The sequence below is a fragment of the Phaethon aethereus genome (genome assembly GCF_964289735.1).
Source record: "Phaethon aethereus genome assembly, chromosome: 12".
NCBI classification, from domain to species: domain Eukaryota; kingdom Metazoa; phylum Chordata; class Aves; order Phaethontiformes; family Phaethontidae; genus Phaethon; species Phaethon aethereus.
Genome location: NC_138588.1, coordinates 14194494 through 14448708, shown reverse-complemented (window position 1 = coordinate 14448708; position 254215 = coordinate 14194494). Strand labels below are relative to the sequence as shown.

Here is a 254215-nt window from a genome sequence, read left to right as displayed (position 1 = left end):
CATCTTATTCCTTCATCTTACTGTACTCATTCACTATAATTTAGTATTTTCATACAGAAAAACTTCAAGTTAAGAGACCCACCTCCTCAGCAACACCCACCCCCCGTACCTCAAAGCACCCAGTTCAGTCGTTTACTGCCCTCAAATACTGACACCCACGGCTGCTGCCGATTCCCACACCTGTGCGAAGTCAAGCTCCACCCTCGGAGCATCTGGCTTGGAGACTTGCGAAGGCTGCGCTGCCACCGGCCCGCCTCTCCCCGGGAGCACCGGCGCCCCCCGCCGTGGCACCTCTGCCCTGCTGTCGCAAGCGGAAATACTCCTTTCACCGTACTTAAAGCAGGGCAGGCGCTTAAAACGATGCCTGTACCTCATCATCGAGTGGGGGGTAATCTCTGAGGGGCGGGACGGACCGGACCCCAGTGTCTCAGCCCCACTCCCCCCCTCAGGTGGAGTACGGCAGCTCCCGTCCGCAGCGCCGCGAGGGGGCGTCCGGCGGTGCAGGCGGGTGAGTAGGGTGGCTGCAGCCCGGAGTTAACCCCGCGCACGTTTTCTCTGGCCCCTGTCTCCCCCGCGCTGTTTCACCCTGAGTTGTCGCGACAGAACGCTGTGGTGTAAACCGCTTCCCTGGGCGGGCGGCGCGCGCTGGCTGAGGGGCGCGAAGGGGGCGGCGGGCGGCGCGCGCTGGCTGAGGGGCGCGAAGGGGGCGGCGGGCGGCGCGCGCTGGCTGAGGGGCGCGAAGGGGCCGGCGGGCGGCGCGCGCTGGCTGAGGGGCGCGAAGGGGGCGGCGGGCGGCGCGCGCTGGCTGAGGGGCGCGAAGGGGGCGGCGGGCGGCGCGCGCTGGCTGAGGGGCGCGAAGGGGGCGGCGGGCGGCGCGCGCTGGCTGAGGGGCGCGAAGGGGGCGGCGGGCGGCGCGCGCTGGCTGAGGGGCGCGAAGGGGGCGGCGGGCGGCGCGCGCGGGCGGCGCGAGCTGGGGCGGCACCGGGGAGCACCAGCTCGGGCCGGCTCGCACCGCCCTTGCTCGGGACGCCCGGGGGAGGCTGAGGCGGGCGCAGGGCTGGGTGTAGCCGCTCCCCAGTGGGACAAAACCCGTCTCAGCTTCCTGTCCTTCCCCTCAGCGCTCTTGCTGCCGCCGGCCAGTCCTCCCCCGCCCGCGTTGCCCGGGAGCCGCTGAAGGTAAGGGGCTGTGCCGCGGCCTCGCCCGCTCAGCTCGGTACCAGGCACGGCTCCTCTCAGCCACCTTCCCCCGCCGGCCCTTCTCCTTGCAAGGGCCGGGCTGGGGGTGGTGGGGGCACCGGTGGCTCCGACACCACGCTGGGGCCCCGGAGGTGGGCGCTGAAGCTCGGCTCGCTCCTCGGTGGGAAGGCTCGGGCCGTCTGCTGGGGCTGTCCGGGCCGCGGGTGCGCGGCCATAAGGCTCGGCTTCCTCGCGTGCCTCAGGAAAGCGACCGGAGGCGGGTCTGGGTTTTGTCGAGACCAAGAAGAGCGGTAATACAGGCTACCACGGAGCTCCTCTGATGGGTGCCAAGCCTTTTTGACTGGTGTGGAGTTTGTTGTTTCTTACTTGGGCAAATTTCACTCAAGTTTCTGGGAGTTTTGTTTGGTCCCTTGTATGCTTAGCATCAACTATGTAACTTCATTGTATTTCAACTTTGATACCTGATGATAGGTGCCTGAGACTTCGGATTCCAAGGTAATCTAGGGAATGATATATATTCCATCAGTTGTCTTAAAGTGTGTTTTTTCACCGGACTTCTTGAAGAAAAGCAGTAGTGTGAGGATGCATCAGTTTAAAATATTAGCCCATGGAAATGGGAAAATGCTGTTGTGTTATTTTAGTGACGTCTTACAGAATAGGTGCAAAACCTTCGAGTAGAAATAAATTTATATTTGTTTTACAGCAGTTCCGTTTTCTCTCAAAAACAGTTCTTGTTAGAGATTTTTTTTTTGAGACTTTCTCTATTACAAAATTAATCAGGATGGTTCACTTAGATCCTTGTGGTGTCAGATCCTGTCGTCGTTACTTTCCTAGTCACTTCTAGGAACAGTAGTGTTTTCTTAATATATCATGAAACTTCAGCATATCAGTAATGCCAGTGGTACAGAACTACGATCTTTTGGGAATACTCATTGCAAAAATGGCTGTCGTGATGAGCTAGTTCTGCTCAAAACGGTTGTATCGGTAGAATTGATTCCATGACAAGAGCAGGTTTTTCTCATTAAAAATTTTTCAGTGTTAAAATTAGAAGTTCACAGTAATGAAAACTGCAGTCCATGCATTGCAGTGCATTAAATCAATTTTGGACTTTGATTCTGCTTCATAGTAAACAGTGTCTTTTTACTTAAGCAGATTTGACTGTGTATATATAATAAATTGTTCTGAGTTGTTTACACTAAACAGCTGCATATCCCGTAGTAAAGAACACTGCATAGAGGCCTACTTGGTAATTAAGAGTATTCTAAGAGCAAAATGGAGAAATGAGGAGTTCTTGTTGTCAGAGTTTGGAAATCTTCATTATGATACAGTTGATTACACTACTGATTAGTAATTATTGCATCGCTAGCCAAAAAAGAAAGGCTGATGAAATGTTTTAGTTGTTTTATTTCCAGAGTCTGATGCAAGTTTTGCTTGTTATTTAAACATTCCAGAGCACGGTGTAGCTGAACCAAAAACATAACCTCTCTGTTCAAGTTTTTTTAGTCTTCAGTGACTTCAAGGTCATCATGTAAGCAAGACAAATGAGTGAGCTGTAATGCATATTCATTGCCTCTCAGTTACCAATTTTAGTAAGGTTTTTTTGAGTTTCATGTGTCTTGACCTTACCAGATTTTGCATCTTTTGTGTTAAAGCAGGGTAAATAAGAATGAATTCTGTAGGTTTAATTATGGCTAGTTCATTACAGAATCTGTGATAGTTCATAAAAATGAAAGTCTGTTAAAGCTCTTGTAGATTACATATGACTCTTCCTTGCATCTATAGGAAGTCTTGACACAGACTTAAAGTTTATTATTGTCTACACTTTCCAAGTTATGTAGGCTGAAAACTTGGAGTTGACACCACCTTAGCAGACCTTGATTCATGTGGGATTATGTTGGGATCATTGACTCTTCAAAGGATATAAATGTTTCTCTCCTCAAAAGACAGTTTGTATTTAAGAAGATCTAAGGAGTTGTCTCTTTACTTGCATAAGAAAGCAGCACTTTCTCACATGGAAAACTTACCTTTACTAAAGGTAGGCATAACTTAATGCATATAAAACTAAGGTTAAAACCAGTCTTTAAATCAGTAAGATGCCATTTTGTAGAAATCAAAGCTTACATTCTGCGGAAACTGATGGCCCTTTTCTGTCATGTGTGCTTTTCTGTAAGAATTGATGAGTGAATGTCCTAAGACCTGATTAAAGCTCTGCTTCAGCAAAGCATTTCACCGTTTGAATATCAGTAACTCCACTGAAGATGACTTAAGTGATACCATTTATATGCTTCAGGCTTTGGAAGTGGCAAATAAGTTGTATATATGCAGTTCTGTATAGTGCTTAAGCAACACTTTGTTTCCTATAGATAACTATTCTTGTAATTGGTAGGACATTGGATGGTAAAAACAAATGTGTTTGGTTTTTTTTCTTTAGAGATATCTTTCATGTCTCCAAACACACGTGTATAATGTATTTCTTTTTCAAATAAACTTTGTATACATACAGTATCCTTGTTATATGTGATTTAAAACCAAGTTAGGTAGCTCACATGCGTTAATTGTTGTCTAACATGTTTAAATAGCTATTATGTCATTCATTGTTGTTGTTGAAGCCTTAAATGACAGTGAAAGAAAGTGGGAATCTTATGTTTTTGTACACATTTTAAATTTTTCTACTTAGCAAAAGAGCATCTCGTGACACTAGCGAGCTTGAAATGATGTAACAGTTTATGGAGTGAAACAGTAACTTCAAGGAGGTGAAGATTATTCTACTGTGCCTTGTGACAGTCTGTAAAGCACAAGTGTTCTGAGTTGCTGATGTTGTCACTGCCCCATTTTCCAGCTTAGGTGCAACATAAACTATTTTAATTAATATTGTGTCACCAAAAGGTTTTGAGATGGCCAATTGAATTCTGCCAAGATAGAGTCTTTTGATGAAAACAGATCGTTATTGATTGTAGAAGAAGAAAATCATTCTTAAAATGAAATCCAGAGAAAAATCATATCCCTCAGAGAAAATTTCTGAGTGGCAGGCTGAGATTAACATTGTAAAATTGAATTTGTGCTGCAAACCTTTGATGTAATCAGCAGCTGGGAGATGGTGTTGCCCTTACTGTGCTCCTTCTGATTGTGGTGAATTATTGTGTGGAATGAAATAAGTGTTTCTTGTGTCACTCGTTCAAGAAATACAAACAAGGTATTACTAGGTGGTTCTTGCTAGTTAAAATGGGTTGTATTGATTCCCGGTCCCAGTCTCTTGCTCACTTGGACTGCAAAAGCAGTACGTTCACATGCCAGGGGAGATCTGGGTGTCACTCTGCAGTGACTCCTCTGGCCGGTTAGGGGGTAGCCCTGACAGGTCTCAGGGAAGCCCCATTAAATCTTGAACTGGAAGTGCATGTGGCAGGCAGGGTCTCCAGTATGGAGAGGAAAAGGCGGAATACTGAGAGTTCTGGCAGGATATATTAAAGCATGAGGAAGCGGGATAGAAATGTTGATTACTGGGGTAACAAGTATGTTACTTGTTGCCTGCTATCTGATCAGATGTATTAACTGAAACGTTTGCAATATAGAAACGTTTTTGCTGCTGTACGTCTTAAAGGAGACCGTTATTAGTTCTCTGGTATGATGTGCTAAACACAAACTAATTTTAAATCATCTTTTTAATAGTCTCTCGATGAATCTTTTATTGGTTTACTTTTTGCTTTTAATTACTACAAAAGTCTTTTGTTACCTTTGTCTTCTCTTGCTGTCTTCAGTGTCATTTCTTTGGTTGTCATTCCCTTTTCACTTACCTAGTCTCATATATCTTCCTTTTCCTACATTACACCCTCTGCCTTCTCTCCTGTAGCCTCTATATTTCCATTTCCCTTTCTCTGTTAAGCATCTTCCTCGGCGCTGTATTTCTCTTTTCTAATGTATTCCATTGCTCACACCTACACAAATGCACATGTACCCTGCCGCTTCACAAATTGCAAAGTTTTGTTGACCTGTATTTTCAAATTCATGGACACGGTAGGCTTCTGAATAGCAGCTTATATAAATAACAAATCTGTGAGCAGCCCCATGAGCATCAATGTAGTATGTCTGGAGGCTTCCAAAGACAGCACTGTGTCACTTCTGTATCTTTGTATTTTGTACTTCAAATACTTCTATCAAGTATTTTGTAAGCGCAATATATTTTATTATTTATGTCTCTTAGATGGACTTGCTATGTATTGTGGACAGTGGATGAATACAGTTTTTTTGTTTGGGAAAGGTTATATCTTTGCTGATTACTAGAGATAATATACAACATCCTTAAGCATTTACAACATAAAGTAAATTGAGAAAGCAATATAGAATGGATCAGTAGACTGCAAGTCAAAGCTATTTTTAAGGAAAATAATTGGCTTTTTAATAACAGTACAAAAAATATTGATAGAACTTTTATTTTCTTATGTAGACAGCAAGAGAAAATATGTCAGATAAAGCCAAAGAATAGACAGGAATGGAAAATGAGATGGGTTAAGAACACACAAACCTTAGAAATTTGTCATGAAAACCTACTAGGCTCCACTTAAAATTTACTTTCTAACACTTTACTACAATGATGAATCTAAAGTGGGGGGTGTGGGGAACTTACATTATTTTACTTGGTCACTAAGAATATTGAAGAGTGGGTAAATAGAATTTTGCTAGACTGAGAAGGCATATGCTGCTCTTTTAATAAAAACAATTAATGACCATTTTATTTTTGGCTCATCTCTCTGGTTCTGTTGGTGTTTTGTTGGCTTTTTTCCCCGAAAAATGTTTGTATTTTTAATCCAATGCAAACAGTTAAATGCTGCTAATCTCTTAATATTTTCAGAATTCTAAGCCCATGTCTGCTGCTTTTTTGTGCCTGCACTGATTGCCACACATTTAACTGGACTGTGGAACAACTGATCTTGTACTGATAGTTCAGCATGCATAGGAAACATGAAAAAAGTATAAATAAAAATTCAGAAAAGGTTTCTTGGCAGGTTCACCTGCGGAGTGACCTTTTGTTTTACAAAGTCTTTTCTCATTCTATAAATAAAGCATAAATTCCTATTTGCTGACTTTTGTTATGGGCTGTAGCTAGGAGAATGAGGCTTCTGTCACAACCAGTGTTTTATTGTGGGAACTGTTTGAGATTAGGTCTCTGGGAAGTTCAGTTTCTAATTTTAAGGACCTTGACATATGTGAGAACTGGTGAATTCTGAATTAGCTTAAAAATCAGGGTATGTATTTTCTTTATCAAGAAATGTGATTCTTATAATTGTATTTAATAATGTTCAAGTTGTTTCATACTGGAATTCTTCCTTTATGCTTTTTAGGAAACTCTGCATGTAAAGGCAAGGACCAATAGGGAATGTGAGCCACAGACTTCAGTCAGGGCAAAACAGAACCCAGATTTTTCACTTACAATCACTATGAGCATGTGTGTGTGCGTGCTTCTAAGGGCTAAGCAACTCTTCCGTTCTGGCCTATATGTTCTCAAACCACCTGCTTTAGGATTACAGTTTTTATCTGGAGAAAGCGCAGCACAGGGATGTGTGCCTGAGCTTAAGCAATAATTATGTGGCAGAGACTGGAAGGTCTGAGGTGAGGCTAATAGAAAAGCTAACAAATTTTTTTTTCAGGTCAGTAGATGAGTCAGTCAAGATATGCTTATTATATTGGAATTAGGGCTTTTCGGGGAAAGCGTATCTTGAGTTATGATGGTACTGTTTCTTTATGGTATAATCTGACCTTTTTCATTCTACTGAGTTCGTGACCAGTCTCAGTCAAAAAAGCCGAGTGAGGAAAAGCCCTTGCATTAATAGGTGCTTAGAAAGGCATTCAAGGTCAGACCTCCTGCTCTCTGGCCCTTTAAAGCTTTTGACTAGACTTTTAAATACCTCACAGCTTCTGTAGAATAAAAGGTGGTGTACCCAGCTTTCCAAATGAAACTTGAATACTGTATAAATGGTCTGAAGTAGTACAGCCAAGGTCCTTGAAGCTGTGCAAATTGGTATAATTTTCCAAGTTAACAGAGGTTTGTGGTGTGGTTTCAGTGTGAAAAGTGCTCATAGAACTAGACAGGATGGTAGAGATGTGACAAGTTAGTGGTGGGATGAACTGGTATGGTTTTAACTAAGAACAAAGTTGAGGTTTTTTTGTTTTGTTTTACAGTGATGAGGGAGTTCTTTTTGGTAGTGTGATCATAAGGGCAGGACAAATGATGTTTATTAGGTTGTAAGCAGGGAGAAATGGGGAGCAGGACTGAGGAACTTGATTTAAAGTTGAATTACGGGTTAATACTGCAAATCAGACGTACTTGAGTGGGCAGAGCTGGAGGAATTTGACATGTGCTGATAAGCTACGTGCAGCTCAGATATGCCTTGGGCAATATGTGACTTTGTGGAAACAGTTTTTACCTTTTTAAAGGAAGGGTCTGATAAATATCTGTTGATTTTTATTTTAAAAAGTGTTCTCTAGGTGCCATCAGCATCACTACATAGCTTTCATAAAGCTAAATATTGTGAGACAAAATGTGGATATGTGCATGTGAGTATGCAGTATTTCTAGGGCAGTCATGGTATTCTTAGAAGCAAAGCTTTTGTGCAAAATTCTTATTGTGTGCATCAATATATCTTAATTCAAAACAAAAGTTAACCAAGAAGCAAGTGAAAAAAGTTGACTGTTATATTAACACAGAAGTTCACATACCTTCTGTTCTCTATTTCTCTTACGCTTCAGTTGTAATATAGAGGAAAAAGTACAAAATGTTCTTGTAACATTTCAGTCTAAGTTAATTCTGATATATAACCAATGTTTTGTCCATAGCTGTTTATTAATTCATGACACTCGTGGAGATAACTTTAACAAATGTGTGCAAATAGATCATCTATACATTAGCAAATTCTATGAATTGGTTTAGTTTTTAATTTCTGTTGTCTTTCTGAATTCTGTTACTCATCACTTTCTCAGCAGTAAGTCTTTTGCTAAGAATATTGATCTTGATTCTATGCTGCATTTACAAGAAAATGTAATTTATGACTTCATATTCATTGCAGCACAAACCTGAATGCTGCTGCCTTATGGTGTTTTACACTAATTGAACACTCCCGTGGCACAAGTATAAATGACTACATGATATGCAAAAAAACACATTTTAAAGACTCAGGATTTGGCTTACCAAACTGTTAACTTGGCAGCCACCATTTTATAAACCCTATGAAAAAGGATGTATTTTCTTTGGATGTGGCGCTTCAGGACATGGTTTAGGGGACATGGTGGTTCTGGATTAATGGTTGGACTTGATGATCTTAAAGGTCCTTTCCAACCTAGTGATTCTGTGATTCTGTGATTCTTTGCTTACCTGATACCTAAAAGTGTATCATTAGAGTTTGGGTGGACCAACTTTCACTTCCGGGCATAAACTGGAAGGGAAAAGGACTTCAGCATTCACCAGTGAGCATAATACTTCATATGACTAAGGGATCTAAAAAATAAGTTTTATAAAAATAAAATTCTAAAGCTGGGATGAATAACACCTCTCAGTATTTTGTGATATGCACTCAAAGAGCTTTAAAATGAAACTAAATGTCATTTAGCCTAATAAACTCATGACAATTAATTTTCTCTTGGATTCCTCTTCCTCTGCCTTTGACGTTATGGCTTAGGTTGTATGGTGGGACCTTCATAGTTTGCCATACCAATCTTTTCAGCCCTCTTTTTCAGTAGTAACAGCCTTTCATCTCACATTCTTGCCAGGAAGCAAGACCATTCCTCCAGGTCTGTGTAACTTAAGGCTTGTATTAGTAGTAATAAAGCTACCTCTTGTCTGTGTCACTGCTTTCTGCTGCTTCTGTGCTGGATTTAGTGATGGTTTATATTACAGTTTCTTTAAACGTAGCTTAGAAGCCTGCTGCTGTGCTCCACTTGTGCCCTGTGGTCTTTTTGAATCATAACAGAAACCGCTATTCATGTCACTTTGCATCATTCCTGTATTACTTCCTTTGGCTGGCTGTTATCTGCTACCATGCATTTTGTTCTACCCAGTTCTGTCTCTTCCCACAAGATTTCAGCTTTACAGTCATGCCTTTTGGCTGACCTCTCCCAACTACACTGTTCTAGCACCTTGTTACTGGCACCTTTGCTAAGGATGTGCTAAGGGTTGTGTTGTCTCCCCTTTCTCCAGGACAAATAGGAGCACACCTTCTCTGAAAGATGAATTTTGCATAGTGGCTACAAAGTGACTGCTCTGATGTGTCTCTTCAATGGTATTATTGCTCTTTGCATAAAAAGTAGGTGACACAGAATATTTTGAAAAGACTAGTTAAAATATTTGTTTATTTAAGTGACCTATGACAATGGTGCATCTGTTTCTTCTTGTTTCCTTGTGCTTGGGAATAACATGTTGAAGTATACAAACATTTTTGACATTGCTCAATATCTGTCAGCTGTCTGTCCATCGCCTGCATGCTGGTGATAGTCAAAACTGCCATTAGTAAAGTTTAAGGTAATTTTAGTTTTCAGAGGAGTTGCTTCACAGGCACAAGTCAGCTTCATACCCTTCTCCATCCCTGACAGTAGTTAGAAGCGGGTGACAACAATCTTCTGGCATTTTCTCCAGAAAGCTGAAAGGGAAGGGAGGTAAACAGAGGTGCCTCACAAGCATCTGTTCAGGCTTTGTGGAAAAATGAAGGAGAGCAGAATCACCATAGGATGCAAAGGAGGAGTGCTGGAGGCTGTTGTATACTTAAGTTAATAATTTGGGAGTTTTGATACAGCTGACTTGTATACATGGAAATTGTTTGTATTTGGGCCAAGGTAGACACTGGCAGCTTAGTGTAGGGCTCTTGCATGTAAAGACACCGAGGCTAAAGGTATTGCTCATTGGTGTCTGTTTTTAGCAATCAACTTTTTCACATAAGTTGACCCAAAGGAGACATACTTGTTGGGTCTGTTACTCAGTCCCCTGAAAAGTCTTAAACACAGGACAAATATGATTTTTTTTTTACATGACTTGACTGTTTAAGTACTAAATTACTTATAGTCAGGTGCATACTGTTTTTTCATTTTGAAAGTATCATTGGGAATACTCTAGAAATATGTCAGACATGTATGAACATGGGAATTTGAACAGCAATGTGACAGAAGGCTTGAGGTGACGGAGAAAGCAGTTTTCTCAAAGCTTTTGTTTGAAGCAGAACAAGTACAGAATCCAGCTAGGAAGCAGAGGTGGCTTTAAAAGGACCATGCATCAAGTTAAAAAAAAAAAACCAAAAACACCCCACCAAACCAAAAAAACCCCCAAAAAGCAAAGCAGAACTTTTAATAAGGAGGATTTTAGGACGTTTTGTAAATACTGGTGTTGGAACAGACACGGAAATAGTTTCCTGGAAATGCAGTTCATAAGAATCTATATTGAATTAACTAATGACCAGTAGTCATTTTGGACAATTCCATTAAATCAAATTTTTGCAGTAGTGACTAAAATCTATTGTATGGTAATTCCTTTGGACCGGGGACTCATGAGTTGAGCAGCAGAGTCTGTTAGTTCTTCCTGTTTCCCAGCTTGCAAGTTGGCCTCCACCTTTCTTTTGGGTCTTACTTCTAGGAGATGCCACTGAATGATTGAGGGTATAGTGCCTTACTGTCCTGGGCCACATTTTTTTTCATCTCTGACCACCACCTGTTCTTTCCTTCCTGCCCTATTATCTTTTTCTCTTGCCCTATCCTCCTAAGAACCACAGACTCCTTGACAGCCTGCTCCTGTGCCACCTCCATGCTCCAGCAGTTAGCTGCTGAGAATGAGCTGTACTGCTGGTTGGAGACAATAGGGGAGGTGGGTATACTCCACCAACCAAATTAGGAAGAAGACAGAGTGGTGTGGGCCCAGCAGAGCTAAGCCAGGTTGTGTGGGGCAGCACATGACTCCTGTTCCTGATAATTCAGTATTGTGGTAGTACTGGTCCCTGGTAACCCTGATCCTGTTTCATACTGCCAAGATTTAAAGTAGTGGCACATCACTGTCCTGCTGCATATTTAAGCTGTTAGTGGATAGCTGTCCTAATGAAAATGTTACTGTGATGTTGGCAACAGCTAGAAAATTTTTCAGTGCTTCGTCAAATATTTTTTTAAGCAGTATTTTTGTAGCTCCACTTTTCAGGTGCCGATTAAATTGCCTTTCAAAAGCTGTTTTTTCTTACATTTCATGTTGCTTAGAATCATTGTGACTTGTTTCTGTTTTCAGGTGCTGACTATGAAGGTATCAGTACAGGCTGTGGCAGTGTGGGGGAAAATAGCTCCCTCTCACAGCATCACTGCTATTATGATTACAGATGACCAGCAGACTATAGTTACGGGAAGCCAAGAAGGACAAATATGTCTCTGGGATCTTTCATCAGAATTAAAGGTTAGTGTGTGCTGTACTATAGTCTGCTGAGTGTTATCTTTTATTATTAACAATGGGATTATCCAGACTTGCACTTACTTCGATTAAGTTTGAAAGACAGTGTGATACTTGTTATAGTAAACTCCTGAAGCAAAAAGTATTGAAATTCCTATATGAGCAACCAGTTATTTGCAGACTTTGGAAAATTTTTCATAGTTTATCATGATTTGTGGATTGTAATTTGAGATTGTGTGCTGTGAGTAATGACAGCAAGTAAACATTCATGATTCCTATCTTGTAATGTCTTTTTCTCTTTTTTCTTTTTTTTTTTTAAATCAATTGCTGAACACAGCCTGTCATTTAAGGAAAAAATATCTATTTATAAAACCAGAGCTCTCTACCAGATTAACAATGGAAAAAATTGTAGAAAGATGGCGGAAGTAAGATGAAATATATCTTTTTGGTATAATTAAGCTGCAAACCTCCTGGCATATTATTGCTATTGTTTTGACTATTTTATGTTTTCTTGAGAATGGAACTGAGTCAAAGCAGTTCCATTTTTTTGTTCTTGCATTCCTAGAACTATGGCTCTATTCTTTTTGGATTTGGCTGCCCCATTTGTGCTCAAATATAGCTTGTAACTTTAGTGTGTAGTTTTATGGGGCTACCTTTTCCCATTAAGAACTTTGCACGCAGTGAAGCTAATCAAAGTGATTACTTAAACATGTTGTATGAAATACATGCTTAAGAGCTTTGCTGTATCAATTCCCCACTTCACTCTGCCACTTTTGCTGCATGCTCTAGGGTGAAGGCCAGAGATATTTTGCACATTGCCTGTTATATAACACTTGATGCTCCATGAATTCTTCAGAAGGTGCAATTTTTAGACTACAATGAACACAAAGACTGTACTTTATGCAAACTGCATAATCCATCCCTGTCTTTGTACATTCCAGAAACATGACTGAAGAATGTAAGAACAAAGCAGATTGACAATTACTCATTAATAACATCTACAAGTAGTATTCTCTAGCTTTTAGATTTCCTTAGTTTATACAGAAAATATTATGTTTAAGTTAAACCATTGTGTTGTTCTCCTAGATTTCATCTAAAGAAATTCTCTTTGGCCATACTGCTTCTGTAACTTGCTTGGCAAAAGCAAGAGAGTTTGAGAAACAGCCATTTGTAGTAAGTGCTACAGAAAATGGGTAGGTAACTGAATATTCAATTATTAATTTCTTAAGTCATGAAATGTATGGCAGGTGTAGGTCAGATTCTGCATTTGCCAGAAGGCTTTTAATCCACTTCTTCCATGATATGAAAACGATTACAGCTACTTAGGATAATTACTGTATTGCTTATATACAATAGTCTAACTAAGAGCTCATCTCTTGGACAACAGAATATTTTGACAGATTCAGGTATCCAGTTTGTAGTCAGGAGAACGAATTGTTCAGAGGGTCAGCTTGGCCCCATTTAAAGGGAGAATAACAGGCTATTTGAGGGAATCAGCAGGTTCAGAAGCATTTTAATATCATGGTGCTTTTTTCTGTTCCTTCCTGGGCTCAGTCTTGAGAATTGAACTGGTAATGGAGCCTAATGTACTCTGATCCAGGTTATGCTTGCTCAGTGAGCATGTATGGAAGCACCGAAAAGACTGCCCTTGAATAAAAGGCATATATATTCCTTGTCTTTGTTTAAATCCAACTTGCTATTTTGTGATATGTTGTTTTAGAGGCTCCTGAATTTGCAGCTTTTCTCCTATGTGTTTGTTGTGACTTGGCCCATCACTTGAGTCAAACTAATTTCTGTAGTTCTGCTAGGTTAGCATTCAAGAAGGTTTTTTTTCTCTCTGAATATTTGCTACTCTTTTCAGCTGGGGTCTGAAGCCCATCTGTTCAGTGTTACAGCTGTTGAAAGTAGTTAGGGCTAGCTTAAGGGCTTTCCCTAAAGAATTGTGTCTTGCTGCTTAATGATATTCACCTCTCATTTTGGATTCATCTTTTCCAATTAATAGGACAGCTCTGTTAAAACTTCTTCCGATGAAGATTTCCTGTCAGTTGCCCTTCTTCAAGCTACACCTTCCAGCACCTTAAGACTACTACTTTCTTACTGAGGGGTGGCTTTATCCTTTCCAGCTGCTAGGATCTGTGATTCTTTCACACAGTCATGAGTATACAATAAAGGGATAACCTGAACAAACTGGTTCCAGCTGCTTAATCTTCAAAGGCTAGACTGCCCCACTGGACAGATAGTGGTAAACAGTTTTGGTTGTTATGTACAGAAAGGAGGGTGAGAAGTCTACAATACTAGATTTGTATTGGTCTCCTACAATTGTACTCAAGGGTTCAGGGATGAAACTATTTTTCATCTTAATTCTGAAGCTGTGTTAGCGCAGTACTGTTCCCAGATCATACTGGGAGAAAAGACACTGAATTTCCAAAAAGCTGGGGTGAAAAACGTTAAGGAACAAATTAGGTTTTTGCTATAGATAGACCATACAGAGAGATGTTCACATCCTAAAGGTTCTGCCTCTGAAGGGGTCATCAGGCTTGCTTGGAATGTGTATAGCTAGGACTAAATAGCCTTCTGGCCCCTTTAAATGTTCACTTTTACCAAATTACTGCTGAATTCTCATCTGTATTACATAAGGGTAAAGCATCCATCACTGATCCCTGGAAGGCTGCAACATGAAGTTGAGTTAATTGCAAATAGGAAGCCTCATCTTCAGGAGATGCAGGGTTTGTCGAACTGCATTTTCTGGCTTGTGAATCATTCACTTCTGCCACTTCCAAGCTTCCATCTCCTTGTAGTGAGGGTGGAGGAAATTGTATGGAAGATGATGCTCTCCCCATATCCCACTTCAGAATCTCTTAAGTGTTTATGTAACTGACTTATCCCAGAACAATGAAGTATTGAACAGGATTTTTGTACTTTTTATATGGAAATCTATAAATGAATCCATAATGATTCAGAAGTTCTCACTGATGTCCTGTGCATGCATATAGCATATGCTGTAGGACAGGTTTATCAACATGTGGTATCACTTGCTCCTTGTTATCACACAGTCAGTTAAATGCAACATGCAGAAGCTGAAGTTACATTCTGGTTTCATTTGTGCATGTTTGCCTGTATGTATTAACTGTACTGCTTTAGCTATCCTACTGGGATTGTCATTCTGATACAACCAAGGAGAAACTCACTGCTTAGAGTTGTTTAACACGCAGAATAAGCTTTCTGTTTAAGTTATGATTTTTGGTCTACCAACTGGGACACTATACTACAGATGTGTAGATTTTGCTGTTCTTGCCCAGCTGAAAAATATAAATTAAGTAATATTTTTTTGGTCTACCAACTTGGACACTATGCTACAGATGTGTAGATTTTGCTGCTCTTGCCCAGCTGAAAAATATAAATTAAGTAATATTTTTAGATTATCATAAAATGTGCAAGTGTGTAGATTAAAATGTAAAACACTAAATAGTATTTCTGATATAATAAAATATTTTTACCAATGTGTTCTTTAAGTCCTCACACAGAAAATGTCTTAGAATGTAATTTCAAAAATCATAACATGATTGTTTCAACTGTGGAAATAATGCTTCCTGTTTAAATAAAATCTAAAAGCATCTAAATTTAACATTCGGTTGCTGAGCTATGATGACATACCTCTTAACCTCATTTACAACATTTAATTTGATTGTCTTTCTCTTGTACTCTAGTCCCCTAGCATGTTGAATAACGTCTAGATGAGGAAGACTGGCTAACACTTCCTTCTTAAACTTGAGCCTTAATTATAATCAAGTGCAGCTAGAATGTTTCACAGACATTTAGGTTGTCAAGAGGGAAGTGCTGTATCAATAACAGATATCGGGAATAGCCTCATGGTGGCACTGTTTCTTCTTAACAGAAGTTGCAGTTCGTCTCAAGAACTGGAGTCTGATGCGGCAGAAGATGCCTTATGTTTTTCAAAATGTGTGGTTTAAGTTCAGTGAAATGAATAATTTTTGGGAGGATGTAGTTCCAACGGCAGATAGTTACGGTGACACGTTGGCGAGCTGTAATGGCAGTATACCTACAATTTGTTGTAGACCAGAGTTGGCCTTAAAGTCAGGTTTGCTGCAAGGCAGTAGGGTGTAATTACGAAAACAAAAAGAAACAGATACTGTATGTCATCCCCAGCTAATGACGATAACATTTTCTTACCCAGTAATCTGTAACAAAAAGCCACATATAAATGACCAGACTGCACTTAAGTACAGCACTAAAGAAAAACTTGGTGACACAAAACTATTCCAGCCAATTGAGTGGAAATGACAGACAATAATATAAAGTTATCTTTGGCAGGGAGATGTGTGTTTGGAATGTCACTAGTGGACAGTGCATTGAGAACACAAAACTTCCTTATAGGCATACAGCAATCTATGTAAGTATAGCAACTTTTCATGGAATATCTCTGTTCATTACAAGAGGATTTTTGCTTTATTAACATGATATTTTTCAGAAAAATAGAATTTTTAATGTGTAGCTCATAAAATATTTAATAGGAGGAAAAACTGTTGCAATAGAAATAGTTTTATATCTGTTATTTTTTGCTTTTTTGACTCCCTTCTAAGAAAAGAACTGTTTTTAAGACAGAAATGTGTGGAATGCAGTATCAATGAACTTACTGTAAAGTTTGGGCACCAGGTAACAAAGTGAAACTGTCTTAATCTTTACTCTTGTCCTGTGTTAAAATTGCATGGAAACTTTGAGTTTAATGCTGGTTTTTGGATGACTCAGAAGTACAAGCAGTCTAGCCAAACTTCATGAGACAGTCTGCTGAAGATCTTATTTTTAAACATTTGAAAGGTTTTGATGCCTAACTGCTAACATCTAAAAGACTGTTCTGCCCCACTTCCAAAAATACACTTTCATTCATTGCAGAATTTGGGACAGATCACTTATTTTCAGAGGCCAAATTGCTTTAAATATTGCTTCAGATAATTTCAAGTGTCTGCTTTGAACTCTTTCCAGGTACACTAAGTATCTAAATGTTGGAGTGTGAGGGAGTGTTTGAAATACATGTGTGTATATGATTGAAGAGCAGCATGTATGGATTTGATTCAGATTTGATTTGATTCAGAGAAATGGTTTATTTCTGGATATATGAGTAGAAGATGATTAAAATGCTGTTTTTCTTCGGTGAGGAAGTCTAGGGTGGAACTAAGTCTCCAAATGATGAAAGTCTCAGGCCTCATGTGACTCAAAGTATGGCCAAATTCAGAATCCAAATGTTTTCAAAACTTCTAGAAGAAACGCTGGTTTTCATGACACTGTTTTGACAAGATTCATTCATACACAGTAGTTGATGATAAATGGAAGAGAAAAAGCTTGGGTAAATTACCAAATAAAAACTACAGAAGAATAGCTTCTTAATATATACTTTTATATGTGTGTGTATGTATGTACGTTTAAAAGATTATAGACTGTTAAGTTATTCTTCTGTAATTTTTATTTGTGTATATGTTTAACGCATAAACACATATTCTTTTTAAATATGTATGTATATACACACACATATAAAATTACAATTACTCAGTTATAATGTAATAGAGGTGCTGTATGATCTGCTTTGTGCTATTGCTTAATTAGATTTTAATAGTTAAAGTTATGGAGGAGTTCTGCAGAGAAGTAGACAGATCTGCATTGTGGAGGTTTTTATGGAGATCAGAGGCAGAATCTTGATTCTTATCCCTGAGGTAGGAGAAGAAAATACTTTTAGAAAATTGATACTTCTCTATTAGAAATTAGCCAAGTCTAATTTTGCTAGATAATGATTTTTGTTCAATAACTTGGGCAAGATGGCTAAAGGAAAACGGGAATATCTAACAGGAAAACTTTCTTTGGAAAAACAATAGATGTCGCTAGGACGAGAAACTGTTCTTAAAATGCGACCTTCAGATATTAATAATAAATTGATCTTTTTTGTGAGGGTTTTTGGGGGGTTGGGGTGGTTTTTTGTGGTGGGTTTTTGATTTTGTTTTAGGTGCTGGTGTTCCATGGGGAATGATTGCTTGTGGCATAATAGTACCTGAGAGTGTAATTTCCTACAGAATGTTATTGTATAGGACGTTTAGTGCACACTGACTTTGATAACATCACTATTTAAAAATGTTGCTTTATTTTTAGTTAATGTTTTAATAGGTTTTAATTAAACAACTAACCTATCTGGTCTAGTAGGTTCCTTTTGTTCAGTGTAGATGATTCAGCTATAGATGGCAGATGTCAAGCAGTGCAAACTACATATTTGCAATCTGAAATGAAGTTTAACACCAGAGTCAACTCTTAACTGTGTGTGGATCTTAACCAGTGAGGGATTTTCTCAGGACTGACTGACTGTGCAAATCTTCCAGTTCAAGCCTAATTTAAGAGTAATTTAAGTAATTACAACGGGTTCCTACTGCTGACAATTTCTGCCTCTGATCATTCATATCTGTGGTAATACTTATCCTATTACCAGTTATTTATGCTTCTTTTGTTTTCACACTTCCAACTAGTTAACTGATTGACCGAGAATTATTATCAAAGCAATACTGAGTGTACAGAGAAGTTGCAGTAAATGAGGCACAATTTTGTGGGTCTATCTGGTGTTTTCTTCTGACTACGTGGTTGTTCCCTTAAGGGTACTATTTACTTGTAAATTCCATTTGAGATGACTGCTTATATGCATTTACAGTAATTAGGTGTATTTGTACAATTCCATACAGATATTACACAAAGTGCAAATGTCCTTGCACATATAAAACACCTAGCAAAAAAAGAGGTCTTCATAGTCACTCTGCACCTCTGTCAACTCTGTTCCTTAGTGCTTTGCTATGTGTCTGGTTTTAGTTTTCTTTATATGATTGTTAAGAAAGAATGAATCTTCTGAACACTGGGGCATTTAGTGTCATGGAGTAGAAATTCTTCCTGGAAAATAATGTGAATTTCATTATGAATCTTCTGCATTTTCACCTGATTTTTTCATTTTTATGTACCACTTAATAACTGGAACTTTATCAGGTGTTTAGAGAGAAATGAGGCCTCTCAGAGAAACAAGTTCCAAGCTGTTTAGCAATTTATAATGAAAATTAACACCTTGATTGCTTAAAAAAATCCTAATATTTAGGCAGGGCAGATACTGCTTTTAATATAAAGCACCTCTTACTAAGCTGTATGCCATAAAATTTACAAATGTAAGCAAAATGCTCGTGTCACTAGCAAAACTGTGTATGGTCTCACCTGCCCAGTAGATTTTTAATAATGCTACAAGTGTTGTTTACAATTCAAAGTATGACATGGTTAATGTGAAAAATATGCGTGCACATTTGTGTAGTTCTGTATGTTGACTCTCTTCTTTCCACTTGTACAGTATTACCATTGCTCGTTCCGAATGACAGGCGAAGGCTGGCTACTTTGTTGTGGAGAATATCAAGATGTTCTTATTATTGATGCTAAGAGTTTGGGTGTTCTTCACACTTTATCATCATCTCTGTCTTCTGATTGGATAAATTGTATGTGTATTATACACTCTGCAAGAATTCAAGGTATATATTGTTGATCTATTGATGTAGGCCAGTTAAATAGTGATAAAATATTTCTGTATAGATGGTACATCTGTACTAGATTTAATAATCTAATAGTGTTTTACAGAGCTGTTATGTACAAGATGTTAACATTTTCACTGACAGCACCAAAGAAGGTGTTTTTATTATTCCTACTGTTGGTCATGTTTCATTTAATATGTTTCTTAGAGACAGACAAGCAGCCTCCACACTGGTTGTAAGCAGCTCATTTCTTGGATATACATACAAATTGATGTTGTAACATCAGGGAAATTAAGGGCACAAAACCACTATTCTATGCCTTCTATTGAAATATAGATGATTAGACAAAATAACTATTCACTATTTGCTTGCGTGTTTTGTATTTCTGTATAGCAATTAGTTATTTTTACGTAAAATTAATATTTAAACTAAACAGTGTCTTGCAGAATCCTAATTTTAGTGCTATATAGAGCATCAGTGTCTATGCCAAGGTTACCTTTTGGTGTTAGCCACTGTTTGACCTTGGTTTCAAGTTGACTATCTCGCTGTTAACTTTTCACAGAAGACTCATTGGTTGCAGTGTCTGTAACTGGAGTTCTTAAAGTGTGGGACCTGTCTTTGTCTTTGAATAGCATACAGGTCAGTTTGTATGAGGTGAGCAATTTGAACGATAATGTGACAGTAGTAATATTCTCAAGTAGAGGATACATTGAAGCAGAATATGAATAAATTTGAATCTTCTGGGTATGTATTTAACAGAATTGATTAATTTTGTCAAAAAATTCTGAAAACACACCCTCATCTTGCTATTTAAAATTAGTTGGGCCATTGGACAGCTTTTGCCTTGACAACTGCAGTGTCTTTTGCCCAGGCTTCATGTCTTCCCATATTCCATGATGCTGAAGTTATAATGCTTTTTTTTTGTCCTGATAATGTCACTCCATTCTTTGAACACTTTCACCCCTTCCTTTAAACTCAAAGCTCTTCAAAAGTGGCCTTTGTACTCCCTCTTCATCCTTGTTACTTTCTTCAAAATGGTCCTTTAGACTTTTTTTATCTCTCCCTGCCTCCCACGATGCTGTCTTCTCTTGGAAAAGACTCTTGCTGTGTCAAGTGCCCTATTTCTCCATCTTCAAACTCACTTACTCTGTGCAAATTTTCTGTGGTAATATTCTCAGCAGCTGTCACTTGACAGCACTTGACATGCACAAGTGTTAGAATTGGAATACAATGTTTTGTGTTTGAATTAAACTGAGAGCTAGATTCACAGAGGGACTTCAGTATTACAGCTACATACTATGAATCATCAACAGAAATGGCAAAATGTCAACAGTCTTCTCTGAACATCGGTAGTACATTACTGCCTCGCTCAACAAACTGCAGAGGATGCCGCAGCACTATTTATTAATGGGTAGCATCAAGTTCCTCAGAGTCTGTCAAGTTTGATGCCAGTGTTTTTGTGATGTGTTTTTGGGTTATCTGCAGTGTTTGGGGGTGGTGGGGTGGTGGTGTATTTTCAACATTCCTAGTGCAAAAAATAGTGTCATGCGGTAGAAATTCTGGGGGCTGTAACAACAGATTACAGACATCAGAGAAGCGTATATGGTATGGTGCCATCTTTTTACTGCCTGGGACCTCCTTTTGTGAAGGGAGGAGTGGAGTTGTTAACAATCCAGCTACTTCATATGTTAAAGAGCAGTATTTTAAGAAATATTGTTGGATTTAATTGGAATTAATTGGTGCTGCAAGATTAGTGAGGTAATGGTTTGCAGCTTGACAGCATTCCACTCCATGACCAGCATACCACTTCTTGAGGAGTTTTGATACTGGTGGTATATTTCAAAACAGAAAACATCAGTTTTCAGTGATTTAATCAATAATGAATAAAAATAATTCCAATATGATAATTTTGAGCGTGATGGCCTTGATAATTCCAATATTCACATAAAAAGGGTGAAAATACATATTTTTTTTTAAACCATCTGTACACTCAGCAATACAAAGCTAAGAAATTAATTTTCCACTAATTTTAGAGGTGTTAAGGTCAAACAAGACATGACAACAGCATATGTCTCAGACTGTCCTGGTTGCAACAAGGATGAGTGGGAAAGCGGAATATTCATCAGCCATTCTGAATCTGGTACCTTCAGTTTACAAGTTATAGCTGTTTTTTGACTGAAGAATACTTAGCAGATATTCATTACAGTAGATTCTGTCTGTGACCTGCCTTGAGTCCTTCTCCATATTCGTTAACATTTAAATGAGATCAAGTTCTGAGCCATGCTGAATGTCTTCTGTTTACATGGTACTTGTGAAAATTGCTGTCTTCCTATCTCATTGTAATTAAGAATTATATGTTGGTTTGCATTTTGAAAGTGTATGTTAACAAAAGTATTTTCAGTGGTTTGTTTCTATCCTAAAAGGAAAAGCTCAAATACCTAGAATAACTCTCATGGCTTTTTTCTTCTGTGCTGTAAAGGAGAGACAAAGTGTATGTGAGAAGGATTCAAAATCTCTGGACTGTGTAAATTGTCAAGCAGTAAGGTTTTGTACTTACACGGAAAGGCTCCTTCTAGTTGTGTCCTCCACATGCTGGCAGGTACATTGTTGAGCATTGTACTTTAATTTTGTTAATTATTTTTGAAAAGCTGATGTGATTTGGTTTTTTATGTGCAGATACTCATTTTTCTCCTCAGCTTAAAGAAAACATGTTTACTAATTGTCAAATATAATAGTGTGCTGTATCCCTTCTCTGCTTTTCTTAAATGCCTGACTGAGATGAAGTGTTTATTTTTTAATGTATTTCTGCTTTAAAAGTTTAACATTAAATTGGCTGGGTACAAAGGGGATTACTTTAAGTGTTAGCTAGTTTTAGAGCACTGGGTGCATTCTAGTCCCCTCCACAGTGCATTTCAAAAGGAGACAAAGATGCACAAAAGATGCACTGTTTAAGTATGACAGAAGTAATCACAGTTGGTAAGTCCTTGGTAACCAGGGTCCTTTGTTCCATCAGGGCCAATAGCCTGGGTTCCACTAGTAGAAGCCAGCAAAACTAAAGACCCCAGACGATATCACTTTTTCTTGTAGCTGTAAGAAAATAAATGCATCCTGCAGTTCCTGCAACTATTATTAGTTTATTTTAAGATGGAGTTAAACTGAACTTTGTTGTAAAAAGTCTGTATTTCTTTTTCCCAGTGTTATAACATTCTTTTCAAAATAATCCTGAACTATTAGTGCAACATATGTACCTGCCCCACACAGCACTGGGGGGGGGGGGGTGGCAGACATTTCATATACTCCTGAGTCAACTTTTGAATAATACAGTTGTAGGGTATCCTTGAGATTTCTCTTGGGCTATGTTAAAAAGTTTGTACAAAAGCATTTATAAAGAAGTTCCATGTATAGGATGGATAGGCTTTTCATGGGGGGGAAAAAAATCTCTGTAAGATGCATTGTTTTCTATTAATTTCTATACTGTTTTTCCACAAGAAGTGTACATTTCTTGTAATATCTCCATTATGCATTTGAATACTTGTATTTTACTGCTTAAAGTAGTGTTATAGATACATAAGTCATGTTGCATTTTCAACCTGTATGTTTCAATGGATATACAGGTTTAAAATCAAGTTGATGATGATGATGATATTGCTTAATTAGAAAAGTATGTGATAGGTAGGATAGGAGAGATTGACATGTGTATTTAGAGTGGCTCCTTAACCTGCTTGTGCAAATTAGCTAATGAATAGAGATTAGCTACAAATAATTCATAGAAATTCCCTTTCTGAAATCTATTTCCTCACACTGCTGGAATAAATCATAAAAATGTGGCTATGAATAGTCTCTCCATGAGGCCACTAGGAACATGAACAAGCAGACAATATCCTAGGTTGCCCTAGCCATATCCTGTTTTGGCTTAAAATGGTAAGGTCAGAGGAACCAAACAAGTCATATATATTTTTTTTTTTTTACTAGCTCTAGGAATGGGAGAGAGAAGAATTCTTGCAAGCAAAGGGGATTACATGTTCTTTGTTTTCAGTTAATTTGCAAGAAAGAAGAATCTCTATTGCTCCCCAAAGAAGAAAAGAAAAAGTCTGCCTTCTTAAGATACGTGCTGTGATTATGCCAGCAGATAAATTTTTTAAAGAATACAGATGGAAGCATTTATAGCTTCTATCAAAGTCTTCAATGTCATATTTCTCTATAAGAAATTAATAGTCCAGTAAATATTAATAATGAATGCAAGGCAAGGCAAAACAAAGTAAATCCTACCCAAAATCCCCTAATATAACAGAAGGCTCTAATGCTGCTTTTTTTATTGTCACTTTCTTTATCTGTGAGATATATGTTTTGATTCTGACTTTGCAGTAGTTTGATAGTATGAAAACTGTTTGGCTTCAAAAGAGGTAGTCAAACTACAAAGAGTCAAGTAAATGTTCTACTTATTGATCCATTGCTCAAAACCAGCTTGAATTAAAATGAATGTGCCAATACTGTTTGTTTATATTTTATTGTTTTTCTGCGCTTAGGTCTATGATTACTGTGATTTCTCCTTGCTTTGTACTGAGTTCTGTAAAAGTGGTCAGTGCTTTGCTGGTGGAGAAGTACTAGCAGCTTACAGACTTATCATCTGGACAGAAGATGGCCACAGTTACATCTACCAGCTGCTGAACAGGTGGGCTCAGATGGGAAATTCACACAAAAAGTTCAGGTACAAGATGAACTTTGGAAGGTTTATTATGGAAAATCTCTGCATGTTGCAAATGATCAAAAACCAGAACAAAACCACTTTGGCACTCAAAGATTTACCCTGAGTTTGACAGCCCTCAGTCTTTGTTTGACACAGCAGGGGACACAGGAATGAGATTAGCCATGTAGAACTTGGGCAGCTGGTGCTGTGATTTCAAAAAGTCACTTGTAATTACTTATTCAGTAACTTTTAATTGAACTTGTGTATCTTGGTTGTTGCTGTTCTGCTTTCTAAAAAACCTGACTTTCAAAAGCTGCTTTTTTTTTTCCAAATTATGCAGTGGGCTTTCTAAAAGCGTATATCCTGCTGATGGGAAGGTGCTGAAAGAAACTGTTTATCCTCATTTACTCTGCTTTACTGGTGTGAAGGAGAATAAGGTAAATTCATAAATGTTTACAGTGAGCTTCAAAAGTTCATTCCTTATTTGTTTACAATTACTGGAATGATCATCAAAAAATTGTTGAATTCATCAACAGATTTAATTGTTCTATGGAAACAATGAGTAAGACTTATTTGTTCATTTTAAAATTTTTATTTGCAAACTTGGAAATGCTCATAGCATATTTTTGTCTTAAATTCTGGCAATACTTTTCACAGGAAAAAATTACTGTATTGTCAGCTATAGATAGGCTAATTGTTGAAGTGATTTTTTTTTTTTCTAATTTCAGTGAAAAAGAGCAAGTGTTCTTAAGTTAAAGGTGGTCTAAAATAGCTTTAGAAGCTTTTTTTTCAAATATGTAAGAAAACCTAAAAAAGGAAACAACGAAAAAGCTAACCCCCAAGCAAAATGCAAGCACATTGCTTAGTTATTTTTTTATTAAGAAATATATGCATGTTTCAGTGTAACTACATAAATAAGTTGTTTCCCATGTGCATCCGTCCTAAATTAAAGGGGTTTGAGTCTGTGGCATTTTATCCAGAATACTTTTATCTTGAGCCTTCAGAGGCATAATCATATGCCTGACTTGCTTGCACTGAGAACAGACTGACAGTACCCACAGTGCATAAAATTAGACACATGTGACTCTTCAGAACCGTGGTCTCTGCTTGAAGAAGCTTCTATGGTTCAGAAAATGGGAAGCTAAAAAAGTAGGTGATCTTTATACTTCTGATTGAGAATTTAAGTTTAGTAGAGCATGTCACACCAATTTCAAATTTAGAAGTTACTGCTTAGTCAAAGTAGCTCAAGTGGACTCCGCAATTTTGGAAAACCTGCATCCTGACTCACTTTTTGAGTAGTGCTTTGTGTGACCACAAAGAAATAGGTAAGGAAAAATAGTTGATTTCAAAAGTAAAAGATTGATTAGAATTGGGAAGGGGCAGGGGGCGGTGGGCAGAATCTTTGGCAGCGGTTCTTATTTGGCAAAAATGGAACCAAAATAAATATAACAGATTTTTCTGTGTAGATTTGGTTCTGGGTTTGTTGCTAAGTCTTATTGCTAATACTGTTTTTGAAATAGCAATTGTTGGAAGATGTGGATTTAATTCCTGCCTGCAGTTGCATTAGTTTGGTTGATGTGTATTTGCATGAGAACTCAAGCAGGTCTTCAGATAATTTCTGAAGATGTGCAAGGGAGACATATTTTTATTTGTACCTGACTAGAAACACTGTCAAATGCATACCTATGTGAGGTTTTTCTAGTGTATTTTTTTCTTTCTGTTGACAACTAAAGGCTCTTAGAAAGCATTCTTGTTGCATACTCTTGTGAAGCCTGACAGATTTAATTTTCAGTTGAAGGGCAATAGCACAAGCCATTCAGCTTTCCCTCCAAATGTTGTGATCTAAAATCAGATAGGATAACTGCTGAAGGATGCTAAAAGGTCAGATACTGTGAGGGACAGTAAATAGCTAAAACACATGGATTAGCAAATAATAGGGTTACAGTGATGGTAAGAAGCTCATATGTGCTCCCCCTAAAACATACGCATTTTTTAAATAATGTCCCCTTCCCTTTTCTAATATTTCTGCTCTAATGTTTACCTTACTATCTGAATAACTTTCGTAGCAGATTTGTGAGACAACAAAACTGCCTACATGGTGAGCTGTTTTGATCTCCATTCCTAGATTATAAGCTGAACTATATTACAGTACAGTTGCTTATTGTGGAATTTACTCCCAAACTTCAATGTTGTAAATAAAATATATCCAACATATGGGGATGTTACATAAATGTCTCGAAGGAGCAGAGTCGAGCTGTGTCTGCACTACCTAGGTAAAGGTAATGTGTGGAACAAAACGGTTTGCACTGATGACCCTTCATCCACACTATCTACAGTACAGGGTGTGGGTTTGTTTGGGGGTGTTTTTTTGTGTGTGCTCCTGCACGCATCTCCCAGTTTACTTTAATGCAAAAAGAATCCTGATTAGGAGCTCCAAGACAGCTCCACAATAAAAACCTAAGCATTCACTTCCAAAGTACACACCTGGTGTAAACTCAAACATACTAATGTAGACATACCTGGAGATTCCTGGTTTTCTTGACTTTTGCAAGGGGTTTGAGCAACTAGAAGCGTAGATGCCATGCTTGTTTTTAATACTTTGTTACTTGAGAATTAAGTTAATGTAACAACTGAACGGGATGTTCTCGGTAAGTCACTAGTAGTTATCACATAATTTGGGTGTTACTGCTGTGGTGATATTATCTGTGGTGGTATACCTACCAGCAAAGAAAACCTACAGACTTCTAGTCTTCATGGGGTAATGAAAACATGGTGTTTGAGATAAATATACTGCAATAAATTTTGGCACTGACTAAATAAAACTAGGTAGATGTCAGTAAGTCTTTTATCAATGATATTATACCTCTGTAGTAACTAACTTTTTCCAGATGACTGAATGGTGGTGTTATAGACTATTACCTATCTATGTTAAAAGAGTAGTTCTTACATTTCATTATTTGTAGTAATTTAAGCTGTCATGATTGAAGCTTTACTGAATTGGTTTTGATGTGAAGGTTATAAATGTTCCACTGAATTTTTTTTTTCAGCCTGATCTTGGTGCTTATGCTGCCTTTTTTTATATGCTGGTGATACTGTTGATAGATTCTCCATTTAGAGACAGTAAACCTAGGGAGTGCTCCCATTCCAGTTTTCCATTTGGGATGTAGGCTTAGCCAAGGATACTGGCAAAGCAGAGGTAATCTTTGAGGGGCTTGCACTAGGTAGAGTGGACATGGTCTGAGCCAAACTTAGTGACAGGTGAGGGTTCAACCATTATTTGTTGTATGTTTCTAGAGCTTTTGATGTAAAAAAACCCTTTGAATTTGCAGTTAATTATAATAGTATTTTATCAGCTCTTTTGTATCAGAATATTGACATACTGTTATTTTTGGCAGAGTTTTCCTTTTGTCATGGGCTTCATGAACGAAAGAAAGGAGCCTTTCTACAAGGTTCTTTTCTCTGGTGAAGCTTCAGGAAGGATCACTTTGTGGCATGTTCCTGATGTCCCTGTGTCAACATTTGATGGTTTGCCAAAAGGTTTGCCAATTCTGTGCTCTTGATACCATCTTTTTAATTATGTCTTTCAGTCAACTTCATGAGAACTTAAATTCTCATGAAAATATTTTTACACTAGAAAGTGATGCTTATTCATTCATTGTGTGATGATTGCCTGTAGTTAGGAGCAAGACACTAACAAAGATGACTGTCTAGAAATTCTTCATGGTACTGAACAAATAAATGTTCCTGTTTCCTTACCATCTGCCCATAAATGTTTCTCTATCAAATGTCTGAAAAGGATTTAGTGAGATGTGATCTAGTGTTGGAATAGTAACTGCTGACTTTCCATCGCTAGGCTGCAGAAATGAATAAGTTAGGGGAAGTGATGAAGAGATTAAAATGTATTTTTTGCTTTGTTTAGATTTTTATTTTGTTTTGAATTAAAAAAAAAAAAATTAAAAATTCCTGACTCTCTCTCCCCCCGCCTCCCCCCCAGAGATCCCAATTACAGCAGTGTGGACTATTCAGGATAATTTTGATAAACACCACTCGATGTCAGAGGGCATTATTGATCATCTTTGTGCATCTAAAGATGGAATTGGAAGTGCAGTTGTCAGTTCCTCTGTATACATACCCACTCTTGATAAACTCGTGTGTGGATGTGAAAATGGGAAGATTTTTGTAACACTAGGTTTAAAAACTGCAAGAGCAAGACTTCTAGAAAACGTATCTTTGCTGAAAGGTAAGTTTTAAAAATTTTGTCCAGGTTCATTTCAGTCAAGACTGCGTACTTCTGGCATACCCTCCAGTGATCCCTGTAAAAATTGTCTGAAAAATAGGGGTTAGGGATTTCATGAGGAAAATGGATGATGACGATCTTCTTTCTACTTCTGTGGCTGATCTATCAGATCACAACTTAGTACTACCAAGGTGCTTTGCACTGTTGGGAGTCCTGGAATGGCTGTGGGCATGGAGTCACCTGGAAATGAGATACGTGGGATGTCACGATACGGGCAATAGTCATCTTTGTCACTTTTCCTCTAAAAGATCATTCTGATGAAGGAATGAAAAAAGGTACATCTCAGTAGATGAAGCTCAGAGTGCAGAGCTTTGTCCTCAGTTTTAGGAATGTGTCCAAAATTCTTTGATCCCATGAAGGATTGTTGTATTTAGTCTTTTGAATCTCCTGACTTCTAGAAAATACACTGTAAAATATGGAACCTCTATTCTTAAAGAACAGAAATAATTTATGTACTATCTTGTTTCAGATAATCTACCCTATAAGGTTCTGAATGGTCATAGCAGCAGAGTCACTTGTTTACTTTATCCACATGATAAAACAGTAAGATTCGATCCAAACTGGCTGTTATCGGGGGGCCAGGATTCTGTCGTGATCTGCTGGGATATATTTACTGGAGGTATCTTGCATCAATTTAGTCTGCAATCTGGTCCAGTGACTGAGCTCTTGCGATCTCCGGAAAACTATAGAGTAAGTTAAAGCACAATAAATGATGTTTCAAAAAAAAAGAAAAAAGTATCTCTACGTACATATGTATGTGTGTATATGTGTGAGAAAAAACTATCTGGCAACACTTTTATCTTGCAGCACTTTATCCTTAACTTATATTCATTTAATTGTCTTGTTTGAAAGTTGTTTTTAATTTCAGGGGGTTTATTTCTTGTTAGTTTGTAATTTCAGAAAAATAATACTAAACTAATAACATTAAATTAGAGCTTTTAATATTCTATTCACCGTTTTTAATATCATGATTGTCAATGTAGGTGTTAATCTGATTATCTTCTAATCTGTGAAGCTAAAAAATGTAATCGGTAGGGCTAGGGGTTTGAACATAGTAAGGAAAGATTTAGACCAAAAGTATTTTAATCTAAATGCGTATGCTTGATTTTGGTTTCTGACACATCCTTGTGGTCCTTCGCATGTATGCGTTTGTGTTTTACAAGATTTAGAATAATTTCGTACGTTTTTCTTGAAGTGAATTTTGAAGTAAAAATTTAGAAGACTTACTTTACTGAATGCTCTATGAAATTCTGTCCTCGTTGTATTCCATGGGGCTGGGATTGCATATTTTTCTTCCTTGGAAAGCCTTTGAAGACACATTTGATACTTAACGGTTGACTCAGTTCACTCACATGCCAACATTACGTAGTCCAAAAGATGTTTTGCAATGGCATAAATTCTTAACTCATGTAAGGCTGACTTTAGCTCTTCTTCTGGAAGCTAGGTAGGATTTAATACCTGCTTGGATGGTGTTTCAGTTCTCTTTACAGGGCTGAATTTTTCCATGGGCTGAATTCCTTAGCGTGTCACCAAACATTACTGTCAGGAAGGGAAGGCTTTGCAGAATCAGATCCATATAGTGTGAAATTAAATTGTACCATAACCCCATTTTTTGTTAGAAATACATTGCCTTGGCTTTTGTGTCATAAGACTTGACATAATTTTGTATCACATGAACAGCAGTTTGGTTTAAGGTAATTTTTTTACTACTTTCTCTTCTTGGACAACTGCTCCTGTATATTTGGTTATATAATCACTGCTTTGATAGGCTAAGCATTGTGAATAAATGGTATTTAAAATCGGGGGTTTTTTAATTGAAAAATTAGAGGAAAGTGTCTGCTTTCCTGTCAGGACATCAGTTGTTTGTATATCTAGCCTGTTAAAACCAAGTTGGAGATGTCGGCTGAAATAAAACACTTTCTAAAATGAGTATGTTCTGGGAAAGAACTGGACAACTTTTACCAGACTTGTTAAAATGATGTGACTATGACTGTGGTTGCAGTGTTGAAACTGAAGTTCTTCTGTTTTGCAGTTAAAAGATCACAGCATAGTGTGCTGTGTGTGCAGTGATCACTCAGTAGCAATTCTACACCTTCAGAAGAGAGTATGTCTCTTACATGCCAGAAAGCATCTGTTTCCTGTGAAGAAGATAAAATTTGACCCTGTTGAAAATCTGCTAATGGTGGGATGTGAAGATGATTCAGTTTATATTTGGGAAATTGAAACAGGTAATAACAGAGAGAGGTTTTTTGTCCACTTTCCCTAAGTTTTGTTTTGTCTGTCATGTGGTGTTTTACAAACCTAATTTATAGAAAACCAAAGCAGAAATACTAACACATTGAATATGTTAATTAGAGAGCTTAAACACTTGTATAAACAAGCAAGAAATAAAATTTTCATATGGCTCAAGGTATGTCTCTAATAAAATACAATAGCTTTAGTCAGATCCTGACAATCATGATTAGCTGACATTGCAGTGAATTGAGTAGAATATTTCTGGAAGCTACAAATAAAATGTAAGTGATTTTCTGTAGTTATTAAGAAGAATGAAATTTTCAGTCCTAACAATCCCAAGTTAGAGCATGAAAGCTCTCCTTGCTTCAGCTAAACCATAACCTGAGAAACCTTTTGAGTTAACTGATAATCAGTTAATAGTGGAAGATAATTGCAAAGCTCACAACTGTGTAGCCAGGAAAACTAAAGCTGAGTGTTTCAGGTTTTAAACTGTAGGATTCCCAGGTGACTTGAGACTGTAATGCTGATTCACAAGGATGATGTTGTTTTTTATACTTTGACAGAACTCTTAGACACTGTAATGGTACTAGATATTACAACACAGTGTTTCCATGTGATTCAGAGTTGTGTGTCCTGGAAGGGAGGGGAAGTGTGTAATGAGTCTAGAACCACTGAAATGCACAGCATATTAATACTGTATGAAAACATAGTTTTACTAATGCAACACTGAGACCATAATTTATTTTACAAGTTATTACACCACACTGTTTAGGCTGTCTGCTTTGAACAAAAAAATCCATTGTTTTAAAGAACAAAATATCTGCATTTAATGAAGGACTTGGCAAAATGACTACAGCATAAATACAAGCCTGTTGTCTTAGTAAGCTATTTAATATCGTTAAGCTATGGGCATAGGAAATGCCTTCTGGTAATTACTTTTTCCGCAAATGTATTGAGTTGCTTCTTTAAATAAAAAGGCTTAGAACATAACTATAGTTCAATTTAATTTTGAATTCTAGAACTGAACTATAGTCAGTTTTATGCTGGTATTTTTCTACAGCTATTCAAAAACATGAAGTTCTCATGAAGTTCTCATATTTTTGCCTTGTATTTTGAGATTTAAAAATTCTTTAAAATATTTTTGTTCAAAAACACCAATAAAAACTAAAAAGGGAAGGTGTGGTCTTAAGGGACTGTTAGATTGTATATAGTGTTGTACTTACTTTTCTTTGTCATGTTGCTGAGTGACTATATGATGGTTTTGCTTAAAATTTTAGCTTTATTTGCGCTGGTAGGAAAAACTATAAGGTCAAATTTTCAAAAGTAAATACTAGAGTGCCCTAACTCGGAGTCTAAACTTGTTATCCTGCTTTTATTTGTTGTTTCCTGCTTAACTTTAAATTCTATTTTCTCGTAGATATCTAAGACTCTTCTTAACTGTGTTCCGCTATTTATGTAGATACATGATATTACAGTTTTCAGTGTGTTTTCTCCAGTCAAGACGGGGCATGGGTTCTACCCTTTTGCTCAGTCCTCTTTCTGGAAGGTTTGTGGAACAGTACTGTCTTGGGATCCTTCTTGCTGTCTTGTCGTTCTTCTAATACCTTCATTTTACTAGTCGCTGTCAGCACATCTGCAATATTGCAAATTGTTACATCCCTCTCCTCTTTTCTCCTTCCTGTAAAAGGAAGAATGTTTCCTCTCCAATGTGTTCTTTTCTGTTGCTAAATGTATTACTAGATCTCATGGTTATTTCCCCCCTGTGATGGCAGCATGCGCTTTGTCTATGCAAATAGTATTTCTGTTAACAGTAAAAGCTGTAAGCTATATCTGCCCCATACTTTAGCATAAAGTAAATAAAACAGCAAAATGAGAAGTTAATTTGATTCTTCTCGTTGCCTGACTGCTTGTCTTGTAACAATTGCCAGAAAGTCACCTTTACTGGTGGTTAGACTATTAAAGGTAGAATGGAAAGAGTGTAGTCAATCCCTGTGGTAACTAAGAGAAACTAGAGCAGGCATCTAAATGTTCAGCAATCATTAATAAAGACACATGTTTTTATGGAGAATTTTGTCAAGATGCTAGCAGTCTCTAGCTGTTCTATCTACATCTTTGTTGCTCTTAAAACTAATGTTGAAAACAGTTGAGAAATTTAGGTGGGGGAAATCTTGATATAGAATGTTTTCTTTTATTTCACATCTGAAAAGGACATCTCTCAAAAACATTTAACTGTAGGTAGGCTGTTTCCTAAGTACATATCAATGTGTGACACATCCTTGAAGGTCGTTATATGTCATTATATGTTTATTAGCATTTCTACTATTAGCATAGTAGAGTCATCTAGTTGAGCTATGGATGTTGTCTGTCTGGACTTCTGTAAGGCCTTTGACATGGTCCCTCGCAATGTCCTTCTCTCTAAATTGGAGAGAGATGGATTTGATGGATGGACTGCTCAGTGGATGAGGAAAGGGTTGGATGGTCACATCCAGAGGGTAGTGGTCAAAGGCTCAATGTCCACATGTAGATTGTTGATGAGCAGTGTGCCTCGGGGGCCTGTGCTGGGACTAGTACTGTTAAATATCTTCATCAATGACATACACAGTGGGATTGAGTGCACCCTCAGCAAGTTTGCAGACAACACCAAGCTGAGTGCTGTGGTTGTCATGCCTGAGGGTTGGATGTCTATCCAGGTGGACCTGGACAAGCTCAAGGAATGGGCCCATGTGAACCTCATGAGGTAGAACAAGGCCAAGTGCAGAGTCCTGCACCTGGGTCGGGGCAACCGCTGGTATCAGTAGAGGCTGGGGGATGAAGGGATGGAGAGCAGCCCTCCCAAGAAGGACTTGGGGTTACTGGTGGATGAAAAGCTGGGCATGAGCCAGTAATGTGCACTCGCAGCCTAGAAGGCCAACTGTATCCTGGGCTGCGTCAAAAAAAGCATGGCCAGCAGGTCAAGTGAGGTGATTCTGCCCTTCTACTCTGCTCTGGTGAGACCCCACCGGGACCACTGCATCCAGCTCTGGAGCCCTCAGCAGAGGAAAGACATGGAAAGAAACACTTGAGAAAAGGCAGTTTCGTGTGTGGTGGTACAGAAGGCCAGCTCTGCACTGCTCAGAAAGGTATCTTGCAGGCTTAAATGGTACTTAAGCAGTATATGCTTTTGAATTAACTCCTGACAGTGGGGATACTTTTATCCACACAGTGTGGTGCAATGAGGTTCTTCCTTAGTTAAAAACAAACAAACCAATCAAGTAATCATTTCTTTCCTAGATTCCTGGACAGTAAATATTGTGGAGTTAATTCAGTGCTGCTGCTGTGTGTGCTTAACAACATGGAAAATGACTTTGACTCATTAATTCTATAGAGCTGTCGAGCCAAAATGCAAATTGCTGCATCTTGAGCTAAGAACTGATAGTTTCTATCACCATACGAATGCCCAAGGCAGCCCAAAGAAGTAGGGCGTCTGGAGACAGGATGCGACTTTATTTATTACAGCTAGATAACTTCACACTAAAGTATAGAGAATTCTTTGTAAATCAGTGAGATTTAATATCATAGGATTGTAATGGTACCATAGAGACAAAAATAGTATACTTTTAACTGTCTCTTCTTTAGCATAAAAATGCTTATTTCAAAACAAAAGAGGAAGTAAAATTGATCACACTGCTCATGTATATTACATATTCAGAAAGGGTCCTGATGGTTAAAAGTGTGGGTTTTTTAATTGCTGTTTCTGTTTCTTCTGTTAGTAGTATCAAGCAAGAAGGAGAGCTACAATCACTACCTCTCAAGGAGTAGCTGGAGCACAAGAAGAGATGCAGTTATCTGCCTTGTTAGCAATTAACAATTTCTTTTTTTCATTCTGTTATGCATTGGTAACTAAAAGATGCTCTCTAGGGTGAATACATGGGCAAGCCTACTAGGATATACTGTAGTTGGTTTAATGTGAATTGTATCGGTATTGCAGGAGAATGTGACAGGTCATGGCATTGATCCTTGAAATTGGCCTAACCTAGATCAAGAGCTATGTAGATACTTCAGCGCCACTCAGGCAGACAAAGCGTTGCTCACATGTATGTGAAAGATGCGTACAGCATTACAGAAAAACCTTTGCAGAAATACAGTGGCCTTTCATTACGATTTTCATCTCTTGGCAAATGAATAGGCAGCCATGCATAGTACCACTTGCCTGTACAGTTACATATGAGCATGCTCCCTGAGTCAGTTAAATAGATTAAAGTCTAAGTGGTATCCTTGTGCTTGGATTCCATTACAGAAATGGACATAAGGTAAAGTTTTGTTGTTTCTGTAGTCAAAAAGTGTTTTTCTTCCAGCTATACAGTTAGCTTCATGACTGAGACTTTGCGTCTTTAACTGAAAGTTCGTGGAGGACCTGATTTTGTCAGACTCGTATATCACTGTTTGCAGTTTAAAAAAAATCTGAGCAGAGTACTGTACTAGAGTTAATGGATAACTGGGAAAACAGCCAGTCTGTTTGTAATTTTAGGCTGTGGATTAAGGAATTTCCATGAATATTTCAATATTTACACTGTTGTAGAGTCAGCAATAATTCTGTTGAATTTGACAGATGACCCTACAAAAGTTTAGGGGCATCTAGTACTTACGTCTGTTTTTCAGTTATACCAATTTAGCTCCAAAACTGTCCTTCCACCAGGTAGTTAAGAGGATGACCCCTTAAGCAGATGAAGGACTTCATTATGCATAAGAGTTCATCATCCAATTTCTGATGGCAGAGGCTGACACACTTTTTCAGAAAGCATTCTGAAGTTTTTAACTATTTAAGTTGTCTTTTAGCAGGCTTTTATAATAGGATTTTTACGCTTTATGGCATGGGAGAAACATTGTCACACAGATTAAAATCTAAGCCAGTACTACTTTACGGACAATTTATTGTACCCTCTCTTCATGAGATTGCTAAAGATACCTTACTTTACATGGTCAATGGGAAGCTGCCTGTGTACAGTGATCTGCCTTTATTCCAAATAAATAGGTGTTTCAGCATAGTTTATGCTGACATGTGTTAAATGCTAACTCCCTCAGTAAGTTTGCAGATGACACCAAGTTGGGTGGGAGTGTTGATCTGCTGGAGGGTAGGAGGGCTCTGCAGAGGGATCTGGACAGGCTGGATCGATGGGCAGAGGCCAACTGTATGAGGTTTAATAAGGCCAAGTGCAGGGTCCTGCACTTTGGCCACAACAACCCCATGCAACGCTACAGGCTTGGGGAGGAGTGGCTGGAGAGCAGCCCGGCAGAAAGGGACCTGGGGGTGCTGGTTGACAGCCAGCTGAACATGAGCTGACAGTGTGCCCAGGTGGCCAAGAAGGCCAACAGCGTCCTGGCCTGTATCAGGAATAGTGTGGCCAGCAGGAGTAGGGAAGTGATTGTGCCCCTGTACTCGGCACTGGTGAGGCCGCACCTTGAATACTGTGTTCAGTTTTGGGCCCCTCACGACAAGAAGGATGCTGAGGTGCTGGAGCGTGTCCAGAGAAGGGCAACGAAGCTGGTGAGGGGTCTGGAGCACAAGTCTTATGAGGAGCGGCTGAGGGAACTGGGGTTGTTTAGTCTGGAGAAAGAGGAGGCTGAGGGGAGACCTTATCGCTCTCTACAACTACCTGAAAGGGGGTTGTGGCGACGAGGGTGTCGGTCTCCTCTTCCAAGTAACTAGCGATAGGACAAGAGGAAATGGCCTCAAGTTGCGCCAGGGGAGGTTTGGATTGGATATTAGGAAAAACTTCTTCACTGAGAGAGTGGTCAGGCATTGGAACAGGCTGCCCAGGGAGGTGGTGGAGTCGCCATCTCTGGAAGTGTTCAAAAAACGTGTGGGTGTGGCGCTTCGGGACATGGTTTAGGGGACATGGTGGCTCTGGATTAATGGTTGGACTTGATGATCTTGAAGGTCCTTTCCAACCTAGTGATTCTGTGATTCTGTGACTTGGTGTCCTCTGCAAAAGTGGAATTTACTTTAGCTAACTTGAGACTTGTATCTATGCTTAATACCTCTACCTATGAGCTAGTGGTTCACGTTGTTTCTGTAATGAGCAGGGGGAAGTAGGAATAAGTAAAAATGTGTGTCTCTGCCATTGACTACAAGGGGAGCCTAAAGAAGGCGGTGGCGGGGGAGTGAGGCTAATTGCCTGCTGCTACTACAGGTCTAGAATAAGACAAATTGAATGTCATCCTTTTAGTCCTTTGTTTTACAGAACAAACAAAACTACTCAAAGTTTAAATGTTGTTATTGCACGTGCGTGTGGGTAGTGATATAGAAAACAATATAGAGGGCATGAACTCATATCTGTGTGGTTTGATGTATTTTGCCTAAATTTTAATATATGGATATGGCAAGTTTCCATTACAGTGGAATATCTCTCCATGACAATAAATATTGATCTAATAATACACTTGAAATATTAACATAGCATGTGTACAGGATATGTTCCAAACTTACATGTGGTAGAAGAAAAATATGAAAATCAATAACAAATTTTATTCTAATTAATGTGTTGAATACTTTTTCCAGTAGCCACCACTTGAAATCCACTTCAATAAGGAAATTAGCTGTTATCTATATTGTTCTTACATTTTCCTAAGCAGTTGGCATCTTTGCTTTTTTTTAAAAGGCAAATATTGGTGTGATAGAGCATAGTAATAAAAGGATCAGTATTTCTTTTTCTTGCTGTATACAGCATATGGCAGCACATCTACCAGGCCACCTTTTTATCTAATAGGTATTGAGAGTGAGGAGAGAATGAGTAGACTTTAAAGAGCAGTCTTCAGATGTAGCAATCTTCATTTACCAGAGGTAGAATTAGTCTTTCAATTAGTACTAGTTTAATATGAATTTATTCCTTGAAGTTCATCATGCTTGTAGAATGAATCATCTACTAATTTCCTGTTATTCTGTCTTGTAGTCTTGTTCTGATTTGTTGTTTTGACATGCTTAGTGAGAGTTTAAAAATAGAGTAACATCACTTAATAAAACTTCTTGTTCAATTACCATAATAACACACTGTTAATTTTACACTGGCTACATTGTATTTTTCATACTTACCCAGGGAATGCAAATTTTGAGAACTTCCTTGCATGGTGATAGCCCCAACACAGAAAAAAAACCTGAAGCATATGCCTAACGAGTGTTTCTGCTGAGGTCAGATCCCCTATGTAGTCAAAATTAAGTCTATGCTTACAATCTTTACTAGAAAAGGTCAAAACTATCAATAAAAAATGGTTTGGATTTGTGTAGTTAACCATATTTTTGGAAGGTTGTGTCCAGTTAAGTCATTCAGATGGCAGATGAAATAATTTGAACAGAGAGTATATAAGAAATGAAGGCAAAAGAACTATGAGTTGTATTGGGGCATTACTGCACTTCAGTTTGAGAAGATGTGGTGGCTTAGTGATTTTACAGGCTTCTTATCTGAATACACTGGGGATTGTCTAATAGCATTGTTATCTATAACACTGTCACTACTGTTATTGCTAATGTGTTATATTAGAATGAATTCAAGTAAAGATACACTGCATTCATAGTATCAATGTAAATGGTACCTCATATGATGAGGGAAATGTGCCCAAAATGTAGAAAACCTCCTCCATTCCCCTTTTTCAGGGGATCTGTAAGGGTGCTTTCACATGCTATTGTAGTAGTGCCATTATAATTTTCCAGTACTTGTTTAGAAGCTGTTTTTTAAAAATAGTTTGTGAGGTCTAATACCTAAGTTCAAAGAACTTTGGGTCATATTCTAAGCCCCTAGTCTGGGGGATGTTGATTTTACGTACAATGGGACAATTTTTTTTTATACTTACAAACTGATTTCTTAATTTTGCAAAAGCGCTGAATGATCTGAAGGATGATCCAGTCCTTCAGGAACAATAAACTCCATTAATTTTTCTGATTGAAAATATCTGACATATTTTTACAAAATACTTTAGATAAATTATTCATATACCAATTTCAAATTCGGTACTTTTGTTCCACATTGTGCTTGCTATCTGTTCAAGAGCTGTGGTGATAGTAGTGATATAGTGATATATTTAGTACATAATCTGTGTTTCTTTTAATGGCAGTGGTGATTTTACTGTACCAACTTGAAATGTGCACCGCTGGGAAATATAAGAAATTATTTGAGTATAAATGTTGTTATAAGACTTTGATATGTTAAGTATCTATCTGACTTTTATTTTCTTTTTTTGATGACTGTCCTCACCTCTGAGTTGTTTATGGATCTTTATCTTGTTAATATTCTGTACCATTTAATTACATATGGGACAATTAAACTAATTAAAAATAAAGGACATAACTGAAGTTTTGTACATAAAATTGAATTGCTATAGATGACGAAATAAAGAAGAAAACCATAGAGATGATTGAAGTACAGTTATATAACTGTAACTACACTGAAGAGAGATATGTTTGAAGAAAAAGAAGTTTATTAAGTTAAGCATTGAAAAGCTGAGGTGTTAAGGTTAAGACCATTTGTCCAAATCTAATTGCACAAATCTATCTTGTGCAATTATGCATTTATTTTTTTCATGTAACTCTTGAGGATCATTACTAAATAAATATCTATATGATATTTTGTTTTATCCACACTGTTTAATGTGTATTGCTTTCCCTATTTGTGCCCTATCTGAGTCCTTTTCTAAATGTAATACTTTTTCTTGTATTTTGCTGTGTACCAACATGGTAAAACAGCATCTGAGCGCTTAGTAACAATATTTTTGCCATTTTCTTGTTAAGTGCAGAAGCATTAAAATTGTCTCGGCTTGTAACTTCTGCATCTAAGCAAAGCAGGAATCCTAAAAATGACAGTGCTTTTTATAGAATTATTCTTAGAACAATCTAGGTGTTATGTAACTTTAAAAGACATGTTTTAATGTATATAATGCACCAGAAACTTGCATAGCAGTGCATGCTATCTCAGTTTGGAGATTTTCTTTACTATGACTACCTGTCTTTGCAAATTTAACATTATGTTGATACTTATACATAATTTTCTACATGTGTATAGCTTGTGGTTTGGGTTTTTTTAGTAGAGGTAAGTGGAAGACTATCACTTCCATTCACTGTAATAAGATTGAGACTATATCTGTCATCATGTGGGATGGATTCTGCATAGACCTCTCTTGCTTGAGCAGACAGAAAAGGTAATGGTGCTTTAATTAAAATTGTCCTTGTGGTGGCAACAAGGCAACAGCACTGATGGTGTATTTCACAGAAGTCTAATGTTCAGCTTTGAGTCCATAATTTAAGGCATGAAGATTTTGTGAAACACGCACGTGTTTCATGACTCTAACATGAATGATAAATGGTTTGAAACACTTTTGCTAGAAAAAAAAAAATACCAGCACATTAAGGTAGCTATCAAGCATAGAAAACTTTAGGTCAAGCATTTAAAACTACACAGGTATCAGTAAATTGAAACAGGCTTTTAATGAGATTGGCAGCTTCTATAAAATGTGCCATGTCTAACATTAGTCAAGTCCATGTGTATGTTCACTTCTATCACAAAAAACATCTTTATAAAAATAGACAGAGTTCGGAAATACTCTGAAAATATTTCTTGCTATTTTAGTGCCACATTGAATAATTTAAACTGTTACATAAAACCTCTTCTATTTCAGAAACATCCTAGCTGTGGAGAAAACGAAATTACTCTGCACGTAGTGGTGTTATAGATCAAACCTTTGATCATATTGATAGTCAAACATGCTGGAACATTTTCAAATGCTGTTTAAAGATAATTTGTATGTACTTACATATGCTCCGATATTTTTATAATTCATGCCAACAGTAAGTCTTCTAAACCTCTGGTAAACTCTGCAAGTATCACATGAATTGCAGAATGTGTGAGGGTTTGTTCTTTAGTAGACCCTCATTTAGTATGTCTGACAGCTTTTCTCATTTCAAAAGAAATCGGTGATTTAACTGTTTAGAGAACTAAGGTCTAGGTTTCATCAGGTGGCTGTGAGGAAGTAAGTTGTACAGTTTCAATGAAACTCTTAGAACTGTATCATAAGACTTTAGACTGTCTTAACTATACATTTATGCCTAGGCAATTGTAGAAGCCACAATAATTACACTCCTGTGACCCTTTTGTCCTTGAAAAATTTAGTGCTTTACAACCTCTTTTGATACCTTTTTTCATTTTCTCTTTCCCTCCTCTTGGCTCTCCATCTTTCTGTCTCTCTCTTCAGGTCATTGGTCTGAATTAGATTTGAATGGGACAGTGTGGCCTAGCTGATAAATCCCGTGGTTGCATTTGATATGCTGGAGGCCGTGGTGTAGCTAGGGCCAAAATCATAGCGGTCACTACCTTCCCTGCCCACCCCCACCCCCAGCTCTGCATAGCCTAAAGATCTGGGTTGATGCAAAACTCAGAGACCTTAGTAACTACATACTGTAAGTCTTGTGGGAAGCACACTACATAGGTATTTTTTCCATGCTTAGGAGCAAAAAAGCCTCTTGATATCAAGTTTCTATGAAGTCTGTTTGTTCATTAATTTTCTCCTGGATAACGAAGTTTGCCTGTAGGGTCCTATGCCCCTGGTCAGAAATCAAAGTCATTTATATATTTGCAGGAGTAAGATGCAGTAACTGTGAAATGGTTTTGTAAAGGAAGGGGCACCAAGTCGATCTCTTTGCAGTTCATGTGAGGAAGGCAGTGAACTTCATCTTTAACTGACGTTAAACCATAAATCTTTAAAAGTGCCAAATGGTCAAACTGTGGTGAGTGTTACTTGATAGAAATACCTCTTGAGGAGTTTTAGTGAACTCATTAGACATTTGGATAGTAAAATTAAACTTCTGATACAATTGTTATAACTTGTGTGAACAAAAGCATTCAAGGGTTAGAAGGCTTTTGAGGGGTGCAAGTTTTTCAGGAAGAGATGGTATATGACAAATTGCTTCATTAATTTCTATGTTTTTTCCAAGACACTGAAATTTGAGTAAAATTTCTCGTTTAAGTCTAACCCTGTGATTTAGAAGAAAGTTCCGTCAGTCTTGCATACGCTCACAAAATCTACACCTACTCAATTCATACCCACACAATATCTTTGCTTTCCTTCATTTTAGGATTATACAATAAAATATTGGTAAGCAATTTGTTTGAATAACAGATTTATCTTAAGTCAGTTACATCTGTGAATGTACCCAGAATATGGGCTCTAAAGTCTGCTAGGTTATACAAAAAACACTTTGGTGCATACTCTTTCTGATATTAGGACAAATAGGTCTCATTTGATGTTCCTAACAGTGATCTCTCAAACAGTTATATTGCACCTAATTTTATCATACCTAGTGAATCTATAAAGAATAGCTCTCACAAAACTATGGTTCAAATATTAAGTATCCTGTTGCATTACTAGGAGCAGTTAACTGAAGACTGTGAAAGGCTTGTATCGCCCCTGAAGGGAGCTTTTCATATTTGGAAAAAGGCTCTAGTGATTTAGTTCTTCTGTTCTTAGGTCGTGGTCTGACCTTCAACATTAATAGTCAGGGCAGACACCATGTGGGTTGATCTTCTTGATTTCTCTCCCTCCTCCACCTTCATGCTTAAGAGGCATCCTTAGAGGAAGGGAGCACCTGTGGGGAGTGAGTTAACCCAGCTGTGCACTATTGAACTGAGACCAGATAAGTTTCTTGGGCCAAGAGTACTGTAACATTACACAATTAACACTTAATGCAACTAAACTTAATACAATTAAGGTAACTAAATGCAACACTTAATGCAATTAAAAAATTAAACACTTTCTGGTTTAGACAAGCTTTCTCTAAGAAAGCAGCTCTGAAGAAATTCAAGGTGTGTTAAAGGTAATATATATGACACAAACATTAGCATGCAATAAGATGGAAGGTTGCCATTTTACTGTAGTTTCTCTGCACAACTTCTGCTGTCACTTATATCCCCTTCTAAAAGATGTAAAGGATGAGGAAACATTGGTTAGCATATTTTGAAAATGTGAATGATTCAAAATAAGCCATAAGCAGGAATATATATGTTTGGTGAAAGTTTAGTCTTTGATGGTTGTTTTAATTTGTCAAGTTAAAACTTAATTAATGTTTTGCCTTTTTTATGACATATTTTATACATGTAAACCTCAGGTCAGAAGAGTTCATATCGGGGAAGGTTTTCATTCCAGACATTATGGAGTGTACTCTCATCCTCATCCCATGTTTCAGATGGTAATAAAGAAATAGACAGAAACTGCTTCTGAGTTCAGAGCTGGCCACTTCTTCTGTTCAGCCCGCTTCAGCACGTTTACTGTATCTCAACAATTCCTGTTACGGGATTATTGTCCTTTGCTGTTTAGGTAAAGTCAGGGAGAGAATAGGAATTTTTATGTTCCTTCTTTCGGGGTGTTGTGCCTGCAGCAGAAATCCTGAGATGAGGACTGGCTGCATTGGAGAACTGCTCTCTTTACCTACATATGTAAACCTGCATTATATATGACATTCCAGTAGTTTTCTTTGTCTTGTTCTTCATTGTGTTCATTAGCTGAAGGATATTCTGACAATAGTTTGCTAATGCTATTCTGAAGAACATCAGCAATGTACAGCAGTTGGACTACATGACAGAAATCTCCCAAATGCAAAAATAATTATGGAGTGTCTGCCAAGACACTCTATATGCTTTTGTATACAGTGCTATAGTCACAGGGCATGTCCATTGTTAATCTATTCCTATATGTAAAATATCCTTTCAAGGATTATTAGATTTTAATAGGCTGGGTTTTGTTTGGTCTATCCCAATTCTATTTGTGAGATTGCATTTACTTTTGTCTTGATATTGCTTGGAAATATATGTGCTTACTTAATGCAGCGTTTCTTCCATCTTCTTTTGGGCCATTTGATACCAGAGTGGTAGCACTAGCACTTAGGAGAAATGTTGCAAGCCAAGTGCTTGACCAGTGTCTTGGAACAGGATGGTAGGCTTGTAAAATTCAAGCATCCTTTAGTAAGGAACATAAAATTTCTGTTTGCCTGACTCCACCAGCATAGAAGAAAATGGGTGGGGGTTGCTTTTCACATGAAATAGGTATTTATGGAAAGGAAGACCTTGACAGAAAATAAAATGGCTAATACTACAGATGATACTTGTTCTGAAAGGTGAGGGGTTTTTTTGGCTACTAGTAAAGAAAAGGATTTTGTTCTTGACTACGTGCTCTTTTTAAACAAAAGCAATTCTGAAACTATTTTTCATTAGCAGATGACTGTGATGCTCTAAGATTCAGCTGAGCTACTAGGTCACAGAAGCACTGCAATATTGAGGATTTTAAGTACTTTAGCTGTGACAACAAACATAAAGCAATGGAGCCTGATGATATGACAAGTCATGTGATGCAAATACCTCATCTTGAGGCAGGATAATATGTGTGACCTCCCAAGTAAAAATGCATTGTTCAGTAAGAGCAGAACCCAGAGAACTATGTGGACAGTACTAACAGCAAGAGACACAATTTGTAGTACTTGGTCCAGAAGAAGAGTAAGATGTCATAACAGTCTCTAGCCAGTCACCTCTAGTGGCCCAAAGCTGCCCAGGAGAGTACTCCACTCTTGTCTGTTCCTGAGACTTGGTTGCCATGGTCACAGCTTTAGAGAGATAAAGACTTGCTTTTCCTGTATTTTGTATGTATAGTAGGAGGTCATAGCAGTGGTATTGCTGCTATGTAGAAAACTCTGTCTTTTCCCTTCCATTCCATTGTTATTTTATGCTCCCCAGTTTTGAGCTTATTTGTGGTTAAAATAGTTAAGGTTTGAGAATTGTCTTTATTTCTGTCCTGTTTCTTGTTCTCCTATGTACAGACTGTGTCGTCTTTTACTCTTTATTTTCCTTTAAAATCAGAGACATCATATTGTTCCAGAAACAGTTATTAGAAATAACCACCCTCACCCAGTATTGTTTGACTGTTTGCAGTGGTCAGAATGTCTTTGTCACATATACATGTTTTTCCATCTGTCCTGTGTGGTGTGTTTTGCCCCCACCCTCATTTGTTTCTCTTAAAGATGTATTGAGGAATCGCAGAATACAGATCTCTCTCTTAATATTTTGTCTCTGCCACCTTTCATTACCACCCACTCCCTTCCATTACACTTGTTTTCCAATGTGCTTTGTGCCCTTTCATTGCAGCTCCAGATGTACGCACAAATCTGTACTCATGTATACACATGCATACAGAGATCCTTGATTAAAAAGTATATGCAAGCAGGCATGGTTTTTTCTATTCAATGTTCCCATCTATAAAACATGCTTTAAAAAAAAAAAAAGACTAACTCCTTTGTGTGAGAGGCAGAATCCGATCTCTTGTCTAATATGAACACAGAAGGGACTTTTTTTGGTAGACAAGTAGTAAATTTTCTCTTCTCCAAGCTATGCATCCAAAATGGTATACTTGCTATAGCATGATCTTGACACTTAGAAAAGAGTTTGGTATGTAGCAGAAGTGTTCAGTAACCTGACAACCTGTTCGGTTGTTACTCAGTTTGCATCCATGAGTCTATAATATGTAGAAGCAAATCTGTCAGCAGTTGAAAATAAGATGTGTGTGTAAAATACGTAAAATAGCAATTTGCATTCATGGACATTAAGAAGGCCTGTTTATTCCCTTCAGGCCATGGTTTTCAAAGGTGAACTGCTGATTTTTGTTGAAAACATGGTTTTATTCTCTTTTGCCATTGTATTATGATAGCCTTAATTAAATGAGTGCATTCTATTATATATCCACAAGATTATTCTACAGAATAGTTTGGCTCTGAGGGATGACTGGTGGTGAGGCACTCATAGATGCATCTGGAGTAAACAAAACCTGCTATGAATTTTTGAAGTTCTGTCTCATACTAAAGAGTCTGTATAATCGGGTCTTTGAAATTTAATACCATGCCCCCAAAATTCTTGGATTTATTAAAAATTTCTTGTAATCCCTGCCTTAGTTCCTTGTCCATAAAAATAACGTGATACCCAGTAATTTCACAGGGATATTATAATAGCCCTTCTGAAGCACTTGAGTACTCTTGTCTGTGCAGTTCACTACTGAAGTGGTACAGAAAATGAGGATGGATATTTATGTTTGTGTGTATACATACAAATGTAGTGCTGCAGAAGGTGGTAGAGAGAGCTTAGTCCTTCACACTTAACAAGGGAGAACAACTACTTCCTTAGTGACTTTTGTTCATCTTTTGCTCTAAGTGATTCAGGGAGTTACGTGGGGAAGTAGGACATGCTTATAGCTTGAAAGACTACGTTGCATATTTGAAGAGGCCGAAATAATATTAGATGAATGACTGTGTTTGCGAATTCGTTAACTTTGCAAGCACTACAGTACTTTTAAGAATGTGCATTTGCTCACACCTGGTATGAATTGTATAAACCTTCCTTGTAGGCCTCTATTAATACAGTTTTTGTGTTCCTGAAATACTGAAATTTTGCAATGTTGGGAGCTTTGTAGCCAGTATTGTTTTGAAATGGTTGTAGATAGTCCAACTGTAAAGGTCTTTGGGCAACTTGCTTTCCCTCCAGTAAATATTCAGTTCTATAATGATCCCTGACACTGGCTGCACATCCTGGGGAGGGATGAAGAAAATGGTATAGTAAAAACAACTGGGGCTGATCCTTGTTTTTTCAGTGTGGTATTATAGTAATCTATGGTATTCAGTTGATTTTGGGGGCAAAGTATCTGTTGCATTACTTTCTTCTGCTCCAAATTCAAGTATAAGTAAGAGGTGGTACTACAGTGAGGAGAAGTGGATGAGTTTCAGAGAAATAATTTCAGAGAAAGGTATTTTGTACACACATACACTCACAAACACTTATCGTATGAGATCCCTCAGTCCCAGTCCAATATTTTTAGCAGGTGTTACTGATAGAACTTCAATGTTACACAATTTTTCTGGTAGCAGTGAAAGGGAAAAATTCATGTTGTATTAACTTGAGGCTACAAAGAATTCAAACTTAAGGGAAAAAAATTTCATGTTATAGCAGATATTTAATACTTTTAATATCCTTCATGTGTCTTGTATCTCTGAAATTTGTAGGAAACATGCCATTTCAGCAATTTCTTATGAGTTTAATTCCTATAGGAAAAGTGTAATATATATGAGCTTATTTAAAATAAATGTAAGCTCAGTTCAGATACATTTAATCACAGAATCATTAAGGTTGGAAAAGACATTTAAGATCATCAAGTCCAACCATCAACCCAACACCAACATGCCCGCTAAACCATGTCCTGAAGTGCCACGTCTATGTGGTTTTTTGAACACTTCCAGCGATGGTGACTCCACCACCTCCCTGGGCAGCCTATTCCCATGTTTGACCACTCAGTAAAGAAATTTTTCTTAATATCTAGTCTAAATGTTAGTTATAAATTAAGTACTGTTACTAAAACTATTACTAAATAAAATTATTACTAAAATAATATAACTGGGTATAACAGTTAAAGGAATCAGATGGCCTAGAGCCACACAAGTGATGAAACAGTCCCTGAAACATTATATTAATATTCCTGACTACTAAGCTAGATGTAGTATATTCAGCTGTTCAAAAAGCATCAGAGGTAAAGATGGTTTTTAGGAATAGAAGGAAAAATTTGAGCTTTCCCTTGCTATTTGTGATCTAGAACACTAGAGGACAGCACTAAAGTATTACATAAATGTGTTATTGTTAACACTATTAATGATATAGCTGCTCTGTGAGCACTTTGTGAGAAGAAAACAAATTACACTTCTGAAAAGAGTTAGGGCAAGTAGTAGTCTTCTGAATTCCCTTTGCGCCTTTTGAAAACTAACTCTGACTTCACTCATACAAATTATGTTAAGTCTCTTGCGGTCTGAATCTAAGGTATTTGCTGCAGTGATTTCTTTAGAAATTAAGTTGTGTGGTTTTTTGTTGTTTTTAAACATAGCAATGCTGTAGAATAGACCCTTATGTAAAATTGCATTTTTTAAGGTCCAGAAAATGAGGAATTAGTTGGCTCATCTGTAAATGTTTCGTGATTTGTCTGCTCATGTGAAAGGTACTATGTTAATGTTATGATACGCTGAAATTGGAAATAGTGCGGTTCCTTGAAAAAATTACAGCTTCTGTTGTGTTTCTCTAGGCACACTGGAAAGACATGAAACAGGTGAAACAGCAAAAGCAATTCTTACTTCCATTGAAGATTCAGAATGCTTAGTGGCAGATGCTCTACTTCCTGTATCTCAAGAGTCAAAAAGAAATAAAAATGCTGGATACAAACCTTATAGTTCTTATAAGCATGGCATGGTTGCTTACAATCTTATTCACACAGAAAAATCTTCAGATAAGGTAAGAATGAAGAGTAGAGCGTTTCTCAAGGATGAGTTGTGATGCAAATTCTTCATACACTTTCACCTTCATTGATGTGTAGCCCTGTATAAGTGGTGTGGATGCTTGGTTTTAAGTTCAAATCCTTGTTCCAACTCCCTTACTTTTTATGCCTTCAACACCATTTCATAGAAAAAGTGGGGAAGATAGTAGGATTGCCTTATGCAAGATCACTAACAGATAATTTCAGAAGGATTTTCTCAGGGACAGCACCCATATTTTGACCCTATTTCTTTATGCTACTGTCTTTTGACTGCACCTATTAGAATTACCCTCAGAACAATTGAACCCACTAGTTCAGATGTATATGTCTTGAGAAAAAGCACATCATGGTCCAATGCTACTGGCCTTTCCATTGTTGCTTTTCTGAGAAACTGCACATTACCATTGTCATTCGATGCTAGTTTTTACTGGGTGCTTGTTTTCTGTTAATATCGTCACAGAACAAAGTGCAAGTGCCTTACATTTATATTAGTGGTTAAAAAGAGGATGGCAATGTTTCTTGTGAGATACTGGTCTGGAAATAGGTATGATGACCTTCAGGAGAGATTTGTCCAGGCGCTGTACTTAGCTTTATCAAACAATTTTTTACGGAAGTTGTTAAACCAAATAATTGTGGCTGATGGAAAAGATGTGCTCTTTCTTTTTGTTTTGAAAGAATAATAGAAGGAAAAACTGTACTGAAACTAATGGTAACGTGCTCTTCTTAAGGGTGAGAAAATGAGTATAGAGACGCTATATAATGAGAAGTGATGTTGAAAATGCAACAGTCATTCTATTTGCTTGTGGTCTAGATTTATCTATATTTTTATCAGTTATTTCTAGGTATTTGTTAAATGTAACACCAATTGTTCAAACTGCCTCAAATTCAATACAATCTCAAATTCAATGAGGTAGGTATTACCTTACTTAGGTTGGAAGATAATGGTACACACATTTTTCTGAAAACCTTGTTTGTGCATCAGGAGTGAATATATTCACTGAGCTCTTGATATGAGTGTGTCTTAAGAATAAGGCTTCAATATTTGTTCATGTTTACCACTTTTTAATTAATGGATTTGGGGAATTCCATTCTCTGCAATAAACAGGGGAAGTCATGTCTGCTATTCTTCAACCCTGAATGTAGATAAAAAATACCTTACTACAAGTAGATAAGGAAGATGAAGAATGCTTTCCCTCAACTCATATGTGGAAAGAGCCTTCAGAATGGTCTCTGGCCTTCTTCTGGTTTTAGTAATTACAGTAACTGAATTGAAATACTGGATATTCCAAAATTCTGTCTGATCAAGTACAGCTTAATCCAAGTCCTTATTCTTGAATTTTCTTTTCTGTACCTACAGATTTACATATAACTCTAAGTTTATATTGATTGTTGTTTAACTCTTAATATTTATCTTTGACCTTTTACTAACCTTAGTCTGATTTCTAAAGTTCTTTTTGATCCTATTTTCTGAAAAGTCTTTATTAGAGTGTAATCCTGCCGAGCATGTTGTGGGGCAGATGGTACGCTAGTTGGCCATTGACACAGAATCTGATCTTACTGTTAGTTTATTAAAAGGAATAGTTTCTTCTTGCCTTTTTAAAGAGGAACAGCAGAAAAAGTTATAGTAGTTGTATTTGGAGTGTAATTTTGGTCATACCTACTAAGTTTAAAATCGCATGGGTTTAACCAAGTGGCTGGAAAGAAAATATACTGTTCATGGAATATGGGAAAATAGTTCTTAGTAAATTTTAGTGTGGAGTTTAACACACTTTCGGCATTATCATGATCTTAAATTGGAAGTAATATCACAATAGGCAGCAGTAGAATTGTAATAATAATCTATAGCACTCTTCTTGATTAGATACACATCTCAGCTGCTCTGATTTCTTAATAAAATATTCCATTTTCTTATTTAAACATTGTTCATTAATTATCTTGTCCCAATTAAAACTTTCTGTTGAGAGAATATTATTGATGTCTCTTAGACTTCCATGACTGTCCAAGTATCTTTTTTAATAAAAATTTCACCTTTTTGTCACTATATTCATGTTATTTTAGTCTAATTTCCTAACAAATGAAGTGCTATACCTGGGAAACCACTTCTCATTCATCAAAAATCTGTCATCCATAACATCCAGTGCTGCTCCCCACCTCCATCCCTATTAAAGCAGGTTCCATAGATTTGTTTGGGAGATGCTGGAGGCTAAATGTATGGGGTATAGCTGAACCTGGGAAGAATATAACAATGGAGGCCCCATTTATGCTATTCCAGAAGCCAGATGTGGGCTACACAAAAGGAGCGTGGAGCTCTATAGCTTTTTTTAACGCTGTTTTATTATTGCTGAAATGAAGGCTTGTTATGACGTCTGTTGTTTTTCTTAGTTCTTATGCAGGAAACATTTTTTAGTTTTTTCAAAAAGTGCTGTATTGACCCTTGGGTCATTGTATTTTATTATCTTGGAATAGTCTCCTGAAATCCAGATCCCATGAAATTAGTGAGAGTTCTGTGGATGTGAGAGAGTTCAACATTTCATACCATATTAATAAGTGTATAATGTACACACAGCTGACACTTTCATGAAACTTTCAGATTATCAAAAGGTTTTACTATGCCTGTATACAATGAGTATTTCATTATCAATTTGCTTCTTTGGATAATTGTCTATTAGAAATTTAACAACACACTGAATTGTTAATAACATTTCCATTAAAAAAAAACAAACAAAAACCCACAAAGCGGTCAAGTATTATTGACCTCTTTTAGGTCTTTTTTAGCCTCTTTTTTAAGAATTCCATTTCAGAGGGTTTATGTAACAGAAAAAATGAGGGGTAGCTATTGTGTCCTGTTGGTATTACACGTGTGAGTGATCCTTACTTGGTACAACAAGATGATCCACATGAAGATCGCACGTAAGATTCAGCGTTTTTTCTTAATATTTATTATTACATTGTTTTATCATTAATATTATATTTAAGACAAAGTAACGTTCACAAAGTAATGGTCTCTCTTTACTCCATCCTAAGAAGAAAGAAGAAAAAAATCCTCACATAGCAGTCCAGATTCAAAGGCTTTTTTTTCCAAACATTTGTCACCATGTAAATCACAGCTACAAAAGCAGAATGCTTTGATTTCATGGTGTTTTGACCATTTTAATTCTTTTATTGTGCTGCACGTGCCAGTGGGAGTACCAATAACAGATGAGTGTGACAAATGCAGTTAACACAAGATCCATATTAATGTTGTCAAATCCCCTTGATATATTTAAACAGATTTTAATTATTTTCATTGTCAAAAGACCCAAAATATATAGCTTAATAGTTCTTCAAGAAAGCTTTACTTAATATTTGAATGTAAAACCTCTCATAAAAATGAAACTTTTATATTGGCCTTAGTCATTGACATAGGGTATTCATCAAGTCAGCAATTTGTGTGGCAAAGTGCCATTTGAATAGTGTATTGTTAGAATACTTATGGTCCACTTGACAAGGGCTCTTGCTGTAAATAGTGCAATTTGACTCCAGCTGTTAAAGAGTGGCTTTGACAGCAGCCAAATAGAATGGAGATGCTTTACTGCACCGCAGAAAAATCAATATTGGGTTCTTGTTCACAGTAACCTGTTTTTTGGTGGGGTTTTTTTCAGATTTATACAAGACTATCTGGAGTTCATTTCTGGGAGTTTAAATATTATTTTTAAAGTAGGTCTGTTTTATTTTCAGATTAATGTTGGTGATGATGCTTGTGTTTGGAAAAAAAAAGAAAAAGATGGTACTTTGTGGATATGCGTAAACAACGTGGTAATCAAGCATTATTTCCATTCTATCTTATATGGATGGGTATTAGGATGTGGGTGCATAAGTTATGTAACTAATGACAAAAAATGGTCTTTCCTTCCTCTCTGTATCTTTTTCCTTTTTGTAGTGCTACTGTAGTATTCCTGTCAATTTTCTAAGTATAGAGTTTTTTAAAATCAGATTTCTTTGTTGTTCTCCCTGTAACACCCTCCACAGATGTTGACAATCTGAGGTGCCATTGTAGATTTTCCTGAAGCATAGTCTTGCTGGTGCTGAACAGTTTTCCAGCAGTATTCAGTGACACAAGGTTGCTATGATACCTGGCCAGTAGCAATAGGTATTGAATCACTGGTCTTAAATACAATAGAGTACACACTAGATTGTGGGCTCATGGTGTTTATATGGAGCTAGCTCTCATTATAGCTTTAAGTCATAGTTATTTTTGAAAATTGAAGCTGTGTGAAAAGCTGTTTTATAAAAAAAAAAAATCAGTGCATCATATGAAAATTTCAGTGATGCGTATAAAAAGCTGGATATGTCTGGGAATTGTTTTCCTGATGTTCCAGAAGCCTTTCATGTTAGACAGTTTCCTGGCTTTCCAGTTGAAATAATTTGAATATAAATCTGTGTTATCATGCATTGATACTTCTAGTGATTTCAGTAACGTAATTAGAGCTTCTGGGTAAAAATGTTGGGGGAAGAGCAGCTTCTAAAATTTGTGCGATAATTGCTGAACCTTGGACTGCTGAATTATAATACTGAAGAGCTAGACCAGAAAAGGGAAATTTTTACTGTGTCGATAAGAAAAACAGGACAAAGCTGAGAGGGAAAAATGTGTTTATTTACATACAAACTTTTAAAGGAAAGTTAGGTGTGTATATATATATTGCTTGATATATTCACACAACAATTTCTTAAAGTACTGTTCTTTGAGCATTAATGCATGGTGTAGAAAGTAGAGTCAAAATATCTAAATAAGGGTTTACTCAAGATCTGTAAAAGCTCATTTTGATTTATGCAGTTACTAGAAATAATTACGACCAGAGCGGTTAAGTACCAGTTACTATAACACTTGTCCATCTAAAATGTTAAAAATGCATTTACATACCTAGTATTAGTTGTTCTGAAGAATTTACTATTCATTTATGCAGTAGCATACATATTCTGCTCTAAACAAAATATGCAAAGGCAGGATGCTTCTGAAAAAGAGGTATTTTCTTAGTAGGAAAGCCAAAGTGTATATTTTTATAGTTGCTCAAAACAAGAAACAAGAATGTAGAGAAATTATAAATAATGAAAGAAATATCTACTTTATGCTGTTGCTGCACAAAATAAGTAAAAGACAAATGAAGACTGTAGAACAATAGCAGTTATTTGTTTTAGGTATAGTAAAGGATGCAATTTAAAAATAAAAATGTTACTTGAACCCTGGAAAATCACTACTAGTTAAAACTCACTGATGGAAAAATTGATAGAAAAATGGAAATAAGTTACAAGCACAGATATAAAATAATACTTATGAAATACAAAATCAGGAGTGGTACCATAGACAATGGTATGTTTGACATGAATTCCTTTTAGTTCTTTCCTTTTCTGGTAGTCAGAGTATTATTATGAGGAATTACAGATCTTGATCATTTGTATGAAGTGGTTTATTAAGAACAGAGCGGAACAGAAAGTAGTGGAACATTTTCCCTTAAAGTTGGTAACCTTTATGTTGTTGCTGCCAGTGTATTTCTATTTTTGTACTGGGACTGGTACTCAGAGGCTATATTTAGTAGAATATTAATTAAGTGTAATAGGAAAATGAGAGAAGAAAGGAAAGGGGGTGAGTATAATATGTGTGTGTATACACACATATAATATATATACATATTTACTGTAACTCGGATGCAAAGTATTTCCGTATTGCATTTCCGGTGAAATTTCACAATTAAGTATTTTATCAAGGGACCAAGGTAGCAACAATGTTACCAGTGAAGTAATAACTTTAGAGTTATTAAATTGGTACCAGTTAAAAGGCATCATCTTCCTGAGAGATACTGATAGCTTGGACCACGTGTCAGCTTTGCTGAAAGTTACTGCAGTTTTCTGAATTGGTCCACCAAATCAAGAATCTGTTGATTTCAGTGTTTTCTCCATTGATTACCTCAAAGCAAAATGAAAGCACAAGGCTGCCATGGTGATATTGTAGCACACTTTACTCTTACAGCTGTGGATAGTTACACAGGCTGACAGAAATCTGAGTATAAGTCTTAACTATTTCAGTGCTTTAGACATTCTTTCTATATATTTCTACAAAGTTCTTTATTATTATACTGAAGGTGATTGACTTAAGATTTTTGTCTTCCCTGCCTAGACAACTGATTGGACTCTGTGCTAAAGAAGGTGCTGCAGTGTCCTACTAGAAATAATTCTAAGGTCAATGTCAATAGCCCTTGTGAAGTATTTCATTACTGAAGTTAACTTAGCTGTTGCTGTCTTCCTCTTCTTTGTCTTCTCCCATACCTCAACTGTTGTGCTGGAATTCCCTTCTCTGTTCCTTGGAAACTGTAGCAAAGTTTGTATTTTGTTTTTTAGGGACATATCTCTATGGATAGAAACATAGCGCTTCTGTGCGGTTCATGATATCTCATTCTCCATTTACAATTTTTAGTTCTGGGTGTGGAGTCATATACAGTTTCGATTTTCTTATCTTAAATTTTACCTTTACTACTTTCTAGTCCCTAAGATGCCATTTCTTTTGTAAATCAGTAGAATTGATTTTCCTTGTAAGTGCTCTACCTAATTCTAATAATTCTAAAATAAATACATCATCTTTGTCATTACTTTTATATTTTCATGTTGTCCGGTGATGTTCTTGAGAATTCTTCACCATTCATGACAGCAGGATAGTGGAATCTTTTCACTTGTGATAATGATCTTTTCTATTCTAAACATTAAGTTCTTGTCCTCTTATGGATTAATTAGTATTACTTGAGTGAAGAAAATTATCAACAGGAATTCAGATCTATGAGACTTTCCTAGTTTTCTGCCTCACACACCTATTCAAAACAAAGAACAGTGACTTTTTCGGAAATACATTGGCACAAATGCAATTATAGAACTAGGACTTGCAACAGCAAGTCTTTTTTGCAGAGAAAGATTTGGTAATTGCTAGCTTCCTTCTGATAACTAACTGAATCTCTTGTCTCAGTTAAATAGCAGAAATAAAATACTAAGCTAAACTGTGGTTCAATTTAAAACAAACAAAGCAACAGCAGCGGTTACACTTCCCTTATCTTGACATGTTTTTCTACATATTAATACTCAAACCTTAATTTTTTCTGGTGGTCAGATTTGGTTCTTGCTGTATGCAAGGGAAAGATGAATCAGCCAACCAGATATGTCTGGGAATGTTTGTTTGTAAATATTGTCCTCTTGGAAGCCGATTAAGTTCTTCTGCCTTCAGTAAGATTGAACAGCTCTCAAGGAAAGAACAGTATGAAATCTATGGGTACAGAGACTTAGCTGCTGTCCTGATACATCCCGGAATGATACAGGATATGAAAAAAGTCCAGCTTGCCTATTCCTGAGTTTTCAAGAATGGCATTTTCTGGGATAGACGGGATTTTAGTATTTAAGAAGTTAATCCTATGATTTTTGTTTTTTCTCTTTAGTAGAAAGTCACTTGATAAGGATTTGATCTAGTACTCTTTATGTAGACAAATTTTATGGGTAGAACTCTTATAATCCCATATGGGAAATGCACTATCAGAGCAGCCCAGGACAAATACGTTATTTCAGTTGGAGTCAGCAGCCAGCCATGGGTTGGTAACTTAATTTTTTATATACATCAATCCTTCTTAGGACAAAGCAATATTCTCATGCTTTTACCCTCCTTCTAAGGTCATGTTGGCAGTATCTCTGTGTTCAGCATTATTCTCACAGATATTTGGATGTTCGTTCATCCAGCAAATTGTTCAGTATAATAATTCTAGATCCATGAGTCAGTAGTCTGTGTTTTGTGTATCGCCGTGGCATTTTTTTGTCCAGTTGATCTAGGAAACATGGAAGATGTTCCATTTTATGGCTTTTCTTCTTAAGTGCTGAGTAAGGCTGAAAATATTTTGCTTACCACCCATCTCTGAGCCCTATATATTTCTAAAGATATCATTAGGAAATTTACTTCTACATTCAAGAGAAGTTAATATATTAAGATATAAACAGAATATTTGAATATTGAGTATATATTTAATGAGATTTAATTGAAAAACACCTTATCCTTCTCTTCCATCTAAACTTTTCATGGTGCAGAAATGGTCTATGTCAAAAACAGATCTCATTTTGAGATGAGTGACTGTCCAGTTCATCTTTATATTCTTTCTATAATAAAAATGTTAGAAGAGACTTTATCAAAAGTATTGTGTTTAGAATTGCCTTTCTGATAGTGTGCCCACACAAGTAACGATATGAATTTCAGAGCAAAGGAAAAGTTGTCTGTATAATGTTGCCTATATATTATATATTTCTTCAAATATTTTCCTGAAAAATAAAATGTAGACTTGTTTCCTGCTGTTAAAATCTCATGTGAAGAATATTCTGTATATTAGCTTTAGTTACCAGTTATTCTTTGATACCATGGTATGATTTGTCTCCAGGATCACTTTTATATGTACATTTGCATTAAATACAATGAAAAATTTAAGTTCAGTGTTTGTAATGGAGACAGACGGACAGTGTGGACATGAAAACAAAATATGAGAAACATTTAATTTTCATACCAGGTCTCTAGATTGAGCAACAGATATGTAAGTAATTCTGCCTGAACAATTAAAAATTTGTTGTGCCCAGTAGATCCATCTGGCCAACAATCTGCCTGACAGTGGGCTTCCATACATGATAAAAAGGGAGCTTTATCCAGTTGCTTAGTCTATTCATCACACAGCTTGAGCTGGAAGACTCCTTGGCTTAATTACTTACATTCTGCCACAGACTCATCAGGAGTAATGCCACAATTACTGTTCAAAGTGCTGCAAAGATAGTGGCGTTGTCCAGTGGGATTAAAAAAAAAAAAAGCGGGGGGGAGGGGGGAGCAGGGGGAGATTATAGTGTTGGAAGGCAAGAGGGTGACTCTGCTTATGTTGCAGTTAAATTGATATACAAACATTGGTGATATAAGCTCAAAAATTATTGTAGCCATTTCTGTGTGGGAGATGGATTCTTAGGAGGATCTGGGCATCTTCAGTAATATGACGAGAGCTGTTGTAATGAATAATAAAAGTGATGTAAGGCAAGTTCAAAGCACTTTCTTTAAACTAGTTCATATTGGAAAATTCATCATGATTTGACACCTTTGTTTGGGACTGCATTGTCCAAATGATGAAGCCTCAGGTCAAGCATAGATTGCATGTGACAGCAAACTGGGGCACCACTATTGACTCTAGGCATTTTACACTTAGTTCTTTATATGTGAGTACTGAGGTTTAAAAAGGGTAAATGAATAAGAAAAGAAAAAGTTCTGAATGCCCCCCTCAAGAGGATCCGCTGTCCTATGATTAAGTGAAGTATCTGGAGTTAAGGACTATGAGTGACCTTGGTATAGTAGCACCTGTACTCTGTATCATCCTCACCCAATGCATAAGGCCAGCATTGCTTTGGAGAGAGCAGACCTGATCTCTCTGACCACTTTGGGAGGCTGTGTATACTTCTAGTGACAGAAACTGTTTACATGCTCCTTAAATTTGAAGCTACAGGAAGTACACTGCCATGTCTAACTCTGCCTACATGTATGGATTGCTGATAGGAGCTATATTGGATTAGAATGTGAATATGGTCTTTACATAGAGATGAAAGTATAGCTGATAATTTGCATCCTTTCTCCATATGCAGAGATGATGTATGTTTAAAAGCTATTTCAAATATATACCTGCTGTTTGAAAGTATTTTTAACTAAATGCAGCTTTGGACATATCCTGGATTGTTAATCCTTTCAGCTGAGCAAGAAAATAAGACAGCTGTGTATTTGCAAATGACGGTGGGTTCATTGTTAGTAAGACTATTTTGAATTGTTGATTGAGTTGGGATAATGTTAGAATGAAGGACTAAAAAAATGTTTTGGGGCAGTATTCCTATAAATATCCATGACAACCTGCAGAAAGATGCAGATTAGAATTTTACCACTTGGGGTTCTATTCTTTTGAAAACTAAGCCAGGCTTAAAAAAGTATCCTGTGGTTTTATCCAATTTAAGAAATTTTCAACCCTAAATCTAGTTAAGCCTGTATAACATTTCTTACTTAATGTTATGAACTTAACAAGACAGGTTTGCTGATGAGATTTAGCTCAAACAAAAGACCATTCAATGTTATTGTTGAACAATAGATTATTTTTTGGTTACAAATACATAAAAATATGATCACAAGACCACATTTATATCTAATTATTACCAGTTCTTCAAGCATCACCTGGTGAATTTGAAGCTTTCTCTTCTGTGCTGCATGACTAGAATTTTGGTGCAGTAATTTAAAGAGTTAATTAAGGGCTTTTAAGAAACTTAAGATAGGGAAATGAGGGTCTAAGCCTTCTCCAAATGCTCTGTAGTATCTGACTGTTTTAGTATTCTTCTACTGAATGATTTTTTTGATCATGTGCTGTATGTTGCTCTAACTGACTGTCATGGTAAAAGGCTCTATTAAATTTTCTTCTGGGTTCTCTTTTAATTATTAAAGTAATTAAATTAGGCTTTCTAAATTCAGAAGTGACTTTGTACTAACTAGACATGTAAGTTACATCAAGTTTTTTGTTTTATCTGCAGAAGCTCCAACAAAAAAATACAATTTCCTAGTAGATAAAGAGATGTTATGTTCATGGTATAGGTTTTAGATGTGCTATTTGAAATCTGAGATTTTTGTGGAACTTGCTAACAATATTTTATGCTCATAAACCAGGTTGAAGCCTCAAACACAATTTCATTTATCTTTATATTCTAAGCCTTATAGAGTCTGCAAAAGTGTCCATCTGTTCAGCTGAGATTGCTTCAAATAGTGAGTGGTCAGAGAGACTTAGCTGATAAAGGTCAAAGGAGCCTCTTGACCCTGTGATACTTGCCAAAGCAATTGGAGCATAGGGACTGATATACAGTTAGATACAGCTTGCTAACGCAATCTCCACTTTAATTGGTAATGATAGCAGGAATACACAGTAAAGTCATTGCTGAAAGAAAACAAAAAGTATCCAATATAGTAATTTATTACCAGTCAGTGGGTTTCACGCACTAGGTTGTTTTACCCCTGCAGTGGTCAGAGAAAGCAAAAAGGTACTCTAACACTTAACTGAAAATGGATGCCCTGCTGCTATCAGAGATGCATGGTGGTCAAATGATTGCCTGTGCCATTAGCTTGGTAATGTTTTCTCTATTGTAAACTCAGCTCCCCATGTTCTTCCTGTACATCAGCTGCAGATTGAAGGCTTTCTCGTTTGTCTTCTATTTGTGCTGCCAATCATCAAGCTGCTGTCCACCAAGCACATTTCAAGGAGGCAATTTTTTTTACTATCGACTACCATCTCTAGCAACCAAGGGCTCAGAGGATTTAGAAATTAATTTAATGCTTTAATTTACACTGTGCCAGCCATTTTGTGCATTGTTTATGTATTTGTTTTCCGAGACAATTCCATGAGACAGTTACAGGTTTCCTATTTTGCAAAACTACGTGTGAGATACCACCTGCAAACATGTCCCCAAAACATAATTCTTGTGTATTATGTATAATGCTACTATTTTCTTTAAAAAGGTTAAAGATAAAAATGTCTGTGCAGGTAAAGACATCTAAAAAATGAAAAAACACAAACCCAAAACAAACAACACCAAACACACTTCTTGCTTCCTACCATAGAGAATAGAATAGAGCTGTCATTGGCAGTATAAGTTAATGTTTGACCCCTAGGTGTGGTAGCCATGCTTCAGTTAAAACAGTTCTTCCAGCTCCATGAAGAACAAATGTAAGAGACAGGGTAGGAGTAGCAAAATAACTTTTACAAGCAGCTGTGTGACATGCTTATTTTTGGTAAGCCTAGAGCCAGACAAATTATGAGACGTGATTCTGAGATGAGTTAGGAGTTCTGAACTTGTATTGACATCCCAGTCACTGGCATGATCGAGCCATGTAGCCCTGAATACATTTTGGGTGGCAAATTCTACTGTTCCACCTTCCTCTTTCATTTCTGTAACTGAGCTTCTTCACATTGTATTTTTTTAAAAACAAATAATCCTATTTATTGCCAATGTTACTGATTGATTGCCACAGAATTGATGAACACTGAGTGATTCAAACATGTAAATGCTCTTTAAAGTTTCTATTGTCTTTGTAGTGTAATTAATGGTCAGATTACGTCAAAGACAGATGACAGAAGTGTTAATTGCATTGAAATTATCATATCGATAATGTATTCTCGAACTTCATTGTGGTATTTCAGAAATTATCATATGAAGAAACTTAAAGACTATAAGATGCAGTGGTTTTAATTATTCCATATTGGGTTTTGCTTTAAAATACTTGTTTGAAAGGGTAAAATACATGTACTTGGTCACAGGATGTCTTCATTGAATACACATGAACAGACAGTAGGATGATGGTATTTTACTGATTAAATAAGCAGATTCCTTTATAGTAGGTATATTTAATAATGAACTAATTACTCTTTAAAAGAGGAAGTCTTGCTTATCTGACAGATTTTTATCATGTACTTGAGTGTGTTCTTGTATTGGGCCTGTCTTAACAGCCTATAGTATAATGGCTGTCAAAATAGAAAAGTATAAATCTGCCAAAAAGCTCAGACAAATAAGAGATCGAAAATTCCCAACCCCCAAAAAAATCTGAAGCAGTTCAACTTCTGTAAGTGAAAGAATTTTTCAGTCTCCTTTGACAGAACTTTAATTAAGTTCACCCACACCCCCAAATCTAACTAAGATTTCACCTAAAAATAAGTTGTGCAATTTCTGTTTGATATTTTCTTGAGCCTTTGTGGGCAGTAAGTAGTGGATAAAGGAGGGGACTGATCTTTTTTCTGAATTGTTTAATGTTAATGGCTCAAAATATTCTCTCACAAGAGAAAGCTCAAAGAAACACAATTAAACCCCTTATATATTACATAATTTAAAAACCCTGACTAGAATCAGCAGAATAGTTCACACATGTTTTATATAGCATGGTTCATTCTATAGGCATGGGGAATTTTGGGGCCAATTTTCTGTTATTTTTATCCTGTAATGTTTGGGCTAAAGTGTGAGCACAATAGATAAAGGTGGCCAAAAGAAAAGGTGGTCTGTAAGAAAAGGTCATGCTTAATACTTCAGGACTTGTTTTACACAGGAGTTGATACTACCTATGCTGTGAGAACTGAGCAATTTCTTTTCAGTGATACCTAAGTGACATCTAAGTATATTTTGAGTCTGGTATGCCTTCTAAAAATCTACCATGTGATTTTACCACTTTATTTCCTTTATGTGAAATGACTGTCAAGACCATTCTTGTCAAATCTGTTTTTAGCACAAATCCCACAATAGAATGCATCTGGTAAAGAAAGCTGGTGTGTGGAGACAGTACATGTATATGAGGAGTTGAAACAGTATGGGAATCCCTGCCGGCTAATGGAAGGTGTGTATTTTAAGTGGAATAATGTTCTAGAACAAGTTGGATCCCTGTGGAAAAAGGCCTTTAGAGATGAGAAGGCAGCTAGGTAAAATAACACTTGAATTGTACTTCCCATGAAATTTTTATGTGGTATGTCCGTCTCAAACCTGTTAAAGATAATGGCATGTATTGATATATTTGGGGGCCACAGTCAGCATAGCCCCCTGCCTCCCCCTTTCCATAGACATGGGCAAATTTTTCCTTGGGTGCTATGGTGGTTTGGTAAAGATGTGTAAAAGGGAGAAGAAAAGAGGGAGAAGAACAGGCTTGTAAGTGGAGGGAGAGGAATAGATTGTATGCCAGAAGAAATCAATTAAAGTGAGTCTGCAAAGTTTGTTGCCCCAGCTCTTGTCTTGTCCTGGCTCAAACACATTCAGTGGCAACCTAGGGCGCTGTTACAGAGATGATAGTTGCCATGGGTGCAATATAGCTTGCCATTTCAGAGCTTCCCTGAATCCTGCTCTTTCCTGGATATGGAAAGCTTGTTCTGCTGTAGGTCAGTCAGAGATGATGTGCAAGAGGTTCATAAGTCTTAGGATCTAATTTTGGTCTGCAGACCAGCAGACTTCTTGCTTCTTTAAAGCTTACAGATGAAGGCCTCATAGGGAGCCTTATCAAGCAATGCACATCTCTCCAAGCAGTAAAAATGTTTCAAGTTCCAGTTGTTAAGCAGGAATGTTATCAGCACACAAATAGCTTTATTTTGAACAAAGGTTGTCTAGCCTCATTACTAAACTATTCAGCTTCAAATAGTGATTTGTTAATTCTTAAAAAAAAAAAAAATTCAAAAGTAGGCTATTTTAGTCTGGGATTTGTAAGTTTAAATTAAGTTCTAACAGCTACTTGTAGAAGCTTCATGAGATACTTATCAGTTTTCATTGGGGGACAGCCAATATTTTAACTGAAACGGCTGATGGTTGCTATTAGGTTAATTTTGAGATAATGCATGAACAGACAAAATAATAAAGTGCTTCCTGCTTCTCAGTTTCCAACAAAAATAAGTGGCAAACTGTATCATGACAACAAAAACCTGGTTTTAGACCTGAGCATGACAATTTCTACACTTTATGAAAATGTAACATTTCTTATTACTGAAGTTTTTTTTTTTCTTGACTAACATGCACCTCCTTCAGAGTTAACTCCTTGTTAGACATTTCTAGTGATGCACAAGAGAGAGGTAGCACATTCTGCTAATTTTCACAACTGAACTAGAGCAGAGGACCTTAACATCTATATTAATTTTAGATTCATACACTTGGACAACAACAGAGGACAAAGATTAGCTTTCAAGATCTGGATAAAATTACTGAAGCTGTGAAAAGTCATATAGTTTGCCATCTCTGCAATAGCTTCCAGAAGGTTTATTAGTATAAATAATTTTTAAAATCTTCCCAATTTTTCTGCTAAATAATATAAGTAGATGGAACATTGGTGGTCAGGGGAGGCATGTAAATAGGGAATCAGAAAGTTGACCATGTCAAAAATGAAATTTAACACTAGCAGTGGTAAACTAGAAAAGATGCCTCTGTATTGTCTTTCAAAATTATGATTATCCAAATCTGTGTGTTATGTTCAGTACATCATAATGTGGTGGTCATTTAACTTGCAGAGTTGAGGGAAGACACTGTTACTAAATTCTGTTTTGACATGATCATTTGAAATTCACTGGGAGAATAGTAAGGCTTGGATGGCTTGATATTTGGGTGTATACAATACTATCTGCTTAAGTGGCTTGGGTTTCAAAGGCAATCTGGTGATAACCGAGTGTGAGTTGAGCACAAATTGTCAGAAAAGAAGGAAAAAGGGATCTTTTCATTACTGAAGCCTGTGTGTTGGCAACACGGAGGCCTCAAAGTTGGACTGTATGCTTCAGAGATAAGTCATGCTTTGTTATTGCTATTGTTATTAGCCTATTTCTTGACACTGAGTTACTAAACTCTTAATGTGTACATTTGAAAGAAAATTAAAGATAATGGCAATATTTATCTGAATGTAGTAGGTTTTATTTTTGTGAAATAATTCCGGAGCTTCAGGAAAGACACAGTACAGAATGTAAATATCTGTTAATCTGATTTGCAATATCCATCATTAAATGCTATTCCCAGCTCTCTAGTTCGTAGTTAGTTTTATGGGTTTCCTTCCATTTTCTGTCATCTTCTGTTACAGAGAATAGCTTGTCCATATTTCCTAAATAGTGTTTTATGTCTAAAGCTTTAGCTGTCCACCTGCTTTCATTGGAATGAAATGCCTATGGCAGAGAGCTAAGATAACTTGGTAGATGCTTTTAGGATCAATGTCAATAAGCTTTTATATTGCCAATAAACGTTTATTCTGAATTCACACACAGTAGCATCACCAGATGCCTCAACAGATTGACATTGTCACAGTTTTTCCTTTGTTTGAATGGTGATTTTTCCCAAAGGTTTCTAAATGTTAATTAACCAAATATGAATGTATAGAACAGAGAAAATGATAGGCCAAACAATAATAGCTTCTATAAATGTTAAAAGTAGCTTGTGAATTGCAGTGTTTGCATTCCATGGGGTTCTCCCTATGTATTAGGAAACAGCATAATTAAAGATTAAAATAATCCTTAGTGCTTAACTACTATGTACTATTTTTTAAAAAGTAAAAAGGAAAGGGATAAAAGGAAAACCCGAACAAGCAGTTATAATCTCTTACTTATGACTCCCTATTGAGATCTTTAAATAAGATTATGTATTTAGAGAGCATCCTCATCTGGTGGGAGCATCATTCTCTAAATAACAGAAACCCAAATTATATTATTATCCAAAACTGAAATGATCAAATTATTTAAAGGTTAGAGAGAGTAAAATTTTTTCCTTGTGTTAGTTTTAACTACAATATTAACAGTTTAAAAGTAGCTAATCCTATAAAATCATCATTTGTAATGTAAAAGGAGGTAGGTAAGGAGTGGTCTTGATGAAGAGGAGTTAATCAATATTGCATTCAAGTTAAAGCCAGCTGTTGCCCTGTTTATTAACACTTGATGGTTTCTTTTAAGATTTAGCTATTTTCAACAGAAACAGTTATTTGCATTAGTGGAATATTTCTAATAATCACAAGAAATTTAAAACTAACATAAGGATCCAGAAAAATCTGTATCACTTCTGATATGGAAGCTAGCATGATTGTTCACGAAAGTATCACTGGGCTGAAAAGTTGCTTCTTGATGCTCTTTCTGCTCATACAGGCTTGCTTGTAAAGGTGAAATGGCCAGACTGAATACAGTGCTGACAGCCTAGGCTTGTGCAGGACAACAAAAACATACAAGTCATAAGTGCTTAAAGAGAAAGGCAAAAGCATCAACGGGGAATTTATACTCCCTCATGTCTGCTGTTCCCCTGAAGGTAAAAGATACCTCTTTAATAGATACAGCCGGATTCTGATATAAGGTATTGTGTCACAGTCTCATAACTTCACTTTACCACTGGATGATCCTCCCAGTAGTAGCTTGGTAGTACAGCATGATGATTCCTGTGAAAGAAAGTAGTTGCTCTTCTACGAACTCCTCTGGAGTGTCTCTCAGACAAAAATTTAGAGTTTTGTTTTTATAATGGAAATTTGCTGGAGTATGCTTACAGGTTCAACTCTGTCATTTAGTTCAGTTTCTGATATGTTTTTTTTAGTTGTGTGTGTAAGTAATAGGATTTTTGTTCCAAATTACGGTTGGATATTTGTCATGGGTTTTTTCCTCAGAAAATTAATCCTGAAATCCTGAAATACCAGCAGTTTCATAAAAATATCAGTGACATGAAAGTCTGTAGCATAGGAAGCTTGAGGTGACCTACAGACATTCTTTCCAGTAAACATTTCTGTGATTTCTGTGATTCTATGTAACATTGCATTTCCTATGAAAAAAACTCTTTAAAAAAAAAATCATAATGCCCTAGTCAATATTACAAAATATTTCACTTTTGCTTTAAAAGAAGTATTGTTTCAGACTTTATTTTATGTTTTAAAATGCAGCTTAAAAACTAAAATTGAGGAAGAAAATAGGTTTTATCTAAACATTAAGATGATAACTTTAAAATTTGAGTATTTGTCATTAACTATCACTGGTAGCTTTATTATTGCACACTCTTTGTTGGGTGATATGTAGGTTTAATCCTTTTATAGTAAAAAATCAGAGTAAGGAAGCAGCAAAAGAGGATGATATTCTACTGTGCCCCCACTAGTAAGTTGTAGTAAGTAACTAGTTTTTCTGCTTTCTGAGGCCTGCAGAAGCTCTGTTGTAAAAATTCTGTCATGCTGGGAATACCCAGGCACAGAAAGTTGTGTGTGGAAAAGGGCAGCAGGAATGTGAAACATTTTTCTTCTGAATTTGCAGATGTGTAAGGCGTGAAATCCACTCTTGTAAGTGGATCTTGATTGGAATATGGGATCTGAGGTAACTTGCTGTGTTACCAGAAATTAGCTGACGCAGAAGGCCAAGACCGAGCATCTCTCATGAAGTGTTCATGGGAAACTGGAAGTGGGGGGAAAACCAAGTATGGAATGTTTTCCATATATGGAAGTATCCCAAGGGCTACAGGACAGATTTTAGAACTTCCCTCTCTTGACTCGTTCATCCTTAGCATCTTATTCCAGCGTGCGTGTATGCTCCATTCATGTGGGTTTATATTGAATATTTTTCTTCTTTCCTTCTTTCCACAAGTTCTACTTGCAGAGTATCTAAACTATAAACTATTTGTCCTAATAGAGAAGACCTTATCTTAATCTTCTCAAATATTGTATTCTTTCTGTATGCTTAGACTACATTCTGTCTAATATTCTCATGTTCAAGACAGATTGTTTTTCATGGGAATTTGTGTGCATAAGTTCTTCTGTGATATCTGTATAAGGAGCTGATTTTTAATGTGTCCAAAGACATCCCCTCCTCAGGAGTTTGTCACAGCATAAGATCTACCCTATGCCAAGGACCCTGGCAAGATAAAAATTAATTCTAAAAGATGTAAATGTTTGTTCTTAGTGATGATTTATCATTTAAGTAGTGAAACTACAAGAATAAAATGGAGTTAAATTTTTTTTTAAGGTGATATTGAACATTTCCTCATGTTGTTCAGCTGACACTGTATTACAGTTCATCGTCGTTAGGTTACCATTACCATGGTTTAATGGTCACAGTTAAATGTCAGTCTAAAGTTGTGAGTAACTGTAGCTGTTCTCAAATCTTCATTTCTGCCACATTTTAGGAGGATTCATAAACTATTTGGGTATTTTTTAACAGCAGTAACCAGACATGTGTGTTTATACCAGCATGCTTACCACATTAGTATGTGGAACCGAAATGATGCTCTGCAAATCCGTTGCCATAAATGGCCTTTAAAGCAGGTGAAAAATGGGGGAGTTTTAGAAAGATCCAAGTTGGAAATACAGTGGCACAAGGTGAAGGCAGATGTTGACAAACATTGTAGTAGCTCTGTAGCCTTTTTCTTTTAATTATTTTAATCTAAGGTAATTAATTTTATAACTGGAGATCTGGTTACATAAGTTTGTTATGGTTGCTGATAAAGTATGTGTGACAACTCAGAATTAAGTAACTTGAAGATAGTGTTGCATGTTTTGAAATGGCAAAAAGGATAGTCTTTATCTCAGACATATTTCAGATTGCTACAAGGCATACAGATTCTCAAGTTTTGAGAGAATTTTGCAACATCAAAGAATGTGTTTCCCTAGCTTTGTTTTTGAAAAAAAGCTGTATTCTTTAAAACTTTCCTAAAAGCCTCTCAGATTTATGTGAGACCTAGCAGAAGAAATAGCAGCCTAGAGTTTTGACAAAGATGTATGCAATTTACAGCATGGCTGTATAATTGAAGATGTTAGGGAGCCTGTATTATAGTTTTTATATACATGTGTCTCTGTGTATTTTAAGCTATTTAGAAGAAAATACTTTTTCCTTGGTAAGAAGTGAATAAGTGTAATTAAGTTAATGGAGTTAAAAGATTTGATCTATTCCATATGCAATTCTATACCAATATCTTGAAAATTACAATACTATGGATTTGTGTTTGAACACTTAATATTTTTTTTTCAGTTAACTGATACCAGCTGCATCCAACAACCCTTTACTATTTTACCAGTTAAGACAAAATGGAGCAATGCAAACTTTCATATTCTTCTATTTGATCTGGAAAAACTTGAACTTCTGCTGTCATCTCAACTCAATGGATTAAAGTCATCAAATTCGTTCCGCAACTATGACACTCCAGAAAGAGCCAAAAGTACTACTGAGAAAAGGGCACTAACATTAAAAAGAAATATAACTGCTGGCTCCGTATCTCCAGTGGAATGGCAAGTAGAAACTGTTTGTTCAGACCATGTCTGTAGGGATAACAATGCAGCTAGGCCTGTGGAAGACAGCGGTGGCATGAAAAGACAGAAAAAAATGAAGAGTTCAAGAAAGATCAGAATGCAGCCATTGGGAAACTTTGATGTGAACATCACCACTGATACAGCTAAACTGCTTTTGTCATGTCTCTTGCCATGGGGTGTAGATAAAGAAATAGACAATCTTTGTGTTAGACACTTGGATATCTTGAGGCTTCAGTGTCCTGTTTCTTTTGGACTTGTGTCAAATGAAAACCACCTTTCACTAATGTTGCCAGGATGGAAATGTACTGGTTGTTGTGTACTAGAAGAACATGCAGTAATCAACTTGTTTTCAAGCAGAGTGCTTGATTTATCAAACAAGTACATTGCTGCAACTGAAGGACAAACTGGAAAGAAGGATGGACCCGAGAATAATGTTTATGGAACAAAGGGATTGGAAACAGTATTCTTCTTATTTAGCAGAATAGCTTTAATCAACAGGATAATTAACATACCTTCAGCAGTTACAGGTGAAATTGAAAGGTAAGAACCTTTTCATTACGAGTCTTTTCTTCCTTTATAGTGGTGAAAAAGTGTAAAATGGAAAACACGGAGTTTTGCAATAGAGTTTACATTCTTTAGAGGTTTTTTATAGGTTCTTTAGAGTTTTTTTATAGGATGTCCTTTGAACAAAAGGAGATCAAGGTGAAGTTAAGTATCTTTATATTTTTCTATTTAGCAGATGAGAAAACAGATGCAAGAAATTTTTTTTCAACAGAACAAGAACTTGAATTATCCAGCTTCACACCCTGTTTTTCCAGACATCACGCTTTGCCTCACAGCTCGAACTAAGTAGAATAATGAAGTCTCTTCAGGCACATTGAGACGTGCATTAGCACATTTGTGCTGTTTTAACTTCCACTCTCTGTAAGCAATATACTTCCTTTACCATGAAACCCTGGACTCCACAGATAAATAAAACATGAGAGACAAGAACAGTCTGTCCTAGTTACACTATCCAAAGTACACCCCATCCTGCCCCCCAGTAATAATGGCAGCTACTGGGAATGAATGCCTCATCAGCCCTTAAGTTGTGAGAACCATCCCAAATAACATTTATGTTACTCAAAACCAATTTATTGACGAAATGCTTTTTCAGCATTAAAGGAAAAATAGCATGCTCGACATCATTTGACCAAGCCAAATAGAGCATACTAATCAGGTAATGGATATTGTCTACAGACTTCTGTTGTTCAGGAAACCTAGGTTGGTCTGTATTTAGCATTTTAGGGACAATTAACTTCAGTGTTGGTGATGCTATGGTCCAGAAGCAAGAAGGGGGTCGAAAATGATTGATCCTGATGCTGCAAATATCTGTGCATCTTCGACAAAGTTCTAGGCATTCAGCATTATCTCAAGAGATATGTACCATCCCACATGTAGAACTCTCATTTCTCAGCTACTTTTACTGCTAATCACATTGCCTACCGGTCATATTCAACATAAGCTCTTACATGAAAGGTTATTTCCAGGACTCCAGCTTGAACATGAATTCCTTTCCATGCAAGAAAGGCCTTTATGTTTGCATTGTGTCTTACAGTATTCTGTTGGAAAGACATTGTATTTGAAATTAGTCATCATACCAGAATGAAACATTTTTCCCAGACATAAACATCCTGGCTTTGGAACATATCTCCCATAAAATTATAAGTATTAAAGTTATTGCAAGAAAAAATACACTATAGGTGAAGTTTTGTACAAAACAGAGGAAAATAAATAAATGCTATGAATTTTAGTTACAAAAAGATAACGAATTTTATTCAAAGACTGAAAAGTTTTATTTGGGATTTTAACATGGTTTGGTTTGGACTGCCTCTTTTTCCAGAGATGAATAGTATACCTATTTATAGCTGTATTGTAGCGAAGATTTAGTTTGGTTGTGATACTTCAATATGAGCTGTTGCCTCCTAATGGCCTCAACTGGATAAGAGCATTTGAGTTGTAGCCATTCAATTATTTTCTTGGATTTTTTTTTTTTTTGTTGGTTTTGGTGTTTTGGGTTTTTTATGTCTTCCCCCCCCCCCCCCCCCCCCCCCGCCCCGAACTCTGTATTTTCCTCTTGAGTTCCTAAGCAGCAACTGCAAGTGCCACGGGTCTGTACAGAGACAGCACACAATTTTCTTTCTAGGCTGTACTTGCCCACTCTTGCCTTCTTTTGAGGCTGTACCTTCTTTTATTCTTTATCTCTCACACATTCAGAAAATAGACAAGTAGCCACAATTTTTCTGTGTTACCGAAGAATAAAGTGTTCTTTCTTAAGGAACTTGAACAGAACTAGACTGAATTTGCTGCATTTTTATCAACATAGACCTCAGAGGTTTGAAAGTCACCTGGGCATTTTCCTCTTTGCTGCTGGTGACAGGAAATTTTTTTCTCATTGTGACTCTATCCCATAATAGCACAGAGTTCATCTTTTCTCCTACCTTCCAAGAACTGTTTCAGAACTTCACGTCAGTCATAATTCACTTATTTTTTTCCCCCAGAAATAAAGATAAGAGCAGGTGAGATACGTAAAGGTTTTTGTACTGTTTCCTAACCTCTATAAAACTGCAAATGATGTCCCATTGCAGTCAAGAAGCATAATTTTCACATAGAATCAAAGTTGTGTGGGTTAAACCTATGAGACAATGTTGCTGTGTCAGCATTAGTGGGAGAAGTGAATTGGAGCCCCGGGGAAAAACTTCATGCTTCAGACACTTACTGAAAAACAAAAACAAACCACCAAACCTCACAAAAAACTGATTCCGTACACAATGTGCTTTCATGTGATAATGTTATCTTTGTTTCTGAGTATTAAAGGCATAGTTTTGCTATCTGAAATTGCTATCTGAATGTATCTATACTTTCTGTATTGCCTCAAAACTGGTTATGTGTATGTTAAGTTATCTCCGTCACTCCATCTAGGGTAGAAGCCCCTTTCCTGTAAAGTTCCCTTTCCCTCTTCACTCTTCCCCTCCCAGTAATAAGCATAGCATGAACAGGACTTGGCTTATTTCTTATGATCTTAGGATTCAGCCTTCATTTCACCTCCTCTTGCAAATAGTTGGGATCTGAATGAACTATTGTAATCTGTGTTTATTCATTCATTAAATCTTTTTATGATTTACACTTATTCATCATTTACTCTGTATTCAGGGTTGGAATGAGTTTTCTTTGTTATGATGGGTTGTTAGAATAATGTACTACTTTCAAAATTTTAATTAGGTAAAAACTAAGCAAATGCTATTTTGTCCAGTTTACCTTCTAAAAATACCACAATATTTAACCACACTTGTTTGAGCAGTTGGTTTAGCTAAAACTACAGAATGCTCAAGGGAAAACCTACATACTGAATTCTAATTTGCTACAGCATTTGCAGGAGTTAGTACGACAGCCTTCACAGCTTGTAAGGGTCCTGGTCTTCTAAGTATTACTGCAGTACAAACAACTCTTACTAATTCAGTTACTAATATGAGAGATAAAATGCCTAATGATCTTCTTTCAGTAGCTTATCTGTCAGCAGAGCTATGAATGTTTCTCTATCCTGTGAAAGTTTACTTCCTATTAGCACACTGGTACAAACCCTGAAGCTTTTAAACTTTTTAAATTAAAAACAGGAGAAAGAATATCTGAACAGATTATCCAGTGGCTAGGACACTTGCTCAATGTGTATTCATCTGATATTCATAGTTCCACCTACTTTGATGCTGTATGAATGGATTTGTATACTTATACCTTGTAAGGCAGCACTGCATCTAGCTACTGGTTTAGCAATAATTTTGAGATTCTAGCTTTCTTCTGTTAATGCTGGCCCACTTCGCATGTAGCAATGAAATATTCATTGGGCTGTAAGGATAATTATTTTAGTGTCAGCCAACTGATCTAGAGAATGCGATAAAGTTTAAATCCCTGTTCTTTGGCATATCCAATTATTTTGCTGTTACAGGATAGTGAAGGGAATTTCTTTTGTTAAATAAAACACACACATACACACACTTTTAATATGGAGAGTCAGAACTGGAAAAATGCATTTGGTCAATTCCTAGACTATTGAGTATTCTTGGATGAGTCCGATATTCTCATTTTGAGCAGAAATTCTGTCTTTGTCAGCATGTATATATACGTGTCTGCTTAAACCATGGGTTTGACAGATCATCATTCCCCAATGGAAAACATTTGATTGAAAAACTCCTGACTATTCGCTATCATAAGTTTTCAGCTCACGTTTTGGATCAGTAAGTTTCAGGTTTCTGTATTTCTGTGAACTATTAGATATTTGATTGGATAAATGAAATTTGTGGAAAGTGAAAATAGTGAACAGTTAATGACATGCTTTAAGCACATGTTATCAGACCAGTACTAATCTGTTTTGTTGGTTTTTTTTTAATTTTTAAAAAACAGTATTTTTTAGCATAATTTTAACATTTCACAAAAAAAATGTTCATAATTAAAAAAAGAATAAAGTATGAAAACCATGGCTTTGGAAAACTTTAGACCCGAGTCTATAAGCTGTTGTTCATAAATGTGTTTGTGTATCTGTTGATGTTTTGTAACTTGACCTAGCCTGTGAAAATAAAGGAACCTGCAGTAAAATGTGTCAGACTATAAAAGTGGGATAGAAACAGGAAGAAATGAGTAAGAATAGATCTTCAAAGACTTTTTCGCTTGCCTTTTGAGATTTGTATCTGTAACTTAAAGAACTTAAAGCTATCAAGCTGAAAGCTTTCAGAGTTGTTTAGTATTGCAAAGCTTTTGAAATATTGTGACTTACTGTTGATTGTAGTGAGTGTGAAAGATGATATCTGTTATTTGTAAATGACACCTAAATATAATTTAAGCAGGGTCACTATAGCACTGTATTTTTTAAAAAAATAGTTTAAAATAGTGCAAGGGTTTGGAGAGGTTTTTCACTTCCTTCCCCCTCCATCCACATCCATGTCGTCTTCAAGGGTTAGGTTGCTGAGTTACCAAAGTACGGAACAGCAGTAGATACACGCAGTAGTATCCTAAATTGTAGCCATCTACTGAAATGCCAAGTATTGTAGTAATGTTCAATGTTATTTAACACTGTGAAAAAATGGAAACCTATAAAATAAAGCTGCTAGTTTCCATTGAACTATTTTTCCTACGTCATAGAAAAAAACAGCACAAGTCCTATGTGAAAATGGTAGTTTGATTTAGTTATTCACATATGGCACAGTTTCTTTAATACAACATAGAAGTTAACTATAGTAAGTTTTGAGCTAAATGTACAGTTCTTGCATGTGGATGGTACTTTTCAGTATTTGTGTATATGTGAATGTTTCAATACCAAGTTGTGGGCAAAAGAATGCAAGTGACTTTTGAGGCGAAACTGAACTGTGGTTGATAGTAATTGATAGCAGAGTACCTACCTTAAAAAAACCTGCCTTAAGACATAAGACTTTTGTAAATATGTTCAAGTTTTGTTTAATAGTTTCATATTATTTTAGTCCACAGAAATTAGAATCTGTGCATGACAAATGGCGAAATACAGAAGCAGTAACAGCTTCATTCCCCAGTTTTTATGGAGAGTTACCGAGTGGTAAGTATAAGGAAGAATGGCAATATTAGCTTTATAGTGTTATTTTTTGCAGCTTTTTGTTGCTAAAATACATTGTTTAACTTCAATAGTGAAAAAAAAATATATTCTTTAGCCTCGAGCAGGTCCCGTTTGCAAATACAGAAACTGGATTATTCTGTTTTGGTGTTTTTTCTGTGAATATCACAAAAGCATGTAAACAAAATGTTGACTGTGAAGTAATACTGGAATTGAAGATTTTTTTTTTCTGTTATGGCAAAACATTCGGCTGAGTTTCTAAAGATGTTTTACTAGCAATCTGAAAAACAGAAATGTAATAAGACAAACACTGTCATTTCCCCTGTCCCTCATCTTCCTCATCACCATTGTGTGCCCCACCCAATGATGTATACACCCCTTCAAGCCAACTGTTGCCCTAGTAGTACAAGAGTTATCTTGAATGTTCAATAATGCCCTTAGACTTTTGTCTTAGTGTGGCATAAATTAATCTCTTTACAGTAATGTCCCACAGGCAGTTGTTCACCAGTCTTGGCTTTGCAAGCCAGTATAAGTTTATTTTTACACTATGCAACTAACCAAAGAATGTTTAAATAAAAACATAAACAGAATATGGATATTTGTCAGTGTATATTACCTAACAAATATAGTGTTCCTGTTTTAGATTGAGACCTATCTAGACTGATAACACAAATTCTTTGAAGTCAAATCTTGACAGTCGGCTATGTGAATAAGCCTTAATATCCCTGTCTAAAATAAATTTTTAGTGTACCTTTCCTTCTCTGATTCTAATATGTGCCATTACTGTAGAAGTTGTGATGATAGCAGAAATGGTTGTTGGAAGAAAGACATGGAACATGAAGTGAAGTGACAATAGAAAATAAGTAGATGAAAGGCATGGAAATGGTGTAAAGATGGCTAAAATGTTTGTGGACATAAAAACAGCTTTACTGAGTGACCTAAAACTTCTAAGGTAATGTAACTCATATCCCCTATCTCCTAGTTCGCATAATTGTTTGGATTTGCAAATTAAAATCTTAAGAGACTTGCACATCTCACAGACATTTTAGGAATGACCCGTTCCTTTAGCTTCAAGGACACACTGGACAGCAGAATAGGCAACATTAAATCTTGATTCTGCTGATGTTTCTGGACTTTCTGTACACATTTGTGTGTGTGCAAGAGATGGGAACAAAACCAAATTAAAACAGGAGTCTTTAATGCTTTTTTGCGTACTTGGACACGAAACTGAAGTACTGCATCAGAGGACAAGGCTAGATGATAGGTACCATACTGGCTGTACTATTCTTGATCAATGGGACACTTGCTGAAAGACTCTTTTGTGTTTAGTCCACAGTAGCCTCAGGTTAGCTCTTGAGTGAGTAAGAAGGATAAATGTCATTAATTCAAATCAGCATTGCTTGAGTCTTGCCTCACATCCATGATTTTGGGGAGCTGGTTCTGTCCCACAGGATTTCTGCACAGGGGGTACTCAACTGCAAACTCAGTAGGTTTGTATGAAAGAAATTAGTTGTAAATTGAGGGGGAAGGTTTGAAATAATAACATTGAGCTTTGACACACCAAAGTTTGCAAAATGGCAGAAAAAAAGAAAAAAGTGAAATTTGTCCCCATCCTGAAATCACATACAATTCAAATTAAAATGTGAGGAGGAGAGGTTTGCCTTTGTATGATCAGTTCTGGCGCTTTCATTTTGTCGTCCCTTTTTAAATTTCAGTATTAGCCTTTACATTTTGTATTACGGTACATGCCATGTCAGCTATGAGAGATAGGGGATAAAATATTTGTTCTTACCCTGTCTTTCTGTAAAGTGAGATTTAAATGCTCTAGTTTTCTTTTTTTCCTCTTTCCTTTTTCTTTATTATTATTTTGATCATACCTGCATGTTTGTACATATGTTTAGATATTATATTAAGTACTGACATAGTTAAATTTATACAGTCATTTACTGAATAGCGTACTGCTCCTATTCAGACTATGCTAGTATACTCTACTAAATTTACAATATGCAGGTACTTACATGATTTTTTTGAACTTCAGTCTTTGCTGCAGTAATCCCACATTTAAGCGAATGACTATGCATTGTGTGATCAGGATGCTTGTGAACTTTGGTGTTACTGAAACACAGTTGCTACTTACATCTTCAGAAGAGGAAATTTAATTGTTTGGTACTGGTGATAAGAGATTCTTGTGTGGATTCAATGGATTGTATAACGAATTTCCCCAATTTGTGTGTCTGGCAACAAACATTGTAGTAAAGTGCTGAGATGTCGCATTTGTCTACTGAAGTCCAAATGAGGAAAAAGTGGAATAAACCAGCATAGCTGCCAGTTCATACTGCCTTGCTTTGGAAATAATCTGAAAAATCAGGATGGGTAGTAATAAAACTCACATGGAAATCTGTGTATATATAACATCTTTCTTAACTGCAAGCATAACTGGTGAGCCCCTGGCTATGTGGCAGCTTGATCACACGCCATTATTGTTGCCCTGTAGCAGAAAAGTAAAATGGGCAGAACTGTAACTATACAAAATGTTATTGAATGTATTTTTGCATAGACTGCGTTACTGGTTTAAAGGTAAAGAAACACATATTCCAATAGTTCTAGAATTTATGTAGTAAAAGCCATAGTTAAGTAATCCAAATTGGAAAGTATTCTCAATATCTTTAGAAAATTATGATGAAAACTTATTCTTTGGGATATCAGATCTTTGTTTAAAAATACAAAAAGAAGGGGGAAAAAAAAAAGACTAATCTGATTTAGGATAAGAATAAATGTTCAAACAATATATTGTTTGAACACTTTGTGTTTATTGCATCAGATGAAAGCATATTCTAAGAAATTACTTTTTCAGATCTTTTCAGGTGTACGCTGAGGTGAAAAATTTAAAAAGGTAAATATATTTTTATTTGTGTACTTCTATGCATATTGTCAGTTCATAAATTATGTATGTGTTTTCCAGGTAAAAGTAGATATCGTTCCCTGGACTTCTGGAGTGCTTCATTGCTGAAACTTGCTTGTTGTTGGAGTGACCAATCTATAAAGGTAGAAAAGAGCCTGTGTCAGTTGTTGCAATGTAATCCTTAAGTAACATCAGCTGTAATTTGGTATTTGGAATCTGAAATGCGACATAATTGTTACAGGTTATGGTGAAATTATTACATAAATCATGCCATTCAGATCTATGGAAAGCACATTATTTCAGTTGAAGTATGCTACTCATGAAACTATTTTGCTTTAACGTACATGTTTAGGTATGGGAAAGTAACTGTCCTACTAGTCTTTAATCCAGGTGGACTTGTTCATAGCATGTATTTAAAAAAAATAAAAATTAGTTGCCAGTTCCCTAATAACCAGATGTAACTTACATTACAAATGCCATTTCATGTTTCAGGAAAATAAAGGCCAAAATAAGGGCAGTGTCATATACCAATGTATTATTATAGAAGAAGTAGAAAATGCCTTTTAGAGGGATAAATAATTAATTCCAAATCCTTCCTTACTAGAACACTCTTAAGAATGACTTAGAAAAGTAAGTTATGGGTTCCTGGGTCAGATGAAGCTCATGCCTGTTGTTAGTGAGGAATCTGATGTCTTGAGAGATAAATTACTGTTTCGTGAGAGTTGACAGGTAACTGTGAAATAGTCTGAACAGTGAAATCCAGAGACTATTTTTTTATTTTGGAAATATGCATTTAAATAAAGTTGTGTGGTTGCTTCAGTGAGTTAATGTTCAGGAATACGAAACTCAAGGCAGTATACTATGACCACAAGGGATTTTACTCCAGAAAGGGAAATGCCTGTTACAGGTTTATTTTATCGTGTTACTTTTAAAATTGAATGCAACTCTGTGCTGCATTTCAAGTGCAAAGAATATTTTACAGAGCTGAGGTGTGAAGGGGTATTGCAGTCATAGTGCCCTGTTCTATTAGACAGACAGTAATGGTTTCTGCAAATACTCGCATTCAGTCGAATTCGGCATTTTATCTTGAGCTTGTCAGTTGTTTATTATGTCCCTGCTGTCTGCACATCTTATTATTTCAGCTTTCTTCTCCACTCACAAACTGTCTCGCTTTCTCTTACAGTAAGACTTTTTCCTTTTTTGAATGCTTTTAATTAAAAAGTTGAATACAGACCTGTTTCAATAGGTCTGTTTCAATAGGCAATTGTCATGTGAAATCCATATAATCTCTTGCTGACATTATCAGACACTGAAAGTCTTTATAGAGTAGAGTTGTATGGCCATGAAACTTGTATTTGTAGCATAGCCGATTATGTGTGATATATGTATTCATATTTTTCCAATGAATTTAGTGACTGATCAGTTTATACAATGATAATGGTCTTATCTACCACAGGAGGTGAGTGTGCAGGAAGATAAGGCTTGGAATAAGCTGCCTCACACTTTTCTCGTCTGAAAAGACTTGAAATTTAAGACACTGAAATTGTCAAGTACTGCAAATACCGTGCTATCAATGCTTCTCAAATTTTAGCATTATTCAGACACAGCTTTGTAGTTGCAATAAGCTTTGTTAACCTGCTTTGTAGTGCAGATTTTGGGTTGTTTGCAGCCAAAATTATGCAAAATTTTAACATTCAAAATAATTTGTGATGTTGGTAATAGGTGTGTGTATTCAGCAACCTATGATTTATACAAAATTATAGTTTTTGTTGATAGTAGGGTAGCTTTGTTAAGCCTCTTTTTATACAAACACAGATTTATGGCCAACTTAATTCTGAGCAGCCTGATTAAGCACTTATGTACATTTACCCAAAACATCACTAGTTACCTTGCTTTTAAAAACTTCTGTTACCTTCAGTAGTGGTTACTTACAGCCATGACCCAAAGGACTTGCCATTTATTGATTCCTCATCTCCTTACAGTACTGTAACAGATTCTGTGCAAACAAGAAACCTGCTGCAAATGATTGATCAGGGGTCAGGCTACTGACTTGTTGACGTTGAAGGGCTGAGAGGGATCTTTTTCTGTCTTAAATTTTAAAAATGTGTTTGTTTTTTAAGTATTTTTCTAGGGTTTTTTTCCCCAGATGATTTTAAAGAAAAGGTCATCATCATGCATTTTGCTGTTCTTTCAGATAAAATATAGATTGTTGTTGCCACACTCCCATCCTGCCCAGAAATCACTTAAGTGTGCTCATCTACTCAGATATTTAAAAAAAAAAAAAGCTTGCCCTGAAATATTTCATATGAGGAAACACTGGTTGCATTTCTGTCCTTAATTATCCTTACTCTATATGAGAAACAACGTGTTCTTCAGTTGTATCTGTGATAGGTATTTGGGTATATTATAATTTTTTTTCTATTACTATATTATTGCAGCTCTATGGAACCTTTTTGGCTGAAAAGATGAAGATTAAAATAAAATTTTAAAAAAATTTATCAGAATAGTCAAACTGTGGTGCAATCAAAATGTTTTGCCTGTTGTTGGCTCTAGTAGATATAAGGATATTTTTTGTTCCACCAGAAGGATTTTGTTTGATAATTATTTCCTTGCTCTTCCTAGCTCCTTCCTTTTAGTCTTCAAATGGCAGATGTTGAAGCCTTCTCCCTATACGTGTATTCTGGTACTTCAAGAGGAAGAATATAGTAGGAAGTAATTTGCTTCCTTTTTTCCTGCTCTAAGATCTTTTTAACTCTCACTGAGTGAAGTTAGTTCTTGTTAGGTTGACTTTCCTGAAGTCTCAAGTCCTTTATCTCTTCACAAAATGGTTATAGACCAAGTAAGTTTCCTTCTACAATGTCTTATTCCCTGAGCTGGACAACATTTGTAAAACAGAGTAAATGACCCTGTCTCTGTACCTGCCCTCCTGTTTTCAATGCTAATCTCAGTGAAGAAATGCAATACTAAGCGTGGCAGGGAGCTTTGCATGAAATTTTAATAGGTCAGTAGTTCCACTAACAAAATATTCGCTGTACAGTCTTAACATCTAAGGTCAAAAATTTTAGTTATATGACAACACATGGTCAGTCTGTCATACTCACAGGGTGCCCATCAGTCTATGTGGCTTCTGCAGTTTGCTTTTTTGTTATGTACGGCAGCATCAGGGCTCTGTGGTGTGACATACCAGTATAGAAATAACTGAGCTTTATCAGATTCATTACTAATGCCTCTGTGATCAGTAGGAGTGATACATCTGTTCCTCCTAGTTTTGAGCTACCTGACATGAGTCAGCTCTAACCTTGAAATGGTCCTGTTGTGTAGTCCCAACTAAGAAGACCTTGTTAGAACTTGGATGTATTAATTCAAGAGCATCATCAGAAATACAGTTTATACAGCTCCAACATACAACATTTAGGTCCTGATTTGGAAGTCCTCTACTGACATCCTGATGTTGCACTGTTCCTTTTCCGTGTAAGAAAATTTGTATCCTCTATTATCAGCTAGCTACTTAGCACAGTCTCCCTTTAGGAAAACTGTTGATACCATATTTAGATCTCTGACATAATCATCTGCGTGAGTACTGTATTTGCTTTAGCCTCCCTCTTTCATCAGTGGAAAAAGATAGACAGTGTGGAGGGATTGCTGAGGTTTTTAGGAGGAATGAATCATCTCGGGACTTTCTCATCTCTTTCTATTGATTCTTGCAGCGTACCCGTTGCTTTTTTTTTTTCCACTTCAGTTACTTCATTTCCATTGATCTCTAAAATAAGGTGGGATGAATCTGAGATACATTACAAAGGAATTTACTTTCGAAGCAGAGACCACGTCATGTTAAGGCCATTGCAGAGAGTACTACTGATAAGCTAGTACCTTCTTTACTGATGCCCAAATTTACAGTAATTTCTCTAGCAAGCTCTGAATGCATTTGTTTTTACAGCATTTGACCCTACCTGAAGCCATTTGACTTCAGTATCAGTGTCTAGACAACTCCTCTGATAGTTGCTATCCAGAATTAGAGGTAAGCAGACTGGTTAATACAAGTCTGATGTTTTGATCTGTGGGTTTTTTTCTCCCTGGTGTGACTGTGTGTCGTGGTTTAAACCCAGCTGGCAACTAAGCCCCACACAGCTGCTCGCGCACTCCCCCTGTGGTGGGATGGGGGAGAGAATCAGAAGTGTAAAATTGAAAAAACTTGTGGGTTGAGATAAAGACAGTTTAATAGGTAAAGCAAAAACTGTGCCCAGTAAAGCAAAACAAGGAATTAATTCACCACTTCCCATGAGCAGACAGGTGTTCAGCCATCTCCAGGGCTCCGTTGTGCATAATGGTTACTCGGGAAGACAAATGACATCAGTCTGAATGTTGCCCCCGTCCTTCTCCCAGCTTTTTCTGCTGAGCATGATGTCATATCGTGGGGGATAGCACTTGCTACAGTTTTTTATTTTGTTTTAAGATGTTAGAGGAAATTACATGTTACAAATGCTGCCTGGCTGGCATACACAGCAATGGTACAGGTAATGAATATCTGATCCAGATTAGTGACAGGTTCTTAGCAGATCAGAACACCATGAGAAACACATAATCAGCTGACCCTCTGGTCAGCAGATATCAGCTGTGTCCCCTCCCAGCTTCTTGTGCAACCCCAGCCTACTCGCTGGTGGGATGGTGTGAGAAGCAGAAGAGGCCTTGACTCTGTCTAAGCTCTGCTCAGCAGTAATTAAAACACCCCTGTATTATCAACACTGTTTTCAGCACAAATCAAAAACATAGCCCCATACTAGCTACTATGAAGAAAATTAACTCTGTCCCAGACAAAACCGGCACACTGTTGTGTGTGGGGGCATCCGAGAGTCAGTGTCTGCAAGGTTCAGCCCTGTACCTGAGCAATAACCAGAAGTGATGTTGATTGACTCTTCTCCATAGACCTGCTCATTATGAAGAGAATAGTAATCCTTGGAAGTAACTGATAAAGTGTAGAAAGAAAGCTAGAATAACTTAATATAGATGTAACGGTACAGCTTGCTTCAACTTTTGTTCACTTTTCTTTTTGAACTGTTCTCTAGTATTGCTGCTGCAGAGTCATACAATTACCTTTCACTCCTCAATATCTATACTTATAGTTGGCCATATGCTATTTATACTTTCTCAGGCATGGAAGCATAATTTCTGTCGTATTTCATAATCCCAACTAAAAAGCAGCTAGTATTTACAACAGTAGTTACAATTATGAGGGAAAGAAACCAAACACATATAGTAGTAGCCAAAAAGATAGCCAATGTGTATGTAATGTAGAAGGATGTTAAAGGTAAAGTGGAAACTATCAGAGGAAATTAAAGGTGCTCATGTAGATTTCTTTGTGTTAGAAACAGGCAAAGTTTCTGGAGATTTTTAAACTTGGTGATAATGATAGATGAGGTGATAGATGACATATATGAATTCTTGGGGAAGATGCCATGAGAGGACAAAACTACATATGTGAAACCACACTGAGCACTGTGGAAATGCAGATTAAGTAAAGTGATAGACAGGTAGCATGCGGAGACGTACAGGTGCCTCTACGATATGTTGTGGCACTTGCTACAGTTTTTTATTTTGTTTTAAGATGTTAGAAGAAATTACATGTTACAAATGCTGCCTGGCTGGCATACACAGCAATGGTACAGGTAACGAATATCTGATCCAGATTAGTGACAGGTTCTTAGCAGATCAGAACACCATGAGAAACACATAATGTGTGCAATTCCTTTGTGTACCTCAAAGAATTTTATTTGGTCAAAAATTTTTCCAGGACAATGACAACATGTCTGTGTTTCCTTCTCTTTTTTAATTATTCTAGATATATTGTAAGAATCTGCTGCGAAGTCAGGATCTGTAATCCCCAAAGCTCAGGGTTGTATGGATGTGAGGAATTGGAAACTGCCTTGAGTTTCCCCTGTAAAATAAAGTGCTATTATAACAAGATGAAGGTTTGTGCTATGGCAAAACACATAGGACTGGGTTCACTTGCTGTGAACTTTCGCACTGTGGACCTGACTATGGTATACTTGACTACAATAAAGGATTTTGTCACAAAGGACACTTACAGCCTTAGTTTTGCTTAACAATTTGAATTTACAAGGGCAGCTAGAAATGTGATTGAGGACAGCCCACAAATTCACTGTACTTGATTAACGAGATGAAACTGTCTCTCTTCTAGGCGGTTTCAGGAAGCCTGCATATCAACTTAAATTCATATTAAATTTAAATAATTTTAATGGATTGCTTATAATATATCATATAAACATAACATGTTTATAATATAAACATATTTAACTTAAAAATTTCATATTCAATTTAAATTCATATTAAGTTGAGTTGGAGTACACTGTCCCGGAAACTTTAGATATTCTCTGTCTTTCAGGAAAATTCTTGTACTTGAGAATGAATAACTTCCTAAGCGGGAAAAATTGTATTTCTTTTCTGAAGGAAATACCAAGTGAAGAGAAGGTATGCATGCTGCCATTGTGCACCATGCTGAAATTTAGACTGAGTAAGGATTGCAAAAGTTTGGGTCCATTGTGTAAGGTCTTCGTGTGTTTTATAAACATCTTAGGTCTTCAAACTTTCTCAGTTTTCCTGGGGCTTCTCTGCTAAAGTAAGAGAAGGAAAGTAATAACTCTGTCATGCAGTCTCCATGCTGCATTGTCTTAACACCCATATGTGGTGCCTCAGCTATTGCAAGTGCCATTTATAGGCTGCTCATAATTCGAGCAGATATTCCTTTTGGATAAAAGGAGTTTGAAGAATGGTATTTCTCTTTGCGTTAGACAAAAAATACAGTATTACCATATTTGAGCTAGAGGAATAGAGGATAATCACTAATAACAAGACATTCTTTAAGCTTTTCAGAGAGACACTAGACACCAAAAATTCTAGAAAAGTCAAAAATACAAGGTCCTTATTCAGTCTATGAAGCATTTTTGCACACATAATAGAAAAAAATGTACGTATTTCTTACTAGCTGTTATCACTGTGCTTTACTAATGTATATTGTTATGACCTCTTGAAATCAAGGATGCAGTAGGTGACTGATTCTAGTTTTGAGATTAAAGAAAATGAATGTTTAATTAGTGTGAAGCAGCGTTGATTCACAACTTGCACCATTTTATTGCTCCCCAGTTAACATTTATTTTGCAATACATGTGTAGAAACACATGATTATCACTGTCTGAACAATTATTGTTGTGTTGACTTTCTAATGACATTCACTGGAACAGTCTTAAATTTTTGTAGTAGTTACTTAAATTTGTCAAATGCTTAGGTAAATAATTAAAGTACTGATATCATCCAATAATAATTTGCATTTATGACAGATTATTGAGGCAATGCAAGCAGTGCTGCTTGCAGAAGTTCAAAGGACTGTGAATACCTTGAGAAAGACTGCAATCTGCGGAGAGCCATTGGCCATAGTAGAGAATGGAAATGGTAAGTTGTGGACACTGCCAAAGACAGAGGAGAGGAATTTGCAATACAATAAAAATGTTTCTTTGCCATGTAGGTGGAGAATTTATTGGTATATTTTTTTAGAAGAACTTTCTTTAGTACTCAGAACAAGTTAGGAGTATGAGTTCGTAATACATTATTTCTATGTGAGACAAGCCAAATGGCCTATTTCTAACCTTATCAGGGTATGAGTTTTTTCATATGATTGTCAAGGAGTTAAAGGACTTCCACAGTCTCTCATCATCTCTGAATATTAAAGAACAGGAGGTAAAGTTTCTTTGGTTTGTATGATAGTTTTGGTATTGTAAATACATTCGCAAATAAAGCAAGCAGTGTGTTTGAAATAGTAAATCATATTGAAAAGAAGTTTTACAAATTTATCTTTTCAATGAAATCAGACTTTTTACAGTACTAAAAATTGCTTAAATTTTATAACTTCATAATGTAATACAGAAATTTTTTCTTTTAGAAATAACTTGCCTACAAGGAGATATCAAATATATTTTACAATTAGATCATTTCATTTTACAAGAAGCTTACTCTTTGCAACTTTACAATGGTGCTAACGTTTATGGTAAAAAAGATTGAACCTAAATTTATGTTATGAAGTTACACTCTTTTTTTTTTTTTTTTTTAAGCCCATTAGCTGAGTCTTAACTTTGTGACCTAAATTTTATATCCAATCTTATTAGCAAGTCTTCTCTTGGGAAACTAATTTATAATCTCATTGAGTGTGTGTGTCTGTCATGAAAATTTCTTACCAATCTCCTTGTTCCAGGATGCTAAAAACGATCAGTGATACTTGCTTCAGACCATGAAACAAAATGGTTTCTCTCTAATTTGGACTGTTGGAATATCGTGAAATTCAAACACTTTGACTAGTTGTCATATAGGAATTTATGCTTTGCTTATGCTGAAGATTGCTTTGAATCACTTTATTTTTATGTGGCTTGGGAGAAGATGCATTGTAACTAAAACACCCCCAGCTGTAAAGTTCATATATGGATTTTATTTCACATTTCCTGAATTTTCAAGGTGTATTTCAATGTGGTATTTTGACGTGGGTTACAACAAAAGTGGAACTAACTGGAAGTTTCATATGCAGATAGCTGCAAACACCAGATGTGTTTTGGTCTTCGGGTTTGTTTCAAAACCTTATACTCTAGATGAAAAAGCAATTGTTATGTAAAGAGTGCTGGAATGATTATAAGAGTTTAGTAGTCAATTGTTTAATTAAGTATTAAGGCTCACACACGTTTTGAATTCAGGGGAGTTATATCAGAGATTTGGTTGTTTGTATATCTAGTAAAATATTTTTACCATCATTTTGTTCTTAACCCTCTTATTTAAAGAATATTCAACAAACAACTAGAAAATTGCTTTGCTAGGATGAGCACAGTATACATATGTATTTATACTGGCTAGAACTTTTTTCATACTTCGTGATCTGAACTACATAAATATATCCTGTAAAGCAGAGTGGATTTTTTGAGATGATGGTGTTTATCAATCTAACATATTCCGGAATAGGCTGAAAACATACAGGAAGGCTGGGAAAGAGATGTTACACTATGAGTATTTAATATATTAGCTTTCTTTTTGTTCTCATTTCCATTCATGGTTTAGCGTGTTGCATTATTTATCACAGTATGTAAATAGCCCAAATATTCTTGTTTTGATTTGTATGGTTTTCTAATAGGCACTGCCAAACTCGATGGGTTTATTCAGAATTGAATAATTTTTTTGTGATTTCTAATATGTTAAGGAGTAAACCTATCTGTGGCATGTAATGATATGCAGAAATTATTAAAAATCCATCCAGGGGTAAGTCCATGACCAGTGTAATTACTAAGACAAGTAATTATGTCTGATTTTAGTCATACATCTGATAGGTATGTCATCTTATATCTTATTAAATACTCTGTATTTATGGGTTATACAGTAGCTGTCATCTTGTGTGACATCAAGGTAAAGGTTAAATATTGTTTCAGTTTTTTAAGTCATAATTCAAGACTGGGATCGTGCAATTCTACACAAAGTAAAAGTATCTGAATCTTGGCTGCCATCATCATTGTATTTATTGCATTTTTGTTGAATTGGAATTAATAATTTGCTCTGGAGATGCTTAACCTTGTTAAACTCAACGAATTTCCACTGAAGTCAATAATGTTTTCTTTAAAACAGAACTTTCAGGATTTGACTTTCAGTTTCTATTATTTTTAAAGTTCATAGTATATTATATAGTAATATCTTCAGAATGCTCCTTAGTCCTTAGGAAGCTCTTGCATCCATACGTCATGGTTAAGGATGATAGCATTTAGGCAACAGCTTCACTTGCTGAATAATTTAAAATGCATATTTTTCTCTGTGGTTCCATACTGACAGAATTGTTTGTTAATTGAATTAAAAATAAATTAAAAAAAAACAAGCTCATAAAATATTTTTCCAGAAACAAAGATAAGGAATTAAAAAAGCATGCCAGAGGAAGGGTTAACAGTGTTCTGTCCTAGTGCATTCTCCCATTGTTGCTAAAACGAAATACAAATGCAAACAGTTGCAATTTCTTTGTTGGTGTCAAATATAATAATTTTGGACCTGTTCCAAACATATTGATGGCAATCTTGCCATTGATTTCTGCAAGCTTTGCCTCAGTTCTTCAGAGGCTGAGGTTTTCCCTAATTTTTTTGACATTCATCATGATTTGGAAAAAGTACATTGCACTTTATCCCTTCTTGCCTTTTTCCTAACTGCTGATAATCTCAGGTTAATAGTACTGTTTAACAGGTTGTCAGTGTGGTATTTTTTTCCACTGCCATGTGAGTCAGAGGCAGCAATTTTAAAATCTTAAGAATCTACTTATCCATTGTTACTTGCATAAACTAAGAACCACCTAGTTTGCTGGTGTTCATTCATTTTTCATTTGTAGTATTTGATCTTAGGACGTACGTACCTAGTCCATACCCAGCCATGTGCAAAGCTTCTTTGATCGGAGGAAAAATGGTGGTAATACCACTGTTCTCATTCCATAGCCCAGTGATTGTATACAGGAAATTGCATAGTCCCTCCTGTAGTTGATTTGAATCCCTATCTTCCTCAACAGTAATTCATTGCTTATCTGCAAGGCATTCTGCAGTGAGTTCTCTCCAAGTCAGCTACAGAAATTGTTTCACTTTTCATAGAAATATCAAAATATTTGCAAGGATTAGAGTTAGAAATGAGATTCCCTAACCTCCAGGTGTATGTTGTGTGTAGGACTGTGATCTCCTTCTAGCTACTGCACAGAAGCAGTTTCATATGTCCCATCCTTGGATGCCTATTTCTTCTAATGCACAGGAAGACAATCAGATAGTTTCAGACTATCTCATCTGAAACAGCATTATAGTATATGAGTTCTCCTGGAATTGTGTGCCTCAATTTTTTGTAAAATGTGAAGAACTGGATTTATTTACCTTTTAAGAAAATTGTGAGGATAAATGTTTAAGATGTTCATGCTCAGATATTATATTGAGGCACTGATGTATGTTATATTCCAGGAATGCCAAAAACTGGAAAAGTGAAAGGAAAGCATAAAGTACAGGCTTTATTCTTAAATATGGGTTATTAGTTTAACTGCCTTTAGATTTTTGAAAAACTTAACTGTGAAAAATCGCACCACTAAGGCTACCTTGCAATAAATTCTGACTTGCACTTTAAAATTCCTAGTTTAGGAAACTGCTAATGATTCAAGCTTTTAAGTATATTTGAAAACTATTAGCTATAACCTCATCTTCTGTATGTGGTTTTGGAGCTCTTTAAACTATTCAATGAAATAAATTGCTTCTTGCAGGAAAAAAGCTTCTGCTGATAAATACCAGAGTGAAATTAATGGTGGCAATTGAATTCCATAGGTTAGTGTGAAGAATTGTCAAAGACTTATCTAGAATATAACAATATGTTTCGTTAAAAGAAGGAATCCGTTCAGTAATGGTAAATCAATGAAAGGCGGGCTATAACAGCTTCTGTTCACTAGAAGCGTGTAGTGACCTGCAGCAGAGGGTTTCAAACACTTCTGTTGTCTGAGTTCCAGAAATCTGTCTGGTTGCAGACAACTTTATGTCAACTCTTAGGAGGTCATTCTGTGACAGTGTCTTTCTGCATAGCAAATGAATCTTCTTGCCTGCATGCAAAGTCTTAATGTTTTGTCAAGTGCAGATAAGGAGAAGGGTTGTTCTGTCTCTGATATTTTCTTTCATATTGTCATCTTGTTATGACTTGCTGCCTTTTCATATCAGTCCAAATATACATTCTGACTCTGTATTTTAACAAACAAAAAAGACCCGAAAGACAACCCTGGCTCTGAGCATTAGTCTATTTGTACCATTGATATGACAAAGATTACACAGGATTTCACTGAAAACTTGTCCGTGGTTGCCTGATTGCTGGGGAAATAACTTTTAGGGGTGTAAAATGCATTGTTTCACTTATTTACTGTAACGACATCAATGTAATTTGTAGTGGTTGTGTTCTAGTGAAATAGTACCTGCCCAGAAAACTTGAACAATGTCTGAAGAATCAATTTCTGACTTAACGTTTTACATTCAGATAAATACACATCTGTCCTCATATTCTTATATTTCCCTTACTGTGCTAGTTTCGAGTTTGGATTTGGACTTGTGACATATGTAATGTATTCAATATTTGCAACTGTTTGCCTTGCTGTGGCTGGGTTCCATATTCATCATGAATCAAATAATCAAGCAAAATCTGGAAAAAAGTGTCCAGACTAAATATGCTGGAGTCCTAGAAATGCACATGACCAAAAAATCAAAGCTGTCAGTGCAGCTCTTGGGAAATAACCTCTTTTCTCATGTGGATTGACTAGTACAATGAGGGGTTAAGTTAGTTGTAGAAAGGGGAGGAACGCATGGGAGGATTTCTGATAAACAAAAGAAGAAAAGGCTAAAGAGAAGAGGAGAATGGGAGAAAAAGGAACTGGAGGTAAAAAAAAAACGTCTAGGAAAATGGAGAAGAAAAAAATTATACTAGAAACATGGCAATGTGGGCATGCGCAAAAGGTTACCAGTTTTCCAATGGAAATCATAACCAAGAAATTGGTTGCTGATTAAAAAAGAAAATCAAGAGTAGAATTTCATCCCATTTCTGGTATGATAAAGGTTATTGAGATTAGTTTGAACTAGAAAATGAGGAAATTTTGATAGCATGCATGATTTTGGATTGAAAGAAATTGAGAAAGGAGATCATTAAATGCACAAGCAGCTAAGAATCCACATATCCCAGCAGCATGGGTTTTGAAAAGCGTAGGAGAAAAATTCTCCTTTTTTAGCACATTCAAATCACATGAAGGAATAAAAGACAATTCAGTTGTCTGGAAGAAAACCAAAGACAATAAGAAACATCTTCCATTGTGACAGATATCCTGAAGGAAAGCAATTGAAGGATTTGTGTTAGTTGTTATAACCTATTTGTTAAACTCACAAATTTTACTGATTCTTTTACACACAGATATTTGAAGGAACCTAAGGTAATTTACCCTACGTAGGCTGTTTAAAGATTTTATTGCTGTAGAGGAACCAACCTGCTGCCGCCTTCTCGGACTAGTTCAATTTTTCAAGGGTATTGAGATTAAGTATCTTCAGTTTGGCATATGAAGATCTAGAGTATGTCTCTAGAGTTTCTTTCCACTGGCCAAAAAGTAAGTGCAACAGGACTAATAGATTGCACTTAGTAGTGATGACGTTACATTTGCATGAACCCACCATAAATTCTTTTCATTTCTATCTTATATAAAGTTATATTTACAAAACCTAGTGAGACCTGATCTGGTTAGGTCAAAGTAGAGTCCTGTTCATACAAGTTGAAATCTGCATCAGGCCACCATTGTCATGAGGTAAGCATAGGTTTTGGTAAAAATGAGTGAGGATGTTGACATGAAGAAATCTTTACGCTTCAGGAATTCTTTTCATACATGGATCCTCCAAAATGTATCAACTGAAATGTCCTCTGAGCCTCACAGTATCTGTGATTAAAACATGTATTATTACAAATGGAATTGATCAAAACTGTCCCTCTCCCTATGTAGTCTCCCTGTGCTTTGAAGTAGTTCCAGACTTTAGTTTTAGTTTTAGAGCAACATCTGAACCAAACACTATGATCATATTTTCTTGCAGTTGTTACTTTTCAACTGGTTTGACTTTTGGCTTCAGAAATCTTCCTGTCTGGCATCTCTCACATTTTTCCAGTTTAACTCTCTTTTCCTGTTACATGTTGCATCTTCCACCTGGATACTTCCAGGCTGTTTCATACATTTACATTCCCATCTTCCACTTCCTCCTTCTCCCAAGAAAACAAGAATGTTAAAAATTATCTGCAAAAAGAAATTTCCTGTCTCTGCCTACTCTGTTCTTATTAGTGCAAACACTTCAGCCAATAAGAACAGAAATTTTTTTAGATGGAACTGAAGTTTTGTGCTCTTGGACAAGTCCATGCATAAAATTCATTGAACTATTAGACTGACTTCAGGCTGTTTTTATCAAAAATTCTCTGGCAGGCCAATTTTGTGTATGCATGCATTAGCAATAAACAGTGTAAGAAATGAATATATAATCAACATTTCATCATTATTCATGAGAATTAGATTCATCTGTAATTTCATTTTAGTCTGTGAAACAGCAAACCAATTAATCTAGCATTTGTTTGATGAATGGACTTTGACTATAAGCTGGTGACAGCAGTATCTTTCCTCTGTACTGAATATGCATTAAAAATGAGTGTATTCTATCCTAGTTTCATATTACAAATATTTCCAGTAAAAGAATACAAATCAATGTTATATTTTAGCATCTAACATGCGGTTTAACTATACCACTGTATCATGTCCTATATATCCAATTAAAACCGTATTTTGATACAGTAGTCTTTAATATTAGTGGTGAAGTACTAAAGGAAGTAAGCTTAAAGACTCATTCTAGAACTACAGCTTATTTCATTCCATGCGTCATATATTTTACCAGAGAACTCCTTAATGTAGCAGAAATCAGATTTGGTGTGTATTTTTACACAAAATCAAATTGTACAGGCGCCATCTCAGACTCCAAAACGTTAGGAAGGATAGGATTAGCTGGTCAAGGAGGCAGTAAGCATGACATGTATTCTAACTTCAAATGCGTAATATAGTTTGGACAATTTTCTTTTCTATTTGATTTTTTCAGTGTTTACTGAATGGAAAGAATCTCTAATATACCTTCTATTTAGATCTTTAAAAGTAAACACTCCATTTTGGGGGGCTGTTAATACAGACATAAAATTATCATTGGTTCACTTTTAGTTTCTATTGTTAGAAGTTCATTTGGTACAGGCAAGAGTACGATACAAGTCTTTCAAAGATTTGAAAGCTGGTTCTGAGTTGGAGCTTCAAAATAACAAGTGAAGGAACTGCAAGTAGCAGTGTCTCCAGCTTTTTTGGAGCAAGCCTAGTCTCCTCTGTCTCCTACTGGGTTGTTCTGGGGGTTTTTGTTTGGGGTGGTTGTTGGCTTTTTTTGGGGTTTGTTTTTTTTTTTTTAAGAGCCACCCCTTGTCACATCTTGCTTCCTTATTCTGACTATTTCCATGCCTATATTGTCATTCTTAGTCAAACACAGTGTTCAGACTTTCTAATAGCATGTAATTTTCAATCCTTAGAGGTTAGGTGGACTCCTGCTTTTTTATGTCCCATTTAGTATACGGAACTGTGTGTCAAGCCTCATGACGTTCCCTTAGAGCTGGAAGAGATGCAAACATACCATGGAAAATAAGTGTGTAAGTTACAATGTAATGTTTTAATTTCTTGTGTATCATGCTTTATTTTCATCAAGCCGTGTCTGTATATCATGAGTCTTAATTTCATGCAAAAAGGGGGAGAGAACAAAACCTATTGTTTTTTACCCTGCTGAGGTTACATTTTGAAGTTTGTCCTTCTACTATTTTAACTTGGCATACTCAGGATCTTTAACTGCTCAGATTCTCTCCTATCCATTAAATAACTTACAGGCTTTAATGGTGTTTCCCTGTTTCGCTCTTTATTTGTCCTTTTTCCACTCACCCAGCTTCTATAAAAGCTTGTGAATAAAACAGCAAAGAAAGGAATCTCAGAACACTATAGTTGTAAGTGCAACACTTCCTCTAGAATTTGTTGTGCTAATCATTCTTGCAAAGCTGGAGATTTATGAGAAGCGGGGGCGGGGGACGGGGAGTACTTCTATGTATACTGCATTATTAGTTCTGAAACTTAGTCCTCTGCCAACAGCCATAGAGCAGAACAACACAATATCAGAATACCTTGTTTATGTTTATAATAACACTCCATCTATATTTTTTCTTGGCTGTATTGATGCTCTGTAATCTCCAGCCTCCTGAACCTACTTTTATTAATTTCTTCCTGTAAAATTCCTTTGCTATTAGTTGTTCATGTACAATGTTATGGGCATGCAAAGGTCAGGAAAGACTTACATAGGTCCTACCCTAGAAGGATTGGAGAACTGGATGCATTTCTGAGAAAGGAGTGGTTTGGAAAAGGATAGATAACAGGGATGATCCCCAGGTAGAAGAATTTTTGTATTCTCTGTATTATGTGGCTTTACGGCTGCTCTGCTTGAAAAAGGTTTGCAAGAGTTTGGCAGTGTTTTTTTCCTTTGGACTGTGTTGCCTAGGTTTTGCTTATTGCAGGGAATAAAATCTTGCTGAGAGGTTTTGATTGCAGTAAAGACAAGACAAACTATGGTTTGGATTGTCTTGGCCTGTTGGGAAGCCAGACCAATCTGTAGTGTGCAGTTAACAATTTTTCCTATGCATCGGTTAGTCTTCTCTTATGTGATCGGAATAGCATTTATTTAAATTTTTTTTAGGATATGTGAAGCAAGTGACTACATACCTCCCAATTTTGAATCTTATATTTTTGAATCTTTCAGAATATATTGATACAGAAATGGTTCCTGAACTTAGTCTATAACTGTATTTGAAATGTTCCTGTCCTTGAATTTTAGAATATCTGACTCCCCTAACTTATGAAAGGAAATTATAAAATTAAGTCAACTCAAACATTGAACTAAACAGTAGCACAATAATTATAACAAAACCTTGCAGAAGGAAATTACTTCAAAGCACTGCTAATAGTTTTCAGTAAAGTGGAGATTTTCCTTTTATGTATTTTGTGAAAAACACATGGAAAGGTAGAACTACTTTATTTATACAAGTCTTTGTAGAGTCTAGCTAACATTCACCCAGCAGAGAAAAACAACTGAACAGTGCTTGTCTCTAATAATAAGAGAGCAAGACATCCACCTCAGCAAACAAAAATTGGAAATAACTCAAAAGAAGCCTTTCCTGCCTATCAAGCTTATCAAGAAGATATTGTGCCAGTTGGAGGTACACATATATACATCACTGTGTAGCACGTATATCAACAGACCTGTTAAATTTCAGCATGGAGAATGTGTTCATCTCTGTATGTACTTCTGCACCTTCACATATTTTTAGAAGTCGCAGTACATTTTACATGTGAATACACCTGTATATATTTACATGCAAATACTTAGTACATGCAAATGTACAGTTTTCATTTCATGTGTCTCACGTAAACCAGAATCCATTTTGCTTTTTATATAAAGATGAGCGCAGTGTTGTTTCAAAGCAGATAAATGTTATTAACAGAAATAGTATTTCCTATTTGGATGGTACCTAGAACTAATCAGCACAAGTATTTTCTAGTCTCATGCCTGGTTCGTATTTAGTGTTTCAGTATATGCTGTATGGTAAGGCCCAAAGTTAGATCTACCAAGCACCCTATATTGCTTCAGTATTACATTTTAATTCTTCAAGTGTACTTGCTAATAAAGATGCCAATTCAAATGTTAATGAATACAAAAACCTTTCCAGTACATCAGAGGAAATTTTTTCTCAAATTCAAAGTGTATCAGCAGAAAAATTCAACTTGTGTCACACTTCAGATACCTATCACTAATTCCCTAAAGACAAGGTGTCTGTATAGTTTTCATATGATGGATGTTAGTCACATCACCTGCTGCACTACTAGAAGATGCTCACATGGCCTAGTGAAGAGGGTGAAGTAGGAACCTGAATCCAGGAGATATTTTCTGTAGGATAATTAATAGCTGGTCCGTGTATTCTTTTCTTCTCTACCACACTTGTAGCAGGGTTTAGATTTCCTTTTTCCTTTCCTTCTTTCCTTAAGCTCCAGAAGTAAATTTAAAAAGAAACAAACGAAATATATCTGACATAAGTAAAGGACACCTGTTCGGTTTGATGTACTGATAATGTTTTATTGCTAAATTTTCTGTTTCTTTTGGAAATGGAGTGCTGTCAAGGTTTTGCATATCGCCAGACTGGATAGTTTAATGCTGACAATTAACATAAATCTTTGTCTTGACTGAACAGACAATCTATTTTTTTATTGTTATGGAAGTTAAGCAGACACTGGTTTTAATTTGTGTTTTCAGGATAGAGTAGCATTTTGATAGAAACTAGGAAGATCTTTCAACTAGGTGTGCCCCAGATAATCTCAGCAGATTAAGGTCATCCTCAGTCGACAGGAAAGAATTAGTTATTTAATTAGTATGTGCCTCTTGTAAGGTTCAAAATGAGTCCCTCTCACTAGTGACCGTTGTTATCCATGTCAAGTATGATATATGGTATATTATATGAATTACACTGCTGGCAATAGGTTATATTAAGGAATAGCAAAAAAATATCAGGAGTGTAAACCTATGCTTATCTGCAATGAAATTTAATGGTTTAGTTATGTGATTGGGAACGTTTTAAAATAGGACTTGTATGTGGTTAAAGACTTACGTCAGTGGAAGTATGCTAGTTAAAGCATCAGTCTAACAGGCGTAGCAAGCAGATCTACCTTGTGTAAGGGGACAGCAAGGCATATCACAAAAAAAAAAAAAACGGACTGATGGACAGGGCTGAGAGAACCATTGTTTCCAATCTTCTTGTGATAATTGTACATAGCAGCCATATTTGCAAAACAATTTCTCTAATGTTCCATGGCTTATAAGGGAATTATATCCCTCAGCCTGGAGTGAGATGGCTTTTGTGAAGGGTCTTGAATGGTCAGCACAAATGTATGCTGTTTTTTAGTTATGCTCTAATATAGCTCACAGATATTATAAGGCAGTGTTCTTTTTAGCTCTTTGTGTCTTTTGAAATGTGCCTTTCACCACTTGTGTTCTACTAAGTAAAGAGGATTTAAGGGGTAGGGCTACTCTGGAATAATAACCCCTGCTTTTCTCACTGCCTCACCATCCCACCAAAGTTGATATTGCAGTATGAACCTTAACTGTGTGATGTGGATGCATTTTTCCTAAATTGATGAATGAATAACACGACAAGCATAATCTACTTTATGGAGAAGCAAGATTGATAATTTTGGGATCAGTGGTCAGATATATTACAGTATATGTTCTATCTTAAAAATAGATACTTAATATTGCATTATATTTATAGATCCATTAGGAATATAATAATACAAAACAGATTTTCAGTATTTTTTGAGCTGTCTTTGTATGATATTTACAATTATGTATGAGATTTTAGAGTAGAATGTGAGGGGGAGCTGTCCCTCTTATAAGAGATATTGTTGTAGTATTCAGTGCTTTTAGGAGTCAAGCAGTAAAAGCGTTGCAACAAACCAAAAACCTTTAAGAACCTTGTTTATCGAATTCTGCTGGCTAAAACTGCCAAAAATAAATTAATAGCTGTTACCACTGCAGTGCTTTTTTGTTCACAAGAAAAATATCTTGACATATTTTTTCATTTTGTGATTGGTGCACATTTCAAGGGTATAAATTAATCTTCAAAGGATCCTAGGGAATATCTTTCCTGGACACTTCACTTATACATCAAGTTGGCCATGTTAGCAATCTAATCACAAACCTGTAATTCAGTGGACAACAATTTCTTATTGTGAACAGCGTAGCAGCTTTTACTATCATTTAGGTCAGCCTAAGATTGCTGATGCACCATATGTTTCAGGCCATGGATGATGGATGGTATCCTCTGGTGCCCATCCCTAAGTGATTGCAAAGATTGAAGACACACAGTTCACTTAAGCTTGCTTACTATTACATCAAGTAATCAACGTGATAGGCAAACCTGTGCTCTTTATGTCACACTGCCCAACTTTCTGCAGGGACATTGTGTCAAAAAAACAATCTAAGAACGTTTCCAGATGACAGGCCAGTTACTAGAACAACCATTTAACAACTGGATTCATCTAAAAAGCTTAATAACATGGAAAAGTCAATACAGGTTTTAAAAACACCTTTATTTATATGAACCAGACATGGTGGTTTTGGTTTTTTTAAAGGTTTTTATTCCAAGATTGACCTTATGCAACAGAAAGATGTAATAATGCAATCCTTCTTATAGTTCAGCTTTTAGGATGTCAAAGCATAGTGTTCCCAATATTAATCAGAGAAATGCTACTTTGAAATAATTTTAAATGCTTTAGAAGTTTATTTAAAATTTTGTGGTTAGATACACACAATATCAGTTTAAGTTTTAAGACAGAAATCTTTTTTATTCCCAATGCCTGTCTCTACTGATAGCAGTCAATGTTGTTTTCATTTTCCCCAACTCCATTGGACCAGTGTCTAATGCGGGCAATTGAGAGCATCTTCCTTTTTATCAGGTTGTACTGTGGTGAGGAGTTTTTTATGATAGAGGAGGAAAATTCTAGATAATACTCTAAATCTCATTTTGCGTAAAAACCCTGCAAGACTTGCAGCGTGTATACCATCAGTCAGAATAAATCCAACCAAATAACATCAAGTGAGGTGTTTAAAATGTTATAATTTAAAACTATTACTGGTATATGTCATTGTATAAACAGGTACTTTTTTCTTGTAAAATAACTGAGTTGAAAGCTGAGTACTGAGGCCAAAGTATCTATATACACCACATCAACCATGAAAAAGGAGGTAGGCTGTTTTGTGAATTCAAACTCTAAAATACTCATATAGACTCTCATTAATGAACATACTTTTGTGTACACATTTTCTAATTAAAAAGCATAGCTACTGCATGCACTTTGATTACATAACTCATAGAATTACAGAATGTTTTCTTGAAGTAATAGACACTGTTTATTTTGACCAAATTCTGGCACCTATTGTGCTGTTATTTTTAAATTTTGTCCCGACGACTTTGCCTGCCTTGATCAGTTACTGGTTTCACAGTTATTATATTGACCTAGTTAGGTGAGTGTGGCCTAACACCAAAATAAATACATTTTTCATATTTGAAGTGTGCAGTTAGTGAGAAGTGCTAATAAAAATAGTTTTAAAAGCATTTGAAAACTAGCGGCTCCAAAGTCAGTTTCAAGGCAGTCCTTTGATAGCTGAGACACTGAATTCCATAAGCAGGGACAATTTAGGCAGCAGTCTCTAAAGTAAATATTAAACTAAGATAATGGAAAGAAAAAGCTATTCTGAGGAAGAGAGTTCGGGGAGCAGTGATTAACATTGACTTTAAAACCAAGGCTGTCAAAGAGGTGGGGAGGAAATGTGTTGATATTAGTAAGGCTCATCACTTAACTGCAGAGCAGAAATTGTTAGAAAGCTGAGTAAGAATAATTCTTTTAGATATTGCCTGAATACATGAACCTGTCCATGTTAGAACTGTGCTTTTTGCAGTCACTGACACTTTGGTTGCTTACTGGGCTTTGTAACTTGTTCTGCTATGAGGATACTCCTGCTTAAAGCCTTGTGCTCACACTAGGGCCAAGAGAGTAACAGAAACTGAAGCATACAAATGAGTGCAAGGATGAGTTAAAGCATTCCAAATATAAAATGCAGTAGACTAGAATAGTCCAGTTGGAAGGGACCTGTAATGATCATCTAGTCCAGGATGCTGCTTTGGCTTTTTCAATGAGAGACAGACCTATAATTAAGGAAAAAGAACTTTAAATGTCAAAACCCACATTTTTCCTCAAAGGAGAATTGATGAGAGGGAATGAGAGTGACTTCTGGAATGTTGCTTTAGCAACCCCATGAGCCAGGTATGCAATAGGAACTTTAACTAGAATAGGGCACAATTAGTCAAACTCACATACTCTGGAAGATAGAATTTTTTGCTTTTCTAAAATCAGAAATGTCAGTCAATGCAAAAATGTCTACAGGGTAAACAGTCATAGTCCCCACGTTTTGTCATTTTTCCAACTGCTCTGACTTGGCTGATATTGAAAACATACTGGTCATCTTCATCTGAAAGTACCCTGTAGAAGTTAAAACCAGCACCTAAAACTGTATTGCAGTATCCAGAGTGACATTTGTGGAGAGAGAGGGCCAGAATACCTGTAAGCAGGGTTTAGGTATTTAAGCAGTGAAGAAAATCTCATTAGCCTCCTATACTTGTGTTATTATCAGAGAATAACATGGGACTCAAGCCCGTGCATTAAATGTTGTTCTCTCTGTGTGCTTCACATTATGACTATTATGTGAGAATAGTGACAAGGATGGGCTGGAGTAGGAGAACCCATGCTCTGCATGCAAGAAGTCTGGAAGTGATTGAGTCATAGTATTTGGCTCTAAGTTGAGACTTTCAAACTAAAAAGGCCATACAGCCTCAGCCAGTGTGAATCACAAGCAGCTAAATACCTTTAAAAATCTGAACAAAATATACTCAATTCCTAATGTAAAGAAAAGTCACTGCTCTCACCTGAATTTAATAGTGCCACATGAGTCAGGATTGTTTAGCTGACTGTAAACGCTTTATATTGGTCAGCCAGTGTTGGTTCTTTTGCTTAAAAGGAATGTTTCCTAGATATCATAAGCATAGAGATAAGCATTCAATTTCTGCTAAAAGCGAATGCAATGCAATTATCCTCAGGTTTTGTGAATGTGTTCTATAAAATCAGTAGCATCATGTCAGTGAAGAATGGAAAAACACCTAAGTCATTAGGAAGCTAGAGATTACATTTTGGGAAAAGTAAATAACTTTATTTCTGAGGGAAGCAGCACAGCAGGTACATTTTGGCTATTTATTATGCACAACGGGGTTTTTTCTGTGTTTTAAATGAGGCACTTCTCCCTGAACAATGAGCTCTATCATTGCAGTAAGAAGCCTGTGATAAAACTGATTATATTTTTTTCAGTCACTGCAGTTAAACAGAAAGGAGGTGAAGCTTTTAACTACTGTAATCTGCTGTCCCTTTTAAAATACTGTGAAGATGGCAGACACTTATGTTAAACACAGTGGACTGTTGGTGAAGTTAACCGTGTGCATCCAAAAGTGGCAGAATATGGACTAAGGTGCAACCTCAATCTGTGCTGTAATAAAGTAGCTGTTCATCTGTGGTCAGAGATCGTCATGAAAGACCTTGAGTTCCTTCACTTTATTTTGCAGAAAGGCCATCAGACAGCTTTGCATCATCTAACTCTATCAATCAAGGACCTCAACCACTGCTTTCTGCTGAAAGCTTTCCTGTTTGGCTCTGTTTTTCACAGACAGCTCAATAACTTGTCTGTGGAGCTGTGATAAATGTACCATGTGCTTCTAAACTGTCTCTTTAACACTGAACTGAATTTCAACTTGTAATGCTTGTGACTAATTGTTTGCATCAGAAACATTTTATTTCCAATTATTTTTCCATAGTCTCTGATTATCTCCTTTTTTCATTTATTCTCTGGTGATGGTAACATTTGAAGGCTGCCCTGTGTACAGTGGACTGCTAGAAAACCACATTTTTCTCAGTGAACAAGATGCATAGTATAAAGAATAAAATTGAAGTGAACCCATATGAATAAGAAGTATAAACTTCTAATACTTTTTTTTAGCAAAGTACATATTAAGCCCATTTTTAAATATAAATTTTCTTGCCTCTGATTTGTGAGCCAGTTCTAAGTGAAAAATTCTTGTGGTTTTTTTCAGTGTATATAAAACAGGACTGGTATCACAAAACCTCATGCTATTTGGGCACAATTGTCTGTTTTTGCTGAGGAGGCCCAAAATAGAGCTATTACAGCAAATGAGTAACTTCTAGCTCTGAAAGAAGGTGGTTCTCTTAGATCGGGTTGTAGGTCAATGGCTGGGCAGGGTGAGGAAACTCATATTGCAGGTGTCTGCAAATGAGCTTTGCTTTTGATACAATATAAAAAGGACTTCAAGGTTGGTAAAGGTTAAAAATTGGATAAGGGGACAAATATGTAAAATATGGGGAGGCAGAAGAGTTTTCATAGTTGGGCACAAACTCCACAGGCAATTGTGTAGCTCATACATCTTTAGCACTTATGATCTTACAAAATCCAAAAGAGAAGACTGAAATTAAGTGCAGTTTAATGATTGAGAAAGTATTATGATTTTTTTACATAAAGAATATAAAATGTGTAAATTAAGATCCTAATAAGGAATGCAAATAAAAGCCTTATGTTTTGGATTGTTAGACATCTTGGAGCTTATGTGCAGAGAAACTGTCCCTTTGAAATTAAAAAAAAAAAAAATTGCAGTGCATTTATCCCTGTGATAAAAGTGCAAGTTCTACTTAGAAAATTCTCAGCTGATTATTTCATGCAACTTGCAAGACTGTAGTAAGCATTCAGCATCAAAATAAAACATAATCTTTTCAGGGGGAAAAGGGCATATGAGATGACTTCTTAATAAAAAAAATAAAAGCTACAGATACTGAATCTGTTCTGGGATATATGAATGTGTCTCCTACCAAGCACAGTTGTCCTAAAACCTGGCAACTAGGACTTAGCCCAAAGTTAAATAAAAACATACCAAAATTAAGAACTAGTTTTCTACTTTTCTCTGTAGTGGTTTTAGTAAGAGAAGCAGAAAGAGCATAAGACATGTTAATTGCTTTTGGGAATACACTGTTCCAGGTTAAGAAGAATAAATATTGTACGCTCTAGAAAGCATGTTGATTTTTAGTGGACAGTACTAATTTACACGTTCCTCATTTTTAGTATTACCTCTGTGCTCTAAATGGATCCTTTGGTGGCTATAATAAAAAAAATACACATACTGGGACAATTCTCACTGTCTGTGTCACTGCATTAATGTGCAGAATAAAAAATAAAACGGACTGGCGTTCTTGTACTGCATGAAAAGCAGGACAAGTGGTGGAAAACAGCAGCCCACCATGCATTAGCTGTCACTACTAGATGTACTACTCTGCACAGGGGCAGAGTGTACATCAGAGCACAGCTAGGAGATTTGTTTAACAAATTCAGTGTGTAGGACCTATCTGGGATGATTTTCTAGAAGAGAATTATTTCCTGTTACTACAGTGCCAGTTGAGTACAGTAACCTTTCTGACTTCTTCCTATACTTATATGCTCGTAAGCCCACAGTGAGATCCACTCTGTAGTATGTGTTTTTTGCCCCTGCTGAGCAAAGCCAAATAGAATTTCTGCTTATAGGTGATCCCATGAGGCAGATCTTTTGAGCTCCTCCTGTCTGCCTCTCTCAGATTAAAGCATTTTCAATGTTGCTTAAGAGATGCATCTCAAAACTGTGAATCTAATTCTAGACTGCACTGTTCTGCTTCACACCGTTTTACCAGAAAACAATTAACATAAGCCCAGCTGCTCTATGTAACGGAAGATTTACTCTGCTATGCAGAAGTTTCTGCTCATGCACAGCTTTGTAGGGTCTTTTTGATTTCCAAAATTACTTGTACTCTCATAGCTATCAAATAGAGGAGCCATAAAATAATCTGGCTAGTTTTTTTTCCTTTTGTTATGTTTTCCAAAGATCCCAGATATACTCCTCCTTGAAGAGAGATGTGCCTTTGAAATACCAAGGCACTGTTCAGCGGAGGGAGCAGGCAAGGGGTGAAATTAGGAGAACAACTGTGTATTAGACACTGGTTGCCCACTATAGAGTTCATGTCAATTGTAAAGCAGAGTGAATGTAATGTTTTTAAGGAAATCTAGTAGAGTCATAAAAATACACATTATGCAGTAGCAGGAAAGAAATCAAAGGAAACCAAAGTATATTTTACTGATGCACTACATGTAGTAAGAAATTCTTTCTCTTGTGGAAGCTACTGCTGTATTTAAATACATGAAGCAAAGCTACAGGCAGATTTTTGAACAACTTTTATCATGTAATCTGTTTATAATCAAATTCTATTTCACTTGCATGTAGGCTAGGAGCACAGGAGCTAGTTAGTGTTACTGGTTCCCTAAATGGATGCACTAAGATTTTAGAAGCTGGGTTCACTAACAATGAGTTTAATTGGTATCTACATTCAGTACTCAAGTCTCAAAATTGTATTCCGGGCACATACTCGACTCAGTGAAAAATTGGGATAGGTTATGTAGAGACAGTGTGTAATTCCCCTTGCAAAGTCCTCACAAGTGCAGAGGGAGGACGTGTGGTCAAGACAATCCCTTGCACTAGCTACCCTAACTATTGGCTGCTACAAGGTCTTTAGAGGCAGTGATAAATTTGAGAGTAGTCATCTGACTTGCCTTAATCAGCTCTGATTAAAAAGATCTAAATGGCTCCTGGCAGCCTCTGGATCAGAAGGATACAGATGCTCTCTCCCTAGTGGTCTGCCAGTCACCACTGTGGAGGTAATTTCTATCTATAAATGTCAGGGGTAACATTTCAGTCAAAAGTTGTTCAGTGGCACTCGGAAGAGCTTATACACTGTGAAGGTATAAGAAGAATGTAAACAACACTGTAAATATTACAAAGTTGTTACATACCTTGATTGTGGGGCCTTTTGGGGAGGTCATGTTCTTTTCTGTTGACTCTCCCTGAAAAGGTATGGCATAAATGGAGGAGAGCTTAAAATAGGCAAGAAAAATTAACAGGCTTCTGTATAAGTGTAATTCTAATAGCTGGTTAATTCTAAGAGGAGATAAATGAGGAAGAACGTTGTAGAAGTATACAGAATTACAAATTGTTTGGCAAAAGTAAATCAACCACTCCATCTTTATCCTTTCTCATAATTCAAGAATATGCAGATAAGCAGTTAAACTGAAAGGTTGAAGCTTTAAAAAGCTTAAAAGAAAATGTTTCTTCGTGATACCTAACACCTCACGTTCCCCTTCAGTGAAATTGGGCAGCGTTTTTTCTCCATCTCCACCAAACGTTGAACGGGACAGAATTCTTAAATACCACTTGCTATGTAAGTTAAAATTAGCTTATTCAAAGTAAGACAGAATTGAATAGAGCACAATAACTTTTCTGTAGAGTTTTTAATGTAACCTCTAGACTTCAGTGTCTGAAGGACATCCTCCATAAAAGTAATTGTGGTGACTTTAAAAAGACATAGAAAAGCTCCTCTAGCTTTTGTAGTTCCTGTAGCTAATTACATTCATGGTGAAGTATTTGGACATCAGGAGAACCCAAGCAGTTATCTTTCTTTACAAATCAGATCTCAAAAAACCTCCAACAATGTTGTTTAGAAATTTGATGTACGTTGCTAATTCATGCAGAACATAAGCAAACGTGTAGATATATTCCTGCAAATTTATACAAGCAGCTGTAGCATACTGGAGGAATGAGATGGCAGTTTGTGGAGCTCAGACCCAGCACCTAGGGTGAAGTCAAGACTCAGGGTTTCCAAGGTTTGGAATGGAGTGTGACCTTAGGCCATTTGCACAGTGAAATCTAATGGTGGGTGAGAGAATGAATTCTAGTATACTGCCCTCTCTTCTTCATCAACCATCTACATTGTACCTCTTTCTGAGTGGAAGTGTTGATGAAGTGATCAGGAGAAAATAGTTCTTGGCCTTGCATGCTTTAGGCTTGTCTTTTACTCACTAAGGAAGGAATACATTAACTTGAATTTAAATAAAATAAATTTAAACGTATCTTAAAAGTAATTTTTGTTGACTTGAATTAGGCGAGGTGCCAAACAAATGCACTATCAAAATATATCTCTTCCAAGTACATCTATTGAATGGGAACCGTATAAATGTGAAGACAAAAGACCTTAAAGGAAATGTTAGTCAAGTACTATATTTTGTGGTTAAAGACCATCTAGGAGAAGCAGTAAAATAATCGCTGTAGTGAAGATTACATAGTATGTCATATTACAACTCACTCTAAATATCACTTTAATTTTTTATAGCACAGATTATTTGTAAGTTTATTTTATATACTGCATAGCACTTAAATGTCACTGGATCTAAAACTCTTATCCAGGAAGCTCATTAGTTGAGCTGTCTGCGTCTGTATATCTGCCATCAGCATCTGGTGAGAAGGCTGCTGCTGACCCTGCCAGACTCGGGTCATGAGGTCAGCAGGTCTCATTTATTATTCAAAATTGCTTTCTGACCTTTTATCAGCTAGGTCATAGAACGCTGCATTCTTCTTGGTCGAATTTTATAGTGAAATCAGTATCATGCGCAGATAATATAATTACCAATTCATGTGAATCTCATCCCTCTCTCTCCAAAAATGTACTCACTTTGAGGTTGATGAAGTTCGAAGAGTTGCCTGTACAAATGCACATATGCTTCAAGACCATGTGTATACCTTGTCATCCTTGTGAAATAATACATGTAGCTTCACATCTAATTCAGGCTTCAAATTCTGCGTCTACTTTCCACCGTTGTGGTACTGAGACAGCTAAAGGCAGAGCTCCATAGTTAACAGAGGACCTCTTAATTTTACCACTCCTATTCTTTTGAAGGGATTTCTTTTCACTATTTATATATTCAATATATATATTCAGTGTATTTTCAGTAGTGACTATATCTCCCCCTTCAGCTGCACATATATCAGCTGAATATAGCAGAACTTAGGAGAACTGTAAAGCTAGAAAAGCCAATAAATACAAAGGTGGTTGTCGTGGAGATTATAACAGATTCTGGAAAGAAAAAACACTGAGAGTCCCAAAAAAAAATTTTTTTTTTTTTTATTACAGATATGCTCTAGATCTAGGAAGTCACTGGCCAGCATGATTTCAGTCCCAAACAGAGTCAAGAAGGACCCTGGCAAAGTTAACAAAGAACTGATGGTTTGAAATTTTCATTCTGTGTTGAACAAATAGGAAGCAAAAATTACAGTACAATAAGAATTTTTTTGTTTGTTTATTTTAGAACATTAAACTTTGAAGAGAAAATTAGCCATCAGATCTTAACAAGCCATACTACAGTATGGAAAATTGGAAACCATAAATGGCAGATTGATTCTTAAAGTGAGCTGTTCATGCAAGATGCAGTTCAGCATTATTTCTCTGGAATGATTTCATCCTTTTTAAAAGAAGGAGCCAAAGGTCACATTGGTCTTGCCCTTGAAGCAGACAATATGAGATGTCAGCTTGTGCTTTCTGACACTGCATATGATGAACAACCTTGACATAGTAATAAACAAATAACTTATATTAATGTTTTTAAGCACAGTGAAGTATTAATGCAATATATATACTTCAACACTATATTGTGAATATGCAGCTTTCATAGAAATGGATTTCCTCTAGTAATACTGTAGTAAATTTATGGTTTCTTAAATATTGCTGTAAAATACATATTCTTTAAGTAACAGAATGTATACATATCTGACATGTGGCCAACTATATACACATAAAGAGATGTATTTTAAACAAGCAGGTACTGAATTGAAATTATGGAAAAAAACTGAACATCTGTATTCATAGTGATACTCAAACTGTTGTAAATAGTTTATTTTTAGTGTTTCAAATACCTGTAGTCAATTGTCTTTGTAAGTGCAGCTCAGTCATAAATCAGTATTCAGTAAGGTTATCAGCTATTCTCTTTTGGTATTTCCAGAGAAAAATAATTGTGTGCTGGTGAGATGTCATGGTGTACAAAACACTTGGTTGGAATGAGATACTTTATTCTACAAGTATGGGAAGCTCAGAGTCCAGTTGGTGTGAGGAGAGTTCTAACACTGTGTATTATTCCTTTTAAAAAATTCTTTAGCTTTGAGAACAGTCTTGTACTCTTGAAAGCCGTATTGATGCTACAGTAAGGTTTTTTGTGGTTGCTATTTTTTAACTGAAAATTAAACAAAGCTATTGGATATTAGGGAAATGCAGGCTGATGTTATGGGATAGTACTTAGCTCTGTGCAGAGTTTGAAGTACAGAGTTTCTCTTGTTCATAAGTAACATCTATATCTTGCAGGATTCTGTGATTTTATACATAATTTTTGTTTGCTTTTAACTATACACCATGCTCCCAAACAAGTAATCTATTTCTAGTATAGACAAGCTGTGTTGAGATTTCTCAGTATTCTTGCTGAATTTTTTAGAGACATCTCCATGTACAGTTACGTGTGAGTTAGCCCCAGGTCCTATGCCAGCCTTCATTATTACGCAAACTCTTATAACCTTGGTACAATAAATATTCACCGTATGTGACAGTTTGAGAAACACGTTCTATCTTAACACTTGGAGAACACTCTAGCACATATCCCAGGGTACTTTACAAAGGCATTACATTAAAATAGGCATTTGTCATTCCTCCTTCCGCATATTATGAATGTTACATATCCATGAAGAATACTTTGCAGGAAGTGTGTATACAGAAGAGATCAAGGATATGTTTCATAGTATCATAAGAATATTTTAAAGGTTCTAAAATTTAGTTTGGAGAAATGTGGAGAGTGGCTATGCCATTGCTGTAGATGAAAGAAACCAAGACTGCTAGTTAGAAGTCAAAAGCAATTGTGCAATAATGCTGCAGAGATTAAATGGCAAGAAAAATATATAGAAAACAGTACTAAGTGAAAAAAGTTTTAATCTTCCTCTTTTAACAAATATTTTAACTGCTCAGATTGACATGTCTTTACTTATATCCATCATTATTCCTATCGTTAAGTCAGTTTAAGTGCTAGGACTAAATTAACAGAGAGAAAGGACAATCCCTCTATTGTCTTAACAGAGTGTTAAGTGACATGTCTTAAGAAGTGGAAAGTGAAGGAAAGAAAATTAATATACATCCAGAAGCATGTGCAGTCTCAAAGAAACCAATTTTAAAAAGCCCTGCTCTTTAGTGGGTGGCATTGTAAGAATAAAAAACAAGGTAACAAGGAAAGTAAACCCTGACTATTAATTTGCACTCAATAGTTGTCTTCATGAACCAAAACAAACCACATGGTTTGTTCTTTTAAACCACGTTTTCACGTTCCTTTACCTCTGAATGACTGAGTGATTCCCTTGGAATGGAGCCTGAAGTGGCAGCTGTGAATACAACTATAAAAGTGTCAGATAGATACAGATAATGTGTTTTGTAATAATACAGTACAGTAATACTGCTGTGATCCCAGTTTTGTAAATCTGAATTTAATTCTTCACATTGATAGAAGTATTTTAATCTGTTCTTTAGCCTTTCAGTTTTTCCTAGGAACAAAGAGTGTCTCTTAAGTAAATTGACAAACCTAGGTACTAAATGCTGTACTCAAACAGTAAATCTGTTTGCATACCCTTGACATCCAATAGGCCGCATGCAACTGTAGATATGCTTTCATATACTGCTCCAAGAATTCCTGCAATTCAGTTGCAATGCAAAAATGTAAAGTGGAGATCTCTTCGCAGAGGTAGGCTATTCCCCTCTGCAAAAAGCATTGACTATGGGAGCAGTTTATAGCTAGCAGCTTACCTGCATTTGTCATTTGGCTGTGATAAAGGATGTGCAGAGACTGGTGTGCCCACAAGCTTCAGTGGGCTTTGTGCATTTACTTAATCATTGAAATCAGGTATACTGCTGCGCTACAGCTGTGTAGTCTCAAATCATTGGACTAAGAAGGCTGAGGCTTTATTTTGGAGCTGAGAGTTTATTTGGGTTATTTTGGAAAAGGTTAGGCAGATTCTAGAGTGCCTATTATATTCTGGTGAAAGTGAACTTGTCTTCTGCTGTTTTGAGCATAGTTACGGAAAGTCATCTTCTACAGTATCAGTTCTAATCTTTTTTACATATCCATCAGAATTTCTGCACTGCTTGCTTCATCTCAGCCACCTTGGCCCGACTCAGCTTGTGGTAAATCAGGAGCAGCTCTATTGCTTTTTACAGAAGTGCACCTAGTTAACACAGAGATAACTCGGCGCCCTGAGTGGGGAGTGAGCGTTCTGTGATTTATTTTACAAGAATGCTGTGTCTCTGTTAATTATGCTACAGCCATTGCATTGTGCTTTTGAAGCTACAATCAAGGTCCTGCTGTACATTTGTACCTTTTTTGTATAGGAGCCCTTTTGGCATTTCCACTTCACTCACCTTACAAGCTGGAGTACAACCTTTAGTGATCTCCTGAACCGGCAGTTTTGTTTCCTGAAACACTAAATTTGTTTTTATCCTTTCATATGTGGAGGGATATATACGACTGTCCCTAGATTCACCTCTGATTGTGCAGACAAAGCTGGTAGTTGAAAGCATATAGGAACAGAAACAAATCAACCAGTAAAAGAGAAGAATACCAGCAATACAATTTGAAATACCTGCAGGAGACAGGTAGGACACTTCCATACGGAATTTCTTGTTGAGGACTGGATCATTTGCAAATAGTCAATGTATGCCTACCTTTTCTATGTGTGAATTGGAATACAGATGTGCACAAATAAACAACGCCCTGGAATGGGTAGATTTCAGATTACCTAAAGATATTCCAGATGCTTTTTCATGGTGCTTAACTCCAGTGAGACCATGGTCTTGTACCATGTTTCACCTATCAACAGCAGATCATCTGCATTTTTTGGAAAAATGCCGTTTAGTTCATTGCACATGTGGTTTCACACAGCCACTGAACCACAGAGACAGTTGTCAGTTACCTCCTTAGATGCCCATCTTCTTGGAAATGCCTGTAGTGTCTGTCTTCCCTCTTTATTACCCATCTCAAAGTGGAGGATCCAGGCTCTTTTGTCCACTTACTGCTAGATCTTGCTGATGGCCTGAAGTATAAAGCCGAGTAGAGGTGAATGGAGTGAAGGTACAGTGTTAGACAGGGATCATCTTTTATCCATTAAGTACTTCACAGCTCCTTGCTTATCTACTAATTTGTGGGAGTGCCACTTTTTTTTTTCTGGAGATATATCCTGTGGTGCTTAAAGGGGAGAATCTGTTTCCCAAACATGTGTCTGTTTCGTGGTAACTGAAACATATGGTCCACATTCATTACCAATATAATTATGTATCATCCATCAGTCCAACAAGGTACCTTTCTGATACTTATACATATCAACAAATATGACTTATTAATTCACAGAATAGAAGAGTCTAGATTATGTTCTCAACTGCATCAGGAGAGTAGCTGCTTTAAAGTTAATATAGATTTGTGCTCTTGTAACACAGCCCAGAATCATTGCCCATATATACAAAACAGATTTCCAGCTACACAGAAAAGGGACAGCAACCCCTCATAGCTGGTGTTTGTGAAAAAATACAAAATTATATAAATGTGTCAGATGCTAGTTTGCTGCCCTGAATACCAGTTCACTACAAATCTTAACCATGTAACTGGAAATCGTTAATTAAATCCTGTGTAGTCGAGAATCATGCATAATGTAACACAGATACTGCAAACAGTTCGCTCTTGATCATTTGAATTTCCTTCTTGCTCTTACAGACATGAGGAGCCTGTATTTGAAGTAGTCCCTGATGAGGTTTTGCTTTTACATCCTTGGAGAATGTCCTTGTGCATATTTATAGGACAAAGTAGAAGGATTACATATGTGGATTTTTGCTTTTATGGTAATTAACTGTAAACATTTAAAAAATACATACATTGGCACAATATGGTCACATATGCACACCTCAAAAATCTTTTGACTGTATGGAAAATAAGTAGCCTAATGCTCTAAGCCTTTAAATAAAAATACTATGATTGGGCCATGTACATGAGATAGCCACTTTTAAATTGAACGTGCAATTCCATCTGAAAAAATAGGATTTCCACATCTTCTATTCATTTTTATGGAGAGTATTTTAGTAAGCAGCCCACTCGGTAGGGCAGTGGTACTTCTATTAGTACTGTCATATTAGTGGTGAGAATAGATAGGTTACTACATCAGCACTGCTAATGTTTAAAAAGGCAATTAGTTTAAAGGACAGGGACAGAAAAGGGAAGTGGACTTCACAAATTAAAAACTGCACTGCAAACCATCTCCTAGTCATACAGTACTACTGAATTAATCCATTACTCTTAGAAGAGGGATCCCTGTATATCCAGGTACAATCCTTGCCAAATATCTGGACACAATCATAGGCTTTTAGGATTACAAGTGACATAATAAAGGGTAATGATCAAAAATTAAGCACACCAATACAGAATGCGTGGGTTAACTGGGCCTGCCATGTGCACTATACGGCAGCAGTCTGTTAGGTTTAAAGTGAGATTAAGGAGTTGTGTAACCTACAATTATGCTGTTTTTCATTAAAAAAATAAGATGATTGGGCTCAGTAGGGCCCTTCCTTATATTTACCTCTGTTTAATTGGATTGGGAACTGCTTAAACATCTTTGAGTTGGAGCTTATAAGAAGATGATCCCAGCTGTTTTTCGAAGCTTAAGACAGCAGGCAGACAACATGATCATGTCAAGACTCATACTAAAGCCTTAATCCTACTTTTTCATCAACTAGCACTACAGCTGAGTCTTTAACCTCCTAAGTACTAAATGTGCTTTGGATCTCTCACGATACATTTGCTGTCAAATGTTATTGTCTAATTATATTAATTCTTGCTTCCTTTCTGAGAAGGACTTTAAAGAATAGTTTCTGTCTATCTGAATTTGGAGAGCTATAGTGTAAGCCTGTATTTTCAGTCCTTTTAAAAATGCAATTTATAAGCTTGCACCTATTGAAGTCAGTTCTCTATGGAGGCAAGGAATTGCACTGACCTGTACCTCACCCTGTTATAATGTAAAACCCAGTGTACTGGTAACTATTTTTCATTGTACATGTATTACTAGATTAAATATAGTTTTATTTTCAATAAGAGAGTAATGGCAATAGCTTTAGTTTTATTCAAGTCTCCTCCCTGGGAACTGTTAGCATGACCAAAAGAAATTTTGCAGATTCCTAGCCTCAAAACTTACTAACCAGAGCATTGTTTAGTTTGATAATCCTGGAGTTGCATAAAGATTAGATGTTCTAGTGAGTTTTTCTTGCATCTGTTAATAATACCCGTGCAATGCAATAATCTCCTCTCCTCAGCCTTTTTTTTCCTTTTTCCTTTTTCCTTTTTCCTTTTTCTTTTTCCCCCTTCCCCCCTTTTTTCTTTTTTTCTTTTTTTCTTTCTTCTGTCAGGTAGTGCTCCGATTTGTCCTAGTGACACAGGGCTGCCAGCAGGAAAGCAAGCGTAGTTAATGCTTAGCTGCTCAAACCAGTCAAGCAAGCTAGCAAGTCCCAGCTGTGCTGCTTGATGTTTTTTGATTGCACCTAGTCCTCAATCTGTGAACTGTTTTCTGGACTTAGATTCATCAAGCTCTGCCGCTTTAAAAACTCATGCAGGCAGGCATCCTAGGATATGCCATTATAAGCTGCTGCCAGGGGATCTTCTAGGAGATAAATGGAATCTGTGTGAAGTAAATTAGTGTGAACCAGTCAATCTGTGTGTCAGCCTTGAGCCACATCCATGGGTAACTAGCGCGCTGACTGAAAAGTCCACTCTTTTGCCAATCAGAGGTCTCAGCCTCTGGGAAGCAGTCCTGTACAACATTAGTTTCTTGGAATAATGCCTGTTTGACCAGCTAGCGAAACTCTTCAGTATACAGTACTGTACTGCCTGAGTTTACTTATTGCTTACAATTGAACTGAAAATCTTTTAAAGTCATATAGCATTTTAACAGTAGGGAGCACCACCGAAATGTCTTGGAAATAAGTACTTCCACTTTCATACAGCAGACATTCAGCAGAGTCATGCTGTGCTGCAGTTGGCTTTACCTCCCTATCAGTAATACATCTTCAAGGCCATAATGCAAAATAATAACAATAATCTGGCCAGAAGAGGTTAATAAAGAGGCTCTCTGTAGATTTTTTTCCCATGGATTAAGTTATTTGGATAGCTTTGATGGAGAGAAGGGAATAGTATGCAAGCTATAACATTCGCATTATGCACGGGGATATGCCAGTGTCATAACCGTGCTGCACACTTCTTTCCTTTTGGTTTTAAAAGCAAATTGAGGCAATCTACAGCAAGAATTCCTCTGTAGATACAGACTGAACCAGAATCCTCTGAAAATTCCCTGATTAATGACTTTAGACTTCAATACCAAATCAATCTACTGTCATGAAATTAATAATGTCAATACTGTCAATAATGTCATTTTAAAAATACAAAGTATTTCTTTATTTGTTTGTTGGTTTTCTAGAAGCTACTGATACACTAATAGGCAGTCGTATCTGCAATATGTACTCTCCCACACTATTGATCCAATGTGCAGAAGCCAGGGGAAATTTTGCAATATATTTTTAGAAAATTAGACAGGAGATGAGATGCTATATACTTTAATTAAAAAAAAGAAACTGCTGGAACTGAAATTTGGCTTTGTTTACTAATGCCTCTAAAAATTGTTTTTCTATTGCCTCCCAGTTACTGGTTGAAAAAAAAAAATAATGAGAGAGGGATAAATCAAATGTGATCAAATAATTCAGTCTTACACCAAGTTTTGTTAAAATGCACTACCACACATTTAGGGAAATTGGGAAAAAGAAATTTGGGCTTTTAGCCAGAGAGAACATTGAGAGGAAAAAGCAGCGTATAATGATAGAAGAATTAATTAAAGACAGTTTGGGGCTACACTCTCCTTTTTTAAATCCTCCTAAGTTTTACAGAAGCGTATGCTTTAGAGCTGTGCAGTAAACATTGTGTGGGATTTTATGGGCAAGTATTTTATTTCTTGCAGCAGAACCCACTGAGACAAATTTAACTAGTTAGGTGTTTTATTATATATACTACACAGAATACATGGACAGATTCTGGTATAAATCACAACTAAGATCAAGGCAACTGCTTTAAAATTGAGTGAATGTTTCATTGCACTAATGAAACAAAAATGGGATGTCCTTTGAGAGCGTAATTTGTTACATGTCATTATATTTTAGTTGAGAGAAGTAGGGAAGTCCCTCTGGGTGAATAAAACTTCAAGGAATATTGGGAAAAGAATCACTGAGAATTTCAGTTTTCCTGTCTGGAGTAATGCTGTCCTCATAGATATGGGGAGGGAGGCAAATAGAGTTTCAGGAGTTTTTTAATCTAAAATATATAAAAACCTTAAAAGAAATTTCACACTTACAGAAGGAAAAATGTTCTTTAGTTGCAGTTCTCCTAGCAAGTTGGATGAGCTTCGTTTGCATGTGGCTTCACAGAGTGCAAGAGCAAGCTCAGGCTTCCCCAGGTGCATGGGTTAGTATTTCTGCAAACTGAGCTCTGCAACATAATAATAGATTCTACTTCTGCATTCAGTGTAGTGGATTTAAATTACTGTAGCTTCCAGTTTGATTTGTTCCATAGGGGCTTATTTCAAGGACAGTTCCAACTTCCATATGCTGCAGCATTCACTGTAGAATAATAATGTGTTTCTCCAGGTTAATTTCTTAATCTCTCTTTTTAAAATTAAAATGTAATGGAAGGTGGGCCAGCGTGATATTTAATCATCAGAAGATAACAACCAGCCATTCTCAATTAAATGACAACTACATACATCAGTGCAGGTTTTTTTTAAATGACACTAAAAATTATGAAATGACCAGCAACTGATGTCTTCTGTCAGTGAGATGAATTAGTGGTTTATATGGCCTGAGAAATGGTCTGGAAAAAAAATAGGGTTCAATTCAATAAGGACGAGAGCAAGGATCTAAGCTGAGGTAGGATTAATCTTCTGCAAAGAGACAGGATGGGGAAGAAATAGCAAGGCAACAGTTTTTCAGAAAAGGGTCTGGATCACAAGCTGAGCATGAGTCAACAGTGTTGATGCTGTGGCAACAAAGGCGAACGCTGTACGCCTGTAAACGGGAGTACCACCTGTAAAACCTGTGAAGTAATCCTTGCGCTGTAACTCAGCACTGCTGCCGCCAAGGGCAGGTCCCCGGCCTCCCAGCCGCTGGCACGCCGCTCAGCGGGGACCGCGGTCCCCGTAATGGCAGAACGGGTGCTCCGTATCGGCTGGTGTGACTTCATTAACTGCTTTTTCTGTTTCTAGGTGATCGTGGTGAGTGCTGCTAATATTTCGCTAGCCATTTCATGGATGTTTTCTGCACTTCTTGTAGTATTAGTGAAAGAATCGTGTCCTTTTAGGTTGGCATCAAAATACGTGGAAAAAGCTAAGTAGGACAGTAATCTTCAACCTGGAAAAGAGAGGGTTGAGAGAGGATAAAGCAAAGGACTGTTCAGTCACAAGCGTCATGAAGTGTGCAGGACTCATACACATGCCTTTTCTCACACAAGAGTAAGTTTCACGTTAAGCTAATAGGGACATGCATGAAAAAACAGAAAGAGATGCTTACCTATGTGGTTAAAAACAGGAGCTTGCCATGTTAAGGCAAGTTAGGGCGGAGGATGTTAAGGGTGCACAAATTCTGTGTGTTTAAGGGAAAACTGGAGAAGTTTGTGGAACAGAAATCTACTGTGAGTTATTAAATATTAAAAAAAAAAAAAAAGCTTTGGAATTCCCCAAGGTTCAAATTGGTTTACAGAAAAAGTTTCTGATGAAGTATTGTTGTATGGCTGTTGGACTCTTACACTGGTGTTATTTGGTCTCAACAAGTACAGCTGTTCTTATGCTTTTTATGATATCTATGAAATGTGCTTTTTAAAATAGTACTCAAATCATTTATTTACTGGCTCTCCATCAAGCTTCTTAGGTATATTACAGTAAGTCCCATACATTCCAGAAGTGTTATTGCAGCGTGATTGTTGTATCCATTTACAAAAATAAAAAATACCAGCATTTTGTTTTCCTTTACAGCTTTTTTTATGCAGTTTTATTTAGATTCATGTTGCTTTGTGTTCTGTATTGGGCCTTAAATGTATTTATCACCTATAGCCTATCTTGCCTAATATTTTTGATTGAAAAATAATTTTTGTTGCCCTATCCACTTGTGTTGAATGACAAATAAGTTCTTGTTTTCTCTGCAGACAGACTGTCTGTAAATTACTAATCCATCTTATCAATACAAAGGCATCTTATCAGAAAACCCTACCTGCTTTATTCACCTGTGTTATGCAAATGTCTTTCTCCAATGTGTCTGCCCTCTGAAAATTGCTATGCAGAGCGGGTTATTTAGACTTTAGTGTGTGATATTTCCAGAGTGGAACAAAGCTTTTCAGAGTGTGACAGAACATGTAGAAATAAATGATAGTGATGGGTTGTCACAGTAATTGATGATTAGGGTATATTCACAAAAAACAGTTTATCATTTAACAGTTTGTTCACACAAAGAGTATTCTTTCATAGACTGATCACAGATCAGTCTTTCATATCTTTTTGGAAATAACTTGTTTTTATTTTATGGAATTTGAAATATTTTTAAACTATTTACATAAATGTTTCTTTGCATACTATGATCGTATGACATTCTTTTGCTATTCTAAATTCCATACCTATTTTTTTAATGTCTTTTTCTTTTTCAATAGTATGGGAGAATGGGTATAAAGTTCAGTAAAAAACTCTTAAGATCTTATTAAGACATATCAGAAAAAATTACCACAATTCTCAAAATTGATCTTGTACAATGAAGATTTATGTCACTTTTATATGCTAAGTTCAAGGTCATGTGCCTCAATGAAATGTGTCCTTTTACCTTACTTCCATGCCAACGAAGGTAATTTCTACTGTTCGTGTAATAATTGAAATTGCATTGCACTGAATAGAAAGAAAAAATCATTGGCGTTGTTATATCGGAAATTGTTGGTTTTTAACTTTTTCTCTCTGATTTGTAGATTTGGGCCTCATTTATACTCCAGACATTTACATCGCTTTGGCTACACAAATTAGCTTTCTAATGGAAGCAAAGCTAATTTTAAGGTCCACTTAAACCCAAAATAGGACAGAGTATATCTTCAGCATGAATAAAGATCACACTGTTTATGTTTAAATAACGTAAATTCCCTCAGCATCCTAGTTATAAGCAGTTCAGAACAATATTTCCCCTATTGACATTTGAACATAAAATTCTGTGGCCCTAGGGGAAAATACAGTAAAGTAGGTGTCAGTGTTAAGATTTATTTTTTTTCATGATTACATAATGCCATTTTTTTTACTTTCACTCTTTATTTGGGCCAGGCTGTTCTTTCCTTATTTTTAACTTTTCAATTCCCTTTGTTCTTTTATGATATTTTTAAGTAACCTTCCTCTTCAAATTGAGCATATAACATGTGATGTTTTAAAAAAGATTTGAAGGTCTCTAAGTCCCTTTCTTGCTCACTGCATACATTCATTATGTAACTTCATAAACTAGGGTATTGTGAAGTTTATTTGCCTGAGTTTTGACTAGGGAGGTATGAGTACTTCGGAGTAAGTGACAAGGCTAAGATACACATCCCTCACACCAGTGACCCGATACTAGCCTGTCCCAGCCTGTCTCCTGGTTTTCTAAAATAGGCACTTTCCTCCCTTCACTTTTTCCTGCTGAACCTCATTCTCTGACAGCTCTTTTTACACATGTTGTCTAGAAGTCTGCTTCTCTGTCCCTGTGAAAACCCTTTCCATCTGTGCTTTCCCCTCCCTTTAAACTGATCCTAACGACTCCTTGCCACGAACTACTAATGCAAATGTTTCGTCATTGTTTTTTGTCATTTGTCAGTCACATCAGCTCTGCCTGTGATCCCTTTTTTCTTATTTTTGTCTGTCTTGGCTTTCAATGACTCCATTCTCTCTTGAATCTCCCCAAATCTCTGCAATCTCTACTCAAGCATATCAACTGGAGATCCTCCTGCTTTGTCCAAGGATCTTGCCGACCTGTCTTGGTTTCTTTCTTGTTCACGTCTTCCTTCTGATGTATCTCATCTGTGTATGGACCTGCTTCTAGATGTCTTTTATTCATTATGTTCTGAGTTACTTCTCATCTGAATCTGGTGCCTTCCCTAAAAACACTGCTCAGCTCTGCTTTGTTGTAAAATCAAGCACGACAGTTTACATTATATGACTTATGCTGACATGGCCTGGGACAGAGGGAGAGCGCTTGAACAGGTTTGTCCTTGTCCCATTCATGAGCAGTTACAGCCCAGACTTGCAGTGAGGGAAGGACCTGCCACCTCCTAACGGGGACTGATGCTGTGAATGGACCTCCCCTCCTTGCTTCACTATGAGAGTTCTTTACTGGGTGAAAACATACCATTTGTTTCGAAAGGCTGACTCTGAATATTTGGTCACTGCTGTGTTTTTTTAGAGAGGAAAGCTCTTGTGATTTTTCTCTTTCTCTGCAGAGGCATAGCCATACTTTTTATTTTCTCCCTTTTATCACAGCATACACTGTTGGAAATTTTCCTGTTGCTCTACTTCAGACTAGTTCTGACTTTTAAATTCATGCAGTTGTAATGGCTCAATCTATCACTGAGCACAGTGGACCTGACTGCTTAATGGGAAGAACTATTTTAGAAAGAATGTTCTAACAAATTTGGCAGAAACCATTTTTTTTTAATATAATACACACACTTGTATTGTCCACTTTTTGTTTTTTGAAGTGGGAATCCTGGACTTCAATTAGTGTATTTGAAAATTACTTAAATATTGTAAAAATCAGAGAGAAACACAGATATCTTTGAAGACATCTCTTCCTGCACATATCACAATGTTTCATGTGTGAACAAGAACATTTGTAATTTATTGTAAGTTGTTCTTCAGTGTCAACTCACCTCATGCAGATTATCATGTCAACACTTCCATGGTAGCAACAAGAACTAAAACTCCTAAAACATGAAAAGATGTGGATAAGTTGACCGTTGATACAAGACTACTGGCTTTTTGTAAGCTTACAAATTTAACCAGTGTTCCTGCTCTACCTGGGAAGGGTTTTATACACTGGTGGTTTGCCACCCAAGGCAGATTTTTAAAGCAAAATTTCGTGGCTTTTTTTACAGGTGAAATTCACGGTGTCACTACCATAAATTTTATTATTTATTATGTTTTAATATTGCATTTTCAAGGATCTAATTCCACAATTGTATTGAAGTCCTGTTTGCTTCAAATGGACTCTGTGTAGATGCAGCAGTCGAGAACGATGGAACCTTTTGGCGACCTGGGATCAATAGCTGCAAACGGATGGAAAACACAGCACTGAAGTGGAATATGTGTCTTTCGAGCTCTTCCTGTTTGAATAGTGCCCTGAGGCCTTGGTGATTCACTCATAATTTTGGAAAATTTAAATGGGTGTTTAAATTAATTTTCATTTGGTAAAAAAAAAAAAAAATCCATCAAAAGTTATAAGGGAACAAATTTCTTGTTTTGAAAACAGGACAAAACTACACTGAGATCCTGTATAGCCACTCATATCCCCATCCACGTGGAAGTTTGGAACTTTGCTTAGTTTTCCAGATATTAGAAAAATTTAAGTACTTTCTAGTCACCACTATTTTCCTAGAGAAATTGAATCAGCTAAGAGTTTCAACTGGACTGAAAAACTGAGATCTAGTCTTTACTGCGCTATTCTATAATACGTTGTTTAATAATTGTACTTTATCTTCAAGCTATATTTGTGGCTCCATATGGAGATATGGAGCAGAAGAGAGGGAAGTGGGCATTGACAAGGGAAATGTCTCTTCTCTATTCAGGAAAACTTATGTGGGATTTGTTCAAAACCCAAGTGAGTTAAAAAGTCCTACACAGACAAATAATTGTTTCCATAGAAATATTTTCCTGCTCTGAAATTAAAATGTTTTAGCAATTAAGTAAAAGAAGAAATCAAATTTGGTAACCCCTAAATTGCAACTCAGACTGGTTTTTACTGCACTTTGGAATTACCACTAATTTTATTACACATTCTAGCTTGTTATATACAACATATTTTCATCTTAAAACAAACACTATTTCTCTCCCTGGTGAATGACTCCAGTAATCACAAAACCACCTAATTATCTTTTATATTGTTTACTGGCTTCTTTGGTGAAACAGACAAGCACTTTTTGCAGCTTCTAAACTGTTTTATTGTTTTAGGATTCTATAAGAATTTTTTTTTTTTTTTTTACTTCAAAGGCATCACATTTAAGCCAATGCCTCAAACTTCTCCCTGAATGAATTCTTGTCTATAGATATTCCAACTGTGCTACGGTTGCATAAAAGTACTTTGGGTTTCTGTTTTATTTCAGTCTTTTATTTGTGTTTTCAAATTATGTCTTCAGTATTGAAAGCTCTGCAGAAAATCAGTAACTGTTTGTTTCTGAATACATTACATTTCTCCCTCCCTCTGTTTTTATTCTTTATTGCTCCAGTTGGTGTGCTGAAGCATGAGAAGAGCTCAAACTCGGCAAACTTCCAAGATGCAGAGGATACGCCTGACAGATGTGTCTTGGAAGAGTCTGAGAGTCCAGGTGAGAGGCATTTAAAGACAGTCACCAAGTATCAAGTGATAAATCTGACACAGCTTTTGGTTCTGTAAGAAAAGCACATTGTAATGCTGTTTCCTTCTTAGCAGCTGCAATGTCAAATTAATGGTCACCTCCAGGGGTCACAGTGTGGAGCTGTTATCCTTTCCTCTTTCATCAAGAATTCAGGTCTTAGAAAGGATAAAGGCTTTATGACCAAAAAGAAAGCTGACACTACTAGTTCATTATAATTAGTTTTGGACTACACTGCTTACTTAATATATGTACAATGTCTGACCCTTTGAAGGTGGCGTGAGATTATGAAAAATTAGGACTGTATAAGCTGCAGTTGAATGTAGCAGCGGACATTCAAACACTGTATCTCTGGAGGATAGCAAATTGGTAGCATTAAATAGCTTGATTCTTTTCTTTAAATCAGCTCACAATCATTATTTCATTTTAATGGCTCTTAACATTGATTCAGCTAAATACAGGAACATCCATAAAGTGCATTCTTTTTGGTGACTAAAAGATTTATCTTCATGTAGTTTCATTATCTTTCTCGTTATGGAACATCTATGAAATTTATTAAATGAATCCCAAAGGGAAACAATTAAATATAAAGTGTATCGAGTCACAGCTGATTAAAAACATTCTGTGCGACTAAATACGAAGTTCTTTGAAGCAAACTGTAAGCTTGACCCACATACACCATATACGTAACCTGCACGTAGTCCTCATTAGTGAAAGAGTTAAACATCTTTCTTCACTTGGTATTTTCCTTCCCTGCTTTATCTGGTTTCTGTGTACCCTCTTGCATCTTTGTGTGCTGATCCGTGTATCATATTTTTGATTCATCGTCTCTGCGGCCTGTCAGCTTAGTTAAGAGATTTCCAAATCTTGCAGCCCGTGCTGACAGGGGGCAGCTGCCAGCGGTCCCCTGATCCTTCCCCAAGGAGCGCTGCTGAGATTTAATTTTCAGTCAAAGGGTGCAGTCTGAAATCCGTGTCAGGTCCCCGAAGTCATCTCAGAACCCAGATAGGACCCATGTCTGGGCTATTATATTTCAGCACACTCCACTCCTCCAAGATTCCTTGGGAGTTCAACCACTGTCATATACCTGATTTGAACTACATTCCCTTTTCATCTCTTCCACAGAAATGAACACCAGTATGCGTTAGAATAATTGAAACCAATGAATTGTAAATCCGTACTCATTTTAAAGCCATATAGGCTTGGGCTCAACGCTGTACAGCAGAAACCAGCATGAGATTTAGAAAGAAATAGATGATCTACTCGGGAAGGAGCCAAGTTTAATTCCTTACTGCACCTACAATCTGTGGTGTATGGCACCTCCTTCAGAAACTGTCTATAGTCCCTTCAACAATGATTATAGGCAAAAAATGTGGATAGTCTAAATTCTGATCTGTACGGAAGTAAGAAAGAATTAAAATAAGGTGGCACTAAAGTGTTCAGGTGGGAATTAATGTTCCTTAAAAATAAGATTAATTTTAATTAATTCTGTGTGGCAAAGTATACAGGTTTGGACGGGAACTTGAATATCCAGTTCTGCACTCTGCATATCTATATGAAGTAACGGAAAGAATAAAAGCCTGTCAGGAGGTGAATATTGACTGGCAAAAATACATGTTGATAAAGCATCTAAACTTAAAAACTGAGTTCCATTTGGTCCAACTGACATCATTAAGCTAGTAATAAACAATGAATTACTCTGGCTTTTGTTTCTGTCCATTCCTGCATTTTAAGACATCTTGTCTTATAGGTCTGAAAACCTCAGGAGATTTCACTACTGGTCTCACTGCTTTCCACTGAGAATTTGTGGCTTGGTTGTCATGGAGACATCGTATTTCTCCAAGAATTGCTCATATTGATCCGTGGACAGGCGTAAATGGCCAGGCGAATGTGAGGAGTAAAGGGGGTTGGGCAGTACTATAAAATGACCAGAGGTTATGGGTCGGAAATAAGCTCATAGCAAACACTTAGGTAAAGAGAAAGAAACAGTTTCATTTTGTTTCAGGATTTCGTTTTTGCACTTTATGCCATTGTCTTCTTTCACTATAGACTGAAAGAAACTTGTTAGTCACTTGTCATGTCAGATCTTTGGTGCTTGTCCTGACACAGCTGTCAGCCTTCCAGCTCTGTGCAGTTCAGGGACACACAACAAAGAGCTAGGAGCATGAATTATTTATTGCTCCTTGTGCAGATGAAATTCTGTGATAAGAAATTAAGACACTTCTGACAGAACTGCTTGTTTGAAAGGAAAGATTTGGTAACACAATGCATTTACTTAAAACTTACCACTTTTAGTAGCAAACATTGAAACAATAATATGACGTTCAGTTGGCTATGATTTTCTCTAGTATTTCTCAGGAGCTTTAACTTGGAACTGTATCTTGGAATTTGTGAGTGCCTGGGAGGTCAGCATTTGATTTGGTGAAATCTGTGACTTTAGAATCTCTCTCACACATATTCAAAGTCTGGGCAAACTTATGAACTTCATTCATAAGTTTTTATTAAAAACTCCATATATGTGTTTTGCAATCTCTTGTGCTTCACTTGCAGTATGTTGTCATATGTGCAACAGTGATGTTAAGAAACACATTGATTTTATTATCTCTTCTGATGAGGAAAAGGTGAAAATATGACAATATACCTGCAAGGAATTCCAACTATTCCTAGAAAGGGTTCTTTATTACAACTTCTACCAGAATCAGGAAGGCTACAGAGCAGCCGTATCTGTGCGTTGTGTTTTCTAATGGTGAAAGAAATGGTCTCTAACCTTGGCATTAGACCGAGTTATTTTCAAAGTGATCTTAATTTTCTAAATCACATAAAGCTTGCTCTGCTTATTTTACTTCCACATTTTCTATGTGTCTGCACATGTTCTCACTGCTCTGGATGTGGGCCTCCAGCAATTGTAGAAAAAGGCATATACTCAGATGAATAGCAGGAATCCATTTGACTACCCAAGACACCAATCTGAGATTTACCTGTGATTTCTTGTGTTCAATGTGTGATCTGAACTACTCTCAGATAGGTAATGAAACCCTTCAACCTCCACTTTTCTCTTGGATAATTCACAGCAAACACTTTTCACATGTGATGGACACAGGTAAATACCAGACTGCAGTTTCTTGTCTAAGTGAAATGGATTTTAGTTGCTCCCTTCGTGTGCCTACAAGCTGCCATTATCTGTGATAGTGGCTCATGTCTATTTTAGCCCACACACAGAGGACATGCTGGGTTTCTCTCCCAGATGCCTAATAGTAGGTTTATCACTGCCATTTTCCCCACATGCTGAGGACTACTTCTGTTTGACATGCAAAGCCTTGGCTTTTCAAACTTGTCTCTGCTCTGGCCTTGAATGTAATAATCAGATAAGAATTACAACAGATTTTTTTAGAACTTGACTTTTAATCATATCAAAGCCCCTGTAAAGAATTCACTAACCCTTAGAGTACTACTTTAATATAAATAAATATTCCCAGCAGTGTTTTCCATTTTATCAGACAAATTTTCCACATTCAGAGAAACTGAGAAAAAGGCTGAAACTGAGTCAATGTGGATATGTAAGTTAGACTTGTAAGTCTGAGATATTCACCCAAGTTTTCTTGTACAAACAGTGGTGGAAAATTCACACCTCCAGGGGACACTTCATCTTGTCTGAAGGGAGTTGCTTGAAATGGGTTTTAAGGGGAATGAAAATGCTCTGAATTTTGTCAGTCAAAATCTAAGAGGAATGTAGCAGGACTTGACACAACTTGAGGTGTCCTTGATTTCATATGTGGTGCAATCCCACTAAGGAGGGTTCTGCAAGTATAGCTCCTGTGAGAGAAAGGAATCGATTTGGGCTGAAGTGATGAGAAACAATGTAGGCACAGATGCCCCTTGCCTCTTATTTCCCCCAACAGAGATATTGCAGTACACTAGGCAATAGACTGTTGCTTCACTTGGTAATAGAGGGAAATGGAGCCTCCCTAACAGAAGATTGTGGTGGAAGCTGTAGGCAGAAATTACAGAGTGTTTTCTATCTTTTGGATGAAAACCATGTAAATGGCAAGAACCTTACATGTTTATGGCCTTCAGTAGCCAGACAGTCTCTGCCTGAGTCAACTGGTCCCTTCTGCAGCTCATGATCTATCCCATTCCTTCATTCCAAATACATTGCCCATATTAAATTTTTCCCTCTTCGTTTCTTGACTTTTCAGGACAGAATGTTATTCTGGGCGTATAACAGATAATAGTGAAAATCTGAGCAGTTTTCACAGTCTTGCTTAGTTGCTTGTCCTAGATAGACTTTGGCAGAGAGATGGGAAAGATCTCTGACTGTCCCTGAAATACCGTCTGTGAGAGACAGAATGGCAGCAAATAGATATGAGAATGAGGACATGCATCAAGAACAACAAATTCTTATTAGCCACAGTGTGCTTAAAAATACAGCGCTAAAATCATGACTATCTTGTTATCAGGCAAGCTATAATTACTCTATCGAATATTCACTTACCAGCTCCAAGTTCCAGCCACTGTAGAGTATGTTACTTAAATCAGCACTGTGTCACCTTTATGGCTGTTGATCAGTACACAGGCAGAATGTGAAAGTAAATATTCAGTAGATTTCCTGGTATGAAGCACCCTAGAAAAGCATGATTTTCTTTTTCTGTATTTGCATCATCATGAAAAGTAGGTGGCAGTAAATGAGGACTGATTTGGGAATGGAGCGCTGGAAGTTGTTGATGATGATGATGCATGAAGCAGGAGCAGGATGCAACGCCGGAGCAGCCCTCTGATCAGAGGCACTGACAGCCCATACTGCTCAGCGACCGCTTATAATATGTTAATGCCTAGGAATTATTCCAGAAAGTATTTCTGGAATTTCCAATGTAGGCACAGATGAATCCATAAGAATTTCACTGCAGTAGGTGCAGTGTCACATCCTATCAGCATTCTGGGTTACTAATATCATGACTCATAGGTTTGGTTTTGTTTAAAGTAGTAAATCAAATTGTAAAACCAGAAGACTACATAGTGGACATCAAGAAAATGTGTACCTCTCTGTGTCCATGACACAGATAGACAGAAAGATGATAGATAATATGATAAATATACAAGATATCCATTAGACTGGGAAAGGATAGTGTGTGCTCCTTTCTCAATGTCCAGGTACTTATGAAAGGTGTTGTGTCTGTTTAAGCAATGTTTCTAATACAAGTAACATTTAAAATTCAGGTTGTAAATGTTACCATACATCAAATAAGAAGAAATCATGAAGCTAAAAACTGATGATTGAGAGTGCTGTGGAATTCTAATAAGACGTGACAGAATTAAAATATAATGCCTTATTAGTATAACTTCCTATCAATTCTGTTTACAGCTATTGTAGGATTAGTTCTGCTGAAAGGAAATATATATAATTTGAAAATTATATTTGCAGAGGAAACATAAACAATATGTTAATTTAAAACAGAAATTATCTTTCTGCTGATCCACTGGAATGTTTTCCTCTAAAAACAAAAAGGAAGGAGAAGGCTGTTCAGGAGAAAAGTTTTGAGAAACGCAGTACATTCTCTTGGGCTGTTTTGGGTTCCATATTGCCTCTTGTAGTATAGCAATTATAATGTAAACAGTCTTCTGGAAGTAGAGTTGTGATACGTTTTAACACATGTTGGTACTGAAAATTTTCATTCCATTACAAGAAGTATAGTGTTTATTGCTCTATAAAAAGGTTGTAAAATAACTTTAAAAAAAAAAACAAACACACACCAGAATCTTGCCTATTACTTCAAACTGTAAAATCACTGAGCCAGATGAATACATTTTTTTTCCAGATGACATGAAGCCACATCCCTGGATATCTAAGGTGTGCTCCTGTAAGGTGTGTTAGAAAACCTTGCTTAGCCGGAAGAATTAGAAGATGCACAAGAAGAGCCAAGAAATAGGACACAGGTGGCATGGACTTGAAATGGCTCGTTGTGTTTATTATTGTATACCTTTAACAATCCACTTTCAGAAGAAATACCTTCCAGAAGATCAGCTTCTCTTTGCTGATTTATTGACTTCAATTCACAGTTCCATCACTAATAGATTTACATTTATTCAATTAAATTTAGATAGATCTAACATAGAAAATATCATCTATTTTTAAATGTTTTTCAATAGTTTATGTAGTGATCTCAAATCTTAGAACTTTGATTGACCATAAAACCTTTGCACCAATTTTAATATTCCTTTACATACATCAAATTTTAATTTTCTCTCTCCTTCCTTCTGACTTTTATTACCAATAACATTTTAACACTGAGCAAAACTAAATGCATTTGAAATAATTGAAAATTTGTTTGCATTTAAAGGAAAATGCACATTTTGAATTAAACATGGAATATTTGGAAACGACTATAAAGAATGTTGTGTGCACAAGACAACATGGGAAATTGATTATAAATCTGGTCATGTCTAGGATGTAAATTTTCCGTTTCTGTAAATACTGCCATCACCATCATCTGTAGAAATGTAGTACCAATATGAAGTTGGAGAAGCCCATTGGAGTCCTCTTCTGAAATGACATACTTCATTGAATTTCTATTTGTGCTCATTGGGAAAAGCAGCTATACGTTTTTGTCTTTTAAAAAAATATATCATTATGTTTGGAGAATATCTGCAGCTTATTAGGCTCATTTATCACCTAACGTTCTGGGGGATTTATGCTGGTTTGACAAAGAATGGCCACTCAGAGCAGTAAGTTCACTTTCTGCATTACCAATAGTCAGAGTGCTAATGAAGTCAAAGGGACTTGAGAATGTGCTTTTCTGGATCTGTATCTTATGGTGGAAATCATGGTCTGATGTTATCCTTCCTAATTGTCACGTTAGCCATAAGCTGCCTTAACTAGGAGAGTGAAGATTTCTTCAGTGTGGGAAGATTCTCCAGCAATTAATCTCTTTCTTACTTGTGGGGAAATGTCATGGCTGCAGGAGTGACAAAACCAGGTCTCTGTTGCCGTACTATGCCGTGAATTTGATTAAACATGAAACAGACATGAAACCTTCTTTCTTCTGCTTTTTTATATCCGATGAGTCCCATATCTCCGAGTGCAGCGTACGGCAGCAAGGTCTTCAGAAACATTGGGTGGAAGGGCCTTCTGAGAAGTAGTATTTCAGTTTTTATTCAACAGAAGAATAAGTCATTAAAATAGGCTGCAATCCAGAAAAGATAAAGATGTGTAATGTTATTTTTCTGTAATTATAAATAACATGCAGAAAAATGATATCTTTTAACAGAAGAGTCACTGGGTTTTGCACATTTGGTATTTTTCGGAAAAAACTTTCCTTATTGTTAGAAAGCATTTTCCTATCTAAAACATATCTTTCGTTTATGTAAGCTTGCATTTGAATTAAGGTGACTAAACCGGATGTTGAGTGTTATGGCTTCATTCTTATTGTGCTGGATGTCTGGAATAATTTCATCGACTTATTTAACACAACTGAGAGCAGAACATGTCTCCAGCTCACATACATCCTCTTTTTAACTTTTATGATTAAATCAGAGTTGCAAACATCGAGAAGGTAAAAATTGCAAGTATAACTACAGGAACCTTGCAGACAGTAGAACAAACGGCAAATAAAGGATGGACCTTGCTATCTCCTTTGCCACATGTCCTTGTCAACAGTCACCTCTAGTTTGCTGCAGTAGTCTTCCATTGGCATTGAAAAGTCCGTTTCCCTTCACAACGAACATTACTGCTTTGCATCAGCATCTGCTCGCTTGGGCCAACTCTGTTCTTAGTGCCAAGGTAACAAATCCCCTTAAAACTATTTCTACTAGATGCTTTAAAAACTGATGTGTTCAAAGAGGTCTCATAGCTCAAGGAATTGGCATTGTCTGTAACACCCAGTACTGCTGTAGTAGCAATTACATTTGTGCAACACAGTATTTGATTGCTTGTCTTTAATTCTGCAAAGCAGTGCACATCAGCAGACTGCCAATACAGACATCCCCTTGGAATGGTTTGTGCAGTGATGATTGGTGTTTGGCACATGCTTATGCGTGCTTTGTACTGATTATAATTACAGTATCAGTAAGGTAAGGCAGGAACTTTTTTTATTAGGTACATTTATGTCCCAGTAAAGCAATGTATTTACCATGTGGTCTGGATGTCTTTCAAACAACCAACTTTACAGTATATGCTCAAGATGAACTCTTGCTTGGAACAATCTTTTTGCATCAAAGTGACAATTTTAGAGCTATATACAAAAATGCATATTAACCTCCTGCAGTTATTTCTTGTAAGCCATAACTGAAGAAACATTTCTACACTAACGCAGTCAGATGTACCACTATTCATGCTTACGGAGATTGATTTTGCAACGAAGTTGCAAGGAAATTAAGAATATATTTTTCTATTGTGTTACACTGAAGGAATCCTGCCAAAGGGAGTAATATACTAATGTTTAAGAGTAGTTGTCTAAATTTTAGATATGGGGTAAAAAATTCATTAATACCTAACTGCTTAAGGAGCAAGGTCTTTTTTATTTCATCCAGAAGTCACTGGGTCCAATAAACTGTATGGCTTAAGCTGTGGTTTCATAGTCAGGGCAATTTCTCCCCAGCCATATGCTTCTATGTCTCCTCACTCACATTTGCACTAGCGCTTGTATGACCAGGCCATGTCAGTGCAACGAGCAGAGGAGGGACAAGCAAGCCAGGGTAGGAAGAAGGCAGAGGTACCATGTAAGTGTGGGACAAGCCACACGTACATCAGCATTGTCTCAGCACGAAATTGAAGTTTTAGGGTGCTATGTGCAGGGGTCTTTCTTGAAAGTAGATTTTTGTCTTTCAAATCCTATAGGTATTTTTTACATTATGTGCATAATTCATTATATTGTTTAAAAAAATTTAAAAGGAAGTTACACATCCTTTAGTATAAGCCAAACCAAAGCTCATTGATGTCTCTTTGATTTGAGGGATTTTGAGTTTTCCAAATGATTCATACTTGCCATATGGTCACTGACATAGATTCCTGCCTGGAAACATCCCTAAACTTTGAACTGTTCATTTGTGGCTCCAAATCCAAACATTATATTTTGAAATCTCTTGTGCTATTAACATATTTTAAATTTGATGATTGAAATCAACTGCTTCCATTTTTGGGTTGTATTTTGTTGAGCAATGCTCTTCCCGAATCCAATGAAAGATGTTCTGAAAGCAAATTGGCATGGAATTTGAAATATGTGTATGAGGTTCAGTGTTTCTTTAAAAAAAAGACACACTTTAACAAAACCACTATGTAACAGGGCTACAAGCTCCAGATAACACCAGAAATCGAGCGAGGGAAATGACTTTGCAAGTCTGACTGAGCTAGTGTCGAAAATTCAGAAAAGGATGGGACAGGTGCAATAAGCAGCATTACCTCTCTCCAGGTTTTTACACTTTTTGAAAGAGCATGTTCTCTGAAGGCAGGCTAGGGCGGTGAGCACAAATCTTAGTTGCTGTGCCAGTGCTGAACACAGCATTGCACGCACATTCCTGGTGGGGGATCAGTGAAGACAAAGTCTTGCTTCTCACAATGGATATTTCTGCTGAATTTTACAGGCCGTTCTTGCATGGGAAAAGGATGGAGAGGAATTTCAAGGGCTGGTCTTCCCCTTTTTCCTTTCTCATAGGACATGCAGTCTGGACTGCTAGGCAAAACTCGTAGAATTATTACTAGAGTTTGAGTTGGGTTATAATTTGAATTTGCAGATCCCCAAAGTGAAAATTCATGGATTTTATTTTTGAAGAAGTAATACTGGACTTGGATACAACATAAAATTCACACAATAACCCAGGATTGTCTTACTGGGGACCATGGGAAGTTTGTTTCTTGAAGGACACCTGCTGGAACATCCAGTGTGTCCGAGAGCTGTGCTGCAGGACAGAGGTGCGTCACGTAAAGACTACCTTCCCCGTCTTCCTATGAATCTGAGTGTCTTGGGTATGGTGTGATGGGTACATACAAATGTAGTTGTCAAGGTGAAGCAGTGCAAGTTGCTAAACAAAATTAAACATTATGAAACTTAACAAACATCTACGGAGTTTTTGAGAGTGGACTGTGCATTTGATGAAATTCTTACACAGTACAGATTTAATTGCACTTATCTTTTTCTTTCATGTATTTCTAGAAAGCTTAGCTTGAGAAGGCAGAGTTGTGCAGCCCAAATTTACATTGTGTCTTGCAAACACAGGGATAAAAACTGTTTTTCTTCCTCTGGCAATACTCTCAATAAAATAGCTCTGAAAAATAGCATCACTGGATTAAGTAGTATATATAATTTCATTAAGTACATTACTCTCTCTATTTTTCTTTATTTATTCTCAAATTTTATCTAAATAATGTATAATCTTCTTGATAATAAGGACCTGGGGAAACTGTACTCTAAACCATTATGAATTTTCCACACAGCAACTTGGGGTAATAAAAGATTCTGTTCAGTTTCAGAGCTTTTCTATAATCACACTGGCAAACAGACTTACAGTCTGCCCAGTAAATGCAATATACACATTTTTGTTGTTTGTTTTAGTTTATAGTCTTCCTGCCATGTAGATGGCAGCAGCACTCAAGCCTTGAAATTCACTCCAGCTTTTTCTTGAGTTTATTCCGAAACACTGTTTAAGAATATTACTGTTGAGAATGCACTGAAAGCATGATTACTTTAACGATTGATATCAGCTTAGTTATATATACTTTTAAAGAAGCCTGTAACTTTGTAATATCAGGGTTTAAAAGGCAATGTGTTCTATCTGTCTGCATGAATATAGATGCCACTGTTTGGTTTTTTGCACATTATTTTGTTTCTGTAAATTAAGTTGCTAGTATTTTTTCTAGTGCATTAGGTTTCAGGACACACAGGGTGTTTCTGCAAGTTGAAAAATGTTAAGATTTACTAGGATAGTCCCCACATTTATCTCCTTGCAGAATGAGAAGCAGCCAGCTGGTGCTTGGGCAGGAAAGCTGTTGACTGTGGGCATCCTTGTCGACAATACAATGAGGAAGGACAAAGGTAGTGGGACACGCAGTGTAGGATGTGTGCTATGGGCTCTACTAATCATAGTGCTTTATAAAAAATATGAATTATCCTGGAAAAAAAACATTTTGAAGGTCCAAATATCTTTTACCTTGGCATAGCGTGGAATTGTCTGCACTCTGACATTTACTTTGGCTAAAAAGTAGAGAGAGGTTTTGAAAGAGAAGCAACAAAACTGAGACCCAGAATCAAAGCTGTCTGGCAGCCTCTGTCTCTGCAGCATCAGCTGAAACCTCAGGGAGGCTTCGTAGGATCACCTCCAGGCCCTGGGAGATAAAAGCAGGTGTTACACACGTGACTGTGCACAGAGGGAAAAACTAGCATAAAAAAGCCTAATGATGGTGGTTCCTTGAACTAGGAAATACTATTTAAATGCTGGAGGCAAATGGTAGTGTTTTAGTAAGCTGTCATACGAAGTAGATCAGCACTAACTCCCTCAATACTTCTTAACCAGCAACAGCTGAAGTAACAGCGGACAGCATTTATCGTTCATAGGATCCTGTCTGGGGATGCGTTTGGTGGAGGTTTAATCCACAGTGAGCACGGAATCAGCTAAGGTAACTGGGAAAGTGGGCGGACGGTGGCACTTAACTGTCCTCATCCAACTGCCACAGCTGCGGATTTGGACAGGTCTGTTCAAGCCTTGTGCAGAAGCTGGGAGAGAAACGGGAACCAATACCCCTCTGACGCCCTCGCCATGTGGCATGAAGTAGAAACCCTTGGCCCAAGTATATCATCCAGCCATTTGTAATCAGGCAGCCGATCTTCAGAGGACAGAATTCCACACTGGAGAGTCCGTCACAGCTTCAGGCTGCCCTCAGTGGATGTTCTGTGACCAAAAAGGCTCCTAACGCCTAATGGGGCTGTGACCAAAAAGCTGTTACAGATGTCGTGATACATGTCCTGGAGTGACAGCATTTCTCCTGCTTTAACTAGTGCTTCAGGTGAAGGACTAACAAATGGAGAGTATGAATTTGTGGCTGATAAAATTTGTGACAACAGTAAAAATAGTATTAATGATGGTGAGAAAAGAGCAGCAACAGGATACATGTCCCATCAAAACACTGGGATAGCCAGCTTTTGTCTCTCCTGCCTACCGTTGAGTATGATGCTACAGCTGCTACATCAGACAGTGCTAACGGGAAACGCACTTCCCTTCTTAAATCTCTTCCAGATAAATATACGCCTGGAGTAAATGTATTTTAAATGCTTATAGGGTTTGTTTTAGAGAGTTGGTGGTTTTTACTCTTCACTCCGTAACATCCATTAAATCACTTTTATATTCCATCCCAGGGAGCAGATACTTGTCAGAAAGCTGCTTCAAGGTCTCCCAAATCCACATATATTTTTTTTAATATATTTTCAAAATGATGCCACTGCTTAAGTAATAAAAAGATCTTTTCACCTTTCCTCTATCACACTGGTAGTACACTCAATGTAGTTACGGGAGAGTTCTGTACCTTGCAACCAAAAATGCATTTAAATTCAAACAGAGTTCATATTAGTGCTGATTGTTGATGACCTATAAAGAATACATATTTTAAAAGCTCTTGGGAACTTAAAATAACTTTCTGTGTGATAGTATTTTGTCTGTGGAGTGGAAATACTTGAAAGGTCCTACCTCAGAGAAGTTTTGTAAGGATATAGTAAGGGCTGTGTGGGTCGTCACAGCAATTTGTGAGTAAAATGAACAACCAAAATTACGTAATAAAAAGCTTCATAGATTTTTGTTATCTCTGACCAAACTTGTTAGGCTGAATCAACAAAACTACCTGAGCAATGATATAGAAACTCTGAGAAATACTAAACATGGCTTTCCTTAGAGATATTTTCGCAGAATCACCTTGGAGTACAACTGCTCTTTGGGAACTTGAGATTTGCAGCAATAAAATTTCAAGCTTTTAAAGAAGTTGATGAACAATTTTAATGGATTGGATACTGAGAAAAACATCAGAGAAGACATCACAGGCAAGACTCATTCCAGGCACTGTTTCTTGTATTTGTTGCTTCAGTCATATGGAGTGACAGCCCAATGAATCACAGGGAGGTCTTTTGGTCTGACAATTTGGGTATTGTCCGAGCAATTAACAGGCAGTCAGCCAGTTACAGTGGCTAGTGATTAAATTACAGAGGTTCTTCGGTGGTTTCCATAAAGGAACCTCTGGGAAGAGTTAGGTGAATCTGCCATCTATCATATGATGAACATGTGTCCTGTTATGTTTACATGTTTATTTGACTAAGTACTTAAGAATATTATGTCACTTGGGAAGAGTTGGTATTTGAAAGACATTTTGTGCTTTTGGTTTTTGTACCATGTACATGAGGAGAATTTATAGTACTGTTGGAGTAAACCTTTAATTTTTCTTTGTAGGAGCTCTCAGAAATGTCTTTCTCATGTCTTAAGTCACATCGCTGACTAACTGCATGAGTACTTCACTGGTTTCATTCTAGATTTTTTATTAAAAATTGTCTTCTTTGTCATTTAAGTCCTTTAAGCAGATACTATTGGTGTTAACTTTTTGCTTAGCCCATGAAACATGTAGCACTCTGTGTTACTCCACTTTTTTACAGTGCCTAAATCTATAGATCCTCATCTGTGTTTCTGCTGTTTGGCTGTTTCTTTTCTTCCTCATGTGTGGGACAAATCTATCGCACTCTTCCCAGCATTTTGAGGTTTTTCTTCCTCCCATGATAGGCAGTGGTTAAACTTCCACAGGGAGAGAAGGTAAAAGCAGCAATAAGGAAAAATAAAAAGAAGTGAACTCTATTAGCAAGAGTAAATATACTAGCATGGCCAAATTACGCTCACACTGACCTCCAAGCTGCACTCTGATCTTTTATGGTAATTCTGAACAGAGCTGCTGAAGGTAGAAGTAAATGTCAATACTCGAGGAAGACTGGGAATTTCTGGGAATTTGCATAGGATACATATAACCATAACCACAATCCTGCAGGTGCTGGATACAGTGCTGGATACACATTTTCCTGGGGGTAATCTTTCTGGATTAGCCAGGAAAGTGCCCTTGCTGGCTAGCAGGGAGGGAAGGAGGTAGCTCTGTACATTTTAATGCTTTTACAGCTTCTGTGCCAAAAGACACTGGGAATAAGAGGGAAGCTTGCATGGCTTCCTTAGAGATAGATTCAGCTCCCTTGCAGACAAAGGTCTTGCCAAGGTTTTGACAAAATGAATCCCATAGATTACTCCTGTTTTCTTATCTGGTGTTCAGTCCTGGACCACATCCTCCAGCAGCTTTTATTCAGCCAAAGCTGCTTCCAAAAGGACTCAGGGGCATCACTTGCTCAGCAGCAATCAGTGAGTTAACACAGCCTGGCTTCTGCATCTCTCAGATGTTGAGGAGAAGATAATGAGGCAGGGGTAGAGCCTGCAGGTTAATGAGATACCCCAACTAGAGGGCAGAAATCTGAGAGGAGAGACTTGGGAAGCAGAAGAGGGAACGTGATGGTCTTTTGCACTCATGTTAGGATAAACAGTGGAACCACTCTAACAAATTCTAACTAGTGCTTGGGCAAGCATTGTTAGAAACATCTGTCATGCGTTTGAATAAAATCTGTTAATAAAATGAATGAGTAGAAATTAGACAAATATAGAGAAACATACAGTGAAACAAATGGCCCTACTACAGGAAGCTGTTGTACTATGCTGTTTTGAATATCATCATGAAAGCAGCTTACCTTTTTGCTGAATCTTTTCAGTAATCCTGGGCTGTAAATGATGCAGCCATGTAAATAACTCTGACAGTTGCACTTTGACCATATAATATGAAAAATAACTAGTTCTCCATAATTGCATTGTCAGAAAATTCCTCCTCCTTATCAATATGCGACCTCCTGTTACAGACAAGCGGAATACAGAACAATCTACACAGTCTGCAGCGTTCAAGATGCTATTCTTGCTGTTATTATCAGCAATGACGATTATCTCCAAATGTTCAACAGTAAATCCAGTGGAATAAATGGAAACTTTTCTCCTAAGTGGTGTATAACAATACCTGACATTTATGTAGCACCTTTCATCAGTAAGAATCCCAACATGCTTTACAAAGTCTGCTGGGATCACTTCACCCACCACTGAAATGTAGCTATCTCTATGGTGAAATTCAAATTCTATTCCACACCAATGCCATTGCACAGCAGTGTTTTTGAAAAAAGTGACAACTAAGTGAAAGGCATTGAACTGTTCTTGTGAAGCTATCGTAGGATCCTCACTGACAGCCAGTGGTTAACGCTTTGGTTTGGCATCTAGAGCAGCCAAAAAACAGCAGATGCTCCATCCTCCTCTGCCCTCATACACTTCCCTCCCAGCAAACACTCTGTGTTTTCTGTTCTGCTCAGAACACCGTGCCCACGGTGAGAGCAGCAGCTGCAAGTATACTGACGGTGCCCAGGTTTGACTTGCTTATCTTGCCTTTTTCCAGCAATGACTATCAGTTGAAATACTACTAATAAATGAAGTTCTACTAATGAAATCACACTAGTAAGCCTGGGTGCTTGGCATTATCCTTAGAAAGTAAGTAGTGATTAAAATAGAATGCTTAGAAGTTTATAGGGAAAAAATGGGCATTGCTAATATGTGACTGTACTTCTGTGACAACCTCTGTCTATTTGAGCCCAACTCTGTGAAATTAAGTACTAATCTATTTTTCCTTATGAGGTGTCTGTAATCTTTTTCACGGTCTTAGTACTATATCTATGTATTTATATGAGCAGGTATGCCTGGGCCCTCAGACGCTGTATCTATACTGGTGAATTTGAGTAAAGAAACGTTCTCAGTTATGGGAACTCATATATGTTGATGCAATGATGGAACAATCTCCGTGTCCTTGATCTACAACAACTAATACACTCCTGATGACCACACCTGCTAGGAAGTGTTTGAGTATGTCCATGCTCTTCCGGCAGGTGAAAGAGTTTCACTCGACCTTTCTTTCAGTCCTTCCTCTGGCAGCTGGCTTTATGGCCAGAAAATAGTCCTAGGCACATTTAATTTGCTATTACAGATATATATACACAAAGGATATGTACAGAATAATAGAGCGTATGTTAAGCATAGTATTTGTGCATTCCTGGGTGTGATAAAAGTTAGTATAAAAGTGGATTGGAACCTCTTCAAGAGAAACACATGCAGCATGAGTCATCTTGAAAGTGCTCTACCACTATTAATCAAATCACGGAGCTGAAAATACATGTTCTTGCTAGAGTTTTCTATTACATTTTCATCTCACAGAAGGATGGGAGCAAGCCCAGGCAGGAGATCTGAATTTTGGAGAGCTTAGCTCTTGCTGCTGACACAGATTTGATCACTCCAACTCAGGTTTATGTCTGTAACGTGTCACTTAAAAAAACCCAAAGTTCTCATTTGGGTTCATTCCACTGCAGTGTCACTACTTTATCTTATATTTCATCTCCTCTACAGTCTTGGCTGTTCTTTGGCAGAATGTGAGTTCCTTTTCTTTTAGGCCTGGGGAGACACTGGACATATGTCCCCACTGAGCTACAGAGTGTGTGGGGAAATTAGCTAAGTAGACAGAACCATTTTACCGCTGAGAATATGGTGGTCTCTGCTCTTCCACAGCTACAGATGAGGAAGAGAATCAAGTGTTGTTTCAGAAGAAGTTACTGACCTTTCTAAACCAAGATTTTATATTTTTTAAGAGAATTAATGCAGGTAAACCGATTCATACAAGTTCTCATTCTGTACATAAATGTAGACAAAATTAAGTACGCTATTTGATAGGACACACTGCATAACTTGATACAGGTAACTTTTATTCTTGATATTGTTACGTAAATAACAGATGAGAAAGTTATGCATGTTTCCTTACAGCTTTTACGTGGTAGCTATATAGCAATAAAAGGCACAAAACTGAAGTGAATGTAATATACTGTAGCAAGTCACTTCAAATGTAACCTGAGCATAAGAACAATTTATAAAGACACGCTGTTCTTCTGAACTGAAATTTAGAAGACTTGAGTTTGATTCAGGTTCAAACTTCTCATCTGCTCTTGGGCAAGCCGTGTGAATCTCTTTAAGCCTCTGTTCTCACATAAATTGAGGAATAATTTCCAGCTTTGTGGGCGTTTTGTGAGTGTAAATTCATTAAGGTTTGTGAATCAGTTAGATACTATTACATAGTATAGTGGAGGAGAGCTAGGTAAGTATGTAGATAAATAAAATATCAGAGTTAGGTGCTATCAACCACTTACTACTGTAAGAGAAACATTATATTAAGTGCTTAAATGTAATTTTTCTTCTCTCAAGAAGCTTCATGATACTTTTAAAATAGAGACGAACTGTAGAGTGAAGCCTAAAGTAACAGCAATAACTCTGAATCCATCATGAGATGTTCTGAGTGGCATCTTAAGAAAACACAGTGTGAGTACACTATTGGAGTTTATCTTGCGCAGAAATCCAAAAACTTCTACTGCCAGAGAGACAGAATTATACATGCTTATGATGAATGTTTGATTTCTGAAACATACATGTTAGGATGTAAAATAACTCCTATTAGAGATGCTAAATTAAAATGTTTAATAGGTTTTTAAATGCATTAAAATTTGAGGTTGTAAATTTGTATTAAAAACATCACACTTATTTGATGTGACTCCATTGAAACAGGCTGACTGATTCTAAAGTATTTTGAGCCATCTTGTATGTATGTGTGCATATATACATATGTGTGTATGTATATGTAATTATTTATATCCACTATTGTGTATTCCCCATTAAGTCCTATTTTGAAGGTGAATGTGAAGATTGCCGTTACATTATGAAATGGCAGCTATAGGACTGCTGAAAGAATGGATGTGGCAGCACTTAACTCTTCCCACTACAGGTATGTATTACACACCAAATGTTATGTGTATTAGCCCATGTTCATTCATAATCAATAATACTGCCTCATCAAGCTCCTCTATAGTTTCATATACACATATGTTTAGCACTCTTAAAGATATTTTAAAGATAAATGGGTCTAATTTTGGTCCTGACAACTGGACCAGACAATACAATTGATAGATTTGTCTCCGCATTTGAAATGTTAACCCATTATGAGGCAGGTCTTTGCAAATGTGCCAACAAAGAAAAAATAGGAGAATCTTGCCATCCACTTTGCCTGTCTTCAAAGACTTCATCATTGAGGCAGAAATTTAGAATTCTGTTTTTTATATTTAATTATTTGGCTACTGCGTCTTCAGTAAAAGCCATATCCTCCTTAAATTTTCCAAGTTTTTTTCCCTTTAGTTGACAGACAGTTGCTAATCACACGTGTAATACCCTGCGCAAATTTCAGGCCATATGGGGATAGAATAGCTTCCTGCATATTTTACCCCCTTCCATCCTTATTTTTTCCACTTCATATGAGAGACTGGTTTGCATTTGTGAATGAATGCTATGGTATGTACCGTCTGCGATAAGAGGGATCGTGTGAATCTTAAGCCTTTAAACACAGATGGTGAAGTTTAACAGAGGCATTCAAATTCACATGTCCAAAGACAACGTTTACTGCTCTCTCTGCCTGCTTTGAAGCACTCTGCAAAGAATCTGCCAAGAACACACCATAAAATATTCTTTATACTGATCCTGGACAGATACTTCGCAGTTTGCCTGGCAGACAGGACAGGGCAGCACACTGTCCTCTGAATGCTGCGCTGGACTCTGCTGGTGAAGTCTCTGCTGTTGTGAGCACAGGCGTATCAGAGTCTTTAGCCAACATGTAGCGATGACATGAGAGCCCCAGAGAGATTCTTTTGAGAAGAATCATCCACTGGTGAGGTTGGATTCAGAGTTTTACAGATTTGTCATTCGGATTTTGATCTCCGTGTTGCCTTAACAAAAAGCGAATTCCGTAACTTCCTCTGCAAGGTCTGTTTGACTTTGCTGGAGGAAGAACGCTTGTTCAAAGCCAGCCCGGCAATCATCATTCATCATACTGTCACTCCCACTCAGATACTGAGATACCTTCAACAAATGTTTTGTAGTGTAACCTCTTGGTTGGTTATTAAATTAGTGTTTCCCACAAAGTTCCAGTAGTCATAGGACATTTTGTGAACTTTATGGGATTTATATTAACTCATAGCAATCTTTACAAGGTTGCCAGAAGGTGTAAAGAAACTAATGATTAGCTAGATTCTTCTTAGTAATTTAGAAATACTGATGAGTGCTAGTACAAGTTGCTGTTACCAGCAGAGTATTACATGCAATGCTTTACTCCTGCTAAGAAGGAAGTCTTCTACACTCAACACAATCTTACTTTTCCTTATTTCATATTTCTTAATGTGCAAAATACTGTTGTTGTTATATCTCTGTCAAAATTAATTTTCAGCAGCTGCTGAAATCTTCAAGTCCTGCCAAAGATAGCCATCAACTATAAAGTGAGTCCTGAGTCCATCTAAAGTAGATGCAGTATTCTCCTCAAAAATTATTGTAAGTAAAAATAGTTACAATAATTATCAATAATATTGAAAAAGTCTTTTTCTTTTACTCTGGTATCATAGGAACTAATTTCAGAAGCGAATAATATGACCTCATAACACGAATGTAGGTTATCTTAAACTATAGATTTAGTCTTATTTTAGCATATGAAGAGAAGTTTAAAAACATTTATGCTTTGTTCAAACACTGTCTTGTGTACAATTCAGGAAATTGTACATAACTGATAACGTAATGACAGTACCAGATGCACGTGTTCCCAGAGAAGGCTGTTTACTTAAGGCCTGAAGCAAGGTTCAATTTTGAAGAAAACTTGACAAGGACAATTTCTTACTTACCTTTACTAGCTGACAAAGCGCAATAATAATAATGATAGGTGGTTGCATTCCAAGCTTTCACTCACCTGAAACACCACAGAACAATTTATATGTATTGTTCTTTGCTTTCACTGGAGTAAAACACAGCTAGGTGCGATTTCCAAAGAAGCCCAAGAAATAAAGCATTCAGCTCTCAGAAAGAGTTACTGAACTGCGTGAAGGTATGCTTATCCATCCACAGCAACGCTGAGTTTTTCTGAGACCCTGTGCTTAGGAGTAGGAAGACCACATTCCTGGCACTTCCCTGCATCACTCCTCTCTCTGCAATATTGTCATATGCACTTTCTGGAACAATACAGGAATTTCCTTTATTTCTTTACCTAGAAAGGCTCAGCCAATCCTCTAGAGCAGTTTTGCTCTTTAATCCATCCCACTCCTCTTTTCCAAGGTCTAAACCCTCATCTCCTTCTGCCTGTTGCTGCATTCACTTACCTGTGGATGTCTGAAGGATATGAGAAGTGCTTTCCCCTCTGCTCTCTGAGAACTACCAACACAGAACTGCTCCCTTGAAACCTTACAACCTCTGATATCTGGCCCTGTCTGTATATGGTATCGGGAACAAACACTTCATCTATCCCCACACACTCTCTCTGTGCCCAATTAGTTCCAAACTACAAATACTCTTGTATTTGGAGGTCAATGTTTCCTGGTCAGCTTTTTCATGGATATTCAAAGCATCTAACAAATAAGAGGGACATTTATTTAGCTCTAGAAAGTCTGTTCATAGCTGTTTTGGATTGAAGCAAAGTATTTTTTACTTGCTTGTAAAGCTCTCTAACCAGGATCCAAAACTAATCCAAAACTGTAAAGTAACATCATTCTGGCATTTCTGCATTTTCATCCCATAATCTTCTACAGGAGACAGTTCTGTGTCATAAGTTTAGACCTCTATCCTTTATCTGGACAAACAGCCCTGGAGAGTAGTTGGTTGCTTTTGTGAAGGAACAAAGATTGCCTGAGCTCCCTAACTCACCTCTTGTCACACTCAGGCAGTGAGGTGCAGGATTTTAATGTACTTTCCTACGCTTTTCAGTATGCGTTTTTGTGGTTTCCCACATCAGATCTTTCCATGGATTGAACATGTTTGTATGGCGCGCTTGTGTGCCCATCTGACTTACCCTCTGGTTTTGAGCTGTGGGTCATTTTTTCCGTGATGCCTTTTGAAAGACAGAGGTATCAGTTGAGCAAACCAGAGCAAGCAGTTTCCTGTAATCATCTATGCCATCATCTGTGCTGGATCATGGCAGCAGCTGATCAATAGAGGAGTATTTAAATATGTTAGAGCCTGAATCTGATATTCTACATGTTTAACTGCATAAACAGATCAATGGCACAGGATTGATCTCCATTGATATTTGGCAGTTTTCAAATACAATTAAACCACATTTGGAGTACTGAAAGCACTTGAAATAAACAACTGGGCACTATTTATAATTTAAAGAGCTACTCAAAAAATTTAATAGATCAAGTGGTTGTTTCAACAATGCCAGTGTCAAGGGAGAAGTTGAAATCCATATGCCGTATATAAATAGCAAACTGAAATTCAATGTGTTCTTTAGCACATATTATTATATACAAATATTTTAGTATTTATGATGATAAGGATATGCAATTAAATTATCATTAACTGATATATATGAATGGTTATGCCTGAGCAGAATCTGGGATTGGAATTATTTGTACAGTATCAGCACAGATTCTTCAAAAGTATAAATGGTGCCATTAGTAATTGGCCTAAAGTGAGTAAGCTGCCAGTTTATTTAATGAGATGCTGTTGATACAATGGCAACCTTAGCTTTCTCGCATCCATAAAATAGTGGAATGCAAGAGTTACCCAGCTGGTTTTTGGTTTCGCTGATCCCTGTTGGCTGTATTCCCACTGTGTCTGACAGGGCTCCAGCAATTCCCTGTATTCCAGAGCACCTCCGAGAGCTGACACCTGGCATCTCTATTGCTTCTGAGAGCCTGGCACCAGCATGTGTTTAGGCTACCATCAAACTCAACTAGTGACAATCTAGCAGTGCCCTTGGGTTGCCTTTGAGGGTCACCACAAAGGCACATCGGATAGCTTAAGGCTGCTCAGAGTGTTTTGACTCACTGACATGCCAAGTAGGTAGATACTGGAGGTCATAAAAAGAACCAGTGCCCACAAGTGTTCTCCCTGGCCAATTCAACTGGGTCACACCAAAGTTGACCAGAAGAATATTCATTTTGGGAAATAAGATTTACTGGCCATTCTGGCCTCCCTCTGGGCAGCTTTACACCGCAACACAAATGCAGTCATAATGAAACCTAGCGTGAGAGCTGAGGAGCTGATCCAGAACACACAAGGTGATTAGGAGGTTTACTTTCTAAAGAGTTCTTTGCAAAGAAAGGCTTATGGTTTAAAGCAATTTTAAATACATAATGGAAACACGGATCTGTAAGACCCCTCTCTGCTATAAACACAGATCACACCACTGTAAACCCCGATTTCTGTAAAGACATAGACTCGATTCATTACAAGGACACTGAATGTCAGCTCAGGAGTACATTTACCAGTCAACTTCGGTGTGAGCATGGGGAGATGTATTTTTGCACTTTATGCTGACAATATTCTGAAACATATCTAAACAGTATCAATGTGTTTTCCTTTCCCAGACACTTTGAAAATAATCCCATATGTTTTTGCTAAGGTCCATATCCTGAAAAGCTGGGAAAGTGATTTCCATGTGTACCATTTGCTTAATCCAATGCCAATGTAAAAAAAATAAGGCTTTTCTTGTGACACAGATTGAGAAGAGGAAAATATAGCAAGCTCCTTTTGCCCAGGGGGAAGGACTGGCTAAGCAGCTGGGACATTGCAATCACTGACTCTGCAAACCTTCCCAAATGCCTCCTAGCTTCTGCAGGGTTCAGAACATACACGTGAGTGTGTGCCCTTCTACTGAATGTACATACATATCTTTCCCAAGGGAACTGCTTTTCCTATTAATGATACCAGAAACACTTTTACCTGAGAGGTTATTACAGGGTAAGATTAAGAGGATATGCTCGGTATTAAACTCTGCACTGTTCCAATGGCCATGAGTGGATCCCACTACCAGTCTGTGCTGCACAGACCAGCACAGTGAAAACTCTACAACAGAAATACTTTGGCATTTTACCTGAAGAGACATGGTGATGACTTATAGTACGCCCTAAATAATATTTCTTCTCTGTGCTTTATCAGGACCAATAAATGCTTATGCTTCTGGATGCAGGAAGAGCTGGTTTTTCCTCAGCTGACAGCCCATTGAAACAAAAATAAAGTAAACATATCAGAATTAGTCCCCTAAAGCTTCCATCAGGCCTTCTGCCATGAGTACTTTGCTGTTGGTTTTGGTTTTTTCCTTTGCCAGCTTTTGGCACTCAGGGGCAAATCTTTGGGAGAGAGAATAGCATCACTTTTCTTCCCCAGGATGTACGATCCAAGAACTAAAATTAGAGAACAATATCAGAACGCTGCATAAGAAATAAGTAGCCAAAATTGTTGAAGAAGTCTTCTTCAGGTGGTGAGCAGTACTTAAGAAAAAATACAAAACCTTACAGTGAGCAATTATGAGATAACTGATAAAAAGTTATTTCTTTACCCCATCCAGTAGTGGTCAGTTTAAAGCCTGAACTTGGGGCAGTTTTCACAGGAAAACTTTGAGGAATTATCTGACTTATGATTATATTTCCTAAAAATAACATTCCAATTTTATTGTTCATCATCAGAAGGTAAAGAAAGAAAGAAGCATCACCAGCAGAAAAAAAAACATGAGACGCTGTTTCACATGAATTTTTCTGTAATGACTGTCAAGCAATGGGCGTTAGGACCTACTGGAAATGTAAACCCTCTAACAGCTTTCAGGCAAGCCCTTGTTTTCAGCTGATCATTACTAGTTCTGACCTTTTAAATCCTCTGCTGCTAAGGGAGAATGTGGTCTTTACAGAAAAGCTGTTCTGTATTCCATTCATAGGCAATGGAGAACTTAAATATATTTACTGGTATTTAACATATGGAGCATATTTGCCTGGAAGGTAGATGAAATCTCCTGCATTTAAGATCAAATCAATTTGAATTTAAGGTCACATTTGCAGAAGTCAATGTTCCGTAAAAATCAAAGAAGAGCTTAATTCTACTATTTTTTTCTCCGTCAATCAACTGTGTAGTTTCACACAGCGCAGTTGTGCGAGCCCTCCTCCCTGGAGGAATCCTTGCATGCACAAACATTCAGACAGGAGGCAGCGGCATGACTTGGATCTTACTCACCTGAGTGGAGCTGCGAGTGTTTAGGTCCAAGACAAACATGAAGTGCGTTCTGCAAACTTCATATTCTTAATTCTCACTCCCACAAATAGTCTCAGTTGTATTGCTGAGACTACTCACACAACAAGAATCTTGCCTGTTTAAAGTGAGGCTCTGGGGATCAAACCTCTTTTCTTAAGATGAGATGTATCCAGTTTGGAACATCTAATTCATGTGCTTCCAGGACTAAACAGAGAAAATAGGTTCATGTGATTTCAAGGTGAAAGTGTGTGTATCTTCATTCATAAGCAAGTGCTGCTACTTCAAAGGAGAGGAGATTTGCAGGAATCAATGATCTGCAATATCTTTTTGCTTAAGGTGTAATTGCCATCTAACAGCACTTAGAGGCTTTGCTATTGCAGAGGTCTGGGAAACGCAAACCCAAAATACAACTTTCTGGTTGGGAGATTTCTAATATTGGAACATTGTCTTTGCATGCTACTAACCCACAGCCTTTTCCCCTGGAAGTCTAAACAGGAGAGGAGAGAATAGGAGCTGCTGTTGATTTCCCCTTCCACCTTCCTTGTGAAACTGTGGTACAGCAGGTTTGCAAATGACACTTATGTTGTTAATAATAAATTTTTTGTCTTTATTTTTAAATGAAAATATTGATTACTTAGCCTTGATAAAATAATGAAAATATAGTCAAAGTGCAGTGGAAAAAAAGAAAATGCTGTATTAATTTCTCTGCCGTGATATAAAAGAAGAATTTTCCTTTAACACAATAGAAACAAGAGCAGAGAAATAGTGCAGAGAATTGGGGAAAATTCTCAAATTATTATTTAATGCATAATTAAATCACTTAAGTGACATTATTCATACTGCCTATGGGCTAGCCAATTGAAATGTGTCTAGCAGCCTTTTCTGTTCTGATGAAAATTTGTCAGCTCCTTGAGCAAATGGTTTTGAAAGATAAAATAGAACAGGACAAAACACTATTATCACCAGCACATTACTAACAGATTCTGGAAAATGTTAACAGAAGCATCTTGCTGGCTGCTGTTACTGAGATCTTAGGTAAACACATGGCAAACTGTAAACTTCTCTTTATATTTCACATTGTTTAGTTACTGGGTCTTTTTATTAGATGAAATAACTTCTTATTTAAAGTAAACAACTGTTTGAGCATATTTTGGTGAGATGTCTTGATGAGCAATTTTGAAAACCAATAATGTATTCAAATAATATTTGGAGGAAATAAGCAAAGAAATGAGAATTTTTGAGAGGAAAGAGGGAGGGATTTTTTTTTTTTTCCCCTGTATGAAATGCCATATATTTGCAAACACATTTCTGAGCTAAGCCTTCTTCATTTCTGGGTGTGCCATATCTTTCAGGAAAATAAGGATTCCACTTTTATTCACAATAGCCCTTCCTAACCTAGCATTCATAAGAAACCTTCTCTCACATTGCTGAGTTGACAAACCACTCTTAACTCATCCCCGGCTGCTGGGATTTGAATCTGTGTTTCCATGTATTCTTGTGGGACAAATTCACCCCTGATGTAAATGAGCACAGTTCCATTGAAGTCAGCTGCGTTGCTTCCTCTTGCACCAAGGCTTAATTTGATCCTAGATGTTTAGATCACTAAGCTATCCCCTCTGGCTTAGCAATTCTCCAGTTGAAAGATTACTTTCTGACTGTGAATGCCAATAGTCTTTTTACTCTGGTAGCTGAAGAAGTAATAAGTGCACATAAGGGTGTCATGAAGTGCTTCACAGGTAAGGGGAGACAGCCCATTGCATTCTGGAAGTGTCTCTTACCCTTCAAAAGAAGAAGAGGAAATCTGAGTGAATGAAAGGTTAGTGTACTTTTATGACTTCTACATCAAAAGCAAAAGAGTTTGGACCTTTAGAGACGAGGAAGACTGTTGTAACTCATTTCCCTACAGCACTTATTCAGCTCTGAATCAACAGAGTTTGTAAGCCTCTGACATATAGATCGACCTGAGGGGGAAGAGGGAAAGAAGGATGTAATTGTGCCAATTAATCTGGAAAGGCATCTGAGAGAACAATGTCTTTAAAGAAAGCCTGATTCTGATCTTGGTTAGACTAGAGTAAATCTACAGCAATGTCACTGAAATCAAGAGATCATTCTGTACTTGTTTGTTATAACCTGCATCAGAATTTGGCCTGGAACTGGTTATTCATCCTGGACTAGCCTTGGTAATTCCAGTCACAGCTCTCTAAGGAGAACACCCATGGTTGTAATTAATATCAAATACTATGTAAAATAGCAAATATTTTCAAGCGCATAATCAAAAAAACCCAATGAATTAACAATGCTTTTTTGCTACTTTTGCATTTTGCTGTAAAACCCACAACATATTCTGAGAAGAGATTTGTGTAGCGCTTATCAGGAAGGGAAGCAGAATCAGTAATGTATACAGATCTGATTAGTAGGTTTATTCTAAGACCTGTTATATTCTACAGAGGAGGCAGCACATCAGAAAGCAAAGTAACATGATCTCCAAAGCAGAATGAAGACAATGAGCCATCTATCATTTTGATCTATTTTACATTAAATGATTAGCAACTCTGGGAAAGAAGAAAAATGTAGAACAAAAGTATGTTCTCCTTCCTGAGAAATGGGGGTGTTTGTGAGTCTCAGGGAGCTCTACAGCTAGAAGTAAGAGCAGCTCTGGTATGCTGCTGCCTGTGTCCATGCCTCCTGTCCCATTGACGCAGAAGCAAAGCCAGCCTGTCTGCTCACTCTTCCTTTAAGAAGGGATGAAAGCCAAGGAGAGAGGTGCAGAATCCAGTCGGTGGCCTTTGTATGTACCTACAACACAGGGGAATGTGAGCAGGTACCTCTCACCCTTCCAGTCCCACTTCCTGATGCAGAATTTACTGGACTTAATAGAAGACACCATGACAGCAAAGCCATAGCTAACACATAATTTAAATAATCCCTGCTTAACTAGTGAAATGATCATTTTAGGAAGTATTGAGTCAATTGGAAAGTGTGGAGTCCCACTGAAACATAATATTGATTTGATGCCTTTTAATTTGTTAGAGATTGTAACTAGCCATTCTATTCACCTATTTACTCTTCCCAAGTTATTTATTATTGACCAGAGATAGGTCTGGATGAGACCTGTTAATACAGAAGTGCCAGATACTGCCTAGATCTGAATGGGAGAATGAATGGTTGCAGGTGAACCTAAGACGGATCACAGAATCACAGAATGGTAGGGGTTGCAAGGGACCTCTGAAGATCATCTGGTCCAACCCCCACTGCCAAGGCAGCATCACCTAAGGCAGGTTGCACAGGAACGCGTCCAGTTCGGTTTTGAAGGTCTCCAGAGAAGGAGACTCCACAACCTCTCTGGGAAACCTGTTCCAGTGCTCCATCACCCTCTGGTTGTAGCTGAGGCTGTTTAGTTCGATGTTTTCCAAGCCTCTCCACTTTCTAACTTGCACATTGCAGTTTCTTGGAATAGTCTCTACAGAAGTATAATTGTTCAAATGCAAATCAGAACACAATGTCTTAGCCTCAAGCCACTTCTAACACCGTGGCAGTAATGATAGACGTTGCCGGGAATGTTAGAAAGAGAAGGCAGAGCTAGTTGCTAGCTGCTCCGCCTTCTCGTGTTTTGAAACAATGGTAAGCTTTTCAATCAGAGGTTATGCTGTTTGGTGTAGAGGAAAGATTTGGGAATCCTACGTTCTTGGCTGCCTTTAGCGTGGTCACTTGTATGGGTTCGCTTGCTTTGTGGGCAAGGGATCTGACATAAAATGCTATAATCAAAATTTTCCACTCACTGCACTGAGGTTAGTCCTCACTGATCAAATTGAAGCCAATTGGAATGGTATGAGTCTTTTAGACTCAATGGCTGCTGCCATTGTTTCTCTGACATTGCCAGACACAATGAAACTTTAGGTCTGGATTTTAATCCATCTCTTTTCTTAGGAAAAATGCAGTTGGGAGATTTAAGATCTGATGCTGTAAATTCTGTTTCACATGAGGAATCTCACTGCAGATTAAAGACTAATCATAGAAGGATTTGGAGGATTGGGCCCTTTGATTTCTCTTCATGTTAAGGCGCTCTTTTATCTGGATCATCCCGTTGATTATCCTTCTTCACCTTTTGCATAGGGCTTTAGGAATAATTAGAAGGAAATAAGATTTTCTGACTTTAACTTAATCAGTAACATGTGTACTTTGAAAAGTTACATTTTTACATGACAAAAAATGCATCACGCAAAAGCAAATATCTCCAAGGTATTTGGACTTGCTTCTAAATGACAGCTTGGATGTTATCACAACTGTGTGGCTGCTCTTTGTTCTGACTCACAGACACTGTGAATGTTTGATAAATGTTACCTTTTTAATTCTTGATAACATTATGAAAATGTTAAGAAATGTTACAGCAGATAACCTTTCTAGACCAAACAGATGCATTAACCATGTGAAGTTAATAACTGACTACAGGACATTTACTTAATTTAGCTTTAAAAAAAGTTTGGCTCACACTACTCAAACTTTCCCTTCATTTTTATCTCCTTTCCTCCAAGGCCACAGATAAGATTTTCCTCTTTCTTACTTGCAGGTCAGCTTTCCATGACACTCAGGTCTGCCTACAACCAAACCAAATATTTATGGGTATGCGTGTATGAAACACCATAATGATAAATGCATGAAAATACACCAGGATGAAAGATTTCAAGACAATAGTGTTTGCTGTCTGAGCTGGACATTTACTTAGTTTGTGTAGCCAGGAGCAGGTACTTTGATATAAATCAGATGAAGTGTTTTTGAACAAGTAAGTCTATACTCTGAAGTATGACTTCAGGGACCAGGACATATGGGTGCACAGGTGTCATTCTGCAATGAAAGCTGCTAATGCTTTCTGTGCATGTCTAAAAACACTTTGTTTCAAGGTTGTGCTTCTGAGGATATAGCTCTGCAGGTTTCTTTTAAAGAATGAAGTGCTAAATAATGGATTAAAGGCTAAAACAGGATTTGAAAGGTCTTCACCATATTTTTAGCACATTTCAGTTGTACTTTTTACTACTTAGAAGCACAATTCCAGACTGTATTTAAATTTGAAAGATGGCATGGCATTGCATAATGAATGATCAGATAGGCTTGGAAAATTTAATGTTTAACCTTCATCAATTATTACACAGAGCTCCTCGTCTAACAAAGCAGATGCTTGATTTTAAGCATGTTAGTAGCCACACTAGTTTTATTCTTAAACACTTAGCCAAACTGAAGACATAGTGGACTTTCATGAAATTCACAAGAAGTCACTCAAAAAATATATACATATTCTTTTATTATGCAGATTAGTCATGAATGTGACTACCAGAGTGTTTAAATTACATGCCTTTGCTGCCTGACAACCTAAGTAGAAAGTCTCTTCCTCACTTTTGTGATTAATAAGAACACAAATCAGGTTCTTTCTCTCACTGTCTCTCGCAGGAATTCTCATGGGAATCAAACAGTCAAAGCACAAGTTTCACTTGTGTTGAGCGTTTGTGAGTGGGGCCTTGTTACTACAAAGCACTCTGCGCATGGAGCATGGGCTTCTTTTACACAGGGTGGGGCTAGTTTTGAGGCTTTAAAAAAATCATCACTCTTCATCTAAGAAGAAAAAAAAGAATAATGAGGTTTTGCAGTGTTTATCTGCTTCTACTTCTTATATTAGGGGAAACCTCAGTAGTACAGCAAGAAGGAAGGGATAGTTCTGTTGTTAATTGAATTTGTTAATACTGGCTGTCTTCTGTCATCCTCATCAGCAATGTACTGACTTCTTGCTCAGAGTCCTCATACTGCAATCGCAAGGATTACAAATGTCAGTAATTGCTAATTGTCCTACCAAATTGTTACCATTTATCCTGCTCTGTGAAAATGGCTTAACTTACCAAGGAAGCATTTTATTTTCAGGCATGACTAGTTGATTTCCATAATTAAATATATGATAAGAAATATGCTTGAACATTATTGCTCGAGCTGTATTTTGAAGAACTGATAAACTTCTGTCCTATTTTTCATGCAAATATTAGAGTCAGAGTGTCTATAATTGGTGGCTGAGCTCAGCTCCCATGTTTGTCTAAACTACTAATATTCAAATAAATGTTCTTACATTTAGATTTGACCAAGATGTATTTGATATGATTTATTATATGTCAATCCAATAATACCAGGGCTCTGGTCCCAAAAAGGTGCTGATTCAGAAACCTTACTTTCAGAAAAGGTTATTTCCTTTAACAACATAATGTAGAATTTATAATTTGCTTGCTGAGAATCACCATGTCTGTTTGAATTGTATTTATGGCAATTGTACTCTAGATTCTCAGGGAATCTCCAGTATACTCCTGTATTACAGACGCTCAAAGACATAAAATGCCTGTCACCTCATAGAGTTAGTTTTATGGAAGTTTTTGGTGTGTTTTTAATTATAAAGAATAATAAAAATAAAGAATACAAAAGAATGGCTGTTTGGTAGTGTAGTACTCAGAGTTACACTGGTGGCATTATGCCCCAGGCGTGCAGATCACTGGTTTTTTGGACAGTAGTATTCCATTTGCAGAAACAATGGAGGCTTCTCCAAAAGAAATTATAGCCATAGACATATCAGGAAAAGCTATTCTTTTAGGTGACCACAATCTGGTCCTGTCATTTCTATTTCATACCCTATTATACAGTCATGCCAGTTTACGTCACCTTACATAATTGTGCCTCTTGGGACATATTTGGAGGGGGTAGTTTGAGGGTATGGGTGAAGCACAACCAAGAAAATCTTCTCTCCTCGTTATTCACCTGTGTACCATACCAAACAATGCTTAACTGGTTCCAAAAACGTAGCCCTGAAAATCTGGGGCCAGTTTGATGACATCTTCTTTCAAAGGGTCTAACTCATTTGGTGATCTGATACCACTGATTTTGCTCTTGGATCCCACATAAACTCATAGGAATGCACAACCTACTAGATTTGCAAAGGTTACAAGTTTTTTTCCAGGTGTGGATGTTATGGCAACTGGTTAATAAGAATGGTCTTTCAGGATTTAGCAGTTAGGAACAGTAGCAAAGTCCAAAAGCATCAGCAAAAACTATGGGAGATTGAGCAGCCCTGGTTTTCTTTTTTTGTCCTCTCTCTGTCTTAAGACAACCTTATTACACTAATTTCTCAGCTTGTTCTGTAAGCCCACTGCCAGTCTTGTAGCATGATATGAAGGGCACTATCTGCTCTTTAAATTTTTGTGAAGTACAACAGAGATTGAAGAGCTGGAGAAGATGGTAGTTTTATTTCGTAGAAACTGTTTTACTATCAGTTACCACCAAGGTTTGAAGGATTCTATCCCATTCAGATTTCTTTAATGAATTAAAATTAGCTTTGGTATCTGTTCTCATTTCCAGTGTTGCAGTCCTTAGCTTTTTCAAATGTAGTTTCTTGATTTTTACTTGGCACTATTTAAATTTTAACCTGAAAAATGAAACTATTTTCTTTTGTTTAACGGTTCTGATTTACCTTGTAGATGCACTATGGCATCACTGGAGATGTGCTTAACTGTTGTGACGTATTACGTCTGTTGAAGTGAACATCAAAAGACCATTTAATCACTTATAATGTTTTCTCCTTGTCTGGTCCAGGGTTTTGTAAGCGTAGAGTTCTGCTAATGCACACTTCTGCCGGGAAGCTTCCCAAGGTGGGGCACAAGAGATGCTAAGTGGCAGAAGGAGGATGAGCAGAAGCCATTAACATTTCCCCAGCAAGGTCAGATTTGATGTTTCCTTTGTTTGTAGTATCCAAATTAAGAAGATGCTTCTGTGCTCTGAGTGTTGCCTCTACATAAACATACTCCTGGGTAATCTCAGGCTGGTCACTTCTCCTTACTATTAGCCACCCATTAACAAGCTGATTGAAAAAGACCCAGCACAGTTTACACAAAGTGCTGACTATTTTCCAGGAAGACCAAATTTCTCATCAGCTTCATCAACACTTCAGACTATCAATATACGAAATAAAACACTCTTGTTCTGAAAGGCTATGATCACAGGAGAAACCTTTGCATTCTTTCTTCTTTTTTTATTGCAAACATGTTTGGGGAAAAAAAGGTGTTATCTTGCTCTTTTTTTTTTTTTTTAGAAGCCAGTATTACCAGCCATTTTACTTGTACTTTACTATTATTATCTAGGTGATGGCTGTGACATGTTGATCATATATGGCAGTGAGAAAATTGATTTCCCTCAACAGAAATGCTTCCAATTTTCCCTGGGCCATAATTTTATGTCCACAACAAAATAAAAGGGTCATTTTCCTTAAGATGAGGGAATTGAAATCTTTGATAAAAGCCATAGTAAATGTTGTACTTTTGATTGTGGAAACTGCAGTTTTCACAAATATCTCTCCTGTCTGTTCTGTGCGTATGTGTGTTTCTGGGGAGTACACAGGGGTGAGAAAAGGAGAGAGAAAGGAAACAAAAACCAGCTTTTGGAAAGACTGAAGTTCTGCAAATCTACAAATCTTCTTGACACAAACATTTGTTTTCTCAGGGAAAAATTTAGGATTCTATAGGTAGCTCTCAGTGAAACTTCTCCTTTTCAAAAATGACTCAAGTTAAAGACATAATTCTCAATCACCTGTTTTTTGATATGATTGTCTAACTTTATGGTATGATTTTAAACAATAGTTTGAGAATTTTTTATATAAATAAAATTGTAAAAAAATACATTTCTTCAGAGACTATAATCAGAATATACCAATAAAAAAGAAAATTAGACAAAGAATTTTTTTTTTTCCTGAAGTAGGATCTCTTCTGTCCTTAAACAATCCTGTAGCTATATTTATTAAATTACCATTTCTGGGAAAATACAGGAGCTATTGGCTGATGAGACTAAAAGCTACTTAAGGCTGATTTGTCTGTTAAAAAATTCTTTAAATATATAATAGACTTTTTTTAAAATGTTTGTTTCTTCTTTGACTGTCTGCATTGGCAAGTGGAGAAGGTCTGGGAAGTTGACCAGGCAGTCCGCAAGCAAGGTTTTTTTCATATAAATTGGATTTCTTCAACAGTCTGCACAAAACATATGCTGAATCCTTGAATATTCAGGAAATCCTGAAAACTGACCTTTTGGTACTCTTCTATATTGGTCTTTTATGTCCATAGTCCCATGTGCGAGTGTAACACATGTGATAACGTCTCACTAGAAGTTTCTGACACTTTAAAACTACACTCTTTGATAGCTCACTTCTGCAAGATGTAAGATTCCCAGAATTGGCCTCATCTCAATTTGGTTTGTGGAGTGGCAAGGGAATGGTGCCCAATCAAAATTGTGTTTCCAGAATTTACAGTGAAGGAGTGTTTGAACAAGAGACAAAGCGTGAACAATCCTTTCCCTGTGAGTCTGACCTAAGTCTAGTACCTAGAGCCAGATAATAAAGAATAGCCATTATTTTGACTGAAACACAGTATCAGGTAAATATGAAGTTTTCTCTTGCTTTCATATAAGTGAGAAAGAGTTTACTCAGTTTGATGGCTTGATGGTTTTTACTTGGCTGCATTTCTTCATATATTTATGACACTCCATGTTTTCAAAAGCTGGTGGAAACTGAAGTGGTTGATATCCTTTAAATCAGACTTTTTTCAGACTTTTCTCTGCTTATAGAGAGGGACAATTTATGCAGGAAACCAGCATATAAGGAACACAGGAGTGCAAAGGTTAATTAAGATGCTGAGGTGCTGCTAACATCTAAAGAGAATAGCAGTTTGAAAGTCTGGCCCGTCCTTGCATGTTATATACGTATTGTTTGCAACATCCAGAAGGTGTGTATTTGACAGAAGAGTTAATCTTGTGATCTCTTTGCTTATTTCATCTGTACTCAGAGGGAAGAGAGATGGAGGTCAGTTCAGACGGGTAGGTTGTGATCATTTCACCAGGGACATAAACAGGAGGCAGTAAGTCATGAAACAAGGGTAATGTTGAAAAAAATCACAGGAGGTTTTTGAGACTAATTTTCACAGAGCCAAGAAAAGTAATTCTTTCTGTTTGTCTTGGAAGATACTTTTTGATTAATGTCATGTTAATAAAAGCATAGTTCTCATAATTTTCTTTAACATGAGTGGATTAGATTGCAGGAAGCACTGAAACAGGAAGGCCATATCTTTCACATAGCTAGTGTTGGGAGGGCTTTGTTGTAAGAGGACTTTCGCATTTTGTGTTCTCTGCATGGTATAGGAGAGAATAGATGCGACCAGTTTTCTGAGTTGCTGCTGATTTTTGCTTTTTTATTGTGGTACAGCACACAGGTTCCCCTGTGCATCATTTTCACCCGCTGAACTAGTGGAAAATATACAGAGTCAAGGGAAGTACATCTTAAGGACAAAAGGAATTCTGCACTGTGTTTAGAAATGTTGGGAAAGAGTCACCAATAAAAATGGAAAGAGCATGTGCAATCAAAAGCAAGAACCACTTTCTGGTGGAGTGAGCAAAAGAGAGGTAGACAGGTTTAATATGACATTATGTCTCATCAGATAGAGCAAGCTCTGTAGCATAAAAAGAAGGCACTTGAGAGACAGAAACAGATGCTAGAATGAGGCTTTTGCTTTTCTCTTAGAATACACATTCTTGAGCTCTCCTCTTAACTATTACTTCAGAAAATAGTACAAGACAAAGTTGGGCTCTGAGGTCAGCAGTGACAATATTGGTGACTTTTGCTGTCCTCCCTCAGAGAAAGGAATGACTCAAACACACTGAAATGTTCCTGGATAACTAATAGCAGCCTAATTTGACCTTGGAGACTGACAAACATGTTTTACATGGACTGTTTTGCCAGTCTTTGTTAACTGGAAATGTGAATTGGAGTTTATGGTACACTGGGAGTGATCACCCATTACAGCTGAGAGTGGATGACAGGAAATGAGATGACAAAAGGGAGCAGACAGTGTCTGCTAGGATGCTGAGATCGGCCAGAAAAAGAGTACACAGGAGCCAGGGATGCTTGGAAATCTTAGGGTTACATGGTTATGCATAGTCCACACTCCTTATCCACCTACTCCCCAAACTTTTTAAGGGACACTCCTGCAGCATCTTTTCTTGTTGTGTAAATGAAAGACTATTTTTGGATAGTGTATAGCATTGTGAAATGGTTTTCAGTACCGAGTAGGACAGGGTCTACCATCAGTTGCATCTGAGCAATTCTGTTCACTTCAGCAAGCTCACACACATGTAATTGAGAATGGAACCAGGACCGCCTTGTGTATGGGCATCAATAAACATGCTTGTGATCCAATTGGTCTCTGGCTCTTTAAGAGATCATTTCTACATGAAACAATTTCCTAGGGATTTTTCCACAAGACAGGGAATATAGCTGTCAAAGTGCGACTCTTGGGGGTTCCTTAGAGCACTGGAGACTACCCAGTTTCACCCAGCAGGCAGATATATTTTTTTTAAAAAAAGCTGATGTCTATGTACCTTATTAAATAGTAATAAGGTTATTGGTTATTCCTAATTCATCTCAAATTTACCACCTTACGTCACCTAGATCCCAGAATTGTCTGGCCAAATTCCAACAGCCCTTACAGGAACAAAATTTGAAATAGCAAATGTTTTGACAAAGGCATTGTTTCTTTGAATATAACTGTGATATAAACAGCTGGTATTCATAGTCCAAATAGGAAAAAAGCATTAAAAACATCTGAATTGAAAGGGTAAGAAACTCATGTTCTGGAAAAGTAAAACACATTTCACTACGTACTCATGCAAAAATATTTGTGAAAGTGCTGCTTTCCAATGCTTTGGTTCATATCCTATACTATCTCCATGAAGGAAAATAAAAATATTTGCCATTGTCATCCTTAACATTTGCCTGTTACTTTCCACAGAGAATTTGCATTCTTAAATCCTGAATAATTTCTGCTAGGCTAAGGTTATTTGTCCTTCCTGTTCTTTTCCTTTCCTGTATATTTCCTTGGATCTCTACAGATTTAGAATTTGGTAGATCCCACTTTCTCTCTCAGACATTTTTCCATCATCAAAATAAAAAATGTTATTTATTAAGGACCAAATCCACACCTACGTGGTGATAGTTTGATAATGCCATGAGCAGACACAGACGACACTGCCTTACTAACTTCTGCAGAGGTTCTCAACTTTTCAAGAATTGCAGAACATGGCAGATCTTAACTGCTTTTCACAGAATCACAGAATGGTAGGGGTTGGAAGGGACCTCTGAAGGTCATCTGGTCCAACCCCCCTTCCAAAGCAGGATCACCTAGGACAGGTTGCACAGGAATGCGTCCAGTCGGGTTTTGAAGGTCTCCAGAGAAGGAGACGCTACAACCTCTCTGGGCAGCCTGTTCCAGTGCTCCGTCACCCTCACAGTAAAGAAGTTTTTCCTCATGTTGAGGTGGAACTTCCTGTGCTGCAGTTTGTGCCCATTGCCCCTCGTCCTGTCACTGGGCACTACTGCAAAGAGGCTGGCTCCATCCTCCTGACAGCCACCCTGCAGATATTTATAGACATTGATAAGGTCCCCTCTCAGCCTTCTCTTCTCCAGACTAAACAGCCACACGTCTCTCAGCCTTTCCTCATACAAGACATGTTCCAGTCCCTAATCATCCTCGTAGCCCTCCGCTGGACTCTCTCCAAAAGTTCCCTGTCTCTCTTGAACTGGGGAGCCCAGAACTGGACACAATACTCGAGATGAGGCCTCACCAGCGCAGAGTAGAGGGGGAGGATAACCTCTCTCAATCTGCTTGGTCACACTCTTCTTAATGCACCTCAGGATACCATTGGCCCTCTTGGCCACCAGGGCACATTGCTGTCCCATGGATAACTTACTGTCTACCAGGACTCCAAGGTCCTTCTCCATGGAGCTGCTTTCCAGCAGGTCAACCCCTAACCTGTACTGGTGCATGAGCTTGTTCCTCCCCAGGTTCAGAACTCGGTTTACGTTTTCACTAAAAACCTAGTCAGACAGCACCCCACATAGAAACAGTTCTATCTGTGATGCAAGTATTTCTTAAGCCCTTGCAGTTCTCCATACAGAAGTGGATTTTACCCAGAAAGTTATGATAAGTGAAGGTGCATCATAAACAAAGAGATTATTAAAAAACACACTTTTATCATATCAATTTGATAACATGAAAGCTTTGTGTATTAGATCATTTTTTTGCAAATAGCATAGATTTTCAGGGACATATTTACAATAAAAATATCTGCTGGTGTGATAGAAATTTTTTTCCCAAAGCCTTTTTATTTGCAAGGCTTACTTCTCTCCATGGAACTTACATAGTGAAGATTTTCCAGATGTGTAACTGTGGCTGTTGCCAAGGCACTCTGTCCTTTTGGAAATTAAGTTCTGAAAATCATTCATAGCATATGCAAAAATAAGTCCCACCCAACAGGGCTGCTTCTGAAAATTTGGGTCTGACTAAAACATAGATCATCCAAGCCAGAATCAAGGAACAGAATTTCCTAGTTCCCTATTTTATGCTCAGTTCTTCCAGATCTATTTCTTGGTGGGTGGTTTACCAGCAGGGATAATGTTACCAGAAAATATTATTTCTCTTAGTAGCCAAGTAAATCACTGAAACAAAATACATTGGCAAATGAGAAACAAATCATCAGGCAACACAACAGCTACCCTGAACAACAGGGGGGAAGTGGCTGGCACAGCCAAGGTAAGAATCAAGAAAAAACATCAGAAAATACTTGAAAGACTAGGGCAAAGCTTTTTCCAGACCTCTTGCAGGGATGTACTGCAGCAGAGCTCTGCTCCAGTGCTCTACTGTGGTAGAGTACCCCATCTGTGACACAGGATGCCTCCCTCTCATCCTTCTGTTGGAAGTTGTGGAACATCATGGGGCTATATAGTAAGTGTGTACCAGTGCAGTAGACTGCATTGCACATCCATGTAAATTATTTCCTTTGTATCTCAGCTAATCATATCTATTAGGTTACTAAGCGCTTTTCTGCTGATGGAGCATTGTAAGTAAGTGGGACACAATGGAAGAGAAAATTTAACCCCATAGCAGTAATAATATTGTACCTATGTCTCTGTATCCTGCTACAGTACTACAGACTGTATACTGTTTCTTGTTTATCTTTTTTAAACACTGCAGAATTTCATGCCTTTTATAAGAATAAGGGTTTATTTATTTCATTATTTTTAACTGATTCCTCTCTGTTTCTCCTCAGTCATCTCATTCAGCCATATCTCATAATTCTGTAGCATCAGATGTGGTGAAATATTATTGCATATTTTTCCTACAGATTGCAGATAGACATGGTGTATTTTGGGCATGTAAAATGTCAGATTATTTATTGTTTAAGGAGCTTAGAGTGGTGGTCCTACCATCAGGTATGTAGGTACAAATTTTTATACAGGAGGGGTGTCTGATTGCGTAGTCCTCACCATATAGAAGAGAAATACCTAAATTCAAAGCTGGAGGTTGGAAAGAAAAGGACAATTCCAAAGCTGAAGCAAACCTTTCCGTTTTAATGGGTAACAGGGCTAGGTGACTATTATTAGAAGTGATTCGGCACCTCAACATGCAATAGGCATAGAGTGAGATTTTTCAAAACCACTGTACATCTAATTTACATTGACTGAAGATCCCACGAGACACCTAAATACCTCTGGACAACCTTACTTTATCAATTCCTAAAGCTCACTTATCTTCCTCTTTCTCACATGGTGCAAACTCCTGATTTTTACCATGTGAAACACTACAAATTCCTATTCCCTTGATTAGGAGGCCAATTTTACATGTAAGCACTTTTCAGCTATGATGGGAAACCTTAGTAAGAAATGCTTTCTTTTTCTTTTAATATTTGTTGCAGTTCTCTGCAGCTATCCCACTGCTGAGCATGCGGATCAGATTCAGATCAAGACAGTGTGATGCAACAAGCTGAATTTCTTGACTGACCTTCAGCTCTCTCCCTGCGTTGTGATATACAGCTTTCTGTTCTGCTAAGTGAAAGTCAGAAACAGGGGCCAAGTGAAAAGTGATTTTTTTCACTCTTTTGCAGAAACAACAAAAAGGTTGCTGCTTTATGTGAGAAATTCTTTTGCTCATCTCTACTGGAGACTGAATTGTTTATTGTATTGACTGCCCATCATTGTGGGCTGGGTTTTAACAGATATGACAATTTACCTGTATCAAGGATTGGGGGGGGCTGTTTTAATACATTAAATACCTTTGCAATCTTTTTTTTTTTCTTTCTTTCATTTTCTTTTTCTTTTTTTTTAAGCACTAAATCTCAGCATGACTGTGTCCTGCAGTGGAAAATTACTACCCATTCAGAAATGTGCCTTGTTGCATTACAGTCGTATATTTGAAGACTCAAAGCTCTATCTGCAGCACAAAGGCAGGCTCAGCAAATGACCTAGCATCTTTGTTCCTTTATCACATTTTATGGCAGCATTTTCTACTTCTTGTAATCAAGGTATATTTGTGAAATTAATATTTTTTGCTCTTTAGCTTATATAACAATCACACATCTTCATTAAAAGGCTATATTGCAGTTAATATCTGTCTGAAATTGTTTCTAGTAGTGTCTGAATTACTCTCTGAATGAATCAATGAATGAATGTTTTTACAGCACAAGATGACAAAATTTACCGTGTCCTATCTCTTTATCACAAAGGTTGCCTGGGCCAACCTTTAAAATAAGTTATTTTTTTAGACCAAATGCAGAGAGGCACTCCTTGTCAGCTCTGTATGTAAGATGCAAAAGGTAAGGGGATCTAGCTACACCTACCCTTTTGGGGGGTTGACTGTTAAGAATTTCTCTCTCAATATGCACTTGGATCCACATTAGAAGCAGTCAGAGGCTTTTAAGGGGAGAAAATCTCAGGACAGTGTACAAAATCAGAGCCAGGGTCATGACCTTGACTATTGATCCAGCCTCTCTTATTTCCACAGCTTGCTGAGGCTTGTTCTTCCAACCTGCTGGTGTACATTAGAGCAGAAATCCATAACATGGCCATGTTCATCCAAGCACAGGAAGAAACTAAATTAAATGTTAAAAAACAATCTGAGGCTAGAGTTGGAGACAATTCATCATGATCCTAGACGTCAGGCAGGTAGGATGACCAAGAGTTCCTCAGCCAATAGATCCCAAACAGAATATGGAGGGACCTCACTGCCTCATTTGTCAGTTACAGAGCAGATAGTCGTAAAAACACCGAGGAAAAAAAATCTACTGAAGGTCAGCGTTTTAATTCCCAACCATGTACAAGTATTCATCTTTTGGAATGCAACCTGTAATTGAGGTTTAGGGGAGAAAGGGAATGAGATAAAAAATTATCTGACATTAATACATTAGCAGTCACAATTAGGAGAAAATAAAACTTTGCACGGAAGAAGTGTACTAAAAATTGAGTCCAACTGAGTCCTTACAACTCTGGAACCCAAGTTTAGGTGAAAGAATTTGACTACAGACTTGAGTAACCTATTAAAATCAGCAGTCAGTCTCTTTTTCACCTTCAAAAGTTATCTCAGTGGAAGGCTAACCTTTCTTGTCGATGAAAGGGTTTTAAAGGTATATAATCTGTGATGCATAGAATGAACTCAGCATGTTTAATAAGAGAGAGATTCTGTAGGCTGGTTGAACTGTTTAGAAACTGCCCTGTGATGCTTCTCAAGCTGATGTTATTTGTACTGGACACAGATCACATGTCCCTTATATAGTCACCCAAAACATGTAACCTAAACAATACTTCTCAAATGGCAAGTTTTATTCTTCTGGGAACTACAAAGCATACATACCTTGAAAGTACTTTGCAGATATTATGATGATTGAAAATAGTCACAAACCCCACTACAGTCTGTACAGCTGCTGTTCTAATTGAGCTAGCTGGTGAAAAGAAGAGCTTGGCAGTTTTGTGAACATGAGTTACATTTCCTGTTGTGGTTGAATTGTGTTCTCTCTCAAAACATTGATAAGCAGGTATCTGAACTGAAAATAGTCTACTGCCCTTTAATTTTATTCCTAAGTTGTGTTACACTATTTGTGCATTATCAGCATGTGCTGTTAAACCTCATCATGCTGAATTCCAATCTGATGAAACATAATAAGACATAACACAGTTTGACAGCTAATATTTAAAGAAGAAATCTTATCTCTTGCTATCTAAATAGCAAAGGGCTCCCATTCAGACACTTACAGATTCTTAGTGGATATCTTGAGAGAAGAGTTAACACGAGCTTTCTTGGCATGGTTCCTCAGTATAAACAGCAGCTTTGTACGTGTGCGAGCTTAAAACAAAACGCCCTCTTACAGATTGCTAAATTCACACTGAACAATTTCTGAACTACCTTTTTAATTTGTAGTAGTCTAAGCAAGAGTGTGTAGGAAATATGAGTGAACTGATGGAATTTTGTTTCCTAGACCTCTTACCAAGTAGTCTGCAATATCCAAAACAGAGAATGTATTTTAACAATCCAGTAAAAACTGTGGTAATTTCCAGTTAACAATAGTTGGAAAGATTTGACATATCTTAGGTATAGGAGTTTGCTGAACATAAATTCCTGGATTCCATGCATCACAATTTGTTCTGTTTTCTTGCCTGGCTCTTTCCAGTTAGCCTAGGGTGATTATAAATCCATTTTCTGGCATTATTATTACTTGCCATTCACACAGGCTTAACAAATTACTTGCCGGTTTGCATATTGATAGAAGATCTGTATTCTACTATTAGGGGTTTATGCTTTTCCATATTTTTCAAAAGTGTCTCAGTTTTTGGATTCTTAGTTTCATCCATCATTAGCTTGCTTTTTACCACCAAAAACTGACTTACAGTTAATGCTGTTAACTTACAGTCATTTCAAAGTAAAGGAAAATTATGGATACTTATGGATAAATATCAGGGAAAAAATACCTTATGTTGAGCCCTTGATATAGAAGGATTTCAGATTTCCTTATCTGGAAAGTTTGACTTGAATATATCTGAGTTTCATGATTAACCTTTTAAATTGGAAAACCTTTTGAAAGTAGTCAAGTTGAAAGGAACTTCAGTACTAGTGAAAAGATCCGTCTGCTTCCCAAAGTGTTTTTTTCTTTTCTGAAAATATAGGATCAGCGTTATACCTGGCACAGTCAAGCATGTTGTGTCACATGTACATCTACTGTCACTGCATTCCAGAAATACCCTTGATCCAGACTGAATAAATAAGTTGCATGTCAAGACTGTGATAATCTCCGCCCAGGTGGTAAGTTGTAGCAAGGGCAGCGCCCATCTACAGCACAACTCCGAGAGATGTCAGTGCACCACTTCCTTGTGATGCCTCTGCCCTCACCTCTGCTCACACCTGTCCTAGCCACCATGCACACACAAGTACCCAGCATCAGATAAACTTGAATCCTTTGAAAGAGCAGATGAGCCATTCTCAGTTCAGCCAGGTAGGATCTGTTCTTGTGGCAGTTTTGTGGCATGCTATAGGAAAGGGGTGCTTCCTACTTCTGGTAATAATGGTCCATGGCTGTTCCCTGCAAGCCTTTACTTGCGACAATACTTAACTTTCTAGTTTTCTAACAATAAAATAACAGAGAAGCCCACCAGCAGTGTCTGGGATATTCGCTCAGGGAAATTTAGGCAAACTTGGACAAATTCAGCAACCTTTTGAAAAATTAATTTGCCATAGTACAGCTTGAATCTATGTAGGTGTTTGTTGTGTTAATGATCATTTTTACTTTTATATACTACTACTGTATTTGACTGAGAAATAAGATGCAGAATGAAGCAGAAATCTGTCAGAAATTGTGGCTCTGAGAAAGCACTGAATAGCACAAGCTAATAAACTAATATTTAAAGAAAAAATCAGAAACACATAAGTGTTTCTGAGAAACTTGATAGTATGTGGCAGCCCTAGACATAGGTTAGAGGGATAAAAACACCAGTGGCACATGGCTGGCCATTTTGCACTGATTTTGTGGTTACTGTTAAACCATATAAATCTACATTTTAATAACCTTAATCTAGTGCATATAACAGTTTAGTCCAAGAGATTTTGTGAAGTTATCTACATAGTCTTAGGGTACCTCCAGCTGTGCTTGCCTTCCGCAGGCTGAATGTAATCCTACAGGTTGTTTTATCCAGTCCTGAAATAAGAAAACAATACATGAATGACACAGGCATTGGTTAGCTAAATGTAAGCTGAACTCTCAAAACTAGACTGTATCTTTTACTGCATTGTATAAAGACTCTTGGACATTGTTATTTGATCTTATGGGTTTCTGAAATACCATTAAAAATATTTTCTCATTTCATTTGGAATTGGCATTCTTAACTTTTATACCCTGTTAACATCTTCAAAAATAGATCTGAAAATAGTTTTGTGGCCCAGTAGTTAGCATGAAAGTCTCCAAGGACATGTTCTTTTAACTGTTTGCTTAACTTAGCTGTGAAATTTGACTTGCCTTTTTATTGCACCTGAGCCTGCACTTCCTCTTCCAAATACATCAGTGCAGTTTCCTACTGCTTGCGTAACAGGGAACAGTATATCTGATAATTTACTTCGTAGGAGTCCTAGTGTTTTATTTCTTGCATGAAGTAAAGTGGCATCAGTATTTAGGTGTGCTGCATTAGAAGTAGGTTTAAAAGTAGGACCTTAATTCATTTTGGTCTCTTTATGGACTATAATCCAGTAGAACTCAAGAATATTTTGCAGTGAAAAAAAATACCATCAAAAGTGATGTTTGAATCTTTTTTCTATAGTATTGCACAGATTTGATTGTCTTTTTTTAAGACATCACAGAGGACTTAAAGGTCTATGACAGATAGATGCAGTCTTTAAAGCTACTCATGCATTCTTAATGGACAGCCTGTTAATTTGAGGTCTAGGTCATGAATTTGAATGCCATTCACTAAACACCTCTTTGTCAACAAAAGCTAGTTTTCCCTTAGGGTAAATTGTAACTCATTAATTGTAATTAAATTAAACATACGCGACAACTAGAAAACCCAGGGTGCATTCTGTGAGGAACATCAGTCTAGCAGTCCACGGCTGAGTTCTGGGATGTTCAGGGGTTTTGCAAGTGAGAAGAAAATATAAGGCTATAGTTTTAATAACAGGTTGAATAAAGAGGGCAAGTAGTAAATGTCTTGCCCATTTAATAATTTTTTAATTCATTTTCCATTGGATACTAAACATAACAAAAACTTTAACATGAAAAGTCAGTTGGGGTTTTTTGCAAGTATAAGCCAGTAGTCATGATATTCAAGATATTTTGCTTCCTGTATATGAACCCTAAGAAGACATAACCAGTTTTAAGCCTGTATTTATGTTTATAGTAGTGATTAAACTCTGTTAAGAGCAGAGGCCTTTGTATCTGGAAGCTCTGCATAATCCATCCTCAGGTCCTAAGTTAAATCAGTTTGGTTGTCAAATATGAGTCCCTAATGGGCAATGGTCCACATCACAAAGCCATCATGTAATTGCCACTATTTGGCATATTTGGCAGTTCCTATTAGGAGAGGCCCAGGACTGAGCTAGTACACTGAAGCGTTACATCATTGCAGAGTGGAGACAACAAAACAAGAATTGGGCTGAAAAAGATATACTGGTTCAGACAATTTTTTTCAGTGAAATTGTGGAAGCACTTTTTTATTCAGGTCATTTGCACTTTTTTCCCTGCACACTGAAGATTTATTTTTTTGATCTAAACTGAAGTATTTGGCCTTCAGTTTTTTTACCATTTTCATTTTTACAAAAACTATTTTTTTCTTTCCAATTAATTTGCTAAAATTGTTATAAATTCATTAAATATTTTACACATTTGGGGGAAAAGAATGTTTACTAGAATGTTTAGTCCACTTTCATGTGGAAAGATACAGTTGGCTGACCATCATTGTGCTGAAGTCTGGTACACATGAGGAGACAGCTGTGGTGCATACAGATGCTGAAACTGCATTTGTGATCTGAACAGTAAGTGGTTAACTTGAAGACTGAGGACATTCAGAAACAGTAGATAACTGACCTTGTATTTTTTGTTCAGCTGAGATATATGCTTATAAAAATTCAGTTAACACGCTCTCTGCAGTTTCCTAGCTGCAACTCTGTTGGGAGCACGTGTCTCTATTTAAAACACGTGTGTTGTTTAGCATCGCTATTTGTATCAAAAGTCCCACTGTGAATAGTCAAGTGACAAATATTAAAGTCGGGAACCATGTATAAACAGGAGTGCTAGGCCCCTTTGAATGTGTTTGGAGAATGTTAAATGGAATGTAGGGGGAAGATACACCTCATGGAAGGGAAAATACACCTCACCTCTCCCCTCTGTTGTTTGCTCAGGAGAAACCTAATAATGTGTGTTATTAATGAACACCCCAGTATTGCAGATGCATGAGCTCCGCATGAAAACTAATCCATTAACACCTTCATCTAAGGCTTCTTTCACATTACTAACTTTACAATCCAAGGATCTCTCCCACCTTCACCATTGACCTAGTCATGAGGAGAAGAGTGTCTCATCAGCAATAGACATATCATTTCCAAAAGTTCTGATTCAAAGAGGCAGTTTGACTAACAGACTGCCAGCACTGTAAAAAGTTTGAACCTTTCCCTGCTATACAAAATGCAAGCTACTGTGCAAGTGATATGAGTACATGGGAAATGCAAACTCCCAAAGAAGGCTGCAAAGCAGAGGGAAACAGGAAGATGAATATCAGGTTTGCTTCCTTCACTGGTATTAGAAACATAACCTTGAGAAAAAGCCATTCCCTGAGAGCTCAGCAAGCCTTGATGTGAATGTTGGCTCTGTCACAACTTACTCCTGAGGTCTTGGAGTTAATAAACCCACCTACCATAGGGAGTTACTTTTTCCTGCTTCAAGCTGCAATGTAGCAGTGCTTAGATAATACAAGAATGATGGCCACAAGAGTAGGAATAATTCTTATAGTTGACAAAGCTTTGTCCAGCTTTCATTCAGATCCTGTAATGGAGCTTGGCATGAACCCCTTTTTCTTCGTATCTCCTTCTGTTTTCTGCTTACTTCCTTTGGAGAGCTTTTCATATCAAAAACCTTTCTGAGAACTAGCTGTTTCAGCTCTGGAAACCTCTGTTTTACTAATAGGTAAATGGAAGCTGAATGGGATTATATACATGCCAGTCTCAAAAACAACCTGTGAAAGTCTTTGCTGTGCCCTCTCTGTGGTAGGCTCATCTTTCCCTTTCTCTATCAGTGATCAGTGTCCTGTTGGCTCAAGTCTATCACCTGTCTTACACATTTTATTCATGTGACTGAGTGATGATCAGGAGGTGGCATACCTGTTTTGCTTTCCAAGGTGTTATGGGCTTCTCTTCATACAATGTGTCCTTGCTGTGAAGTACACTGCTGCTTGCTTTGTTCTCTGCTGCTTTTTTTCCTCTGGTTTACTACAGATGAAGAAAAATTTCTTTCTGAGTCCTGACATTCATACACCCAGTCACATCCTCTCCTGCCACCAAAACCCAACAGAGAATGCCCCCTCCATTTGACCTCTTATATTCTAACTAAATGCACAGTTTGGAAGCAGTGACTGGGAATTTTAAGTGCTAATGTAATATATAGTGTGAGGCTTTGCCATGATGCTTGGCCTCGTGTGGAAGGCAGATAAATGTGGAAAATGCTCCTCATAGTTCAGCAGGTACCACTCCTGCTGGCTGAACTGAGAGCTTTATAGCATATTCTGATCTTGGGTGGATGCAGCCTTGAAACTGCCCATCCCTTTTCCCAAACCTCAAGGTTTACCTTAACATTTAGCACTTTGGCAAAGGCCCTTGACCACAGCTCCTTATCTATCCAAGTGGCCATACGTCACTCAATCACACTGGCCTTTGTTACTGAAAATTACCTTTACTCATTAAACATGCAATTCAGTTGGGACACATTACAAAATTTAGCTTTTGACTCCCATTGGCTCTGTTTTTATTGATGTTGCAAAGAAAGAAAAAATGCCTGACTGGTTTTAGCCTATCTGGTCATCTCAAGAAAACCCTTTCTTTACCTCTGCAAATGCTAGACATTCCATAGCATCTATCATGCCATTTGACCATGATGACAGTGATCACAGCTTTATCACTGTGGTCACAAGAAAATAATGGAGGTTCAGTAAGTGCAAACAAAATACCTGCTGCCAGCACCCTTGAGGGGCTGCTTGTGGTCAGAATGTAGTCAGGAAAGACTGTAGTGGACTGATGAAGGAGTGGTCACAATGCCCTCCCATTATCCCAGCCTAGTCAAAACCTCCCTCTACTCCCAGACTGAGCATGGGGAGGGGACAGAAATGCCACTGCTTCTGATATAATTTAATATTCTATAAAATCTTCCACAGATGTGAAGAACAGGAAATCATGGTTGGAGCTAGTAAAAGAAAATGGTTCACACTGAGGGAAAGCACTAATGTAAGTAATACATCTTACTCACAGGTTGGTGTTAGCTTGCTTGGCGGTGTCAACTCTCTGGCTCCCTGGCTATATGATTGCCATTGTTAAGAGCTGCCAACTATTTGTGATTTGATGAATTATGTGAGTGTTCTACTTCTCCATAAAATGGAGTTTTATGCAGATACATCTGTGCCATGGGAGATCCTTGCTAGGCTGTTCCTCCGGTGCAAGCATCTCCTGTCCAAAACACAAGATCAGACATTAGTGAAAACACATTTCAACTGGAAAAAACCAGTAGTAGGTGATTTCGATGTCTGTAATAAGTCTGAGAAGGTATTTGTAACCAATAGTATTAATATTTCCTTTCCTGTGTCAAGAATTGATGACTTTTTTTATGAGGGGATGTGTATGTGTATGTGTGAGCGTGTGTATGTGTGCATCTATTAGGTTACTTCTCATGTCAAGAGCCTCTATGTTTCTTGGCAATTTCAGTTTAGTTTACTGTTGGGTGATCCCAAATAAGATACAAGAGTCTACAGAAAAGGAGATTATTTCTGAATGTGCAAAGAGAATATTAGCAGCCATCTTCAGCAATTTTTGTAAAGGTATTGCAACAGCTATTCATATTGTCCTATAATGATGATAAATGGTGCCTTAAAAAAATCAGTCTCAAGGAAGGTGGAACACAAAATTTTATATTGTGAAAGCTATGTACAGGATAAATTATGCCTTGCTGAGACAGCCAGTCATTGCTAAGTGCTGATCAGCCTCACCTGTAGGCACAGCTGGAGCCCCCCCATTAAAACACTTCTACATTTCAAATGTTTTGCAAGACTCATTTCTTAAAAGCAAAATTAAAAAAAAATAAAGTTAGCTAAACATGTTGTCACTATTACAAATATGAAAATGATTCCCTGGTGAATGAACTGTGTTAACTTGATGAAATCACCACTTCATCTAAGACAGAACTTATGTGTTATATCGGTACCTGGTACAAACTACAACACAACCAAGACCCGTGCTCACCCCGAGGCCCACGTCCACCACAGAACACGCCATGAGGCCCTGCGGAACACACAGGGACTGGGTTTCGGGCACACCAATGTCAGGGCACTATGAGGCCTCTGTGGCACCAGCCAGCCCCGCCCGGGGCGTCCCCACACCCTGACGGGCGGGGCCCTGCGGCTCCGCATCGTCCTGGCCCTGCCTCAGCCGGGCGGGGCTGGGCCTGCCTTCCCTCCTCGCTCACAGGTCCTTTCGTCGCCACAGCTTTGCCTCAGGGGGACAAAAATTTTCAGTCCGCTGCAGTGACGCGTGTAGATCGGGTGCTGCCCGGCGCGCGTGCTGCGTAGGCCTCAAATCGCCTCAGACCTGGAGGGGGCAGAAAAGGTACTCAAAATCCTGACGGCAGGGCTAGGCAGGCTTGCTCTGGCAGCTGATTTTAAGAAAGATTACGTAAGCAGAGCATCAAATCCTGTCTGAACTGTGACAGAAATCCCAAACATTCTCTGTTTCAGGAACCTCTTCTTTCCCTCAGGTGGCACTGGGGTAGTATCCTGCTTCTGCAAAAGTGCAAAGGAGCTAACGGGCCTCCTTGGGCCTCCTCCTGAGCACCTGGGGGAAGGCTAGAAGGAGGAGCCCTGTCAGAGGGCTGAGGTAGAGCTGTGTGCCCCTGAGGGTGCCAAAACTCGGGAGGGTGCAGGTGCTGCCAGGGGATGGCAGACAGTGGCCTTGGGGAGCTGGAAAAATGACTTGCGTGCACAGCACGCAGCAGCCTTGTGCTGCAGTTTCTGCTGCAACTGTGTGGATCGTGCCTGGTGGTTTCCCAGAGTGAGGGGCGGTTGTTGTGCCCTTATGTGAATAAGCTGAAAGGGCTTGCTCTGGAGGGCTGTGCAAACCCAGCTCTTCCCACTTGCTCCTGCCAGGCCATGAGGCCCCATGATGGCCTAGGCTATTCATCTCCCTGCGAGACCATCATGACTGAAGTGAGCAGAAGCCTCTTGTCTCCTCTGTCCTGCAGACAGAGTGCTCTCTGTGTAACTTATGAGCTTGCAATAGTAGCTGTAATGACTCTGGGACAGAAAAAGAAATACTTCAAGGAGCTGCACTAACAAAAGAGGACAGATAAAAGGCATCTTATGCCTTTCCATGGCAGACTGCATAAGGACACTTGAAAGCCGGAGTGGTGTGTGGTACCTGCTGGGCTGTCTGAAGAGAGCGGTTGAGACACAGGTAAGAAACCTGTTGGGTGCTATGGGCGCTCACTTCTGCTTCAGGTCATGTAATCAAATCCCGTTGGACTGAAGGAGTGTGCAACTGCATAATGAAAAGCTATAAGCAGTGAGGCAACTGATGACTTTAAGAATACAGGGAATGTTGTGGAAATGTAAGGAGCAGGACTTTGTTACCACACCTCTAGCTCCAGCACCATTCTCATGCTTTGGTTTCCTCATTGCTTTATTGGATGTTTGTTCATGAAAAGCAAAGTCTAGGAAATTTAGAAGCAATGGGGTATAATTAAAGTAAGGCATTTCACCTGTTGCTAGAGTTCTTGTTCACTGTCAAGTCAGGAGATAAATATTAAAAAAACCTATCTTCTTAACCCTTAATCTGTACTATAGCATCAACCCTTAAGATATTAAACAGCAGAGTTATTAACTGGTTTGCATCTGGTTTTACAAATGAAGATGGTGGAGATTTACTTAAACTGCATCAGATGTTTAAGGATAACAGATGAAGAATTAAGAAGTGTGCAGATTAACACGAGTGATGATTAAGAAAAGCTTACAGGCTCTAAACCCTGTTAATGTTTCTGACAAATGACAAGCAATACAAGAAGGATATGCACAAATGTGCTTTGGAGGGGCTTGGACACAGGCAGAACAAGGACTGCTTGGTTGGATTTTGGGCCCAGAACATTATTGCAAGGATAAAATTAACTTTGATAAACTCCCAGCTCTGTAGTTGCCCTTAATCTATCCTCTTCTCTTCCCGTGACCTATTATTTCTGAATTTGTTCATTGTGTGTCTACGCTGGTTGCATAGTATTGAGAAGCACTCTGTGGCCTGCAGGATATTACCTTGTTGCCTAAGACTGCATGAAGTCAAACTTGAAAGGGAAACCTGGGTCATCTGGTTTCTAAATAACAAATAGGTCCTGTCCTGGCACTCCATTCTTACTTCAGCTGCAATAAAAAGGATTTATAATGTGGACATAATGTGTTTTTGAAGAAATCAGTGTTGTCAGTGTAAAATATAGAAGTATGGCAGACGTTTTACAGAACTAACAAGAATACAAGGATTTCTGTGTTTGGAAATGGTACTTTTGCCTATTGAGCTAGAAGCATCTTAGCATCTGAGAACTCCTTACAAATCATATTTGGTAACAGTCATCCCACGTTTTTCTGGGACCAGCTCTGTCACTTCTGGAGAAAGGAAAAGGAGAAGGCTCAGATGGTCTCAGGAGGTGGCGGGGTGATGCTAAGAGGAGCTTGTCTGAAATTCGACAAAAAATAGAAGGGGCTGTTAGAAAAAAGAGTTTTTGAAGTTTTGGGGGAGGGAGATGGGCAAGCACATGTGCTTGGAGATAAAAAGCCTGAAATAAAGGAGAGCGATACAACGTATGTGGCTAGAGGAATTTATCTACTACCCACCAAGCCTGGAGATGAAGACTGTAAAGGTAAGAGAAAAAGGCAGCCACAAGTAACGAGCTGGTAACTATTGTGAGGAAAGCGGGAAGGAGTTGGTGCCAGTGTAGTGCTGGCGTTGGTCTGGCAATGTTGCTGAGAAGAGGGAAAGGGGGAAGCCCCTGTGGCAGGGCTAGAGATGCAGTAAATTCTGGGCTATTGCGTGAAAAACATTGAGGTCTGATGGAGAGGGATATTTTGGTGAGGGCATAAACAATGCCAAGGCAGGGTGAAATGCTAAGGTAGGAGGAAATGGGGGGTGTACCCTCGCCTATCTTCATGAGAGGGGAGTAAAATGGCAAACCTGTTTTCCCGATGCTTTCTTTTCCTCTCCTCCTTTCCAAGGCTAGATAGTCTGTCCTATTTGATAAGGGCCCAAGAGTTGCACTGGCTTCTTTCCACCCTTTCTCTAGTCATAAGCTTGTTTCTTCTGACTCCTTTACTTTTACTCAGTGCCGACTCCATCCCTGAGGAGTTCTTTTGTGTCTGTGAAAATGCAAAATGAATGAAATTTGTGTGAGCAGTCAGGGGTGTTGTCCTCTTGTGTCTAGCTTTCATGTGGAAACTTATGCCTGCTTTTTCCTTTGTGCACTCAAAATACTACTACAGGCATCTAGTATACTGTAAAAATGTTACACAGCCTTATGTGCTCCTTGATTACAGCAAGTAAAAATTGAAAAGCGGGTTGATTGCTACTGATGAATTCACAAACCTTTTCAAGGCAATGTTTAAATAGTACAGTTATCAATGTATTCTAACACTTATAGCCTGAAAAATAAAGGGCTGGTTTCTCCCCTGGTGTAGCCTAACTTGAGCAGGGCCCCAGCAATGACCATCAAGGAGTCCTGGCTCACAGTACTGATAAGAGGTTTTTTTCTCCTGAGACACCATTGGAAATGTTGCCTCATTTTTGTAGAATGTCAGTCATGATTCAGAAGTGAAGTAATGCTCCCCCCGCCCCAATTGTATTTTTGGTTCTGTTATGCAGCTTCTTCAGGTATTATGTCTTTTCATGCTTGTGTAACACATTAGCTGAGAGAGAGAATTATTGTAACTGAGGCTCTTATACAGTCTTAAGCTACATACAAAGTGACTCTGATGCTTTTGTTAATTTACAGAGATAATGGTTTCAAGGGAACATTTGCTGAAATTGTGACTGAATTCTTTGTTGATACAAAGAGTTGAACTCTTATTTTAGATCTGATCAAAGAGCTAATACTCTGCGCTTTGCCTAGGTATAGGTGACACTGTAGCTTGCTGCATTATACTCAAGCTACTAAATCTCATTGAATGTTTTAAAAGTAATTACCATTTTATCAGAAAATGTGGTTTACCAGAAAACTACATAACAGTGAAGGGTTTTCACCCTAGGCCACATGTGCATATGCAGACCATATGTGTATCCAGTGATTGAGCACAGGCTCTCAGTATTCGCTTTCATACTTTGATAAGCTTGCTATTCACATTATTGATCATGCTAAGGGATTTATTGCCAAATAAGCAATATTGTGCCAAATATGCAGTGTGAGAGAGGACCGGGGGAAATGGAGTCCTGCTTCCTCTGTGCTGGATGCTGGTTTAGCTGGATAAATGTGGGAGCTTGGGGGAATCTGTGTCCCCATAAGGGGTACCACTTACCGATCCCTCCTGTTCTGGGGGCTGGAGGAGGGCAGAGGGTGGCTTCCAAGCTGAACAAGTGGGAAGAGGACAAGACATCTCAGAGGGTACCGGGCTTCACTTTTTAACCTAGGGGTGGTGCAGAATCTCTCTGCCTGCCCTTCAGACTTATGGTGTAGGGATCCTGGCAGTTCATAGAGCGTGGAGATGGTCTGTGAAAGTGAATCTAAGGTTGTTCCTATGGGAAAGTGAGTGTTACCTCATGGCAATGAACTGCTAACTTGGACCATGGTCTCCTTTAAGGCTATAAATGATTTTCGGTCTCAGAGAGATAATGGGAAGTTCGGCTGCTGGGCCATGCTTTCAGAGTACAGCATTAGGAGGTGACATACAATTTGCAGTAAAAATCTTTCGAGAAAGAAGGTTTTAAACTAAAATTTTTCCACAAAAGTTGATTTGAAGGGGGGAAAGGAAGTTTAAAGAGAAAATGTAAATGAGTTTGACTATTCCATGGCTCAGCTTTGTTCCTTAAAACTGTTGCAGTAGTTGGAATGTGTTAAAAAGCTGGGGCAAAAATTCTGAAAGCTCCTCTGAAAAGGGCTATTAAAACTGAAAAGCAAATTACAATACAAATAAGTTTTTTCTTCTAAGTTAACTACAATAAATCAGTACAGATACTACTTACCAACAGGTTTTTAATATATTTGAGCAGAAAACACATACAGATGCACCCCTGTTGTAATTTGAAGTCGCGTTCCCTTCTTGGTGCGGCAGTGATCGTGGCGTCACCAAAGACTAGTGACCAGTAATGAATGTGTCGCACTCGAAGATCCCTCCAGGGTTCTGATTCAATCTTTTGAGTTATAGGATCAGGACAAAATGAACTATTTTTCAGGCTTGTAAATATGTGACAAATGACAGTGCAGGAACTATTGATTCCAATCACACTGATACAATGTTTCATAGTCAGGACAGACCCGCTTTACAAATTACTTGCAAGTTGAACAGCAAAGCCATACATAACATGCTTCAAACCATATCAATCTTCTAGGGTGTTTCTGTCACTAGTTGCCTTCAGATTTGAATAAAGTGCCCAAAATTGAAATGTGTGTTTTAAATATTTTTCTGGATGAAGTCAGTGCAGCAGTGCTTTGGCTTGAAGCAGAATCAGACGGGGGACTTGGGCCCCTTATGTGTGGTTGGGGCTGTTGTACAGCAGTGAGCACACACTGTCCTTTATCGAACATTGGCAGTGTTTAAATAGCCTGTAGATGTGAATAACAGACTCTCCTCTCTGTAGAGATTGTTACTGCAATTATTGCAGTACAAGAAACACCTAAAGATGAATCTAGGACACCTCAGCCTTGTCTGAGGACCCAGTTGCATTTTTTGGAAATTTCTTTAAAACAGTGGGCATGGCTGGAAAATGTGGTTGAACTTTCTGTGTGTTTCTAAAGCTAAGATTTTAATGTGATATAATCTTGATAAAACACTTTCTTATGAGTATTTTAGACTGCAGGCTAATACAAAATTGTTACCCTCTTGGAAAAGAGAGACAATAATGAACAAAGAAAAAATCACGTTGCATACACATGTTGAATATAGAGCTTTCTTCTGGGAGATGCTCAGAGGAGCCACCTGCATGTGCCAAGTTAGTAGTGTCACTTAACATATTAATGAAAAGTGCCTAGATGTTATGGTAATGAAGGCAATATAGTAACCTATAAAAAATCAAAAAAAATCTCTAGTCCAATGTCTGTTGTATAAAAATAGGTTTTTTTAATGGTAGTTATTTGTTATACTGAGGGACCTACAGTACTGAGAATGCTTGAAATCTCCCTCAACTGTATAGTGAAGTTAAATGAAAGCTGAAAATAGAACACTTTGGGGCTTTTTCGTTAGGGATACAATTACAGGAGGGTTAGAAAAGCTCGTTTGATTTACTGATAATAAATGGCCTACAATGCTTTTCAGTGGGATATGAATAAATAGCTTCACCTGAGAACAGCTCCTGGTCATTAGTAGTCATCTTCAAAGTTAGTTGCAGCAGGAAAACAATAAAAAGAAATATCCATGTTCCTAATGAAATATTATAGTGCACTTACAGTTACAGAAAGAGATGCAATAATTTGAGCTATATAACTATTATTTCTGTTTCTTGACTTGCTACCATTATGCAGAATTCAGCCGTAGTTCACCATACTTATCACATACTCACCTTAAAGGAGCCCTGTGTGATGATTTATTGTAGACCTTTTTCCCTGCTGCTTGAAGGATCAAGCCATCTGTGTACCATAAAGGTATGATAAAAAAGCTTTACAGTGTTGTCTGTGAGGCAGATCTAGACAGTTATTAATTAGAGCAGCTCTTGTTTTAGAAGGTACTTCTATCACTGTGAGTTCTGCTGGACCAGCTGGGATGTAGTCCCATCCTTTGCTTCACACCCTTTCCCTTCCTTCCTTCTCATCTATTATTCTTCTCCATTAAAGTGTGATAAACCAAAAGGCAAGAGAGGTTAGGGAAACAGTAATGCTACAACCAACCTCTCATTAGAAAGTCAAGCTCCTGGCAAGGCTGTAATTAAGTAGGGGTTTTTTTGACCACATAACTATATCAAACCATGTTGTTGGCTAGTCTACTCAAGCCGGATCAAGCTTCATCTGCTGACCTCACTAAGTGAAATCTTGGTCTGGAAGCTATTTTAACTGCAGCATGCTGCTAAATCTAGGCTGTAATTGCCTGGAGTTTATTTGGCTGTGCAGGCTGCAGCTATAACCCAGTCAAAGCGGAAAGAATTCAGCTTTGCCAAGCCAGGTCAAGCCAGGCTTGCAGCGCTTCCCAAGTGAATTTTTCCTCAAGCTGGAATTCTTTTTTTTTTTTTTTTTAAATGCTTCACTTGGTTGATCAATGGGTCCCATTCAATGGTAATATTGACTTAGAAAACTAGCTCAGAATGTCAGATGATGAAGTTCATACCGCTCCAGTCTACAGCAGGCAATGGTAATCATCAGCACTTTATAGCAGCACAAAATCAAGAGAGGTTTTATTTAGTCCTTTCCCAAATCTACAGGAAGATGCTGTTCCAGTGCTTTGTCATGGGTTTAGGGAAGCACTTAATTGCAACTTTTCACTAGCCTCTGTTACTCCCTGGACTTCTGTGCTTGCTACTCTGTAAGTGGCTAGGCTCACAATTTCTGACCCAATATTTACAGATAAATCTGTTTTGTCTTGTATGCAGCAATTGGTTTTTAATCTGTTGCAATGTGACATTTCATGTTGGCATCCATACTTTGAAAAGGGAGGTTCACTTACGCCTTTTTGTTTCAAAAAGCAAATGCGAACACAGTAGCATGTTCCAAATCCTCTTTACAAAACACCTGTAAGGGTTAGAGCAAGCCTCAGGAAAACACAAATTTAAGTATCACAGGTTCTTATCGTTACCCCAGTCAATTCGGATCCAAATTTGGCATTCTTATGGTAATATTTATTTGATGTTAGCTAGCAAAAAAACTTAAGAATGAGAGTAACTTATATTCTTCCCTTTCCTTTCAGTTGTCCACAGAAGTTTGACATTCCTGAGTTTCTCTGTCTTTAAATGGTACAGTACACAGGGTAATACATACTGATGCAAAAGTGTAAGAAACTACAAAATTTCTTCTTACTCCCTTACCATCCTCAATAGTGTTGCTGCTGGTGAAAAAAACAGCTGCTGTGGCATCTCCATAAGAAAAAGGATAGACTTAACTCCACTTCCCCACACTGCACTGGTCATTCAGGTGATGTGCTGGCAGGGTTCACACTATGCATAAACCTGGTGAAAAAATGTTTCCAGTATGTCTGTGGGAAATCTATGGGAAGGGGAAATAGAGCAAGGCTGTGACCCTTAGCTCTTATGTTCTCAGAAATACATATTGACTCCAGCTGAGAGCTTTCAGGAAAACCACAATTAAACCTTTTTCTACTTATAGCCTACAGAGTCTGTATGATCTGTTTGCTTTGTGTACTCAGGTTGGAAATATTGGTATCAAAAAGCTCTGGGAGGTTGTATGGGTAAACTTGTACTGCCTCATTGGATAAGCAATTTCTGAATCTGGCATCCAGTGTGTAAGATTCAATTCCTGATCCTCTCTGAGCCTTCTCTTCTCTAGGCTAAACAATCCCAGCTCTCTCAGCATTTCGTCATAGGAGAGATGCTCTAATCACTCCATCATCTTTGTGGCCCTTCGTTGGACTATCTCCAATACGTCTATGTCTCTCCACAGTGTTAACTTGTTGATTCCTGGACCCTTGGCCAAGGTCTACGCCTGTACAGCCTGTTTGAGCTTCCAGCCTGCCACCTTCTTTCCTTGTAGCGACCCATGAAGTTGTAGGAAAACGGGTACATATGACTCCTGTAACATTCCATTCCCAGCTGTTGTGCTATGCGCTGTGCACTCACCCATGTGGACACTTGCTAAACTTAAGCATGTAATCGGAAACTTTAATCTGTTAACTCATCTTTAAACTCATAGCATTAAAAAGAAAACCCAACTTATTCTGTCTTTTAAAATGTGAGACCACAGCCTGGATGCAGCCACACTACTGAAGTGAACACTAGGGGTTCACCCAGAGTCCCACTGCTTATTGAGCTCATGCTGCTGGTGAGAAGGGATTATGTCCTGGCAGGGGTTTTTCACAGCCTTGGAAAGGATATTTTCTGCCTCTGAGCTGGCACAGGGCGTGATACAATTGCAAGGCGGCTCCATCTGCATGCAGACGTCAGGAGCGGCAGATGGCTGGCTGCTGTTATTAAAATGTGCATTTTTCCCTGAAGAATTAAGGTTGTCCAAGTGTAATAACCTTTCCTCTTTATCTCAGGATTGTTCTCAAACAACAGTTAAAAGGGGGAAACTGGTGATAAAACGGTATCCTGTCATCTTGGCTACTGTATTTAGGTCTTTTGTGAATTTTGTATGACATAGCCAAAGAAAAGTTTCAACATTTATTTGACACCAAAATGGGAGGAAAAGCAAGGGAGAAGATCTGTTCAGTTTAAATAGAGATCAAGTGAACTGCATGAATAAAGCTCTGGCATGTAGCCTTTCTACAATTATTAAGAAAGAAGGGAACATGTATTACTTAATATCACTCTTGCGCTCTTGCGCTGCCAGGATTTTATAACACCACTGAATGATCCTCCTGTAACCTTTGGCTCCTTAGCATTTTTTCCCCACTCAAAGGGAATGTTCTTTATTATCCATGAAAACATAAAAAATTATTTCATTTAAAATTAGATATGTACATCCGCAGGTGTCTGCTATATTTCATTAATACTGAGTAATGTCACGCTTCTAACTGATGAAATGCAACTCTAATAGAGCAATATTTTTGAAAGATGTAATAAAGTGGCCTTTGAAGCGTCTAGTACTTGTAAATTCATCAGACATTATTTTAATTTTAATGGCATGAAGTCCAGTAATACACTGTTGCTCATTCACTCAGGACTTTTCTACTGAGAGAAAAATAATTTAGCATAACTCATATTCTCAAAATTCAAATCTATTTTTCAATTTAGTGTTTCCAGAATCTTGTAATATGTGTATATATATTGCTATTTTATTCACTGCTTAAGGCAAGCTTGTGTACATGATTTTGCACAAATAGGTAATGTGCCATTACTAATAGCCTACTTTTTAAATCATATCAAGCAACTTCTCCCAGCGTGAAACAAATTAACTATTGCGGATCTAAACCAGAAATCATTGCGAGATCATAGTCAGGTCTTCAGGGTTAGCTTGAATCATAGTGCTAGGGGTGAAAGGTCAGAACTTCAAATACTTCCCAATTCGTTATTTCCTTTCTTAATAATATTCGCTTAGTTACAGCTGTTACTACTTCGAGGCCCAAATGTGTGGTCTCGTTTGATAAAGATAAGATTTCATTCAGGAAAACCTATGTTCAGTTTCTCCTTAGCTTTGTAGCTGAAGCACTAAATGATCAAACCAATAGCCAGGTCACTTGTGTGCACCATGCGTACATAGCCATCCAGTGCACCATCGCATACATTAAACCCTGAGCAGGGCAGGGTAGAATTGCAAAAACTCCCTTTGCCCTTTAGTAATAAACTATTCTGAGTCTATTGAACTAAAATTAGCTGAAAATTGAAGGACTTGGGATGGATCCCTGGCTGAAGTTTTTAATTTTCTCATCCCACTCATGGGGACATCATATTCCTGTGCAAAGATGAGTTCATGGACTGCAGGCTGTATTGGTACACAAGCCCTTGTAGAAGTCTGCTCTTCGAAAGGCATGTACAGGAGTAGGAAGGACATTAACAAAGTCCAATAATCCCTTCCTGGCAGATTGGGTCCCCAAGGGGCCAATCCAGTTGGCATGTATTAGAGCAATTCACTGGCTTATCTCTTGTTTTATGAGGTTGCAGAGCCCAGTCTTGCGACTGAACTGGCTGGGGTGGTCTAGCCTGCTCTGCAGAGAAATGAAGTCTTCCAGTGCTGCTTTTGTGAACACCTTGTCTTGGAGTATAGACCTTTTGTGTGGCTTCTTGTCTTGGAGTAACTTGTATAGTTTGTGAGAAGCACTATATTGGAACACTTTTATAATGGAGGCGAGTGGCATTTGTAGGGTGTTTTCCCAAGAGAATGTAGTGCTAACGGTTGCCTCCAGGAAGCAAGGCTGGTTTTGTAACTAGTAGTATTTTGTCATTTGCCTGCGTGTCAATGTTTTCAGAACCTTAATTTAATCAGTAGTTTACAAATGGCTGGAATTACATGTCAAGTGAAATTTCAAAATCTGGGTAAATGCATTAACTTTAAACAGAAGCTCCCTTTTCCTATTTCAGGTAAGCAATTAGTGTTTGGCTTTCTCTAATTTTGTTTTTCTTTCAAGTGGTTTTTATCCCCCCCACCCACCCCAAATGTTTTATTCCTTTTCTGACTAATTGGAAGTATATCATGTTTTGAAAAAAGAAAACCATAGTATTTTGGTGAAGTTTTATTTCATTTTGCTCATTTCACTCTCAATCCACCAGTCCCTAAATTAGTAACCCACTCCCTTGTGTGCAATGGTTATTGCTTCCTCCTTGTGAAACTCTAAGGGTTAGCTCTACTTAGGTAACAGGTGAAAGCACGCCTGGGTCCTCACTGCAGCTTCCACCTAGAAATTCATTAGATGCCAACAAAACATTGTGTTCTCCAGAGATAACACTTTATTTACTTTCCCAAAAAGGACTTGTAACTCTGTCATTGGCTAACTGCTGCCATAATATAACTTGTCTACTAAACAAATATTGTTTGCTGTTAAAATCTTAGCCCCCTCTTGCTGTTTCTACGTGAAGTTCAGATGTGTCTTTAGTCCATAGGAACTGTGGTAATAATCAGTTTAATGAGTTGTACATATTCCTTCTCATTCTTAAGCACACTGAAATATGTACCCAAGTAAAAAGAACTACTAGCATGCATTGCAAGTGAGTTTTTGGAGATACGTTGTACATTTTTTCTTTCTGCTGAAGACTCTGTTCATTAAATGTTTTTTGTCAGATACGCTTTTATGTGATCAGCTGAATGGATAATTCTCCTTCTACCTATGAATTTGTTTTGCCTGGCCTGGCACCCAGAATACTGTTGTTTTATAGTTCAACATTGATTCCAGGAAGTAGATAACACTGTTTTCTTGTCACAGTGGTATAATACTTCCATTGGTTTTACTCTTGTTCAGTATGTTGACTCTAGAGATGCAGTGAATGAAACTTTCTTCTAGTTTTTCTAAGCAGAAGCATATGAAATGCCACTGGGTCAGTGGTAGCAGTACATATGGCTTCACCAAGGGCAAGTCCTGCCTGTCCAACCTCGTGGTCTTCTGTGATAGAATGACCATATCCATGGACAAGGGAAGAGCTACCAATGTTGTCTATCTGAACTTCTGTAAGGCCTTTGACACAGTCCCCCACAATGTCCTTCTCTCTAAACTGGAGAGATATGGATTTAATGGATGGACTGTTTGGTGAATGAGGAATTGGTTGGATGGTCACATCCAGAGGGTAGTGGTCAACGGCTCAATGTCCACATGGAGATAGGTGACAAGTGATGTCCCTCAGGGACCCATATTAGGACCAGTAGTGTTTAATAACTTCATCAGTGACACAGACAGTGGGATTGAGTGCACCCTCAGCAAGTTTGCAGGCAACACCAAGCTGAGTGGTGTGGTTGACACGCCTGAGGGATTGGATGTCCATCCAGATGGACCTGGACAAGCTTAAGAAATGGGCCCATGTGAACCTCATGACATTCAACAAGGCCAAGTGCAGAGTCCTGCACCCGGGTCGGGGCAACCCCCAGTATCAATAGAGGCTGGGGGATGAAGGGATGGAGAGCAGACCTGCCAAGAAAGCCTTGGGGGCATTGGTGGATGAATCTGCTCTGATGAGACCCCACCTGGAATACTGTGTCCAGCCCTGGAGCTCTCAGCACCAGAAGGACATGAACCTTTTGGAGAGGGACCAGAGGAGAGCCACAAAAATGATCAGAGGGATGGAGCACCTCTCCTATGAGGACACGGTGAGAGAGTTGAGGTTGTTCAGCCCTGAGAAGGCGGCTCTGGGGAAACCTTATTGCAGCCTTCCAGTACTTAAAGGGGGCTTATGAGAAAGATGGGGACAGAGTTTATAGCAGGGCCTGTGGCGATAAGACAAGGGGTAATGGTTTTAAACTAAAAGAGGGTAGATTTAGCCTAGATATAAGGAAGAATTTTTTTTTCACAATGAGGGTGGTGAAACACTGGCACAGGTTGCTCAGAGAGGTGGTAGATGCCCCATGCTTGGCAACATTCGAGGTCAGATTGGACAGGACTCTGAGCAACCTGGTTTAGTTGAAGATGTCCCTGCCCATTGCAGGGGGCCTGGACTGGATGACCTGTAAATGTCCCTTCCAACCCAAACTATTCTGTGATTCTCTACGTTCACAGCTTCATAACGAAAAGTTGATTTGTAATTTGAAAGAGAACAGAAGGCTGTTGAAACATATGGTAGGTCATTTTGATTGACCTTACAAGCATCCAAAGTGATTTCAGGGCCAAATCTTAATCGATAACTACAGTTTCTCTCTAGAATAAGTTTACTTCTGTCATTGTCAGGAGGTAATCTGTGTGCATCTGAATTCTTATCAGTGCTTCCAGGTTTAAAATTTTGGATGCACATTGTGCTCTCAAGCTGAAACTTTGGATGTGACATTGCATTGCACGCAACCAGAGTTGAGGTCAATAGACAAACAGAGCAAAGCTCATGTGCACATGATCAGTGTAAATTGAAACACCAACATGCTTCATTTATGTATAAACTATTCATGCTTTCACCATGAGAAAAATATTAATGAGAGTATTAAAATGAATTTTAATATAAGTAAAGCCAAAATATTCAAGATTGACAACCAATTAATGTTATAGGATAAATCTCTTCAGTTCTAATCTCTGCAGAATGCAGTATTCTGATTCATTTAACTTCAGAGGGAGAATCAGATAGTACTAGGAACAAAGTCCTATTCGAGTAAAGTAGAAATTATGGAATGAAACAGCTTAAATTATTTAAAGTTGAAGTTAAATTTGTAGGTTGTAACTGCTGTCACCACAAATCCTGCTTCTGCAGAACAGCTACTGGTCTGAGATACTGAGGAAGCAATACCTGGTTTGAAAAGATAAACCTTGAAAACGAATTAGTGGAGAAGTTAAAGCTACATAATATTTCTATAAATTTTAATTTGTCTGTAAATACACACTAGTGCAAAGACTTTAAAGGAGTCTTTCTATTCATTTATTTATAATGGGATTATTCTAGTGTACACTATACAAGGGATTTTCCATGCATCAGCTGCTATTGTATGACCATACATAATTGGGTCTAAGTGCTTACATCAGCTGCCTATTATGTGAAATTAATTTTTGGAACATATGCTGTTGTATTTATAACCATTGTTGTTTCATGCTAGATTAATTCTTCAAGGGTTATAATCACATGACACTTATCATTTTAATTATGCCTCTTTAGTTGCAACATATGACAGCTTTTGACTTCTCACCCTCTGCTTCTGCATGTGTGACAGATAAAATTATTAATAAATGCCTGTTTATTATGTAGTTATGCTGTACATGTCCACAGGGTGTAGGTTGGCCTCATGTATTTTACCCAGAGTACAGTGTCAGCAGAGCCTTTGAGGTTTGCTAATGAGCTAAATCCCACTAACACCACACACATACTTTAAACTGCCAAAAGCCCTTTACACATTCAAACATATACAAAGACTCAGCTGGGTCCTTTGTATAAAAGATTAACTCTTTATTCCAATTAAAGATGAGCTGGCCTGGCTTGGTACAAGCAATTAAGAACTGGAAGTAATGGACAAAATGATGGGCAATGTGGTTTCATAGCAGCATCCAACCTTGTGATAGTAAACAGGTATTTTTGCAGATCTTGAACCTGGTAGGGAGATAAAGTTATGTTCCTGAGAACCCTTTTCCTCATGCTGGTCTCTGAGAAGAGATCTGTCAGATTTCCTGGTTTTGGCAAGTCTCATTTCTAGCAAGAATGTAGTTTTGGCTGTAAGCAGGGAGAAAAGAAAATGTTGTGGGATAACTTAGTGCACTTAAACTCTGATATTCTCTGCACCATCGCTTCCTACTGAGGTCTGAGTTGCACACTACTTGACTTTACACCTTCAATTAAGGGAAACGTTTATTAGTAATTTCAAAACATTTTGACTTTAAATAAAAAGTTTGAAACTGCTGGCTTCAGAGCCTGCTGGCCAAGTTTTCTTGTGTTATTTTTCCTTTTCCTTTAATTTTCTTTCTCTCGTTACTCTGGAACATCTGAAACTACCTAAGTACATATTTTGTTGAACTGTTGTCTTGGTTAAAACTGGCTGAGTCATGGTCAAGGGCAGCTGACTATATGCAGTGGAAATGAGGAGCACGCATACAGTGCTGTTCAGCATGTGAAAAAACTAAAATGCCTTCTGCAATCCTTTTCAGCAATAGTAATACTGGAATGGCTGATGATAATAGGCAACACCTTTCCAGGCAGAAGTACAATTTTAGTGTTTTTAAGTGCATGTAGATAAGTGACATTGCTTTCAGTCTGCCTTATTCTGTGCTCAGTGCCACAGGACCTGTCTGAACTCTTGTACCTGAACTTCATTGAAAGCAACAGGTAATTGTATGTCATGGATTCCAGGTACAAATTTATAGTCTAAAATAAGAGGGATGCCTTGGCCCTGCTTGCTCTTAGCTCATCAGGGCCATCAGTCCTAAGTGTCTACCTGCCTTCCAGCTGGGCACCCTGTGGCTCGTGTGGAATGGCATGCTGGCTCTCCCATTCCCTTATGGCCCACTGTTAAGGGAGCAGCTTGTTCAGGTTTTAATACCCAGCACAAAGTAGGAAAACCTTACAATTTTTGTTTATTTATTTTTTTTTAAATAAGTAAATATCTGAACAAACAGAAAAATGTTTTAAAAGCTACTTGGCCAAGATTTTGTTTCTTGTTAAAGTAACTTTTAAATCATTTGTCTATCATATATGTCTATTAATACAGTTCTTGACACAGACTGAACAAAGTATTCTCATGTGCATTGCATACTCTTTTAAAAAGCATAAAAATTATTAACAGAAAGTCCTATACAATAATGTTATCTGTCAACCTTAGGAGAAAAGGTACCTCGTGAATTAAATACTACTATCAGTGAGACATTTGTTATCTCAAAAAATAGAGCAATATTTATTTATTCTTTCTCAAGACCTAAAATGACTGCTGTTCCTGTTAAATTTGACTTAGTAGCATGAAGGAAAGCAGAACTTGCCCTAGTGTGATACCATTTCAACGAATGGAGTTAACCTGATCTGAAGGAAAGCATAATTTCATGTGTCCTGCTAGTATTTGAAAATGATTCTACTATTTTCCTTAAATGTAGCAATAAAGGCAGAAAAATCTCCAATCGGAGCCAGGTCTGTGAAGTTATTGAAATGCTGAGAATACTGATGAGATGACAGCGGGCTTTTCAAAACTGTCGCTAACGGGAATTAGATGCTTAGGCTCTTTTAAAAATTCCACTGGCGCAGTCTACTGTGTTAAATGTCTGAATGCCTTGAAAAAAACCCTGGCCTTCTGTAGTGTATGAGTGGAAAATACCTGTGAAATCTAAGACATCTTAATACTTTCAGGGATGGACATAAATCTCCATTAACTTTTAATGATACTAAGGTTTTTTCCGAAACTATTTTTTGTAACATTAGTATGTTATTGTAACACTTGTTTGTCTTATTTTATAATCACATAATCCGGTATGGATTTCGTTGTCACTTTGAAGGGTGGCACAGAATAACCTTCCCAATGCATCAGTTAAGGTATGTCACCGGCAACTGGGGGGAGGGCTGATTTTCTTGTTCTCTGCTTTTTTTACATGTTCTGTTTTTTCACCTCCATAACCTTGTCTGATGGGCATCCCTCACATTTACAATGCCTGATGTGCTTCCTGACATCTGTTCAATTTGATTTTCTATAATTTCCATTGATGCCCCCGTTTTCCTGCCATTAAACTAGTATATTGCCCAGCTGTATTCTGGGTCAAGAATGGGCAATCTTTTAAATCTAGTATAAGGTGAAATATGACTGTGGAATAGGAAAGGGAGGAGGGGGAAGACAAGGATTATAAAACTGACTGAAGGGCTGTCTGTCCTGGAAAGGGAAGGTGTGTGTTTTATCTGGGAGAGTGGAAGAGAATGAAGGTGCATGTATATTTAAGGGAAGAGTATAATATGCTTGCTGGTGCTGGAAAGCTGTGCATCACTAGCAGCTGAAATTCTGTGTCTGTAGTTGAGATGAATACAAGCAGACAATATCAGCCTTTCTACCCCACAGTGACTAGCCATTGACCTTAACCCTGAAGGAAAGGGGCACTCTCACTAGGGGAATTGCATGCTTACTCAGCCCTAAGCCACATCTGAGCCAAAGCTGCCAATTTTGCCAAATTATGTGTGATGCTTTTGAAATGTGGACTATTGTCCACCAGGGACTAAGCTGAAATGACCGAATTCATTTCACTTAGGTTTTCAATGGCAATAACATTATTTTTTAAAAAATACCAACTATAAAATATTTATCATTCTGATTTTATTCATCTTTGTCATTTACTTATGTTTCATGGTAGTTTGTAAAAGGCAGTGAAGTTAATGTCCCATTATTTCAAACCCCTAAGGTTAGATTTTCAGGCTTAAATTGAATTTAAAAACCACATGTATAGTTAATTTGTACATTAACAAAATTTCTATCAATCACAAGAGCCTTGAGCTCTTGCAGATTTTTTTTTAATGTTTTACTGAAATCATTAATAGTTGAAAAAGAGCCTAGAGATACTGAAATGCCTCTGAGCAATAGACACAGAAATGCTTCCTTAGGTGAATCTTTAGCATTCCTCTGCTGTGCAGAATAGCCAAGACAAACTTAAGAGCTAATGTACCTTTAGGTTATTGGTGCCAGTACTGTCAGAGCATCCTCTGACGGTGTTGCTAGCAAGTGTGATAACACAGCATTGTGGTGGTAGTGTGATTTCTTTTTTCTTTTTTTTCTTTTTAAGAAAACTAAGCCACAGAGCTTTTAACTGAACACTTTAAAGAACTTTGCTAAAGCAACTGGTAAATTTTAAAAGAGTTGCTTTGTTAGGAAACCTATCGTTTTTTCTTTCATTGAGAAAGTTTTAGAATTTACTATGTCATGTTCTCCTGGAGACAATGAAAATTGGTCACAGGACTCACTGGTCTTGGAGGCAGAATGATAATGTGTTTTGTATTAGCGTTTTAAAAAATTAGACTTTCTTTTCCAAAGGAATGAAGTTTTAGGGAAATCCTGATGTTTATTCAGTTTTAAAAGGAAGTAGAAAATGCCTAGACAGCAAAAGTTGTGCCACAAACTGTGTCCAACACAGGTGGAGAATGACAGTACTGAGTATGTCCTTCAAGGCATCAACTATGAGTCCCCACATGTTTGGCTGCTTGCAGAGCCATATGTTTGTAAATGCCTATAAAGCTGTCTCTCATCTTGACTTGAGCTGCAGAATTAGGGACAGCCTTAAACTCTGTCTTGCTTCAGCACACTCTAAACCTGTTTGAGGCCACACAAGCTCTGAGAAATCAATTATTTGATAGCCTATTCCTCTGTGGTCAATTGCTTGCAGCACAAAACTAACTTTTGGCAGAGCTGAGGATGAACAGATGTATAGGCAGTGAGCCCAAGCATGTCCCTTTTGGACAAAGAATGAGATATGGGAACTACCCTGAAATAACCAAGGGACCCAAGATGATCTATCTATGCTTTAAAAAAAAAAAAAAATTTAAAATTACTCTTCTCCCCAAAACTTCCTTGTGTTTTTCCCTTCCTACAAAAGGCCACACTGCTGTCATACTCTGTTTTTTCTGGAGACCTCACTTTGCTCTGAAACAAAAAGCTAATAATGACCCAGCTGACAACCAGCAGTCGTAGCTGTTGTTTGCACAATTATTAATGGAAATGCTCACACTTTCACTGACCTGTATTCATGTTTCTAGAAAATTGTACCTGAGTAAACCTGTTTCCATAACATCTTACCTGTTTACTCTTACCAGCTACATTCATTTCTTGCACTTGTTTTTATTGTGTTTTATAGAATCTAACTTCTAAGGAAAAAGGTATATGGCTCTTTATGCTAGTCAGCTTCTAGTAGTGACAACACGGCCCAGGAAAAAGGACACCCAGGCCACTACACCAGCAAAGGAGCAAAAGCCACTAATTGTGGCAAGGACTTTCTGAAAACTGATGGGTCATCTCCTGCTGTATGCTATGGTCTGTGGTGCATCTCTCTTCTTTTCATGAGAGGAGAAAAAGTATAGAATTTATGGTTTTCAGATCTATGGAAATAGAATTTTCTGATTTGTATGTATAATTATTTTAGGCTTTGGAAGAGAAAATTACCTGCCAAACATTTTCACCTCAGTTCATTTCGAAGACAACTTTTTCTATAGCTTGGTAATGGTCAGAAGAAAATGAATTTGGCCTCTTGCTGATAATCGTGTTTCTCCCCTGCAGTACTTAACATTGTGGTAGGACTAAAAATTAATCTCCTTCTGCAGTTTTAAACCACCTTGACAATAAATATGTAGCTGGCCTTTGAGTCAGCTGTGCCTTAGGAAAGCAAGTGCAATGGTGGTGTCAGGCTGCTTATTCAGATGACTCCTTGCTAACATGAAGCATGTGCTGAGCTGATCTGACATTGCTCATCCTGATCTGTGTCAGTTGCTAGGGTACATCAAGATCCACCAGACCCTGAGCAGAAACAGAGCGGGCAGCAGGCAACACATGCTCTTCTCTGAGAAGTCCCTGAGTTTCATTGTATGTGCTTCTACTCCATGCATTGGGCAGTGATGGCAAGTAGGACTTTGTGTATGGTAAGGGAGTTGTGTGAAACTCCAGGCAATGGAACACAACACCCTTTCAGAAAATGCATTTTAGAAAAGCTTGGAGGGGAATCTTCCTGTGTTACTGAGTGCCGCAAGTCTTATTGTTCAGATGGTCAATTTTTTTCTGCTTGATATTACCCTAAATTGTAATATAATCTTTATCTATAGCTTAAAACAAGAAGCTACAGAGATACAGTAGAAGGAGCAAGAGAATGATATGAAGGAAATGTAATTTCATACCCATTATTTTTCATCATTGAATTATGCTGGCTGAAAAGCTTCTATCTATCCCCATCAGAATCTCATTACAGGTCAACTTGCAAAGTAAAGTAATACTCAGTAAAAGTAAAAGTGACAGAATTTCTCAGCTGGCAGATGGCCCAATTCCACAATTATTCACATGACTACTACCTAAGGTGAATAATACCAAAGAGCTTGTTAGTACTTTACCAGCGAAAGTGATTAATTTGCACAACTATGTGCTGAAGAAATGGTTCTTTGCAATTTGGAAGCAAAGAACATGTTCTTTTCTTGTGTATTTAATTTAGATTAACTGAGACATGGTGAATGTAAGAATGGCCATACGAAGATGGCCTTAGTCTACTTTCTGGCCTCTAAGAGGTACCAAGAGCAGACACCTAAGAGCTAGTACCAGAACAGGGAAGCACATAGTGATACTTCACCAAATTGATCTATCCTGCTGTGATTTGTAGCTTAGAGAGGCTCATGTGGTACCTTTTCTATTCAGTAGCACTCAATGGATTTTCCTTCCATGAATTTGCCTTGTTGCATTTTGACCCTGTGTACCTATTACTAGCTAATAAGCAGAATTTCTTAATCTGTGTTCAGTCCAGATGAAACCTGCTTTATAATCAGTGAAATGAGTCTGTGTGAGCAGAAATGTTGATTTTTTTTTTTTTTTTTTTTTTTAACAACTGAACTGTACCCTACTAGAAAGATTCATGGAGCAGATCTAGGGAGGTTGGTGAGCCCTGATACTATCTGCCTCAGAATTGTTCTCCAGCACTGGGGAGACAGTGCTATGAAAGCACAACTGTTGAACAATTTTTAAATAGGTAAATAAACCTTACATTTTTGTGTTTAATTGAATGCTAGCAGAGCATAGAAATAATTGGGGGTCAGGAGACACCATAATTGGAAGGCATGGAACGTTTCAATCTATAATGCTCTTTATTCTGAGGAAACTTCCTATAATATTTTAGAAACTAGAGGAAGTAATCTTGAATTAATTCTTTCTAAGGAAAAACATGCTTCCAAGGAAAACAGAGGAAAGAGAATTCCAGGGAAAGTTTTTTAAGCAACTAAGATCCTATTTCAAGGATTTTGGATAATACTATTTTTTTAATGAGTCCTTGTTACAGACTATATTTTGAGTACGTGTGCTCATGTGTACACACTCGATGATTTTGTTAGCTGCCTACAGAAGTTTCTGCCTTTGTAGAATCTTGCCGATTCCCTCAGGTCCAGTTTCTTGTCTGAGGAGAGTGATGCTTCCCCAGAGCTCTGCTGTTGATCTACAAAGCTGGTTGCTTCCCCAGAGCTCTCCAGCTTTCCCTCAGGATTAAAGCCACTTGTCTTTAGGGTTTTGTCTGGCTGAAGACATTGAAGGCTTTCATGTCTACAGCCTGTGAAAGTTCACTTTATTGTAAGGACTGCTGTTTGCCTTAGTTGGCTTACTACTTTAGACATAGACCACTTTTCCTCACTACTTTAATTTTGGTTGTAGATGAATTGCCTCTTCCTAGAAAGAAATAAAAATGAAACAATAATAATCCTTCTGTCACAAAAGGATATCATTTCTGGGGTTTATTCTTACAGACTGAATAGCCTATTTTATTTTTTTTTAAAGAAAACAGATTTTCAGCCCAGTATATTAGCTTCACTTGAATCTTTACCATTCCATTGTGTTTCTATAAAAGGCAGCAGTGCTAACTTTTCTGATTTTTCAGTTCTTAGTGTGCTAACTTTTGGGGGGATGGTTGTGTCTGGTTCTGGGAGTACTGGCTATTTGAGTGTGCTGTTTGACAGGTGCTGTTCCTACAACCAATTAAGAACACATTGCTGAAAATATTTTTTTGTTTAATGTCCTAATTGTGAATTATAAAGAAATTTGAGATGCCCTGGTTGTTTCACTTTGTTAATTTTCTACCTTTTCTGGGATCTTGAGAAATGTGCCTAGTTGCTAAACAGAACCGTTTTTCTGGAAAGCTTTCTGTCCCTGGAAAGCCAATGTAATGGGGAATGCTCTCCTCCATAGAGCCTGCTGTTTGAGCTCTGCACCCTAGCTGAGCTCATATCCTCTCTGTCATAATCTCTAGCCTTATGGGTAGACCAGGGATATCTTCTGCATGATTCAAAGCACTAATCAAGGAGTATTCCTCTTTCCCTCTTTAATGATCACATTACTAGAAGACAGATGAGATCTTTTAACTGTCTTCATTTCTCAAGGTATGGCAGCTTCATCTGTTTTTATCATCTTCCTTGACAGTGACAAACACCTCTCAATCAGGAAATGCAGTGATTACATAGTCCCTTTTTTAATTTGGTAGTTTCAGACAATGATACCCCATTGTAAAGAGGTGAGTGTGGCAATGTCTAGAAAACAGGTGTCTGAACCCAAGAAGAACCAGCCCAATTAAGAGATCCTATAGGGCTGCTATTGCTTAAGAGCACACTGAGAAATGCAAAAATTTAGACAGGTGCATGGGCAGACCTGGTACCTTGTATGTCCTTGGCTCCAATGATCTCTCTGCTTCTCGCTGGATGCTGTGTATCCATGTAACATCTCCCAGGAGAGATAATTTTACAAGGAGAAAAGCCCCACTCACACTGCTGGGCCCTACCAAGTTTGTTCTCAAGAAGCCTTGCTTTATAATCACAGTCTGCAACTCTGGCAATGAATTAAGATACTGTTCTGAGGAAAAGACAAACAGCAGAGTTCATCCCCATTTCTCCTTTGCATATATTTGTTTGGGACATAGAATTTCAGGCATCTAAGCATGTTCATTGTTGACCTCAATTTCAAATAAGTAAATCTTAGCTGATACTATTTTGTCTGAGCTATTGGCTGCAAAAATGATGCAGTTTTCATTTAGTTGAGCTTATTTATTATAAGGGGAAATGCAGTATTTTTTCCTCAGTTTCAACTTCATAAGCACACATAACTCCTTTTTCAGCTCCATTTGAAATCAATGTGAAGAAATTGATTTCAAAGCTCAGTGAATTCAGTGGGAGTTACTCCATTGACTTTTAATGTGCTTTCAGGTATGCTCTGTAATAGTGGTATGATCACACCTGAAACAGGAAAAATTCGATTTTAAAATATGCAATAGGAAGATTAAATTCTTAATAGAATAAGAACTATCCTGCAAGGTGGACTGTTGGGGTAGTGTTTACCACAATCTTAAGTGTACACAGCCCCCACTGAGGAAATAGTATATTTCAATCAATTCAACGAGTGTAGAATCTGAATCCCCAAGGGCTGTAGTAGATCTACTATAAATTTTAAAAGCTAAAGAAAGTATTCCTGAACTTCAAAAGTGAAGGCAGTACTCTGGATTCTTTCAGCTGTTTTTAACTCACTTTAAGTTTAAATTATGTAGCCTGTTGCGCCAGTACCTTTGGAGTGCCTGGGGATGCCTGTATGTGAAAGTAAAAACTGAAATTTAAAAAAAAATAAAAACAAGATTGGGTTGGGGTTTGTTATCAAAGTGGGCTGTGCTGAATCCCATCTGTGTTTGAGACAACACATTAAGAAAACATTCACTCTAAGCTATTTGGAGTCTGACTTTTCAGATGAAAATGGAAATGTTGAAGCAATTTTTTTGTGCTGGACCTGGAGCCGTTTGCAGAGACAGCATCATAGCATAGCTTTTAGGGAACTGGACCCATTCACACCAGCTTCACAATGACACAGATGCTTGTGTTATTCCTTGTACTCTGTGTTTAGTGCTAACCCCTCTTGATTCCTGCCCCCCCCCTCCCCCCACCCCGGGTGTACGTAACTGTATCGGCAGATTTATTCCAAAGCATCCATTAAATTAGTGCACTAGACAGTTGCTCCTGCAAACACTAGAGATGCTCCCTAGTGAACAGGGCAAATGTCACCTGTATGGGATCAGGCTATAGGTTATTGTTCCTTCTGCAATTAAATACAGCTTTCAAATTCAAGCTTATAATAGCTGATGTGGAAAGGGTTGTGAACATGAAGTGCTCAGATAACAGTACAAATAAGTATCAGTCCCTGTTACTGGGTTCAACTTTGAAGACTTTCACTGGTTTCCTTTATCTCAAACCCCCAGGTCTCTTAACAAGAGACCAGAAACTTGTCTCCAAGAATACTTTCTATCTTCTGAATTACTGCTTAGTTTTAAAATAAAGCAACTACTTCTTCAGACAAATAAATTAGGTATTTTGTGTTGATTTAATCAGAGAAACAGTAACAAAAACTAGTAAGGTTAATCAGAGAAACAGTAACAAAAACTAGTAAGGTTTTCTGTAAGTAAAAATGATGGGCTAGTTCTTGTACATGCAATCAACTTTAGTTTCCTTATGAATCATGGAATCAGAATTTGACTTGATGCACATAAGCTACTATCACTTCTCCAAATCCGCCAGGAGAAAATGAACTTTGCAATGCTTCCTGTACTGTTCTTTAGCGTACATAATTAAATTGTACTCTATTTTACCTCTAATGCCTACTAATATACAAAATTACAAGCATAGAGCCCACTGGAATAGAAAATGAACATGACTACCGAAATGATCCCGAATAAACAGAAAACTGCTTGTAAAAAAGTGTATCTCCAGGCAATGTTTGCATAATGTAATATGGACTGCTTTTATTATATTTCTGGCATTGCTTCTTTAAGTTTTCCATGGGCAGACTTAATAAATATGAGAGGTAAGAGGGAATACCAAAATTTTTCCTGTTAAAATTAAATTTCAATTTCTGAAAACTGTTAGCCAGTGGCATACACCAAAGAAAGACCAGAAGTGTGCTATACCACCTGCCTCAGGAGGAAAAAGCTTCCACTTGTTTTCTTGACAAGATCTGAATTCTAGGAAGTTTCTTAATGACGTGAACTGGAAATATGCCTAGGTAAATTATACCTCTATTCTTTCATAAACTAAGTCTGTCCAAAGGCGAGAAATTAGAAAGGACAAATATACTATTTTAAACAAGTTCTAACTTGAATTTTATTATGCTCAGATCTTCAGACTATTTGTCATTCATCTCTTGAAGAATAAAAAAAAAATCGAGAATCTCTAAAGTGTGTAAGATTTTCCAGTCAGCAGTCCCTTTAGAGTTCAAGGTCAACATTGTCAAAAACTCAATATAAACACAAACTCAAGTACTTCTAACATGGGGCTTCTGGCAGAGCAGTATATAAAAATGACAATGTCTGAATTCATGCTGAAATAAATGATACTGCTCACATGCAAATGAATAGGCCTTTATGTGGAGTAAGGATTTTCTCTTACTGGTTAAGTGGCAGAAAAGTCCATAAACGCAAAATAAATAGGGTCAAGGAGTAAAGTCTGGAATGAGAGCACGAAGAAATCCTCGGGGCTTTGCCTGGGAGAGGTTCTGTGTCACTACCCGCTGGAAGCTGATTTTCCAGCTGGCATATGCCCTCTCAGAGCTGCACTGGGTAAGGACAGGTTAATGCTCAGCTGCAGACCTGCCAAAGGGAAAGGAATAAGCTTATTCTTGTAAACACAGCATTTCCATTAATGGCACATGGGTCAGTGAGTGATTGTCTAATATGTAAGGGGAAGCTGCAAAATGCAGCCTTGAGGCAGCAGTGCTTCAGTTACTCCACTAATGCAGTGTAAAAAAAAAAATTAGCAATGATTAGTATTCAGCTTTTTGTAGCTGCTGCAGATGCTGTGATATTTATTTATTTTTGCAATTAGCAAGCTTGAATCAATTCTTTACGCATCTTTCTGTTATGATTTACAGGGGATATTGAGCCATCAAACCTATCAAAAATATTAATATTTAATAGGAGGGTGATTCAGTTATCTTGCCAGAAAGTTTTAATTAGAAGGAAATTCTTCATCTCTGATGCTTAGCTGTATTAATCTTTCTGCATCAGTGTATCAAGTTTTGGCTGCAGGAACAATATCTTAAGTTAATTAATTCTTAAGGAAAAAAGGTTGCTCAGAAGATTGAGCTTAGCTCTTGTTTGCTAGACAGCTACTCAGTGCCTCTTCTGCCCTTGAGTAGAAATTTACTTTTATAAATGGTACCAATTTGAAAAGTTGAACAAGGTTTTCTGAAAGTGTGTGCTTATAACCTCAGGAGTGTGCAGGCGGCTCTGCGTGTGCTGGCGGGACAGGGAAGGGACCCTAACACTTCCAAGTGAGCTCCGTAACACTCCTTAATCAGCCCTCTCGCAGCAACAGGACTGTTACCGTTACTGAGGTCAGGAACTAGGGTGCCTAGAAAGCTGACGAATGTAAAAGACTTTCTCCAGAAGTCACTACAACAACTGTAATGGTCGGAAATAGTAGTACATGTCACATGATACATTATCAAAATGAGAATTTTTCTCTTTCATTCCAGGAAAACATTTCAGACATTATTATTGTCAATATATTAGTGGTAAACCTTGATTAAGATGATTTGAACAACAGAAAAGCATATTTCAAAGTTTCTAATTTATCCTAAATTACATTATATGGAAGCTACTATTTTTCTTTAGTAAATGAATTGCATAAACCAAGAGAGAGCACTTGCATTAAATGGAAAAAAGAAACTAATTCCAGGTATTTAAAAAAAGTTCACAAGAAAAAATATTCCCAATCTAAGAATGATCTAATCCTGGCTACATATTTATCTGTTTCCCACAATAGTGGTTGTTCATTGTAATTGCTGAGTTTACAGGAAATTGTTAGTGTATTCCTATCTAATATTAAATGAGATGCATATTTCTTTCTAAAAGTTCATACATCTCTCTTTCAAGTGACAAATTTAAATTAAATGTTATATCTTGCCTCTGTCTGACCACCTTCCAACGGTTAGGGCATGAAAATAATACAAGGATTCACTGGAAATAAATTTTTGTTAAATACCATATTAAACGTTTGATATGCAATCAGGAGTTTTGTGGTTTAAAAAAAAAAAAAAGGCTTTAATTCTCTGAAGTTTGAAGTTTTCCTCTTCTTGAAGAACCACTGTCCTGAGAAACAGATATCCCATAACATTTGTCTTCAAAAATTTGCCATACGAATATTCTTACTTCCTTATGTATTGTAAATCTGCTCTTAGCAGTCATCTGCTTGTACTTTACATTTTCCTGAACACACTGTTAAATTGTAGCTGTGTGGAAAAGCCCATCTGCAGTTAAGTTTTGGATTTGATTCCCTTCCCAGAAGATCAGAAAAATTTCCTCATGTCTGTATCTCATCCTTCATCCAAGCCCTTCCTAACTTGATTTGCCAGAATAGAAAGATGGAGATACATGCCTTTTTCTCAGTTGCATAGTCCTTTGGAGAAGCTGAATATTTTAGGAGTAAAGTTTCTGCTTTTCTCCTGCATCTTTGACTTGAGTAATTTCTTGGCTATAGTCTCTTCATGCAGGATATGCTTCTGCAAGCAAACATCACTATTGTGGAACATCAAGACAATCCTGCACCAGCAGAAATTATTTCACTATATCGAATGTAGCTGACACTGCCACAAAAAAAGTCTGGTGTGAGTTTTCAAGCAAGTTGCGTGACAAGTGTCATTCCTACCTCCAAGGTATATCCAAATAAGTATATTCCGTTATGTAATAATGTACAATACTTTTTGCTTAGATAGTGTATGCTGGAGTACTTATGCTTGGGAAGGAATCTTTTCTTTAGATACGAAAGTGTATTCTTTCTGAACACTGCGTAACAGCTGAATAAAAATAAGTTTGACAGGCAAGTATCCTCCAGGAACCATTATGTATTAGATAAAATATGGAGGACTACTAAAACTCAAGAGTTGGATCTAATTTTTTCCGTGTGTTAGGATCTGTTTGGAAACCTTCATATTTCAGTTAATGAATGTTTGCTGCTTCAGCTAACTGTTGCATTTCAGATTACTGTTCATGTGAGCAGTAAAGATGTCACTGAAAAGTGACAGTGTGGCTAAGACTGATTTATCTATATTGTCTTACATTATGTCATTACTTCTGACATCAAACTTTTAAAGAGACACCATATTTGTTTATTGTCTTTGAACGATTAGTACTTGTTTAGGAAATCCTATTCAGCATCTGTTTCCAAAAACAATACGATTTCAGAGTTGTGTCTCAATAGTGCATTATTTAAAAGCTTGCTCAAGCTACTGGCTGTATGTGGTATATCTTCAACAAAAGCACTGCCGCTTTTCCAATTAAGGTCCAGTGTTTTGAATGTATGCATCTTGCAAATGTACTCTTTGTGCCCCGGCTGCATCAGATGCCAAGATCTAACAAGGCTGCTTAATGAGGAGCTGAGTACACTGCTGTTTTGAAAATCTGACTGTCAGAATAATAATAAAGTATTGTTTAAAAGCATTAGGAAGTGAAGTTCAGGTTCTGGGAAATCTGTGTGCTGGTGTTGTTTCTGCAATTACATGTTTTCATCTAAACTTATCTGAGCTCCGCTTGCAGCTAGACTTTTCTCTCCAATTTCATACAACTAATATTATGCTATGCCATAAGCATGGTGTATGAGGCTGTGTTCTACATATAATCTACTTTTTTCAACATTTCCTTTAAATCCAATTGAATATTACTATGACTGTGCTTTTTTTCTGGGGAAAAGAAATAACTGTAATATGAATAAAAGTGTAAGTGCTTCAACTAGGATTGACCTCTAGAGTTAGCCAGTTGAACTGGTTTCTTAGACCCTATGGGAAACTTGTAATAAGGACAAACAACATAGATGGACCAGAACAATGTGCTTTGTGGCCAGTGAGAAGCTGATGTGGTCTTACACTGAATGCTAGACTCTGGTTTGATGTTTCAACATATCACTTAGGAAATGTCTAAACAAAGTTAAAGAAAACAGGACTTCACAGAGTGCACAGAAATCATGGTTCAGCAAGAATTACTGTATTTGACTTGTGCTTGTGAGACAAACCATGCCTAATGCAGATGAATAGACAAGAAAAACAGTGGCATCATCTAAAATTTTCCTTGAACTATTTCATTTTTTCAATGCTGAAAACTGAGTATCCAGCCTTCTTACTCATTGTTCAGTGACTCTTGCTAACTAATTTTTATTTTCAGGCTCAGTTTTGCATGCCTAAGTGTGGTGTTTGTTGTTTTTTAAATGAGGTATGCTTTCAAATTACTCACAATGTAGAAAAAAGGTAAACATGCTCTGTAATTTCTTAAACTGTTCTCTATAGTCTTAAAAGTGTACACACAAGTTGTTACCAGTTTTTAAAAGTCGCACATTCCTTTCTATTTGCACCTCATCTAAAAACTAGGTCCTAGACCCCCAATTTAAGACTTATTTTGCACCAATACATTCTTTTCAGAAACCCAAGTCTGTGAGCCTGTGAAGAAGCATTAACATATATGAGGTACTGTTTAATTGTTGAAAAATTAAGTTGTACTGTAAGGAAGCAAGAACTGCTTTTCTGTCAGTAGTGAAAATAATGAAGATTGGATTCTTGTGAAGTTTGGCCCTGTCCATCTCCCAACACTGGCTATCTCTGCAGTCCAAGCTTTCTCTCCCTGTTTGGCCATTGAAAGCTATTGCCATGTCTGATTCAGAGTTGCATGCATATGTATTGATTAAAAAAGCCAGTATGCATATATGGGGATTAGCCAAGTGGCTGCCGATTCTCAGAATAGAAATAACAACGGGATATTGAATGTCTCCTCTTCAGTGTGGAGCACTAATACAGGTTTCTCTCCTCTATCTTCACTGACTTTCAGAGAATTGCTAGCAACTTAATATTTTTGAGATTTCTAATGCCCTATCAGTTTTTGTTGAAATTGTTTTTTTTTTTAATATTGCAGAACCAGCTAGATAGCATAATCACAACCATTTCAAAAACAAACCCTGTAAATAAGGTTTTTATAGAAACTTTTTTTAATATTTCTTTTCATAAATTTTATAGATCCCCTTATTCTGAAATTTAGAAGTCTTGCACAATAGACTTTTATGGCATTTTAGTCATTGAAGTGATGCTTAGGCTGCTAGTTGTTTTATAAAGGCTGTAAAGCTTGTAGTGAAATTCAGAAGAGGGGTACAGAACTTGTCTTCCATGGATCATAGCCTTGAGACAAGAGGACTGGTGCAGACAGAAGTATGCTACACTTTCAGTAATGTTAACATCACCATAGCAATATATAGTATTTGGTTATTTTCCAGTTCTGACCAAGAAGTTCAATGACTCAAGAAGACTTAACTTTTCTCCCTTCTGGAGATGGGCCCCAGGTCAGGGCTGAAGCATGTTGAAATAGCTCTTCAGTAAAGTAGCTACTGTATATTGCGAGTATTCTCCGTAATGTATTTGTGCAGTGGATCAATGGCTTAGATTTTCAGCATCATAAATCTGGAAGTTCAACAGCTTTCAAAAGCAATGCATGCACTTACAAAAAGTAACCTAATGGTTGAGTAGAGATTTCAGTAATGGGATCAACAGTGCTCACAGAAAGCAAAACAACACGGAAGGTATTTTCAAGCTGAAGAAATCCTAGCAAAACAAAGCATCAATCAGATAAGGCAGATTCATATAAATACATTACTTGGTTTCTAAATGCAGATATGAATAACCCAAATAAACATTCAAACTTCATAAATGGATGTGTTAATAGGCACTTATCAGAATACATTGCAATGCCTTTGCATGTGTCAAACATGCATGCATAACCTTGAAGACATTGACGTGTTAGCTGAATACATGTTTAACTCTAATACTTGTAGTTCCTCTGCATGAATACTTCTGACATGGGCCCAGATGCTGGCTAGAGCACTCAGGGATTTTAAGCATCCAAGATTGTATTCAGAAGAGAGGTCCTAAACAGGTCTAGCAGCAGAAGTATCCAACAATTACCCCCTGAAATCTAAATTATGATCAATTTGTACAAATTTTTTTATACATTCGCAGGAACTTAATGCTCCCATCAGTTTTGGTGTATATTATGTTCGTACTCCGTATTCATCTTTGTGGAGGGAAAATAGTAATAAAAGGGTATTAATTTGCTTGGAAAATTGTGTACTTTCTCCAAAGCATGACTATTATACAGGCTAGTATGTTCATATGTATGCCTGAAAATAGAATCCTTCTATGGATTTAATGTGCCGTATCAAGAAATCTTCAAACTGCAATATGTATAGGATCCTCCTTCCTTATACGGCACTTACTTATGTTATTCTCTTTGAAAATCTTCTGGCGCTCAAATACTGTGCATGAAGGCCTATTACATTCTCCTTTATTACAGCAACATCTCCTTGTGACATTCGAAATGCTTGTCTTTCAAGGATGCTGTTATAATAAGGTCCAGAGTGTTTGTAATAAATTCATAGAGATCAATGAGTAATTCATGAAACAGCTTCACAGTCACTTGTGTGAAGCAGCAGTGCAGCAATATAAAAACTAAGAAAAAGCACTTGCAGTTGCATATGAAATTGAGTGCCTTGCCGCTTTTGACATGAAATTATAGAAGATTATGCTTTTCTTTTAATCTATGTATGAAAGCATTATATTTCTGTTTGAAAAGAAATCTTCAACAAATCGCTGAAAATTTGGAGATACTGAATTCCAGCTTTCTCTTGCTCTGGAATTTCAGTGATTCCCATATTTTGATGAAAATATGACTAAAGGAATAATCATAGGACTATTAAACACTTGGAGTCAGTTATTACAGTAATAGGCCAGTAACACCTCCTGTAACTCTTGACTATATGTTGTTGCTACCAATGAAAATTAGGTGACTCTTGTGCCAGGTAATTACTCTTTCACTATTTCTTTATATCTAGCTTAAATGCATTAAGAACCTGGTAGTGATTTAACAGATGTCATAATAATATTCAAACGCTGTTTTGAAGAAGTATATTTTTATAAACATGCAGGAGCATTTTTACATTTTTGAAAGAACATGCATTTATGCTGTTGCAATATACCCGTTATTTATTAATTATTTTTTTTATAAAAGACACTCTAAAGTCATTTTACTGAAGCTACATGCTTTATAAAAGCGGTTTGAGATATAATGTACTCCATAAGCACGTGGTCATGGATTATGGCAGTTAAGGATATTGTCATGCTGGAGCTGCATAAATTAAGTCAGAAGATGATTCTAAATGCACAAATTCTCAACTGTGAGTGTTTGTTCTTTAGAAAGCAAGTTTTAAATTGAATGCATGTAGATTAACTGTGCAAAAAATCAATTTTGAAAAATAGTTTTAGTTAAAAACAGCTAAAATTATTCATAGTTAAAACTTTATGAAACAGCCTTCTTTCAGACATAGTCTAGAAAGCTAATATCAAAAGCGGATATTTTCATTAAATAGTGCTGAAAAAGAAACACATCAGAAATTTCTTTTCTCACTCATAGTCGAACCCATTCCTGTTGTTCTCTAAAACACCTAAGCTGCTCTTGATCTCCAAAGATGGAGTATCCCTCTGCCTTACAATTGCTTTAAGCCAGTTTTGCTCTTTAGAAATACAGGAGAAAGAAGAATGAGGCTGTGTGGGTTTTTTGTCTATCAGTCTGCATAATCAATAGTTGACACAAAAGGACTAATTGCTCTTAGCATTTACAAAGAAGTGCTTATTAGCGCAAAAGCTGTGTATCCTCTTATTGTAGTTAGTAACTCTACTACTCTGATACTTATCTACAGTCACTATCAGATAAAAAGAGCTGATTTCAGCCAGGATTTGGGGAACAACTAAGGCCTATAGGAAGGTGGGAAGAACATAATATTAGAAGTATAATCCAGTCTGTCAAGAAGTTTCTCTTTACTGTTATTGAAAGATTGGCCTGATGCCTTTCCATGTTACCTCTACTTTTAATATTGAAATCAAGATAGGCTAGGAGAGAGAGATTTTACATTCCTTAAAATTCAATTAAAAATTAGTTTTTAATGTTTTAAAGCATGCTGCCTCTTAAAGTTTTGTAATCATGTCTGTTCTGCATTTCCTTCCTTATCTGGAATCTAGAAGTGTCGTAGAATTATAATAAAAAGCTAAGAACATTTTGAGATGTTTTATTTTAAAACAGTGAACAGGAATAGGCATAAACAAAATGTAAAGTGCCTTCCACTGGCTGACTACATCAGATAATGCTCCAGACAATTGATTTTGTTGCTTGCACTTATGTATGAAGCAATGTGTTGGCCTGATTCAGCACGTATGTATCATGAGGTTATGGAAAAGGCTAATTCTACTTACCAAAGGGGTGTGTATGTAAAACCAGATCGGTGTGTGCACACACAAAAAAGAAAATTAGATTAACTAAAATGCCTGCAAATTACGTGAGACTGCTCAACGTTTCCCGCTGTCATTTATATCTTAGAAATTTACTGCACACAGTGCTTTTTGAAGTTGTCTCCATTTTAAAAGCTTTCTGTAGGAAGATTCCTGAAATGTTAATTAGCGATGCAGTAACCTAAGTGCCGTCCACACCCAGTGTTTTCATGTTGCTCCACAAACACGTGCAGAAGTCTAATTAAATGAATGAGAAGATTCTTGCTGATTTCTGTGATGTTTTGATTGGAGCCTGTGTTCCCTGCAGCTTGTGGCAGGGAAGCAGTGTGCAGCTTGTGAAAGTAGGACACTGTGCAAAAGAATGAGTGTCATCATCTTGTCTTAAAACCATAATTGAAGTATCGAGATGACTTGCAGGAGCAAGGGTGCAGAACCTGGGGATTCTATTTCCTATAGAAGCAAAGCACTTTTTGTGCCCCAAAACTTCATTAAGCACTGACCCTTTGGCTCCCTGTTGTGTCATTCCCCAGCTTTCTGTGGTCTTCATTTCCAGGTGCTGTTTGCTGTGTAGCCACACAGCAGCTTGTGCTGCCATGGCAAGGTGGGGAGCAAAGGGCTAGAAGCAAGAGGGTAAGGGGTGGGACTTGCTAGCAGAATAGCTCCAGAAGGCTGAATTGCAGAGAAATTTCACTTTCAAATTGCATTTGCCTAGCACTAGATACCTAAAACCGTATTTAGATATCTACACGGTCATTGTCTGGTGGCTCCCTGCTTCCCCAAGATCTATAAGAACTGTGAAAGTACAACACATACAAAAATGATCTTGTTGGTTGTAGGCCTAGACAGGCTTCAGTCCCAGATTTATCAATGTTGATCAAATTCTTATTGAAAGGTGTCGGAGCTGCTCTTGCAAAGGAAGAAACAGGACTGTAGCACAACAGGATTGTTTTTTCTGTTTATTGAGCTATTAAAACACAACAATGTGCTTTTAGCGGAAGAATGTTTTTAACTTGAGAGACAGACTTTTTCTGTTATAAAATGATATAGTTTCATTTATTTCCAGATGAGGAGCAATCGGTCCTTATATTTAGGTATTTTTTCATAAATTGTTCTCTCAAAACTTCTTTCAAAAGATCTGGTTTCATCAATTTTTTTCTTTACTGTACCATAGCCCTGTGCAACTGTACTTTTTTTTCCTCGCTAAGGTTCCCTGCCCTCTCCTGTTCTCAGTTGTTGAGCATTTTGGTAGTGTTTCAGACTTCTTTGGGGTTTCAGGGCCTTAGGATTTCTTTTTTTGTGCCAATATTTTTTAAATTTTAACTTAGTTTAGTTTTTCCTTCCAAATTCCTTCTGAAATAATGGTTTGGGGTCCTTTAGGAGTTAGAAAAAATGCTTGATATTCTTTCTGTGCCTTTGTTGGTACATAGTATACCTGGTATACAGTTCTGCTGTCTAAGAATGTACTTTACGTGACAATGTTGTTACCAGCACTTCTGATCATAAAGTTTCTGCTCGTTCTCATTGATATATTAATAGAAAGACTATATAAATCACTACACAAAATTTTTTGAAGATACTTTAAAATAGCCTTTGATTCACATGGTTGGGAATGTTTTCCTAAGCAGCTACCGCTAACACAATTCTCAATTTGCTCCAGACTTAATATTAAATGATTATACAAAAAATCAGACGCCTTGCTATAGAAGTCTATGTAATACAGAATAAATGCAGCTTGGCTAATTCAGGACATGAAATAGAGAGAGCTCTATTTCTTAAAGATCGCTTTTTCAGCAGTGCCCCTGCAAAAGTAGGCTTTTTCTCCCCTTCCTCCCTCTTACACTTATTCCTAAAGACTCTTTCCATCTATGTATGACTAAGTCATTCTTTCATCTTGATTTTTGTGAAAAACTGCTTTTCCCTTATGGCTTCTTTTGGCCTAGAGCTTGTGAACCTTCAGTCTTTGTCAGTATGGAGTGAAGGAATACAACATTTTCTGCAAATTGCCCCAGTGTATTAGCACTAGAGCTATGTGAACCTTTCCAAGTGTGATTTGAAAGGGTTACTTTCAAATCATAACTTCTGTGGGAGATCCAGCTCATGTGGGTTCACAGGCCAACCAGTTAAAGGAAAGGTTTCAGGCTGAGCTGCCCCCTCCCTTCTCCCTACATGTTTTCCCATGGGTTGGATCTCATTACAGACCCACAGGCAAGGTACAGGGTCAATCACATCATGTTAATTCATACAGGTTGACTGATTCACTGGGACTGGAAGCTGGATTAAAGGTGAGAAGTTTATCAGAGCAACAGAACTCTGATCTTAGAAAAACAAACATCTCTAAAATAGGTCTCTAATTATCATATGAATCAAAACCTTAAATAAAAACAAAATCATTTTAAATAATTGAGGGAATCATACAGGGAATCAATCTTCCCCTGCCAGGAATACTCAGAGGTTGGCTTCACTTCTAACACAAGAACTCTGATCTCAAGGAACTATTCCTTTCTGAAACTTGGGTATAATTACATGAGCTGAAATATAAAATAATTATGAGTCTGTTCTATATACCTGGGAGAATTACAGTGTAAGACACACAAGGGAAGGAAATATTTTAATGACTTTCTGGCTGGAGAGGTAAACTCAAATGCTTTATCTTTGTAGGGGAAGGAAAAAAGTAAAAATACCCTCAGCTGAGCAAAAATGAGACTAGGTAGCTTTGATCCCATGCATTAATTTTAACTAATCAGGGAAATGTAAGAAGCATGAAATACTTTTCCTACATGAGCTCTCTTAAGGAATAAATTTGAAATACATTATGAACATCAGGAGTTTTACTGTGGTTGGTCTGAAAGAAGCCAATGGTATCCCAAACAGGTTTTGCTTCATTTCTCTTCACTTATTAGCATTGTATTATGATCAGGCTGTATTAAATGATCATTGTATTAAAAGAGTTTTTTTAATCTCTAGACCTAAGCAAAGCCAAGTGCAAAGTTTGCATTGTTAGCCCTTAGTGGATGTCCATGCAGATTTGTACACCTCCTTTTTCTTCGTGCTTTCACTTTACTAGACTGTCCACCAAAAATGCGATTCAGTTTGATGTGGATGTGTGCTATGCACGTGTGAGTTATCTTTGGCAGCTATGGGGATATTTAAAAATGGATGTGTAGTATGTGTGTATATGTGTACTGCACCTAGCATATATGGTACATATTAGCAGCAATTGTTCTACTTTTGAAGGTAGCGCTGTACAGTAGATTTGAACCTAAAATGGCTGACTAGTTTCTAAATAATCCCCTAGGAAACAGTTTAGTCTAGGCCATTATCTTGATAGTTCATAATTAGGTTCAATAATAAAGCTTGTTTTGCTGACCTAGGTCAGATCATGGCGTCCACCACATCTGTGCGCAGTGACCTTGCTCTGAGAGTGTATTGTTAGAAAATCCATTATTATCATCACATACACTTCGGAGAAGTGGCTGTTTTGTGAATTGATGGTGTGATGTTGCCACTTTAGATAAAAGAATCCATGAATTATTGACTTAATGAGTTAATGTTGCTTGATTTCACAACAAGGTCTTTTTAGTCTGGATGCTATTTACTGAACACATAATCACAACATATGAAGGAAGGCACAGCTAATAGTACAGTGCATTTACAACCCTTTTCGCTTCTAACAAAGCAAAGTGTAAGCTAAGAATTGTTCCGTTTCCTTTAGAAAACCATTAAAACTTAGGTAATTATAAGCAATTCCTGTTTAAACAATTAACAAATAAAATGTTTGCCACTGATTTCTTATCCCTTCTTTCTGTTTGGTTTAAGGTCTGTTACCAACAAGAATTTATTAATTTAATATTTTTTTTAGAACCTGTGTCCCTATGACTAAGTGTAATGCTGCTACCACACGGAGGTCCAGGAAAGGCTGTTAAAAGTCAATCCGTGTCATTCAAAGTTGAGAATATTAGTATTTTCCTTTCAAAACAGTTTTCTGGTAAATTTATGAAATTCAGAAAGCTTGAGAATATAATTACAGAATGTAACTTGTGAAAGTGGGAAAACATATGGATCATGTCTCAGAACAGATATTTTAATGGTCTAAGCATCAGGTTTCAAATACCTGTGCTCCTTTGATCCCAAAGTGTGAATCCCAGCTCTGTTAACTGCTCACCCTTACAAGATAAATAAAATAGGGCCTGTGTGCAGTGTCTTATGGAAACATAGGTCCTATGGAAATGTAACTCTGGGTAAAACTGAAGGGAAATTTGTTTTCACAGAGTCATGAGGACCATAGAATTCAGCTCCACATACAGGTCTTTTGGAGGGGACCATATCAACCAACACTCTCACATTCTTCTGAGATTTACATTAGTTCTTAATTAACTCTTTGCAAAAACAAATAACTATAGAATTGTCCCAGCAGGTATTTATCTGTATGTAACTCCCACCCTTAGTTTCTGTAGAAATAGATGTGGTTCAACATGCTGTCCATGTATGACCTGAAGTACTGTCATGAGAAAACTTGATTCTGACACTTAATGTTTTTTTTTTATGTTTCAGTGTTTCAATACTGTTAATTGCTTCATCTTTTCTACTGTTGTCCCAGTGGTCTAAGGAGCTGCCAGAAGGGATTGTGTCACTAGTAGTGAATGAGCTGATACTTATATATGCAAAATACACTATTTAAGGTCTGGATCTCATGTTTGCTTTCACAATTTTTCATGTTCAGTTTAATATTTTCTATACACCGCAAATGACTTTGGTCTACCTGGAAGATGTCGGGCCATAAGTCCAAAAGCACAAATGGCAATGGAGTATTGCCCCTAGCAGTGTGGTTGTGTGGGGTAACCTGGGAAGCAATCATCCTAGGCTTTCTGGAAGCTTCTTGGGGTGAAGATGCTATGAACTGCATCTACGCAAAGCCTAGCTGCTAGATCCAGAAGCTAATATTACACTGCAATCTGGTCATATACGAGTGTTGAAACAAAGCAAGCTGAGGACAATAGTGATGGTAGCTAACAAGCATGACCTCTCTAAGCGTCTTTCCATGTGGCTTGCAAATGGTTTAAAAAAAACAAAAACCAACCAAACAAATCACAAAACCAAAAAAAATCCCACTGTACTGCAGGAATCTAGGGATTAAAAACCTGAGAGTGCACATGGGAGATTAACTGGAAAAACACCTGACCAGCTCTGGTCACAAACACAGAGTTAGTTGGAAGCAGCCCTTGAAATTCTCTGGAAAACAAGGATTTTGACTGTCCATACATCAGAACTTACTATAACATAATACTGATTTATTATAGATACTTACTAATTGTATTTATTTCAAAGCTAGGAACAATTTGCATAGAAGTTCACTGAAGTTATGGTGAAAGTTCAGCAATGGTGAAACTTTTTAAAATGGAAAAAGTGTTTCTTTCCAGTCTTCATTGTTAGTCTATTAATCTCATTCCTTGATCTTCAGTCTTTCAAAATCCTTTTTAGAAACCTGTCAGCACTATGCTAATGTCACATTACTACACTCTGATTACTATTGTTAAAATGCAAATGAGTTAGTAATGATTATCTAATTATTTTGAAGTGTCATCATAGCCATTTTGAAATATTACTAAGGAGAAGGAAGAATAACTAATTTTCTTCACTTTTCACAAACCACAACATGAAAGAGGAAGAAAACGTTAAGGCTTTAAGGAAACTCTCAATCAAGAATCCTCACGTTTTTGCAGTTGCCAGGTCAGTGTTACACAGCTACTCAGAGGAGATAATTTAGATACCTATCCCTTGCAGAAGTGGCCAGCTTATTTTGCTCTGTTTGACAGTATCCCTGGTTATATTACGGTTTTTAAAAAAAGTAAATTCAATTCTCGTGACCGAAAAGGGGAAGATGCAATACCTGCACAAAACACGAGTGTTCTAAGAGGCGGTACCAAAAGGAAGCACCGGTACGGCAGACGCGGTGAGGCGAGCGCCCGCACCGTCCCGCCTCGCCTCCCGGGCAGCCTCGGCGGCAGCGCTCGGCACCGGGCCCAGACCGCGCTCCGCGCCTCCCGCTTCCTCCCGCGTTAGGCGGCGGGCAGGGCTCCGGGCAGGCTCTGGCCGTTTAGCTGTCTTCCCAAGTGCCGCGCTCTTTGTAAATGAACGAGGGCAATCAATAGGGCAGTAAGGAAGGAGGACGAGTAGCCTGCTGGTACGCACTGCATGGGAAGGTCTGCTTCTTCCCGAGGTCTCACGATTTGCTGGATCGTGCTCACTCGCCTGTCGTAGGTTGGGCAAATGAGACGGACAGAGCTTGCCTTAGGAGTGTGAGAGCTGTGGAATACAGAAAGGCAGGCTGTTGCTTTACAGTGTCTTATATATCCTTCTGTCACAGTGCATTCCGCCGAGGTGGAAGGGAGGTGATGGTTTCAGTGCTGTTTTGGTTGACTGCTACCTCTGTGTACAGTGGAGGGATGTGCTACTTAGCCCAAATTCACGGTGAGAAATGCCAGCCTTCTGCTGGGGCAGAACACAGGCCTTGATTTCAGTAGTTCTCTGTACATGCACCCAGCTACTGGAAATACTGGCAGCGTCTCCCAGTATTTTCTTATGCCATGGAAAAAAAAAATCCAAGGGTGTGACAGGCTATGTGGACTTTATCTGTACCTGGAGCTGATTTCATGTGAATAAACTCAGACTGGTAAAGCATATAATCGCATAACAGAGGATGTATTTTGCAATTTTTAAGGATCATGTAGTTGTGCACCCTTCTCTCTACTTCCTTTATACCAACCTTACTCAGTGCTGTGAAGTTAGTTTTACGAGTCTTTCAAGCCAGAGAACCTGAATAATTAACTTTTAAGTGTGAGCTGAGAGCCTTTCTGTGCCTCACAACACTGCAATCTGGAAATTTAACATCTTATCTACCACGACTAAAATAAAAACTTCTGCATCTGCTAAAGCCTATATTGAACAATTAGGGGGGTAAATTTGCAGCTCTTCCCCATTTATATAAAGTACTCACTTCTAACCTTCAAGTATTCTGAGATATTGGACTTTAAACTTGTCAGTGCTCTAAGAGTGCCCTGAACCTCAGACCAATACATTTTCAGGGCAAATTCCTCATTTGTAGGAAGGAAGAAAACATATTTTTTTTTTAGCAGGTTATTATCTGAAAAAAATGATGGTTGTCTGCAAGCAGCTGATAGGTTTGGAAGGTTAGAGGTAGTCCTGGCAAAGATGGATTAGTGGGCAGAGTGCAGGTGAGATGGTCAGAGGTGCTGGAGAAATGCAATTTATCACTTGGTTTCAGAGTTTGGTACATGTATGCCACTGCTGCATATATGGTGTGTGTAATTATTTTGTATGAGGGATAATACTGTTTTTAGCCTTGCTGTAAAGGGAAGTAATGTCTTTACTAGTAAGATATATGAATTAACAGAAGAATTGTAATGATATTAACTGGAAACACTTTCTGGAAACTCTTTGACCAAGCAGATGTCTATGCCTAGTAAAAAATGTGTGTCTTATTTGCCGTTTTGTGTATTTGCAAAGCAGAATCTTTATACTGAGATTTGGGTTTCATTCTGGGTTTGGGTTATATATTCCAAACAACTTCAATTGCTTCATTAGCCACGCTTTTAATAAACTCCTTGTTTGCTTTGCTTCCCTGTTCTAGTGCTCTGCAAGTATATATACTTTCATTTAGCTACTACATTAGCCAGATTAATTTTGGGCTATCCTGCCTTCTAGAAACTTCAAGTTCTTATTCTAGGTTATGATGAGTATTACTTAATCTCTTTGTAAGAAATACCGTTTTAAATTTAGAAGCCCTTAGTGAAACTTTTAACCACTGTAAGCAAGAGTAGCAGAGTCTAGCATATTGGAGTTACTAGAAATAAGGATTTTTTTCTTTTCCCATTAATTCATTTGATACCTTCACAGCTGAGATACCTGTTGGGTATCAAGGAAGGTACTAAGAGCATCAGATGATCTTTCTGCTTTTTTCCAATAAAATAATAGTAATTGTTGAGAAATCTTCTGCAAGACTGGCTGTACTGTTTCTTCATAGTTTTCCATAATAAGTGGTCTGCTTTTATAAGCAGAAAAAAATTGTGGAGAAAAAATAGTAGATGACTGGCACCAGAAGAAATCTTGGTAGTAAGGGCAGAAGTTATCAGAGAGGTAGTGTTAATGAGAGCAGATCAGCTTTTCAAAAGCATCAATAAATTATTCAAAATACTAAAATGCTTCCTGTTCACTCCTACCTATAGCAAAACAGCACAGTGTTTTGCTGCATTTCTCTGCTGGTATAATTTCGATGATATCTGCACATATTCTCTGGTGGAAATTGGGATCTGATGTAGTTTGCAGACACATTAAACTTATATGGCAGTGGAAGCAATAACAAGTTTGGAAAAAAACCCACCATGTAGCTTGGGTATTATTGTGTATGAAGTACAGTCTCTTAATTTTCTAATTTCTTACCCTGTATAACATACAGGTTAGTTCTATTTTTCAGACAGATGCCTGCTTTTCACCTGCTAGAAGTCACCTTGTTTGGATCTCTCAAGTTTTTATGTTGTTCTTCAGGCGAAACCTGTAGTCAGACACCTGTCACTCATCCTCAGACAGGCTTTTTAGGCAGCATTTGACAGCAGCCTTGTCTTCACAGGGTATGCTCTACTGGATATATATTACATCTCACTACACTATGAAACTGCCTTAGAGGGGGCAAATGTGTAGGTTGCTGAGGGCATGAATTTTAGCTTTGTGAGGGAATTAATACAGGTGATCCATTATGAACAGTGTAATAGAAATCACAGCAAAATCTGAGAAATTAATTTTTAGGAAAAAAAGGTGTCTAAACTGCCTAAACACGTGTCTTCAACAGGATCTGTCATCTGAAACAAGACAATACCAAGTGTAACACACTTCAGTTCTCAAGTGTAAATCAGAAGCAGCTCTATTCTGGTTCGTTATTTAAACTAGCACAAGCAGGGGAAGACTCTGTCTTCTGACTCTTCTGGTAACAGAGTAAATGACTTCTGACACTGCAGTACTGGGAGCCAAATGTGATCACTGCTCCAATTACACTTTGCTCCAACATGGTCCACACCTGCCTCTGACAAGCAAAATAACTCTTCAGTTACTGTATTCCTCATCCTTTAGTGAAGCTCTTCTTTTCACAAGAAACTTGACCACAAGTTCAGTCTTGACCACCAGTGAAACACTGAATTGACTCACCATAGTCAGGCTTGACTGTAGAATCTTTTTGCAGATGAAGATGTCAAAAGGCAATCCGTAGTGAGAATGACAGCATGATTAACCAGAATGAGGCCTAAGTCAGAAGTAGCATGGACCACTGGGAAATTAAGGCACCAATTTTCACCGTCAAGATTGGCTGTGATAGGGCAGTATATCCTAGCAACAGCAGAAACCTTAACCTCACCATCACAGCAAAAACTAATTTTGTGTTATCTGTTCCAATATCTGTTAATCAAAAAAGTCTTTTAAACAGAAAGTAAATACTCACATGTCACTTTTCCTGAACTGCTTTCTTCTCTAATTGGGAAATCCCTAATTCAGTGAATTAAAGGTTACAGAAGCTTTAACACAAATTTCATTTACCTTACCTTCTTGAAAAAATGTTGTGGGAAAGGCTCAGAATGTCTCCTTGCAGCTGCAACAGGTTAAGAAAAGTTTTAATAGGTAACAGGGTTTTAATCATGCTTAGGATAAAATCTGTATCTCAAAATCCATGTTATAAAAATGCATGTTATAGGTTGGAGCCATCGTGCAAACACTATTTAGAAAAATTACTAGTGGATAGTAAGGACAACTTTCATAAGAAACTGTAGGATTAAATATTATATCTTTATGATGGGCATATACTTCACATATGGTGGGGAGTATAGCTTGAAAATCCTTTTATTTAAAGGATAATATAGCTGTCTTCAAAGAACATGTGTTAGTTTCCTTTTTTTACTTAGGAAAGGATTTCACAGTCAAATAGTTATTAAAGTGGATTACTTTGCATATTTTTTTTTTAAAGTACTGTCATAGTCTCAGTGGAACAGTTTGCTATGTTAGCTTTGAGTGATAGTAAAAGGGGCAGGGCTTAAATCATTTCAGGTGGACCTTCATGATCCTAAATTTGGGTGGAAATAGATTTTCTTCAATTATAGTTATGCAAGATATCGCTATTTTCACACATAATTTTTCTGATGTGTGTGTGTATATGTGCACATATATATATAAAAGTATATATGTGCATGTATTTATGTAGGTATAATCTGTAACCAGACTACTCTTCCATGTCCTGCCAGTTCTGCAGTCGGTTCTGCAATGACAGTGCATGAGGCCAGGACTGGAGCAGCAGGTCTGAAACAGATTCCCTTTGGAGAAGTTCCATATCATAATTTGAAAAGCGGGCAACCTTTGAAGTAGGAGAGTTTATGGGGTTACTCTGTTTAAGCAGCTTTGCAAACCTTTGGAATGTGATTTTTATTTTTTTTAGTCTGATTGTCAAGGAGATGTGCCAATATGTCTTGGTATTTCTGAAAATCAGGCTTTCTGTGGACTTGATATTAAAAAGGCTGCCCGTGGAATGCATGTATGTACATGGTAGCATCAATGATATAAACATTTTTAAACATGGGTACCTGAATGTAGATTGTAACCCATATTTCTACATCTAGGTAGAGGAAGCTATATTTTCCAAGCTGTCAAGTGCCTCTAATGCTCTCTGATTGCAAAGGGATACCTGAGCATGTATCACTCCTGAAATTAAAGTCACTTCTATTAGAAGCCCCAGTTAGGTTCAGAGTGTAATGTGTATTCATTAAGATTTCCAAATTCTGGCCAGACCCCAAGTATATAGTATTTTTAGCACACAATCCAAACATAATAACTTTGATAGTAGTAGTTGTTGCAAGTCCTATACTGATAAAAAGTAAATGATATCCTCCTTTTCAGTCTACCAGTTCTGGGAAGTCAGAGCCACCGTTTTGTAAACTTTGCAATAATACAAAATAGAGCCAGAGAAATATTCCACTGTTGTCCTGCTATACTGGTTGATTTACATGTGGAACATGTATTCCCATTAGCTTCCAGGAAAAGTTTGAAAATCTAGATGTGAAAGTTTGTCATGCTGTGAGCCAACTGTCCCATATTGATGCAAAAGGGAGAGGGGAAAAGCCAAGAAAATGCTTTAATTGATTCATCAATGCACCAAAGTGTGAACAGGCGTGATGAAGTGTAAAGAAGGATGTGACACCAGTGTGGCAGAGCTGTCACAGTGGAAAGGATTTCCTGTAAAAGTGATGGCACTTAAATGTTATCTAGGCCTCCTGTCTGAGCTTTCATATTCCCTGGAAACTTATGTCTTGGGGGAAGTGTCTGACCAACTTGTGAGCAGCCAGGCATCATGCTATCTCAACAGGTAAACATACACAGGCTGTGAAGAACCCCTAGTTCTATCAAGTTTGGGAGTTAAGGGAAGTAATCTCTGGCAGATCCAAACAGTAATCCATCAATGGGTGTAATCTTGGGGTAGAGGTGGTGATCATTAGCAGTGATTCTGTGTGGTATCTTTTGTCCTAAAGCATCAATTTAAACAAATTGGAATCAATATCCTTAGTGTTAAAATTATGTCCCCCTCTGAGGTATAATGCAGCAGTTCCTAGGCATTGTATATTAGCCTGTATTTCAGGGTGATAGGGTAAGACTATGAAGGAGAGGCTATTGATAGTGAAATATAATTGTAGGAGATGGATTTTAGCCAGAGTATTGTACAGAAGGGCTTTTGCAAAGTTCTCCAAGGGATTTTTACTAAAGAGATTGTAGTGTGCATCTCATCCAAAGAATAGGAAATCAAAGAGGGTGGAAGCCCTTAGAGTCATTCTGAGGTTTTGGCTCTGGATTCATTTGATTAACTGTGTATGAATGTTACTGATTTAATATTGATGCTTCTTACAATACCTAGAATCACTGCTGTGGATATATTCAGTGAGTTAAGCTTGCTTGTAGGGGATTAGGCATGTGAATTACTCTGAAAGGGTTTTTGTCACCTTCAGAGAAATATGTTTGGGAAGAAACCCGTACCATTATGGCTTAGGCCATTTGCTTTTGCATTCAGAGATGCATCAGTTCCTGTCTTGCTTTGGGAAAGCAGAGATTCAAATATGGTCTTGAATGGAGTATATCGGCAGAGGTAGTATGAGTTACTACTACTACTACAGTTACTCTGCCACTTTGAAAATCACTAGTCAGACTCCATTTGGAATATCTGCAATTCTGCAACGTATTATAGGGAGGACATTGCTGACGGAGCTTGTAAAAGTGCAGTGGAAGGCAAACAAATGCATGATTTAGGTTTTTGAAAGTATGACTTGGAAAGAAAAATTGACCTAACCTGTATTCTGTAAGTTAGAGAAAAAAGATTTGAAGGAGTGAGGAATACTGGTATGGGCAAAAAACTTCTGAGGTCATCTAGAGACAGATATATGGTCTAGTTCCACAGAGATAATATAGTATCACCAAATTAATGGCATGTCCGATGCTAATTTAGGCCACTATTAACTGTATTACCATAAGGTGGATGACTGCTAATCCAAGACCCTGTGCTTGGTGCTGTGCCCAGCGAGGGAGCAGGCAGAAGAATGGGGAGCTGTGAGGTACCGTGGGCCAGAACATCAGGCAGTAGCTCAGCATGGGCCTGAACTCATTTTATCAAGGGCTTGGCTGGCATCACAGGGAATGGGACTTCTAAACTGACATTTAGGTGAGGGAGATTAAATCCCTCTGTAGCTTTCCAGGGGTTCCTGGAAAGCCCAACCCAACTGAAAATGACAACGCAGGAAAGGATGTAAGTGTTCTTTTAAAATACAAAAAGAAGGTGATGGGATGAGAGGGAGAGGCAGGAACTGACCTCTGGCAGTGAGAATTGGCAAATGTAGGGAAAATAAGATGTGCCCTGTAAGTAAGAAAGGAAAAAGTGGTGGGTTTTTTCTTTTATATTTCAGAGAAAATGGAGCCAAACCAAGGGTGTTAGAGGAGGTCAGAGAATGTGGAAATTATCTTTGTAAGTAGGATCCCAACTAGATGCAGTTAGAAAGTCTGGCATTATTTGAGTGTTGCTGTGAAGAAGCATAATGCTGGCTAAGAATCTAAGAGTTCAAAGCAATTCATTTGGTTACCACTTGTACTCCAGCTAAACAGAAAGGAGGACAGAGTCTGAACTGGTGGGTTTGTATGTTCAGCTTCCTAATTTCTTGTGCAATTGTAAAGCCTGGTGCAGCTGGGGAGGATAGGTGTGTGTACCAGCCAGCTACACATTTTATATCTTGAAAGATATGTGTGTAATGTTGCCATTGCTCCTCTCGGAGGGAGATTACACAGTGTATTTACTGTGTTGCAGATGTACATTATCTGTAGGGGGAAAGATTTTGAAACAATTCCATTTGTGATTTTTTTTTTTGTTTTTTTTTGTTCTGTTTTCACAAATCTACAACAGGATAGAGGCTAAATGAACTTCAGATGATTGGACATTTGCATCAACGTTTCACTTTCGATTTCTCTGAAGTTTTAAGGTCTGAATCTTTATGTATGTGGAGACAAATGCTCCTGTCCTGTAATATGGTTGTGATCCAGGTCTTTAAGAATGAGTCCATGAGATGCCTAAAAATATTTTTTGCTGGTAAAAATTGATTTCCAATCAGTATGATATTACACGAAATTGAGTATTTCACTTAAAGTGAACTTGTGCAAAGACTAGTTGCCATTAATTTCTAAGTTCCAAATTGTACCTTTCTTTCAACTACAAACATAGCAAAGACAGCAATAGGGGCATAACCCAGAACTGAGATTTCTCACTCTCTCAGTAGTAAGAAGATACCTTGGGTTTCCCCACTGTACAAGGAACTGCTGGGTGGAGGTACAATTCCTCATCCAGCCATATGCTACCTACTTTCTGTCAGAAATAGGAGACATTGCTAGAAAAAAGCATGAAGACAGGACTGGGAATGAAAATGGGAGGAGATCAAACAAAAGGTGTGAATGGTCTTTAATTAAAGTTGAAGGACTACTGCTTAAAGTAAGATCAGTGCTTTAAAGAGATGAACAGCATCTTCATGCCATGTGAGAAGCTGGAATTTTAGGACTTTATAAGGATACTTGCATTCATCTGACGAACAAAATCAGTATAGACAATCTGAATATCTAGCTTTTCCTTGATTTTTTTTTTTTTTTATTCATCAGTCTTGGAAGTAAAATGGTCCCATTCCAATAATATCTGAATATTCTATAAACGTGAATTCCCAGCTGTGGGAAGTATTGATACACTATTTTCCTTATTTGCTGCCTGGAAAAGTGGAAAGAAAAATGAAATGGTGTGACCACGATCACACAAAAGATTGTGACAGATAGTATAGCTTACTTGGACTAATACCCTGTCTCCCTTCACCATCATTTTATGAAAATTGCTGATGTATCATTTTGGGCTAGGGATTTCATGACTGGTAAAGCACAGGTACAGGTTTAATGCTGATAGCATCAAAGAACTGTATTCTGCTTTTTCTGTCATATGTTCCTATCCATCTATCAAACAAGACAGGCGAGGACCAACTGGCTTATAGGCAAGAAGCTTAACATACATGACCAAACTTGGAAGACACTGGGAGAGTAAATGGCATTTGCAACTTGAAAACACTTCAGCAGCTGAGGTAGAGTTTCAGTTCATGAAACCATCTGTAGTGCAGAATTTGTAACAGCAAGCAAGCATCTGAATGCATTTCAGCTAACGAGCACAAAGAGCAAACTGAAAGAAGGTTTATATTGCTAGCGAAGTGCAACATCATGTCAGCCTTTGCCAATGAATATGGCCTGTACTGAAGTGGTGTTTTATCATCAATATTCAACTGATATTCCTTATGCTGTATTAATAAAGGAGATAGTTTGGGTTAATACAATGTCTAAATCCCTTAAGCCACAAACTGCCCTTGATCACTCAGTACTTCTGCGTGGCAGAGCTTCATGAGCTGCAGGTGCATTGTAGACTGCTTGCCATAGTATGAGTTACGGCACTTCTCTGTGGTTGGGAGGGAAGAGGTGGGTCTTCCTCCCATGAGAATAAAGTCCTGCATTTTCCTGGAGAGTCCCTGGCTATAGAGCCTCTCCCAGGCAGGTCTGAGCTGACTTAGGATGGAGGGGAGCAGCCAGGAGTGCTGGGGTTAATCTGAGCATCAGGGATCTATGGCCATGGACAAACCAGGCTAATACAGAGTGGCACAGCTCTTCCCTGGTGCCTTGTGCCAAGGACAAACCAGGCTCAGCTGCTCTAGAATAAAGGATTGGCAAATCCTGTGGTGCTTAGCTCCTATGCTGGGCGCTCCATCAGTGCTGGATTCCTTCTGTGTATTTTTCTTTAATCTACAGTAAGCATTTCGTCATTGTTGAACTCAGGATTTGTTAAGCTAGTCACTGTTTTCTGTAAGACAAAATTCCTGCAAGACACTTACTTGTCCCTTTTTTTCTTTTGCATCATGCATTTACACAAAGGAAAAGCATTTACAGCTTTTTAAAAACCTTCAGAAATGTCTCTGCTCTGTGGTAGTGAAGAACTCCAATCTCTGAGCTAGAAAACAGGGGACATTTTTTCCCAGTAGGTCAACAAAATGATAGATGGATTTGGGTAGAACAGCAGTGGAGGGCACACACTTCATTCTCTGTAGAAATAGCTGAAAAGACAAGTTTATACTGAAGTGGATAATATTGGACTGTCTTGCAATGCACCAAGATAAGCTAGAGAAGGTTGCTAGGACTATGCATATTCACTTGCAACAGCTTTCACATCTCTGTATAATATGTGTTAGGGGTGTGGCAGGTTTGGATGCAATCTCCAGCAGGAAAAAAGTAATGGTAGCTAGGTTTTGGTAAATGTAGTACATGTTGAGTTTATGTTTAGATACATCAAAGTCTGATTTTCCTCTCTCTGTGATCAACCTCTCTTGATTTCAGGAGAGTTATTCCTGATTTATACTTGTGGTGAGAAGAGAATCCCACTCCTGAGACTAATTTTTTTTTTTTCCCATTATCCACATGCTCAACACTCTTCTTGTTCCTGCCAGGTGCTGAGCCCCTCTGGGAGTGTCTCAGCTCTCGCTGCAGTACCAGCCCACTACAAATTCTGCATTTCAGCCCTGCCAAATCCTGTAGTCCTATGAAAATGTACAAGTGGTAGAAGATTAGCAGGCAGTATTTTAATTCAGCAGTTTGTATTCTACTTGGTTGTAAAATAAAGAATTAATGTTGCTGACTTTTCTGTACCCTGTTTTGAAACTCCTAAATATCTTTGCACATAACAGATTCTATTACAACATTACATCAACAGCAAAGATAGCTGACTTAAAAGATTAAGGACTTTTATAAAGACTTTTCTCAGACCAAATCAGTGCTGACCAGTGATGAGCTCCATTCTCCAGGGCAGGTTTACAAAAGAATGTAGGCATTTTGAGGTGTTGTCAAGGAAAATCCATGGTAGATTGGCACAAATGTCTAAGCAGACTCATATCTGCCCTCTTAGGCATCTGCATACCTTTGATTAGCATGGCTAGTCTATAAATATATTAACTGAGAGAAGTTGAAGAATCATATTTGAAATATGTCAGTATAAATCCTCAATTGAATATGCTGGATAGAAATATTTGTTCCAAATGTTTAAGATAGCAGCATAAACTAAAGTTACAACTTACATATGTCTTTCACTAATTACTTTTTTTTAAAATGTCTAAAACTGAAAACTAAACCCCTAAGCACTAGAAACCTAAAAGTCCTTGTGCTGACTCACTGGAAAAGTCTGAAAAGTATTCAGTAGCTCTCAACTCTTTCATTTCTTGCCCTTAGAGGGCTGCTTTGGGCATTAGAGCTGCAGATTAACACAAGTAGATTCTTGTACAACCTCTGAAATAGCAAAAAGTTAAGCTCGGAGGCTCTGGTGGTTAGTGGAGCTGGTTTCACCTTGCGTGAGAACATTACTCCATTTCAAAGGGAATTTGAGCTACCATGTGTCCCAGGTGCTCAGGTGACAGCTGCCTACTTTGAGCACAGAGAAGATGCAGTGGCAGGGCTGCGGCATCACTGGCTGGGACCCAGGATGCAGTGTAAATACATAAGAAAAAAGCAATCTTTTTCCCAAAGAGCCTATAGAGCCTCCACAGCACAGTTCACGTGCTGTGACTTCAAGCTGTGAAAAAAGCTCTCAGGTGTTGTAGACATCTTGACTGGCATTTGCTTCACTTAATGGACTGACAAATGCTCTAACTCTTGTGGTAATGATCAGGACTGAGAAAGAGGGTCCTGGGAAAGCTGCTGCAATGGGGATGGGGATCTGCTCAATCAGTGCGACTCCTTCAAGAGACAGATAGAAATAAGTGATGGGCACATTCTAAAAACCTTAAGCAGATGGAAGCATTTGTGGTTCCATTTTAAATTTGCAGATTGTTTTTCCTGCAAAAATGGCAATTGCAGCTCCACTACTTAAAGGGCAAACTGAATGAAAGGAGCTGTTTCTGTGCAGCTGTGGACTCACAGGAGTTCCATCTCCATTAAATGTCTCCCCAAGCCTTTGGGGTAATAGAGCTTATGGTTTGGAGGGTTTTCTTCCCCATTTTGTCTGTTCTGAATATCTCTGCTCTTGATAAACTCTATCTGCAGCCTTATGTGAAGGCTTATTACCTTTAAAGGTTATGCATCTTGTCTTGGATAGTGTCTTTGGAGATTATTTTCTCTATCACCATTATATTGCAAAACTTCCCCTGTTTAAGGTGTTGAGTTAAGGTAATCAAGAATAAAATATATGATGTTGGCCAGATTCCCTTTTAGAATAAGCAGGTAGAGCTCCACTGACTTTAATAATTTCTGACAGCTGTGAATTTGATCCCATACCTTCCTTAACTCACATTATTTTAAATCTTATTATTTTAGGGTAGGGCAGGAAGCCCTGGATGAAATATCTTATTGCATTGATTTGTCTCTTATTTTTTTGTCCTATGAGAATACCCAAGTTGCAAATAAAGGGTCAAGAAGGACATTTAAAAATATATGGTCTATACAGTATTAAAAGACCATCTCACAGTTAATCATATGATTAATTTCTACAAGAAGGCGCCACTAAGTCTGCAATAAAAAGAAGTAATGATGTTTTATAATAAAATTGAAAAGCTTCTGTGATGCACACAGAAGTCTCTTAAATAGAAAGGTAAGAAAAATCAGTTGTCTTCCCTTCAGTCCATAGATTCCTGCAATAGTTTTCTCTGTGAGGGCCTTTGGGTTCTGGAGTGACATCAAGCCCTGGCTTGAAATGGTCAAGTTACAGGGCATGTTTTAGGACCCTTTTCCTTTTGCAAGATGTATTTAAAGAGTGAAAGAAGGTTCACAAACTGTCTAATGTACTGTTATTAGGTCACTGGCATTTTATCATAGGAGTTGCTGATCTACAGGAGGGTTGACTCTGAGGTGTATAGGATGGCACTGTAATTGTGTAAGAACTGCCTGGTTCCTCAGAGACGGTGTGGAGGCACACATTCACATTACAAGTGGCAGGCAATAAATCTTACTGCAATGCTACAGCAGCTGTTGTTGTAGTGACTTGGTACTTATGCTGTGTATTATAAGGATTTTCAGCAAGGATATTAAATTCCACTGAAAAACTCAAGATGCATATAAGGACGCCTGCTTTCCTGAGGACTAGAAAGATCAAGAATCTGTAAAAAATGCATAGTTGAAGCAGAGGGCCCTGAATAAAGCAGCTGAATACTAATCCACCTGCAAACCATGCTGTAAACTGGTTTTACTTTAGTGCTATAGCAAACTGAGGAGAGCTCACTTGTATGGAATCCAAATCATGAGGCTGTAGGAAGAGAAACCTGCAGCTTGTGAACCTGGCACTCAGTCAGTTCTCTGCTCACCAGAGATGATGGCAACTGTTGAAAACATCAAGGAGGTCTTGTGCTTTCTGTTGGGAATCCACCCAATAAGGTATTTTAGAGCAGCACATGCTCACAATGAGCTGTAGTTGGTATTTCAGCTCATAAGAAGCAATTTTTCTGCCAAGTCACATTTACTGTCTCCCTGTTGAAGCTCGTAATAGGTTTGACCATGCTCTAGTAGTCCAGGTGAACCTGATTTTAAGGTCTATTAAGTGGATTTCGGGAGCAGAGTATATTTAATAAGTCTGCATAATTTTCTAATTTCACTCGTGTAATCTGTCTTTCGTGTAAACTTGCTAATTTTAAACATCTAATATAGGAATAACTATTTTAAAATGTATTAGTTCTCCTTATTTTAAAAAAACCCAACAGTTATTTTGACCTATCTCTATGTGCAAGAAGTATTTTGGATTTGACCGATGTGTGTGTTTTGTACAAAAAAAAATCCTACACAACTCCAGTTCTAAATGCAAAGATCCTACTTAAGATTACAGCATCTGTTTTAAGGTCAGAATGTCACTTGGAGTTAAAATGTCCTTTGTCTTCTGGTAGGAGTTCAGGAGTAGGAGTGTCATGTTTTTTGCAAGTACAAAGGTCTTTAGGGATTTCTGTGATAACTCTTCTTCAAAAAGACCATTAGATTCTGAGTGATTCACTTAGAAAACATCTTCAGGCAGATTAAGTTCTTTGAGAACCTCTATGAACTTCCATACAAAGTTCCTCCTTTTAGTTTACCCTAAAACCTTTTTCCCCTCTTAAAAAAAACAAACAAATAAACAAAACACAACCAAAAAAACATACAGGCAAGATGAAGGAATGGTAGGTCTACTGGTTTGGGCAAGACAGAATGAAAGCATTGCAAATATGCCACCAATAAAATAAGCAGTTTGAGTGGACTAGCCATATAGTTGCATGCAATTCCAATGATTTACAGTGAAACTAAGCTAAATAATTTTTTAAAGCAACAAAGAATTGCACAGAAAGTCAGTGTCTGCAGGTCTCAGAAAGCACTTATGATTGAATATCAGGCAGAAACTGATCTCTGGATTTGTAGTTTTGTTTGCTATTACGGTTTTTACAGCATGCTGAGATAAATTGCTGTTTCTTGGAAATCTCTTCCACTGCAGAATCTGCCTTTAAGAAAGCATTTCTTATGAGATCTACCCTAATGCATTAAACACACTTTTATATTGAGGGCAAACTGGAATATGATCCCTCTTCTGCATGGCTTAATAACAGTAGGACAAATCCTGGAGTCCTAATAAAATCATTACTGAAATCATTAGGCATTTTGTCTGATTAGGGATCGACTGTAAACTGACCAAGGGCTTCATGACTTTTTTCCTCATGGGACTCTGAAGGCTGATCAAAGTTAGATTACTAAAGCTGTCTGACTTATTCCCTTATGACTAAAATTTAAAGGGCATAAAAATAGGTTGAAACCAGAGACAGTCATCAATTCTAAAATATTGGAAAACCTGTTAATCTAAGAGGCACAAGTGACACATATGTGTATGTATTTTATTTTCATGTATTTCATACATGAGTAAACATGCACACATTTTCATTCTCATCTTTCATGTGTCACTGTGAACACATAAGCATGCGAAAATATGGAAAACTTTATTATGTTATCTGCAGTACTGATGTTGATGAAATACTAATACTGAAATACGTAACAAAACAACCACTGCCATAAAAGCATCAGGTGTACAGTGTTACATACACCACTTCAAACTATGGAAAACCAGTTCACACGGGTCAAAAATAATGGAAATTTTCCTCTATGCATATATGAACTCTTTATATTGCAGTATAAAGGATGTAGGCAGTGTGTAGGTGTCATGGTTTAACCCAAGCTGGCAACTAAGCCCCACACAGCTGCTTGCCCACTCCCCCACAGTGGGATGGGGGAGAGAATCGGAAGGGTAAAAGTGAGAAAACTTGTGGGTTGAGACGAAGACAGTTTAACAGGTAAAGCAAAAGTTGCGCATGTGAGGAAGGCAAAATAAGGATTTCATTCACCACTTCCCATGGGCAGGCACGTGTTCAGCCATCTCCAGGAAAGCAGGGCTCCATCACTTGTAATAGTTACTTGGCAAGACAAATGCCATCACTCCAAACGTTCCACACTTCCTTCTTCCTCCTCCAGCTTTATCTGCTGAGCCTGGCATTGTATGGTCTGGAATACCCCTTTGGTCAGTTGGGGTCAGCTGTCCCGGCTGTGTCCCCTCCCAACTTCTTGTGCACCCCCAGCCTCCTTGCTGGTGGGGTGGTGTGAGGAGCAGAAAAGGCTCTGACTCTGTGTAAGCACTGCTCAGCAATAGCTAAAACATCCCTGTATTATCAGCACTGTTTTGTGCTGTTACATACAAATACATAGCTTGATACATTTGGATTGCTGATACAATCCAAAACAGCCCCTATTAGCTACTATGAATAAAATTAATTCTATCCCAGCCAAAAACAACACAGTAGGATAATAGCTTTTGTGGGTGAAATTCTTCTCCATTGCAGTCAAAGGGAAAATTCCAGTTTGCCATGGGTATAAACTGTATTATTTGTCATTGCATCTTGCCTGCTAGTATTAACACTGGCTGCTTTCCCCAAACTAGATGAAGATGTAAGCAGTTGGCAGTCTGGTGACAATATGTAAATTACTCCGAGTGAACCAAATTTTGTATAATAGATGCCAATTTGACTCTAAATTTGTTAACAATATTTTAATGTGGTAATTGAGGTCAAGGGAGACTCCAGTTAAATGCTAAGCTATCTATAACTGTCAATGTTAAATAGTACTTAGGTATCCTTGCTGAAAATCAAATATCTAGGTTAACATATATCATTGTTTTTCTGCAGCCAGAAATCAAATAAAGTGTATTAGTCTTGGCAGCATGTAAGTATATTAGTTTATAAATGTGCAGCTGCAACTATCCATAGCTTTTTGGACTTGTTTTGTATTACAACAGACCAGTAATTGCACTTTTTCCTGTTCTGTATATAATTTTGATTAGAAATCTAGTAATAAATACATGCCTAAAGGCTTCTGGAAATTAACTGGCATGTTTCTGTTCTGTCAACTGATTGACGAGGTTCAATTTTAACCAATTTTATTCATGGTTTCACTTAATCATTGCTTCTTTAAAAAGCTTTCCAACATTGTGATAGACATGCAAGTGATGAACTTCTATAGCAACTACACTGGACTGAAAGGATTTTGTCTATTAAAATGTTCTGATTTTCCCTGAAGGTGTTGACATTCGTCAAAAAAGTGTAGGTAATTGTGAGTCAATGTGTGTCCATTCTCTTGTTACAGCTTGGATGTGGCTGCAGCAGGTATTGGGGGAAGTTTTATGCAATAACTTCCCTTATTCCCCCTCCCTTTAGCATGGACTGTAAACCCCCTTTAGCATGAAGGGTCCTACCTTTCCCTTATACCCAGGAGCAAATTTATAACAGGTAATATGAACAGCCTTTTTTAGACTCAAGGATATCTAAAAGTTTCTGTTTTTTTAAATGTGGAAAAGTTTGGGGATTTTGTTTCAGTTGGGTACATTTTTTGTGAATGTTCCAGCTGAGTGTTTTTTCAGCCAAAGCAGGCTTGTGCCAATTGCCTTAGCCTAGCTTTGTCCCTTGTTAAATGGTTGCTATGTTCAGCATAAGAGAAAACATCTCCAATGGAAATCAGCTTCCTTCAGTGTCATTAGCCCCCCTATTTGCAAGGGAAATCATCAATATTATAGAATAGTAGCCTGTCTCCTTACACTACACATGGTAGCATATAGCAGCTCTGGGACCACCAGTGCAGTGTCCTCCACGATGTGTGGGGGGGAGAAATTATGTAAAAAACGCAGCATGAGTCCCTCACTTTCCTTGGTCCCACATAAGGAGAATGGCCTCCTTGTGACAAAAAGGCCTAGGAAATCCTCATGCAGCCCTTAGCACTAACAGGGACTTTGTGTGCTGTGGGCCAAGTTACAGAATTTCTTTGTACCACCCTCGCTGGTGAGAAAATGCAGAGTATCCTATTTTACTTGCACAGATACTGGCCTGTAAAATAAGTCTTCGGATATTTCGCAGATATTTCACTCGGGTGCAGAGCTACTGACAAAGTGGACACAAGGCTATGGTGGATGAGAAGGAGATGTGTTTAAAGTACTATGGAACGGCAAGGAGTTTAGCAATGGAAATACTTTAAAAATAGTAGATGTGGAAAATGTGGTGGTCCTAGCTCATTTGATTCCAACAACACCTGCTTGGGACAGACAATAGCTTCTTGTCCAGCACTCCCTACAACTGGAGCCCTATTCTTAGTGGAGGATTGTAGGTGTTAGTGACCTAATAATAATGTTTTCCAATAGATTTAGAGGAATTAGTTTAATCCAGGATTTCAAACCTTAGTAAACAATTCCTATTCAATTTTGATCCCAGGAAGGAAGGATACAAATCTTATTTTATCTGACCCTCTAAATATAAAACATTGTCTTCCATTTTGAACACTCAGGACTCATGCTTATCACATATAATAATACTCTGAAATCTATCCCAGTTAATCTGGTCAGTTTGGGTTTTGTTTAGCACCTTGTAAACTTTGCAGTTCTTGTAGGTGTGCACTGACTGAATCACTAGATAAGTAATAGCTTCAATAAAATCTCCTCTGGTGGAAACACTTCATGATCAAATTTACAGAACAAGTAAAAAAGTTCTGTATATAATCCTGTCCCTCCTTGTTAATGCTCATATGGGATAACACTACTATAAAGTACGTTTAGCCAGTGAATAAAGATACTGCATGATAAACTAGTTAACAAAAAGCTGATGTTAAATTTAAGCTGATTTGATCATTTCTACATCCACTGATTTCAGGCTCCCATTGCAGGCAGTGGGGATGTTTGTCTGGGGGAAGAAGGGAAGGGCTGGGCAAGGACTTTAGGATTTCGCCCCTGGGCTTCAAAATGGATTTAATAAAAACAAGTAATAACCTGCAATACACCATAAGCCCTGCAAGGTATAAGGAGAGAGAAGGTTAGCTGAATATGATTGTACTTTTCAATACCAGCGTAGTGTGGGCAATTCATAGTTAACATAGTAAACCTGGAAAGTCTGATTCAAATCCCATTGAAGTCAGTGCTTGTTACACAGACTTTGAATCAGCTGGGTGGTTTGTGCATTCACTGGTCAACATAAGGTTTCCAGGATTGTCAGTCATTCAGTGTTAGTGCGGTTATAATTTCACTGATTCCCAAGTACATTAAAAATGTAAAAACAGATGTTAACTGTTAGTTAGTCCTCGCCTGCCTGTTTGCAAATCATACTCCTTCAAGTGTTACTGTGGCACCTGAAAAAAAGATTGTGATATAATCTGGAGAAATGGTACTATCAAAATCCTCATAAAAATACACCAGGACTGAATGCAGTGTCTTGATAATCACACTTTCATATGTCGTTTAAGAATAATGTCCTTGTCTTTATTGGGAGCTAGGGCTGACATACAAAACCATTATTAGTAGCTAGGCTAGAGCAGCTGGAGCAGTGCAGTGGCACCGAATGCAGAAGCAGCAGTTCAGGCACAGAGCATCTTTTGTCTACTGGTATTTCCTGCTCATCCTCAGGGGAATCCAACTAAACCCTGGACATTCAAACCCAGAAAATTGGTCTGGCCTTGGCTAGATTAATAGAAGTCAAAACTTCAATCAGGCACTTATTAGTTACTTTGCACACGTGATATAAGGTGCCTTTGTTGGTGGCAAACAAGTGCAATTGCAGCTTGGAATTGACAATGAATTTTTTTGCTATCTTTGACTGCTCAATATAAGGTTAGGATTGGGTCATGTACCAGGGCTTTTACCAAATTAGTGCTATCAGGGTAATTACTCTTAAATGGAATTCTTTCTATCTAAATAATTTCATCTCATTTTTTCTCTGTGTTTTCTCTTTGTCAGTTGGTATAAGCATATAAAATAATTCAGACAAGTCAACAAATGAAACAATAGATAAAATATCATGTTTTGAAAGAGAGACAACAATGTTTGCATCAGGTCTTGTGCTGCTACTTCAACCTGAAAGTTCTAAGCAGCTTCTGCTTTTAATCATCTTTGAATAAGGTTTTCCAACTTGCTGCTTGATAGGAGATCCTAGTTTGGGTTGAATCTAGGATGTTTCCCTGAATTTAAGAGAGGTAATTTGCAGTTTTATTGAGCCCTAGGCCATATCATTGTATTGGGTCTGGCTGAGATGGAGTTAATTTTCCCCACAGCAGCCCTCATAGTGCTGTGCTTTGTACTGGTTGCTAGAATGGTGTTGATAACACAGCAGTGCTTTGGCTACTGCTGAGCAGTTCTTGCACTGCATCAAGGCTGTCTCTCCAACATTTCCCTCCATCAGTAGGCTGGGAGTGGGCAAGATCTTGGGAGGGGACACAACCAGGACAGCTGACCTGAACTGGCCAAAGGGATATTCCCTACTATATGATGTCAGCTCAGCAATAAAAGCTAAGAGAAAGGAGGAAGAGTGGGGGGCTTTCGTTTTCCGATGTTTGTTTTCCAGAGCAACCACTATGCGTATTGAAGCCCTGCTTCTCGGCAAGTGGCTGAACATCGCCCGCTGATGGGGAGTAGGGAGTAAATCTTTTGTTTTCTTTTGCTTCCGTATGCAGCCTTTGCTTTCTGCTTATTAAACTGCCTTTATCTTGACCCACGTGTTTGGTGCTTTTTTTTTTTTCCATCCGAATTTCTCCCCCCTGTCCTGCTGAGGAGGGGGATGATAGAGCAGCTTGGTGGCACCTGGTGTCCAGCCAAGGTCAACCCACCACAATCATGAAATACTTACCATGAGCAATTCTGTACTGCTATCATGAGAAATTATTCACACACAACTCGGCTAAATGCCACTGCAAAGTTGTAGCCACATAAAGACTGTTTCTTTGTAAGTAAATCTGCAAGAAGGCAACCAAAGCTGCACCTTGTGCACTTGCCCTTCAGGATGATGCTTGAGCACATGAAATGACAAAGCTGTTCTTGTCCCAGAGAGTTCCAAGAGTAGATCATTCACAGAAATTGGAAAGAAAAACAGCATACAAGCAATACAATTATTTAGTGAAGTTCCATGACAGTATCTGGCTTCAGAATCCCAAATTAGACAACTTTGAGCATAAACTATCTAACTTCATAATTTGCAGACTGATGAATGCAAAGCTTGTATTTGACTGATGACTCCAAATCTCATTGGAAGCAAGTGAGGATCAGTATCCCTTTAGATCTGCCCGAGACAGAAAGAAAACCTTTTGAAACCACCTTATGAAATGCTTCATGCTGACCACAAGAATCATGGTCAATGCTTTCAAAAGGAACCTGTTGGAGTTGTTTAGGTTCTCAAAGCTTGTTTATCTCTGGAGATTGTAACTGACATTCATGTTTCCTTAGCTGCATCTCTGCCATCTGAGCTGAGACTACCAGGAATCTGCAATATTCAAATGAATATTCAAATGAATATGGGTTTTGCTCACAATTACATGTTTACCATTTTATTAGACTTGGGGTTTGCTGTGTATGTATGTATTGTATGTATGTATGCTATGTGTTTTGCCCTTCTTTTTTTGATAACACATACATTGGCAATATACAAAGATAACTCTAAACAACAGTGTAAGTGAAGAATATTTCTAATAGAAAAGGAGAATAATTTTCATTTAATAATATGGCTTTATTAGCAACAGGGAGGGAGGTAATGTTACAGAGGCAAATCTGATGCTCTGAAAGTTTAAAATGAGAGGAAACTGAAGGTTCATAATGTTTTTTCTACAGATACAGCATAAAGCTAGATTTCAAAGACAACAATAGATCATAAAAGGTATAAATGCTCTACCAACAGAAGCTCAAATGTCCTAAATGGCAACATACAGGTTTTCTATAAGTGGCGATGTTTCTTCTTTATTACATTAACAACATTTTGCATGTGTTTAATCAATGGACTTTTAATCAGTTAAGTTTGATTGTATTTGTGTGCTTATTTTGATAAATTATTTTAATATACTCTAATTTTAACAATACAAGCATGGGCTGGTAGTCAATGATCTTTAATTTGAAAGGAGTGCTTTCACTGCTGACAAGAATTTAATGAAGCTTTTATATTCTTCATGAGTAGGAAATAATCCTTTGTTGTCCTACCACCTGAATGAATTGTGCATGATTCTGGAACATAGGTAAGACTTTTCTCTCAAAATATCTGACAATTAAACCCCATCGAGAAGTTCAAATACATCTATATACTGGTTGTTGATTGACAGCAGTTCATAGATTGCTAAAAATTTCTGTGAAGATGACACTATGTAAATAATCTCTTCACTAAAGTATCATTCCGCTTGATTATTTTGTTAAATCTTACTTGATCATCTTTGAAATAAAAAGAAGTTTTTACTAACAATATTTATGTCAGCATCTTCTCCCAGATTGTGTGAAATAATTTTAAAATGCTTTTAGAACATTACCTTTAGAATGAGCACTTTTGTACAACTAAACATGAACAATTGCAACCTAAGAAGTGAAGAAATGCTAGAAAGTGCAGGGAAAGAATTGGAATCAGTTGTAGGTAATTTCTCTCTAGGTATATTTGCATAGTGCATACATAAAAAAAGGATGATGCGGCTGTTCCTCAGCCCACCTTTAAATGCCGAACTTCCTCCATGCATCACACCACAGAGGAGGTAGTGCAGACAGTACTGTGGTCCATGCGCTCTTATCTCCTTGCACGTATTGCAGACTTCTTCATCCTATAGGTCTCCATTTCTCAGTATCACAGAATCATTAAGGTTGGAAAAGACCTTTAAAATCATCAAGTCCGACCATCAATCCAGCACCACCATGCCCACTAAACCATGTCCTGAAGTGCCACATCTACACGTTCTACACATTTTTTGAATACTTCCAGTGATGGTGACTTCACCACCTCCCTACGCAGCCCATTCCAATGTTTGACCACTCTCTCAGTAAAGAAATTTTTCCTAATATCTAGTCTAAACCTCCCCTGGCGCAACTTGAGGCCACTTCCTCTCATTCTATCACTAGTTAGTATGATAAGGATTGCTGGGGAGCTTCATCTAAGTCCTTAATGCTTACTACTTTATGGTTTAGAAAACAGAGATGATCTGCTGAGGTGACACACTGGGTCTTCACTGCAGCTGCAGGTTTGAGTTCTTGTTCTTGCACATGCTCTAAGAGGATCCCATATGCTTCTTTATGGTCATCTGGGAATTCTTCAGGAAAGAAAAGGAAAGGCTGACTTCTCAGGCTCACTCACATCTCTGCTTGATTTCTTCCAGTGCAGTCTCTAGGTCTTTTTCACAGCCAAGTCTTAATCTTTCTGCCGCTGTCTCTCTTACTTGGACCAACCATAGAAGGATCTTCAGCACTTCTTGTCACTTGTCAAAATGGATTTCATGGAAGTTGTCCTCATCCAGGATATCTATAAGAGTCTCAGGCACTAACTTCCTTTTTAGTGTTTCAAAGTCCATCAAACTAGGATGCATTGGTTGACTGATTTCTGTTTGCTGTAAGAGCCAGTCTCCTAAAGTATTTCAAAGAGGATATGCCTAGAACAAAATCTACTGTGAAAGAATGCTCAGAGTTGAATATAAAGCTGACATTTAGCAACACAGAGGGTATTAAGGTTGTACAATGAGAAACAATTGTGTTTAATATTAGTTTTGTTATATGGGACTAAGAAGGAAACCCAAGAAGATACTATAGTACTTAATTTTGAGGTTTTGATAGTTTTCCTTAGACATTGTTCCTTTCAAGGTTTTGTGAATTTTTTACATTTCTGCTGTCTCTTCTTCAAGCAATTGATTAAGATTTAATAGATTATAAACCTTTGTAGGTTTTGATAAAAAAAAAACTATGCAAAGGAGCATAGTGCTCCTTTACTGCAAATTTACAGTTTTTACATATTTACTTTGGGCACCTCCACGCTGGTGCAGGTGAGATAGGTATATGTTTTCAGATCAGAGTGAGGATTATGTCTGTTATTGGCTATTAATTGTGGCAATAGTATGGCAAGACCTATGAAACTCTGACACCAGACTCTTTGCATGGACACCCCATGGTCTTGCTAAAATTTCCAAGGCCTTTATTTTTCACAGTATTTTTCTGTATTTCCCTCTCTAGAGTTCCCTCTTTAGTTATGACAACTTGTACAGATTTATTGACTTTCAAAACTTAAAATGGCTTAAGATGTTGATTTGAAATATCAATAATGGATGTTATCTTGCAATTGTCAGAGCTGGCAAGGTATGAAAAGAACCCTCTGTTACACTAGTAATAAACTTTTGCAAATTTGTAATTAACAACTGCACCTTGAGCAGTTACATTTTAAATGACTTGAAAATTTGCCAGTTTGTTTCCATGCATATGAAAAGGAAAATAAAACCTACCACAGAACAGCCCCGCTCCTGCCTTGAAATGTAGTATGAGCTACAGACATTATGTCCAGGTTTGTAATATTTGCTTCTTTGATAAAACTTGATAAAAGTGAGGTTTCATCCAATATTGAATTTTTATGACTACCTAGAAATGCCTGAAAGTTTGTTTCAGAATTACTGCTGACAGGCCTTTTAACTACAGAAGCACATTAAATTTACTATAATCAGAATACAATTATTAGATTTGTATTATAAAACAACTGATACTGCCTGCAAATTATATGAAAGAAAAACGGAAATAAAAATTGCCTATTTTAAAAAAGTAGGAAAACAGTGATTAATCATCCTGTTCATGTAAACAGGGTTATTTTTCTTTTTATAACATGACATCGAGCCAAAAGATGTGATTGATTTTATAAATCAGTCACTACCGTGTTCATACCATCATTTTTTTTCTTTTAATGCACTCTGCATTAATATCCTGCCTCTGGCTTGTTTCATTTAATTTCTTCCTTGCCAGTAGAAAGTAAGCAGCTATGTATGTTTGAAGGCAGTAAGCACTCCTCTGCAAAAAAGTAACTGGGAAAAAAAAAAGAACACAAGGGAGAGTAGAATTTGGGGAGCTTCCAGTGAGAATTCAATGATAAGCATGATAAGCTTGTTTTGTGTTTGGAACTAAAGAGTTAGATTTTCTGTTAGGCTTTCAGAAATTGCTCTGCAATAGTAGCTTTACTGCTGTTAAACCTCTCACGTAATATGCAACACCTTTCTGACTCTTTATAAGGATTTCCAATATCTAGCAATGGTAGATAACACTCAACCGCATCCTGACCTTCAGCTCTGTGACTGACTTGGCCTTTTTTTAACTGTCCTTCCATCCTTATGAAGCACTAAGCTTTTTCTCAGCCTTTGTTTTTATTCTGATTGCTAACCAGGCAATACTATAATTCAGCTAGCTTCTTACTTGGTCATAGAAACAGGGAATTTCAGCAAGGCATAAAGCCAGATATCCACCCAGAGGGGATTCGAACTACAGTTTGAATTCTGTTTTATTTGTGTTAACCTATTTATTGACCCCCATGTGCTGGAGCTCTTCATAATCCATTTGATTATTTATCATAATTATTATGAATTTGTTAAAGTACAGCTTTGTTTCTTGCCACTGGCCCCCTTTTACTCAATGTAATTTTTCTCAATCCATTAGTAAAATGTTGTTTCTACTTTATGTCACGGTACCCCTGGTCTTGTAAGAATGAAGGTACTGGGATCTTTAGCGTACATTTTAATAGGCACTGTATCAAGAATACACTGAGAGTCTAAAATCATTTTCTAGTATAGTCTGTAAAGGTCTTTTAACACCTGTCATCTACTGAGACCACCTATCTTGGTCTGTCTTCTACTGTTAATGTGTGTTGCACTGCTATGTTTAAGTTGCTTCTAAAGTTTGCCTGCGAAGTCCTCTTTTCTTCACAGTTACTGGTTTGCATTCAATAACTTCTAACTCTCTCTACCAACATCTAGTGTCAACACCCTAAATACACTCAACATGTCCTCCTAATTCTGGAGGAGACAAGTGGTTGGCTAAGATCTATTGAATTTCTTCTTTCATGATGAAGTCTCTCCATTTAACATCCAATATCTTTCATAAGTGCATATATTTTAGATGTCGTCTTGTTTCCTGCCTAAAGTTTTAGTAGAACTCCACTGCTAACTTGGGTGGTTGTTAAGGCTGCAGGAAACATCTGGAATTATACTGAAGTGAACCTGAATAAATGCAGTATAAAAGCAGCTTGCAATTCTTTTACTGTGTATTTCTATAAACACCATGGTAAGTGTATTGCATCAAGAATCACTCATTCCATTTTAGCAACAGTATGGTGTAGTGTTTATCTATTTGTGTGTTTGTGTATTTTAGAATTTTCTATTCTTTGTGTCAGAAAATTAGTCATCTTATCTGATAAGAAATCTTAGTTTCACATTTCTTACAGTTGGTTAAAAGATGGCGTCTCTCATGGTATTCATTTTTTGTGTTCTTTTAATTCTTCTGTCTTCAGTTTCTGGGCTTCATTCTAAAAGCCGATCAGTCTGTGCTCCGCACGGTGGTTATATGAAAGCTATTCTTCCTCCTTATCTTGTGTTACTTTATATTTCTGTTACACCTCTGGATCTCATGAAAATTATTAATTTTAGACCAGTGCCTTTTTCACATTTTTGTTTTTCCTACACTGGAGTTTCATACCTTGTAGTGCTTCCAGAACATCAGTTTTGCTCTTAAGACTCAAAACTGATTTGGAAATAATTTCAATACCAATTTGCCTGTATACATACTAATTTCTTTTATTGTAGAATGTATGGCACAATGTGCATATACCTTTCCTTACGTTGTAGATGCCTAGGATGTCCTCCCTAGGAAAAGATGAACCTGTTTCTCCATTAGTCCAGCTGCTTCGTTGCCAGGGTAGTTGGACAACGTCTGGTGTGTGTATGTACATCCAGTGAGACTGAGTGCAGTATCCCAGCTGCGCCGGGAACATTGCTGCCATGTGGAAAAGCCCTTAGACCTTTGTCATTCACGCAGTATGCAAAATGCCAATCACTTTTATTGTAGTGCAGTGTATGTGCTCGCAGCCAGGAAAACTAACCTATTCCTCCTCTTCTGTTATGTATTGTTCTATTTCATGGGCTTATTTAACATCTGCTGGCAAGTAGCTTTTACATAGCAAAAGGCAGGAGATGGCATGGTCGTGTTAGAGTAGCAGGCAATTCTTAAAGGTTTTATGTTTAGAATGGAAAAAAGGCCAGCAGCTTACTACTCACCACATGATCAGAGTAGTTAAATGGACAGCCCTGGACCACATATTTAAAGCTGTGGCAGTAGATGTGGGGCTGTTTGTTCAGTGCTATCCCATCACAGAATTACACAGCTCGCTGTGGTTGCAGTCTGATAATTATTATTGATTCGCTCTCAGGCTGTCAATCTGGGGACAGCGCTAAAGCAGTCCATGATGGACAGAAAGAGGATTGGACAGCCACCATCCAACGAGGAAACTTCATCTTGAAAATGAACTTAGATGAGATGGTGCTAGTGGATAAGGGTAATTGATGATTGTTTCAAAGTGGAAGAAGGGAAAAAGGAGAGATAAAAAATTCCTCTTTGGCATTCATCCTTAGCGTCCTGTAACACTCCAGGGACTGTCTGCAAACTCTATAAAGTTTAAAGTTTCTATTTTCAATGGTGAGCCAAATATACTGCTCTTACTATAAGTAGCGATTAGCTTAGGGTGACCAGGATCCATGAGAAAGACAGAACTGTACCTAAGGGAAATAACTTTTCCCAACTCAGACATATTTATCTTGATCTACTTTTGAGTTCCTAAACATAAGTAAATCTTAGTACTTCTAGGCTGGTTAAAAAGTTTAATGCTTGAGATGCAGATGTTAGCACTATGGATCACTATACTGAAGACTTGCACCTGCAGTAATGAGGCAGTTATACATTGTCTTTTGAAGCATCCATACTTGTTATATATTTCTTTATAAATCTGCTCTAATTAACTGTCAACTCAGAAGAGAATAAACAGTCACAACAGAAGTGTTGGACAGTGTAAGCTAGCCAGAGTCTCATTTAATGATGTGGTCAGCCTTTGTATTTTTAAAACACCATACAAAATGTTGAGATAGAGAAATCGGTGCAGATGAAATAAAAAACCTGCCTAAACACCTTGATCTATCTTTTTAGCTGAATTCTGCACAAGCTTTTATTTCAGCACTGATAATACTGGTTGCAATTTCCTCTGCTCTTTTGCTAACTTAAATTGAGCCATTGTGTTTCAGTTGGGGTTTTTCCTTGTTGGTCACCTTGCATGTACAGGACATTTGGGACCTCAATCTCCTATAAACTCCAGAAATTCAGTGTGTGAATTCAACAGTGCTGTCTGGAAGCAAGCACTACTGATGTGGCTGCCGGCTGGCAGGGAATACCTCTGAGCTTCTCCTGAAAAATGAACCTCTGGGCAGAGGGGAGCAAATGAGGGCCCTTCCCTCTTTAGAAACACCAGATTTACTCTAAGTGCTGCGGAGGGAAAATGGGATAAATAGTGTCTTTTGCCAGCTCTGATATCTTCAGCAGGCAGGGAGTGCTCAAACCGTCTCCTTCTCCTTGGCAGGACAGCACGGCGGTTGCTCACAGCCCCAGGGTTTGGGGTGAACGCTGCTGGCAAGCTCATAGAGGTGACTTCTTATTGCCTCTTGTCTACAAATATTATTTTCACGTTACCTTTCAACCTAGCAGCTGCTGCATTAATATGAGTATTGTCCTTGGTATTTCTTTGTCATTTGACTGCTGTAATATTAAACATCAGTCGTAACTGAAAGGGACCATGTATTAGGGAAAATTCACTGGGATTTTCATGTAAGACCTCCTAGGGACCTATCTTAAGTGCCTAAGCTATGAGACTGGTCTCACAAGATTTTTGTAGAGGAAGAGATGGGCTCCTGCAGAGGACAAGTCTGAGCAAGTGTCTAATTTATGTGACCTGACTCAATTCCTTGAAGAGCTTTTCTGTCCTCTCACTACGTGATCAGAGATTGTCAGTAAGAGCAGAGATCTTAAGGCAGCTCAGACAAACAGCAAAAGCAACCCTTCCTTTCTGATGTCTGTCATTGTTTCCAACCAGTGATACCATCCTCCACAAAACAGTCCACAGGAGTGAAATATAACCAAGAGTGTGCATTCCCCTTCCTGCCCCATCCAGTAGACATGAGGAAGGGTACGTCCTCTCTTACTGGTGGTGGAAGGGGAAAAAAGGATTACCTCTGTGGGCTTTCCAGTGCCACAGGGCTGCCTAAAGGAGTGTCAGCAGAATGGAAGGTGTAAGCCTGATGAGAAGGGTTTATAATCTTCTTTGCAGGTAGCCAGGAAAGTTTATACTCTGTGATATAGCTAGAAAATGGTTAATCCTGCTTTCCTTTTATATTCTTTCTCTTTAGATGAACTTTTAGATAAAGCAAAATTGTATGAAACTTTTCGTTCCTGTACCTCAGAAATAGCAGAACCAGAATATTTCAAACCTGATAAACATTTGCTGTCAGTCTGGGACTAATTGTACCAGCCATCAGCCAAGAAGACGAAGTTTATCCTCAAATTCTATGATAGAGCAGATGGACCTTTGAAATGAAATTGCCTGGATTTACGTGGGGAAAAATGAGGACTGTGATGGAAAAGACATCATTCTTTCATTTGTGACTCTTCAACATTTCCAGGGTTTACCTGGATTGCCTGAAGAATTAGCTAGGGCAGGTGGTGTGGCCACTTTTTTGGGGTTTCTCAAAGGCTTCTAAATCCTTTTGTTTTCTTAACTTGGCTCCATGGTCCCCTACTGTCCACAGTGTGGATTAATCTTTGGATTATTCCTGCCCTTCTGATTAACATCATCCTTGGGAATAATGCTGCCCTCAGAGGAGCACTGTGCAAAGGTTCTCTCCTATCTTATCTATCCCTTTAGATGCTGTCCCTAAAAAAGCTGAGGATGAGGCCAAGAGATTTTCCTGTGTGCTTCCAGGGAGAGTCACATAATGCTTGCTCTGGTGCAGCACCTTGGTTGCTGTTAGATCTGCCACGGCTTCACCAGAGTCCTCAAAGCAACAGAGTTTCAGCCTTCAGCAGCAGAGAAGGGCCCGAGCAGGGTGTGAGAGCAGCCTTGTCACAGCAGATGCGGTAATGGCGTAGCCCATCGTGACCCTGTGTGCAAAGTGAACTTGCCTTTTCTAAAAGGGATTACCGAAATGTCATATTTGAGTGAACAAATCAAGCCAAGCTTCCCAAAGGCTGACTCCTTTAAAGCTGTTGTAATCAATATGCATTTTAGGTGAGATGTGGAGATTATGGTGCTGTTTGTATTTGGATCTTCTATTTCATTGGTTGTAGGCAGTGCGGTTTTACTTCCCTGCTTTCTAGTTAAAGGCAGAGCTAGATGCAGCGTTAGCAAGAATAATATCAGACTGGACACAATGGGACACAACTGGGGTGTGCAACAGACCATGCACTCCAGGCTGTCCAAATTTTGATGCTGTGTTTACAAGTTTTTTTAGTATGGGTCAAGGTGGTGTTTTGAACGCTACCAGGCTGCCCAATTGTGTCTGTGTGTACAACTGCTTCTATTTAGCGGCCATGATGCCCTGTATCTTAGAAGTCCCCCTTTTACTCAGATTTGCTGACTTTCACGGTCACAGCAAGGTCCGTCTAATCTTTCGTCCTTTCCCAGAAATTGTGACTTGAATAAGGCTGTGTAAGCTGAAGAATTGTTTCTCTGATAAAGTTGTGGTTTTTCACTGTTGATATTAATTTGTTTCTTTATTATTTATATTAACTAGCTTTCTTGGCTATCCCTACTTGCGGCAACAATAACTGCTAGTCCTGGTACTGGGCCAAGCTGCGTAAATGCCAGGAGAAAGCAGTCAGCTGTCCACAGACTATTTATGTACTACTCAGAAATGGCATGAATATCACTTTAGGTATAGCAGCCCTGAAAACCTTGGTGTCGATAGCTTGTCTTATGACTGGGTTGTCTTGTGATACAGTTACTGGTTTGCAGTCCCCTGTCCCAGCCAGGGACCAAGAAACTGAGCTATGCTCAGGACACATCAGAGGGAGGGTTATGGCTCAGAGAAATGCAATTCCTCCCATCTTTTATCTCCTGGGCAGCAGAAATAATCTGTGGCTCTACAGATGCTCACTTCTAGGCAATAACATCCCATCCTGTCAGCTTGTCTGCCTGGCTCTGCCCAAGCCTCTCAAATCCCTCCCAAAATGAGAGAGTTGACAGTCTCTGGGACCACGTGAGGATTATATGCTGTGAGGAGCAGGTACAGGAGGCTAGAGCAACACATTTTACTCTCCTGCATAGGTTTATAGAACAGGTTGTGCTTTGACTTTAGGGGCCATTTTCTCAACTTAGGAGCTGTGACTTGAGGACTTCAGCAGCAGCTAATCCCATGTCCTGGTAAATTCCTCCAAACGCAACATAGAGGGGTAGAGGTGAAGGCATGACCATAGCGGCGATGGCGGTACTCCCAGTGCTGTGCCAGCGCAGAGGAATAATTGACTATATTGGGCAAATGATGGGAGATCACTCTGCTCTGACAGGGAAGCATGTGCCCCTCTCACTCATAACCACTGGAAATAGAAAATGGCAGGTACTCACTGAATAATACAAGGAAGTGACTGTTCCATCAGTTTCTTTGAAGAACACCAGTGATTAATGGGTGTCAGTATTTTCTCCTAGCACAACGAGTGCCTGCGTGCTCTTAGCTGCGAGAGGCATAGGGTTGCTAACTGGTGTGTGGGGTGCATTTTCTGGAAGCTACAGGCCGGCAATTGCTAGGAAGAAAACTGCAGCTGAAAATACTGAATTTAGATCCCTAAGCAGACCTGCAGGTATAATAATTGATCATAGAACATTGTAGGCTGGTCTGAGATGTGCAGAGATGAGGCAGGAAAAGGCGCCATTCCTCAGCCGCCTCATTCTGCGTCTCTTTCTCCATCACGCTGTTTGTGTCGCATCTGCTGCCCTGGGTTTTTCAAGCATCTGCCATGCCTCTGACCATCATATGACAGCTATTGCCAGATGATGAGTGTCACTAGAGGCTGGCCTTTATATCCATGTGCATATGCATTTTGTTAGTACTGTAGTGTTGTAGATGAATCCTTTGAGACTGACACTCCACTGTTTTTCTCTTACAGTACCAGTATAGTATTCTATGCACTCATTAGGAAGCAGGAATTTTTTAGGAACTGGGAAGCTTTTTGCCTAAGGCTCAGTGGCCTAAAGGTAATATTCTGCACTGAACAGCAAGTTTGAGCAGGTTTCTAAGAAGCAGCATTGCTGCTCTTCTAGTAACAGGGTAATAATCCAAAATAAGACGCCCATGCCACTGTCTGTATAGAAACCAGTGTGATGTTTATTCTTTACATGGTGCAATTCTTGAGTAGCCAGAACTTCCACAGAAGCACCATCTCCTGATTTCTGACCCGTGTCAGGGTCGGGGGTGAGTGCTAGCCTCATGAAAGAAGAGCACAATAATCCTATGAACGGTTGGGACATGCTTGTACATCATTTGAATGAGACTGTGTCAGTCAGCAGGTAAACAGTTTTGCAATAGAAAAGAAGCTGGTTTGCGGGAGCTACCCTGCAGTCCCACCACTTGGAGCAGGTGTTATGATAAGATAATGGTCTCTTGTAGTAACCCTTGTGAATCACAATCCTCGAGGAAAAAGTAGGGACAAGCCCTTCAAATTGGGTTTCAAAAGCATATAAAGAGTTGACCTTACAGAGGTAGTTCAAGGAATAACCTAATCTTTCTGTCCCATATCCCCCCATGTACAAAAGCTTGCCTGAAATTGAAAGGGGGGGGAAGCTTGTAAAAGCGATGTTGATACCAAATAAAGAGACCGGTGTCCCCACAAAATCATTTTACAGCCTCTCTGCAATCTGCAGAGGATTACAGGTTTGCAGCATGTTTATGTCTGGCTGAGACCAAGGAGGGTTTGCTGCAAAATGGTTATCAGCGTAGAATCAAGGCATAAACAACAGCACTGAAGTAGAAAGCCTAACAATTCGGGTGAATTGAGTGGAAGAAATGATGCGTCTTAAAGACAATGTTGCTTGCAGAAAATATATTTTCTGCTAAGGTTTTTTTCCATTATTAAGCTATAGTAAACTCATGTACACTCACAGACTTGCCTTCTGCAAAACTAACATAATTTTAACAATTAAAGATTGAAGTGTGGACTTCTGAGATGATCCCTTATGACCTACACTTTATTAGATTTATGTTACCTTTTGATATGTTCTATTTGCTGGAAGCCCCAGCATCCTATCATTATGATTCAAACAGGCTTTGCTCTCTGCTCACAAATAATTGATGCTCCCTTTGCACAAAGCATAGTTTTCAGCTGATAAGCAGCAGGGTAATTGGCACCTTCACAGGATATTAGGCAGAAAAAAAAGCATCACACTTAGCAGACAGGAAGCAGACAGGAGAAGGTAACCAAATAATTGTGGTTGTGTAAGCCCTGCTAAATGCTACTGGACAAGTTCTACATGTTTGCACTTCCTGTAGTAAATATTAAGATTTCTATTTATCAGCAGAGGGGTGGGGGTGTGGGGGCAGAGCCTTTGCGACATGAATGTTTGTAAGAGAAGTGCATTGTTAGCAGCATCTGTATTGAATATGGTTTATTCAGTTAAACTCAATGTGCAAGTTTTAAACACTGCTACATGAAGCATCTCTGTGGTCTCGTGTTAGCTAGTGAGTGTGACACAATTAACAGCACTATCATATCAGATAGGTAGCTATGAATAATGCTAAATTGAAATGGATTCCTGTGCAGCTGCATGTTATACATTGTACAGGCTTGCAACCTTTAAAAAAAAATCAGGTGTATTTGAGGGAGCCAAGAAATGCTTTCAAGTCTAAAATCTTACTCCACCCGAAGCAGATAAAAAGCTTCTTGGCTATAGTCACTGACAGTGTCACTGTGTCTCTCGAAATATTTTTAGTTTGTTTGACTTTGCAGTGCTATTCTGGTACGACTTTTGTGGTGTCCAGAAGCTAATAGCTATACATTTATTTGGGAATTATCCTTTCAGGTTCAGCCATGTACCTGTTAAGACTAAAACCATCGAACAAATGAGTCATATCAAATATGCAATCTCATCAAATTTAGCTTCTTAAGCTTTGGCTGGTATTTTTAACAAGTGTGGCATTTCTCACCGGTAATTGCTTTTTCTTTTCTTTTCTTTGTATAGATTATGGACTTCATAGGAAATGTATTGGTGTATCTTTAATCTTGCAAGTCACTTGGATACTACACTGAGTGCAATGGAAATGTGTATAAATAGAAAGGTTAAAAATAAGTGTAACTACGTAATGCCATGCAGTATCTCTAGCAAAAGCATTTCTGTTTACTAAGATCCACTTTTATTAGCTGCTACTTCCAACTTCCTTATGTGCTGTGTAAGTGTGTGAGGGCAGGAGAATGTTATGTTAACAAAATAATTTGGTGATGAACTAGATTCTATTTTCCAAATGTAGGCCAATTCTTAACATTTAATAGTTATTAAAATATCACTTTGAATCTGTATGGAGCACCAATATATATGTATGAGGTTTAATTATTACTATAGGGTTGGAAAGGCTGTGGCGGTGTATTTTATTAGATAAGAATAAAGAGCGTCAGTGGAAATAAGACCTATCACATTATACAGCATCTCGTTCCCAAGACAAGCACTTGTGTCTGTCCTGGTGATGGTGTTGCTGTATTTGTTTTCCAATTACTTCTTGAGTGAACTCAATACAGCACAAGGCACGATGGGAGAAATCGCCTTTCGCTGCAATTACTGTTTATGGTCAGCCCAGAAACAGGTGAAGAAACATTCTTACTTACCATCCTCACTTGATTTCTGAGTACATTCCTTAGTACTTGTGCCGAAACACGAACCTGCAGCAAAAGGAGCCACCTGGCAGAGCTCTCTCGGGTTCGCTCCTATTTCTCACTCACATGCACAACAGTTATACCAGAGAGGAGGATTGATTTCTCCAACCAATTATGCTTAAACATGCTAAGCTTGTTATCGAGCCATGTTATGTAGAACACTGTGCTTATGTGGTGCAGCGCTTTCCACTGATACTGATCGTGAAATGAGTTCTTGCTGTCTTCACAACGCACAGATGGTGACAGTCTAGGTCTGAGTAACACACATGAGGAGGCAGTGTGTGATAACTCTTCATATAGCATATAGTTTGGGTGATTATGGCAGTGCGTGTCTCACTGTAATACTTGTCAAACAGAATTAGTGTTTTAAGAGCTCATAAATTTTTTGTATTATCAAATTTCACTGAGTTTTTTTCTCTGCATTTAACATCTCCAGAAATAACAACCTGTTTTGAATCAGAAAACAAACGTTCACTATTTCTCTTCTGGGCAGAATAATACATACCAGTTTTGCTGGGGAATACTCTCAGCTGCTCTTTTAATATTATGACAATTGTCCTGGTTTTGGCTGGGATAGAGTTAATTTTCTTCCTAGTAGCTGGTATAGTGCTATGTTTTGAATTTGGTATGAGAACAATGTTGATAACACACTGATGTTTTAGTTGTTGCTAAGTAGTGCTTACACTAGTCAAGGACTTTCCATCTTCATGTGCCCTGCCAGGGAGAAGCTGGGAGGGGGCACACCCAGGACAGCTCACCCAAACTGCCCAAAAGGATATCCCATACCATGTGATGTCGTGCTCAATATATAAAACTGGAGTTGGCGGGGGGGTGCCACAGCTCGGGAACTGGCTGGGCATCGGTCAGCGGGTGGTGAGCAATTGTATTGTGCATCGCTTATTTTTGTATATTCCTTTATCAGTATTATTAATATTATTTTTATTTTCTCTTCCTTTGCTGTCCTATTAAAATGTTTTTATCTCAACCCACGTGTGTTTTTTCCAATTCACCCCCTCACCCCACCTGGCAGGGGGAGGCAAGTGAGTATGTGCGTGGTGCTTAGTTGCCGGCTGGGGCTAAAGAACAACAACAATTTTTTTCTCAGAGTTGTGGAGTGTCTGGTATAATTATAGAACCTTCTATTCCTTTTTTTAAGTTTTATTTAACTGCTTTATTGTGATCAGCATTGCTGGCCTGTTATGGCATGTTATAAATGGCCCATCTGTATACAAGTTTATCTTACTTATGTGTGCAGAAGGGCCTTTAGTCCATCGGAGTTTCCAGCATTCCCTAGGTACTACACAGTATTGGTATCGCCCTTATGGTACTTGACAACTCAGCTGTTGAATAACAATTTCTGCAGCTACCCAAGAAACCTAACCTAGCCTAAGGAAGAAAAGTCTGCTTGAGATGCAATCACAGCATCTGCCTTGGACAGCTGAGGTTGAAGTTACAGCCCCTAGTAATGTCCAGCCTTGTAGCACTCCCCATTGCTGTTGGCACGGCAGGGGCCTCTTTGCCTTGCAGTATCAAGGGCTACAAGAACCACAGCTCTAAAGGGTCCCTGTGCTTTGTCATCCTTTTCCTGCTGTGGCCGCTGTTTTAGGCAATCTTTTGCATTATTTCTCTGTTGCTGGCAGGAATCTGACTCAAGATATATACTGTGGCTGTACTCCACAAGCAGCCTCCTAATCCGGTAAAAGTGACAGAGTACTTAACAGTTTTAGACATTCATTCATATGTTGTGCCTTTTTTTCCTACATCTAGAGTGTGAATTAGGATGATACTTTCAATGCCAGGATGACAATTTGGCATCCTTGGTATGATGTGCGTTATTGGAACAAGGGAAGGCAGACCTGCCTTCTTTAAATCAAGAGAACACTTAGGACGCTCACTGTTGTTCCAAAGTCATCATTAGGCTCAATTAGTATTTGTTAAGTGGTTTGAGATTTTTAGGTTAGTATGTTATTTACCTATTATTATCATTTATATGTAATAGAGAGGAGGGCTTATCTTCTGGGTGAAGCAGAAGCTGTAGAATCAGGAGATGTGGCTCCATGTCACAACTCTGCCAAATATTTTTTTTTTTGACAAGTCATTTAATCTCAGTGTCTCAGTTCTCCAACTATAAAATGGGAATAATAACGGTGCCTTGTTCCCAGCTTTTGCTTGTCTTATTATTGATGGCTGCATTCTCTTTGGGGGTTAGACTTTCCCTTGCTTAAAGGCTTAACACAAAGAGATCCTAATCTCAGCTACTTTAATACAAATAACAGCTACAAAAAATAGTGCTATTACTACCTGGGCATCAGCATGACTCGTGACATCAATATCATGCTGACAAGCTCCTTACCTCTCAGGATTTACTTTGCCCATCTCTGCTCCTAATCCTAATGCATTCAGTCCTGCTGGTATGGAAACACATCCTCATGGTTAATACTCCTCCCTCATGAAATGAACATTACTCTGGTTTTCTGCCTATCTGTACTTGTCAGGATGAGCTGCTGGCATTATATCCTGCATACATCGTTGCTTGGTTGTTATACTCAAGGAGGACTTTAGTTAGTCCTGGCATTTATTTCTCCAGTGTGTGTCCATTTTTAGAGGTTTGCTTCTCCTGAAAAGTGCAACTGCCTCTTCTCACTTTTAAGCATTTGCTGCAACACCTTTCATTAATGTGGCACAATGCTACAAGCTCCTTTTTCTTCTCCCCTTTCACTAGTAATATTTAATAGGTTTACACAGGCCTTTTCTCTTAACAACAGAACAAAAATAGTAAAAGTATCAGCATTGAGCTTACCTATTTTTTCAAGGCAGTTCCTGAAGCTCTCAGTTGAGAAGACTGCAAGATCTTTCCTGGATGTTCCTGAGGATCATATGCCCTATTATCAGCCCCCCAAATGCTGCCACCACCTCCAGGTGACTGGGCACCAAGAGTGGAGCCAGCCCTCTGAACAATTCCCATGGTTGCAAACTTGCTCTCATTTCTGGACTAGTGACCTTCAGGATTTCAGAAAGGTCTATTTGGTCTACAGCATCCTCTGTAGGCAATGTGTATCCTGCCCTACTACAATGACACATACTGTAGTAATTGCATCTAGTCACAGGATAGTTCTCTGCTATAATCCTTGTTAGCAAGGGAATGAAACACACATTCATTCAGGGGTGGATTTGGTTAGCAAGGCGAATGCACTAAATGACAGTGAAGTGCACCTACCAGAACGTGTATTATAGAACCTTAAAAGATCTGAAATAACAGAAATGAAAGATACCATTAAAGAAAATTTAGGGCCAGGTTAAATACTTTTATGATGGGTAGAAGAATCATAAATTAAAGTATTTCATAGTGTTTATTACAGTTTCAGCCAAAGGAAATAATAAATGCAATGGCTGGCTGATTAAAAAAATATCCTATTATTGGCTAAATTATTAGTGGGCAGTGACCCTAATTAACAGGGTAATAAACCTGAAGATTTGATTATGATGCAGCTGTTGAGACACCATATGCTCCAGGTAGAGTTCGCCCTGAAAATGAGAAGGGGCCCAAGGTTCCTGGAAGCAACAAACCAAATAAAAAATTGGTTGATGAGAGCCCCTGAGTTACTGGAACTGACACTGCATTGTGGGTTGCAGACTGTATTTGTCCTGTAAATTTATGGCTTGGGTAATAAGAAAAGGCTACAACATAGTTCTCGCATAACACACCAAGCAAATGTGGAGGTCAGATAAAGTTCCTATCCAAGGTAGGTTCACTTGCTGTTCTGGAACTAAGACTGACTTCTATTTTCTTCATTCCATCTTGCAATTAGGCAGATGAGTAAACATGAAGTCTTAATTGTTGCCTCAATAAAATACCTAATAGAAGGCATTTTTGAAGGGGAGGGAAGAAACAACTGTAATAATTCAATTCAGTGGATCTGATCTGCTTTGCATTCAAGTCTCCCCTTTTTGGGATGTCTTACAATCTCCCTTTTTCCTGTCAGTTATTTGCCTAGATCTTTCTTTCTAGTTCATAATCTGATCTAGGTGATGATTACATGGTTTGCGCAGTGTCTAGAACAACTAGACTCTATCCTAATTAATGCCTTCTTCAGGGTTTTTTCAGGTATAAACATACATTCTGGGAATCTTAGAAGAGCACAAAAGCAGTCTCTGAACTTGCTGGTGCATTTTATGTTTAGAAATAATGGGAAATGTTAAAATGAATTATTTGTGCAGGTTTATGGATTCAAGTAAGGGATGATTAATTTAATCATGCTTAGATGTCCAGCTATCTGATTTGCATGTTTAATCTGGTCATCAGATGTCTAAGGGCTATAAAGTGCTCCTGTACTTATTCTGGGTACAAAACTGATTGATAAAATTAAGGTCATTTTCCAACATCAGGCCTAATTATGTGCAGGGTGGCCTTCAGGCAGCAAAATTAATCTTGTACGTTCAGTGGGGCAAAATGAAGAGCACCAAACCACAGGGCCATCTCACTGCTTAAATGATTTGTTTCACCACAAAATAATGAACAAATAGGAAACTCCCTGGTTCTCTTTGCCTTGTCAGCTGCTCAGGGGAAAAAAACCAGTTGTCAGACAAGCCTACTGTATAGATAGCTATATGTTTTTAATTTTTTTAGCCGTTTTGTTGTTTGGATTTTTTCCTCTTTGAAAACAATGGGGAAAAAATAAAGATTTTTAATTTGAGCATAGTCTGTAGTTAGGGGTGGAGGGGTCTTCCATGTCTCCGGGCCCAAAAGCATTAATTTCCACTGATGCTTTTGGGAGTTCCCTAACTGCTTGTGAGTGGTTTTGGAATAAACTATTAGTGGCCTAAAACAAAAGCACAAAATTCCTTATCCAAAAGTTAGACTTGGGGATAGAAATCTACAATTTTACTGTTGTTCACATACTTACTGATAAATGTAGGGGGTTTTAAGGCAAACCCTTTGGACTATGGGTGATGCCTTATTTGTAAATTAATCGCTTCGTGGTTTTCCCCACAAACATACCCTATTAAAAAAGATCAAACTGATATTTTGCCTCCCTTGGCAAAAAATCCCTGCTTCCCATACCGCCATCTGACATCACTTGTCCGGTGAAATTTTGACTGCTATTGTGATTATTCAAAGGAATTGCCATAAAATATTGATGAATTATGGTCAGCAGTCACCCTTGGTATTAGGAGCTGTGATCAAACATGAAGGCTGTGTGTAACACTTTTATTGGTTTCAGGACCATGCATAAGAAGAGGGTTATACCTGCTGTATCCTCCATTAACAATACAGGCATGGTGGAATTTTGTGCTGTATTTCCCACACCTAGTAGCTAAGGCTCTGCTTTCTGCTAAAATTTAGAGGCAACAGAGCATCATCTTCTCCATCATCTCTGTGCTTATGTATATATAAGTATAAAAATGTTTGCAGAGCTTTCATGCACTTCCTCCCTCTGCTACCTCCTTCCCCAGTGATCCAGTCACTTCATATTGTAATACTTTGTTGACTATTGATTTTTGGTTAAGGTTGGAGCCCAGTACAACTGTATGAGCATTCGTTGGCTTTAATTTGATGTTATGCTGCTGCCTTCCATTCCATATTGACAGGCATCCTCTTATTTTCAGATTGGTGTCCATTCACTGATGAACGCGCACTAGGGGGATCATGACCTTTTCTCTTATCTGGACAGCTCTTGGCTTCATGAACATTTTTTGCTGCAGGGTGTTATTAACAACAGGGTGATAGAACAAAGAAATGAAGCAATGGGAAGCACATCAATGTATGAAATTTGCTTTATTAGGATTCCCCTGAGGCCAGAGCAGTCCCTAATTACAGAGGTGTTACATCCCTTCTTGGAATAACAAACTATATTTTTAGCAGTAATGAGAGCATGATTTTGAAATCACTGTGTGGTCATCCGCCCACTGTACAGATGCTTGTTAATTCACATTTTCCCAGATACTGATTTTGAGAGACACATGCAACAAAAGAAAAGCTGAACATCTGTGAAATTACCTACTACCAACTGAACAAAGCATCATACATTTCAACATACGTATTTTGAATTTTGAGCTTTCCTGCCGTTCTATTTCACTATGTAGGAATGCAGTGTAATTTGTAAAATAATCCAGTTTGTTAATACGTTTATGCAGCGAAAAACCACAATGTATTAGTGATGTGAGCTTGAATCTCTTGTGGCATCTGGATACTCTGTTTAGATAAATACTGGGAAGTTTTTTCGGTTATAGTAATCTCACCTGAGCATGCCTGGGAGATGAGCAGGCATACTGAATTCCCAAGAATAGGCCTTAGTTGATAATTCCCAGATTCTTCATTCCATCTTGATGTGAATTGTTTCCAGCATATCATATTTTAATCTTCTTTTGGTTTTCCTGCTCCCAGACTTTTGAGACAGACCAAAGGTAAAATGAAAAGCAACCAAAATACGTTTATTCTGCATGCACATGCCTATTATAACCTATACAGCTCTTAAAAATAGTGTGAGCTCAGCAGAGCTCATCTTAGCCTGCACAAGCTGGACATGCTCCCAAGGCAGAGGAGACTAAGAGGCCCCATTGCAAAACGTGTAACCTGCTGATTACCCAAATAAGCAGCCCTTATGCTACCGCCACAGCTTCTGACCTCGCATGTCAGATGGGCCTGGCAGGTTGGCCTTTCTCAAGACTCTTAGTTTACAGATCTAAAAACAAATGCTGGCAATCAAAACCAAACCCCCACCCAAAGCACAGGAGCCAACATTAGCAGTTCAGCTGTGTGAGTACTCCCTGAAGCTTTCTAATTGCACTCTTGTCACTCGGTCCTGCTTTGTCCCTTCCTTCTTTCTTTGCGTTAGGCGGCACCGTGTGTAATAGAGGCATGCCACTGAAAGTAGGGGCGGTGGGTTTTAACTGAATGGGCTGTGGCCAGCCTTCCCATCCTCGGTGGGGTATGGAGCAGCTGCACGTCGATGTGTCCCGTTGCTCCGTGTTGAGCTGATCCATCACCACCCTCTTCCTGGACCGACCAGCTTCGTCTGTTGGTGAAAGCGATTCTTGTTCAGGGCTGGGCCTTGTGGGCCACATTTCAGAGCTAGGTGGGCACAATAGGTGGTAAAATGACAGGTCTGGTTTAATCTTATTTTAGAGGTATTTCTTTGTTTAAAATTGAAAAAAAATAGAAAATCTTCTTCATTACATCAGGATTTATTAAAATATTCCATTTTCCTGCTGCTCTGTCTTTCATTTTCTGCTAATTACAATGCTTAAAAAAAAAACCCAAACCAAACCTTGAATTGATTAAAAGTTTTATGTGTTCCTAACTGTGTTGTAAATTCAGGCTTATATTGTGTCTTCTTCAGCCCATAAATGCTTTTTCTCAGTAATAAACAGATCGTAAAGGATGGAAGTGCTCCCACGTGTTTCAAAACTTTGATGGCAATGCTGGTCACTGCTTTGTAAAAATAATCAACCATTTGTCCAGCCAGAGAAGGGGAGAGAATAATTTCTGGAGCCTGATAAGTAGGATCCTCAGTTGGGTCAGGGGACGGGAATTCCTCTGCCTGGCTTAATGTGTGTTTATTTATGCAAGAGAAAAAAGTTTTGAAAGGTGAGATGATAGTGACCTCGCTTCAAAAGACCCTGTGAGAACAGGGTGAGCTGTTCTCCTGGGAAGTGAGAAGGACAAGTTCTGTCCTTGCCCTTGCCCTGGAGAAGCCCCAGGGACTGGTCCCTGGGCTCTAGCCCCGTGGTGCTGCCTTCACCCAGCTCCCCAGGGAGCTGCCTCTGTGTCACCATCACAACCTTCCTCGCCGTTTAGCACAGGCTGCTTTTTTCCAAAGTTCAAAATGCCAGGAAACGAAAGAAAAGTTTTGCTCAGCCTGAAATTTTTGAAAATGGGAGAAAAAGATCCAATGTAAAAAGAATCCTTTTGGTGCTGCTTTTGCTAGATGATTTGACTTACTCAAAGTCAAAACTTACTCAAAGTGTCAGAGAGGGATTCACATATGCAAGCATCACTCTGTGCACGTTATCCTTTTTAAGGACCCTGGTATTTTTTTATATGTGCTGTGTACTTCACCACTCAGGATTGCATTACAGGCATTTCCCTCTCTGACAATAATTCAGGCAGCCAAATACAAATCAAAGGAAACACTTAAGTGGCTCATTCCCTTTTAAAAGAAAAATTATACCAATAAAAATATTTGGCTTTAGCCCTCTTCTGCCCCAGAAGCTCTTTTTAGTCTCTTTTGCCTCTCCCCAGATAGTTGTTTATTCAATATTAAGCACCCGTTTCCCAGAAGACCAAAGCATCCACATTCGCACTTCACCAGCAGCGTTGTGATTCAGTAATGAGGATGAAATGCTTTTGGGATCGTGTGCTCATGGAAAAGGGGCAGCAGCAGGCTGAAGCTAACCAGTCTACTTGATAAGAAGATGACTTTGCTCAGCCAAGAAATATCTCTTTACTGGGCTCCTAAAGCCCACCCTAAATACTAGAGAGAATGCTAATTGAAAGATGAGGGTGTAATTGCGCCAGACAAGTAATTTTTATTGAGTAATTTTTCAGTGTTAGGTGGGCAGAAACAGCAGTCTCCTATTAGCATTAAGGAAGGATGCACAGCTGAATCCCAGAACTTGATAATGAAAGTTTTCCTCTTTACTGTAACAGTTAAAACACATGAAAAGCCTCTGCAGTTAAATTACAATTAAATGCTTTCCTTTTTTACATGGCTGATAGATTTACAGAGCATTTTTCCCTCAAATAAGTATCTTTGTGCTCTGTGTGCCTGTGAACACAACATCCGCTGGCATCCTTCAAAGTAGGGAGAGAAAACCACACATACTCATGTGCTGAAAAAGAGCCCTAGGTGGCTGATCTTTCAGATAAAAGAAGTGGTTCTAGCACTAAAAGGGAAGGAGGCAGAGGATGTACAGCATCTTCTGCTGTAGTATGCCTGTATTGTGTCATAAAAGGAAAATAGAGAAAGCAAGGGAAAGATAGCAACGCTTCACAGACAGGTGGTTTTCTCTGTTTTGGGGGGATAGTCTGACTTAAAAACAGAATCTGAGGGCCCTTGTGTTTAAAGCCATTTGGTAGCAAGATTATATTGGAGCCAAGTGTATGCCTAGATTTAGAACCTATTTTACTGTAATGCAGTACAGCTTATTAAAGCAACAATGTCTAAGATAGCAGGCTCAAAATTTTCTCTTAAAATGCTATAGGACATTTACATTGTGTCCTAATAACCACACAAACATGGTAAGTTTCCACTTTCTAATGTAGTAGTTGACTCAAACATCAAGGGTATATTTAACTTTGAGGGCTCAGGTCTGCATTTGAAACAAAAGCCCTCGCAAACAGCGGAGAGAACTGCCAAGTCCTGTTTAGGCAGTGGGCACTGAGTGGAGGCAAAGAGTTGAATATATTGTCCTTTTCCCAGTGCTGGCAATGTGTGCAGTGGTGGACCGGGTGCATGAGGAGATGTGATTGCTTTCCCAAGGAGTTCATATTTTAAATAGGCAGAGGGGACCAGGTAGGACTCCTCTTGGAATCTGTCCAGAATAACATCATTGGACAGCAGGGCTTCTGGGGTACAGAAATGCTGTGGTACACAGCAGTATCCCCACCTGGGTGGGTCCCACTGGCAGAGTATGTCAGGTGAAATCACCGCCCTAGGCAGCATTCACCTGTGGAAGAAAGGTATATCAGCTTTTCATGAAGTGTAGTATTGCTGTGTGCTACTGAAGAAGGAACAGAATCGTGTTTATTCTATAGCCATTGTGCAAGTTGTTTCAGCAGGGAGGATGAAATTGCCAGAATAAGAATTTGGCCAGGTAACTAGAGATAATGTTCCCCATCTGTCAAAAATAGCCACAGGAACTACAATGAGTACAGCTGGCAGAGGGGCTAAAAATAGCACCAAGCCTGCTAACATTATTATATTGAAATATTGGCTCAGCACTGATTAACTCTCTCTGCTTCTTACCACCAAGTATTGAGCTGTTGCAGCTCTGGTGTCTTCCTCGGCCTCACAGCAATATAGAATGTGTCTTGTTAAAATTAAAAACTTTGTTTGGGTAACTAAAAAATAATATTTTCTATGCAAGAAAACGTGTACAAAAATGAAGTGTCATGGAATTTCAGATGTGAGCAGGGGAAATCCCCCCTCACCTTCCTGACAGAGTGATGCTGGAAATCATTCCTGTGACCACTGAACATCTGCAGCGCCTGGCGTGGTTAGTCAAAGCTGAGACCTCAGTGTCTTGCAAGGTTGGACTTGTCTTGAAGGGCCAGGGATGAAGGGGAAACAGGCTTCTATAGCAACTGTCTTGTCATCTTATAAACAGCCTTAAAGCTGTTTTTCCACTCAAAATGGACAAGAGGGATATCTTCTGTACTTACCTGAGTGTCATTATGGAAAGCTACTTTACCTTGATATGGAGCAAAGTGCAGAAAGAAGAGATACTGTGTGTTATTTTTAAACTATGGCCAAATGAATTGTTGATGTGATCAGTTTAGATGTAACGTGAATAAAGAAGAAATTAATTTGGTCCAGTGTTTAGTATTGACAATACATACAAACAATATCTGATTTTCAGGGCAAGCTTTCGCTTACTGTTTTTATCCTGTGTTGACACATTACAGTAAAATGCATGGGATACTTGGAACTTGTAGAAGATTCACTGTATCCAAATTAAAATGGGATCTTCAAGAGCATTATTATTCTTGGAGCTCCTGAAGCTGCCCAGTGCTGGGACTCTTGCAAAGGACAGTTTGTGATGAACAGAGGCAATCCCAAAAGCATCTGTTTGCTATAGAGCAAAGATGCTCACTGATTTAGGGGAGGGAGGGGTTGGTATTTTATTCTGTGCATGTTGTTTTCAGCTAGGACCATGTAAAGGTTTTGTAACAAAATCTGAATACAGTTTGCATTCATTTTGGCTTCTATTACAAATGGCAACCTTTCACAAGGACTTGAGGAGTGGTGAAAGTGAATCAGAGGTTAGTGGCACATGACCAGAGGATGAGAGCATTTGTCATGCAGGGAGAGGGGAAAAAATTAAAGCTAACTCAGTAATATCCAGGCCAAAAACTTCCTGTTGAAGTCTGAGATAAAGGCATTTGTATAAATTGGCAGTGATCTTCCACCATCATGAGGGTGGCCAAAAAACATTTGCGGTGATGCAGGTTTCTAGAAGTGCCTAAAACAGGGCCCAGTTACTTTTCTTCAGCTTGTGAGTCAAGCCTTTCAGTTTGCTAGCCACCTCCTGCAGGATGCTAAATCCTTCCAGGTTCTGTTGACATCAGAGAAACTCAAGGACAGTCAATGCTCTCAGGATATATTTTTTCCAAGTACTCAGCACTGAATTAAATGGTTGCCAGGCTGGCTAGTATTGGGTATCTTGAAAAATCTATCTGCAGCTACAAGTTACAAATACCAACTGTTTTGTAATAATTACTTTCCACATATTCAGCAGAGTCCTGTGCTAGGGGCAGAGGCACCAGGCACCCCAGAGCTCTCAACCAGGGCGAGAGGTCAGGAGCCAGCCTCGCACATGCTGCAACCCCTTCTCTTTACAGCTACACACGTGTACTTGGCAAAATTGGGCTGCTATGGTAAAAGCAGCACAGACAGCATCCTTTGAAATCTTTATTACAAACATCATTTTAAAGCTTATTTTCAAAGCCAGATGCTGTGTTTTAATGACAAGCTTTGAAACTTAGCCGTGACAAAGCTTGGAGGGTTTTTGGGACAATAATTTATGTAAAATATACCATGCTCCAATAGAACTCAAATATCTATACATAATATCCTGTCTGTTTTCCCAGCATTAAATTACACGTATACATCACTTACTCTACATCAGCTAACATTTGATAGTATTAATTTTGCTTTACAACTAGTTCCACATGGAAGTCGTGGCAGCGAGCAAGGGGTAGCATGATTGGTGCTGGTCTGTGTGCATAGTCATGTTTATGTATGCAGCAATATCTGCAACTCCTTATCGGAACAGAGATCGGTGGAGGAAGAGATACAAAGGTGCGCAAATAGATTGAGGCGGTGCTGAAAAGGATTTTTTTGCGACTGTGAGGTGCTTGCAGCTTGTTCCTCTACAGAAACCATTGCAAAATTGCTACTTTTGAACCAAGTGATTAAAAACCAGGTTTGAGGTCTGACATTCATGTGACATCTGTAACATTTTGTTGAGCTTGACTAAAACTGTTGAAGTTCTTTACCGCACTGTGTTTTACAGAGAAAATACGTAGCAAGACATGCTACCTAGGGCTTCCCCTGCATTGGTCCTGCATCTGTAAAACCGCGCCAAAGAAGCCCGCTGGCATGGCTGTAAAACAAATTAAATACAAGCATACGGGGGTTAAAAGTAAAATACTCCCTAATATCTCAGGTAATTTACACGTTAAAGAGCACTGTGGAATGAATTACGATGTCATGTCAGAAGCCACGCTTCAACCCCAAATCTGCCAATCATTATAAAGCTGAGTTTGTTGTGCCTTAGATACAGGGACCTAGCCAACTGCCTCAGGCAACATCCATACTTATTAGACAACATGGACCCCAGGGAGCTTTTCGGAGCGTGGCCCTCACCACCTGGCTAAAGCAGAAAGTAATGAAAGGCAGCAGTACAACAAAGCACTAAGTGACTACAGCCCTGGCTGCAGAGCACGAATCCAGTGCCTACCAGGGCAAGTAGACTCGGTCCCAGGGGACAGACAGACATGTTAGATTTGTTTTTCACGTCCTCTATTTTTAGCACTTTTGTCAGAAGATGTTCCAAAATCTTTGTAACATACAAACATGCTGTTTCATTCAGTGGTGAGCCTGTGGTCTTTGCGTGACTTTGCAATTCCCTTCAGCTGGATGGATCTTCTTGGGGGTTTGCTGTTGCTTTGTGATTTGGACATGGGCAGATGTAGGGTCGGATTATTGATCCGCCGGCGTTTCCTCCTGCTGTGTTGGGTATCAAAGCCTAGAGGGAGCCATCCGCGAGGGCTGCGCTCCGAGGAGGAGGAGGAGGAGGAAGAGGAGAGCTTTCAGCAGGACGAAGCGTAATGACAGAGCTGAGATTTTTATGAGCGTTTTCTTTGCTCTTTTAGTAGAGTCAAGTGTGAATATTTTCAAGAAGAAATGCATGCTTGATGCAGCTTTTGCAGATAATTCTATACTCTGCTCAGGCAAAGGATTGGAAATAAATAAGAAAAGCAATTTTAAAAGCTGAAAAAAGTATCTAAAATTGTCACCCATGTCATAGGCAACAGGGATACTTTCTTTCCATGTCTTTATTCGTTGTAAGGTAGGGTACAATAATATTTACAGATTTTTCTGCCCTGGTTAAAGCAGTTGGTCAGTACACTTACCTTTTTTTTTCCCCTCCTGCAACCTGCTTTGCAGTATAATGACTAGCTTTAAATCCTTCAGAGTGGAGGACTTAAAGGTAAAGCCTAGTACAAAGTCATATTTCAGCAGTTCAGACAGGAAAATCAAGTAATTTTTATTTTCTATTCAGAGCAGGCTGGGGAAGAGGAGCATCCATAAGGCAGGAAGATACCATGCTGAGCACAGGGGCTGTCAGTTCTGCTTCCCTTAAGAGATCACCTTAGATTTTCCATTCTCTTTTGAAATATGGTGGGAAGCACTTCCTCCATCTTTGTATGGTTTTTACTCGCAGGTATTTAT

At 37.9% G+C, this 254215-nt stretch overlaps 1 protein-coding gene across 1 annotated transcript; it reads left to right on the top strand.

Moving 5' to 3' along the window:
* Nucleotides 1-11449: 11449 nt before the first annotated feature.
* Nucleotides 11450-124841, top strand: WDR72 (WD repeat domain 72; the record flags this gene model as incomplete). The annotated part of the gene is made up of 19 exons (XM_082005251.1): nt 11450-11602; nt 12683-12789; nt 15929-16007; nt 18975-19149; nt 19712-19788; nt 21629-21748; nt 23676-23821; nt 24177-24273; nt 27232-27373; nt 27831-28076; nt 28603-28823; nt 30166-30361; nt 47484-47689; nt 67232-68049; nt 73017-73108; nt 76086-76168; nt 83378-83489; nt 118847-118945; nt 124786-124841. The coding sequence occupies 19 exons, from the start codon at nt 11450-11452 to the stop codon at nt 124839-124841; spliced, it is 3225 nt and encodes a 1074-aa protein (XP_081861377.1).
* Between the last annotated feature and the right edge of the window lie 129374 nt (nt 124842-254215).